Source organism: Chiloscyllium plagiosum, unplaced genomic scaffold (assembly GCF_037043375.1).
Source record: "Chiloscyllium plagiosum isolate Xiang-an unplaced genomic scaffold, Cpla_swu_hap1 HiC_scaffold_8, whole genome shotgun sequence".
In the NCBI taxonomy this organism is placed as follows: domain Eukaryota; kingdom Metazoa; phylum Chordata; class Chondrichthyes; order Orectolobiformes; family Hemiscylliidae; genus Chiloscyllium; species Chiloscyllium plagiosum.
The window spans coordinates 10,657,149-10,945,506 of NW_028270146.1; the positions used below are offsets into that span (position 1 = coordinate 10,657,149).

The window sequence follows — 288,358 nt, forward strand, 5'->3', positions numbered from 1 at the left end:
GTTTTTGGAAGCACTAGCTTTCGGAATGCTGCTCCTTCTTCAGGTGGTTGTGGACCCTTCCCATTACAGGGTTTCTTTGTCTGACACCATGGCCTAGCAGCAACATCCTCTACTGTAAAGACTATTTCAAAGTATTCATTTAACAACCTGCTTCAATTATAAATCTCGTTTTGGTCTCTAATCAGCTCTTCTCCTTTTAACATCTTTTGTTTTTACTATTTATGCAACCATTGAAGACTTTGGGATTCCCCCTTATATTAGCTGCTAATCTTTCCTCATAATTTCTTTGTTTCTCTTATTTGCTTTACCATCTGCCCATTATACTCGACATTCCTCTTAGTTGTATTATATTTTCTGCCTTACACTTTTTCTAATGTTAATTTCTATGTCTGTTGTCATCCAGCGAACTCTGGATCGGTTTATCCCATTTCAGGAATATACTTCAACAGTACTAGCCAGCTGTTCTTTGAAGGTAGCCTGTTTAGCTACAATTTCTCCTGCCAAGCTCCTCTTCCAGACAAATCTGCCCAGCTCAATTCTTGCCCCATTGAAATCAGCTCTGTCAATTGATTTTTCTTACTCTGAATTGTTGCATGCCCTTCTCCAACACCATTCTTTAGCCATATGATACAAAAATCACTATCTCTGAAATGTCCCCCCACTGATATTTGATCCATTTGGCCCATTTGGCCCACCTGCCATCCAAGGACCAGGTTCAACAATGCATTCCTGTTGTAGTGGACACACACTGCTGTAGGAAACTCTCCTGAATGTAAGATGAAGATAAAATAGATCTAACCAAGCTATTTACAAATAACAACTTGAAAATAATTGAAACTCGCAACAAAACAAAACATCAATCTCAACAACACCTTACTATACCCAAAAGTCAGAGACCATTCCCTTATCACGTTTAAAGCTTTGACTTAACTGTTTCTTTTAATTTCTGGTTTCATAGAATCCTTAGTGTGGAAACAGGCGATTGGATCCAACAAGTCCACCCCAACCCTCCGAAGAGTAACTGACCTGGACCCATTCCCCTACCACTCTACATTTACCTTTGACTAATGCACCTAACCTACACATCCCTGAACACTATGGACAATTTAGCACGGCCAATTCACCTAACTCGCACATCTTTGGATTGTGGGAGGTAACCGGAGCACCCGGAGGAAACCCACGCAGACCCTAGGAGAATGTGTAAACTCCACACAGACTGTTGCCCAAGGCTGGAATCAAATCTGGGTCCCTGGTGCTGTGAGGCAGTAGTGCTAACCATTGCACCAATAGACAATAGGTGCAGGAGTAGGCCATTCTGCCCTTCGAGCCAGCACCACCATTCATTATGATCATGGCTGATTATCCTCAATCAGTATCCTGTTCCTGCCTTATCCCCATAACCCTTGATTCCACTATCCTTAAGAGCGTCATCCATCTCTTTCTTGAAAGTATCCAGAAACTTGGCCTCCGCAGCCTTCTGGGGCAGAGCGTTCCATACACTTATCACTCTCTGGGTGAAGAAGTTTCTCCTCAACTCTGTTCTAAATGGCCTACCCCTTATTTTTAAACTGTGTCCTCTGGTTCGGGACTCACCCATCAGCGGAAACATGCTTCAGAGTGTCCAATCCTTTAATAATCTTATACGTCTCAATCAGATCCCCTCTCAGCCTTCTAAACTCAAGGGTATACAAGCCCAGTCGCTCCAATCTTTCAGCGTTAAGATAGTCCCGCCATTCTGGGAATTGACCTCATGAACCTATGCTGCACTCCCTCAATAGCCAGAATGTCTTTCCTCAAATTTGGAGACCAAAACTGCACACAATATTCTAGGTACGGTCTCACCAGGGCCCTGTACAGCTGCAGAAGAACCTCTTTGCTTCTATACCTTGTTGCCCTGTTATATATGGTCTCGAGAGCTTGATAGCCTCTTTCTTGACTATTCACACAATGGAGTTTAAATTTTCTTAACTTCAAATAACCCCTTCAGGGTTGTTACCAAATATATCTGGTCCGGAATTTTGAAACTAAAATCCTTACATTAGTGCAATCTATTTCCCAAATATTCTGCACTAACTCTTTTTGTTCCAAGAGAAACTGTTGTTACAACTAAATCCAGGAAAGTCACCCGTGAATGGAAACCAAAGGCTTTCTGATCTGTGGGTATTTCCTAAGTGAAACATTATTGAGTCTTCTAAATCAAAAACAAGCTAATGTCTTTCAATGTTTGCTCTCTTTAATTTCTTGCTGTCAAAATACAAACAAGTCCACGTTATTGCTTCAAGAGAATGCTCAAGGACTGTTCTGGCACATAGAAGTTTTAAGTCATGCCTCCACAAATTAATTTATTACCCCATTTATCTCACAGGTGAATAAACCATATACAGTTGTTTCAAAGCCTAAACTCTAAAATAAATTATTTCAAACATATAAATATGCTCAATCTATTTTTATCTACAAAGTGATTAATTTAGTACACAATTACACATTTGCCTGGAGGGCCATCACAACACTTACAGCTGAAAGTGAAATGAAAAGGCGTCCTATTACAAAGTAAAACTAATGTTTAAGATCCCTGATAGATAGTGGTAATTTAGCACAGTGTTAAATCAGGTGGTTATATGGAAATAGTGATTAATTTAGTACACAATTACACATGTGACAACCACCTGATGAAGGTGCAGCGCTCCGAAAGCTAGTGCTTCCAATTAAACCTGTTGGACGATAATCTGGTGTTGTGTGATTTTTAACTTCATGATAGGAGGCAGAGGATGGTGGTAGAGGGTTGTTGTTCAGATAAGAGGCTTGTGACCAGTAGTGTATTACAACGAATAGTGCTGGGTCCACTGTTGTTAGTCATTGATATATTCTCATCCAAATTGTTTCATAGAGGCATCGTTCATAAGTTTGTGGATAACACCAAAATTGGTGGTTTAGTGAAAAGTAAAGGTAATTATCAAAGAATACAATATCTTTATCAACTGGGCCAGTGGGCCGAGGAATAGCAGATGCAAGGTGTACATAAGACAAACCAGGACAGGACTTACACAGTTAATTGTAGGACCTTGGGATGTATTGTCAAGCAGAGAAACATAGGTGCGCAGGTATATAATTCCTTGAAAGCAGAATCATAGGTAGACAGGGTGGTTAAGAAGGCATTTGGCATGCTTGGAATATAGAACTGTACAGCACAGGAATGGGCCCTTTGGCCCCATGATGTTGTGCCAAACATGACGTCAAATTAAATTAATCTTTTCTGCCTGCCATTGGTCCATACCCCTCCATTCCTTTTCTATTCATATGCTAATCTAAAAGTCTCAGACCCTGCTGTCATATCTGCCTCCACCACCACCCCTGGCAGTGCATTTCACACTCCTACCATTCTGTGTAAAATACTTGCCCTCACATCTCCTTTGAACGTTTCACCCCTCATCTTAAATGCATGCTCCCTAGTTTTAGAGATTTCAACTCTGGGAGAAAAGTTCTGACTGTCAATCCTATCTATGCACCTCATAATTTTATTGACTTCTATCAAGTCTCCCCTCAGCCTCTGTTACTCCAGACAAAACAACCAGAATGTTTCTAGCCTTTCTGTATAGTTCAAACTCTCTAATCCAGGCAGAACCCTAGTAAACCACTTCTGCACCCTCTCCAAAACCTCCACATCCTTCCTGTGATGTGGCCACCAGAAGTGAACACAATACTCCAAGTGTAGCCTAACCAAAGTCTTATAAAGCTGCAACATGACATCTTGACTCTTGCACTCAAATCCCCAACCAATAAAAGGAAGTATGCCATATGCCGCCTTCACTACCCTATCTATTTGCGTGGCCACTTTTGGGGAGCTTTGGACTTGAACCCCAAGATTCCTCTGTACATCAATACTGTTCAAGGTCCTGCTATTAACTGCATACTTTTCCTTAACATTTAATCTCCCAAAGTGCAGCACCTCACACTTACATGCTTTAAATTCCATCTGCCATTTCTCCACACGTATCTGCAAATGATCTATATCCCGCTGTTTCCTTTGACAACCTTCTACACGATCTGTAATTCCACCATCTTTGTATCATTGCAAACTTACTAAGCCACCCATCTACATTTTCATCCAGGTCATTTATCTATTATCACAAACAGCAGAGGTCCCTTTAGAACACCACTAATTGTGGACCTCCAGTCTGAAAAACAACTTTCCACCACCATATTCTGCCTTCCATGAGCAAGCCAATTCTGAATCCATGCAGCCAAATCACTGTGTATTCCTTGCGTCTTAATCTTCTGGATGAGCTTACTATGAGGGACCTTGTCAAAAGCCTTATTAAAATCCATGTAGATGACATCCACTATTCGACCTTCATCAATCACTTTTGTCACCTCCTTGAAAAGTTCAATCAAGTTAGTAAGGCATGACCTGCCCTGCACAAAGCTAAGCTGACTATCCCTAATTAGGCTATGCTTTTCCAAATGCATGTAAATCCTATCCCTTAGAATTCTCTCCAATAACTTCCCAACCACCAGTCTAAGACTCATTGGTCTGTAGTTTCCTTCTTGAATAGAGGAACAACATTAGCTACTCGCAACTCCTCTGGGATCTCTCCAGTGGCGAATGAGCAGACAAAGACCTTGGTCAAGGCCCCAGCAATCTCCTCACCTTGCCTAACCTGGGGTAGATATCATCAGACCCTGAGGACTTATTCATTTTAATGCTCTTCAAGAGATCCTTTCTTTGTTTTTGAGATCTTTCTTGATCTCAAAATGCCGTAACACATTAGCACAAATCTCACCATCCTCCATATCCTTTACCTGTGTGAATACTAATATGAAGTACTCATTTAGGATTTTATCCATATCCACTGCCTCCAAGCCTCCCTCCTTTGTCCTTGAGTGGTCCTATCTCCTCTCTAGATATCCTCTTGCCTTGCGATTCTCTTTAATCCTACTTGCCAAGGTTATTTCATGACCTCTTCTTGCTCTCCTAATTCCCTGACAGAGTTCTTTCCTGCTTTCTTTACATTTCTCATGGGCTCTGTCTGATTTTAAATTCCTAAACCTTGCAACTGCTTCTTTTTCCCTTTTGACTAAATCCATAATCTCCCTCATTATCTAAGGGTCCCTTACTTTGCCATCCTTATCCTGCCTCCTTATGGAACATGCCAGTCCTGAACTGTCATTAGCAGGTCTTTAAACAATTCCCATATGTCAGATGTTCACTTGTCTGATAACAACTCCTCCCAATTCACACTCCCTAGCTCCTGACTAATACTGAATTAACTTGCCCTCCCCCCTGAGAACATGTATAGGGTATAAGCAGCCAGGGAAAGAGTAAAGTTCTGAATTTTGTGAAATGTGGTTCGGCTGAGCATGACTCAGATTAGATAAGAACTTATAGTTAACAATTGGGTGCTGGATGCAAGAGTAATTGGTTAACAGGTGGAAAAGCAGTCATTATGTCAAGCCATTTAACAATATTGGAAGCATTCAGTATGCAAGGTCAGCTAACAAGGGGAAAAGTATCCAGTTAACAAGGTTCAGAAGATTCACTATGTAACAGTAAAGGGCTTGGTCTCTGCTACTGATACTTGTTGATTGGAACGGTCACCCAATTATTATGTATGTTGCCTCCCTGTAAAGTGACCACATAGTTCATTGAGAAACTGCTGTTCCAGAGAAGACTGTGAACTCATGTCCCTGTGCACATGGGCGATCGTTCTCTCTCCCTCCAGGGCCCAGAATAAAGATGAAGGAGGTAAAACTATATTGTGTCTCTGAGCTTTTTGCTTTGACTGATTGGGGAGGAGAAGTAAGGAAGTTAGTAAAACCGGAAAGGATACAAAAAGGTTTAAAAGGATGGAAGGTTTGAGTTATAAGGAGAAGCTGGATAGGCTGGGACTTTTTTCCTTGGCACATAGGAAGCTGAAGGGTGACATAATAGAGATTTTTAAAAATCATGAAAAGGACCTAGATAAGGTGAATTGCCAAGATCTTTTCCCTAGGACAGGGGAGTTGAAAACAACAGGTGCATAGGTTTAAGGTCAGAGGGGGAAAGATTTAAAAGGGACCTGAAGGGCAGCTTTTTTGCATGCTGGGTGGTGTGTACATGGAACAGGCTGCCAGAGGAAGTGGTGGAGGCAGGTACATTAACAGTACTTGAAAGATATTTGGGCAGAAACGTGGATAGGAAATATTCAGAAGGATATGGGCTAAATAAAGGCAAATGGGATTAGTTCAGTCTAAGAAACCTGATCAATATGGATGAGTGGGACCAAAGGGCCTGTTTCCATGCTTATGACTCTTCATAAAAAATCTTGGACACAAAAAATTCTGTAAGCATGATCTTAACCTTCACAAACTACCTAATGAAGGAGTGGTGCTTCAAAAGCTAGTGCTTCCAAATAAACCTGTTGGACTATAATCTGGTGTTGTGCGATTTTTAACTTTGAGGAAGAAACGTCAACTCGAAACATCACCACCTAAACGAAAAAAAACTACGGACGCTGGAAATCTGAAACAAACGCAGACATGTTGGAGAAATTCAGGTGCTATGAAAACTAGCTATACTGGGGGCCTCGACACGTCCTGAGGAAAGGCTTTTGTCCGACACGTCGATTTTCCTGATCCTCGGATGCTGCCTGACCTGCTGTGCTGTTCCAGCACCACTCTGATCTAAACTCTGGTTTCCAGCATCTGCAGTCTTCACTTTTGCCTACGTTCCACTGTTTCTCGCTCCACAAATTGTGCCAACCCTGCTGAGTTTCTTCAGCACCCCCTGTGCTTGTTTCAGGTTTCCAGCCTCTACGGTACTTTCCTTTTAAACACTTTCAACCGGGGCTCGAGTGATACCAGTGTGGGTACCATGGGGCTTGTGTTTTTTTTTTCTGTTGTTGTTGCAAACAGACACGGTAGGAAGGCAACGTCCAAGATGGCAGCTTGTGAATACGGTCTATCCGTGTGCAAGCAGCTTGTTGACCACCGCCGGCCGGAGCGCTGTCCGCCCCGTCCGACCCTAACGAGCGACGTGATTGGATCCCCTCTGCCGCCTGTGCTCCCGTGGACCAATCGGAAATCCTGATGCATCGGGCTGGGGCCGAAAGGAGGGAGAAGGGGGCGGGGAAAAGGGAGGAAAAAGAACAGGGTGGCGAATGCGCGCGCAGCCTGCGGCCCGTCCAGGTGAAAAGGAAAGGGAGTGGAGAAGCGAGGAAGGAAAACATTTTCTTTTTAAAAAAAAAATATCCAGAGAGGACGGGGGTGGGTGGGATTTCAAAGAAGGCCGCGAAACGGGAAGGGAAGGAAGAATTTTTCTTTTTTTTTTAAAAAAAAGAGAACGAGTTACCTGAAAGGGGAAAGGGTGGGGTGCCGAACAGACACCGGGCAATTACCAGCAACAGCGGCAGGGGAGGGGGAGGGGGAGGGGGAGGGGAGTTGAAAACCGTCGCCATCCTCCCGAACTCTACCTCCAACCCTCTCCCTCCCCTCAACAACAAACACACTCAATGCATCGTTACAGCCGGGGGTAAGCGACACTTCTTCTTTTCGAGACACTTCACGTCATATGTACATTTAAAACGCGCGTATAAATATCTAATCAACGTGGTGGGGTGGGAAAAAAAAGAGGAAAAAGAAAACTGGTACTTGTTAATCCTTCAGACGGTTCTGCCCCTCTCCTTCTCCTCCTCCTCCTCCGGCCGCGTGGCTGCGCGAGTGCCGCCAACGGCTTCCCTTTACCAGAATGTTCCGCCAGCCTCGCACGCGCGCCTCGGGCCGTTAACGGACGCTCTCCCTCACCTCGTGTTTGAATTTTTAATTCTCTTCCCCCCCCCCCCCCCCCTCAACGCCGCGGGTGCTAAAGAGTTTGATTTTTAAAGATATTTTAATTTTCACGTATCACCAATCACAGACGGGGATCTTTACCCGATGTAATCTCAGTAGTTGGAGGCCTAACTGAGATTTTATTGTTCGCAGTCTTCCCCGTCTTTTTTGTTTAGAAAAGACACAGTTCTGGATATTTAAAGGTCTGGGCCTGTTAGCCTCGGAGTGGGAGTAGGTGGCTGAGGTCGCGCTGCGAGGCCTAGTGTTCAGGCTTCTGAAGCAGTCTTGCCCCGGTTCTAATTGGGATTGCTCTACATCCACACATTCTCCCCACCCACGGGGCGTCGACGTTTTTGGGGGTCGCGTGTTAGCGTTTATTAAACTCTTTGTGAGGCCATGCCGGCTAGTGATCACATCGGCTGCATCCGCAGAGGAGAAGGGAAACCGACTGCTGTCTTGAAGTTAATAGAAACTCTCCCAGGAATCCGGTCTGCGTTGCTGCCCCCGGTGATTCTCAGCCAGTTCTTCACTATCCTTCACTTGCCAAGGGTTTCACATGATAACCCATCCTTCGTTCACATCTATTTCGCCTTCCATGCCCTCAGGTTATGTCATATTCTCGTCATTTTTATCGAGTTTACTGCCCTTTGTTGAGCTTTTGTCGTCTTGTCTAACGTAGTTGTTCATTTCTTCTCAGCAGTAATGGTTTGCATTTATATAACACCAGTTAAACATCTTAAAATGCATTCTTTACAGAAGTACTTTATTTGTTTTAAAAGTTGATTAGAACCATGGAACGTATTAAGGCAGATGACTAAGTGTTCACTCAAACAAGTAGATTTTAAGGGCATGGTCAAAAATCACACCACACTGGGTCATAGTCCCAACAAATTTGCAGCTGCCTCAGGAAGGAGTTGAGGCTCCAAAAGATTGCTGTGTCAAATAAACCTGTTTGAGTATAACCCGGTGTTGTTTGATTTTTGACTTTGTCCGCCCCAGTCCAACACTGGCACTTCCACATTAGAGGATATAGGCATTCAGCTTTCAGGGATTCGGCAGTTGCAGGTATAGCCACCCATAGTTGGACAAAGGAAATCAGGGGTATGCAAGTGATCAGAATCTTTCTCATTAAATTTTTGCCCGTGACCAAATCTACTATAAACAGGTTTAAGCCTAACCATCATAGTCAAGCTGGTCATCTGATTTCCCATCTGAAATTCTTTCGTATTGCTGCTAGAAAAAAGTCTACTTTTCATCATTCTTCTGTTACACGGTAACTTGCGTGTTTTGCACTTGTGCGCTTTTTGCCGTGTACGATTATGTGGTTTGTGCTGTCCATGTAGCACCCTTGGTACGGGTGGAATGCTGTCTTTTTTTTACTGTATCAGTTGTATATGGTAGAAATGACAAAAAAGCTACTCTACTATTCACACATTGCACAGTGGAGCTGTTTGGAGTCCTAGTCAAAATTAACTTAGTCTTTTTATCCCTCTTGCCAGAGGAAGCAAGTATTATTTAAAAATCATTAAGCACTTTGAGAACTTTAGTTTTGGCACAAACCTTTTGCTGTGTTGCGCAACATTAAAATTTAGCAGCATTTTGTGGAATTTTGTATAACGGAGACATTTTATTTCAAGGATAAAAAGCAAAATGCTTTAAATCCTCAGTATGTATAGCAGTATCTATGGAGAAAAACGGTTTTAGGTAGATGATCTTTCATGGATGCTAGTGTTTTTTTTCTCCACGTATTCTGCCAGACCTCATGAATAATTGCTGCATTTTTTTGTTTTTATTTCAGACTTCCAAAATACACACTATTTTGTTTCTTGTGCTATTTCAAGCATGTTTGTTGCTCGACTTGGACAATTTTAAGTATTGTACTATACTAGTCTATGCACTGAAATTAAGTGGTTCCCACAAATGTTTCTGTGTACTGTTTGTTTACAGTGAAGCCTGCTTGAAAACATGCAATGAAATTGTAAAACTCTGCTTGTAGTGGGGTTTTTTCCTCCTCTTGGTCATACCACTTCTGTACCTTGAAGTAGATCAATTTTATTGATCCATTTCAGGCCAGTAGGTGTTCGTACTTGTTTTTAAAAATGCCATTATTAATGTGAAGGCTATGAATATTGTGTTTGACTGAAGCTTCCAGTGACACAGTCTTGTTCTATTTAAGATATAGTACTGATACTCCAGGACCGGTTAGAACCTTTCAGAATATCCCAATATGTTTTATTCATTTAGGGGCTTTTCAAATGTAGTTATACAGTCCGATGTACAGCACAGAAACAGACCCTTCGGTCCAACTAGTCCATGCTGATCAGATATCTTAAATTAATTGATTCCCATTTCCCAATATTTGCCCTATCTCCATCTAAACTCTTCCTATTCATATATCTTTCCAGTTGCCTTCTAAATGTTGTAATTGTACCACCCTCCACCACTAACTCTGGCAGTTCATTCCATATATTCTCCACCCTGTGTGAAAGGATTGCCCCGGTGTCATTTTTAAATCTTTTCCCTCTCAGTAAACCTTTGCCCTCTAGCTTGGACTCCCCTACCCTGGGGAAAAGATCTTGAGTATTCATTTTATCTATTCCCCTTATGATTTTATAAATCTCTTCAAGGTCAGCCCTCAGCCTCTGATGCTCCAGGCAAAATAGCATCAGCCTGTTCAACCTCTTCCTATAGCTCAAAGCCTCCAACCTTGGCAACATCCTTGTAAAATCTTTCTGCACCTTTTAGGTTTCATAACATCCTTCTCAGAGCAGGGAGACCAAAATTGAATGCAGTAATCCAAAAGTGATCTAACTTTATTGTAGTCATGCAGTACCAAAGTCTCATGAACAAGAATGAGTTCAATGTATTTTTAATAGCATTGGTTGAGAGATGAATGTTAGACAGGGGACTGAAGAGATGGTGTTAGAGCAGTGACATGGAGAATTTGCAGTCAGTGAGAAGACAGATGGAGCCTTAGTATGACATCTCTTCTGGAAATGGCATCATTAACAATGCAGTAGTTCTGTTCTGCAGTATAGTTCCACTTCAGATTATGGCCTTGTCTTGTGTTTTGTTTTGGCTAAGTACAAGTTACATTGAGATTTTTGGAGGGATTTCCACCTCAAGATGTAGAGTTTTCTCACCGTATCTTGCCAAACTCGTGTCATTGCTTACTTACCCAACCTACGCCACTTGTCATGCCTAATTCTATCTATGTAGTAACCCTTGTAGTGCCTAAATGCAGCTGCCATTTGGCAGATAACCAAGAATTCACTTGTGTGTGTACCATCTTTAAAGGCACATTGTGCACTTGGACAAAGACTCTGCGCTGTTCAGCTTAGATTAGATTACAATGTGGAAACAGGCCCTTCGGCCCAACAAGTCCACACCAACCTGCCGAAGCGTAACCCACCCATACCCCTACATTTGCGCCTTACCTAACACTATGGGCAATTTAGCATGGCCAATTCACCTGACCTGCACATCTTTGGACTGTGGGGGAAACCGGAGCACCCGGAGGAAACACGCTGACACGGGGAGAACGTGCAAACTCCACACAAAGTCAGTCGCCTGAGGCGGGAATTGAACCCGGATCTCTGGCGCTGTGAGGCAGCAGTGCTAACCACTGTGCCACCGTGCCGCCCACACCTGTCTTGCATGGTATCTTTCTGTTTAAAAATCACACAACACCAGGTTATAGTACAAGTTTATTTGGAATCACTAGCTTTCAGAGCACAACTCCTTCAAGTGGTTGTGGAGTTTAAGACCATGAGACACAATTTATAGTAAGAGATTACAGTTTCATACAGTGACATTGAACAAACCTAGATTAAGTCTTTTAGAATGGATTGCATGTTTGTCTTTAATATGTAAATTCCTGAACTACTATTAAGTCACCTTGTCGAGATAACGTAGGGTTTTATAAGGTGACATCTCAGCTCAGACATTGTATTAAAGGTGTGAGGTCAGAGTCTGTCTGTATCCCAATCTTGAGTCAGACTGGTTTGATTTCTAAAGTGGAATTCACAAAATATTGCATGTATTGACTGCCTGCAGACTGTGCATTTTTGAGCAAAATAGAATGTATCTGCAAATATAATTCTGCAAATACAAATTCACCCAGAGACTGGTATATGTGTGCTCATGCATGAGACAGAGAGAGAGTATTTGCATGTGTGAAGGCTCGTAAAGTGTGGGTGTGATGGAGTATAAGCCTGGAAGAGGGTGTGGGGGCTGTATGTGTGTGTGTGTGTGTATTGGGAAAGGGTCTGCGGGAATGTGTATGTGTTTGCATGTGTGGGAGTGTATTGTGTAGTGGGGTAACCTGTAGTGTGATATGAACCCAAGATCCCAGTTGAGGCCATCCTCATGGGAACTGAACCTGCCCATCAGCTTCTGCTTGGCCACTTTGCATTGTTGCCTATCCAAAAGTCTGCCTTGGAGGACAGTCACCTGAAGATCCAAGGCCAAATGTCCCGGATCGCTGAAGTGCTCCCTGACTGGGTGGGAACGTCACTGTCTGTTGTTTTTGTGGTGTCCTTTCATCTGTTGTTGTAGCGTCTGCTTGGTCTTGCCAATGTACCATGCCTCAGGCCATCCTTGCCTGCAGCGTATGAGACAGACAATGTTGGCCAAGTCACGTGAGCACCTGCTCTGCGTACACGGTTGGTGGTGTCCCCACGTGTAATGGTGTTATCCATGTTGACACTCTGACACATCTTGCAGTGGTTGAGATGACAGGGTTGTATGTGGTCGATGTTGTTCTAAAGGCGGGGCAATTCGCTGAGAATAATCATTGCATGGTTCCTGACATTCTTGGACAGGGCAAACAATGTTGTCCTGTTTCCCCCACCTCTGTTGAAGCAAAATGCTCAGACACAGTATAGTTTTACCTCCTTTGTCTTTATTCCGGGCCCTGGAGGGAGAGCAAACGATCGCCCATGTGCATAGGACCATGAGGTCTTCTCTGGAACATCATAGTCATGTAACAGAGACGAGCATCCAGATAAGGCAACAATATTGATTGGGTGACCGTTACAATCAATGAGTATCAATAGTAAAGATTAAGCCATCTGCTATTACACAATGAATAATTGGCTTCACATAACAAATACTTTTTACGTTGCTAACTGACCTTGCATACTGAATGCTACCTTATCTTGTTAGATGTCTTGACATAACGACTGCTTTTCCGCCTTGTTAACCCATTACCCTTGCCTCCAGTACCCCATTGTTAACTGTAAGTTCTTATCTGATCTGAGTCATGCTCAGCTGATACTCTTATTTTACAAAACTCAGAATTTAGCTCTTTTCCTGCCTGCTTATACTCTATACACATTTTCAATAAGGGGAAATTGGTACCTGTTGTGCAGGCAGAGACCCAAAGGTCCTGATGGATGGGATGGTGCAGAGGTGGGATTTCCTCTTACCCTGGGACCAGAAGTAAGGCCACCAATTCAATCAATAGAAATTGGAATTGAAAACCAATTGTGACCATCAGAACTATCTGCTTGAAGAAAAACCTCCTTTGATTCATTATTGTCCTTTAAGGAAGGAAAGCTCCCATCATTGCATGGTGAATTAGTAGTGGGACTAAGCCATTATAGTTGGTCCATATGATAGGATCAGTATGAATGATTAACATATACGGTACTTAGCAGATTGAAAAAGCTGGAGGGGAGAAAAAAAGCTCCTTACTAGATATTGGTTTATTTACAACTTTACAACACATTAACTTGGAGACACATCAATGTACTAGAGCCGAGTTTACAGATGACACAAGAATAGATGGGAAGGCAAGTGGTAAGTCTGACAGTTTGCAAAGAAATAGAGACAGGTTAAGCAAGTGGGCAAAACACTTGGCAGGTGGAATATAATGTGGGAAAGGTGAATCTATACACTCTAGCAGGAAGAATTGAGGATTGTTTAAATTTAGGGAGATTTGAATGACGTCGCCTGACAAAGGGGCAACATTTGGAAATCTTCTGATTAACTTGTTTAAGACATTGGTTAGATCTCAGCTGAAGTATTTTGTACAGTTCTGGGTGCCACACAATAGAAAGGATGTAAAGGCATTGGAGAGAGTGCAGAACCAATTTATAAGAATGGGCCTATGGGGGAGAAGTTTATGAGGATAGGTTGAAGAAGTTGAGACTGGTCTGCTTGGAGAGGAAAAGATTAAGGGGGAGGTCTGTTTCAAAATAATAAGGTGGTGTGGATAGGAAGAAATTGTTTTTACTTGTAAAAGAATCTCCCAGAGTGATTGCCAAAAGAAACAACTGTGAGGTAGGGAAATAACTTTTTCACCTGTTAAATAGGGAATAAAATGCATTGTCTGCAAGTGTTGTGGGGCCAGGATCAATTGAGGCATTCAAGAAGGTGTTAGATGATTTATCTCAATGTGCTGGCAGGTGGGACGAGATTGGGTTAGGATATCTGGTTGGCATGGACGGGTTGGACCAAAGGGTCTGTTTCCATGCTGTACATCTCTATGACTCTAATGTACAAGGGTATGGGGAAAAGGCAGGAAATTAAGTCAGTACTGGTCTTCATTTGAAGAGTCAGCAGAGTCACACTGGGCTGCATTGCATTCTTGTGTGCCAAACCACTCCTGTGATTTCCAGAGCAAAGTTTGTTGTTTGTAAGTTGGCTGTAATTGTGTGGGACAGATGAGATGTCTGTTTTTTTTTGTAAATTTGTTTTTCATGCTCTTCAGGTCAACCACTAGTCAGAATCCATCTCTGAGAGCAGTGTTATGTTTGCTGGTGTGCAGATAAGACCTTTAGAAACACTTAATGAAATCTAGTTTATATTAAAATGCGTTTGCTCATTAAAACGAATGCATGACAAGGTGTTGATGTTTTGCTGCACGATCAATTTTTCCATACCTCTAGCATGTATCAAATAAGTGCTTTAAATGCTCATAAATTTCTACAATAGCCGTTCTCTATACCTTGTGCAAATGAGTAAGACAACTAGTTCTAATGTTAATCAGGATCACATTTTGGGTTTCTTACAATACTGTAGTTAAAAACTGTGATTTAACAGCCACTTGAGTGCATTAGTGAGATATACACTCAACTCTGAGGTCATGGAATGTGGTGCCTACCCACGTGTCACTTAATTTGCCTAAACGTACAGTTTTGGAGTTCAGTAACTGAGTGGTGCTGAACAAAAAGATCTAGAGGTGCAGGTGCCTAGTTCCTTGTAAATGGAGTTGCAAATAGACAGGGTGGTGAAGAAGATATTTGACATGCTTGTCTTCACTGGTCAGTATATTGAGTATAGGAGTTGGGATTCAGTGTTGCGGCTGTACAGGACTTCGGTGATGTTGCTTCAGAATACTGCATTCAGTTCTGGTCTCCCTGCTAAATGTTGTTAAGCTTGAAAGAATACAGAAAAAATTTTTCAAAGATGTTGCTGCGATTGAAGGGTTTGGGTTATGGGGAGAGGCTAAATATGCTGGGTGGTTTTCCCTGGAGTGTGGAAGGCTGAGGGGTGACCTTGTAGAGGCTTCATAAAAACTATGAATGGATATGTCTTTCTCCCAGGGTAGGGAAGTCCAAAATTAGAGTGCATAGATTTAAAGGGCAACTTTTTCACACAGAGGGTGGTGTGTGTATGAGGAGGTGGTGGAGACATTTTAAAATACATCTTGATGGGCACATGAATAGGAAAGATTTAGAGGGATCTGGGCCAAATGCTGTCAAATGGGACGATATGAGTTTAAGATATTTGGTTGATGTGGATGAGTTTGCCTGAAGTGCCTGTTTCTGTGCTGTATAACTCTGACTGTTTGAAATGCCTGTAGAACAGAGAGCAGTAGTGAAAGCAGATTTGAGAACCAGAAAGTTTGCAGTAATCCAAAGGATATTTTAAATTGTCATTTCATAGTTATCCAGTATCTTCCTGTCCCTGCCATGCTTTGTAATGAAGCAGTCTTATGCTAGGCATACCTAAAAGTGGGGTGTCAACCTACTGACAGTACAACATACTGTTTTTGAATGGGAAATAGTAGAAGCAGTATGCAACAGTGATCCCACGCCAGCTGATCAGATTTAAACTCTATTATCAACAAACTGATTATCTTTACATCCTTTTATAAGAGACTGAAGTCTGCAGTTTGCTGTTTCTCTCTCGCTCCTTTCTTAACTAATGGAATGACATATGCCTCATTCCGATCTGCAAAATAATTCCCGAATCTCTGAAATTTTGGAAGATAATCACCAATGCTCACAACACTCAAGTTCAAGTAACTCATTTTTAAAATTGCCACATCCTAGTCCACATTTTCCTTGGTTTAAAGCAGCATATTTTCCTATTTGCTTTTAGTCCATAGTCCTAAAGAAAGGTCTTCGCTTTGTGATATCAAATAACATTCAAAGGCATTGGATACAGCAAAGGCTATGGACCCTGACAACATTCTGGTAATAGTAATGAAGATTTGTGCTCTAGAGCTATCTGTGTCCTACCCAGGTTGTACCAGTACAGTTATGACATTGACATTTAGCCAACAATGTGGAAAATTATATAATTGTGTCCTGGACAAATCCAACTTGGCCAATTATTATCTAAGCAGCGTCATTAGGGCTCTTGCTCAAAACGTGGACTCTCCTGCTCCTCAGATGCTGCCTAACCTGCTGTGCTTTTCCAGTATCCCACTCTTGACTCTGATCTCCAGCATCTGCAATCTTCACTTTCTATTGTCTAAGCAATCAACTCTTGGTTATCAACAAAATGATTTGAAAAAGTTTTTGATAGGACCATTAAAAGACACTTACAAAAGAATAACCTCATTGACAGTCAGTTTGAGTTCTGCTTGGACGCCTGGTGGGATGAGAGTGACTGGCCTTAATATCAAGGTGTTATTCAACTGAAAGGAGCTCGAGCAAAACTGGAGTCAACTGGAATTAGGCAAAAATCTCTGGTGGTTGGCATCATACCTAGCATAAAGGAAAATAAAGTGATGAAATCAATTTAACCGTTCCACGATATCACTGCAGGATTTCCTCAGTACTGTCTTTAGTTGCTTCATAAATGATCTTCCTTCCATCAAAAAGGTCAGTGAGGATAGTCACTGATTTTGCCATTTTCATGACTCCTTAGATACTGAAGTAGTCCATGCTGTATTAAGCAAGACCTAGACATAATCCATACACGTACCACCTTTTGCGTGTTAAAGTTGCGCCTTAGGTTTCTCTTGTATCTTTCACCTCTCATCCTAAACCTATGCCCTCTAGTTCTGGACTCCCCGACCCCAGGGAAAAGACTTGGTCTATATATCCTATCCATGCCCCTCATGATTTTATAAACCTCTATAAAGTCATCCCATAACCTCCACTCCAGGGAAAACTCCAGCCTGTTCAGCCTCTCCCTATGGCTCAATTCCCCAACCCTGGCAACATCTTTGTAAATCTTTTCTGAACCCTTTCAAGTTTCACAACATCTTTCCGATAGGAAGGAGACCAGAATTGCACGCAATATTCCAACAGTGGCCTAATCAATGTCCTGTACAGCCACAACACAACCTCCCAACTCCTGTACTCAATACTCTGACCAATAAAAGAAAGCATACCAAATGCGTCCTTCACTACCCTATCTGCCTGCGACTCCACTTTCAAGGAGTTATGAACTGCACTCCAAGGTCTCTTTGTTCAGCAATGCTCCCTAGGACCTTACCATTAAGCGTATAAGTCCTGTTAAGATTTGCTTTGTCAAAATGCAGCACCTCGCATTTATCTGAATTGAACTCCATCTGCCACTTCTCAATCCATTTGTCCATCTCATCAAGATCCCATTGAAGAATACTCAAAACTCAGCTAGAACAGAAAGATACAGCGCAGTACAGGCCCTTTGGCCCTCGATGTTGCACCGATCATCGAGCTCTGGCAACATTTGTGGACAGAGCTACAAAATTAATGTTGATAGAGTTTAACCTTGCACAATTCTCCCAGACTGCTTCAGACAACTCTTGCTTCATATCTCTATAATTGGCCATCCAAAATTTCTTACAAAGGTAAAGAAAACAGAAGCTCTACACAGTCCCCACCCACCCCCACAAATTTTGAGCAAAAGGAGTGAGTAATAAATATTTAATCAATAGCACTAATGGCAGTGGACCAATATGGAACACAGCAACAAGGGCAGGATTTTCTAGCATGGAGCATATTTTATCACTCTAAAAATTCATTCATTTGATATTTCTGTTATATCTAGGCTAGCATTTATTGCCCATTTTTTGTTAAGCCATCTTTGATACTTTAATAATGAGTTTTGTTTTGTTTATTTCCTAATTCGAGGCAGCATCTGAGGAGCAGGAAAATCGACGTTTCAGGCAAAAGCCCTTCAGGGCCTCCTGATGAAGGGCTTTTGCCCGAAACATCGATTTATCTGCTGCTTGGATGCTGCCTGAACCGCTGTGCTTTTCCAGCACCACTGTAATCTAGAATCTGGTTTCCTGCAACTGCAGTCCTTGTTTTTACCTTATTTTCTAATTAGTCATTTACAAGAATAACATTGGGCCACCAGTTTGTTGTTCATGATATGGAGTTTAACATCACTAGACAATAAAGTCCACAGGTCTTAGAAAAAGTGGATAGGTATCAGGTATTGCTAAGTTTCGGTTTGTGTTTGTTGTATGGTATCCAGTCAAAGAATGCTTGTGGACCAGGGCTGTGAAAGATATAAAAGCATAGAGAGAGATCTACTTTCAGTTTAAAAGAGGACAAGGGAACATTTTTTTTCAATTTGAGTGCAGAAAATTCTATTCTTCAACGCAGTCATTAATGTTGAGTCACATTTCGTGTTTACTAATCTCCCACATTGCTTAATTGAACTTTTCTATGATCTAATTAGAATTTTCTATTCAATCAAAAATAATCTGCAAAGGGCAAGAATGTTTGAAGAAACAATAATAAAATTCTTGGATGTATACCTTTAATTCCCAAATTCAAACTTGTAATTTTAGTGAGCTCTGATGCTGGTTCTTAAGATAAATTTCACTCATTTCCAAGAACAAGTAGGAAGAGTTTGTGAGCTTTGATTTATAACCTCAAATCCAGATTCCTGCTGACCTCTAACCGTTTAATCTCTTGCTTGAGCAGAATATATCTTTTTGCCTGAAAAAATATTCAAGGACTGTGCTTCCACCACCTTTTCAGGAAGACAGTTCTGAATTTTCAAACTTCTGAGAGGGGGAAATAAAAAGTTCCACCTCATCTGTTCTAAATGAATGACCCCTGATTTATTAAACAGGACACATAGTCCGAGATTCTCCTGCAAGAGAAAACATCCTGTTGTTAGGTTCTTTTCCTGAGGTTTTACACGAGAGATGCAATTCACACATACCAACTTTTGCAAACAGTTGAAGTTTATTAAAGCTTATACAAGCTAGGTGACCCCATTTGACCTCTCTTGCAACCGTGTCAGGTTAAGTCAAAGCGAGGCACTGAACAAAGAAAATACATCCCCTTCATACAGGTCAGTTGGCCGTGCTGACAGATACTCTGGCCACGCCCTCAGTCACATGCAACTCAAGATTCCCCCCCCGACCCCCGTTACACTAAGTCACATGTTACCCCAGGTACAATGACAGGATGAGATCATCCTCAGTGCAAATGCCCTAATCCTGGGGAATAGTTATGCAGATGATTTCCTGACAAATTCCCCAAGACAATGCAGGTGTGACATATTTCTGACCAGAAAGCATTTCTGAATGGATGAGATTGAACAGTAGTTTTGCTTGACAATAGCAAGAGGGAATAGAAGTAAATGACTGTCTAATTGGGGTGTGGGTGATTCGCATACTTGCCTGACTCGTCCCCACCCAAAGGTGTCATATTAAATGTTGTTATGGAAAACAAAAGCTTATGATCTAAGGGGATAGCGTATTCAAGTGGATTTAAAATAAATAGGAAGCAGGAAATGACATCACCATCCCAAAGAAACCCAAACATGTAAGTAGAAAGCAGGAAACAACAGTGCTTCGTCCAGAGGCTCAATGAAGATATTAGATTAGATTAGATTCCCTACAGTGTGGAAACAGGCCCTTCGGCCCAACAAGTCCACATGGACCCTCCAAAGAGCCACCCACCCAGACTCGTTCCCCTACATTTACCCCTTCACCTAACATTACGGGCAATTTATCATGGCCAATTCACCTAACCTGCACATCTTTGGACTGTGGGAGGAAACCGGAGCACCCGGAGGAAACCCATGTAGACACGGAGAGAATGTGCAAACTCCACACAGACAGTTGCCCGAGGCAGGAATTGAACCCGGGTCTCTGGTGCTGTGAGGCAGCAGTGCTAACCACTGTGCCACCCAAATACTCTCTGCAGTCTCACTAGTTCCCTGTATAACTGAAGCATAACCTTTCAATTTATGTATTCCATTTCCCTTGCGAGAAATGAGCTATTCTACTCTCTTTCCTAATTATTTTCTATACCTGTGTATAACCGGTGTATAACCTTCTGCAGTTTATGCCTGAGGTCACCCAGATCTTTGCAGCTCAACTTTGCAATCTGTCATCATTCAGATGAGGCTTTTTATTCTTCATGCCAAATTAGACATTTTCACACATTGTACTTTATGTGCCATATCTTTGACCACTCACCTCACCTCACGATATCATTTGGAACTCCCTTGTGTCCTCTTCACAACTTACTGATGAGGCAAAGGTTGGTAAGCGAGTAACTTTGGCAACCATACCTTCTATCCGTTCATCTAAGTCATTAATATAAATTGTAGACCATGTTTCCTGTGACATATCACTTGTTGTATACTCTCAACCTGAAAATACCTATTTATCTTAAATCCACTTCAAACCATAAGCTTTTGTTTTCCACAATAACATTTATTGCGATACGTTATCAAATGCTCCTGAAAATCTAAGTGCAATGCATCTACCAATATCCCCTTCTTCCGCTGTTTGTGTTTCCTTCTCAAAGAACTCATTAGTCAAACATGATTTCCCTTTCACAATACCATGTTGACTTTGTTTATTATCTTTACCTTATCCAATTTCCTTGCTATAACCTCTTTAATAGTAGCCTCTAACATTTTCCCATTGACAGATGTTAAGCTGACTGGCCTCATGTTTCCTGCTTTGTGTCCCTCCCTTCTTGAATAAAAGAGTTGCGTCACTACCTTCCATTTCAAACTGTTACCAAATCAATGAAGGTTTGCTGAGCTAAAACCAGTATGTCACCTATCTGACTGGCCATTTCTTTTAAGATGAAGTCTGTCATTTACTTGTCAGCCCACAGCTCCAACAATTTACTTCTCTGGTGATCTGATTTCTTGATTTATTGCTGCTTTTGGGATGTTACTGGTACCTTTGAAAGTGAATTCATTAGCCATTTCCTTATTTTTCATGATTAATTCTGCAGTGTCACTTATTATCAGAACAAAGCTTTCTTTGTTAGCTTTTTGTATCTGTTTTTATATTTCTAAGTAGCTTTCTCTCAAACTCTTTTTTCTTTTTATTAATTGTTTTGTTCATTTTTTTGCTGTTTTTTCAAATTTTGTCCAACCTTTTAACCTTGCGCAATTATTCTTCTAATTGCAATTTCTTGTTAACCACAGATGAAATTTTCTTTCTTGTTGGAATGTATTTATTCTGAAATATAACCTGTCTATTCTGAAATATAACCTTACGTTTCATTGCATCTCTATTTGCCAAACGTTTAACCTAATTTTCCAGTTCATTTTAGCCAGCTTTGCATTCATGCCCTCATAATTGCCCTTATAAAAACTTATCTGACTCATTCCTCTCTTCCTATTTCAATTGGGTGTTGTGGATGCTGCTTTAATATGAGACCATGAAATAATTGTATGTCATTTCACAATACTAGGTCTAGTATACAGGTAGTTCTTGAATAATGCGAGTTCAGGCAGCGTGATTTGCTTATAATATCACTAAGGAGTTAAGGAATGGGAGTTTAGAGAATGCTTACCTCTGTTCACAGTAGCCCAATTTCAGCGGTGATCGTTTTGCACGTTTCGTCCTGCGCATGAGCCGATATCAGCAGCATTCTACGCATGCGCCGGTGTCAGTGCAAGTCTTCGTGTCATCTACACATGCGCGGATGTCAACTGCCAACAGAGCAGTTTTCTGTGAGAGGTACCGTACACAGCAGGTTTGAGAGAGATCCAATGAGCAGCAGCTTGTGAAAGGTACACGACTCCTAGAATATCTCTTTCTTTGAAAAAATGAGGGAGCATAGTGACAAAAATGTTAGCAAGAAGTGTATTGATGAAATTGTAGTCGGTGAGCACAAAAGGCTATAATACAAAGAAACTAGATAATATGAAGCATTTTGAGCATAAGGAGAGAATGTGATATAGCTTGCTTAATAGGAATAAGGAAGTATACCATATGCACAAGAATGACCCTCTGCCTCTGCATTAACAATATTTTTTAAATGTACAATGTTAAATTTACTTTTGTTTCTTTGGTAAGTATGATTTATACCTTCATCTAGACAATGCTATACTTTGTGTTAGACCTTTGGGTGATCATGAGTGATATTTCCTGCTGGTCTGCCCCAATTCAACTTTTCCTATCGGCCCCATTATTTATGTTAAGCGATTTTTCTCTGGAATGCAACTATGGTGTAATAGGTGTTATGGACTAGACCAGCTTATGCAAAACATTCTTAAGCAGGCAGCCAGGACCATAACTTTGCAATTTACTTTGGTAAGTGTACAGTGAAAATTACCTAGAGTAAGTTAGTGAGGTTGACTACTAGGTTTTAAAACAGAAAAATTTATTCACAAAATTACATAATGAAACACAGAACAGAATAATGAACATCTACAGAACTCAGTCTATCCAAGCTAGACTTAATTATGCTGTTCCAAATATATACCAGTCCAAATAAGCAAACCTCCTTAACAGTAAAAATGGAACAGATGCTTACTGGTTGAAGTTAGAAGGGCAGAAAGGGAGAGAGAGCCTGTTTCCACAAAGCTGAACTCCTAATTTGTTCTGGACTGAACTGCTCAGCAAGAGAGTTGACCACACCCCTTTCATTATATATGTCACTTTTAAAACATGACCACTTTGGCCTGAAAGAGTCGGGAGTGTGTTGCTTGGGCTTATGCCTGAAACGTTGATTCTTGTGATCCTCATGCTGCCTGACCTCTGTGCTTTTCCAGCAACACACTGTCAACTCTGAAGTCTCATCTGTTTTCATATTAAAGGGTATCGAGAGGCCTTTTTGTTTATCTTTGTACCAAACCAGTCTGATCGGAAGTGGGAGCTGTTTATGACCCTCTGAAAGAAACCAAAGGCACAGTATTCTTGAGAAAAGGAAAAGCTTTTAGAGAAAAGGGACCAACTTTGTGATATAGGAGAATGATTTTAAGTCTGCTCGCTGGTTTACTGCAGAATGTGCTGTTCTAGAAAATTGCCCTGAAAGCATTCTACCAACTCTTCATCTCGGCTCTCTTTGTCCGTCTGAACTTTACCAATGAATTGTGGATTAAAATCTCCCAAGATTATTGCCATGCCTTTCTGACAAAGTCTCAGTATTTCTTCCTTTATGCCTCTCCTTGCTGTGTGATTCCAAAGAAATGAATTTTTGCCTTTATTATTTATCATTTTTACCCAAACAGTTTTCACATCTTGGTTTCCTGAACTTAGGTCGTCCCTCTCTATTGGGCTAATCATTAACTAACAACCTCTCCTTTTTTGGTTTCCTTTCATTCCTAAATGTCTTATCCTTCAAGTTACAGGTTCCATTCCGTGTTATTCATGCATTCAGGAATATCAAATTTAAAACCGGCTCAACAATTTGTATAACCGGAGAAAAGGGAATGATCTGATTTCTGTGTAAAGTAAGTGACTTGTCTTCAAAATAATTCTTTAGTTGCAAAGTACTGGCAGTATATTTTCTGTCTAAAGAAGTTCTGATCCAAAGGAAGTCGAAATGGAAACTATCAAGGGAGAGCGACATACAATCCATATTTAAAATTCCATTCTCGGCGAGAAACCCATTTTTTTTTTCTCACTACGGTTTGTAAATTGCTGACTCCAGATCGAAGGCCAAAAATAGTTTGAGTTCAAGGCTCTGAAATTGTGTTGTTAGAGAATAGCTTTCATAAACTCCTTCATGCTTAATAAATACAGGAGTTGGGATGAATTAAAGGAGAAACATAGTGTTTGGTTAATCATTCCTCATCCACTGAGTCGAAAGTGCACCTCAAAGTATCTTTAAACTTGAAATGGCAACTGAAGTAGTATTCATTGACTACCTGTCAAACAAATGAACCCATTGCTGCGTGGCGCCTCCAGAGAGGTGCTGTTTTGTGTGTGTCTGTGCAACAAGTGGTTGATTGAAAACAATACTCTTGAGTTTCTGCTTTCTAGTCATCTAGGTGATCCTAATTCAATGATGTAAGGCCCAAAGATGGCAGAAAAGAAAATAACAAAGATCCAACACTAATGTCAGTGTTAATTGGGCCCAGTTGTGCTGGACAGAAACATAATTGTTCAGTAATCTAATTAGTTATATGGTTTGACCTTATCATCCCATGGTGATGATTATTAGAAAGTTTGACAAGTGACCTGCAATATAAGCATAGCTTCGTGTCTAAGCATGACCTGACCATTTACTTATCGACAATTGGGGAGACGATGGCCTAGTGGTATTATCACTGGACTGTTAATCCAGAGACCCAGGTCATGTTCTGGGGGCCTTGGTTCAAATCCTGCTATGGCAGATGGTGGAATTTGAATTCAATAAATATCTGGAATTAAGAATCTAATGACAACAAATATCCATTGCCAGTTGTCAGAAAACACCCATCTGGTTCACTAATGTCTTTTAGGGAAGGGTGTCTGCTGTTCTTACCTGATCTACATGTGACTCCAGACCTACAACAAAGTGGCTGACTTTCAACTACCCTCTGGGCAATCGGGAATAGGCAATAAATGCTGCCTAACCAGTGATGGCCCATTGTCCACTTCAAACTAAATTCGGAGCAACATGGGAAAATGAAATGCTGCCTTTTTGATAAGGGTTTTGGGCTCAAATTCACCCAATAGCTTTCAGGACTTTTTCTATTCTTGGTGGTAGGTGGAGAAACCTTGCATTTGTTACTGGTCTTAAAGATCGAGGTACTTGACTGCCAAGTCAAAGTCCTGATGACTATACAGTGTAGCAGTATCCACAGTACTGTTAGATGAGGAATTCCAAATCTTGTTTGAACAATAATGTATTTCCCAGGTAGGAATGTGTTTCAGGAGAGCTTGCAGGTTGTAGTGTAATGCCTCACTGGCGTAGCACATTGGATATCAAGTCCAACTATTCTCAAAGTCAAAGTTACAATTCCCCAATTTACCTGCCATTTAAACCCAGGTAGACTGATAATTCTGACCGAGTTTCTGTTCCTAACAAGTAAATAGATTCAAATTTCACAGACAATTATGAACAATTGACACACAATTCTACTGGGTAAAAACAATGACTGCAGATGCTGGAAACCAGATTCTGGATTAGTGGTGCTGGAAGAGCACAGCAGTTCAGGCAGCATCCAAGCTCCTTGGATGCTGCCTGAACTGCTGTGCTCTTCCAGCACCACTAATCCAGAACACAGTTCTACTGGTTAAAACTCTAATCTACTGATAACCAACCCCGACACAGACAAAGCATGTGTTATTGGTAGAGAGAAAGACTGAGCAGGCTCATCGGTGGGTTATTCCTGAAAAGAGTGAGAGATTGGGTTGTCACATCCTGCAAGACTGAAAAATACCCCCCAACCCAAAAATCGCCAGACATGTCAGCAGAACAAATTAACCTTTTAAAGTCTCATTCCCACTTTTTATCATTCTATGATAATCAACTAAATGGGGTTGACAAAGTTGTTACCAGCTTAGTCACAAGAATCTGACAGCCAGTATTTAAGCAAGTTATTGACACGCAACATACGATGGTTATAACAACAAGAATTACTAGTCCATGCAGTACATATAATCCCCAGAATCCTCCCACGTGGAAAAAGTGTTCACCAGTAAAGTTCTTAAATCCTCAGTCCTTAGTGACCACTCCATTTCCACCTCACCAAGTTGAGTGGAATCGAGCAAGTTATCCGAAATCTCTTTCCGTAAAGTCCAAGCTGAAAACAAAATCTAGTCTGGCAGGGGTCAGTTCTGTTGTGTACAGTGGATAGGGAGCCCAGGCCTCTGGGGATGCAGAGATTAGTGCTGTTCTTGCAAGCTTGAAGGGGTCCCATGCAATGAAGTGTGCTCACAAGGCAAGGTGCATATGTAGGGTTAGATGTAGCCATCTGTTTGCTTTTGGCCATCTTCCTGTTCAACTTTGCAAATTCCAACCGGAGATTCTGAGGATTTTTGGAGTCAAATCAAATGCCATTTAAGGCTTTTTTTGCTTCTGCTATCAAATGTAACAAAACCAACTGGCTGTTTTGATGTTAGTTTGATCAGTGAACCTTCATATTCCTTAAATGATCGAAAGAGAAGGTAAAGCTCACGTGGTTTAATATCCATAGGAAGGCCACTGACAAAAACCGTACGGACCTCCTCTTCACCATTTGTGAATGGGGTGCTAATCTACCGGGCTACTTTGTCTTCCACGATGTTTTGAGTATTTTTGGAGTCGCACTTGTCCAGCCAAGTGGGGAGTTTATTGTCAGATGTCTGATCGTTTTGGAGATGGTGGACAGGCTTAGGAGGTGAGTTAACTGCTCTGGGTTCTTAGCCTTAGATATGTTCTTTTAGCTACCATATTTATATTGCTAGTTTAATTCAATTTTCCATCAATAGTAATCCCCAGGATTAGTGATTGTGATATAATGTCAGTGAATGTCTAAGGAGCAATGGTTAATTCTCATTTGTTGGGGATGGCCAGCTATGTTGTTTCATTGGAGATGGTCATCGCCCATCACTTGTCTGGTGCGAATGTCATTTACCACTTGCCAGCACAAATTTGGGTATTTTCTAGGTCTTGTTGCATTTGGGCCCCTGATAATTGGGAGTAGGCTTATGGGGCTGTAACTGGCTAGGTTGAATTACCTGTGGATTTTGTACTGGATATTCCCAGGCCATTTTCCACATTTTTGGAAAGATGCCAGTTGTTGTATCTGTACAGGAATAGCATGTTAGGATTACAACAAAATCTGGAGTACAGTCTTGAGTATTATTTCTGGAATGATGTCAAGGCACTTAATCTTGCAGTATTCATTGCCCTTGGTTGTTCCTTGCTATCACATGAAGTTAATGGCTAAAGCTTGGTGAAAGTGAGAACTGCAGATGCTGGAGATCAGAGTCGAGAGTGTGTTGCTGGAAAAGCACAGAAGGTCAGGCAGCATCTGAGGTGCAGGAGAATTGATTTTTTTTTTTGTTCCTTCCTGATTTGTACAACAACATCAATGATTAAGGGGAGATCTAATAGAAACTTACAAGATAATACATGGCTTGGAAAGGGTGGACGCTAGGAAATTGTTTCCGTTAGGCGAGGAGACTAGGACCCGTGGACACAGCCTTAGAATTAGAGGGGTAAATTCAGAACAGAAATGCGGAGACATTTCTTCAGCCAGAGAGTGGTGGGCCTGTGGAATTCATTGCCACAGAGTGCAGTGGAGGCTGGGACGCTAAATGTCTTCAAGGCAGAAATTGATAAATTCTTGATGTCACAAGGAATTAAGGGCTACGGGGAGAATGCGGGTAAGTGGAGTTGAAATGCCCATCAGCCATGATTGAAAGGCGGAGTGGACTCGATGGGCCGAAAGGCCTTACTTCCGCTCCTATGTCTTATGGTCTTATGACTGGAGATGGGATTTGGTATTAAAATATTATCGTGATGGCTGCAGATGTGAGGTGTGACTACTTGGATAACTGGCCAGGTTGACTTTGCTAGGTGAAATAAAATCAAGGTGGGATGGTTGTTCTTCAGAATACTTGGCAGGAGTAAATATTAAAAACAAGTTTTCTAATGTGCTGCACAAGAATGGTGTGCAGTTCTGGACGACAGACTAGGAAAGATGTGGAGGCTTTGGAGAGGGTGCAAAAGAGGTTTACCAGGATGCTGCCTGGATTGGAGCATATTAATTATCAGGAGAAACTTGGATTGTTTGCATGGTGACCTGATTCATGAGGTTTAGACAATATGGATAGTCAGAGTCTTTCTCCAAGGTTGGAAATGCCACATACTAGGCAGTAAAGTGAGAGGGGTAATGTGAGTTTAAAGTAGATTTGCAAGGCAAGTTTTTTTTATGCAGAGGGTGGTAGGTGCCTAAATTTAGACTGCCAAGAAGGTGGTAGAAACAGATAGAGCAATGTTTAAGGTATTTAGGCAGACACATGAACAGGCAGTGAATAAAGGGATATAAATTAGAGTGGTGCTGGAAAAGTACAGCAGATCAGGCAGCATCTGAGGAGCAGAAAAATCGAAGTTTCGGGCAAAAGCCCTTCAAAATTAATAGCATTTTTCATTCCCACAGTTATGTTGTGCATAATTGCTATTGTACAGTAACCGTGAAGAATGTATTTGTTGTGTGAAACAGTAGAATAAATGCAGCAAATCCTTTCCTCCTTCCTCAGTGTTTTTTCTTTTCCCCCCAACCCCAAAACTAACAAAACAGATTAACCGTTATTCTTCCAACTGAATTAATTTAAATTTACAAATCAATGGTACTTCTTTTGAATCTCCAATTTAGTGTCTCCTCATGAAGTCAAAGTAGTTTTATTATTGATGCTGATCCGTTTGATTCTGGTGCTGTTACTAACAATACTGGGCCATTACTCTTCAATTTTTCTTCCTTCACCTTTTCCACTCCCTCTCACTTTCTTTCTTCCATTTAATATGGGATTAAGAATGCATTAAAAGCAACAGACAATAGTAAGTACAATGACATTCAGAGGCCACCCATATTAACAAAGGAAGTGGTACACCAAAGGCTGTCACTTTTGAGGTAATTTCACAATCGAGAGTGGTTTGCAGACTGAAGTCACTTGTGCATTCTAATTCTTGACGTTTAGAATATATAATCCTGTTTGGATAGCTGGTAAATATTGCAAAGTAAATCTAAAGTTTTGATTTGGTTAAGCTGTGAAATGAAATCCTGTCTAAGCAAAATTGAAACAACTTGTCTTTTGTCACAACGTTTTGTGTCTTCTCTAGACCAAATATGCAGGTGGCATTTTAAAGTATGAAACAGTGGCTCTTTTGATATAGCTAATGGCTATCTCTTAAGGTGCCATAAGGGAGTAGAGTGAATTATGCATTTCTTTCCTCCCTGAGGATCTTTTTGTCTAGCCAGTCTATCAGGGATGGAGAATGTAATGATTGCTGTGTTGACTTATTAATGTCATGGATGGATTTCATGCATTATTTTAGACTTCTGTTTTGGGGTAAAATAGTTCCCATGAGCAAATTGTAAAATTTCTAAACATAAATGTAAGGAGTTTGTAGTAATTGCAGATCACTATGTACTTGGAAAATCTGTCATGGCTGGAACTAGGATGATAAATATCTCCACGTGTATATGCTGAAAGGATAACAAAAGTGGCAAATGTCCCAAGTGTGTTATTGTCAGCATTACATATGGAGATGAACTTAATGTCATTACTGGTCAAGACAGATGTTATTTTTCCTGAGTGCTTTTTAAAATCAGAAGGACTGTGCCACTGCTATTTCCTTCTCACCACAACTCCTTTTCAATCTGTGACCCCTCTGTTCCATGCTTGTGCTGTGGAACCTTGTTTAAAAACTGCTCTGCTTGAATTTCCAAATTGCGTATCAGAAGGTGCATGTTGTTGGTAGGGAGATTATAGCTGAATTTATCCTATTAAGTGCGTACGCATACCAACATGTCCACTGGATAGCCATTGGTGTGGTTGACTTTCCTTTTGTGTTGTAGGCATTGTGCCCAACAGTGCTGTTCCAGACATTGCTCTGATGGAAAAGGCGAGTCTGGTCAACAAAATATCGAAGTATTAATGTTTATTCCTTAAAAACAGATTAATTTAGCCTCGACTGCTGGTCCTCGACCTCACTATATTGAAATGTGACTGACTTTTTAAAAAGATTTTAAGGCAATAATTTGTGTTTTTGGTTCACTGAGTAATGTGATTGACCACCACCCATTCCCGAGTGCAGAAAGTCTTCCTGTACTGTCGAGTTCTACAGCACAAAACAGACCCTTCATTCCCTTCGTCCGCGACGGCCATATGTGACCTAGTGCCATTTGCCAGCATTTGGCCTATATCCCTCTAAACACTTCCAATTCATATACCCATCCAGAATCCTTTTAAATGTTGTAATTGTATCCACGTCCACCCCACACACTGGCAGCTTGTTCCATACAAGCTTTCTCTGCGTAAAAAAAGTTACCTCTCTGTTCCTTTTTAAATCTTTCCCCCTCACCATAAACCTATGCTGTCTAGTTTTGGGCTCCCCCACCCTATGAAAAAGACCTTGGATCTTCACTTTATCCATGTCTCTCTCGATTTTGTAAACCTCTATAAGGTCACCCTTAGCATCTGATGTTCCAGGAGAAAAGAATGCCCCAGCCTATTCAGCCTCTCCCAATAACTCTAACCCTCGAGTCCCAGCAACACCCTTGTATATCTTTTCTTTTCATAACTATGTCCACAGGCTAGTACAATCTCTGTGCAGTGCGCTCTCAGTTATCTGAATATTATTAGTGAGAAACAAAAGTGAAACCTAATTTTTATTCACTTTACATCCCTTTATACTTGCATTGTCTAGACATGTTGCATAGATTGACTTCTGCTTTTCAACAAAAATGCATGCAATGTCTGAATTTAATCTTCAAACGTTGGTTAAAAAACTTTAAATCCTAATGCAAAAACACAATTTGACTAACTTAATAAACATTTTTTAAAAAGTGACCTTGAAAATTATTTTGGCCATCTGTGACATGCACATTGCCGGTTTCTTACCAAGTTAAACAAAGAAGATCTTGTAACCAAAAGTCAAAGTGCACACTGTGTTCTGGTTCATGACCATCATTAGGATATCAACAAAGTACTCTTCAGATGTGGAAAAAGTTTCACAGACTTTTGTTCTTAATCTGAAGAATGGTTTAAACCAAAGAAAGCGAGGATGTAAACAAATGACAACAGGAACAAGAGAAGTTTTTATATTTTGTGGGGATAATTGGTGTTTCTGGCAAGACCTGTACTTGTTGCCCACAAACTGTGTGGATTGCCAGGCTAGTTAAGCGTCAACTACATTTCTGTGGATCTGGAATTATGTAGGCCAGACTAAGTGAGGATGGCAAATTCCTTTCCTTAAAGGGATCTGATGGGTTTTTAAGATGATGATGGTTTCATGGCTACCTTGCCTGAGATGAGCTTTTAATTTTGGATTTATTAGTGATTTTTGATCCCATCATCTGCCATAATGGGATTTGAATCTGCCTCCCCAAAGCATTAACCTGGGCCTTTGCATTACTACTCTGCGTTAACATTATGCCGTGGCCCATTGCACATTTTTTTTTATACTCATCTTGTGGGATGTGGGCATCACTGGCTGGCCAGCATTTATTGCTCATCTCAAGTACCCTTGAGAATGTGGTGGTGAGCTGCTTTCTTGAACTACTGTAGTGCACCTGCTGTGGGTTGAACCACAAAGCCGTTAGGGAGGAAATGCCTGGATTTTGACCCAGCGACAGTGATTGAAGCATATCAATTGTACTGACTTTGGTGAATATTCCTCTTGGTGTAGAAGTGCCCATATATTTTCTTGAATAAAGTCAGTGATAAAAGGATAGTGGTTATAAAATCTTTGTATTGCAGATCCTTTAACCAAATAACAGAACACAGAACAGTACAACACAGTACAGGCCCTTCGGCCCTTGATGTTGTGCCAACCTTTTATCCTACTCTAAGATCAGACTAGCCTCCATACCCTGCATTATACTATCATCCATGTGTCTATCCAAGAGTCGCTTAAATGTCCCTAATCCCCTCCAAGCCCCTCACCATCCTGACTTGGAAATATATCCCATTCCTTCACTGTTACTGGGTCAAAACCCTGGAATTCCCTCCCTACCAGCATTGTGGGTCAACCCACAGCAAGTGGACTACAGCAATTCAACAAGGCAGCTCACCCCACATTCTCAAGGGACAATAATCAGCAATCGAAAGTGTGCAGATATATTTTGTCGTATGGTTCAACAAAAAGACTGGAAGTGGTGGCACAAGTAGCAGTTTACCAGGGCTCAAAATTAAACGTAAAACAAGCATTACTTTGGCACGCTTGATAATGTTCTTCGCTTTTAGTAAGAGGTTTTACTGTACATTGAATATCTTGGTCAGTTATTAAGTTTGTATGCTTATCACATAAGAAACATTATGCAAATTTTGATTCTGATGGCAAGTCCGTGTTTTGTCATCTCCACTAAGATTTTATTTGTGAAATGCTGCTTCATTGATGGGGATGCCATTACCAATGGTTTCCTTGCCCATTTGTACCCTTAAAAGATCAAAGAAAATCACTGTAAATGTGATGAGCATGACAATTCCATTGCAGAATATCTTTTTGCTAACAATCTATGCATATTTCTAAAAGCTGAGCAGATATAAAATTTGCCATGTTTCAACAATTAAAATTGTACTTTGAATAAGACGTAGGAGCAGAAGTAGACAATTCAACCCTTTGAGCCTGCTTCACCATTCAATATGATCATGGCTGATATCATCTCAGCCTCAACTCCACTTTCCTACCTACTCTCTATAAACCCTTCAATGCATTGCTAATTAAAAATCTAACACCTCATCAAATTTATTCAGTGTGTGAGCATCCACTGAAATCTGGGATAGTGAATTCAACAGATTCAAAATTTTTTGAGAAATAATTTCACCTTATCTCTGTTTTAAATCTGCTATTTATCCTACAACAATGACCTCTTATTCTAGATTGTCCCACGAGAGGATATATCTACTTTGTCGATCACCTTTTAGCATTTTATGTTCCTCAATTAAATCTCCTCTCATTTTCTTAGAACTCTAGAGAGTATAGGCCCAAACTGTCCAATCTTTCTTCAGAAGACAAATCCCTTATCTCTGAATCAGACAACACAAAAGAAGCCCTTTTAGCCCAACAAATTTGTACTGCCAAAAATATACTACCACCTACACTCATCCCACTTTCCAGCACTTGTCATAACACTCAAGGCTATGGGCCATTTCAAGAGGTGATCCAAATACATTTTAAATGTTGGGGTTTCCTGCCTGAACTACAAGCTCGATCAGTGGCTTCCAGACCCCTGCCACCCTCGGGGTTAAAGTTTTCCTCACATCTTGTCTCAACCTTCTGCATTTTGCTTTGTTTTTGACCCTCAACTAAGGGAAATAGCTCCTTTCTATCCACTCTAGCCATAAGATATTGGCGTAGAATTAGGCCATTCAGCCATCATGAGATTGCGGTGTTTCAAACTTGGATGCCCAGAAATTCTGATCAGCAAAGTTGTCAGTAGTTCTCACTGGTAGAACGTTGAATCAAATAGAATGATATCCACGATGAGTGGAAGCTCTGGACTGGTGAGTCCTAATTAGCAGAATTGCTTTCATATCGCTCGAAAAACCACTCAGAAGTGAGCCATACTAGAGCCAAATAGAGTTCTGGGCAAGTCATTATTTAACATCAGGATCTCTGTGAAAGGCTGGTCACATGATGCAATTACAGCTAAACCTGAAAGAAAATTGAAAAGTTTTTGTATCCATTCTTGAGATGTGAGCTTTAGCTGGGCCAGTATGGTGTCTGTACACCAACAATGTGTTAACGGAGACCCAACAATACTAAAGAGACAGCAGTATATTTCCAAGTCAGGCTATTGAGTGACTTGGAAATGAACATGCAAGTTATGGTGATCCTCATTCTATGTATCTGCTCTTCCTACTTATAGGGTCATAAAGATGTACAGCACAGAAACAGACCCTTCGGTCCAACCCATCCATGTCGACCAGATATCTCAACCCAATCTAGTTCCACCTGCCATCACCTGGCCCATATCCCTCTAAACCCTTCCCATTCATATAACCATCCAAATGCCTTTTAAATATTGCAATTGTACTAGCCTCCATCACTTCCTCTGGCAGCTCATTCCATACAATCATCACCCTCTGAGTGAAAACGTTGCCCCTTAGGTCTCTTTTATATCTTTCCCCTCTCTCCCTAAACCTATGTCCTCAAGTTCTGGACTCCCCCAGGGGAAAGACTTTTTGTCTATTTATCCTATCCATACCCCCCATGATTTTGTAAGTCTCTATAATGTCACCCCTCAGCCTCCGACGCTCCTGGGAAAACAGCCCCAGCCTGTTCAGCCTCTCCCTATAGCTCAGATCTTCCAACCCTGGCAACATCCTTGTAAATTTTTTCTGAACCCTTTCAAGTTTCACAACATCTTTCCGACAGGAAGGAAAACAGAATTGCACGCAATATTCCAACGGTGATCTAACCAAAGTCCCGTACAGTCGCAACATGACCTCCCAACTCCTGTACTCAATACTCTGACCAATAAAGGAAAGCATACCAAACACTGCCTTCACTACCATATCTTCCTGTGACTCCACTTTCAAGGAACTATGAACCTGCACTCCAAGGTCTCTTTGTTCAGCAACACTCCCCAGAACCTTACCATTAAGTGTATAAGTCCTGCTAAGATTTGCTTTCCCAAAATGCCACACCTTGCATTTATCTGAATTAAACTCCATCTGCCACTTCTCAGCCTATTGGCCCATCTGGTCAAGATCCTGTTGTAATCTGAGGTAACCTCCTTCACTGTCCAGTACACCTCCAATTTTCTCATGGAGGTGGGTTTGGAAGCTGCTGACTCAGCAAAATTGGCAGTTTCTGCGCTGCATCTTCTAGATGGTACTTGCTGCTGTGCTTTGGTGAAGGAAGTGACTGTGGATGTGGTACCAATCAAGTGGGCTGGATAGTGTCATAGTTATTGAGTGCTGTTGGGAGCTGCACGCATCCAGGCAAGGGGACAGTGTACAATCACACGTCTGACTTCTCTCTTGTAGATTGTAGACAGGCATTGGGGAATCAGGAGGTGAGTTATTCACTGCAGGATTCCCAGCCTCTGACCTGCTCTTGTAGCCACAGTATATATGGCTCATGCTGGTCAGCGGTAAGCCCCAGGGTGATGTAAATCTGATGGTGATCGAGCACTTGGGAAACTAATTGGTACGAATTGAAAAGTGGACATCACTAAGGAGTAGGAAATTCCACCGTTGAGTTGGTCAACCTGCATCCATTTTGAAGCTTATGTCAAACATCTTGGAACGGTTCCAGAAGCAGGCATCCTTTTCAGCAAGGGAATCATTGTTGAAAAGATTGGCTGCCTTTTCTGATGCTGAAGAAGCACTGCTAACATTCCCATCTCTGGGGAAGGACCTGGGTCACATGTTCAGCCGCTGATGGATAACTGACCACATTCAAGATAAGGCTCGACATTGTCTTCCGAATGGTAAGCATTGAGAGTACTGCGTTTACAGCAGTACTGTAAAGTAGCCTTTCTTATGTCCTGCTATTTTGCTGTCTTTTACCAGAATGCTGTTTTATGTTTAAATGTGAAATATTGGAGAGCAGAGCAAGGAACGTGTCACTACTATAATGATGGCATGACAATACTGCTGCTACTTATTACAGGAAGGTCTGAGAACACACATTGCTTTGTGAATGTCAAGACAATACTCCTGTAATTTGTGGTTAATGAAATTGCATAGATATCCTCCATGCTTTTAAGGCACGAATCAGGAAAGTGGACAAAATGTATGGACAGAAGAGAAGGAAGATTATCATCGTTACAGACTGCAGCCCCGTGGACCCTGTCATTACTAGCCTTAAATGTCAAGGTGACCTTGCCTCTTGTTATGAAGGTGTAGGTGTGTACTGTACCTTTTGAGAGAGAGAGGAAGCTGTCAAGGACTTGGAGAAGCACAGTGTACTGAAAGATTTAAAAATGTAACATTTAGTTGATACAAATAGCTGGTGCTGTGTTGCCATGAAACAAAAACAAATTCAAATTCAGCTGATCAGTTTAAATTATGCCCCAGATACCAAAATCCAATCGAATTTGAGTTTTACTGTTGGAGATGACATCAAACCAATGAAATGATGTAATGTTTTGGGGTGTAAAACCGGACATTTTGAACAGTTGGGAGAGCAGCACTGAGCGCCAACAAACAGACAGCTAGCAGAGTCACTCTCTGAAAGGTATCTGTCTATAAGAAATTTGTGCAGCAGAACATCACAGTCGACGTAGAGGAATCTAGAGAGAAAATTCGACATCCAAAGACCATACCTAGGTTTGAAATTGATTTTGTTGTAAATTTAAGAGGGAATTTATTGGACCAGTATTGTAGAATGGCAGGTAAAAGATCGGTTTGTGAGAAAGGAGTTGTATATAACTGTTGTTTCAATGTTCTCTCTTGAATTTAAGGAATAAAATCGCTAATTTTTACTTTAAATAGTGACCTGAGATAGTTCTTTGCCTCTCAAATTTTAACAGATTGCAGCATGAGGTGAGCTTCTGTGTGTCAGGTTTAAATTAAGAGGGTTCACACCGTGTCGTAACGCTCAACGCCATGACCAAGTTCCAGTTAACGGATTAGTTGGGTAACTAGAACCTGGAAACTCCGCCAGTGGCATCTGATTTGTCAGGTTATCCAGGCCATCAATAAGGAGCAGGAGTATGATCTAACTATTCTAGAGACCATGTTCATGAAGGTGGCGTGGAAAAATGTAATAGCAAAGTCACAATTGTTGACTGTCTTGCCCCGTGGGGTTCAAATCCTCTACAGTTATGCAAGAGGCTGAGAATGAAGAGGAGCAGGGTGAAGGTAGCCAACCTTATGAATAAGCTCTTCTCCTCATGTGTGTGTGGCCGTCATGGAAGATTTATACTGAGGTGAAAAATACTATACACTGAACAACAGAAGACTGAGATGAGGAAATTCTTCTGAGGATTAAGTGTCTTTGGACCCCTTGCCACTGAGAGCTGTGGGAGCAGAGTCCTTGTGTACATTTTAAGGTTACAATAGATAGGGGAATTTTGTCTTCATTGCTAAAGGGATTGAGTTTAAAAGCAGCGAGGTTATTTTGTAGCTGTACAGGACGCAAGTGATGCCACACCTGTAGTACTATGTGCAGTTTTGGTCTCCTTGCTTGAGAAAGGATGTACTGGTGAGAATGTGTATAGGCTTCAAAGTTTGTGAGAAGATTTGTAGCTCGGGTGCTTGTTGTTGTGGTTCTGTTCGCCGAGCTGGGAATTTGTGTTGCAGACGTTTCGTCCCCTGTCTAGGTGACATCCTCCGTGCTTGGGAGCCTCCTGTGAAGCGCTTCTGTGTTGTTTCCTCCGGCATTTATAGTGGTTTGTCTCTGACGCTTCCGGTTGACAGTTTCAGCTGTCCGTTGTAGTGGCCGGTATATTGGGTCCAGGTTGATGTGTTTGTTGATAGAATCTGTGGATGAGAGCCATGTCTCTAGGAATTCCCTGGCTGTTCTCTGGCTTGTCCTATAATAGTGGTGTTGTCCCAGCCAAACTCATGTTGCTTGTCATGTGTGTGTGGCTACTAAGGATAGCTGGTCGTGTCGTTTCGTGGCTAGTTGGCGTTCATGGATGCGGGTCATTAGCTGTCTTGCTGTTTGTCCTATGTAGTGTTTTGTGCAGTCCTTGTGCAGTTGAACACCTACTAGCCACGAAACGCCACAACCAGCTATTCTTAGTAGCCACACACGCAAATGACAGGCAACATGAGTTCGACTGGGACAACACGGTGGCACAATGGTTAGCACTGCTGCCTCTCAGCGCCAGAGACCTGGGTTCAATTCCCGCCTCAGGCGACTGACTGTGTAGAGTTTGCACATTCTCCCCGTGTCTGCGTGGGTTTTCCCTGAGTGCTCCGGTTTCCTCCCACAGTCCAAAAATGTGCAGGTTAGGTGAATTGGCCATGCTAAAATGCCTATAGTGTGAGGTGAAGGGGTAAATGTAGGGGAATGGGTCTGGGTGGGTTACGCTTCGGCGGGTCGGTGTGGACTTGATGGGCTGAAGGGCCTGTTTCCACACTGTAAGTGATCTAATCTATTCTAGGACAAGCCAAACAGAGAACAGCCAGGGAATTCCTAGAGGCATGGCACTCATCCACAGATTCAATCAATAAGCACATTGATCTGGAACCAATATACCGGCCACTGCTGCGGACAGCTGGAACTGACAACCGGAAGCGGCAGAGACAAACCACTATAAATGCCGGAGGAAACAACACAGAAGTGCTTCACAGGAGGCTCGCAAGCACTGAGGATGTCACCTAGACAGGGGACGAAACGTCTGCAACACAAATTCCCAGCTCTGCGAACAGAGCCACAACAATGTGTATAGGGTATAAGCAGGTAGGGAAAGAGTTAAGTTCTGTGTTTTGTGAAACAAGAGGTTCAGCTGGGCATGGCTCTTATTAGATAAGAACTTGCAGTTAGCAATAGGGTGCTGGAGGTGAAAAAGCATTCATTATATACAGCCATTTAACAATATTGGAAGCATTCAGTATGCAAGGTCAGCCAACAAGGGGAAAAGTATCCATTTGTAATAATCCAGTTAACAAGGTTAAGAAGATTCATTGTCTAACAGTAAAGGGCTTGGTCTCTGCTATTGATATTCGTTGATTGTAATGTCACCCAATTAATATATATGTTGCCTTATCTGGATGCTCCTCCCTGTAAAATGGCTATATAGTTCATTGAGAAACTGCTGATCCAGAGAAGACCTCATGTCCCTGTGTACATGGGTGATCTCGCTCACGCTCTCTCTCTAGCTCGCGCGCGTCCTCTCGCGCTCTCTGTGTGTGTATGTAGAATGGTATAACTCTGGTATGTCGGATGGATCAGTTTTTGTCCAATGTGTACAGGAAGGTTTCCTGACACAGTATGTCGAAGGGCCAACAAGAGGGGAGACCACAATGGATTTGGTGCTTGGTAATGAATCAGGCCAGATGTTTGATCTAGTTGTAGGTGAGCACTTTGGGGAGTGTGAGCATAATTCAGTTACGTTTAGTTTAGCAATGAAAAGGGTACATGCCACAGGTCCAGAATTATCAATGGGGTAAAGGCAATTATATTGCGATTAGGCAAGAATTAGGATGCATAGAATGGGGCAGCAAAATGCAGGGGATGCAGACAATGGAAATGTGAAGCTGCTTTAACGAACAGATATTGCCTGTCCCTGTCAGGCAGGGAGGAAGTGATAAGGTAAGGGAATCGTGGTTTACTACAGAAATTGCATCTCTTGCTAAGCAGAAGAAGGAGACTTATGTGTTGATGAGGTAAGATGGTTCACATGAGGCGAAGGAGAGTTACAGATCAGCTAAGAAGGATTTAAAGAGAGTTAAAAAGAGCAGAGAGGACACGAGCAGCCTTTAGCAAATAGAATAAAGGAGAACCCTAAAGCTTTCTATAGGTATGTGAGGAATAAAAGGATGACTAGGGTAGGATTAGGGCCAGTCAAAGACAGAAGTGGGAAGTTGAGTGTGGACCCTGTGGAGATTGGAGCGATGCTAAATGAACATTTCTCATCGGTTTTCACTCAGGAGAAAGGAGAATATTCTAGAGAAGAATGAAGTACGAGACATTAGACTAGAAAGGATCGAGGTTAGTTACGAACAGGTGTTAGCGATTCTAGAAGCAGTGAAATTAGACCAGTACCCTGGGCCAGAAGGGATTTATCCGAGGATTCTCTGGGAAGCTCGGGAGGAGATAGCAGAGCCTTTGGCTTTGATATTTGAGTTGTCATTGTCTACAGGTTTAGTACCAGAGGACTGGAGGATTGCAAGTGTGCCCTTGTTCAAGAAGGGCAGCAGAGATGACCCAGGTAATTATAGACCAGTAAGCCTTCCTTCTGTTGTAGGAAAGGTTTTGGAAAGGATTATAAGAGAGAGGATTTATACTCATCCAGCAAGCAACAATTTGATTTCAGATAGTCAACATGGTTTCGTCAAGGGCAGGTCGTGTCTCACAAACCTCATTGAGTTTTTTGAGAAGGTGACCGAGCATGTAGATGAGGGTAGGGCAGTTGACGTGGTATACATGGACTTCAATAAAGCCTTTGATATGGTTCCACATGGTAGGCTATTGAAGAAAATGCAGATTCATGGAATTGAGGGTAATTTAGCAGTTTGGATTAGAAACTGGCTTTCTGAAAGAAGGCAGCTGGTGGTGGTTGATGGAAAATAGTCAGCCTGGAGTCCGCAAGGATCTGTTTTGGGACCACTGCTGTTTGTCATTTTTATAAATGACTTAGGCGCAGGCATAGGTGGATGGATTAGTACATTTGCAGATGACACTAAAGTCGGTGAAGTGGTGTAATATTCTTCCAAACTGTCCAAGTTGAAGAGGGACTTGGATAAACTGCAGAATTGGGCTGAGAGGTGTCAAATGGAGTTCAATGTAGATAAATGTGAGGTGATGCACTTTGGGAAGAATAACAGGAAGGCAGAGTACTGGGTCAATGGAAAGATTCTTGGTAGTGTGGATATGCAGAGGGATCTTGGAGTCTATCCCTGAAAGTTGCCACCCAGGTGGATAGTGCTGTTAAGAAGGCATACAGTGTGTTAGTTTTCATTCGTAGAGGGATTGAGTTCCGGAGCCACAATATCACGCTGCAACTATCCAAAACGCTGATGCGGCCACACTTGGAATATTGTGTACAGTTCTGGTCCCCATATTTGAGGAAGGATGTTGGAAGCATTTGAAAAGGTGCAGAGGAGATTAACCAGGATGTTGCCTGATCTGGACGGAAGGTCTTATGAGGAAAGGTTGAGAGACTTGGGTCTGTTCCCACTGGAAAGAAGGCAGCTAAGAGGGGATTTGATAGAGACATACAAGATGATCAGAGGATTAGGTAGGATAGACAGTGAAAGTCTTTTTCCTAGGATGATGACGTCAGCTTGTACGAGGGGACATGACTGCAAATTGAGGGGTGATAGATTTAAGACAGATATCAGAGGCAGGTTCTTTATGCAGGGAGTGTTAAGGGCATGGAATGCCCTACCTGTTAATGTAGTCAACTCAGCCACATTAGGGAGATTCAAACAATCCTTAGATAAGCACATGGATGATTTTGGGATAGCGTAGGGGGACGAGCTGAGAATAGTTCACAGGTCGGCGCAACATCGAGGGCTTGAAGAGCCTGTTCTGTGCTATGTTCTAGACTGAGATTATATTCGTTGGAATTCAGAAGAATGAGGGGGGAATCTTATAGAAACACGCAAAACTAGGAAGGGTTGCTGTGGTTCTGTTCGCTGAGCTGGGAATTTGTGTTGCAGACGTTTCGTCCCCTGTCTAGGTGACATCCTCAGTGCTTGGGAGCCTCCTGTGAAGCGCTTCTGTGATCTTTCCTCCGGCATTTGTAGTGGTTTGAACAATAAAGGAATTAAGGGATATAGTGAAAGCACAAGTAAGTGGATCTGAGTCTACGAAAAGATCAGCCATTGGATGGCGGAGGAAGCTCGAAGGGCCAGATGGCTGCCTCCTGCTGCTAGGCCTTATGTTCTAAGTCACTCACCATCCTGACTTGGAAATATACCAATGTTCCTTCACAGGCATTGGGTCAAATTCTGGAATTCCTTCTCTACCGCCATTGTGGGTCAACCCACAGTAGGTGGACTGCAGCGATTCAAAAAGGCAGCTCACCATCACCTTCTCAAGGACAAACAGGTGTGGGCTATCGATGATGGTCAGACAGCGATGCCCAAGTGTCACAAATACATTTTTAAAAACCCATTTTCTTATGCTATTCCATATTCCTTGATGTCCATGCTGTGTATAAAACAATCAATCTTTGTCTTGAACCTACTCAATGTCTGAACTCCTGCTCTCTGGGGTAGAGAATACCAAAGATTCACTACCTTGTGTATGAAGAAATTCTTCTCAGTCCTAAGTAGCTTACTTCTTCTTCTAAGACTCTTTCCTGGTCTTGCAGTCTCTGCCAAGAGGAAAATCTTTTCCCATTTCCCTGACTAGGCCTTTAAGACTTTTTAAATTCTCAATGAGATCATTTCTCACTCTTCTAAACTATAGAGAATACAGATCTTGTATGCTCAGTCACTCCTCCAGGACCGTCCTGTGGTATCAGAAATTGGTTTGGAGAATCTTGGCTTTAACCTCCTCTGTGGCGGGGACTAAAACTGCACACAACATTGCAGGTGCAGTTTCATCCAGGCTCTACACAACTGATAGAAATTGTCTTTATTCCTGTACTCACATCATTTACAATCATTCACCTTTCTAATTGCTTGCTGCACCTGCATGTTAGCTTCCTGTGGCTTGTGTAGAAGGACATTCGGGTCCCTTTTGGATGTCAGCTTTTCTCAATCTCTTTTTCTCGCTCTCTCGCGCGCTCTCTCGCGCGCTCTCTCGCGCGCTCTCTCGCGCGCTCTCTCGCGCGCTCTCTCTCGCGCGCTCTCTCGCGCGCGCTCTCTCGCGCGCGCTCTCTCGCGCGCGCTTTCTCGCGCTCTCTCTCGCGCGCTTTCTCGCTCTCGCTCTCGCGCGCTTTCTCGCTCTCGCTCTCGCGCGCTTTCTCGCTCTCGCTCTCGCGCGCTTTCTCGCTCTCGCTCTCGCGCGCTTTCTCGCTCTCGCGCGCTTTCTCGCTCTCGCGCGCTTTCTCGCTCTCGCGCGCTTTCTCGCTCTCGCGCGCTTTCTCGCTCTCGCGCGCTTTCTCGCTCTCGCGCGCTTTCTCGCTCTCGCGCGCTTTCTCGCTCTCGCTCTCGCGCGCTTTCTCGCTCTCGCTCTCGCGCGCTTTCTCGCTCTCGCTCTCGCGCGCTTTCTCGCTCTCTCTCTCGCGCGCTTTCTCGCTCTCGCGCGCTTTCTCGCTCTCGCTCTCGCGCGCTCTCTCGCTCTCGCGCGCTCTCTCGCTCTCGCGCGCTTTCTCGCTCGCTCTCGCGCGCTCTCTCGCTCTCGCTCTCGCGCGCTCTCTCGCTCTCTCTCTCGCGCGCTCTCTCGCTCTCTCTCTCGCGCGCTTTCTCGCTCTCGCTCTCGCGCGCTTTCTCGCTCTCGCTCTCGCGCGCTCTCTCGCTCTCGCGCGCTTTCTCGCTCTCGCTCTCGCGCTCTCTCGCTCGCTCTCGCGCGCTCGCTCGCTCTCGCGCGCTCTCTCGCTCTCGCGCGCTCTCTCGCTCTCGCTCTCGCGCGCTCTCTCGCTCTCGCGCGCTCTCTCGCTCTCGCTCTCGCGCGCTCTCTCGCTCTCGCGCGCTCTCTCGCTCTCGCTCTCGCGCGCTCTCTCGCTCTCGCTCTCGCGCGCTCTCTCGCTCTCGCTCTCGCGCTCTCTCGCTCGCTCTCGCGCGCTCTCTCGCTCTCGCTCGCTCTCGCGCGCTCTCTCGCTCTCGCGCGCTCTCTCGCTCTCGCTCTCGCGCGCTCTCTCGCTCTCGCTCTCGCGCGCTCTCTCGCTCTCGCTCTCGCGCGCTCTCTCGCTCTCGCTCTCGCGCGCTCTCTCGCTCTCGCTCTCGCGCGCTCTCTCGCTCTCGCTCTCGCGCGCTCTCTCGCTCGCTCTCGCGCTCTCTCGCTCGCTCTCGCGCGCTCTCTCGCTCTCGCGCGCTCTCTCGCTCTCGCGCGCTCTCGCTCTCGCGCGCTCTCTCGCTCTCTCGCTCTCGCGCGCGCACTCGCTCTCGCGCGCGCACTCGCTCTCGCGCGCGCTCTCGCTCTCGCGCGCGCTCTCTCGCTCTCGCGCGCTCTCTCGCGCTCTCGCTCTCGCGCGCTCTCGCGCTCTCTCCGTCTCGCGCGCTCTCGCGCTCTCTCCGTCTCGCGCGCTCTCGCGCTCTCTCCGTCTCGCGCGCTCTCGCGCGCTCTCGCGCTCTCTCCGTCTCGCGCGCTCTCGCGCTCTCTCCGTCTCGCGCGCTCTCGCGCTCTCTCCGTCTCGCGCGCTCTCGCGCTCTCTCCGTCTCGCGCGCTCTCGCGCTCTCTCCGTCTCGCGCGCTCTCGCGCTCTCTCCGTCTCGCGCGCTCTCGCGCTCTCTCCGTCTCGCGCTCTCTCCGTCTCGCGCGCTCTCGCGCTCTCTCCGTCTCGCGCGCTCTCGCGCTCTCTCCGTCTCGCGCGCTCTCGCGCTCTCTCCGTCTCGCGCGTTCTCGCGCTCTCTCCGTCTCGCGCGCTCTCGCGCTCTCTCCGTCTCGCGCGCTCTCTCCGTCTCGCGCGCTCTCTCCGTCTCGCGCGCTCTCTCCGTCTCGCGCGCTCTCTCCGTCTCGCGCGCTCTCTCCGTCTCGCGCGCTCTCTCCGTCTCGCGCGCTCTCTCCGTCTCGCGCGCTCTCTCCGTCTCGCGCGCTCTCTCCGTCTCGCGCGCTCTCGCGCTCTCTCCGTCTCGCGCGCTCTCGCGCTCTCTCCGTCTCGCGCGCTCTCGCGCTCTCTCCGTCTCGCGCGCTCTCGCGCTCTCTCCGTCTCGCGCGCTCTCGCGCTCTCTCCGTCTCGCGCGCTCTCTCCGTCTCGCGCGCTCTCTCCGTCTCGCGCGCTCTCTCCGTCTCGCGCGCTCTCTCCGTCTCGCGCGCTCTCTCCGTCTCGCGCGCTCTCGCGCTCTCTCCGTCTCGCGCGCTCTCTCCGTCTCGCGCGCTCTCGCGCTCTCTCCGTCTCGCGCGCTCTCGCGCTCTCTCCGTCTCGCGCGCTCTCTCCGTCTCGCGCGCTCTCTCCGTCTCGCGCGCTCTCGCGCGCTCTCGCGCGCTCGCGCGCTCTCGCGCTCTCTCCGTCTCGCGCGCTCTCGCGCTCTCTCCGTCTCGCGCGCTCTCGCGCTCTCTCCGTCTCGCGCGCTCTCGCGCTCTCTCCGTCTCGCGCGCTCTCGCGCTCTCTCTGTCTCGCGCGCGCTCTGTCTCGCGCGCTCTCTGTCTCGCGCGCTCTCTGTCTCGCGCGCTCTCTGTCTCGCGCGCTCTCTGTCTCGCGCGCTCTCTGTCTCGCGCGCTCTCTGTCTCGCGCGCTCTCTGTCTCGCGCGCTCTCTGTCTCGCGCGCTCTCTGTCTCGCGCGCTCTCTGTCTCGCGCGCTCTCTGTCTCGCGCGCTCTCTGTCTCGCGCGCTCTCTGTCTCGCGCGCTCTCTGTCTCGCGCGCTCTCTGTCTCGCGCGCTCTCTGTCTCGCGCGCTCTCTGTCTCGCGCGCTCTCTGTCTCGCGCGCTCTCTGTCTCGCGCGCTCTCTGTCTCGCGCGCTCTCTGTCTCGCGCGCTCTCTGTCTCGCGCGCTCTCTGTCTCGCGCGCTCTCTGTCTCGCGCGCTCTCTGTCTCGCGCGCTCTCTGTCTCGCGCGCTCTCTCCGTCTCGCGCGCTCTCGCGCTCTCTCCGTCTCGCGCGCTCTCGCGCTCTCTCCGTCTCGCGCGCTCTCGCGCTCTCTCCGTCTCGCGCGCTCTCGCGCTCTCTCCGTCTCGCGCGCTCTCGCGCTCTCTCCGTCTCGCGCTCTCTCCGTCTCGCGCTCTCTCCGTCTCGCGCTCTCTCCGTCTCGCGCTCTCTCCGTCTCGCGCTCTCTCCGTCTCGCGCTCTCTCCGTCTCGCGCGCTCTCCGTCTCGCGCGCTCTCCGTCTCGCGCGCTCTCGCGCGCTCTCTCTGTCTCGCGCTCTCTCTGTCTCGCGCTCTCTCTGTCTCGCGCTCTCTCTGTCTCGCGCTCTCTCCGTCTCGCGCGCTCTCTCCGTCTCGCGCGCTCTCTCCGTCTCGCGCGCTCTCTCCGTCGCGCGCGCTCTCTCCGTCTCGCGCGCTCTCTCCGTCTCGCGCGCTCTCTCCGTCTCGCGCGCTCTCTCCGTCTCGCGCGCTCTCTCCGTCTCGCGCGCTCTCTCCGTCTCGCGCGCTCTCTCCGTCTCGCGCGCTCTCTCCGTCTCGCGCGCTCTCTCCGTCTCGCGCGCTCTCTCCGTCTCGCGCGCTCTCTCCGTCTCGCGCGCTCTCTCCGTCTCGCGCGCTCTCTCCGTCTCGCGCGCTCTCTCCGTCTCGCGCGCTCTCTCCGTCTCGCGCGCTCTCTCCGTCTCGCGCGCTCTCTCCGTCTCGCGCGCTCTCTCCGTCTCGCGCGCTCTCTCCGTCTCGCGCGCTCTCTCCGTCTCGCGCGCTCTCTCCGTCTCGCGCGCTCTCTCCGTCTCGCGCGCTCTCTCCGTCTCGCGCGCTCTCTCCGTCTCGCGCGCTCTCTCCGTCTCGCGCGCTCTCTCCGTCTCGCGCGCTCTCTCCGTCTCGCGCGCTCTCTCCGTCTCGCGCGCTCTCGCGCTCTCTCCGTCTCGCGCGCTCTCGCGCTCTCTCCGTCTCGCGCGCTCTCGCGCTCTCTCCGTCTCGCGCGCTCTCGCGCGCTCTCCGTCTCGCGCGCTCTCGCGCTCTCTCCGTCTCGCGCGCTCTCGCGCGCTCTCCGTCTCGCGCGCTCTCGCGCGCTCTCCGTCTCGCGCGCTCTCGCGCGCTCTCCGTCTCGCGCGCTCTCGCGCGCTCTCGCGCTCTCTCCGTCTCGCGCGCTCTCGCGCTCTCTCCGTCTCGCGCGCTCTCGCGCTCTCTCCGTCTCGCGCGCTCTCCGTCTCGCGCGCTCTCGCGCTCTCTCCGTCTCGCGCGCTCTCGCGCGCTCTCGCGCTCTCTCCGTCTCGCGCGCTCTCGCGCTCTCTCCGTCTCGCGCGCTCTCGCGCTCTCTCCGTCTCGCGCGCTCTCGCGCTCTCTCCGTCTCGCGCGCTCTCGCGCTCTCTCCGTCTCGCGCGCTCTCGCGCTCTCGCGCTCTCTCCGTCTCGCGCGCTCTCGCGCTCTCGCGCTCTCTCCGTCTCGCGCGCTCTCGCGCTCTCTCCGTCTCGCGCGCTCTCGCGCTCTCTCCGTCTCGCGCGCTCTCGCGCTCTCTCCGTCTCGCGCGCTCTCGCGCTCTCTCCGTCTCGCGCGCTCTCGCGCTCTCTCCGTCTCGCGCGCTCTCGCGCTCTCTCCGTCTCGCGCGCTCTCGCGCTCTCTCCGTCTCGCGCGCTCTCGCGCTCTCTCCGTCTCGCGCGCTCTCGCGCGCTCTCTCTAAGAAATACTCAACATTTCTATTTCACCTACCAAATTGGATAACTTCACATACCTACATTATAATCTGTATTTTTCCCACTCAGCCTGTCCAATCTCTCAACACCTCTTTGCATCTTCCTCATATCACTCATTCCCACCTACCTTTGTGCCATCCACTAACTTGAAGTATTAAATTTTGTCACCTCCATGTTATTGATATAGATTGTGAATGGCTGGTGTCCAAACACTGATATAAATCATAAACCAAAAGTTCTGAAGATGGGTCACTGGACCCTCTAATTTCTCTTCACAGATGCTGTCAGACCTGCCCAGCTTTTCCAGCAACCTCCGTTTTTGATCCTGATACAAATCATAACCTACCACCCTGAGAATGATCTGCTTGTAGAACTACACAGATTAGAAACATTCTCTTCGAGGCGACATGGTGGCTCAGTGCTGTCTCACAACACCAGGAACCCAGGTTCGATTCCACCCTTCAACTGTCTGTGTGGAATTTGCACGCTCTTCCTTTTTCTGTGTGGATTTCTTCCAGGTGCTCTGGTTTTTTCCCAGTTACCAAAAATGTGCAGATTAGGCAGATTTGTAAGTTAAAAGATTAAATGGGAATATCTCTGGAAATTAATGGAATAGTAAAGGGTTAAATTGCACTATCTTTGGGTGGGGACAGCAGTTAGGCAAAAATGCGAATCACCCACATCCCAATTAGACAGTCATTTACTACTACTCTCCATTGCTATTGTCAAGTTAAACTATTGTTCAAAATGCTTTCTGGCCAGAGATAGGTCACTCCTGCATTATCTTGCGGAATCGGTCAGGCAATCGTCTGCATAACGACTCCCCAGGATTTGGGCACTATCTCTGAGGATGACCTTATCCTGTCATTGTACCTGGGGTAACATGTGACTGAGGGTAACTGGGGATTGTATTGAGCGGCATGTGACTGTGGGGGAATGGCCAGACTATCTGTAAGCGTGGCCAACTGGCTCGTATAAAGGGGATGTGTTTTCTTTGTTCAGGGCCTCACTTTGACTCAAAAATGGCTGCAAAGGGAGTCACCTAGCTTGTACAAGCTTTAATAAACTTCACTTGTTTGCAGAAGTTGGTATGTATGAATTGCATCTCGTGTGCAAAACCTCAGGAAAAGAAGCTAACGGGTTGGCCATGTTACATTGCTCATAGTGTCCTGGGATGTGTAGGCTCGGTGGGTTAGCCATGGGAAATGCAGGGCGACAGGGATAGGATAGGGGAGTGGATCGAGGTGGGATGCTGTTCAGAGAGTTGTTGTGGACTTGTTGGGCCAAAATGCCTGCTTTCTCACTGCATGGATTCTCTGAACTCATCCATGCTGACCAGGTTTCCCAAACTGAATTTGTCCCATTTTGCCTGCAATTGTCCCATATCCCTCTAAACCTGTACTATCCATGTACCGGTCCAAATAGCTTTTAAATGGTGTAATTGTTACCCCCATTCCATGTGTTCCAAGTTTGTTTTTGAGTTTGTGGGACTTTACTGAAAGTCGCCTGCAAATACAAATACATTACCTCTGTGATTTTCCCTCATTGGTTCTGCTGGTTTATAAAACATAAATTTCTGAAAGGGTAATAATGTAGACTTTGCACAATCTGAATCACAATATTGTTTGTATGCAGGAGAAGACCCTTTGGCCTATCCATGTCTGCTCTGGCTTTCTGAATGAGCATCTCATATACTTCCAGTCCCCTGCTTCTTTGAATAAACCTGTACATTTTTTCCTTTTTCAAATAGTCATAGGGATGTACAACATGGAAACAGACCCTTTGGTCCAACCAGTCCATGCTGACCAGATATCCCAACCCAATCTATTCCCACCTGCCAGCACCCGGTCCATATCCCTCCAAACACTTCTTATTCATATACCCATCCAAATGCCTTTTAAATGTTGCAATTGTACCAGCCTCCACCACTTCCTCTGGCAGCTCATTCCATACACGCACCAACCTCTGTGTGAAAAAGTTGCCTCTTGGGTCTCTTTTATATCTTTCCCCTTTCACCCTAAACCTACGCCCTGTAGTTCTGGACTCCCTGACCCCAGGGAAAAGACTTTGCCTATTTACTCTATCCATGCCCCTCATGATTTTGTAATCCTCTATAAGGTCACCCCTCAGACTCTGACGCTCCAGGGAAAACAGCCCCAGCCTGTTCAGCCTCTCCCTGTAGCTCAGATCCTCCAACCCTGGCAACATCTTTGTAAATCTTTTCTGAACCCTTTCAAGTTTCACAACATGTTTCCAATAGGAAGGAGACCAGAATTGCATACAATATTCCAACAGTGGCCTAACCAATGTCCTGTATAGCCACAGCATGACCTCCCAACTCCTGTACTCAATACTCTGACCAATAGAAGAAAACATATCAAACGCCTTCTTCACTGTCCTATCTACGTGCAACTCCACTTTCAAGGAGCTCTGAACCTGCACTCCAAGATCTCTTTGTTCAGCAACTCTCCCTAGGACCTTACCATTAAGTGGATAGGTCCTGCTAAGATTTGCTTTCCCAAAATGCAGCACCTCATATTTATCGAAATTAAACTCCATCTGCCACTTCAGCCATTGGCCCATCTGGTCCAGATCCCGTTGTAATCTGAGGTAACCTCCTTCGCTGTCCACTACACCTCCAATTTTGGTGTCATCTGTAAACCTACTAACTGTACCTCTTATGTTCACATAATTTACATTGTAACTTACATAAATTATTTTAATGTAAATGTCATTTGATTCCCTTTTGAATGCTTTAATTGAAACTGCCTCCACATGCTGTCAGAGTGCATTCCAGACTGCCACCACTTGCTGCATGAGAAAATCTTCCCACTTGATGCCTTTTTGCTTTTATCAGTAATTTTATCTGTTACATTCTCATTCTCAATCTCTTCGAGTGGGAGCATCTTCTCCCTGTTCATTCTGTTAAGATCTTGTGATTTAAATGCTTCAATCAGATTTTCTCTTTGCATGCTCTTCTCAAAGGAAATTAAGCCCAACTTCAGTTTTCCTTCTTGACAATTCTGATAAAACCCTTTGTCCTCTTTCCAATACCTTTACTCCTTTCCTAAAGTGTTCCCAGAACTGAATGCAACACTAACTTGAAGTCTGCCATCTTTATATAAACTCAATGTAATCTCCTTGATCTTGTACTAAGTGTCCATAGATTATAATAACATGACATCTGTACTCGGAAAAATCCTGGAATCTAACAGGTCCGTAGTTCCCTCTTCTATTTCACTACCTTTCTGAACTTGTGGGGTTATGTTTACAAACATTTAATGCATTCCAGAATTTATAGAAGAAAAAATGATCACCAATACCTTCCACTATCTATAACTACCTCTTTGAATATTTGGGATGTAGATAACTGAATCACAAAGATTTAGCAACTTTCAGCCTTGTTCTTTCTGTAGTATGACTTTTTAAACAAAGCAGTCAGCTCCCTTGATCCACCCTATCTGGAACAAATGTTGTGCTGAAGAATGTACATAATGAGTATGTGGGATCTTTATTGGTTTATCAATTTTGGGATAGAGCAGAGGGTGATATTTTGAAGAACCCACGTTCTAGTTGAATTGCAGCAGACAAAGTTTGGGAGTTTTTAGAAATAATTTAACTTGAGCTAGTCTCACACATTTCATAAACCCAACAGCATCCTTGTCAGCTTTAAAGTAATTCTCAATATTCCATTCACCTAACTCTCCACATGCACAGGAATATTCAACCCCTTGAACATGCTGCCCCATTTGAGTAAATCACTGTTGATCTGTATTTCTCTCTTCATTCAATGGTTGTGGCCAAGGCCTAGATTCTTAACTCTCGAGCAGGTTAAGTTGTTTTCTTTTTAAGTTGTTTTCTTTGAAGACTGCAATCCTTTTGTTGAACTATGATTGGTTCACTAGAGCAGTTTCAAAGGGACATAATCAGCCATATTTTTATGGCATATCAACTAGATATCTGTCCAGGTATTTGGACAGAATCTTTCCTTGTCTGGAGGGAATTATTGCATTTTCATGTTAATCCAATAACTTAATAGCCAGGATATTGATATTAGCTCTTAATTCCAGATTTTTAAAATGATTAACTAAATTTATATTTGGAAATCACCATGGTGAAATTTGAGTTACAGACTTTGGGATATTGTTAGTCTAGAAGCACAAGCACTATATCTACCATTTTTATGTCGTCGTCTTTTATTTTGGATTCTGTACACCTCAACACCCTTAGATAGTAACCTGTGAATCTCAGTTTTGAGATTTGCAATTGGCTTAGAGTCTAACCTTTGTGTGAAGAAATGATATCACCATTGAATATCCCGTCTCTTAATTTGAATATCATACGCTTGCTCTCTTTTCCTCGCTCGCTTTTCTTGCTTGCTCTATCTCGCTTTGTCAACTTCCTGTCAGGCTTTCTGTTGTTTTTCAGAAAATAAATTTCTGCCTTGCACTCCATGCTTCTTGCACTGCAAATCTGTAAAGACCTCGTTACTTGGATGCGGAAAAGATTTGCAAGGATGTTATTGGGAGAGGGTCTGAGTTATAAAGAGAAGCTGGGACATATTTCACTGGAACATGGGAGTTGAGGGTTGACCTTTGTAGAGGTTTATAAAATCATGAGGGGCATTGTCAAGGTGAACAGCCAAGGTCTTTTTCTCGAGGGTAGGGGAGTTCAAAACTTAGAAGGTAGAGGAATAAGTTGAGAGGGGAAAGATTTTAAAAGGGAACTGAGGGGCAGGTATGTATGGAATGAACTGCCAGAGGAAATGGTAGATACAGGTACAATTGCAACGTTTAAATGACATTTGAACAGGTACATGAAAGGTTCAGAGGGATAGGGGCCAAATGTGAGCAAATGGGTGTAGTTTGAGAAAAAAAGTCAGCGTACTATGACTGACTCTATCTACTTTGTGCTGCGTCGCTGTTACCTTATCAATTGAATAGTCAAAGCAGAATCTGAGGTTGAGGGAAAAAATGTGTACATGTTAGATGTACTCTGCTTTAACTAAAATCAGATTTTTATATTTTGTTTTCTTTGTCCCATTATAGTTGACCCAGTAAGTTCTTCATAAAAACACATGACTGGAATTTTAAAAACTGTTAAGTGGTGACTTAATGAGAAATTATTTTTATCAACTATCTCTGACTTATTTAATTCCATCTGTTGCTTGCTATCCTCTCACTTTTAGAAGTCCTCACTATCTTTGTCCAACTGGATGTCCTGCTCTGAAACTTTTAAAAGGTTGCTCTAAAGGTGTGCTGCCTGGGATGACCCCAGTATTGGCTCCAATTTGAGACCAGGTACTCCACCTGAGTTATAAATACCTTTCAGCATCTTGTTTAAAAAACATCTGCTAAATATTTTGTGTTTAGCTCATGTTTTTGAGTATAAATATAATACAAAGATCCTGGTTGAAGAAGAGGAAAGAATAGTTCAGATTGAAAGTCCTCTTCAATAATTGGAATTGAATAAAGAAGTCTGCATATCTAAGTTGAAGATAATGATTCTGTTGATAATGTTTTTCAAATGCTATGAAATGGAATTAATTATTCTGTTGCCATTATATTTGGTTTATATGCAATGTTAAAAATACAGCTCAATAAAACCATAATAAACCAGTTTTTGCTTGTCTGTTGACCGGTTATATTTAACACAACTATTTTGCTGTATTTACATTAAAAATAATTTTTGATCATGAACCGCATCATCTCTTCAACTCTGTGATGCAAGGGAGATATGGTTCACTTCAATCTTGCAGACATTGTGCACATATACTTTAAGCAATGCCATCTTTTCCAACTGTAGCTGAGATTGGACACAAATTGTACTTCCTGAAAACCTGAAGTAGGTGAACAAATCAGTCCTTTGCAGTCTTTCACTTTTACATTACAGTAAACTTTGTTTTAATTGGCACTCTTGATAAACCAAAAAAATGTACCTATAATGTGGTGATCGACCACAATGTTAAAAGTATTTATGCTGTAAATAAAGTATAACAGTGATGTGTTTACCCCCTGCATTACATTTATATTAGTTAGATTTTAGGAGGTGTGTGATGTTTTCAGAGGTTTTTTTTGAGGGATTTCAACTTTCACTTGGTCAGGGTTTACTGCTGTCATACGTACCTCTTGATTATCCAGAAAATTTGATCAACCGGCGCACTCCTGGTCCCGTAGGTGCCGGTTAATAAAACGTTTGCTGTGTTTAAACATATTGTTAATTCTTGGACATTTTTGCATATTTATAGTTAGCATCATGCTGCCTAATTAAGCAGCAGGATGTCTTGCACTGTGAATGTTGTTGGCATTGATGCAGCCACTCTTAAGTATTCGGAGTGTGTGTTTGTATGAATGTTCTGCATGATCCTACATTACTGTCCAAAGATTTGAAAGAAGCTATTGTTACTTACGATAGCAGAAGCTTGCAGCTAATTAGTGGCTCATTGCTGAGAAGAGTGTGCTTAGAATTGAAAGGTGGGAATTGGTAGAACGCTGAAAGTCAAAGTCACTGGGGGTCAGTCTGCCGCCATATTTGTTTCTGAGGAGAGAGCAGCTGTCTTGAGGCTTTTATTTCCCCCTCCACCCACCCCTTGTTTTTCTTTCTCTCTTGCCATTCTGCTGCAAGTTCGTGCTCTTGTTTAACGCAAGTCTGCATTTAAGATTTACTCAGCGCTGTTGGCTATCTGTTTTAAAGCAAGGGGTACAGTGAAGTGGTGGAGGTAGCTAGGAGAGAGTTGTGCGAATTATGATGTCCGCATAATTGTCTTGAATTCCTAAGCTCCTAGAGTGAAGCATATTCAGTATATCTACTTTGTCTGTGGTGAGTAGTCTGCTCCTAATTCCATGGAATTTTTTAAACATTTTTTAAAAAAATCCTCCTTGGCTAAATTCTTTGCCCTTGGCTGCGTGACTGCCGGTGCCGGAATCTACGACAAAACTGAAAAGGTCACGTTCATTGCTGCAGTAACCATTCACTGTTCTCCATTGTTTGGCATCCACACGGGAAGCTGCAGCTGCCTTTGGCCTTCAGAATATGAGAGATGGCCGTTTGCAGGAGAAATGCTTTGTTCCAGTAGGTGCTGTGCACTATTAACATGTTAATGCAGGTTACGCTTGCTGTTTTCTCTACTTGAACTTGACATAGTCTGTGTTATGTTGTCTCTCTGGCTAGAAGCTATCTTTTATGTTGAGGCCTATATTATTCAGCTTTTTTGTTTGTGGTGCTTTTTAAAATTGTTTTTAATAGTCTGCAAAGAAAAGCCATGATATTTGTCTTAGAATTGAGACACTTTCAATAAAATACTGTGACTCTGGATGGGGTAGTGTTCTTATCTGTTTCTGGGAAAGCCTGAATGAGGCAGTATTCTTGTGTGTTTCTGGGAAAAGATGAAATACCTGAAGCAAAAATTGAGCTTCAGGTACCTTTCCACTTGTGCCACTCTAACCTTTTATGTGTAGCATGGAAGTATACACGATGTGGATGTTTTGGATACAATAGTAGTCCATTCTCCACTTTCTCATAAAGGACATTTTTTTCAGAATCTATGTTTACTAGATTTTATATTCTGTTCAATGAATAATCCATAGTGATTCCAGCAAAACATTTTGACAAAACTAAGTTCATGAACAGATAGATATAGAATCAGTGTGGAAGCAGGCCATTCAGTCCATTGAGTCCATACCAACCCTCCAAAGTACATCACATCCAGGCACCCCCCTCCCCACCCTATCCCTGTAACTCTGCATTTCCCATGGCCAGTCCACCTAACCTGTACATCTTTGGGTATTTTGGGTATGTTTTTGCTGTAAATGGTGCATAAATAAGAAAATTAAATTATTCTGCAGTAAATTTGAAGATTACAAATGGAAATGCATATTACAATGCAAAAATACCCATAAACTGAAACTTCCCGGATAGTCTTGTGCTAATATGTAACATGGTGTCAGTGGAATGTTTCTGGCAATGAGCAAAGAATCTGTTTCTCAATGGTTGGATTTAGCAGATTTGGTGACATAATATTGATGTTAGTCCAGCTGCGTGAGATCTAAGTTTCAGAAACAAATGAGAGTGCAAGCACTGTTAAGTCTTGTATCAAAGGATTGTCAATTCCAGCTCCTGTGGGACCAGATCCATAATGCAAAATTGTCTCTGGGTTCACACTAGAATGAGTTGGTCACAAGGTGGTCCATTATATAAGGTCATTGGTCACTAATTCAGTGGATACATTTTCTGTTCAGTCAGCTTTTAGCTGACTAAACAGAAAATGTTCCCCACTAAATTAGTGACCAATGACCTTTCAACTGACGAGGTCCCAGACTCTGAAATGCCCTCCTTGTGCTTCTGCACTTCTTTCCTTTTTAAGATGCTTCTTAAAAAAAGTAGATCTTTAACCAAGCTTTTGGTCATCTGGCTAAATATTTTGTTTTGTGTATGGTGTCAAATTTTCTTTGATCCTGCAATGAAGCACCTTGGAATGTTTTACTATGTTAAAGGATGCAAATTATTGGTGTAGGTGAGGTAGAGAGAGACTGGCAGAGTTGGTACAAAATAAATGGAGCTAAATTTCACATCCAATTGCTGTCCGTAGTTTCAAGGATGTTTTGAGGTTGCTATTGGCTCTTGGGGATCATGTGAGTTCTGTCAACGTTTCCAGCACATTCAACTTGTGGATAAAAAAAATTTTTAAAAACAGTTTCCAAATTTAGATTTATTAAAATTAGAAATTTCAGCTCACGAATGGTTTGGTTGATTATCACTGTTTTAATAGAAAACCTGGAACTAATCTCATTACCATTTATTAATTGAATCATCTTGAACAGCTGAATGATCAACTAATCAGGTATACCCTTAACATTTTCTTTTATGCTTATCTACATTCGGTCAAGGATTGTCATTGATTGGGTCAGCATAAATTGGTTGGAAATATGTTCTTGTAACAAACATTTCAGCATAAAGGTGGAAGAGGAAGAATATTGTATTTTTTTTCAAATTCTTGCATTTCCTGCAAACAGAAGCTTAGTGCTAAAACTTAGTTGAAGGTGGCACGGTGGCTCAGTGGTTAGCACTGCTGCCTCCTAGCACCAGGGACCCTGATTCGATCCCAGCCTCGGGTGACTGTCCGTGTGGAGTTTGCACGTCGCCAGTTTCCTCCCACAATACCAGGTTAGGTGAATTGGGCATGCTAAGTTACCCATAGTGTTCATGGATGTGTAGGGTCTGTGACATTAGGGGAATGGCTTTGGGAAGGTTAATCTTCGGAGGGTCGGTGTGGGCGTGCAGGGCCAAATGGCCTGTTTCCACACTCCAGGAATTCTAAATTGTTTGTGGCCGGCATGGTGGCACAGTGGTTAGCACTGCTGCCTCACAGCGCCAGAGACCCGGGTTCAATTCCCGACTCAGGCGACTGACTGTGTGGAGTTTGCACGTTCTCCCCGTGTCTGCGTGGGTTTCCTCCGGGTGCTCCGGTTTCCTCCCACAGTCCAAAGATGTGCAGGTTAGGTGAATTGCCCTTAGTGTTAGGTAATAAGGGGTAAATGCAGGGGTATGGGTGGGTTGCGCTTCGGCGGGTCGGTGTGGACTTGTTGGGCCGAAGGGCCTGTTTCCACACTAAGTAATCTAAATGGGTGGCAAGGTGGCTCAGTGGTTAGCACTGCTGCCTCAGTGCCAGAAGCCCGGGTTCAATTCCAGCCTCTGGTTACTGTGCATACTCCACACAGACATTCTCCCCGTGTCTGCGTGGGTTTCCTCCGAGTACTCTGGTTTCCTCCCACAGTCCAAAGATGTGCAGGTTAGGTGAATTGGTCATGCTAAGTTGCGTGTAGAGTTAGGAGAAAGTGAGGACTGCAGATGCTGGAGATCAGAGCTGAAAATGTGTTGCTGGAAAAGCGCAGCAGGTCAGGCAGCATCCAAGGAGCAGAAGAATCGACGTTTCGGGCATGAGCCCTTCTTCAGGAATATAGAGTTAATAGAACATAGAACCATACAGCACAGAACAGGCCCTTCGGCCCACGATGTTGTGCCGAACATTTGTCCTAGCTTAAGCACCCATCCATGTACCTATCCAATTGCCGCTTAAAGGTCACCACTGATTCTGACTCTGCCACTCCCACAGGCAGCGCATTCCATGCCCCCACCACTCTCTGGGTAAAGAACCTACCCCTGACATCCCCCCCATACCTTCCACCCTTCACCTTAAATTTACGTCCCCTTGTAACACTCTGTACCCGGGGAAAAAGTTTCTGATTGTCTACTCTATCTATTCCTCTGATCATCTTATAAACCTCTATCAAGTCACCCCTCATCCTTCGCCGTTCCAATGATAAAAGGCTATTCTCGTATGACCTATTCTCCATTCCAGGCAACATCCTGGTAAATCTTCTCTGCACCCCCTCCAAAGCTTCCACATCTTTCCTAAAGTGAGGCGACCAGAACTGCACACAGTACTCCAAATGTGGCCTAACCAAGGTCTTGTACAGCCGCAACATCACTTCACGACTCTTGAATTCTTTCCCTCTGCTAATGAACGCTAATACACCATAGGCCTTCTTACAAGCTCTATCCACCTGAGTGGCAACTTTCAAAGATCTATGAACATAGACCCCAAGATCCCTCTGTTCCTCCACCTTACTAAGAACCCTACCGTTAACCCTGTATTCCGCATTCTTATTTGTCCTTCCAAAATGGACAACCTCACACTTGACAAGGTTGAACTCCATCTACCACTCCTCAGCCCAGCTCTGCATCATATCTAAGTCCCTTTGCAGCCGACAACAGCCCTCCTCACTATCCACAACTCCACCGATCTTCGTATCATCTGCAAATTTACTGACCCACCCTTCGACTCCCTCTTCCAAGTCATTAATAAAAATTACAAACAGCAGAGGACCCAGAACTGATCCCTGCGGAACTCCACTTGTAACTGGGCTCCAGGCTGAATATTTATCATCTACCACCATTCTCTGACTTCGACCGGTTAGCCAGTTTTCTATCCAACTGGCCAAATTTCCCTCTATCCCATGCCTCCTGACTTTCCGCATAAGCCTACCATGGGGAACCTTATCAAATGTTTACTAAAATCCATGTACACTACATCCACTGCTCTACCCTCATCCACATGCTTCGTCACCTCCTCAAAGAATTCAATAAGACTTGTAAGGCAAGACCTACCCTTCACAAATCCGTGCTGGCTGTCCCTAATCAAGCAGTGTCTTTCCAGATACTCCTAAATCCTATCCCTCAGTACCCTTTCCATTACTTTGCCTACCACCGAAGTAAGACTAACTGGCCTGTAATTCCCGGGGTTATCCCTTTTCCCTTTTTTGAACAGGGGCACAACATTCGCCACTCTTCAGTCTCCTGGTATCACCCCCGTTGACAGTGAAGACGAAAAGATCGTTGCCAACGACTCTGCAATTTCCTCTCTTGCTTCCCACATAATCCTAGGATGTATCCCGTCAGGCCCGGGGGACTTGTCTATCCTCAAGTTTTTCAAAATGCCCAACACATCTTCCTTCCTAACAAGTATCTCTTCCAGCTTACCAGTCCGTTTCACACACTCATCTTCAACAATACGGTCCCTCTCATTTGTAAATACTGAAGAAAAGTACTCATTCAAGACCTCTCCTATCTCTTCCGACTCAATACACAGTCTCCCACTACTGTCCTTGATCGGACCTACCCTCGTTCTCGTCATTCTCATGTTTCTCACATACGCATAAAATGCCTTGGGGTTATCCTTGATCCTATCTGCCCATGCCCTCTCTTAGCTCTCCTAATCCCTTTCTTCAACTCCCTTCTGGCTATCCTGTATCCCTCCAACGCTCTGTCTGAACCTTGTTTCCTCAACCTTATGTAAGCCGCCTCCTTCCTCTTTACAAGACATTCAAGCTCCCTCATCAACCAAGGTTCCCTCACACAACCATCTCTTTCCTGCCTGACAGGTACATACATATCAAGGACACGTCGTATCTGTTCCTTGAAAAAGTTCCACATTTCCACGACATCCTTCCCTGACAGCCTGTGCTCCCAACTTATGCTCCTCAGATACTGTCTTACAGCATCGTAATTACCCTTCCCCCAATTGTAAAACCTACCCTGTTTCACGCACCTATCTCTCTCCATAACCAAGGTGAAAGTCACAGAATTGTGGTCACCATCACCAAAATGTTCACCCACTAACAAGCCCATCACTTGTCCCGGTTCGTAACCAAGTACCAAATCCAATATGGCCTCCCTCTGGTCAGACAATCTACATACTGAGTTACAAAAGCTTCCTGGACACACTGCACAAACACCGCCCCGTCCAATCTACTTGATCTAAAGAGCTTCCAATCAATATTTGGGAAGTTGAAATCGCCCATGACTGCTACCCTGTGGCTTTTGCACCTTTCCAAAATCTGTTTCCCAATCTGTTTCTCCACATCTCTGCTGCTATTGGGGGGCCTATAGTAAACTCCCAACAAGGTGACTGCTCCTTTCCTATTTCTGACTTCAGCCCATACTACCTCCAAAGGCAGGTCCCCCTCAAACTGCCTTTCTGCAGCCATTATACCATTTCTAATGAGCAACGCTACCCCCCCCCCTTTTTTTTTTTTAACCACCCTCCCTAATCTTACTGAAACATCTGTAACCAGGAACCTCCAACAACCATTCCTGTCCCTCTTCTATCCACATTTTCGTGATGGCCACAACATCGTAGTCCCAGGTACCGATCCACGCCTTAAGTTCACCCACCTTATTTCTGATACTCCTTGCGTTGAAGTATACACACTTGAACCCATCTCTGTGTCTGCAAATATTCCCTGTCAGTGCTATCTTCTCCACAGCCTCCCTACATTCTTGGACATCCTGACAAACAGCTAGCCTACTTGCTGGACTCCAAGTCCGGATCCCATCCCCCTGCCAAATTAGTTTAACCCCCCCCCCCCCCCAAAGAGTGCTAGCAAACCTACCTCCCAGGATATTGGTGCCCTTCTGGTTCAGGTGCATTAGTTAGGGTGAATGGGTCTGGGCGGGTTACTCTTCAGCAGGTCGGTGTGGACTAGTTGGGCTGAAAGGCCTGTTACATACTGCAGGAAATCTAATCTAATCTAAAATAAAATAATTCTTTCCAGTTTGGGAAATGGAGAGTTAAAAGTGCAGCATTAGGACCAGCTGAATGAAGGCAACTTTGTTTGTCTAATACTGGGTTGGGTCTAGAGGTAAGCATAAGATTACTATTTGTGCGGGGAAAATGTTTCAAAGTGAGATCGCAACCCAGTCAAAATCACAGTGAGCTTCAATTACTTATTTTACTGGCTGAGTTTGAAGCCGGCATTAATTATTCCAATGATTTTTGCCACCAGCTTTCCTGGAAGGATAGGCAAGCAAGCAAATAGTCATCGAGCTGTACAGCATGGAAGCAGGCATTTTGGTGCAACTTTTCCATGCCAATCAGATATCCTAAATAAATCTAGTCTCATTTGCCAGCATTTAACCCACGTCCCTCTAAACCCTTCCTATTCATATGCCCATTCAGAAGCTCTTTTAAATGTTGTAATTGTACCAGCCTCCACCACTTCCTTTAGCAGCTCATCGCATACATGCAGCATGAAGAAGTTACCCATTAGGTCTCTTTTTAAATTTTTCCCCTCTCCTTAAATCTATGCCCTCTAGGTTTGGACTCCCACCCCAGGGAAAAGACATTGTCTATTTACCCTATCCATGCCCCTCATGATTTTATAAACTTCTGAGGTCACCCCTGGGAGAAAATGAGGACTGGAGATCAGAGTCAAAGTGTGGCGCTGGAAAGGCATGGCAGGTGAGGCAGCATCCGAGGACAAGGAGATTGAAGGGCTTGTGCCCAAAATGTCAACTCTCCTCCGCAGATGCTGCCTGAGCTGCTGTGCCTTTCCAGCACCACACTTTCCGACTCTAATGTCACCCCCTCCAGAGTTTTAGGGAAAATAATCCCTGTCTATTTAGTCTCTCCCTGTAGCTCAAACCCTCCAAACCTGGCAACATCATCCATAAATCTTTCCTGAATCCTTTCAAGTTTCACAACATCCTTATAGCAGGGAGACCAGATTGCACATGGTATTCCAATAGTGGCCTAATCAATGTCCTTAACAGCTGCAACATGACCCCCCAACTCCTATACTCAATGCACTGACCATTAGAGGCATGATGTGGAGGTGCTGGTGTTGAACTAGGGTGTACCAAGTGAAAGAATCTCTCAACACCAGGTTTATTTGGAAGTACAAGTTTTCAGAGCTCTGCTTCTTCGTCAGGTAGCTAATGGGGCAGTGTCATAGGACACAGAATTTACTCTAAAAGATCAAAGTGTCATACAACTTTTGAACAAGTACTGAACAAGTCGTTAAGAGTGCCGTTAAGTCTTTAATCACTTAGAATGGGGATGCAGGTTTCAAGTGATTAATATATAAATCTCAAAACTACTTTCAAGTCACAGTCCCGAGGTAACTTGAGGTTTTATTTTTTAAAAAAGTGACATCTCAGCTCAGACAATGCATTAAAGGTGTCAGGTTAGAGTCTGTCTGGATCTCAACCTTGAATCAGAGTGATTCTGTTTCCAAAGTAGGAATTTATAAAAATGTCACGTGGAATGACTGCTGACATATTGTGTGCCTTATGAACAAAATAAAATATATCTGCAAATGCAAATAGACTTGTGTGTATGGGCATGCATGTGTATGTGAGGGTGCATGCACGTGAGTATGACTGAGTATATGCCTGTGAGTATATGAGTGGGAATGTGGGTGCGTGTGTATGAGAAAAGTCTGTGCGTTTTTTGAACAAATAACTCAATCTGTAGGCAGTCAGTCCATGTGACATTTTATAATAAAATCATTGGAACTATTTGGAAATAGAACCAGTCTGACTTAAGGTTGGGACACAGACTGTAACCTCTCTCCTTTAATGCATTGTCTGAACTGAAATGTCATGTTTTTACAAATAAAACCCAAGTTATCTTGGGAGTGTGACTTGAAAGAAGTTCTAGGATTTATATATTAATCACTCAGCTCTCAGCCCCATTCTAAGTGATTAAAGACTTAACAGCATTTGTAGGTTTGTTCAATATGTCACATTAGTTTTATGACACTTTGATCTTTTACCAAAAATTCTATGTCCTATGATCCTCTCCACTAGCTACCTGACGAAGGAGCAGCACTTCGAAAGCTTGTACTTACAAATAAAGCTTGTGTTCTGTGATTTTTAACAATAAAGGCAAGTAGACCAATGACTGCAACTCCATTTTCAAGGAACTATGAACCAGTGCTCTAGGGGTCTGTGTTCAGCAATACTCCCCAAGCCCTTACCGTTAAGTATATAAGTATTGCCCTGATTTGCCTTTCCAGAATGCAGCACTTCACATTTATCTAAATTTAAGCTCCATCTGCCATTCCTTGGACCATTTGCTCATCTGATCAAGATCCTGTTGTACTCTGTGGTAACTTTCTTCACTGTCCACTACACCTCCAATTTTGGTGTCATCTGCAAATTTACTAACCATGCCTCCTATGTTCACATCTAAATCATTTATATCAATGATTAAAGCAGTGGACCCAGCACCGATCCTTGCTGCACACTGCTGGTCACAGGCCTCCAGTCTGAAAAGCAACCCTCCACCATCACCCTTTGTCTTCTATGTTTTGAGCCAGTTCTGTATCCAAATAGCTAGTTCTCCCTGTATTTGTGTGCTGTAACCTTGCTAATCAGTCTACCACAAGAAACCTTGATAGTTTCAACTTAAATATTGATATGAAATATTGGAAAAGATTGAAATAAAATGGACTGCAGATGTTCGAAATCTGTAAACATCTAGAAGGAGAAAGCAGAGTTCATGTTTGCATCCAGTGACCCTGACTCCAGTCCTGAAAAATGGTCACTCGACTTGAAATGTTAATTCTTCTTCCTTTCCACAGATGCTGCCAGAACCACAGTGTTTCTCTAGCAAATTTCATTTTTGTGTTGGAAAAGGTTAAACTGAAAGCACAGTTTGAGCGTGAGGAAAAACTGAATGGAAAGAAAACAATAATTGCTAAATTTGTTTGTAATGGTATTTAGCATTACAGATTGACTGTAATCCTGTACTCTTAACTGTTCTGATGTTTTAGTTTGATTACTGAGTTTATTTATGTCACAGTGAGTTGACAGGTTAAAATATTACTTGGTTTAGGAGGCTAGAAACTTTTTTTTTCCTTTGAACCAATCAGAAGTCTTAAATTATTCTTCTATCATTGATGTTTGGGGCCTAACATCAACTAATTTACGCACAACAATTTTAACATTTTCAAATAAAACGCCGTGCATTAATAGGTAATTTCAGTGTAAAGTTAAGATATTTGGTGTTATGTATGAATCTACAGGTCAAAAGGTAGGAGGTAAGTCATTTAACTCCTCAAACCACCTCTGTCATTCAGTAAGTTTATAGATGATCTGATTCTGGCCTCAACTCCATATTAATAAATCTGTTTTAACAATATTCAGTGAATCTGCCTCCATTGCTGTCTCTGGAAGGGAACTCATCTCATTGCGTACTTAAATGGAAATCCCCCCGCCCCTTTTTTTTAAAACTGTATTTCCTCTTTCCAGTCTCTGCCACAAGGCAAAGCATTCTTTCCGTGTCCAGTCTCTCAAATCCTCTTGAGACCTTGTACATTGAAAAAGGTTACCTCTCATTCTTCTAAATCCCAATATATAAAGGTTCAGCCAGTCTAACTTTTTCCTTGTAAGATAACCTGCTTATCTCCGGTAGCAATTGAGTGTATCCTTTCTAGATTGCTTCCAATGAGTCTATATCATTCCTTAAATAAGGAATCCAAACTGTACACAATACCCCAGTTGTTGACCTATAGAAAACATCTCTACTTTCAATATTCCATTCCTAGGCAGTAAATAGCAAATTTCGATTTCCTTCTAATCACTTGCTGTACCTGCATGCTAACTTTGATTCATGCACCAGGGTACCCAGATCCCACTGTACTTCAGAGGTATGTGGTCTTTTTCTGTTTAAATAATATGCTGAATTCCTAAACCTGCGAAAGGGAAAGTTCATATTTTCCGATGCTTTTTCCAAACCTGGTGTTGCTTTCCAAATAAAAGCAAATTACTGCGGATGCTGGAATCTGAAACCAAAAAAGAAAATGCTGGAAAATCTCAGCAGGTCTGGCACCATTTGTAAGGAGAGAAAAGAACTGACGTTTTGAATCTACGGGTCAGTTAGACTCGCAATTTCAGCTCTTTTCTCTCCTTACAGATGCTGCCATACCTGCTGAGATTTTCCAGCATTTTCTCTTTTGCTTGCTTTCCAAATGTTCTGTCATCCAGTCTTTTACAGTAGACCAGCGTATTTCCCCACAACTGACGTTAGTCTAACTGGTCTATAATTCTCATTTCCTCCCTTACAATGAAATGTGGTGTTACATTTGCTGCCCTCCAATGTGTTGAAACTGCTCCAGAGTCTGCAGAATTTTTGAAAGGTGACCAGTGCATCCAGTATTTCCAGGACCACTTCCTCTAGTACTTCAGGATATGGATTATCAGCTTCTAGTCATTTGTTAGCCTTTAAATTCCCCATTAAATTCCCCAGTGCTATTTTCTTCTTAGTTCTGATTTTCTTCTGCCCAAAACACTTGCTTGGCTTCCTCTCCATTCTGGGAGGCTCTTTGTGTCTTCATTTGTGAAGACAAAGAAGAACTAAACACGTATTTTGGTTATTTGTTTCCCATTATAGCTTCCTCAGCTTCTGTCTGAAAGGGACCTACATCTGTCTTTCCTAATCTTTTTCTCTTCACTAATTGAAGCTTTTACTACAAGCTTCTATGTTCCTTGCAATTTCTCTCTCTCACTCTATTTTAACATAGAACATAGAACAGTACAGCACAGAACAGGCCCTTCAGCCCACGATGTTGTGCTGACCATTGATCCTCATGTAAGGTAAACCTAATGTACGAACCATCAAATTTCTGTGACCATATGCATGTCTAGCAGTCTCTTAAATATCCCCAATGACTTCGCTTCCGCAACTGCTGCTGGAAACTCATTCCATGCTCCCACAACACTCTGCGTAAAGAACCTGCCTTTGACATCCCCTCTATACTTTCTGCCAAATAGCTTAAAACATGACCCATCGTGTTAACAATTTCTGCCCTGGGAAAAAGTCGCTGGGTATCAACTCTATCTATGCCTCTCATTATCTTGTACACCTCAATTAGGTCCCCTCTCTTCCTCCTTTTTTCCAATGAGAAAACTCCGAGCTCAGTCAACCTCTCTTTGCAAGATAAGCCCTCCATTCCAGGCAGCATCTTGGTAAACCTCCTCTGAACCCTCTCCAAAGCATCCACATCTTTCCTGTAATAGGGTGACCAGAACTGGACACAGTATTCCAAGTGCGGTCTAACCAAAGTTTCATAGAGCTGCAACAAGATCTCACGTCTCTTAAACTCAATCCCCCTGTTAATGAAAGCCAAAACACCATATGCTTTCATAACAACCCTGTCCACCTGGTGGCAATTTTAAGGGATCTATGTACCTGCACACCAAGATCCTGCTGTTCCTCCACACTTTTACCCCTCTTTTTAGCAAACTATGTGGTCTCTTTTACTGAATTTTAAAAATGCTGTCAGTCCTCAGGCTTGCTGCTTTTTCTGGCAATTCTATGTCTCCTTTTCGTACCTAATACTATCCTGAATTTGTTTTGTAAGCCACAGTTGAGACATTTTCCCTTTTGTTTTTTCACCGGGCAGGCTTGAGAATATGAATGACCTACTCTTATTTGTTATGTTCTTCCTTGTGTCATCAAAAGCTGCCTTTGTCCAGCTGGCAAATGTGATAACTTGGCTCCAAAGCATGTTTTGCATGTTCTGAAGAAATAGCGTCAAGACTGCTCTTCTTTGGGATGAATAACTTTTTATTTTAATTTTCTTAGGCTGTTCCTGCTCAAAGAAACTCTGCCTTGGACTCAAACCAGCAAAGCATCAGTGTTCGAGGGTATGTTGATGGCAACTGACAATATATTAACTTTAGGCTTTAAATTCTGTTGTTGGCTTTTGAAATATTAGTTGGTCTGAAATGTGTACGTTGTTGAGTGGTGAATCACCCAAGACGACTATTCCAGTTACGAACTTGGGAATGTAAAAGATCAGAAGCAGAGGCAGCCTATTCAGCCCCTCTAGTCTGCTCTTCCATTGTCTGTGATTGTGGCTGATCTGATCATTCTCCGCTTCATTTTCCTGACATTCCCCCGTAACCTTTAAATCTCTTGATGATAATTAAAATGCGGTCTGTCTCAGTATTGAATGTACTCATTGACCCAACCTCAACAGCTGTCAGTATTTCATAAATTCACTACCTTCCTAGAAATTCCTCTTCTTTTCTGTCTAAATGGGCAACTCATTCTGACTCTATTCTCTGGTCCTAGACTTTCCCAGAAGGGGATATCAGCCTCTCTACATTTAGCCTGTCAAGTCCTCTAAGCATCTTAATAAATTTGAAAGAACTGCAGATGCTGTAAATCTGAAACAAAAACAGAAATGGCTGGAAAAGCTCAGCCTGCCTGGCAGCATCTGTGAAGAGAAATCAGAGTTAATATGATTTCAAATAAATGTACCTGTTGGAAAACCCCTTAGTATCCTACCTAATCTTTCTTCACAGCTGCTATTCTCAAGCTCTGGCAGCATTTTTGTTAATCTCCTTGCGTGCACTTTCCAGAGTCCTTACTGTAATCTGCCCAGAACTACACAGTTCATTTTATACCGTTCCAACATTATGTCCCTGCTTTTGTATTATGAAGGTGTTTTGCATTTAATTTTGCTTAGAGGACTTGAGTTTTGAAAGTTTGTGGTGACAGGAATCCAGTTGGCAAGTTTCATTGATAAACCTGGTGTGGTTTCTTTAAAAGTAGTCATGAAAGTTCACTATGATCAGAGGAAATCTTATTGAAAAAAAATCCAGTAGATCACATGACTGACTCCTTGCTTTGTTGTGGACCTCTATTGGGACTGTTTTGAAGAGTTTCTGTGTTAAAGTATTTTGTTTTATCAGGTTACCTGGAGGAAAGCTTACTAAGAACAAGCTGCCAACTGAACTCTCGTTCCTCTTGTCGAGGTCAGGGTGAAACTTATTTCTTTCTGTTCAAAGAATGATTGGAAAGAATGTGTTTCCTGAGCAATTTGTGTTTGCTAGACGTCAGAGGGTGTAAGATTTCTGATCTGACCACATCAGTCAGAACATCAGAGCAACAGACTCAGGAATGTCAGACTCTTTATCCATTAACCTTTTAAGGATAACCCATTGGCCAACGTTTTTTTTTCAGAAAGCCAAATTGCAGAGATTTTCTCCCTCCCCAGGAAAAGGGAAAATGTGCGCGTCTGTATGTGTGCGCGTTTCGGGAGATGTTTAAATGGATATGATTTGGGAGGTTATGTTGCAGCTGTACAGGACATTAGAGAGGCCACTTTCTGAATACTGCATGCAGTTCTGGTCTCCCTGCTATAGAAAAGATGTTGTGAAATGTGAAAGGGTGCAGAAAAGGTTTTGAGGATATTGCCAGGGTTGGAGGATTTGGTCTAAGGAGAGAGGCTGAATAGACTGGGGCGATTTTCCCTGGAGTGTTGGATGGTGGGGGGTGACCTTATAGATGTTCATAAAGTCATGAGGGGCATGGATAGGTAAGTAGTCAAGGTCTTTTCCCCAGGTTGGGAGTCCAAAGCCAGAGGGCATAGGTTAAAGGTGAGGGGAAAGAGTTAAAAGGGACCTGGGAGGCAACTTGTTCATGCAGAGTGGTGCATGTGTGGAATGAGTACCAGCAAAAGTAGTGGAGACTGGTACAATTACAATACTTAAAAGGCACCTGGATTGATACATGAATAGGAAGGGTTTACAGAGATATGGTGGCAAATGGGACGAGATTAATTCGGATATCTGGTCAGCATAGACGAGTTGGACTGAAGGGTCTATTTCTGTGCTGTACATTTCTGACTGTGTTTATACTTTTACATTACCGACTGGTTAACATACACAATCATTGTTAGTTAAGGAAAATTATTGAATAATAAGCTATTAATTGTGTTATCAAGAAATCTGGTTGATAGATCCTGGTTACCAGATTTTTTTTTTTGTTTAAAACTTGTTCTATAGTTCTGTACTTAATTTGTCACTTTATATTGTGTAGAATTGTATTGTGTTGAACATAGGAAAGAAACATGCAAAAGGTAGGCCATTCTGCCCCTTTGCCATTCAGTAACATTGTGACTGATCAGTTTGTTTCAAATTCCATATTCCGATTTTCCTCCATTAACCTATCCAAACGTATGAAGTGGGAGCTGTGGACCTGAAGTGACAGTGCCCTCCTCCAACCTCAGTCATAACAATATCCTATACCTTGTTCAATAAAGGAAACCATTCCATATGCTTTCTATATCACCTTATTCACATATCCTGCAGACATCGGTAACTTGTGACTAGGCACTCCATTCATTTTCTCTACACCTTTCGGCATCGTCCTGATTTATTGTCTTCCCTTACTTTTAAGCCCTTCAAATGCTTTACTTTTTGCCCATTCATCCAAGCCATTGCCATCACTCCAGAGACAATAGCTATCCTCTTTGTTATAAACTGTATAGCCAGTTTTTGTGTCCTCTTCAAATTCCCCAGTGAAAATGACACATTTAAGTCCATATTATTAATAAATATGCCAACAGCAAGGGCCCTTATACCAAGCTCTGTGGAACATCACCCATTATCCATTTCCCTTTGTTTCCTGTTGCTAAATTACAGGATTCCACGTTTCTGATCACTGTCCGATGTGGGACCTTGTCAAATACCTTGCTAAGATCCACATAGACAACGTATGTTGCATTAGCCTGCAAGTCCTCCTGTACTTGCTCAAAATATTCAATTAAGTTACTAAGACAGAACTCTTCCCTTAAGAAAAATCTTGTTGATGATCCCTGGTCCCTTTGTCTTTCTAAGTGACAGTTTATCTTATCTCTCCAGATTTGACTCCAATAATCTGCCCTTCACTGAAGTCTGACGGACCAGCCATAAGCCTTTCACCCTTTTGAAATGATGGTAGACATTTGAAGACCTTTTGATTCTGTGATATCTTGCCTATATCTAATGAAGATCAGAGAATTATCCTCTGAGTATTCACTATTAATCTCTACCTACTATTAATCCTCCCTAGCTTCCTTTAACGTCCAGGGATAAATTCCATCTAGCCCTGGCTGTAGAACCCAATATTTCGCACACTCTTTTAACTAGAATGTCTGCATCATATCTCTCCTTGGTGAAGACAGGAACAAAATATTCATTTACCTACATTGTGTCATAACACGTTATCTTTTGCATTTCTTTTAAAAAGTCCTTCCATTTTCTTAGTCATCCCATTTCTCTTAATGTACTGCTAAAATGTGTTTGGAGTTTCCTTGATTTTACCTGATTTTGTTTTCATATCCTTTTGCTTTTCCAGTTTCTTTTCTCTACTCCCCTTTTTAGTTTCTATACTCTCCTTTTTCTACAGGATTAAGCCTTGACTGTTTTAAGCTTCTGTTTTATCCTGTTGTATGTGCTTCTGGATTACAAAGAGGCAATAGGTTTGGTAGTACCACTCTTTCTCTTTGTAGGAATGTGTCTACACTGCCTGTTGAACCTCACTTTGAAAGTCTGCCATTGATTGTCAACAATTTGCCATCCAGTAGGTCTACCCAATCCACTTTTGGTCACCTCTCTGCTTTGTTTTAAAAAAAATCTTCTCCCATCTCGATCTGTTATGTTTGTTCTTTTCCATAATAATGTTAAGTTTAATTGAATTGTGGTCTGAAATGATCCTCCACTTCAACTTCTCCAACTTCACCTTCTTAAGACTGTTTAGGATTATGTCCCCTCCCATTGGGCTTGTTACGTGCTGGGTGAAAAGTTCCCTTGCATGCCGTTAAAAAGTTTTGTGGCCTCTGTGCACTTTCCATTGTCTGTATCCCACGTGATATTCTACAAATTCGTGCTGGCTCTCCTTAATAAACTCAAACCTCTAAATGTACCTATTGAAATTCACCCAATTACTCATAAATCCTTGCATACTGTTGATGTTAAGCTGACCAACCTGTAATTGTTATTAATGTCCTTGCACACTTTCTTGAATAATGGTGTCTCGTTTATCACAATCTAATCCTCTGACATCTTTGCTCTGTCTGGGGAAAGGTGAAAGATTATGGCCAGCACTCTTGCTATCTTCATTCCAGCTTAAATTAATAACTTGTGATGTGCACCACCTGGACCACTACCCACTCTAGTGTAGTGAGGCTTTCCAGTGCAACTTTTCTTCGTAAAAACATCGTACTGTGGATGCTGGAAATCTGAAGTAAAAACAAACATGCTAGAGAAACTCAGCAGGGTTGGCAGAATCTGTGATGAGAGAAGCTAAGTTAATGTTTGGAGTCTCATATGGCTTTTCTTTCAGAACTCTAGATCCTTCTTTTGAACTGATGTCAGACTCAAACCAACTCTGCTTGTCTCCACAGATGCTGTAGGTGTGCTGAATTTCTTCAGTATTTTAGACTTTTATTATACTTTTTCCTTTTGTTGTACTCTCCCTTTGGGCATGTCAGCTCTTGAAAACATATGGTTAGATGTGAAGTTCTGGAAACTGGTCGTGTGGTGTGCAGGAAGAAAGTTTCCCCATGTCTTGTAACTACTATTTTTTTGAAGTGAAACCTTTAAACAATTTTACATTTTTTGTAGCCCCTGCAGGTGACAAAAACATATTTTGGAAAACTCAAAATTGTTTGGTTTACTTAGTATATGATTTTGTAGCATGCGTTATTTATCATTCACTTTTAGTTTTCCTTTACCACCTCCTAATCTTATATTTTCTCTTCCCCATCAAATCAGGAATTGAAGCTGAAGCAATGATGTGATTACGTCAAGGTTACAGATCTCACAATGCTTACATTTAATACAAACAGGACAAATGTAGACATCTTTGAAACTGTAAGTCATTGGTAAAATATCAAAAGTTTTAAAAGAACATAATTTAACACCTCATTATTCAGCTTATTTAATACAGTGCTTTCTTGTTATGAGCCTAGTTCACCATGCTGCTAAAAATTGGGCAGTTATCATAAACTCTTGCGTATAACTGGAGGATCTCCTGACAAGAGAGCCTAAGTAAATAGTTCACCAAGAGCAGATTCAAGGTTTGAAATAGCACCAAAACAGTTTGGTAAACTAACCAAACATATATTAAGCTTTGTTCAGATTGCGGAAGAATGGCAAGTGGGCTGCGCTTTGACATTGAGAATCTTTATCAAAATAGAAAATAGGAGCAGGAATGGCCATACTGCTCTTTGAACCTCTTCGCTATTAAGTATGGTCATGGCTGATCATCCAACTCAATACCCTGTTCCTGCTTTCTCTTCACACCCTTTAATCATCTAACTGCTTGAAAACATTCTGTGTTTTGGCCTCGATCACTTTCTGTGGCAGAGAATTCCACAGGCTCCCCACTGTCTAAATGCAGAAATTTCTCATCTTGGTCCTAAATGCCCTATCCTGTATTCATACCTTGCGATCTGTTTCTGTACTCCACATCATCAGGAGCATCCTTCTTGCATTTACCCTGTCTAGTATCATTATAATTTTATAAGCTTCTTTGAGATTCTTCCCCTGTCTCATTCTTATAAACATTCCCATCCAACACAGTCTCTCTTCCTATGTCAGTCTGTCATCTCAAGAGTCAGTCTCGTAAACCTTTGCACTTCCTCCGTAACCAGGATATCCTTTCTCAGAGATCCAAACCGCATACAATTCTCCAGGTGCGGTCCCACCAAGATCCAGTACAATTGCAGTAAGAAATCCTAGCTCCTATACTCTAATTCTCTTGCTATAAAGGCCAACATTCCATTTGCTGCCTTCATCGACTATTGCACCTGCATGCTTGCTTTTAGCAACTGGTGGACAAGGACACCCAGGTCTCACAGCAGCTCCCCTTTTCCCAGTCTTATTACCATTCAGAAAATATGCCTTTCTGTTTTTGTTCCAAAATAGCCTCCATTTATTCACTTTATACTTTCTCTCTTGTGCATTTGCCCACTCTCACCAATTGTCCAACTTGCACCGAAGGATCTGTGGATCCTCCTCACAGTTCACTTTCTCACCCAGCTTTGTGATCTGCAAACTTGAAGGTATTCCATTTAATTTCCTCCAAATCATTAATCTATATTGTGACAGCTGTGGTCCAAGCAGTAGTCTCTTTGGTACTCCATAATCACTAACTGCCAGTTGGAAAGAGATCCTTTTATTCTGTCTGCCAATCTGTTCTTTATCATGTTATGCCCATCTCCCAATCTTATGTGCTTTAATTTTACATGCTAATCTCTTATGACGTGCTTCATCAAAAGCCTTCTAAAACACCAAATACACCACATTCGCTGATTTGCCCTTATCAGCTCTACTAGTTAGACCCTCCAAATTCGAAGAGATTTGTGAAGCATGATTTTCTCTTCCATAAATCCATGCCAATTCTGCTCGATCCTGTCACTTTGTTGGGAGCTGATCTGTTGATTCACAGAAGAAATGAAATGGGAGTCTGTTACACAGATAAGGGAGCTAGAATTGTTATAATAATGACAGGAAGTGCTTACAATCTGAATTAAATGAAGTCTTAATTATGCTAAGTTATAGTCCATTTTTAGAGACTGGATTTCAGATTATTTTTAAGACTTTTTAAAAAAAAAAGTCAGATTCTTCCTCTGGATCAGTGACCTAATACAGTGCATATTAGAGAGCAGGTGACTAAGCCCCTGGAGTGTTGATGGAAAGTTGTTAACCACATGATGGGTTATGGCAGCTAAAGGAAATGGAGGCTTTTTTTTCAGTTCAATATAATGAACAATTATGTTTTAGCTTAGAAAACCCAGCAATCAACAGTTTTTATTGCAGTTCAGGGAGACCTAACTGAGGTTAAAACTAAATCTGGTTTCTCTCCAAGAATTTTTTTTTTTTGTAAGGCAGTTCTGAGGTAGCCGTTTGCCCAGGAGTAAAGTCTAGTTTGTGAAAACTTCCAGACTGGGAATATTGGTTAGAAATCTTCAGATTAATATAGGTTGGGAAGGCCTTAGCCCTGATCTATGAATATCGTGTCAGACAATTCTGCAATTTATAGGAAACAAACTTGTGAAAGGTTTGATATCAGTAGTTTGGATTGAGGTGTGTTATAGAATAGTATTGAGAAACCGGTTGGAACCTTGTTTTGCTGTGTTTTAAGATCTTTCTGACTGTATTTTATATTTAAATAACTTGTTTATTTTATTGGTGTAATAAACCTCTGCACTGTTGTTGATGGAACTCTATAGCTTTGTGTGACTGTTTCAGTGCCTAACTGCCACATTAATTAAAAAGTATACATGATCTTCCAAGATTGATTTTGTTCTGGGATCTGAATTGTCTGGTGGTACCATTAGCCGAGATCCTAATATGTGTAACTCTTGACTAGGATTTGAAGTAATGGAATTTAAGAGGAATCTATGTCTCTTACTAGTATTACTGATATTCTGGACATTACCTATGAGTGTTGTGAAGCAGTTTATTGCATTGATTCGGTTTTTAACATGTATTTGACTGTTACTAAGAATTTTCTGAGTATGGAACCCAGACCTGAGTGTTATCACTTGAAGATAAAGTAAAATGAGGAAATGGAAACCACTCAAATATCAGAAGTGAGGAAAGTGTCCATCTGGTAGTTCATTTCATTATTGTAATGAAATATTTAGAGGCTTACACATTCCAGTGACAGGTCACTGGGATAGAAAAATGAAAACACTATTTTTCTTGCCCAAAATTACATTTAAAAGATGACTGTTTTTGTATTTATGCCATACATACCAGTTAGTATCATACCTATCAATCGATGAAAAACGTGCTTTAATCCCAACACCAGCTTTCAAAGAACTGTTTATCAGAATCTAAATAAATTCTTGAGGAACTCCACTAAAGCAAGGAATGGGCGTTTTTTTTTACAATTTATAGATGTTTGAACAAGGTTTCCTAATACAGTGCCATTAAGAAAAATGGCTGTGACAATGGTAGTGGATAAGTTATTTCCATTTTCTTTTACAATGTATGAATTGCCCAAAGAAATGCAGTCAGATCAAGGTTCAAATTTTGTGTCATAAATATTCAGAGCACTGGAGGCCTGTGACCAGCAGTGTTTCACAGGTTTTGGTACTGGGTTTTGTTTTGCCATTTATAGAAGTGATTTGGATGAAAGCATAGGAAGCATGGTTGGTAAGTTTGCAAATGACAAAATTGGTGGTATAATGGACAGAGAAAAAGGTTATCTAAGGTTACAAAGAGATCTTGATCAATTTGGTCAATGGGCTGAGGAATGGCAGATGGAGTTTAATTTGAATAAATGTGAGGTATTGCATTTTGGTTATACAAAAAGGACATGCCATATAATGGTAGGGCTCTGGGTAGTGTTGTACACCTAGGCCTCCTGGAGTAGTATGCACTTCTGGTTGTCCTATTATAGGAAAGCTAATATTAAGCTGGAGAGGGTTCAGAAGAGATTTACCAGGATGTTGCCAGGAATGGAAGAATTGAGTTATAAGGAGGGGCTTGATAGGCTAGCACTTGTTTCACTGGAGCGTAGGAGGTTGAGGGGTGACTTAGAGGTCTATAAAATCATGAGGGGCATAAATCAGGTGAATGAAAAGGGCCTCTTCCCTGTAGTGGAGGAGCTTAAAAAGGACGAGTCACTACTATTTCTCTGTGGTTGTGGTATGTGGAATGAACTGCCAGAGGAAGTGGTGGATGCAGATACAGTTACAACGCTTAAAAGGCATTTGCATAAGTACATGAGTAGGAAAGATTTGGAGGGATATGGGCTAAGCGCAGGCAGATGGGACTAGTTTACTTTGGGAACATGGATAGTGTGGACTGGTTGGACCAAAGGGTCTGTTTCCGTGCTGTATGACTCGAAATGATACATCTTATCACCTATATCATCTGCTTATCAATAATCTCAGGTGGTTTTTAGAAAGATGAAATAAAACGAAACTTCATTGACCATAAGACCACAATTAGAGTTTTAGTCATGAATATACTTATAATAATTCCCTGATTACTGTTTGCTATTAGGGATGCTCCTAATGAATACACAGGATTCAGTCCTTTTGAAGAGATATATTGCCCGAGGGTGAAAGAACTACTTAAATTAGTCATGGAGTTAGACAGCATGGAAACAGCCCTTCAGTCCAACTCTTACATACCGACCAAATATCCGAGACAAATCCAGTCCCATTTGGCCCATATCCTTCTAAACCCTTCCTATTCATATACTCATCCAGATGCCTTTCAAATGTTGTAATTATACCAGCCTCCTCCACTTCCTCTGGCAGTTCATTCCATACACACACCACCCTCTGCGTGAAAAAGTTGCCCTTTAGGAAATAGGAATTAGTAAGAAAACGATGCTGTGGAAATTAATCAGTTCAACGCTGACAAATCATCAGGGCCTGATAATCCTATCTCCCAGAGAACTAAAGGAAGTAGCCCTGGAAATATTAGATACGTTGGCGGTCATCTTTCAAATTTCTATAGTACTGGAGTAATTCCTACACATCGAAGGGTGGCAAATGTAACCCAACTATTTTTTTAAAATGTTAAATTTTAACAGACCAATTAGCTAAATATTAGCAACGAGGGAAATGCTAAAGTCTATCTTTAGAAAAAGGGCATGGTGATACATTTGGAAAGCATCAGTAGGATTGGACAAAACCAGCATGCATTTATTAAAGGAAAATTGTGCTTAACTCTTGGGAGTATTTCAAATGCACACTTCACATCTACCTTCACTCAAGGAGGATGTAAGTGCAAAATTTAGGGAGAGGGGCAAAGAGCTATTTGAGCAGGTTGACATAGGCAATTGAGGAGGTGTTGGAGGTTTTTGGCAGGCTTTCAAATGGGCAGATTCCTGTGTCTGGATGAGCTGTATCCTGGCTGGTGTGGGTGATGAGGGAGTAAATTACAGGGGCTTAACCCAAATTTTAATTCAGCTCACAGGGGAGGTGCCAGAGTACTGGAGGACAACTAATGTGGTTCCACTTTTTCAGGAAGGGTGTTAGGGATAAAGAAGGGAATTACAGGTCATTGAGTCTTGTAGGGAAAATATTGGAGAAGCTTCTGAAGAAGAGAATTAATCTCTACTTCGAGAGGCAAGGTTTGATCAGCATGGCTTTGTCAGAGGGAGGTGAAGCCTAACACACTGAATTTTTTTCAGGAAATAATCAAGTCTGTAAAGGAAGTTTGTGCTATTGATGTAGTTTATATAGATTTCAGCAAAGCCTTTGATAAGGTTCCATATGGGAAACTGATAAAAGATAAAAGCTTGTGCTATCCAGGGTAAATTGGTATGATGGATTCAAAATTCACTTAGTGGCAGGAGACAGAGGATGGTGGTAAAAGGCTGTTTGAGAGTCTGGAGGCCACTGTCCAGTTGTATCTCACAAGGATCAGTGCTGGGTCCCTTATTCTTCTTAACATAAGTACATGATGTATATAAGAGTATTGGAGAGATGTGACTAGGAAGTGATAATGAAGTTTGCAGATGATGCAAAGATTGTCTGGCTGCTTAATAGTCAGGAAGAATGTCTTGGGTTACAAGAAGGCATAGATTGGTTGGTCTGATAGGCAGATCTGTGGCAGTTGAACCCTGATAAGGATAAGGTGATTCAGTTCGGAAGAAGTAACAACATTGCTGGAATAAGCAATGAATGACAGGACCCTAGGAAGCTCAGATGTACTGGGGGTTCTTGAGCTGCTTGTCAACAGATCCCTGAAGACAGCAGGTAGGTTTAAGGTACAAAAGCAGAAATTGCTGGAAAATCTCATCAGAACTCTCAGCATCTGTGGCGAGCAGGCAGAGGTCACGTTAATCAAGTCCAGTGACCCTCCTTCGGAACCTTTGGGCCACTGGACTCAAAAGGGGGGGGCATAGTTTAAGGAGAAAGGAAGGAGGTTCTGAGGAAAGGAATGTCACCCAAAAGGTGATGGGATCTCGAATGCACTTCCTGGGAAAGTGCATGAAGCCCTTTTATAGGGCTGAGCCCTCATTCAATGTGTTGTAGTATGGGACTAGTTTGGATAGGTCAGCACAGACTCAAAGTGGCAGAAGGGCCTCTTCTGAGCTGTATGACTCTGACTCTATTGTTTGATTTCATCTTTCACTAATCCACCATCTTTTTCCGTTTTGTCTGTCATTGAAATGAGTATCTCGCCTTGTGCCATTCGCTTGCCTTTTCCTTGTAATTCTTCACATTGTTCCTTTTCAAATGACTGTCTTATTCCTTAATTAATTCCTTTTATGGATTGACCCTGCCCCCCCCCCCCCCCCCCCCCCAGCAAAAACACTACATCTGTGTTTCAGGCTCTCATCCCATGCTACATCAAAAAGTTTTTCCTTGTCTCTTCCAAATTTGTATTGCACCTGTGGACTTATGATCTCAATCCTTTCATGAGGGGGATTGTTTTCTCCCTATTTCGTCTGTCCCGATTTTGAATATTTCAGTCAGATCTTCTCTCAGCCATCCCTGAGAAGAATAGTTCCAGCCTCTCCAATCTATCTTAACTAAAATTCTTCATTCCTGGAATCAGTCTTGTAAAACACTGCTCTGTGAAGAAGGGTCACTGCTTCAGACGCTTCCTAAAGTGCAGGATCAGAACTGGCCAAACTACTCCAGCTGAGGCTGAATTAGTGTCTTTTCATAATTTTAACAAAAGCTCCTTGCTCTTGTGCTGTGCCACTATTAATAAAGCCTAGGATACTTTGTACTTTATTAATTGCTCTCAATATATTTTGCCATCTTTTTAATGGCTTATGCACCAAAATCATTCCTCTTCTGTATTCCCTTTAGAGTTGCACCATTTATTTTATATTGTCTGTCTGTTCTTCTATTAAAATGTATAACTTCACATTTCTCCACATTGAACTTAGATTAGATGTTTATATTCCCTACAGTGTGGAAACAGGCCCTTCAGCTCAACAAATCCACACCGACCCTCCGAAGAGTAACCCACCCAAACCCATTTCCCTCTGACTAATGCACCTAACACTGGGTTATTTAACATGGCCAATTCACCTGACCTGTACATCTTTGGACTGTGGGAGGAAACCCATGCAGACACAGGGAGAATGTGCAAACTCCACACAGACAGTTGCCCAAGGCTGGAATTGAACCTGGGGACCCTGGTGCTGAGAGGTGCAGTGCTAACCACTGAGCTACTGTGCTGCCCCTGATCTGGCATAAATCTGCCCACTCCACCAACTAGTCCATACTGTTCTGAAGTTTCACATCATCCTCCTTTCCAAATAAAATACTAGTAATAAAAATACCAGTGCTGATAAATCCGACTAAAACTACAGAGTCTACGACTCCTGTTTTTTTTTTAAGGTGGGTCAAAACAAGGACTGCAGATGCTGGAAACCAGATTCTAGATTAGCTTTTGCCCGAAATGTCGATTTTCCTGCTCCTTGGATGCTGCCTGAACTGCTGTGCTTTTCCAGCACCACTCTAATCTAGAACCTGTTTTTTTAAGTCAATAGTTTGGACATCTTGCTCCTTCTTGGCTATTGCGTCCAGTGGTGGGACTTGAGCATGGACCTCTAGCCCAGAAGTGGGGAGACTACCATTGCGCCACAAAGCTTGAAATGATACTGTTGCAGGTCCACAAGTACCATTGCAGGTGATGTTTAAATGTCAGCACTGAGAGACTTGGATCGATGAACAGTAATTAGCGCCAACTCAACAAGTATTTTCACCTAATTGACAGATAACTGGTACTACCAGATTAACCCTCTGTCAAATAAAGTGATCTAACTTTCTTGACGATTTAGGTTTATGTAACAATCTGACTCGATCACTATTTAATTTTAAAAAGGCTTCTTATGCAAAAAGAAGCCAAATTTTTAGTACATTGGATCTGGGCCCACTGGGTTGACCAGCATTTATTGTCTGTCCCTAACTGCCCAGAGGACAGTTAAGGATCCAACCAGATTGCTGTGGGTCTGGAGTCTCACATAAGAATGGCAGCCCTCCTTCCTCCAAATAACACCAGTGAGCCAGATGAAGTTTTAGAGCAGTGGTAATATTGCTGTTAGTCCAGCTTTCATTAGAGATTTTTATTGAATTCCAATTTCACCATCTACCATGGTGGGATTCGATATCATGTGCAGAGAACATTAGCTGAGAGTCTGGATTATTTGTCTAGTGACGTTACTACTACACCACTGCTTTCCCATTTTTGTTGACGCTGCATTAATATTTTTCTTTTTAAATTCTTTTCATTATTCCAATAATCTGGTTATCAAAACCAGATTAGAATAGTTTAGATGGATTCTAAAATTCAAGTTTTAGGATTTTTGTAATGAATGGACACCTTAAATTAAGTAATCCTAACTAGGAATGTATTTGCTATCAGTCCAAACCTTAAACACAATTCATATCTGTCTCAGAACACGCATGAATCTTGGTGTGAGAAAATTTTGATTTTTAAGTTGATATGAAACCTTTTTCTTACATAATGAACTTTTGTTCTAAAGATCCAGGAAGGATCAAATTAGTTGCATGATGAAAATTAAACCGTAAAGCCAAGTCCTAATGAAGGATTAAACCCAAACAACAGCCTCTTATTTACTGTTTTGTAGATGTAATCACAGCTTCAGCTTTTTTTACATGAGATGTGGCCATTGCTGGAATTTGTTGCTCTAATTGCTTTTAAACTGAATGGTTTGCTAAGCCATTTTTAGAGGGCAGTTAAGAGTCAAAAGCATTGCTTCTGGTTTGGAGTGACATGAACCTTCCTGAATAAAAGTTCATTATGGAAGAAAAGGATTAATATCAATGTTTTTTCTCTTAAATATCAACATTTTCTCACTTGCCTCAAGATTCATGTGTTCTATGATAGATATAAATCGTGATACTGTTTTGGATTGAATATCAAATACTTTCCTAGATAGGATTATTTCATTCAAGTTTTCCATTCATTCCAAAAGTGCTGTTGAAGCTCGAATACTAGACCACAGATTGTGCATTTAACTCTCTAAATGACATTAAGCGAATCAAAAAAATGATAACTTTGAGGTATTTTCCCCCAGTATGTTATTAAGACATTGAGTCACAAGTGAAATCCCATATGACTAACTTGTAGTTGCCATTACTGAAACTAGATTTGTGTTCCAGATTCAACCATTTTTCATGAAGCCAAACACCTAGAAGTTAATCTGGGCCTCTTACAATTTGAGAGGATTGATTAAAGTACCAAAGGTGTTTAACATAACTGATTAAAGGTACAGTAGAAATAAGGGCTTTTTGACTGGCGTCAGATTAAAGTGTGACTTGTTGGAGATGACACTACATTAGTTTATGGTTAGTACAATAAAGATATATCATTTGCATTGATGACTGAGATTTCAATGAATTCACACATTTCATTTAGAAAAGTTAGTTTGCATGCAGTGTGTTTAGAATTTGGACTGCATAGGTCTAAACCTGGGGACAGTGGTGATTTCAACATAAATATGCGGATTGTTCTCTAAATCATTTAATTTGTTATTGGTTACTTGCAAAAATGCCAAGGTAGTTTCAGTTTAGTAAATACATTTACTCGTTCCACAAAACTTAACTTTAAAACAGCACCTGCTGTGGAGCTTTATAAAATGGATTCCTGAACATCTAGTTATAACCTTTAATGAGTTTAGTTAGGTCCTTGCCTATGATGGAATAATCGTATGGAATCATACAGTAGAGAAGAGGTCCTTCAGCCCATTGAGTCTGTACTGCCTACAATAGTCCCACTTTTCCACACTTATAACATGGCTCACTGCCTCTATTTCTGATGAAGGGCTTTTGCCCGAAACATTGATTTTCCTACTCCTTAGATGTTGCCTGACCTGTGCTTTTCCAGCACCACTCTGATCTAAACTCTGGTTTCCAACATCTGCAGTCCTCACTTTTGCCTAGTTGATTTTAACCTTACTGTGAATCCTCTTGCAAGGATGCCTACCTTGAAGAAGTTCTCCCCCTCGATCCACAAGAATCTGAGTCGCTCTCGCTCTCGCTCTCGCTCACTGCAACCCCCAGGTCATCTCCTCTGCCCTGAAGCTCTTGCTCTTTGCTACCTTCCCCCCACCCTCCCCTCTGACCTATCACCTCCATTCTCGCCCCCATTCACCTATTGTACTCTTCTTTCTCCCTCCCACCCGCCCCCCTATATCTCTCCACCCTGGAGGCTTCCTGCCTCTATTCCTGATGAAGGGCTTTTGCCCAAAACGTTAATTCTCCTGCTACTCGGATGCTGCCTGACCTGCTGTGCTTTTCTTCCCTGCTCTCAGAATCTGTGCCATGACTGATTTAAAGGCAAGCATCCTGTATTCCTTCATAACTACCCTATTAATCTTCCTACCACTTTCAGGGATCTGGGGACCAGCATACCAAGATCTCTCAGTACCTCAGATATTCCTAATGTTTTGCCATTCATAAAGTCTGGTCTTGTTCCTTCAAAAGTATATCATCTCGCATTTTCAGGATTCACTTTCACCTGCCCAGCTGGCCAATCTATTTATATCCTCCTGTAACCTAATATCTTGCTTTGCACTGTCAACTACCTGGTCAATCTTTGTTATCCACAAACTAACTTATAATTTCCAAACCAGGGCAGCACAGTGGCTCAGTGGTTAGCACTGCTGCCTCACAGCACCAGGGTCACATGTTCGATTCCAGCGCCTGTGCAAACTCCACACAGACAGTCGCCATTCTACCCGTGTCTGCGTGGGTTTCCTCCGGGTGCTCCGGTTTCCCCTCTCAGTCCATAAGTGTGCAGGTTAGGTGGATTGGCCATGCTAAATTGCCCGTAGTATTAGGTGCATCATTCAGAGGGAAATGGGCCTGGGTGGGTTGCTCTTTGGAGGGTCGGTGTGGATTGGTTGGGCCGAAGGACCTGTTTCCACACTAAGGAATCTAATCTAATTCTCACCTATATTATTTGAGAATTTTACAAACAATAAGGTACTTAACACTGATCCTTGTGGTATGCCACTGTACACTGGGCTCAAGTTGCACAACAACCTTCTATCATCACCTGCTGTCTTGGGTCACTATGTTGATTTTGCATCCAACTTGCAAGTTACCCTGGATCCTGTGAAATTTTGTCTCCTTTATCAGTTTCCCATGTGGGATCTTGTCAAAGGCTTTGCTGGAAATCTATACAAACTTCAATTCCTTTACCCTTATTCAAGCACTTGGTCATATCCTCAAAAAAAATCCACCTCGTTTGTTAGGCATGATCTCCCTCTGGCAAAGCCACTCTGACTATCCCTGATTAAATCTTATCTCTGAATGTAGATTAATTTTGCCTTTTGCTGATTTTTTTTTTACAATAGTTTCCCTACTATTGATGTTAGACTCGCTCGTCTATAGTTTCCTAATCTAACTCTCTCACCCTTCTCTTAAAGTTAGCTGACCACCAGTTCTCTGACACTTCCCAATGTTAGGTTCTTTTTCCTGAGATTCTTGCACACTTCGTGCAACTGCAACATGCCAACTTCTGTGAACAACAACCAAATTTTATTAAGCACAGTACAGTGCAAGCTTACTGGAAGAACTTTTAACACACACCTGGCAGGGCTTACAGAGTTGTGGCAAAAGCTCTGTCTGAACAAAGGCAACAGTTATTCCTTTATACAAAATCTTTACATCACAGTTAGTAATGCCCACAAGACAACCCACAGCCTTCCCCCACAGTCACATGCTACTCAAGGCACACTGCAGTGATCACCTCATCTCCTGAAACAATGTAATGTAAATCATCCCTTAATGGCCAGATCTGGTGTGAATTGTATTTTTTTAAAACTACAGGGAGTAGTTAAATTCCAAGTGTAATGTTATTATTGATTTCTGAATATGGGATGAAAATGGAAATAGGCTTTTGAATGGCAAGGAAATGGTCATGTAAATAGCTTTGGATAATAGGAGATGATAATGTAATTTCTTACAATTTTATCTGTAAGCCAGAGGCATCCCACCCTAGCCTCGGGACATCCAATTTTCTGCAGGTCAGCAGGGCAAGTTAACTCTTTTAATATCATGCCTTTAATATCAAAATTTGTGTCAGGGCCCCTGTAATTTCCTTCCTCACCTATTGATTAAGTAAATTTTAACCTAGTAACGGGATTCTTAAGAAGTTGGCTAATTGACCATTCTTCAAAATAGTGATCAAAAGATGGAAGTTTTTTTTTATTTTAAATTGTTCATGGGATGGGTTTCACTGGTTGGGCCAGCATTTATTGCCTATTCCTAGTTGCACCGTTGTGCACTGAAGTCTATTTGGTGCAAGTACGCCCAGTTCTGTTAGAGAGGGAGATTCAGATTTTAACTGTGTTAATATATTTCCATGTCAGGCTGGTGAATGGTTTGGAGGGGAACTTGCATATGGTGGTTTTTCCAAGTATCTTTTACCCTTGTTTTTCTAAATGGTAGTTGTTGTAGGTTTGGAAGGTGCCTTGCTGCATTTCTTTAGGAGAGTGAACACTGCAGTTACTGAACATCAATGGTGGAGGGAATGAATATGACCCCAAACAAGCAGGCTGTTTTGTACTGGGTGATAGTCATAGAGATGTACAGCATGGAAACAGACCCTTCGGTCCAACTCGTCCATGCTAACCAGATATCCCAACCTAATCTATTCCCACATTCAAGCACCTGGCCCATATCCCTCCAAACTCTTCGTATTCATATACCTGTCCAGATGCCTTTTTAAATGTTGCAGTTGTACCAGCCTCCTCCACTTCCTCTGGCAGTTCATTCTACACATGCACTACCCACTGAATGAAAAGGTTGCCCCTTAGGTCTCTGTTATATCTTCCCCCCCCCCCCCCCCCCCCACACTAAACCTATGCCCTCTAGTTCTGGTCTCCCCCACTCCAGGGAAAAGACTTTGTCTATTTATCCTATCCATGCCCCTCATGATTTTATACAACTCTCTAAGGTTACCCCTCAGCCTCTGATGCTCCAGGGAAAACAGCCGCAGCCTATTCAACCTCTCCCTATGGCTCAAATCCTCCAACTCTGGCAACATTTTTGTAAATCTTTTCTAAACCCTTTCAAGTTTTATAACACCCTTCCGATAGGAAGGAGATCAGAATTGCATGCAACAGTGGCCTAACCAATGTACTGTACAGCCGCAACATGACCTCCCAACTCCTGTACACAATCTGACCAAGGAAAGCATACCAAACACTGCCTTCTCTATCCTGTCTGAGATTTTTGAGTGACTCTCATCCAGGCAAGTGGGGAGTATTCCATCACACTCCTGACTTGTGCTTTATAGTTGGGTGAGTGAGGAGGCAAGGTGCTGTCTGCAGAATTTCTATCCGCTGGCCTGCACTTGTAACATTTATTTATGTGACTAGTCTAGTTCAGTTCAGTTCAGTTTCTATTTAAGGCAACCCTTGGGATTTTGATATTGGAACCATCAGTGATTCTATTATCATTGATGTCAAGGGCCAGATTCTCTCTTTGTTAGCAATGGTATTGGCTGGCACTTTTGTGTTGTCAATGTTACTTGCCACTTGTTAGCCAAAGCCAGGATATTATCTAGGTATTGCTCAGATCTGGGCTAACAAGTTATCTATGGTATACTGCTGTTGTTTTTAACTGAACTGTTCCACTGGGGCTTTGGTTTGAGTAATAATGAATGGAAGCCCATCTATGTTGTTATTGATAATCTTCCTCCCAATCCTACACTACTATTATGTTGAGGGAAAGTAACAATAAATGGTTCAAGAGTTGTCCTGTGTCTATGGAGTATGATCCAAGGACTATAGGAAGAAAAAGGATCTAATAACTTTGGTTTTGCAGCAGAGGTTAAAAGTTTGGATGTTGAGTAAGTCTGAGATTTAGATGGTTGTGATTCCCATCTTATGCACTCAATCTCTAAAGAATGATGGTGGTGGCTTGGCCAAAATATTGGTTATTTAATCAGGTTTGTGGAATCATGCTCTAGCAAGGTTTAGCACTTGGAGATGGGAAATAATTGGGGTCAAATAAAATAGTACTTCTCAATTTTGAACTTTGTTTTTAGTGGCCTGGAAATGCAAGGAGTTTACATTTTGACAATGGAGCTCAATTCTTTGTGTTGGTTATACCTCAGGATTTGCTGGAACATTTGAAATGACAGAAACACTGGATGAATGAAAAGACCGCTTTGTGAAACCTAAGCATGGCAGGATTACAGCTCATGACGCCTGCTTCATCACCAATGGGTCCCTTTTTTGGACTGCCGTGGCAACAGGAAGCTATCCATGATAACATTTTTACACCAAGGAAATATCAGGTACGTGCTGTTTGGAAGATGGTACATAGAAATAGGTATTATAGGAACAAAAATAAAAACTGCTGGAGAAACACAGCAAGTCTGGCATTTTCTGTGGAAAGAAAGTGGAGTTAACATTTTGAATCCAGTGCCTCTTATTATCAGAATTGTAAGTAGCTAGAAAAACACTGGTGTTTACGCTGAAGCCAAATTAGTGGTGGGGAAGGAGTGGTGAGTGAGCAGGTAAGTGGAGATGGTGTCCAGGAAGAGAAATGTCAAAGGGGTAGTTAAAAAAGATTATAAATTGTAGGCCAGGACACACACACACGCACAAGATTGTTTAAGAGATCGTAAGAGCTCAGAGTAGAAAATGGGTGAGCTGTGCTGAATGCAGCCCATATAACGTGATAATGGGCCTAAGTGTACGTGAGAATGTGTGCTAAAAGCAACCCATGTCATAATAAAAATCACACAACACCAGGTTATAGTCCAACAGGTTTAATTGGAAGCAGACTAGCATCTCCGAATCATGTCATAATAGGATGGGTTGTGAGGTGGGCAAAAAATATTTAAGGACAGAATCAGACTTTAAAGTTATTGAACTCAGTGTTGAGTTCTAGAGGCTCATTGTTGACAGCCCCAATTACAGCTATCTAATATAATATTGTTTGTCGTCATCGGCAATCACTCACTAACAAGTTTGACTGTCAACCTAGGAAGCGCTGGGTCACTGTACATGGATTCTGTGGTTTCTTGCGTGGCTAATGAGCCCAAACCTGGAGCCACATCTCCCACCACACGTTTGGCAGATGTTTCCATGAATTGGGAATTGTCTCTGCCCTCGAGATTGCTGGTAGTACTGATTAACTATAAAAAGGAACAGTTTTTAAATGCACTGTACAAGACAAAATGACTTTTTAAAATATTCAAGCTTATCCACAGGAATGTGCTATTTTAAAGCCAAGTTATTCCCTGTTTTGGGATTCTAGGTATGACTCTTGCTTGAAGAGCAGTATGCCAGTGTCAGATTTGTGGCAGTTCCTTATTCTTTTCGATTGCCATGATTTATATTTAATGTTACTTGTTTATTTTGGGGCATTGGTACTCTTATACAATTGGCAAAATGGAAATTGTAGTGTGTGCTGACCTACACCATTTTTTCCTCCATCATCACCAGTGTTGACCCTGAACTGGGCAGGAAAGTTCAGTCTAGGCTCTAGCTTCTGGCTCAGCATCTAGTGGCCCCTGCTGGAAAGTTTATCTGTCTGAGCATAATTTTAAAAATTTGGCTCAGCTGTCAAGCTCGCTATGATTAAAAAGCCACTCAAATTTGTGCAATTAATGCCACTCAGTCTGTATATATTTTTTTCAACTATAGGAAAGGATAGAAGGAAAATAGTCAATGTTTTATTGGTTTTTAAAAAACATTTTTATTTGCAGGTTGAACTTCTAGAAGCAGCTTTGGAACATAATACTATAGTTTGTTTAAATACTGGCTCAGGGAAGACTTTCATTGCAGTGCTACTTACAAAGGAGCTATCTCATCAGATCAGGGGACAATTCAACAAGAATGGATCACGGACTGTGCTTTTGGTTAGTTCTGGTAAGTACTTTTTAAAATAATTGTTTGAGTGCAGCAAGTAATCAGGAAAGCTAATGGAATGTTGGCCTTTATTTCAATGTGGTTGGAGTATAAGAACAAAGAAAATTACAGCACAAGAACAGGTGCTTTGGCCCTCCAAACCTGCGCCAATCCAGATCCTCTATCTAAACCTGTCACCTATTTTCTAAGTATCTACACCCCTCTGCTCCCTACCCATTCATATATCTGTTTAGATGCATTTTAAATGGTGCTATCATGCCTGCCTCCTCCACCTCTCACTTTGAACTCATGACCCCTAGTAATTGAGTTCCCCACTCGGGAGGGGGGAAGATGCTTCTTGTTGTCCACCCTGTCTACACTCCCATGACCTCAATTAGTTTCTCCCCCCCCCCCCCCCCCCCTCAATCTCTGTCTTTCTAATGAAAATAATTCTTATCTACTCAACCTCTCTTCATAGCTTGCACCCTCCATACTAGGCAACATCCTGGTGAACCTCCTCTGCACCCTCTCCAAAGCATCCACATCCTTTTGGTAATGTGGCAACCAGAACTGTTTGCAGTATTCCAAATGTGGCTGGACTAAAGTCTTATACAACTCAAACATGACCTGCCAACTCTTGTACTCAATACCCTGTCTGCTGAAGGAAAGCATGCCGTATGCTGCTTTGACCACACTATCAACTGCGTTGCCACCTTTAGGGAACAATGGACCTGAACACTCATCTCTCTGGGCATCAACGTTCCCCAGGACTTTTCCATTTACTGTATAGTTCACTCTTGAATTGTATCTTCTAAAATGCATCACCTCTCATTTGCCCAGATTGAACTCCTCCTGCAATTTCTCTGCCCAACTCTCCAATCTGCTGTACTCTGTATGTTCTGCTGTATTCTCTGACAGTCTCCTTCTCTATCTGCTACTCCACCAATCTTAGTGTCATCTGCATACTTATCAGACCACCTATACCTTCCTCCAAATCATTTATGTATATCACCAGCAACAGTAGTCCCAGCACGAGTGCCTGTGGAACACCACTGGTCACAGTTCTCCAGTTTGAGAAACTCCCTTCCTCTGTCTCCTGTTGCCCAGCCATTTCTTTATCCATCTAGCTAGTCCACCCTTGACCCCATGCAACTTCACTTTTTCCATCAGCCTATCATGGGAATCCTTATCGAACACCTTGCTGAAGTCTATGTATATGACATCTACAGCCTTTCCCTCATCAATCAACTTTGTCACTTCCTCAAAGAATTCTATTAGGTTGGTGAGACATGACCTTTCCTGCACAAAACCATGATGCCTATCACTGATAAGCTCATTTTCTTCCAAATGTGAACAGATCCTCTCCCTCTGTATCTTCTCCAGCAGCTTTCCTACCACTGATGTCAAGCTCACTGGTCTATTATTACCTGGATTATCCCTGCTTAAGGAGAAAGTGAGGTCTGCAGATGCTGGAGATCAGAGCTGAAAATGTGTTGCTGGAAAAAGCAGCAGGTCAGGCAGCATCCAGGGAACAGGAGAATCGACGTTTTGGAAGAAGGGCTTATGCCCGAAACGTCGATTCTCCTGTTCCCTGGATGCTGCCTGACCTGCGCTTTTCCAGCAACGCATTTTCAGCTTATCCCTGCTTAAACAAGGGGACAGCATTGACATTTCTCCAGTCCTCTGGGACCTCACTTGTGTTCAAGAATGTTACGGTTCTGTTCGCCGAGCTGGGAATTTGTGTTGCAGACGTTTCGTCCCCTGTCTAGGTGACATCCTCAGTGCTTGGGAGCCTCCTGTGAAGCGCTTCTGTGATCTTTCCTCCGGCATTTGTAGTGGTTTGAATCTGCCACTTCCGGTTGTCAGTTCCAGCTGTCCGTTGCAGTGGTCGATATATTGGGTCCAGATCGATGTGCTTATTGATCGAATCTGTGGATGAGTGCCATGCCTCTAGGAATTCCCTGGCTGTTCTGTTTGGCTTGTCCTATAATAGTCGTGTTGTCCCAGTCGAATTCATGTTGCTTGTCATCTGCGTGTGTGGCTACTAAGGATAGCTGGTCGTGTCGTTTCGTGGCTAGTTGGTGTTCATGGATGTGGATCGTTATCCACATATCGTTTATCCATAGGACAAACAGGAAGTCCGCTAACGATCCGCAATTTGGACTACTTAAGTACTGCTCTGGAAAACCCTCCTGGATGCTTCTTACAAATTGTGCTCCATCTAGACCTTCAACACTAATTGAATCCCAGTCAATTATGGGAAAGTTAAAAATCTCCCATCACCAAGACCCTGTTACTCCTACATCTTTCCATAATCTCACATATTTGTACCTCTATCTCATGCTCACTGTTGGGAGGCCTGTAGTACAGCCCCAACATTGTTACCACATTCTTTTGATTTCTGAGCTCTGTCCATATTGCCTCACTGCTTGAGTTCTCCATAGTACCCTCCTTCAGCACAGCTGTGATATCCTCTCTGACCAGTAATGCAACACCTCCTCCCCTTTTACTTACCCCTCAATCCCGCTGAAGCATCGATATCCTGGGATATTTAGTTGCCAATCATGCCCTTCCCTCAACCAACTCTCAGTTATAGCAATAACATCATACCCCCAATTACTAATCTAAGCCCTATGTTCATCTGCCTTACCTACTACATTTCTTGCAGGGGGTGGCACGGTGGCGCAGTGGTTAGCACTGCTGCCTCACAGCACCAGGGTTCCAGGTTCAATTCCAGCCTCGGGCAACTGTCTCTGTGGAGTTTGCACATCCTCGCCGTGTCTGCGTGGGTTTCCTCCGAGTGCTCCGGTTTCCTCCCACAGTCCGAAGATGTGCAGGTCAGGTGAATTGGCCATGCTAAATTGTCCATAGTGTTAGGTGGGAAATGGATCTGGGTGGTTACTCTTCAGAGGGTCAGTGTGGACTTGTTGGGCCGAAGTGCCTGTTTCCACATTGTAGGCAATCTAATCTTAAAAATAAATGCACCTCAGACCACCAGTCCCTTTGCATTCATCTTTGCCTTAGTTACACTGACTTCATTATCTAATTCCTTACAGGCTTTAGTTATTACCTTCTGACTTCCCACTAACCTCTTCGTTTGGTTCCTATCCCCCTGCCACATCAGTTTAAACCGTCCCCAACAGTATTAGCAAAAACACCCCCAAGGACATTGGTTACAGTCCAGCCCTTGTGTAAACTGTCCAATTTGTAATATTCCCACCTCCCTCAGAAGAGGTCCCAAAGTCCCAAAAATCTGATTTCCCCCCTGCACCGTGTCTCAAGCCATTCATCCTGCCTATTCTTTCATTTCTACTCTGACCAGCATATGGCCCTGGTAGCAATCCTGAGATTACTACCTTTGAGATCCTACTTTTTAACTTGGCTCCTAACTCCCTAAATTCAGCTTGTGGGACCTCATCCTGTTTTTTACTTATCGTTGGTGCCTATATGTACCATGGCAATTGGCTGTTCACTCTCACTTCAGAATGTTCTGCGGCTGATCTGAGACATCCTGACTTGTGCATCTAAGAGGCAACATATCATTTGGGAGTCACATTTTTGACCACAGAACCACCTATCTGCTCCCCTTACAATTGAATCCCCTATGACTGTAGCCCTTCCACTTTTTTTCCCACCCTTCTGTACAGCACAGCGAGCCACAGTGCCATGAACCTGGCTACTGCTGCCTTCCCCTGGTGAGCCATCTCCCCTAGCAGTATCCAAAACGGTATACCTATTTTGGAGGGAGATGACTAAATGGGGCACCTGCACTGCCTTCCTGCTCTTTCTCTGCCTTTTTGGTTACCCATTCCCTTTCTCCCTCAGCAATCCTAATCTGCAATGTGACCAATTCACCAAACATGCTCTCCACGACCCCCTCAGCATCGCCTATGCTCCAAAGAGTGGTGAAATGTTATTGCAACTGTACAAGGTGCTGGTAAAACCGCATTCAGTGTACTCAGCAGTTGTAGTCCCCTTGAGTAAAGATAAAATTTTATTGGAGGGACTTCAGACAAGGTTCATGAGGATGATCCCTGCTATGGAGAGATTGTCCTATGAGCAAAGGCTAAACAGGTTGGGACTCTATTCACTGAAATTTGGAAAAACAAGAGTAAATATATATGATTCCTACAGGGCTTGACAAATTAGATGTTGAGAGTATGTTTCCCTTCATGAGAAGGTTAGGACCAGACAGGATATTAAGGCGATACTTATTTAAGACCCATTTAGAAGTCATACAACACCAGGTTATAGTCCAACCGGGTTATTTGAAACCACAAGCTTTCAAAGTGCTCCTCTTTTGTCAGGTAAGTGAAGAAGAATACACAGGCACAGAATGTATAGGCAGAGAGTTCAATAGGCAGAAAGATCATACAAGTGGTATGAATGGAATGTCGAAAGGCTGAGTTATAAGTTTCTGTAGGTGATCAAAAGTGTCCGACTGTGTGAATAAAGTGTCAGTAACTGAATTGCAAATGAAGGGATGACCAATGATCTGATTAATTGAGGCAGAGAGATAATTGCAAAAAAATTAAAATAAGGTGGAATAATGTGCTAGGTATAAGAGTTGCATGCTGAGGGTCAAAGCAAAGGAACAAGTAATCCACAGCTGTACAAACTAATTGAGGTACATCATAACAAGTTATCAAGATGGTGTCAGAACCGGACAGGATGAAGATTTTTACAGGTATAGAACAGTAAAGTGGGTTTACATGCAGCGCAGCATGAACTCAAGATCATGATTGAGGCAGTCTTCATGGATACGGAACTTGACTCAGTTTCTGCTCAGTGATTGTGTTTCTCAACAGCCACCTTGGAGGGTGCTTACGCAAAGATTGGAGATTGAATGTCCTTGATTGCTGAAGTGTTCCCGACTGAGAGGGAACACTCCTGCCTGGCATTTGTTGTGCGGTGTCCATTCATCATTGTCATAGCGCCTACATGGTCTTGCCAATACATCATGCCTCAGAGCATGCTTGCCTGCATCTTGTGTGGTAGACAACATTAGCCGTGTCACATGAGTATCTCCCATATACGTGGTGGGTGGTGTTGCCACACGTGATGATAGTAGTTATGTTAATGATCTGACACGTCTTGCAGAGGAAGTCTGAGATGAGGATCTTCTGAAGATTGAGAGTCTTTGAAACTTTTTGAAGAGAGCGCTTTTGGAGCAAGAGTCCTTGCGTGTATTTATGGCTGAGATATACTCTAGATAAATCAGGAAAAGGGCAGTAAAGTAGACATTAGGAGTGTCAACATGATCCTGTCGAATGGCAGAGCAGGCTCAAGGGGCCAAACTGAACAGGAGTAAATATTTCTTATGGTCTCATGGATGTGAGCATCATTGGGTTGGTCAGCATTTTTTTGCTCATCTCTTTTGCTCTGTAGAAAATGGTAGTGAGCGTTTTTCTGAACTGCTTAATGTTTAGTGTGTAGCATCCACAGCGCTGTTTGGGAAAAGTTCTCGAATTTTGGCTCCGACAGCTAAGGATCGGTGATAAAGTATGCAACATGGAGATAGGTAGTAGTGTTCTCATGTTTCTGGTGCTTTTGTCCGTCTAGGTATTGGTGAGACGGGAGGTAATTCCTTCAGAATTCCTAGCTTCAAACCTGGTCTTGTAGCCAAAACATTTATATGGCTGATCCTGTTCAGTTCCTAGTCAATGAAAATCCCACCAGGATGCTGTTAATGGAGGATTCAGTGATGATAATGCCATTGAATGTCACAAGGTGATGGTTAGATTCTGTCTTTTGGAAAATGATCAGTGCCCAGCACTTGTGTGATGCAAATGTTATTTGCTACTTGACAGCCAAACCTGAGTGTAGGCCAAGTCATACTGCATATTTTCATTCATTCATGTGACATGGGCAACGCTGGCTGGCCAAAATTCTTATTGCCCATGCCTGGTTGCCCTTGAGAAAGTGGTGGTGAACTACCTTGAACCACTGCAGTCCAAATGTTGTAGATAGACCCGCAATGCCCTTCTGAAGAGAATTCCAGGATTTTGACCCAGCAATGGCAAAGGAGCAGCAATCTGCTTCTAAGTCAGGAAGGTGAATGGCTTGGAAGGAAATTTGCAGGTGGTTTGGGAAACTTGTTCCCCAGTCTGTGCTGCCCATGTCTTTTGGGATGGAAATGGCTTGGAAAGTGCTATCATGTAGACAATCATCATTTACGGGATGAGGGTGTTGCTAGCTTACCAGCATTTTATTACCCATCGTAATTGTCCAAAGGGCAGTTAAGAGTCAGCCACACTTCTATGGGCCGAGAGTCCCACCTAGGCCAGACCAGGTAAGGATGGCAGTTTTCTTCCCTAAGGGCATTAGGAAACTAGATGCGTTTTTCCAGTAATCAGCAATGGATTCATGATCATTTTTAGGTCCTTTTTAATTCCAGGTATTTTTAATTGAATTGAAATTACACCTGCCACAGCAGGTTTCGAACCATGTCCCTCGAATATTGGTTGGGTCTCTTGATTAACAGTCCAGCGAAAATACCACAAGGCCTTTGGCTCCACTACGGGAAGTTGTACACAAATTTGGGAAGCTACTCACTGTAGTCATCTTATCGTCTGGCCTGCTTTTGTAGCCACTGTTTATGTAGTGAATTTATGGTTATTGATAAACTCCCTGCTACCCAGGTGTTGACAGTAGAGGATTCAATGATTGTAACACCACTGAATGTCGAAGGGCAGTGGTCAGATTGTCCCTTATTGGAAATTATAATCGTCTGGCATGAATGTTACTTTCCACTTGTCAGTCCAAGTCTGGATATTGTCTACGTCTTGTTGCACTTGAACATGGGCTGCTCTCGTACCTGAGGAGCATGAATGGCACTGAACATTGTGCAGTCGTTGACGACCGTCCCCGTTGCTGATCTTCTGCTGAATAGAAGGTCATTGATGAAGCAGCTGAAGATGGATGGGCCTGGGGCACAACCTTGACGTCTGAGATGACTGACCTCCCAACAAGTGCAGAGTGTATTGCTGCAAGAGCACAGCAGGTCAGGCAGCATTGGAGGAGCAGGAAAATCTACGTTTCGGGCCTGAGCCCTTCATCAGGAATGAGGCTGGGAGCCTCCGGTGGAGAGAGAAATGGGAGTGGGGCTGGGGCTGGGGTGAAGGTACTGAGTGCACAATAGATGGATGGATGGAGGAAGGGGTAAAGGTGATAGGTCAGAGAGGAGGGTGGAGCAGATAGGTGGGAAGGAAGATTGACAGGTGGGACAGGTCATGAGGGCAGTACTGAGCTAGAAGTTTGGAACGGGGAGGGAAAATGAAACTGGTGAAGTCCACATTGATGCCCCGAGGCAGAAGATAAGGCATTCTTCTTCCAGGTGTCAGGTGGCAAGGGAGTGGCATGAGGAGGCCCAGGGCATGCATGTCCTCAGCAGAGTGGGAAGGGTAGTTGGAATGTTCGGCCACAGGACAGTGGGGTTGATTGGTGCGGGTGTCCCAGAGATGTTCTCTAAAGCACTCTGCGAGTAAATGTCTAGTCTCCCCAGTGTAGAGGAAACTGCATCGCGCGCAACAGATATAATAAGTGACGTGTGGAAGTGCAGGTGAAACTTTGATAGATGTGGAAGACTCGTTGGGGCCTTGGATGGAGGTAAGGAGGGGAGGTGTGGGTGCAGGTTTTGCAATTCCTGGGGTGGCAAGGGAGAGTGGCTTTTTAGGGGGCGTGGACCTGACCAGGTAGTTGCAGAGGGAATGGTGTTTGCGGATAGGGATGGGGAAAGAAATATATTCATGGTGGTGGGCTCCATTTGTAGATGGAGGTTGGTGAGGTGGAAGGTGAAGACTTGGGTGGGGGGGGGGGGGGAACGGTGTTCTGACCTTGTTGTGGTTGGAGGAGTGGGGTTCAAGGGCAGAAGTGCAGGCTGTGGATGAGATGCATTCGAGGGCATCTTCAACCACCTGGGAGGGGAAACTTCGGTCTTTAAAGAAGGAGGCCATCTGAAGTGTTCTGTGGTGGAACTGGTCCTCTTGGGAACAGATGCAGTAGAGGCGGAGAAATTGGGAATGCTGGATAGCATTTTTTGCATGCGGTAGGGTGGGAGGAAGTGTAATCCAGGTAGCTTTGGGAGTCGGGCTAGTTTTTTTAAAAAAATGCCAGTGTTGAGTCGGTCCTCATGGATGGAGAGGTCTAGAAAGAGGAGGGAGGTGTCAGATATGGTCCAGGTGAATTTAAGATTGGGATGGAATGTGTTAGTGAAGTTGAACTGTCCAGCCTCCTTATGGGAGCTGGGTGTGGCGCCAATGAAGTCATCAGTGTAGTGGAGGAAGAGGTGGGGGGTGGTGCTGGTGTAACTCCAGAAGATGGATTGTTCTGTGTAGCTGACAAAAAGACAGGCATAGCTGGGGCCCATGCGGGTGCCCATGGCTACCCCTTTTGTCTGGCGGAAGTGGGAGGATTGGAAGGAGAAATTGTTGAGGGGGAGGATCAGTTCAGCCAAGTGTATGAATGTCAGTGAAAAGGTACTGGTGGGGACATCAGGAGAGGAATAAACTGAGGGCTTGGAGGCTCTGGCCATGGCGGATGGAGGTGTAGAGGGACTGGATGTCCATGGTGAAGATGAGGCATTGGGGGCTGGGGAAACTGAAGTCTCTGAAGAGATGGAGACCGTGGGTAGTGTCCCAAATGTATTTCTGGAGTTCCTGGACCAGGGGGATAGGATAGTATCGAGGTAGGTGGAGATGAGTTCAGTGGGGCAGGAGCAGGCTGAGATGATAGGACGGCTGGGGTAGTCAGGTCTGTGGAGCTTGGGTAGGAGGTAGAATCTGGCGGTGCAGGGTTCCCCAACTGAGGTTAGAAGTTGTGGGTTGGAGATCCCCTGAGGACAGCTGTCAATCTCCCTTCCCACCTATCACCTTTACCCCCACCTCCATCCACCAATTGCACTCTGTTACCTTCTCCCCAGCACCACCCCCTCCCATTTATTTCTCCATCCCGGAGGCTCCCAGCCTCCTTCCTGATGAAGGGCTCCAGCCCGAAACAACATCGATTTTTCCTGCTCCTTGGATGCTGCCTGACCTGTTGTGCTTTTCCAGCAGCACACTCTTAACTTTGATCTCCAGCATCTGCAGCCCTCACTGTCTCCCAAGTACAGCCATCTTTCTATGTGTCAGGTATGACATCAACCAGCTTGCCCTTTTAGTTACCATTGATTCTCGTTTTGCTAAGGGTCCTTGATGCCACACTTGGTCAAATGCAGCCTTGATGTCAAGTGCTCTCATTCATCCCTCTGGAATTTAGCTCTTTTGTCCATGCTTGAACCACTGCTGTAATGAGGTCAGGAGCAGAGTGGTCACTGAGCAGCTTATTGCTGAGCAGGTGCTGCTTGAAAGCACTTGATGATACTTTCCATCACTTTACTGATCGAGAGTAGACTGATGGGGCGTAGTTGGCCAGATTGGATATATGCTGCTTTTATGGACAAGATGCAGCTGGACAACCTTCAACATTGTTGGATAGATATCAGTATTTTAACTGTACTGGAATTGTTTGGCTGGATGTGGCAAGTTAAGAGCACAAGTCTTCAGTACTGTTCTGGAATGTTGTCAGAGTCCACATTTGCAATAGCTAGTGCCTCCAAGTTTCTTAAAATCACATGAAGTGAACTGCTTTGGCTGAAGACTTGACATCTGAGATGCTGAGGATCACAAGAGGAAGCTGAGATGGGTCATCCACTTTGTACTTCTAGTTGAAAATCACTTCAGCCTTCTCTTTTGCACTGATGTGTTTGGCTCTTCTGCCATTGAGGATGGGGATATTTATGGGGCTGCCTCCTCTACTGAGTTGTTTAACTGACCCCCACAATCCATAACTGGATGTGGCAGGAATGCAGATCTTAGATTTGATCAGTTTGGTTGTGGGATTGCTTAACTGTCTGTCAATTGCTGCTTATGCTATTTGGCATGCAAGTGGTCTGTTTGGTAGCTTCACCTGGTTGATGATGCCTCTTTTTCAGGTATGCCTGGTGGTGTTCCTGACATGCCTCCTGTACTTCCCATTGAACCAGTGTTTATTCCCTGGCTTGATGGTAATGGTTGAGTGGGAGGTGGGCTTGGCCATTACGTTGCAGATCATGTTCAGGTACAATTCTGCTACTATTAGCCCACTGTGCCTCCTGCATGCTCAGTCTTGAGTTGCTGGATAAATTTGACGTCTGTCCTGATCAGCACAGTGATAGTACCACACAAAACGATGGAGGGTCCTTTCAATGTGAAGGCAGGACTTCACTTCCACAGGGACTGCAGTGGTTAGTCTTAATGATACTGCCTTCCATAGATACATCTGTAGCAGCAGATTGTTGAGGATGAGATCAATAATAATTTTACCCGTTATTGATTCCCTCACCACCCACCAGGGACTTAATCTAGCACCTGTGTCCTTTCGGACCCAAACAGCTCGATCAGTAGTGCTTCTGCCATGCCACTTTTGGTAATGGACACTGAAGTCCCACCCACAGGATATTTTGCACCCTATCACTCTGTGCTTCCATCAAGTGTTGTTCAACACGGAGAAGTACTGATTCATCAACTGAGAGAGGATGCTAAGTGGTAAATCGAAAGACGATTTCCCTGCCCACATTTAACCTGTTGTCATGAGACTTCAGTCTATGTTGAGGGCTTTCAGGTGACTGCAGGTGACTTAGAGTCATAGAGATGTACAGCACAGAAACAGACCCTTTGGTCCAACCCATCCATGCCAACCAGATATCCCAATCCAATCTAGTCCTGCCTGCCAGCACTTGGCCCATATCCTTCTAAACCCTTCCCATTCATATACCCATCCAAATGCCTTTTAAATTTTGCAATTGTACTAGCCTCCACCACTTCCTCTGGCAGGTCATTTCATGCACGTACCACCCTCTGCATGGAAACGTTGCCCCTTAGGTCTCTTTTATATCGTACCAATCTCACCCATACCTATGCCCTCTAGTTCTGGACTCCTGCACTCCAGGGAAAAGACTTTATCTATTTATTCTATCCATGCCCCTCATTTTATAAACCTCTATAAGGTTACCCCTTAGCCTCCGACGCTCCATGGAAAACGTTCCAGCCTGTTTAGCCTCTCCCTATAGCTCAAATCCTCGAACCCTGGCACCAACCTTGTAAATCTTTACTGAACCCTTTCAAGTTTCACAATATCTTTCCGATAGGACGAAGACAAGAATGGCACGCAATATTCCAACAGTGGCCTAACCAATGTTCCTGTACAGCTGCAACATAACCTCCCAACCCCTGTACTGAATACTCTGAACAATAAAAGAAAGCATACCAGCCACCTCCTTCACTATCCTATCTACCTGTTTTCAAGGAGCTATGAACCTACACTCCAAGGTCTCTTTGTTCAGCAACACTCCCTCGGACCTTACCATTAAGTGTATAAGTCCTGCTAAGATTTGCTTTCCCAAAATGCCGCACCTCACATTTATCGGAATTAAAGTCCATCTGCCACTTCTCAGCCCATTGGCCCATCTGATCAAGATCCTGTTATAATCTGAGGTAACATTCTTTGCTGTCCACTGCACCTCCAATTTGGTGTCATCTGCAAACTTACTAACCCTACCTCATATGCTCACATCCAAATCATTCATGTAAATGATGAAAGGTAGTGGACCCAGCACCGATCCTTATGGCACTCCACTGGTCACAGGCCTCCAGTCTGAAAAACAACGCTCCTCCACCACCACCTTCTACCTTTTGAGCCAGTTCTGTATCCAAATGGCTAGTTCTCCCTGAATTCCGTGAGATCTAACTTTGCTCATCAGTCTCCCATGGGGAACCTTGTCGAACGCCTTACTAAAGTCCATGTAGGTCACATCTACCACTCTGCCCTCATCAATCCTCTTTGTTACTTCAAAAAAACTCAATCAAGTTTGTGAGACATGATTTCCCATGCACAAAGCCATGTTGACTATCCCTAATCAGTCTTTGCCTTTCCAAATACATGTACATCCTGTCCTTCAGGATTCTTTCCAACAACTTGCCCACCACTGAGGTCAGGCTCACTGGTCTATAGTTCCCTGACTTGTCCTTACCACCCTTCTTGAACAGTGACACCACGTTTGCCAACCTCCAGTCTTCCGGCACCTTACCTGTGACTATGAATGATACAAATATCTCAGTAAGAGGCCCAGTAATCATTTCCCTAGCTTTCCACAGAGTTCTAAAGTACACCTGATCAGGTCCTAGTATTGGTATTGAGGTATTTTTTGACTTCAGTATCTGTGGAAGTCCGAATAATATTGAACATTGTGCAACCATTGTGGAGCATGCCTATTTCTGATCTTGTGATGGTGAGAAGGTCATTGAGGATGACCATGAAGATGGTTGCACCTGGGACACTACCTTGAGGAACTCCTGCAATGATGTCGTGGGTGGAGTTAATTGACCTTCAATACTCGCAACTAACTTTCTTCATGGTAAGTACGACTCCAATTACCAGAGTGTTTTCCATTGATTTCCTTTTGACTTCAGTTTTGCAAGGGTTGCTTAATGCCGTAATCTGTTAAAAACTACCTTTATGTCAAGGACAGTCCTTCTCACCTTACATCCTGGTGGTCAGCTGTTTCATGCTCTAATGAGGCCAGAAACTGTGTGGCCCTGGCCGAACCTATATTGAATCATTGTGAGCGGGCTGTTCTTTTTCAAGGCCACATGCTAGCATGGTCAGTTTGATCAAGAATACACTGGCCAGTAATTGTCTGGCTTGACATTGTCCTGCATCTTTGTGTACCAAATATATCTGAGCAACTTTATCACGTTGTTAGGTAATGCCATTGTTGTAGCTGTGAATTGGAACAACTTGGCTGGCGTAAGAATGGTTCTGGAGCACGTTTGTTTATTACCAGAATGTTGACATGGTCCAAAGTATGTGTATATGCTACCTTCAACTTTTTTTTATTATATAGAGTTAATCAAATTGTCTGAAGACTGGCATCTGTGATGCAGGGGATTTCTGAAAGAAGCACAAGTGGATAGCACTTCAGGCTAAAGCAGGTTGCAGATGCTTCCACTTTACCTTTTTAACTGGTGTGCTCAGCTGTGCCATCATTGAGGTTGGGATATTTGTGTCATCTTTTCTATCTGTTAGTTATTTCACTATCCACAACCATTCATGACAGCTCTGCCGTACTGACACATCCTAAGATCTGATTTGTTGGTTGTGGAATCATTTAGTTCTTGCATTACATCCTCCTCCTGCTTGGCATGAAAGTAGCACTTCATAATATGTTTTCAGGTTGACACCTAATTTTTAGTTGCCTGATGCTGCTCCTTGCATGTCCTCCTGCATTCTTCACTGAACAAGGGTTGATTCCCTGATTGAATGCTAATGGTAGAGTGAGTCTATGCAAGGTCATAAGATTAGATATTCTGGTCAAGCTGCATTTGCAGTAACGTAGTCATAATAACCACATGACAATAACATTTTGTGGTGTAGTCTTATTCCCTCTACTTCCAAATTGATCAGATCAATAATCAGTGTCGTCTTCAACAATACATACCAACCTCTGGGCAAGGATTCTCAGGGCTGATTATTAACAGGTAATTCCTGCTGGAAAATGCTTGGCTATTATTAGTTTATTAGTGGATTAAACCCAGTTCACCAAATGACCAGGGCAGCCTTGCATGGTCCTTGCTCAGTAGTATAATAATCTGCAATGAAGGCTTTTCAGATAATGCAGCAATATGCAGCATTTCCATTGTTGTGCCAGCTTGGATATTGATGGGATTAAACCTAGCACCTTTTCAGGACTTTGTGGATGATGTAATCCTTAATGCAAACTCACTGAAATAAGAAATCGTCTTAAGACTGTTACCTGAAGTAGTTAGTTCAGGTAGTTGATATGGTTGTATAACTGGACATTTCTGTTTAAATGGCATCATTTGTGTGCAGAATATAACTTGGTGAGAGAATGTAGTGGTTAAATTAAGCATAATCTCTTCTAGCGCCCTCTGTGGTTCAGCTAGCAGCAGCTGTCAAGACCCATTCAGACCTGAAGGTCGGAGAGTATTCCAGTATGGAAAACATTGAGTCATGGGCAAGCAAAGAATGGAACAAAAGCTTTGTTGGACAACAGGTATTTCAACTTAGTTTGAAAGTCTAGTTAAAGATCATAGTCCTGTCTTTTGCATTTTGTATGCCTTAATGTAAAATGTTTAAAGCCTGAAAATCAAGTCCTGCTCATCCTGGAGGTGTCTTAAGTTGATTGTATCGAACTATGCTGAATTCCCAATTTACCTGCCTGGTAGACTCAGATTGACCGAAAACATGGACCATATTGTTAACAAGAACTACAATTTATTACAAGTAAGTAGATCATAAGTACAAGCAAACAACCAGAACTGTTGTTGAATAACTCTTAGTTTAAAAACTCTACCCTGCTCCCCTTGTAAAAATACGCCAATACAAAGCAAAAATTGGTGTTATTAAAAATGACTGGAGAAAATGTTCAGCGGCATAACACCTCAGGAGTATTTTGGAAGAGATCCTCTTGTTTCCCTAATCCTTCAGTTTACTCTTTGCCTTCTCTAGAAAAGTGAGCAATTGGTTCACAAGTGATAAAGTTTGAATTATTGGATAAAAGCAAGGGCTTACAGCAACTGGTGGAAGAAAATAAACTGGCTTTTTCTTTTCAGGCATTTTTACTGCAGAGAAAGAGACACCACCCCACATTCCAGAGGTCCAAGACCTTCTGCCAGTCTCGTTCACACCAATAAGATATGCAACCACTCATGGGCCAATCAGATTGGCACTGTCGGGCTGATGGCCTTTGGCATCCACAAGTGGTCACAACTCCACAAACTAATCAGCAACCTGTAGCCAGCTGACTTTCACGTTGTACAAGAACCCCAAAGCCAGGCCAACGTCTCTTGTACCTTACACAGCTTGTAAAGCAACAGTGTAAACATGATTTTACAGTTAGTTTCAATAATGTTTTTAAAACATACAGCAGTTCCTTCCTCAGTCCATTTTCATAAAACAGCCCTTTCCCATATAGTCCACAACCAAAACTAAAGCACAGATGCAATTTTTTTTTAAAAAGATATAGAAGTACCTTGTGTTAACTGTGTAAAAAGGTTATGTTTTATGTAAAATCTTTAGTGATTGTCTTTTTTTATTTCTCTCCTGTTTTTGATTTTTATAGGTGCTAGTCATGACTTGCCACATCTTCTTGCACATCTTGAAAAGGGGCTACCTTTTCCTCTCCAAAATCAACCTTCTAGTGTTTGATGAATGCCACCTTGCAATCAGAGAACATCCCTATCAGGAGATTATGAAGGTATTATTTCTTGCTGTCATTTAGACAAATCATTTTGCCATAACATTCCACACTGGGAGTGAAGACCAAATGTCGTTCTCATGTGAAATTAAATTTGGGGGAAACCTCCAGTGCATGCAGCCAAAGGGCACTTAGTTCATTTATTATTTTGAAGTCCTTTATTGTTTTTATATTTCCATTCCAAAGAAAACTCTTAATTTCTAAATTCAAACTAAAATCTGTCTATGTAAACTTGTAGTTGCAGCCTCTTGCCAGTGTGATATCCTGAAAAGTTTAATTGCAAATAATTGTTAACATTGTTTTCACTTCTGTGGAAATTGGGAACTTGTATTTCTTGTCAATCATGTGCGCATCCCCTATATAAAGCTGCTTGACTTTACAGTTTTTGTTATCTTTCCAAAATAATCCAAATTTGAGAACATTTCTCCCCTCTCGCCTGCCTGTCTCTGCCCCCCCAAATTGAGTTTGCTTAGTGAGATGCAGCTGTTTTCTCATGCTACCTGTCAACCATGTCAATCTGATAGCTTGGAGTCCAGTGTTCTGACTAGAAATATAAGGTAATCTGTGTACTTAAACTAAGATATAAGCTTGTTAATATGAAAGAAAACATTTATCTTTGTCTTTCAATGAAATAGAAAACATGACCCTAAGAAATATGATACTTTGAATCTGCTTGACCATTCACTTGTGATTGATCTTTTAGTCGCTTTCCTGCCTAAAAAAGGTAAAGAAATTGTGTAAAGTTAACTAGCTTGAAATCTCAACTCTTTGAGCTGTTATGATGTAATGTTCTTTTTTACTGTCATCCCTGAGGGTTGCTACATCCTCTGTCGAAAGTTGAAGGCTCTAACAGCTATGGTTTGATCTCTTGAAAAGATTCACCGTGGGATGGTATCAGGAATCCTCACCATTTATAACTCACTTTGTTGTTTGCCTCACGAGTGTGTCTACTGTTTCTAAAAAATGGCAAAATATTGAAAGTGTTTTTCCTACATTATAAAAAGCTTGATATTATGTCCTTTGCCATTAACCCAAGCCAGATGGTACTTAAGATGTTACTTTATACAACTGCAGGACTGTTGCACGAGGAACATTTATTTGCCCCTTGTTAATAGGATCTATAGTTTGCAAGTTTGTTGAATGACAGGACTTTGAACAAGAACTATTTTGGGTCTTGATGCATGACAAATTGTAAAACAAAATTACTGTTAGAAAGTTGTTGCAGTTTAGTTTTGCCTCTGTTACGGCAGTTCCAATTTGGCTTACGGAGTCAGATTTTATATCTAACAGGTCAGATGCAAAGGTCAGTGTCCACGTTTGTTCTCTAGTCCTTCTACTCTTTTAATCTATGTAGTTTTCTTAGCTCCTTCCTTAAGTGCTTATAATACATGAACGTTGTTTAAATGAAGTACTAAAGTTGTAAAAGACCCCACAAGGTGAGTATCCTAATTATCAGCATTCTTCCAGTAGAGGCAAAACCCTGCCAAGCACCTTCAAGAGGATAGTTTGCCTTTAGCTGTGTATTCAAGTACAAGCTAAGCAATCAGCTTAGCCGTGTGAATCCTGCGTACAAATTCTCATGGGAGTGTGATGTTTATGTGCAGATCTGTCTCAGTTCAGGCAGAATGCCATTCAATACAGCTGCCTCTCCTACATGGTACCAATCTGAAGAAGTATCACTTTGAATGTAACTGGCTTTCCCTGTGAGTCTGCTGGCATTGCCTAATATTAAAATTGATAACAGAAGTGCAGCAGCTGTTTCTCTTTTTCTTGCTCTCCACTTCCCCTCCCTTTGGCTTGATGTGAACAAGTCTTCAGACCAAAGCATTCATGACAGGGTTCCATTTGCCATTATTGCTTTTTGTTAAAAAATTGAATTCATTAATGTTATTGAACTTGTCAGCTTGATTGTGTCTAACCCTGTGGGTGGAGAGGCTATGGAAGTATTTGCTGGAATTTTTATTGCAAAAATTGTAACAACTTCTTTGCCTCCTCCGATGAAACATGAAATGTTTAAATATTTGTGAAGTGACATCTTTGATCAGATACATTTAACGATAATCGCTAAATAGTTAAAAATGTTGATTTGGTTTATGCTGGCTTGGTCACATTGGACTCAAAATGGCTTGGTGCATCATTCCAAATCAAACCTGCTTTTCGCCCCTTTTTTTGATATATACTTTCTGCTCATGCCTGGAAAGGCTCAAGATGTACCTAATATTTGTTTGAGAGTTAAAAGCAATAAATGCTAGTTATGCCAGCGATGCTCTCTTCCCATGAGTTGATTAAAGGAGAGACCTTAGAAGAACCTTGTTAGACCATTGATTATGGAATTGTTTTATTATAGGTAACCAAAACTGGTGCTCACGTTATCCATTTAAGTATGAAGTAACATTGTACATCAGAATATGTATTTTTAATATCTCCCAGTGGTAGCCATTGTAAATGAAAGAATATTTTTGCTGTATAGTCATTGAGCTCTATGGCAAAGAAAAAAGCCCTTCAGCCCATCAAGTCTGTACCACTTAAAAGCAGTCACCTAACTATTCTAATCCCATTTTCCAGCACTTGGTCCATAGCTTGTATGTCTTGGTTGCACAAGTATACATCTAAAAATTCAATACATGTGATGAGGGTTTCTACCTGTGCCACCCTTTACAGGCAGCGAGTACCAGATTCCCACTACCCTCTTGGGTGGGGGGGGGAAAGGAAGAGTTTTTCCTCACATTCCCTCTAAACCTCCTGCCCCTTAGCTTGGATGTATGCCCTCTGGTCATTGATCCCTCCACAAAGGGGAACATTTCCTATCTACCCCTCAAATGGTATTCATCACAATTACGTTCCCCCTCAGTCTGCTCTGCTCCAAGAAAACAGCTAATATCCATTCAATCTTTCTACGTAACAAACTCTCCAGTCAGGCAACATTCTCGTAAATCTCCTCTGCATCTGCTGTAGAGCAATCATATTCTCTCATATAATGTGGATTCCAGAACTGCCTTAACTGGACTATCTAATATCCCTGATCTTAAACTCTGTCCTTTGGCAAGAAAAGCAAGTCTCTCATATGCCGCCTTAACCACTTTATCTACCTGTCCTATTATCTTAAGGGACTGGTGGACATGTGCACCAAGGTCCTTTTGAACAAAGAACAAAGAAAATTTACAGCCCAGGAACAGGCCCTTCAGCCCTCCAAGCCTGTGCCAATCCAAATCCAATGTCTAAACCTATCGTCCAATTCCTAAGGATGTATCCCTCTGCTCCCCACCTACTCATGCAACTGTCCAGACACATCTTAAATGAATCTACTGTGCCTGCCTCTACTACCTCTGCTGGCAACGCGTTCCAGGTCCCTACAACCCTCTGTGTAAAGTACTTGCTGTGTATATCCCCCTTTAAACTTTTCACCTCTCACCTTGAATGTGTGACCTCTTGTTATTGAATCCCTCGCCCTAGGAAAAGGCTTATCTCTGTCTACCCTGTCTATATCCTTCATAATTTTATAGACCTCAATCAGGTCTCCCTCAATCTCCTTTCTTCTAATTAAAACAATGCTAACCTACTCAACCTCTCTTCATAGCTAGCACCTTCTGTACCAGGCAACATCTTTGTAAACCTTCTCTGCACCTTCACCAAAGCGTCCACGTCCTTTTGGTAATGTGGCGACCAGACTTGTACGCAGTATTCTAAATGCGGCCGAACCAACAGTATGTACAATCTTAACATGACCTGCCAGCTCTTCTACTCAGTACCCTTTCCGATGAACGCAAGCATACCATATGTCACCTCGACCACTCTATCCACCTGAGCAGGCACCCTCAGGATACAATGGACCTGCACTCCCAGATCTCTCTGCTCATCACTTTTTCTCAAGGCTCTTCTGTTTTCAGTATAGTTCATTCCAGAATTAGACATCCCAAAATGCAACACCTCACATTTTCCTGGATTGAACTCCATCTGCCACTTCTCCGCCCAACTCTCCAGTCTATGTCCTCCTGTATTCTTTGACAGTCCCCTATGCTTTCTGCTACTTGACCAATCTTCGTTTCATCTGCAAACTTACTGATCAGACCATCAATGTCCTCTTCCAGATTATTTGTATATTACAAATATCAGTGGCCCCAACACTGACCCCTGCGGAAAACCACTGGTCTCCTTTCTCCATTTCGAGAAACTCCCTTCAACTACTACTGTCTCCTGTTGCTCAACCAGTTCTTTATCCACCTCACTAGAAGACCCTGCACACCATGTGACTTCACTTTCTCAATTAGTTTACCATGGGGAACCTTATCAAACTCCTTACTAAAGTCCATGTATATGACATCTACAGCCATTCCTTAATCGATCAGCTTGGTCACTTCCTCAAACGACTCGATTAAGTTCGTATGGCATGATCTACCTTGCACAAAATCTTGTTACCTATCACTGATAAGCCCATTCTTTTCCAAATATAAATAGATTTTATCCCTCAGTACCTTCTCCAGCAACTTTCCCACCAGTGATGCCAGGCTCACTGGTCTGTAGTTACCTGGAATATCCCTACTACCATTCTTGTACAGGGAGACAATATGAGCAACCCTCCAGTCCCCCAGCATCTAACCTGCGTTTAAGGATGCTGCAAAGATATTTGTCAGGGCCCCAGCTATTTGTGCTCTCGCCTCCCTCAGCAACCTAGGATAGATCCCATCCGGTCCTGGGGATTTGTCCACCTTAATATCCTTTAGCCTACCCAACATATCCTCCCGCCTTATGTCAATGTGATCCAGACTAAACAAACTTCAATCTCTAAGCTCAGCGTTTATCACCTTTCCATTCGTCAGTGAACACTGATGCAAAGTTATCATCGAGAATCTCACCCATTTTCTCACGTTCGACACACAACCTTCCTTATCCTTTAGTGGCGCAACCCTTTCTCTGGTTGCTCTCTTGCTTCTTATACAAGAAGAAAATGCCTTGGGGTTCTCCTTAATTCTGCTTGCTGTAGTTATTTCATGATCATTTTTAGCCCGCTTGATTCCTGGTCCTAATCTCCCGATATTCCTCCAGGGCCCATTCTGTTCTTAGCTGCCTGGACCTTACATACGCTCCCTTTTCCTCCTGGCTAGTCATACAATTTCTCATGTCATCCACGATTCACAAATCTTCCATTTTCTAACCCTGGTTTTCAAAGGGACATGCCTATCCTGCACTATCTTTAACCTATCTTTGAAAGCCTCACACATATTAAATGTGGACTTTCCTTCAAATAGCTGTGTCCAATCCATATTTCCCAGCTCCTGATATAATTGGCCTTGGCCCAGTTTAGTACTCATCCCTTAGGACCACTTTCGTCTTTGTCTACAGTTATTTTAAAACTGACAGAATTGTGGTAACTATTCCCAAAGAAATACCCCAATGCAACTTCTCCCACCTGGCCTGGCTCATTCCCCAACACCAGGTCCAATATGGCCCCTTCCCTCGGCATCTATTGATATACAGCTCTAGAAAACTTTCCTGGATGCTGCTTACAAATTTTGCCCCATCCAGACCTCTGACACTAAGTGTATCCCAGCTTTTGATAAGTAGATTATGTCAAATGTATTGACCGCCTCTACACATCTGGTCACCTCTTCAAAATAATCAATCCAGTTGGTCAGATGAGATCTCTCCTTAACAAAGCCATGCTGACTGTTCTTGATTAATGTCTGCCTTTCCGAGTGTAAGTAGATTGCCTCCAAATTGCTTTCAATAGTTTTCCTGCACCAAGGTTAGTCTGACTGTTCTCGTTTATTCCTTGCTCCCTTTACATAACAGTACCACACTGGCTCTCCTCTAGTCCACTGGTACCTTTCCTGTGGTCAAAAAGAAATTGAAAATTAGTGCCAGCACCCAGTTATTCCCCCCTTGCCCCTCTCAACAACCTGGGATTTATCTACTCAGCTGCCAGACCCCTCCATAAGACCATGAAAAACTGCAAAAGGAGTAGGCCATTTGGTCTCAAGAGCTTGCTTCACCATTGAATAGGACATGGTGGCACAGTGGTTAGCACTGCTGCCTCACAGCGCCAGAGACCCGGGTTCAACACCCGCCTCAGGCGACTCTGTGTGGAGTTTGCACATTCTCCCCGTGCCTGTGTGGTTTCCTCCGGGTGCTCCGGTTTCCTCCCACAATCCAAAAATGTGCAGGTTAGGTGAATTGTCCATGCTAAATTGCCCGTAGTGTTAGGTGAAGGGGTAAATGTGGGAGAATGGGTCTGGGTGGTATACGCTTCGGCGGGTCGGTGTGGACTTGTTGGGCCGAAGGGCCTGTTTCCACACTGTAAGTAATCTAATCTAATAAAAAGACATGGCTGATTCTACGTTCCTCATGTCCACTCTCCTACCCTTTCCCTGTAACCTTTGTTTCCCCTGCTGATCAAAAATCTGTCTCAGCCTTCAGTATACACATGGACTGTGCCTACAGCTGAATCCTCTGAGAAGAAATTTGTCCTCAACTCAGTCTTAAATTGGCCCTCTTTTATTCTGAGACTATGGTGTGTGGTCCCAGACACTCTGAGGGGGAACATCCTCTCAGATTATACTTTATCAAGTACTGTAGGAATCATCAACAAAATAAAAACCACAGAACTGCAGATGCTCGAAACCAGAAACACAAACACAAAATGCTCAGCAGATCTGGCAACATCTGTAGAGGGAAATCAGTTAACATTTTGGGTCATTCTTTTCTTTTTGTTTTTATCTTTCTTTTCTTTCTTTGTCTTTTATCTTTTTTATTCATATTTTCTCTGCTTTCCTTTTTTTCCACTGAAGCAACTCCACAGCTTTTAACTTCACATCTGGTGATTCTTTTGTGATTTAAGTTTGAATTATTAAAAATAAATCACAAATCCAACAGTTTGGAAAGGGATATCTCTAACTTTGAATTCTTTCCATGACTCATTTTAACGTTGTTTCTTTTTTGTTAAATCAGATGTGTGAGGAGAATCCTTCATGCCCTCGGATCTTGGGACTGACTGCCTCCATTTTAAATGGTAAATGTGACCCTTCTGAGCTAGAGGAGAAAATTTTGAAGCTGGAAAAGATTCTCAGGAGCAGTGCAGAGACTGCCACTGACCTGGTAGTGTTGGACAAGTGAGTTGTAGACACAGTCTAGTTTCTTATTCTTCACTGTATGCTAATATCAAGAGGTACATTGTTTTTGAAGGTTAGTATTGTGAAGATTAGTGCCTTCATCTTTCCCTTTAAGGCTGATTTATGTTTTGATCTTGAACTTGATTGTGTCTACCTGCTGCAAATATTATCAGGTGGTCACAACCCTTTTGCTGGTATGATTATGCAAACTAGCCATGGCTGAGCAATATTGCTCTGAAAACCCAAAAGGATGATGGATATGGAAAGTAGAAAATTCACATTAGTTCTCCAGAATCAGATTCTTAAAGTATTTCTGGCATAGAGTAATGTGGGCTTTGACTGCTGTGTAGGGCACAAACAGTGCAAATTGATTGAATTTGTTTCATGTCTGTAGTTAACCAGTAATGGACCAACTTCCCTAGTTGACATTTTTGCAGAATGGTGTGGCAGTTCACTTCAGAGGACAGTGAATGAAACATAATGTGACACAAATTTTACATGCAGGCCAAATGGTACAAATGGGAAGTCAGTGTCACTGTGAAACACATTTTGAGGGGAGTGTGCAACAGGTCAGCATCACTTGTGGCACAGATTGCTAGAGCAAACTGGTGGGAGATGGAAACTGGTGCAAAAAGCCCCTTTGCCCTGTTCCTACCTTTCAGATCCAAAATGAGACGATAAATAAAATCAGGGTAGTGATAAGTAGGTATTTTTTCCATGTCCTTTTGATTTGGCTAAGTGATTTAAATTTAGTGGTATTATTATTGCTGAAGAATACAGTTAAGAAATTGACTTTTAAGCTAAAGAGCCTCCAAATTTATTTAACAAATAAAACAGGATAGAAGTGCTGGGAAGGCAATTTGTTACAGCTGTGGTATTTGGGAACTGGAGGATGCTGCTGCGATCCACGGTGAATATATCCACACAGCAAGTATTCAAGCAACTTTGGGTCAGCGGTGTAGACACTGCAAAACATCAGGAAGGGAGAGAGTTAGTCATAGTTATACAGTATGGAAACAGACCCTTTAGTTACTTGAAATTACATCAAATTTCATCTGTGGTTGAGGATAGGAGGCATGTGACTGTTAGGCAGATCTAGCTACCCAGGATGTAACTTTGAAGGAGCATCAACCAGGGCATTTGACCAGTAGGTATGAACCCCCAAAGAGATTCTTGCTGCTGCTGAGGGTGAGGGCATCAACTGCAGGAACAATGTGCAAACTGACCAAAGCATAGTAGTTCAGAGCACCATTGAAGTAGATGGGAAAAAGAGCAATGTGGTAGCAATTATCGGTAGCATATTTAGGATAAGAGATACTGTTCTCTGCAGTAAAGACAAAGAGTCCCCAAGGTTCTGTTGCCCATGAGGTGCTAATGTTTAGGATATCACTTTTGGGCTTAGAGTTGAAAGGGAATGAGCCAGTTGTTGCAGTCCACATAGGTACCAACAACCTGGGTAGATCAAGAAAGAGGTTCTCCTGAGGGGTTACAAACAACTCAAAATTATAAAGCAAGTAGTAGAACTAGGGATGTAGATACCATTTTAAACTAAATGGCGGAGGGAGGTTCAATTCTAGGGAAGTTCTAAAAATAAAAAAACAAGAAAGAAATGATAGCCAATGTACAGAGGAATGTAGAGGCAAATGATAATCAAAGTGATAGGGAGGAGCAGAAGATACAAGAAAAGTGCAGCAAAAATTGCAATTAGAGTAGATAGATAATGGTGAAAGTTTAAAGCTCTTTATTTGAATGCACTTGTATCAAGATCGATGAGTTAATTGCATAAATAGAAGTAGACGTCCATGATTTCATGGTTGTTACAGAGACATGGCTGCCAGGTGACAAAAGGGAGGGAGTCGATATTTAAAGGGGTTCGTCATTCTGGCAAATAGACAAAAAGTAAAAGACGATGAAATAGCTTTGTTAATAGAGGACAGTACCTGTGTGGCAGAGAGTAGGTGTATTAGTAGTGATTTTAGATCTTGATATGGAATCAGTTTGGGCAGAAAGAAGGAATACCAAAAGAAAGAGCTCATGGGAGCAATAGTTTCTGAGCCCCCAAAGAGGTGACTCACTGTAGAACAAAGTATAAATCAGGAAATGATTGTGTAAACAAGGCAATACAATTGCCGAGAGTCCTATTGACTGGACTGGACGGCATGGTGGCTCAGTGGTTAGCACTGCTGCCTCAGTGCCAGAGACCTCTAGCAAATGTCTGTGTGGAGTTGGCACAATCTCCTTGTGTCTGCATGGGTTTCCTACAGGTGCAGCGGTTTCACCCTACAATCCAAAGATGTGCAGTTTAGGTGAATTGGCCATGCTAAATTGCCTGTAGTGTTCAGGAATGTGTAGGTTAGGTGCATTAGTCAGGGGTAAAAACAGGCTAATAGGGTAGGGATATGGCTCTGGGTGGGTTACTGTTAGGAGAGTGGATGTGGAATTGTTGGGCTGGAGGGCTTGTTCCCACACTGTAGGGATTCCGTGATCCTATGAAATCAAATGGGGCGATAGTAACATGATGAATTTGTACAGTGCATCAGAGATTGTTAGAGCAGTACTACTTGCGCAATCTTCGAGAGAAAGTGAGGGCTGCAGATGCTGGAGATCAGAGCTGAAAATGTGTTGCTGGAAAAGCGCAGCAGGTCAGACAGCATCCAAGGAACAGGAGAATCTACGTTTCTGGCATAAGCCCTTCTTCAGGAATGAGGAAAGTGTGTCCAGCAGGCTAAGATAAAAGGTAGGGAGGAGGGACTTGGGGGAGGGGCTTTGGAAATGCGATAGGTGGAGGCAGGTCAAGGTGAGGGTGATAGGCCGGAGTGGGGTGGGGGCGGAGAGGTCAGGAAGAAGATTGCAGGTTAGGAAGGCGGTGCTGAGTTCGAGGGATTTGACTGAGACAAGGTGGGGGGAGGGGAAATGAGGAAACTGGAGAAATCCGAGTTCATCCCTTGTGGTTGGAGGGTTCCTAGGCGGAAGATGAGGCACTCTTCCTCCAACCGTCGTGTTGCCATGATCTGGCGATGGAGGAGTCCAAGGGCCTGCATGTCCTTGGTGGATTGGGAGGGGGAGTTGAAGTGTTGGGCTACGGGGTGGTTGGGTTGGTTGGTCCGGGTGTCCCAGAGGTGTTCTCTGAAATGTTCAGAGCATGTCGCCAGACCATGGCAACACGACGGTTGGTTAACAGAGGTAGTCAATGAAAGAATTCAGTCCAATCCTCTAAGGCATACAAAGCAGTAAAAACTGTGATAGTAGGCCAGAGGAGTACGGATTTTGTGTTATGAACTAGCAACAGATCTCTTAGACTGTTAACCAAAAGGGGGAAAATCGATTTACAAAGTAAATAGGCAAAAATATAAATACAAAACTCGAACTAGAGCTTAATCAAAAGATATAGTAGCTAAAACAAGTGTGGTATCCTTGAGGTATGCGACAGGGAATTAATAATGGGGATTGGAAATGGTAGATAATGTTACCAAATATTGGTATTGGTTTTCAGAGTAGAGCAGCTAAACAGATTTAACCTTTTATTCATTAGAGTTTTAAAAAATGGGGATGTGCTTATTGAAATATTGAAGATTTTGAGGAGTCTTTAGGTTTGTTGTTGAAATGGTTTTTCTAGTATACACATTTCAAACCAGTGGACAAACTAGGATGTGGAACAGCTTCTTCTCTGAGGAGAGTGTCTAGAATTCTCTACCCCCCAAAGAGTTGTGGACGCTAGATCATTGAAAGCACGTAAAGGTGTAGTGAATAGATTTTGAAACTTAAAGGAGTTGAAGCCTTTGAGCTGGCATGAAAGAGGATTTGAGATCTAGAGCAGATCAGCTGTGATCTGACAGCATGATAGGGCAACTTAAAGGGCTGAATAGCTAACTTCTGTTTTTACTACTAGTGTTTGTATGTTCCCTGAAAGGCACTCGTAAACTATTTGGTTTCTATAATCTGGCACACTTGTTGGTACCAGCCATCAAATTAGCGTAGTTGTTGAATCAGATTTAGAATTTACATTTGTGGGATTTGAATTTGGTTCTGTCAAAGTCTTATTATGAAGATGGAGGAAAGGAGCAGAATAAGTATTGCTGATTGATATGCTTCATTTATTGTTGTCATCTTTCATTGTTAGGTATTCTTCTCAACCTCATGAAGTTGTGCTTGACTGTGGACCATATGAGGATAAAAGTGGACTGTATGAAAAGCTTTTAAAGGAGTTGGATGAGGCACTTAATTTTATTAATGATTTCAATAACATATCTGCACATTGGGATGATAGAGGTCCAACGTCAGTCCCTAAGCAGGTAAATGTTGATCTGTGTTTGACATACACCTTTGTAATGCAACTCAGGTTTTTCTTTATAAAGATTCAACTTATTTTTTTTCTTTTGGGCACTGATACTGACGGTATTACTCCAGATTCCAGTGAAATATCTGTTTGAAATTTTTAAGGTTACTGAGGTCTTGGTTGTTCATAAAGGTGCTTGAAAATGAAGATCTACCATATCACGCATCATAAGTTTTGCCCTCATTCCTGATTAAGTGTTTTTACCCGAAACGTAGATTCTCCTGCTCCTTGGATGCTGCCTGATTTGCTGTGCTTTTTCATCCCCACACTCTCGACAGTAATCTCCAGCATCTGCAGACCTCACTTTCACCTATATGTTTTGCCTGTGATTCAAGATGCATCAATTTATATAATGTTGATGAAAGAGATCCCTGATGGAAAAACTCAAATTCCATATCATAGAGATATACAGCACGGAAACGCACCTTCCGGTCCAACTTCTTCTTGCCAACAGATATCCTAAACTAATCTAGTCCTATTTACCAGCACTTGGCCTATTTCACTGTCCTAAAATAGTACGGAGTTAGATTTTAACCTTCTATCTCCATGTTCACCATCAAAAAATGCTTTGAATTATGGAGCTGATGATGATACCTTGGTAGAATTTTTCAGAAGCAGAAACACTTAGTTTTGAGATGGTGAGCCATCCAGGTTTTTGGTGATTCCCCTTCACTACCTACTTCAAAATTCAGTTTTCAATGTTTTAAGCGATCATATTTCTGCATAGTGTTTTTATTTCTTCAATAATGTTTTCTATTTTAAAAAATCAGCTTCCACAATAAATCCTCATCTGTATATTTGATTACTGTAGGTACTGGTAGACTGCCGTGCAGTATTAACCGTTCTGGGGCCTTGGTGTGCAGATAAAGTAGCTGGGATGATGGTAAGAGAGCTGCAGAAATATATAAAACATGAGCAGGAGGAGTTGAACAGGAAGTTCCTTTTGTTTACAGACACTCTTCTTAGGAAAATTCATGCACTCTGTGAAGAGCACTTCTCACCCGCTGCACTCGATCTGAAATACGTGACCCCAAAAGTCAGTAAATTGCTGGAAATCCTGCATGAGTACAAACCTTTTGAGCGGCAGCAGTTTGAAAGTGTTGAATGGTACAACAACAGAAACCAGGACAATTATGTATCATGGAGTGATTCTGAAGATGAGGATGAGGATGAAGAAATAGAAGAAAAGGAGAAGACTGACACTAACTTCCCATCCCCTTTCACCAATATATTATGTGGGATTATTTTTGTTGAGAGACGTTATACAGCAGTCGTCTTAAACAGGTAAGGGATAATAGTGCGTGGCTAAGACATTGCTGAAAATTTTGCATGCAATTTTGTGCTATTTAAAAAAAAAGAACTGATAATTCGATGCTGAATTTGAAGAATAAGCTAAGAGTGGGTCTCTTTATGAAGAAAGTTTGTGAAAGTTTGTCTCTTTGTGAAGACTCTGCGTCAAATACCACAGTGTCAGCTGGTAAAATTTAAATTAAATGAAGATGGAATATAAAGCTGGACTAACTGATGGTGGCTAGGTCAGCTATCAGTGATTGTTGTAAAAACCTTTTTCACTACTCCCCTTTTTGAGAAGGAAACTTCTTACTTCATTGGTTCAACTTTTGGCTCCAGGCCACAATAATGAAGTTGACTTTTAACTACCATTTGATATGGCATAGCAAGCCACTCAGTTCAAGGGATGGGTAACAAATACAATCTTATCAGAGATGTCCATGTCCTATACATTTTTTTTTAAATTGCAGAAGATTTTATATCCAGATTTCGCAAAATACACAAAATTCAGCCCAAGTAAATTTGTCTGTCCAGAAATATTCTAAAGCTTTCCTCAAGACTGCATTGTAATTCAAACAGTTAATACCTTTAGCATTTTAACCTCTGCTATTCTATCTAGAAGTTTGTTCTCTACATTGATCATTTTCTTATTGTACTTCCTGGCAACAATCTAAATATACCGGTTACTTTCTTGAACCGATGTCCCTTTGTCCTACCCTTGCAATTAAATGTAAAGTTATTATTTGAACAATTTGTTTGATTTCTGTAGATTTTTGTAGGTCTTTCCAAAATCGCCACTTCTATATGACCTGCCTAGGTTAAACAGCAAGCTTCTCCAAACTTTCACTTGTGTATCAAGACCAGAGTTAGAACTCTTATACAAAGTTTGCTCTGATCAAACCATAAGACAGCTTGATCACAACTCTGTCTGATTTGTTCAAAATGCTTTCTATTGGATTTATTAATTGTTGCAATGCTGAACATCTTGAACAGCACTAAGAATCCTAGGCTACTTGCAACTTCATCCTTAATGAGTTTGTCACCGTGTGCAGTTAACTAGAATGTTAACTGGAAGAGGATGGAGGCTTAGAATTTTGCCAGCTCCCTGGCTTTAACGTCACTTGGAAATTGAAAATAACCTATTTCACCCCAGACCATATCTTGGGAGTAGAAAATATTTCTGGCCATTTTACTGAAAATTATGAATGGGTAGCTATTTTCACAGGTAGATGAGGTGGGCCGGTGGCGATTACTGACTTGGTAATAAAATCATTCTCTGCTAAAGTTTTGGCTTTGCCGTGGCTATTTTACCCCCCTTGCTTTCCATTATTGTCCTGTTTTTTGCCCTGCGTGTTTCATGGAGTTAACCTGATTATCTTACCTCAGGTTAATAAAAGAAGCAGGCAAGCAGGATCCAGAATTGTCTTATGTCAGCAGTAATTTCATAACTGGTCATGGCATTGGAAAGAACCAGCCTCGTAATAAACAGATGGAAGTGGAGTTCAGGAAACAAGAGGAGGTAAAAGCATCTCATCTCTTTTCCGCAAAGAAACAATCTAATATTGAAGGCTGTATTGGCTTCCCACTTGGTCATTCTCTTAGTTAAAGCTGTACATTTAAAATCTTTTATCTTATTTCTGAACAAATTATGTAAGAATGTTGAATAGTAGTTTCTTTGGAAGCTCTATGGGTAATCCCAGAAGACAAATAATTGAAACAGGTACACAATCCTTTATCCGAAACGCTCAGGACCAGCTGGTTTTCAGAATTCAGAATTTTTTGAATTTCGGAATAAGTGTCAGTTCAATTTTAAAAATCTTAGCAAACAGCAGACTCTGAGTACTATGGGCCCTGAGACAGAATTGAGGCCTGGCAGCGCTCCCCCCACATTGCATCTGAGTGACATGCATCAAGTGGGTGTGGAGTTGGGTTAACTGTTTGCACACCAAACAACCTTGTTAATCTGATTTAAAAACTTCCGAAAAAAACTTTTTGATTTTGGAGTCTAGTGCTTTACCTTTTACCTGAGGCATGAAGACTTTTATTAACTTTCTGGGTTACTTGCTGCTTGATTTGTGAAAGCATGTGGCAATACAATGAGTTGTCTTTTTTTCCTTTTAAGCGCATTGTGGCTGATGGAAGTACTTTAAGTTTGTAGATATTATCTATCTCTGTATTTTGATCATAGTATTAAAGTACTGATGTTTATAGGTATGTTAGTGGCAAGGTGAGGTGGGATTAGCATGACACCTCTAGAATGACCCGGTAGCACAGCATGGCTTGTCACTTCGTTTTAAATCAGGTTTATGAAAGTTTACTTTTAAAATAAGTGGACATCTTCATTGTATCCTGCCTCAAGTTGAAATTTACACTTGTACTGGAGTGTTGTGTTCAAATCTGAACACCACTGTTCAGGAAAAATATAAAAATCTTGGAGTGGTTGCAGAGCAATTTGATTCGATAGGTCCCAGGAATGATTTTATATATAAAGGAGCTAGGAAAGTACTCCTTATTTTTGGAAGCAGAGAAGTTAAAAAAGTTATGGAGACTTAAAACCTTTCATAATTTTGAATAGAGAAAGGAAAAGGAAACTATTACAATAGAGTTATTTAGCAGAAGACACAGACTTAAGGTGATTGGCTAGGCTAGCATTTATCATCCATTTCTAATTTGTAACAAATATAAAAAGCTCATATTTTCCAATGGCATTCAAGTAGACGCCACATGCCACTTTTCAGTAACATCATGCTCTACTCCGATTACTCAACTAGATTCTCTCCCCACAAAGGAGAGAGTGAGGACTGCAGATGCTGGAGATCAGAATCTAAAAGTGTGGCACTGGAAAAGCCCAGCCGGTCAGGCAGCATCCGAGAAGCAGGTGAGTCGACGCTTCGAGCATAAGCTCTTCGTCGTTCCTGACCTTCGACTCTCCTCCTCAGATGCTGCCTGACCAGCTGTTCTTTTCTAATACCCCACACTCTCCCCCCAATTCCTGTTTAATTTCCTGATTTTCGATAGTTGGGCATAAGGGATCAGGCAGGCAATACAATACTGCTGCTAGTGCAAAAGACATGAAAGTTTGCTGCAAGTGATAATATTTCAAGACGTCAACAACCATGCCAGCATTTTAATGTTATACTTACCGTATAGATGAACCACCATTATTGATGGGATTTTTCGAGCTTCAAATATCAATTATATACCAACATCTACAGTATGAAAAACGACTTGAGATGATTCACATTGTCATTTTCTCTCTCTCGCTTTTTAGCCTGGTTTATTTTGAAGCCTGTATTTTAAAGTAGAGAAAAATTAAAGTAGATGGTGAATCATAAGTGCAAAATTATGTTCTACCACATTGTGTTACCTCGTCATTCTAGGACTGCATTAACGTTAATGTTGTTTTCTTCCCTAAAAATTGTTGTAGGTGCTCAGAAAATTCCGTGCGCATGAGACCAACTTGCTCATTGCAACCAGTGTTGTTGAAGAAGGAGTTGATATTCCAAAATGCAATCTAGTGGTTCGATTTGATTTGCCAACAGAATATCGCTCTTACGTACAATCGAAAGGAAGAGCACGAGCACCCATCTCAAACTACATCATGCTTTCAGATTCTGACAAAATTGAAGATTTCAAAGAAGACCTCAAAACCTATAAGGCAATTGAAAAGGTATCTACTGACTTTTGTTTGATAATCAAAATTTATGGATTCACTTCAAATAAGATGATACAAACTGGACTAGGATGCTCAGGCCATCAATTCTGCCTTGCCATTCGAGATCATGGTTGATCATTTCCACAGTGTTGAAAAATGACACTATCTCCATATCCTTGAATCAGATTTGTTTCTAGAAACTGTAAAACCTTTTTGACTTGAACCTGCTCGATTTTTGAGTCCACAGCCTTCTGCAGTCAAGAATTTTAAAGATTCCACCACCCTCTGAATGAAGAAATTTGAATTTATTTCCATCTTAAGTGGTCTGTCCCTATCCTGAATTAATCGCCCTGGTCCTAGATAACCAGGGGGAACATCCAATCTATATCCACTCTGTCATGCTGTGAGAAGTTTTTAAGTTTCACTGGCGTTACATCTCATTCTTCAAAACTGTAGTAAATACAGATTTAGTTTGCTCAGTCACTCCTTGTTAAACAATTTGCAATCCAAGGGATTATCTGCTGAACCTCCATTGTATATCCTTCCCTAGATAGAGAGACTAACAAGCTGTATATTACTCCAGATTTGGTCTTTTTCCCCCACTCAGCCCCATTCTTTACTTGAGAATGTAATGTTTAAAAATAAGGGCCCTCAAGGCCCTCTACAACTGCTCAAAGACATCTTCTGTACTCCAGTTGTTTCAATATGTGACATTTGCCTTTCTATTTGTTTGTAGCACCTGCATGGACAAGGGCACCAATTTCCTTTCAGACATCCACACTTCCCAACTCCCCTTCATTTAAGAAACATTCACTTTTTTATCCAAATAAAGTGAATAACTTATTTTTATTGTTCCCCCTCAGCATGTTCCACTCCATTCGTGTAGTTGTCCAAGTCCATCTGATACCTCTTTGCACCCTGCTCACTGCTTGCATTCCCACCCAATTTGGTGTCATCAGCAAATTTGAAAATAGTACAATTGGAGTCACACATCTGAATAGCCCAGGTTGAATTATATAGCATTTTACTATATACAATATCATTTTACAAGGATAAAACAGTGATGTGTTTTGTCCTGAGCTTCAAATATGTTTTGCCTATATCCAGAGGAATCATTGGGTAGCTCTGTTTTTGTCAACAAATGCTGCTAAACCTGCTGAGTTCATCTAGCACTTTTTCATCAGTTTTCATGGTAATATTTTCTGATGCTAGTACTGATTACTCGAATTCTACCTGCATGATAGAATTTAAACTCAAGGTTTCTGAATTTCAAGTTCAGAATGCTACTGGTACCTATAGTAATTGTTCTTTTGTTTATCAGCATAGTTAGTCAATATCCTCCTGCGTAGGTTTTTCCAACAAGGGCCATTATGTAGCAATTGAAAATGGTGCGTTGGTTGAATTGCCATATGGTTGTCATCATCTCCCATCCCAGAAGATTTAGGAACTTAAAGGTCAAATATGCACCAACCACCAAATCAAACTCACTTAGAATCTTCACAGCCACTCAAAACAGAACTTTGACTAGCTTTTACTAGTAGAATTAAACAGAGGTCCTCTAGATGAAAGAACTACTGTATAAGGTGATTGTAACAAAGTATGACATTTGTTTCAGTTCCAGAGGAATTAATCTTTTAATACTTCCTCTTGGAGTATGTTTTTGATTCTAATACACCTTCAAAGATACATATGCTAATCAGTCTATGTCACAAGTTAGTTTTAGCTAATATTTCACTATCCTCTCAATTTGAAATAAATACCTGAGTTGCTCATGTTAAAAACCAGCCTGAATCATTGTCCTGGAGATCTACAGGGCAGAGTACAGGCTCTTTAGGCCATTACTGTCTACACCAATCCCACTTTCTGGCACTTAACCCATGGTTTTGTATTCCTTGACCTCAAAAACGTGCATCTAAATACTACTTAAATGTTGAAGGTTTCCCCACATCCCTTCTAAACCTCCTGCCCCTTAACCTTAAATCTATTCCCCTGGTCACTGATCCCTCCATCAAGGGAAAGGGTCCCTTTCCATCAACCTGGTCTGTGTAGTTCACAATGGTATACATCTCAATCATGTTCCACCTCCCTCTGCTCTGCTCCAAGAGAAACAACCTCGGTCTGTCCAATCTCTTTTCGTAACTAAAGCTCTCCAGTCACGTAACAATGTGGCAAATCTCCCAAACATCCTCTGCAGTGTTATCGCACCCTTCCTGTAATGTGGATTCTAGAACCGCGCAAAACTGTGACCTAACCTGTTTTATATAGTTCCAGCACCACCACCCTGCTTTTAAACTCTATATATCTCTGCTCATAAATGCAAGTATCCTATCTGCCAACCTAACCACTTTATCTACTTGTCCCACAACCTTAAGGAACAGTGGACATGCACCAAGGTTCCTCTAGTTCAGTGCTTACAGAATCCTACCGTTGTTCATATATTCTGTTGCCTTGTTTTGCCTCTGTAAGTGCATCAGTTACACTTATTAATGTAGCATTGTCCTCCATTAGGTGATCTCAGCTAAGCTGGTTGTTGGGTTGGTACAAATTAATCTGGTGTTTTAAGCTGTCGATATTTAAAATAGCATGATTCATGTTTCTGTTCACCACCCACTGACCTCTGACAGGTTTATATGCATAAATGTTGGGTGAAGACTGAATTGCTCTCACAATATGTATGTAGCTCAATAGCCTGCTGATACTATTGAGGTTTCCAATGAAGAATGTCTAAAGCACCCTCTCCTGCTCAACATCAATAATTGCAGGAGAGGGTGCAGAATTAACCTGGAGTTGATTATGACTGAAGATACTGTAATTGTAAAACATGTTTTGTAGCTATATTTTCTGGAAGGTTCATATATTTACATTGGTACCTTACTAAGATTCTGCGAAACAAGTGCTCAAAGTCTGTGGATTCTGCTGATTTGGAGGTAGAACCTGTCACCGATGATGATGATGTGCTTCCCCCGTATGTATTGAGGCCAGAAGAAGGGAGTCCGCGAGTAACTATCAACACTGCCATTGGACATGTGAACAGGTAGATCCTGATCATTGATACAACACATTGGCAGAATCACTAATCTTAAGCTTTTAAGCATCTGTTCAAGTTAGAACTTATTGTTGTTTTATACAGTGTCGCTGTCTAAAAGAAATAAGATAGCTAGAAATCTGGATGTAAGTTTGCTCACTGAGCTGGAAGGTTCGGTTTCAGACATTTTGTCACCATACTAGGTAATATCATCAATGAGCCTCCGGATGAAGCACTGGTGTCATTTCCTGTTCTTTTTCTTGGGGAGGGAGGGGGGGGGGAATCTACATCAATATGTTTGTTCCACAACAAGCAAAACGAATATCTTTTGCAAAATACCTTGCAGAAACTGTAACAACACTACATTGGACAAACAGGCAGAAAACTAGCCACAAAAAGGCACGACCCACTCTTACTAGTATCTTTACGTAAGATGAGGAAGGACACCACTTCAACTAGGAGAAACCAAACAGACACGCAGAAGAATACCTAGAAGCATGGCATTCCAACCTGAACTCTCATCAACAAACGCCTTGACTTGGATCCCATTTACAGCCCCCTGAGAAAAAGAACAGGAAATGAAATCACCACAGGAAATGGTGTCACCAATCCAAGGAAACCCAAAAACACAAATAGAAAGTGGACCGTACCACCAGTGCTTCATCTGGAGGCTCATTGATAATGTTACCTATTATGGTGCAGAAACGTCTGAAACTGAACCTTCCAGCTCAGTGAGCAAACTTACAGCCAAAGCCTCAATCTGAACTACAAATATTCTCAAAACTCGCAAATAGCTTGAAATAAAAATAAAATTGGTGGTGAGTAGTGCGGGGTTTGTGCTTGTTCCCTCGCTTCTGCATCCCTGCATCTTGACTCAGATGCTGATAGGAGTTGCCTGTATTATTCTTGGAGCAAAGAAGCATGAGAGCAAATTTAATGGAGGTGTTTAAAAACTAAGATGTGTTGCATTGCACAGAGAAACCTGTGCTGACAGGTTGGCCCTGAGCCAGCAAAACAAAAGATCATTTGCAAATAAAAATGTTTTTTTTTCAATGCATTATGAATTAAAATAGTGTTTAAAAGGGTGATGGAAGTCAGGTCAGCAATACCTTTCAAAAGGACTAATTAGATGGCTATGATGATTGAGCTAATACTCTTTAAAATAACTAATGTTGGTATGATGGGCTGAATAGTCTCCTTCCACGCTGCATCCTTTTGTTTACAAACTATATCTCTATTGCAGAGATTAAAGTAGAAAAATTCAATTTATTTTTCAGTACTAAAAATAATGTTCACACATGCAGTATTTAGTTATAAGGGGATGGCAGTGTACCACGGGCTAATTTTTCCAGTAGCGGCAGTGTCCTGTGTATTGTGAAATAATACCTTTTGAAACCAAACCTCAATAACTATGGTTGTCTTGTGTGAAATATACAAATCTCTGGGATAATAGCTTTGTAACACTCAACACACACTGTTTTAATAGGTATGCTTTATTTAAGAATAACAAAACTATTACTTTCTGGCAGTCCAAATTTGAACAACCTTTAGATTACTTCATTTGGTTTACTGGCTCATATTTGAAATTTGGGATACTGTAGTTTTGCCTGGGAAATCACTTGTGATAGATTATGCATAAAAACATTGAGATCATTGTGATGAAGTGGTAGGGAAGGACCAGAGGTGTGGGATAACATTTCTGGACTGGTTGATTGGAAAACTCCAAACAGTGGCCTGTTGTGGTGGTGCAGTAGTAGTGTCCATACTGAGCCAAGAAACTTGGATTCAAGTCTCACCTGTTCCAGAAGTAGGTCATAAAGCTGAGCAGGCCAATTAGAAAATATATACTATGTGAAAAGATCAGAATACTCCATTATCTTGGAAGATATGTGTACACTAATTGTTTCCAGCTACTTGTACTCCAACTTGAGCAACTGGGGTTAGTCATTCCACACTGGATAAGAGTTGAAGCTGAGATATCTTAGACAGTAGAAAGAGACGGGAAGTACAAGGCACTTCAGGCGAATGCTCTTTGCAAACAAAGTTGGAGGGCAGGGGGGAACAGATATTAAGGTCCCATGGTCTGACTTTTAGGAGCTAAGGAGGAAGTTAAAACTTGAGGCTTTGAAGTTAGTAATCTCCCTTGATGCCATGCACTAGAGAACCCCACCGCCTTCAGTACCCCCTCCAGATCATGCATCACGATAGCACTGTTCCTTTTTTGTCACTGGCCAAAATTCTCCATTCTTAAGAGCACCAAGAGTGTTCCTGTAGTTCATGTAAGTCGCTCATCGCTACCATTTGTAAGGCAGTTTGGGATGAGCAATGCATACAACCCTTGAAGCAAAGAACCCTTGAAGTCCCATAAGTAAATTTTTAAAAAAGGAAGACTACGTTACTGTGTTGCTTGTGTAGCAAGACACTGATCTCAAAAGGAAATGGGATGCATGCTTGAGGGGGGAGCAAACTCATCTAGCTTGTCAGGGTGCAGTAACTTTATAGCTATAAATATTTTGTGTAACATTCTATGCGAGACATTTACATGGGCATTAATGTCAATCTGTAATTTAGTACTACAGCAAATGTTTTACTTGTTGGCACCTATGGGACGAGGAGTGTATCGGTTGATCAAAAGGGCCACATGCTCAGTGTAAAAATGCACACTAATAGAAGCATAATGCAGAGGGTATACACATCACTATTATAGTTTGTTAAAGCATGAGTAATAACTTAAATAAAACTTAACTGCTGAGATCCTTCTCATCCTCCACTAACTCCTCTGAGATCACAATAATACAATAATCTTCTGGTATTTCAGATATATAGTCTTTGCCAGTTTATCAGTAGCACTGGTTTGTTAGATGCGAGTTAAAACAAAATTTGCTGTATTTTAATATCTGTTTTAAGGCACTCTAAGTTGATGCACAAGTGGCATTGTACAATATATCTTAATCCTCTCTGTGAAGGAGAACCTTCATTTAACTAATTTTAACAATTTTCTACTTTGCTCCATCTCCTATACTGGTGCCAGTTGAGTACATTGGAGGTCCATGTGGTAGAACTTGGAATACCAAATGAATTAAGAGATTTAGGTATAGTGTAGAAGATTGGATATGAGCTTATTGAATGGTGAAACAGGTTCAAAGAGTCAAATTCTAGCAATACATGGTTGTGTAGAAAGTTTCCATTATGAAAGTAAGATACTGCAGATGCTAGGAATCTGAAACGAACATACAAAATGCTGGAGAAACTCAGCAGGTCGGATAGCATTATTGGAGAGAGAAATTAATTAAAGTTTGAAGTCTGATAAGACATTGTAAGTTGTACTAAATTCCAAACATTAACTCAGCATCTGTGAAGAGAGCAATAATCAGACCTGCTGAGTTTCTCCAGCATTTTTGTTTTTTCAAGTTTCCATTATAAATGGAATTGTTGAATTTTGCTTTTTGAGACAAATTACATTCTCGCCTCATGTCCATTCAGGAACTTTGCCTAAGCATATTTTATATAGAACTCCTGTAATCAGCAACAGCAGCCAACCTTTTGCCATTTGCTCTGCCTTGGAGGCTGCTTCACTCAGTAACCTGAGATAATCTTGTTAAAAGGGTTGTAGTACTGAACTTAATTTTTGTTATTTCCTTTTGATTATTTCCAGTTTGTGTAGGATGATGATGATCCCGAGGATTAAATAGAATAAAAGTGTCTTGTATAAGATTCCTAATATACATACAACTTGTGTTTTTCTGAAAGATACTGTGCCAGGTTACCAAGCGACCCATTCACACACTTGGCCCCAAAATGTAAAACGCAGGAACTCTCGGATTGTACTTTTCAGTCAACTCTCTACCTTCCAATTAACTCACCTCTTCGTGTCCCAGTAACTGTGAGTAAGCATTTCATTTTTGATATTAATATTTTTATCTCTCTCCTACATATGTTCATGTTTTCAAGAATTCATTTTCTATCCATTTCTAAATGTGACTTGGATCAGATTGACAATCCAGGTATTTCTCAAAACTGGCTTATGCTGGTTTTATAAAGAAGTAGCAGTCCTCCACCATCTCCTTTCTGAAAGGTGTAGGGCTTCATTCTCGTGGTGTTGTAGAGAATAGGATATAATTTTGGGACTTGTTCATCACCTTCAGACATCCCAAACACAACCTCATGACTCAACAGAGAATGCAGGAAATTCGTTAAGAAAAGACAAATTCCCATGTGTCTTTCCTCTTGAGATGTTGATCTGGTGTTTAGTTTCAGCATTTTGTTTTCATTACAATGAGAGCAGCTTGCGTTTATTCTGCCTTTCACATCTGTGATGTAGGAAATGTTGCAAAATACCAGAGTCGTAAGATAAAAGTTTAGACAATAGTGATATGTATTGAGGGATAAAGATTGTCTAGAACATCTGGCAGAATAACTCTGCTTTTCAAATGTGTTATGCCCAATTAAGAAGGTATGCAGACCATTAGATTAGTATTTCACCCAAAGAATGATACCTGTGAAAGTGCAGCACTGCTCGAGTCTCTGGAATGGAACATGAACCCACGAACATCTGATTCAGAGATGAGGAATACCACTGCTACTTAAATATTTGTATTCTTTTGACTCTTGCAACCCACAGCATATTGATGAAATTGCACCCGTTAATTCAGATTGCCCAAGATAATGTATTACTTTAGGTCTTAGCTACAAATCTGTTGAGGGTTTTTTTTGTTTTATACCTAGGGTCCTCCAATGCCTTGTACAAGATTGGCTGAGAAAGCAGCAGCCCTTCTTTGTTGTGAAAGACTGCACAAAATAGGTAAGGGATGAACAAATGCATGTTCTTTAGTCTTCCATCCCCTAAAGATTGTGGTATGAATAATAGTTTTCTTCTGTTTTGGTGCAGGTGAACTTGATGATCACTTAATGCCAGTTGGGAAAGAAACTGTGAAATATGAAGAAGAGCTTGATTTGCATGATGAGGAAGAAACCAGTATTCCTGGAAGGCCAGGTTCCACGAAACGGAGACAGTGCTACCCTAAAGCAGTAAGTACAGACAATCTGTCTACACTTGGAGTGCACATTTAAAAGCACATGCATTTGAGCAGGCAATGTTGTCCTAAGGCTGTACTGCTCTTCAGCTTGTCATTGGAAGGCAGCCACAACATGGCGGGTGATTAATTTTCTAAAGAAATGGTAGAAATGTTTAGCAACAGATGCCTTGACTTCTTCTGCCAGATGGAATGCAAAATGCCACCTGAAGCCTGTGACGTGTGAGAAGACCGCCACCTGCAAGTTATCTTTCAAGCTCTGTACCACCTTCACTTGGAAGTTATCATCATCCCTCCAGCACTACTGGATTAAAAACTTGGAATTTCATCCCTAACAGCCTTGTTGGTGTACCTACATTAAATGGGCTGTAGCAGTTCAAGAAGCAAGCTCACCACCAACAGCAACTTGGGATAAGCAATAAATGCTGGCCCAGTCAGGGAAGCCCACGTCCCCTGAATTTTGAGAGAAGAATGACCTACATTGCAGCCTAACTGGCATTGCCTTTATGCCACGCAACCTCTTGGAGGTCCTGTGCACACCAATCGGCATACCGACTCATTGGCACGTGGACCTGATGTCTGCACAGCAGAAAACACAAATTAGGAAGGAGTGTACCTCCACCGTTGCCGTTTTGGAACCACGTACCTGCGGGTACTCTAGGAATCCAGATTCAGTGCTCATTATAAACTTTGTCTTTTTGCTTTATAAAGATTTTCATTCTCCTGGCTTAGTGCTCCCACAGGAATAATGAGGAGCAGACTATTTTGGATATTGAACCTGGCCACCACTTATGTCCACTGTTTCTCTGATTACTACTACCCTCCAATGTATATTTTAGTTATGAAAGTCAGACTGTACGCATTATGATTTAACAAAATCAGTGTCTCTACCTGACATAGATCGCAGGTCTTTGCATCTTGTGATGAATAAAGTTTCTTTAAGAATCCATGCTGAAGGCTTAGTGGTCACACAAGGCACAACCTTAGGAATAAATTACAACTTTCTAAACATGGCTGCACAGTACCAGCTATGTAGGCAGGGTAGATGTTTAAATCAAATGTTAAATTTCCACATTTCATATTGGAGACTTAAAATGAACATCGGTGTTCTGGAACTTCCTGATAGCATTGAGGATACATTTACCTCTACCATCCCCTGTTAAGTGTCGACAAACTGTTATCTTTGTAGCAGAAATTAGAACAGTTATTACTATAAATTATGAATCTGTGTTATGTGACTTTAAATAGCTTGGTCTGTTCCTCCTCCCACCTCTTATACAACTATCTGTTTGCATAGATTCCTGAATGTCTGAGGAACAGTTACCCAAAAGCAAATCAACCTTGTTACTTGTATGTGATTGGCATGGTGTTAACCACTCCGCTTCCTGATGAGCTCAACTTCAGAAGAAGAAAATTGTATCCTCCAGAAGATACAACCCGATGTTTTGGAATTCTGACTGCCAAACCAATACCTCGGGTACCTGAATCATTTACTATTATCTAGCAGTTTGGTTGTGTTATAGGCAGATGGTAAATCATTTTGGTTTTCTTTGTCGATAATAATCCATTTTTCTCAGGTTAACTAACTACTCTGACATATGTTGGTCATGAAAATACGCAGATGTCATTTAGAGGCACAAAGGTTCTGATATTAAGATCGGGTTTTTGTGGGTTACTCCTTCCTTTAACACTCCATAATTATGTTGGTGTGATTAGAAATTCTGCAACATGGCAGCCTGATTTATTCTAGGTTAAAAATCACACAACAGGTTATAGTCCAACAGGTTTAATTGGAAGCACACTAGCTTTCGGAGCGATGCTTCTTCATCAGGTGATTGTGTGATTTTTAACTTTGTACACCCCAGTCCAACACCGGCACCTCCGAATCATGATTTATTCTATTTAGCTTTATCGAATGCTGGATAATCGAGGTTTCCCTGTAATGATGTGATCATCCAAATTTGATAGATTGAGAAGGACAAGGAGGGATAATTATCTTTCGCATTGTCATATAGGACATTGTGATTTTGGTAAAAGATATTTCAATGCTGAGGCAGCAGTGGAAACTCAATTGGAAGGATTCTGACACGGAGTGACAGGCTCAGATTTGGGAAGTGATAGGAAATTCAAGGACCTTGGGAGGAAAGAGAGATTGAAGGTGGGGCAATAATTTGCAAGGACAGAGAGGTTAGGTATTTGACCAAGTACACTCTAAGGAAGGAGACAGAAGTCAAATTGAAACAGAACCCCAAAATGGAGGATTTTGGGAATTGGGAGTAAACACCCAAATTGTCTGCTACAGCAAATGCATTATGTTTCAATCAGATCATAATGAAGCATTTCACAACAATTACTCCCAAATCAAACATATTATAAACTATCTACACTGGAACAGAATAAGCTAATTTGACTTTTTTAAAAGAACTTTATTGTATTTAATAAAAAGCACTAAATTTGTCTCGGAAACTTCTTTTGCAATTAATTCTTTCTTCCAACAAGAAATGTGAGCAAATGTTTGCAGAACTGCCCTGCCTGTAAACCAATGAAAAATCAAAATGTCAAAGTTTTCATCCTTACTTTCAAATTCCTGCAGAACTTTATCTCTGTAGCATGTAAACTTTGATCTCTATGCTCTTTCATTTTGTAGGCATCCTTTATTTTGTTTGTTTTAACATTCATGTCTTCATCTCTGAAGTTCCTTAACATCCCTTCTCCTTTAAGGCATACCTTAAATGTCGACTGTCCCTAATTTGGCTAAGTGTCAAAGGTATTTCATCACACTGTTGTGAAGTGCCTCTTAATGTTTGATTAGGTAAAGATATTTGAAAGTTGCAATTGAGGTATCTACACTACGTTCCTCCCAGATTTGAAATACAATTTGGCACCCATGATTTGTGCAGCTCACTTCCAAATTTGGCAGTACTTCTCCATTGGCAAGTACCTTTTCAAACGCAGAGAATGGCAAGGACATGGAATGCCCTACCTGCTGATGTAGTCAACTCAGCCACATTAGGGAGATTTAAACAATCCGTGGATAAGCACATGGATGATTTTGGAATAGTGTAGGGAGACGAGCTGAGACTAGTGCACAGGTCAGTGCAACGTCAAGGGCCAAAGGCTGTGCTGTATTGTTCTATGTTCTAAACAGGTTTATGAAGGAAAAATAACCCTGCAGTTTGAATATCTGTGTAAGCATCATGAGATATGCATAAGTAATTCACACTAATCATGCAGGATATTATGATTTTAACCCAACAAAACTGATTTTCCCCTCGGCAGATTCCTCATTTTCCAGTATATACTCGCTCTGGTGAGGTTACCATATCTATTGAACTACGTAAATCAGACTTCACATTGAGTACAAAGCAGCTGGAGCTGATCACTAGGCTACATCAGTATATCTTCTCTCACATTCTTCGTCTGGAGAAACCTGCACTAGAATTCAAGCCTACAGAAGCTGATGCAGCCTACTGTGTTCTACCTCTTGATAAAGGTAAACTGTTAGTAATATTCGTGGCTTATAGAAACGTGAGTTTCTGGCATGTAGTGTTGCACAATTAGACTATGTGTGCTTCTGTCTTTCCATAGCTAGTTTTCGTAGTACGCATTGCCGGCAGATCAGCAGAGGCTGTGGCTAGAGAGGTACCATTCCACATCAAGCATGGATGAATGGGAAAGTCTCTACAGGCTGTGGTAGACATTTGACCTAACAGGCTATATTATGGATAAGTTTTCTGTGATTGAGTGAAAAGTGAAGCTGGAGTTTCTCAGACAGGGGCATTAGCAACTGCCACAAGACTCCTTCACTGGCTTAATAGAGCTTAATGTTGGACCTGTGCATATAAAACTCTTGTTGCATGGGAATATTTTTAAATAGGGTTTCAGTCGAATGTAATTCAGGGCTGGGAAGTTCTCATTCAACGTCTGAAACGCTGGTCTGGGAATCATAAGGCACTGAATTAAATACCACACAAAGAAGTTGTTGCACAACAAGAGTTGATAGATTGTAAGACAGTCATAAAGCTGGCCATAGCTGGAGCGCCATTGACCACCTTTCTGACAGGTGTAGATTGTCAAAAACGCCAAAACTGGTGTGCCAGGGTCAATTTGCTCAGATGCAGGCTATACAAATGTGTGGTCTGAAAGTATAACCCTAACTACTCACTAAGTTGTAAGCACCAAAAAAGTGTTAGACATGTTTTAGCACTAGGTTCTCTCTACTAGATTCCACTTTGTATTCATGAATATGTTAGTTGAACAGTCTTAATTATTGCTAAATAAACAAATTTATAAAATATTTCCTTTCATAGTTGATGGTTCCAGCCACTTGGATATCGACTTCACCTTTATGGAAGATATAGAAAGGTCAGAAGCACGCACGGGCATTCCCAACACACAATATACTAAAGAGAAACCCTTCATGTTTAATCTGGAAGATTACCAGGATGCAGTTATCATTCCAAGGTAGGAAAACAGTTCCTTTGCTTTAATCCATCATTATTTACTCCGTGTACTTGTGCTTTCCTTTATTTTTAACATTAACATTTTAACATAGTTGTTGGCAGGCAGATGGCTTTTGTCACCCACAGTTGCACAAACCGATCAGCTATTTGTTGGTGGCAGAATCTGGCGCCGACTTGTCTGCATTCAGCTTCCCCCACTAGTTGAACAAAGCAACAGTGTAAATGTCACTTGCAATGAGTTTCTGGTCACTTGTAAAAGTACGGCAATCCCTTCCACAATCACATTTTTCTCATTTCAGTCCACAATCAAAAATACAGAAACATGAAATGATTCACTTCCATGTTCCAACCTGTCACTGCAAATTAATTCCCATGTATCATTTGGTTGAAGGGAAAAAAATCTTGTTGTGCATCTGCTAATTTGGCAGTAGATAAACAAGATTTTCTTTTCATTCATTCACGGGACGAAGGCATCGATTGCTATACCAGCATTTATTGCCCATCCCTAATTGCCCAGAGGGCAGGTAAGAGTCAACCACATTGCTGTGGGTCTGGAGTCACATGTAGGCTAGACCAGGTAAGGATCGTAGTTTCCTTCCGTATCCAGGTGGTTCTTCAGGCAATCGACACAGGTTTTGTGGCCATCGTAAGACTCCTAATCCCAGATTTTTATTGAGTTCAAATTCCACTATCTGTCATGGCAGTTTCATACCCAGGTACCCAGAACATTATCTGGGTTTCTGGATTAACAGTAGCGATAATACCGGTAGGCACTGATGAAGGGCATTTGCCCGAAACATCGATTTTGCTGCTCGTCGGATGCTGCCTGAATTGCAGTGCTCCTCCAGCACCATTGATCCAGAATCTGGTTTCCAGCATCTGCAGTCATTGTTTTTACTCCATAGATTACCTGCTGCCTGGTTGTTTTGATTTATGAAGGTAGCTTAACGACACACAGACTTTACAATCTTGCTTTTGTTAGTAAGTACATGAGAAGTTAATATTCTGAATGACTTCAGCGCGTCTTCCAAAAGCAGTACCATATTAATTTTGGCACAGACCTGTGGTGTCAAATTGTATTCCCAATGCCTAGGATGCTAGGTGATGGGGTTTTAATAACTAGGAGTTCCCTTACTAGTCAGTCAGTGTTCAATAACTTTACAATTTGAATGACTGGCTAGCTTATTAAAAGTCAGCAACATGGATATCATCTTCTCATTAAGCAACATTGGCTCATTTTGTTGACCTCACTACCTACTACCTTCTTTATTCTGTGAAACTGAGTGTAATATGTTGAATTTGTTCCTGAATTTTTAAAATCTATTTGCATTTTTATTACTTCACCGTTGGTAATACTGCCTTCAGTTTCACGTATCCCTCGCCCCCACGCTTGTGTGCTTTGTGTGTTGATATCATGGCTTTAAGATGTGTATTTTGTCCTTTTGTTTTTAGGAAGAGAGGTTTTAAGCCATAGGTGCCAAGCTATCTCGTCCAAGTCAATAGACAGCTTGAGATTTTGTTTTTTTTGTTAAAAGGTGGGACAATAGAAGCAGGATGAATGTGTAGAGTCAGGCTCCCACAGAGCTAGCATTTTAGTTTAGCTTTCAGTAGTTGAGGGGTTTTGAAACTGGTTATGAAAGCTGCTACATCTTCACTCTTCACTACAGCTACAAGCTTGAGTTCTCTCTGCTGCCAGAATCACATGTGAGACAATCTGTTTTACTGAATTTGTCTTTGCTAAAGGTGTGTTAATGGGATGTTACTACATAAGAGCATTTACTGTTTAGTCATTAAATAATCTGTTCTATTAAGTTTTCTAATAGAAAGTTATACCAATTCTTCTGTTTTTTATATCTAAACTAGGATAAGGGTAATGTGTGTTTTGCTTAACCTGGAGTGGTGTAACCAGTCAAATTACATCTGGAACATAGCACTGTATGCTTGCTTTTAAATAAGATAAAAGTTAGGGTGTAGGCTATCTCCTTGATATATTTGAAAAGAATTTGGTCTCGTCCATAATAAATCTCTCTGATCCTTTAAGGTGACCATTATAACCTACCTTTTTGACCAGGCCTTAGGTCAGCTGTCATAATATCCCTTGTGTCTTGATCTCGTACTTGTTTTTATAACACTCCTGTGAAGCTCTTTGGGATATCTTCCTGTCTCAAATATGTGTTGGGATGTGAGCTTAATACTAAATCTCAAAGAAAATTCTATTGGCATACAGGCAGAAACAACAATCACCTAATTTAGAATGTGAAGTCTTTATTAAACAATAACGATTAATACTTAGCATTCCTTCAGTGGAGTGTGGCAGAATGCGCAATCTCATTCTCTCTTCCGCTGTCTCTTGCGCTTGCTCGCACTCTTTCTTTGACATTCCTAATAGGTGGCTCCCAGCAAGTGTTCTCTACCAAAATCTTAGTAATGTACCTTTTCTTGAGGGTATTTTCCTAACATTTTCTGTGCCAACAGAACTAATAGCTCCTAATTAATATTTATCTTTTAATCAATATAGTTTTCCTGATCTCTTTCCCTTTTTTATTCATTTGTGGATTCTGGCATCGCTGGCTGGTCAGCATTGATAGCCCTTTCCTGTTTGCCCTTGGGAAGGTGGTTGTGAGCTGCCTTCTTGAATTGCAGTGCACTTGCTGTGGGTTGACCCACAGTGCCAGTAAGGAGGAAATTCCAGGATTTTGATCCATTGACTGTGAAGGAACAGTTTAAATTCCCAAGTCAGGGTGGTGAGTGGCTTGGCGGGAAACTTGCAGGGGGTGGTGTTCCCAAGTAAGTTCTGCCTTTGTCCTTCTAGATGGAAGTGGTCGTGGGTTTGGAGGGTGCTTAGATTAGATTTACTTAGTGTGGAAACAGGCCCTTCAGCTCAACAAGTCCACACTGACCCTCTGAAGAGCAGCCCACCCTACATTCCCCTACATTTACCCCTTCATCTAACACTACGGGCAATTTAGCATGGCCAATTCACCTAACCTGCACATCTTTGGACTGTGGGAGGAAGACTCCACACAGGCAGTTGCCCGAGGTGGGAATTGAACCCGGGTCTCTGGGGCTGTGAGGCAGCAGTGATAGCCACTGTGCCGCCCCACTTTTTCTATTAAAACGATAACAGCAAGGTGCTGTCTAAGGATCTTTGAAATTCTGCACTGCATCTTTTAGATATACTGAGCACCAGTGGTAGAAGGATTGAATGTTTGTACATGTGGTGCCAGTCATCTGGATGGTGTCAAGTTTCTAGAGTTTTGTTGGAGCTGCACCCATCCAGGCAAATGGGGAGTGTTCCATCACACTCCTGGCTTGTGCCTTGTCGTTAATGGATAGAATTTGGTGTGTGAGGAAGTAAGTCACTTGCCGTAGTATCTGTAGTCTCTGAACTGTCTTGTAGCCACTGTGTTTTATGTGGTAAGTCCAGTTGAGTTTCTGGAAGAAAGTGAGGACTGCAGATGCTGGAGATCAGAGCTGAAAATGTGTTGCTGGAAAAGCGCAGCCGGTCAGGCAGCATCCAAGGAGCAGGAGAATCGACGTTTTGGGCATAAGCCCTTCCTCAGTTGAGTTTCTGGTCAATGGTAACCCAAGAATGCTGACAATGGGGGATTCAGTGATGGTAATATCGTTGAATGTCAAGGGGCGGTGGTTAGAGTGTCTCTTATTAGTGATGGTCGTTGTCTGGCATCTGTGTGGTGCAAATGTTACTTGCCACTTGTTGGCTCAAGCCTGAATATTGTCCAGATCTTTGTTTATTTGAGTACGGACTGCTTCAGCATCTGAGGAGTTGCGAATGGTGCTGAATACTGTACAATCATCGGCGAACGTCCCCATTTCCGACCTTATGACAGAGAGAAAGTCATTGATGAAGCAGCTGAAGGTTGTTGTGCCTAGGACACTACCCTGAGGGGCACCTGCAGAGATGTCCTGGAGCTAAGATGACCCAACCACAACCATCGTCCTTTATGGCAGGTATGACTAACCAGTGGAGTGTTTGCCCTGATACCCACTGGTTCCAGTTTTGCCAGGGCTCCTTAATGATGTATTTGGTCAAATGCGGCCTTGATGACAAGAGTTGTCACTCTCGCCTCACCTCTGGAATTCAGCTCTTTTGTCCATGTTTAAACCAAGGCTGGAATGAGGTCAGGAGTTGAGTGGCCCTGCTGGAACCCAAACTGGGTGTCACTGAGCAGGTGCTGCTTGATAGCACTGTTGATGACTCCTCCCATCACTTTTTACTGATGATTAAGTAGATTGGGTGGAATTTGGGCGGGTTGGATTTGTCCTGCTTCTTGTGTACAGGACATATCTAGGCAATTTTCCACATTGTCGGGTAGATGCCAGTGTTGTAACTGGAAGAACTTGGCTAGGGGAACGGCAAGTTCTGGAGCGCACGTCTTCAGTACTATTGCCAAGATGTGATCAGGGCCCGTTGTCTTCGCAGTATCCAGTGCTTCCAGCTGTTTCTTGATATCATGTGGAGTGAATCGAATTGGCTGGAGACTGGTATCTGTGACGCTGGGGATCACTGGAGGAGCTTGAGATGGATCATCCACTCAACACTCCTGGCTGAAGACTCTTGCGGATGCATCAACCTTACCTTTCCCACAACAATCTGTTGCTTGGACAACTTCCCTTGAGCCATAGTCATACAATATTGAAAAGACTTGGCCATGCTGACCAGACATCTCAATCTGACCTATTTTGCAGCATTTGGCCAATATCCCTCTAAATCTTTCCTATTCGTTTTCCCATCCAGATGCCTTTTTAAATATTATACATGTACCTGCCTCTACCACTTTCTGTGACAGTTTGTTCCATGCACGCACTACCCTCTGCAGGTAAAGGTACCCCAGAGGTCCTTTTTAAATCTTTCCTCTTTCACCTTAAACTTATGTTCTCTAGTTTTGGACTGCTCCACTTAGAAAAAGACCATGGCTATTGACCCTGTCCATGCCCCTCATAATTTTGTAAACCTATATAAGATCACCCCTTAGCTCCAAGGAAAGTAGCCCCAGCCTATTCAATCTCTCCCTACAACTCTCAAACCCTGCAGTCCCAGCAACATCCTTAAGTCTTTTCTGCACCCTCTCAATTTTAACAACACCCTCCCTATAGAAGGGTGACCAGAATTGAACACAGTATTCTAAAAGAGGCTTCACCAATGTCCTGTGCAGCTGCAACATGACATCCCAACTCTCATGCACTGACCAATAAAGGCAAGCATGTCAAATTCCTTATTCATCCCCCTGTCCACCTATGACTCCATTTTCAAGGAACAATGCACCTGCACGCCTGGGTCTCTTTGTTCAGCAATATTCCCCAGAAGTCTATCATTAACCAGATAAGTCCTGCTATGGCTTGCCTTACCAAATAGTAACACCTTGCATTTATCTAAATTAAATTCCGTCTGCCATTCCTTGGCCCATCTGATCAAGGACACGTACCCTGAGGAAAAACTACTTCACTGTCCACCACACCATCCTATTTTGGTGCCATCTGCAAACGTTCTAACCATATCTCTTATATTAGCATCCAAATCATCTATCTGAACGATGAAAACCAGTGGATTCCTGTGGCACACTGCAGGCCAGTGAAAAGCAACCCCCTACCACTACCCTCTGTTTCCTATCTTCAAGCTAATTTTGTATCCAATTGATTAGCTCCACCAGGATTGAACCTTAGTAACCAGTTTACCATCCGGAACCTTGACAAATGCTTTGCTAAAGGTCTCACAGACAGCGTCTACTACTCTGCCTTCGTCAGTCATCTTTGCCATCTCTTCAAAAGGCTCAGTCAAGTTAGTGAGAGCCTATTTCCCATGCACAAAGCCATGTTGACATGCCTTTCCAAATGCATGTAAATCCTGTCTCTCAGAATCCCCTCTGACAATTTACCTGCCACTGACATAAGGCTCACCAGTCTCTCGTTCCATGGCTTTTCCTTACAACCTTGCTTAAAAAATGGCATCACGTTAGCCACCCTCCAGTCTTCTGGCACTTACCTGTGGCTGTCGTTGATACAGATACTTCTGCCAGGGGCCTAGCAACCTCTTCCCTTTGGGAAATACCTGGTCAGAGCCAATAAGCTATGCATCTTTTCCAGTTGCTTCAATTGTAATTATCTAAAGTGTAATTTGTATTTAAACAGGGTGCCCTAGAGCAGAGGGTGCGTGACCCTTTTCTGATCTTTATTTCTTAATGCTGCATTACAGTATGCCACCAAGAGACAGTCATACAGCACGGAAGCAGACCCTCCTAGACCAACCAGTCCATGCCGAACATAATCCCAAACTAAATTAGCCCCATTTGCCTGCTTGTGGCCCATATTCCTTCAAACCTTTCCTATTTGTGTACTTATCCAAGTGTCTTTTAAACCTTGTACCCATATCCATCGCTTTCTCAGGAATTCATTTCATATACGTGCCACCTTCTGTGTAAAACTGTTTGCCGCTCATGTCTTTAAATCTCTCTCCTCTCACCTTAAAAATGTACCCCTGTAGCTTTGAAAGCCCGCATGCTAGGGAAAAGGCACCTACCATTAATCCTATTTATACCTTATGATTTTAAAAACCTCTAAGGTCACCTCTCAACTTCCTACACTCCAGTGAGAAAAGTCACAGCTATGTAGACTTTCTTTATAACTCAAACCTTCCATACCCGGCAACATGCTAGTAAGTCTTTGCTGAACCCTGTCCAGCTTAATAATATCCTTCCTATAACTGTTTGATCAGGACTGGACGCAGTACTCCAGAAGCGTTCTCACAATGTCCTGCACAACCTCAAAGTGAATTCCCAATTCCTATACTCCAAAGGATTGAGCAATGAAGGCAAGTGTGCTCAATGTCTTTTTAACTATCCTGACTATATGTGATGCAAACAGTCTGAATTATGTACATGAAACTGTTGTACAACCCTACCTAATGCCCTATCATTACTTGTAAAAGTCCTATCCCTGTTTGTTGTACCAAAATATGTTTATCCAAATTGAATGCCACCTGCTATTTTTCAACCCATTGGCCCATTTGACCAAGATCCCTTTGTAACCTTAGAAAATTACTTTCACTGTCTTCTGTAGCACCAATTTTGATATCCTGTACGAACTTACCAATCATGCCTTCTATATTCTTATCCAAATTATTTATGTAAGTGACAAACAAAAATGGACCTAAAACCATCCCTGTGTCACATTGCTAATGATAGGCCCCCAGTCTGAAAAGCAACCCTCCCATCACTACTGGCAGGCCCACCCTGAATCTTGTGTGACCTAAATTTACTAATTATTCTACCATGTGGAACTTTGTCAAAGGCTTTACTAAAGTCCATGTAAACAGCAACAACTGTTCTGCCCTCATCAATTCTTGTTAACTTCCTCAAAAAACTCAATCAAGTGAAATATTATTTCCTTTACGTAAAGTCATGCTGATTATCCCTAATCAACTTTGTTCCTCTAAGTGTCTATAAATCCTATCTATAAAATCACCTCCAATAATATACCCACAACCGATGTTCGACTCTCAGGTCTGTAGTTCCCTGGTTTTCCTTACAATGCTTCTTAAACAAAGGCACAACTTTAGCCACCCTCCAGTCATCACACCACCTCACCCACAGTGTTAGATGATGCAAATATTTTTGCAAGGGACCTGACAATTTCCTCCCTTACTTCCCACAATGTTCTGGGATACATTAGATCAGGTCCAGGAGATTTATCCACCTTTATATTCTCAAAAGACCTCCAGGGCTTCCTCTTCTGTAATGTGAACTATTCTTATTGATATTTATATCTCTGCATTCTCTAGCTTCCATTTCTCTCTCCACAGTAAAAACTGGAATGAAATATTCATTTTAGTATTTTCCAGGTCCTGGAGTTCAACACAAAGACACCCTCCTTGATCTTTAAGGGGCCCTGTCCTCTTCAAGTTACCCTCTTACTCTTAATATACAGGTACACCATCCTTTATCTGAAATCCGAAAAGCTCAGAAATCTGAAGTTTATCTTGTCAAGCTTATATCTCCATAATTTTGTTTGGCGTGCAAACAGTGAACCCACTCAACCCACGTGACTCAGATGTAACATGGCGGCAAGGCCCAGCACTGGTAGGCCTCAATTCTGTCTCTGGGCTCGTACTACTCACAGGTGCATTTGCTGTTTGGTAAGATTTTTAAAATTTCACTGTTAAACTGTCACTTATTCCAAAATCTGAACAACTCTGAATTCCGAAAACCAGCTGGCTCTGAGGGTTTTGGATAAAAGATTTTGTACTTGTACTTGTAGAATCTCTTTCTACTATCTTTCATCTTATCTGCCGATGTCATATCCTCTCTCTTTTCCTGATTTCTTTCTTAAGAATGGTCTGTACTCTCTATATTGATGTTAGAGATTTATTTGAATCAAATTGCTGATATCTGAATTAAGATTTTTTTTTAAACTGTTGACTAGAACATCAGTATCTTTGGTGATCCATTATTCCTTAATCTTATCAGCCTTACTCTTCACTCGAACAGAAACATAATGCCTCTGAATTCTTGTTATTGCATTCTTGACAGCCTCCCACTTGTCAGATGTCCTTTTTACTGCAAACAGTCCAATCAACTTCTGAAAGATCATGTCTCATGCCTATTAAAATTTGCCTTGCTCCAATTAATAACTTTAACTTTTATGGAAGGCTTATCCTTTTCCATACCATTTTGAAGCTAATAGAATTATGATTGCTAGACCCAAAGTGTTCCCTACTTTTACTTCAGTTACCTGCCCTACCTTATTGCCCAAAAGGAGGTCAAGTTTTGCGCCTTCTGTATTAGGATCATCCACATACTGATAAGTTTGAACATATTTGACAAATACTTCACCATCCAAACCTTTTAACACTACTGTAGCCCCAGTCAATGTTTGGAAAATTAATATCCCCATCATTACCAACTTATTATGCTTGCTGTTGTGGTTCTGTTCGCCGAGCTGGGAACTTGTCTTGCAAACGTTTCGTCCCCTGTCTAGGTGACATCCTCAGTGCTTGGGAGCCTCCTGTGAAGCTCTTCTGTGATGTTTCCTCCGGCATTTATAGTGGCCTGTCTCTGCCGCTTCCGGTTGTCAGTTCCAGCTGTCCGCTGTAGTGGCCGGTATATTGGGTCCAGGTCGATGTGTTTGTTAGAATCTGTGGATGAGTGCCATGCCTCTAGGAATTCCCTGGCTGTTCTCTGTTTGGCTTGCCCTATAATGGTAGTGTTGTCCCAGTCGAATTCATGTTGCTTGTCATCTGCGTGTGTGGCTACTAAGGATAGCTGGTCGTGTCGTTTCGTGGCTAGTTGGTGTTCATGGATACGGATCGTTAGCTGTCTTCCTGTTTGTCCTATATAGTGTTTATTATGCTTGCTTATATCTGAGATCTCCCTATATATTTGTTTTTCAATTTCCCTTTGACTATTGGGGGAGCCTATAGTACAGCCCCAGCAAGGTGATCAATCTTTTCGCATTTCTAATTTCATATATTTTCACTTTTTTGAACGACATGCAGTCTATGGGGGTGTGGATACGCCCATAGGAAGTCAGTTCGGTGATTTTGACGCAATGTCAATGAAGGAATGGCAATGTAGATCCAAGTCAGGATGATGTGTGGTTGGAGGCAATTTATGGGTGGTGGTGTTCTCGTGTTTCTGCTGCCTTTGACCACCTAGGCAGTGGTGGTTATGAGTTTGGAAGGTGCTGTTGAAAAGGCCTTGGAGAGTTGTTTCTCATTCAGAAAACTTGATGTAGTTTGAACTGTGATTTCTGTTTTGCCCACAGATATCGAAATTTTGACCAGCCTCATCGCTTCTATGTGGCCGATGTATACACCGATCTCACACCTCTCAGTAAATTTCCTTCCCCTGAGTATGAAACATTTGCAGAGTATTACAAAACCAAGTACAATCTTGATTTGACCAACCTGAACCAGCCTTTGCTGGATGTGGACCACACATCGTCCAGGTAAGAATATCACGCTAAGTCACTTGGTATTTCTTTCTGAAATTGTGTAGAGACATTATGCTTGTGTGTCTTAAAGAGCCCTTTGGAGCCACCCAGTGGCTGTATAATGGTATGCTCAATTGGATTTTTAAAAACTTAAACACCCCTTCTTTCGTCCTGAAGTTGCAGATACATTCGAAGAGACAGGCAGGTCTGTTATGCTAACAGTAGTCACTAGTGTGTGAGCCCATACCGCTAGTCTCTGCATACGAATTAATTGGACTTCCTCCACCTTTTTCCCCACATTCCTGACAATTTTTTGTTTATCTGGTTCTGCACAAACTCTGCTATTGTCTCCGTTAGCACTTAGACAGTATATTCTAAATCCTAGCAGAAAGTGAGGACTGTAGATGCTGGGGATCAGAGCTTAAAAATGTGTTGCTGGAAAAGCGCAGCAAGTCAGGCAGCATCAAAGGAGAAGGAGAATCGACATTTCGGGCATAATCCTAACCAGTTTATGCGTTGGCAAAGCTCATTTGAGTTCTGAGGTGTACCTGGCACCAAGAATTGCTGTAGGCATCTGTGATTTGCTAAACTTAAGTGCCTGACTTCAGTGGCAGTGGTTGAAATGATTGGGAGAGAATCCTCCTTGGCTGAGTCTGAAGAGAATGCTACAATACAGAAAAGGAGAGCACTCAGCCCATCAAGTCTGTGCCAATCTTTTGCAAGATTGTCAAATAATCTCATTCTACTGTGCTTTCATTTTCATCTTGGAACCTTTGCAGTTATTTATTCAGTTTTCTTTTGAAAGTTACATTTGAATCTGCTTCCATCACACACTCGGACAGTGTGTTCCGGGTCTCTAAATGGTACAGAACGTTCAACTTATTTAGTGACTTTGTTTTGGAACCCTTTTTCTGATGTGAGCTTTAGAAAGGGGCTCCTCCTGTGGCACAGTGGGATGTAACCAACACAGTACAGAAATGCCTTAGATCGAGAAGTGCTGGAGTAACCAATCTAATTGTAGTTGGGGCTACCATTAGTCAGTGCGAAAAGTTTGAATGGGGAGGGAAATATTCCAGGCTACCTACTGTATTGCTGTCAAGCACCTTCTGCTTGTCTGTCCATGTGAACGTTTCATAAGCACTACACTTTCTACAGTAGTAGATATTGAATTGCTAAAGTTACAAAGCTAGCTTTTCCTGGTGTCTCCCTTTTGAGGCATAAGCAAGATCAGTAACTCTGATTACAAGGATTTGTTTGCAATGAACTCCATCAAAGTACTACTGTTCTGTTGAGGGGAGGGGGAAATGATTAGCCGAAGCTACTGGAATTGTTTTGAGTCTCCAAATAGTTCATTAGAATGGGAGATGTTGAGGTTTGGAGCAGTCCATTTACCCATCTCGATATGCAGGTCAGGATTTCTTTAGCTGAAAACTTCAGAACCAGCTACATTTCAGATAAAGGATATTTGTGGCTTCTTGATAGAAGTTCATTCGGGCCTTTTGGAATAAGAGCTTCACTTGGCCCAAATGAATATGTAGACACAGCTGAGTCCGGGCCTCTGGGTCCAAATACTTTTAGGTCCACTTGGGCCAAACTAAGTATTTTTCCAAAGGGCCTGAACTTAGCATGTCTATAAGTCTGTCTGGGTGGTCTTCAAAAAGCCCTTCAGTTTTTTAGATCTTTTTGGTTTTCAGGCATTCAGGTAAAGGATACCTGATATGTACCTGCATTAGAGGCAGTATAGTCAAAGTTCACTAGACTGGTACCTGGGGTGTGTAGTGAATAAATTGAGTGAAGAATGAGTTGCTCAATAAAACATAGAAGCTTCTGAAGAAACTTGATAGGATAGACACAGACAGGTTGTTAGAGCTGGCTGGGAAATCTAGAACGCTTGGGTCAGGTGGGGTAGTGCCATGAGGGGCTTAATCTGCATAAAGAGTCAATCATTTTGATGAGAAATGTGTTCACTCAAAAGGTTATATATCTTCAGAATTTTTTAATCCAAAGGTGGGTTGCTCCTCCATTTTTAACTGCATTTAAGGCAAGAATATACAGAATTTGATCTCTTTGGGAATGAAGAGATATGGTGACTGAGAAAGTTGAAGCCCATGATTAGTCATGATTGTATTGAAGGATGGCATATGCTCAACAGGCTGAATGGTCTACAAATCTGTCGCTTGTGGCAAGTGACAGAATTTTTAAATAGAGGATATCTTGGCCTTTTTTTCATTCTAAGATGGGCTTAAATGTCGCAACCACCACAAGACAATGTTTCTTCATTTATTCTAGGATTGCCTGCCCAATTTTGATGCTATTATTTGTTGCATTGTGCAAAGTATGATATATACAGTATCTGCACATATTCAGTGAGTGTCTCAACTAGCACAATTGTTTCTTGTTAACTTTGGATTTTTTGAGGTTTTTTTAATTCACTCATGGGATGTAAGCATTGCTGGCTGAGCCAGCATTTAATGTCCACCCTTTGTTGCCCTTGGACATCACTGAATAGCTTGCTGTGGTTCTGTTTGCCGAGCTGGAAGTTTTTGTTGCAAACGTTTCGTTCCCTGGCTAGGCGACATCATCAGTGCTTGGGAGCCTCCTGCGAAGCGCTTCTTTGATGTTTCCTCCGGTGTTTATAGTGGTCTGTCCCTGCCGCTTCCGGTTGTCAGTTTCAGCTGTCTGCTGTAGTGGTTGGTATATTGGGTCCAGTTAAGGCTGGGCACAATATACCAACCACTACAGAGGACAGCTGAAACTGACAACCGGAAGCGGCAGGGACAGACCACTATAAACACCGGAGGAAACATCAAAGAAGCGCTTCGCAGGAGGCTCCCAAGCACTGATGATGTCGCCTAGCCAGGGGACGAAACGTTTGCAACAAAAACTTCCAGCTCGACGAACAGAACCACAGCAACGAGCACCCGAGCTACAAATCTTCGCACAAACTTTGAACTGAATAGCTTGTTAGGTCATTCCAGAGGCAGTTAAGGTTCACCACTTTTCTGTTGGTCTGACGTTAGTCCAGTCAAGGTAAGGATGGCAGTTTCTTTCCTTAACATACATTAATGGATTAGTGAGAGAGAATGGACTTACTTGAGATAGTCAACATGGATTTGTACAGGGGAGATCTTGTGTCTCAAATTTAATTGAGATATTGAGGAAGTGAAGCAGATGATTGAGGATAGGACAGTGGATGTTTCCTCTGTGGATTTCAGTAAAGTATTTCACAAGAACATCAACTGTGGATTCATGGCCATCCTGAGACTTTTAATTCCAGATTATTTTGATATTGAATTCAAATTCCACCATCTGCTGTGGTGGGATCTGAACCCAGCTCCCCAAAGCAAACCATTACTTAGGTTTCTGGACTAACAATCCAGTGCTTGTGATATGTTAATCCAGAAGATTAAGTCACATGTGACTTGCAGTGAGTTGGTAGGTTGGATACAAAATTGAAAAATGTGTTGCTGGAAAAGCGCAGCAGGTCAGGCAGCATCCAAGGATTAGGAGAATTGACGTTTCGGGCTTATGCAGCCTGACCTGCTGTGCTTTTCCAGCAACACATTTTTCAGCTCTGATCTCCAGCATCTGCAGTCCTCACTTTCTCCTGGATACAAAATTGGCTTGGTCATAGACAGAAGATTGTTGTGGAGGGGTGTTTTCTGACTAGAAGTCTGTGACCAATGGTGTTCCACAAGGATCAATGTGATACCTCTGTTTTGTAATGTTTATAAATGATTGGATGAAAATATTGGTGGTCTGATTGGTAATTTTGCAGTCAACATGAAAATTGGTGGAGCTGTGGATAATGAGGAAGGTTGTCAAAGTGTACAACAGGACATAGATCAGTTGGAAAGTTAGGCAGAGAGATGGCAGAATGGAGCTTAATCTGGTCAAATGTGAGGTATTGCATTTAGGAGTAAACAATAAATGACCAGACCCTTGGGGCAACACAGTGTTGTGAGAGTGGCAACACTAAGTGATAAAGAAGACCTATGGCGTGCTTACCTTAATCAGTGGGGATCTTGATTTTAAAAATGGCGACTCTTGTTGCAGCTGTATAAGACTTTATTTAGGTAACATTTGGAGTATGTGTGTAGTTCTGGCTATAGGAACAATGTGGAGGCTTTAGAGAGTGTGCAAAAGAGGTTTATCAGGATTGGAATGTGATGTGGAGGTGTTGGTGTTAGTACTGGGGTGGGCAAGGTCAGAAGTCACACTACATCAGATTTTAGTCCAACTGGTTTATTTGACATCTTAAAACTTTCAGCACTGCTTCTTTGTCAGGTGAAGTGAAGCAAAGCACACAGGCTTCTAATTTATCGGCGGAGAGATCAAAAGATCAAACAAATGCTGAGAGTGGAGTGTCGACAGGCTGAATAGTAAGTCTCTGTAGGTGATCAAAAGTGTCAGATGGTGTGAGTAAGTGTTAACAGCTGAACAGCTAGTGAAGGAATGGTCAATAATCTGATTGAGGCAGAAGGACAATTACAAAAAAGGATTAGAGTGCATAAAGAGGGGTTGGGCAAACTTGCATTGTTTTCACTTGAATGATGGAGGCTGAGGGATAGAAGTATATAAAATGGAGAGATATGGGTAAGGTGGATAGTTTTTTTTCTCCTCGAGTGGAAATGTCAAATACTACAGGCATAGCTTTTAAGGTGGGGGGAGTTTAAAGGAGATCTGAAGGTTTTTTTACACAGACGGTAGTAAGTGTTTGGAAGACTTTGCAAGGGAGGAAGCAGAAGGGTAGAAGCAGATAAGATAGCAACATTTAAGAAGCATTTGGACAGACACCTGAACAGTCAGGGAATAGAGGCAGGTGGGCCATGTACAGGAGGATGGGATTAGTTTAGAATGGCATCATAGTCAGTGCAGCCATGATGGCCAAAGGGTCTGGTCTTGTGCTCTACTGTGCTATGTTCTAGATGAGTTTTTACTAGAATTAACAATGTGGTCATCATTAGACTTTTAACTCCAGAACATTTATTGAATTCAAATTCTACCTTGTGGAATTTCAATACTGGTCCCCAGAACATGACTAGCAATCCAGAGATGCTGGTAAAGAGGCAATACCACTTGGCCACTTATAAATATAACAACAAATTTTAATATATTCAACTATTTTGTAGCTTGCAGATTAGCAACCTGAATTTCTAAATGTAAAATGAAACTGTAAAGGTTACGATCATTACTTGTAACTGGAATATCTATCTCCTTTTTTTAAGACTGAACCTTTTAACCCCTCGACATTTGAATCAGAAAGGAAAGGCACTTCCTTTAAGTAGTGCAGAGAAACGCAAGGCCAAATGGGAGAGTCTGCAAAACAAACAGGTAAGGTAGGTTGGAGTGAGATTGTTTAATGAGATCGCTGTGGATCAGGTTAGATGCTACCAGTGAATTTGGATTCTAAACTGATGGTTGTGGTTGGGGAAAAGACTGAAATGTAGTTGAATTAGATCGGGCTCACTTTCAATGGTAAACCATTTAAACGGAATCTCTTTCTTTCTTTCCCTGGATGAGGATATTGCTGGCTAGGCTAGCGGTAATTGCCCAGAGGGCAGTTGAGAGTCAGCCGCATTGGTGGTCTGGAGTCGTATGTAGTCCAGACCAGATAAGGTCGGCAGTTTCTTCCCCTAAAGGGCATTAGCGAACTAGATGCGTTTTTACTGATAATTGACAATGGATTCTGGGTCATCATTATACTCTTAATTCCAGATTTTTTTCTTTGTCAAATTGAATTCCATTTCTACCATCTGTCCTGGATTTGAATAGCAAAAATATAATGAGCCATGTAGGCCATATACTTCCATTTGTCCGAATCCACAGAGTTGTTACTGAACAACACTATGGGTGCTCTTGCGCCACATGGACTGTGGCATTTCAAAATGATAGATCGCCACCTTCCTAAGTTTAGGAATGAGCAGTAAATAATGGCTTTGCCAGTCATGTCCACATACTATGAATTCGAACAATACAGAGCAAAACAAGCCCTTTGGCCCTCAATGTTGCGCCAACCTGTGAACTATTCTTAGCTCATCCCCTGACACTATCCCATCATCATCCATGTGCTTATCCAAGGATTGTTTAAATCTCCCTCATGTGGCTACGTTAACTACATTGGAAGGTAGGACATTCCACGCCCTTACCACTCTCTGAGCATAAGGAACCTGCCTCTGATATCTGTCTTAAATCTATCACCCCTCGATTTGTAGTTGTGCCCCTCGTTCAAGCTGACATCAGCATCCTAGGAAAAAGACTTGCACTGTCTACTCTATCTAATCCTCTAATCATCTTGTATGTCTCTATCAAATCCCCTCTTAGCTGCCTTCTTTCCAATGAGAACAGACCCAAGTGTCTCAGCCTTTCCTCATAAGACCTTCCCTCCATTCCAGGCAACATCCTCGTTAATCTCCTCTGCATCTTTTCCAGTGCTTCCACATCCTTCCCGAAATATGGCGACCAGAACGGTACACAATATTCCAAGTGTGGCCGTACTAGCATTTTGTATAGTTGCCGCATGATATTGTGGCTCCGGAACTCAATCCCTCTACCAATGAAATCTGACACACCGTATGCCTTATTAACAGCACTATCAACCTGGGTGGCAACTTTCAGGGATCTATGTACATGGACTCCAAGTTCCCTCTGCATATCCACACTGCCAAGAATCTTTCCATTGACCGAGTACTCTGTCTTTCTTTATTCTTCCCAAAGTGCATCACCTCACATTTAGCTGCATTGAACTCCATTTGACACCCCTCAGCCCAATTCTGCAGTTTATCCAAGGCCCCCCTGCAACTTATAACATTCTTCCAAACTGTCCAGTACTCCACTGACTTTAGTGTCCTCTGCAAATTTACTAATCCATCCACTTATGCCTGCGTCTAAGTCATTTATAAAAATGACAAACAGCAGTGGTCCCAAAACAGATCCTTGTGGCACACCACTAGTAACCGGACTCCAGGCTGAATATTTTCCATCAACCACCACTCGCTGCCTTCTTTCAGAAAGCCGGTTTCTAATCCAAACTGCTACATCACCCTCAATCCCATGCCTCTGCATTTTCTCCAACAGCCTACGTGTGGAACCTTATCAAAGGCCTTACTGAAGTCCATGCATACCACGTCGACTGCCCTACCCTCATCTACGTGCTTGATCACCTTCTCAAAAAACTCAGTAAAGTTTGTGAGACGTGACTTACCCTTGACAAAACCATGTTGACTATCTGAAATCGTTTGTTGCTTGCTAGATGATTATAAATCTTATCTGTTATAATCCTTTCCAAAACCTTACCTACAACAGAAGTGAAGCTCACTGGTCTATAATTACCTGGGTCATCTCTGCTGCCCTTCTTGAACAAGGGCACAACATTTTCAATCTTCTAGTCCTCTGGTACTAAACCTGTAGACAATGACGACTCAAAATTCCAAGCCAAAGTTTCTGCTATCTCCTCCCTAGCTTCCCAGAGAATCCTCGGGTAAATCCCATCTGGCCCAGGGGACTTGTCTAATTTCACTCCTTCTAGAATTGTTAACACCTGTTCGTAACTAACCTCGATCCTTTCCAGTCTAATATCTCGTACCTCATTCTTCTCCTCTAGAATAGTCTCCTTTTTCTGAGTGAAAACCGATGAGAAATGTTCATTTAGCACCTCCCCACAGGGTCCACACTCGACTTTCCACTTCTGTCTTTGACTGACCCTATTTCTACCCTCATCATCCTTTTATTCCTCGCATACCTATAGAAAGCTTTAGGGTTCTCCTTTATTCTATTTGCTAAAGAGTGCTCATGTGCTCTCTTTGCTCTTAACTCTGTCTTTAAATCCTTCAGAGCTGATCTGGAACTCTCCATCACCTCCCCTGAACCATCTTGCCTCATCAACACGTTAGCCGCCTCCTTCTGCTTAACAAGAGATACAATTTCTGTAGTAAACCACAGTTCCCTTACCTTATCACTTCCTCCCTGCCTGACAGGGACATACCTATCAAGGACACACCAGCTCCACATTTCCATTGTCTGCATCTCCTGCATTTTGCTACCCCATTCTATGCATCCTAATTCTTGCCTAATCGCATTATAATTGCCTTTGCCCCATCAATAACTCTTGACCTGTGGCATGTACCTATCCTTTTCCATCGCTACACTAAAAGTAATTGAGCTATGGTCACTCTCTCCAAAGTGCTCATCTACAACTAAAACAAACACCTGGCCTGGTTCATTACCAAGCACCAGACCCACTGTGGCCTCCCCTCTTGTCGGCCCTTCAATATACTGTGTCAGGAAACCCTCCTGTACATATTGGACAAAAACTGATCCATACGATGTACTAGAGTTATAGCATTTCCAGTCAATGTTGGGGAAGTTAAAGTACCCCATAATGACCACCCTGTTCCTTTCACTCCTACCCAGAATAATTTTGCCATTCCCCTCTCCCACCTCCCTGGAACTCTGCGGAGGCCTATATTTGAAAAATAACTCCAAGCAGTATGATCTCTCCTCCTCTGTTTCTAACCTCAGCCCATACTACCTCAGTAGACAAGTCCTCGTCAAAAGTTCTTTCAGCCACCATTGTACTATCCTTGACTAACAAGGCCACATCACCCCCTCTTTTACCACCTTGTCCGTTCTTCATGAAAGATCTAAACCCTGGAATTTACAACATCCATTCCTCACCCTGCTCTATCCATGTCTCCGAAATGGCCACAACATCAAAGTCCCAGGTACCTATCCGTGCTGCAAGCTCACCTACCTTATTTCAGATACTTCTGGCATTGAAGAAGACACACTTCAAACCAGCTTGCTGTCTGCAGCACATTCCTGTGACAGTGAAATCCTGTCCCTGTCCTCCCTACTGTCATCCTCCTGTGCACTGCAACTACACCTCCAGGTTCCCATCCCTCTGCTGAGCAAATTTAAACCCACCCGAATAGCACCAGCAAATTTCCCACCCCGGATGTTAGTACCCCTCTGGTTCAAGTAAAGACTGTCCTGTTTGTACAGGTCCCACCTTTCCTAGAATGAGCCCCAATTATCCAAGTACCTGAAACCCTCCCTCCCTGCACCATCCATGCAGCCACGTGTTCAGATGATATCTCTCTCTATTCCTTGCCTCTCAGCATCTACTCTAGATTCCCGAAATCCTACTTTACATCCCTATCCCTCTTTCGACCTACGTCGTTGGTACCTACATGGACAACAACTTGACGCTGGTCACCCCCTCCCTTCAGGTCCCCAAAGATATGATCCGAGACATCACAGACCCTGGCACCTGGGAGGCAACACACCAACCATGAGTCTTGTCTGTTCCCAAGAAGCCTTCTATCTGACCCTATTGAGTTCTATTGAGTTCCCAATGACTAACACTCTCCTCCTTTCTCTCCTTCCCTTCTGTGCAGCAGGGACAGGCTCTGTGCCAGAGACCTGGGCCCCACTGCATACCCGTGCTAAGTTTCTCTTTTTCCCCCCCCCCGACAGTATGCAAAACTGTATGCATGTTTTTCAGGGGAACGACCATAGGGGATCCCTCCACTGACCTGTCTTTTTTCCCCCCCCTCGAACAATCATCCAACTTTCTTCATGCCAAGGAGTAACTACTTCCCTGTAACTCTTATCTATCACAGCCTCTGCCTCCCAAATGATCCAAAGTTCATCCAGCACCCGCTCCAGTTCCCTAACACGGTCTTGGAGGAGCAAGAGTTGGGTGCACTTCCTGAAGATGGACTTGGATGGGACGCTAATGGTGTCCCTCACCTCAAACATCATGCAGGAGGAACATTCCTCTCCCTGCACTGCCATCCCTGCTAGTTCCCTAGTCACAAAGTGAAAAAGAAAAGATGCTTACCTGATGTGTCCCTGTTCTTTAAGGTTAGAGGATGTGGTTGGGTGGGAGGCCCGACAAAGGTAGGGTCTCGGGTTTAGAAAACACTGACTTATATAGCTGGACTGAAATAAAAAGTAGTAGTCCCTCCTTACCCAGAAACCTCTGCTCTCTGATTTCAAATATAAAAGCTCAAATCGGTGACTCGCCACTTCCAGTAGGCCACTGGTCCAAGCTCCCACTTTTCGAGTTGCTACTGCCGCTGAAAAACAAAAATGGAGGACCCCTGCACTCAAGATAAGTTTTTAAAGGTTCAAATCAGTAACTCACTGCTCCCGGCAGGCCCCTTGTCCAAGCTCCCGCTCTTAGAGTTGCTGCTGCCGCTGAAAAACAGAAATTGCAAGAGTTATGTAAACCCTGACTTCTTGTTTGTCTAGATTTATTTCTTGTTGCTTTCAACGTCACTGTCCATATCTGAAAATGGATCAGAGTTGATTATCCCAGTGAGTTAGGTGTTAGCCATGAATTGTGACATTTTACTACTTGGAAAGAGGCAATCAGTGCATCAAGCCAATGCCAGCTCTTAAAGCTGTTATTCACTTGTTTATTTTCATGCCTTTTTAGTTATTATAATTTTTACCTCTTGCCTCAAGTCTAGCATGGGTTGTGATTCTACCACTGTTTCCAGTAGGGTATTCCATATCCTAACAACCTTTGACATTTTGAAAATAAACCAAACATGATTTTAATGATTTGTTTTATATTTATCTTGTTTGCTTACTAACTTCTCAAACAAGCGGGTGTAATTTTCTTTATATATTTGTAATCTTTGATCATTTTTGATCTCCTAACCTTAAATGCAGCATCAGTGTCCCTTGTCTTCATGCAAATAAGCCTTTCATCCTTACTGAGGTGGCTGGCTGCTTTTTAAAGTTTAGAGTGCCATGGATATAAAAATGGGAAGGTGTGATAAATAAGATAGTAAAAACCAGGAAAAGTGGGATCATTAGCAATTGGGGTCAAACTCTCCGGTGGTTGGAGTCATACCTGAAATATTGGAAGATGGTCATAGTTGTTGGAAGTCAGTCATCTCAGCTCCAGGACATCTCTGCAGGGGTTTCTTAGTGCCCTACGCTCAACCATCTTTGGGTGTTTCATCAAAGACCTTCCCTCCATCGTAAGGTCAGAAGTGGGGATGTTCACCGTTGATTGCACGATGTTCAGTACCATTCATGACGACTCAGACACTGAAGCAGTCCATGTTCAAATGCAACAAGATTTGGACAAGATCCAGGCTTGGGCTAACAAGCAGCAAATAACATTTGCACCACACAAATGCTAGACTATGACCATCACCAATAAGAGAGAATCTAATCACTACTCATTGACTTTCAGTGATGTAGCCATCACTGAATTCCCCACAATGAATACCCTGGGTGTTATCATTGACAAGAAACACAGCTGGACTCCCCATATAAACACTGGCTACAAGAGCAAGTCAGAGGCTAGGAACACTGCGGTGAGTATCTCACCTTCTGACTCCCAAAAGCCTGTCCACCACCTAAAACGTTCAAGTCAGGAGTGTAATGGAGTAAACCCCACTTGCCTGGATAAGTGCAGCCCCAACATTTCTCAAGAAGCTTGACATCATCCAAGACAGAGCAATCTGCTTGATTGGCACTGCATCCAGAAGAATCTACTCCCTCTACCACCAACACTCTAGCAGCAATGTGCACTATTTACAAGATGCATGACAGCAATTCACCAAAGAGCCTCAGACAGCATCTTCTAAACCCATGACCACTTCCATCTAGAAGGACATGGGTAGCAGACATATGGGAGCACCACCACCTTTCAAGTTCCCCTCCAAGCCATCCACCATCCTGACTTGGGAATACTGTTCCTGCACTGTTGCTGGGTCAAAATCCTGGAACTCCCTCCCTAAGGGCATTGTGGGTCAACCCACAGCAGGTGGACTGCAGTGGTTCAAGAAGGCATCTCACCCACACCTTCAAGGGCAAGCAGGGATGGGCGATAAATGCTGGCCCAGCCAGTGACGCCCATGTCCCACAAAATGAATGAATAAAAAAATGCATAAATGTCTTTTATATTCACAATTGTTCATTAGAATTGGAAAGGAGGAAACATTGGATTTTTCCTCTCACATATAGCTGCAAAAACTAAATGAATCCAACTTCAAAACAGGCACTATCCATTTTAAAGCTTACGTGAGTACTTGGGTCTAAATTGTGGCTGTTTTCTCGATCTAGCCTCTCCCTTGCAATTGTTTGACCTAGCCTCAAAGGAAAAGTTGTATATTGTAGGTATTGGATGTCGTTCAACAGATAACGCTTCTGCCAAAGCCAGAAGATATTGCCTCCAAATCCCATTCAAGACATTTAAACACCAAAAACTAGGCTTGCAGAGGCTGCAGCTTTCTGGGCAAAGAATTAAACCCAGGTCTCATTGCGCCCCTCAGGTGGATGTGAAAGGTTCATGGCACTATTCTGAAAAATCTATTTGCTGAATGTGTAATACACTCCTCCTCATCTGCTGATTTGCTACCTGTAGGTTCACATACTTGTGAAGGTGGTCCCAGGCACCATCTTTTGTTCTCATTGACTGGTCCAGTCTGAATGAGCAATCCTTCACGGTACATAAGGGTTACATTGAAGCAGTATCCGTGTTTTTTGTTGTTTTCTGTGGGAAGTCTGCCCCATGTCCCATGGATTTGAAGATTTGTTGTAGAAGAACAGGAAATAATTCTTCTGAGTGCACCCAACAGCTACCGGGGCAAATAAATTCAACATCAAAAAAATTGGGAAGTGCCACAAGAGGATTTTTAAAAGGGGTATTCTAAAGCTTAACCCGCAATTCTTAGAAACTTTTTTTTTAATTTTAAGGATGTCTGAGAAATATGAAGTTTATGTATGCCTGCTTTGTTCTAGAGTGGATATTTTAGTGCTGCAGTTGTAATAGTTTTTGTTAGTACAACACTACTATGTGCTAAATGACAACTGGAAAGAGCTGCAGGTGCTGTAAATCAGAAACAAAACTAGAAATTGCTGGAAAACCTCACCAGGTCTGGCAGCATCTGTGGAGGGAAATCACAGTTAACATTTTTGGTCAAGTGATCCTGTCTCAGAACTAATGGTAGCTAGGAAAATGTCAACTTAGATGCAGAAGATAGGATTGGGGGAGGAGGTAAGGATTAAATGACAGATGAAGCTGGGGCCCAAAGAGAAAATAACAGTTGGATAAACAAAAGAATGGATAGCAATCTGGCTAGGAGGGTGAATAGCTATTAATGGGGACTATTAGTGGCAAAACTGACATTTTCCTAGTTACCAACACTTGACCTGAAACATTAACTCTGATTTCTCATCAGAGATGCTGTCAGACCTGAGCCTTTCCAGCAATTTCTGCTTTTGTTACTACTTAGTGCTTATAACATTTGTTCTTCAGCATGTTGACAAATAAATACAAAGTAATGTATGGGTGTTTGAAATCTGAAATAAAAGCAAAAAACACTCATCAGGAGGCATGCAGAGATAAATGGCCATTGTTTCACGTTTTCATCTTGCGTGTATTCTGAGTGCATTCAGAAGAATTGAGATTTGTTTTCCCCATGTTGTTTTGTAATAAATCTGTCATTAGTTCTGCTGGAGTTTTTGTTTGTTTGAAATTTTACTCATTCAGCTCTATTTCTCTCAAAAGATTCTTGTCCCAGAACTCTGTGCTATTCATCCAATCCCAGCTTCCTTATGGAGAAAGGCAGTCTGCCTTCCCAGTATTCTCTATCGACTGCACTGTTTGTTAACAGCGGAGGAGCTGAGAGCCCAAACAGCAAAGGAAGCCGGCGTGGGAATTGAAGCTCTCCCTTCAAACTTCAGGTATGTACGTTTATTAAAACAAGAAATTTTTGCAGTTCTCTGGAACCTCAAGTTCAGGATATCCCAAAAAACATCTCACGCCCTGTAAAATATTTTTAAGGCGTTGTCGTTTTTATAATTAGAAAATCCACAAATTGCTTGGTGTGTGAAAGACAATACAGTGATAATGGCTAAATCTGTATTGGCGATATTGAATGATGCATTAACACTGGGATAACATTTGTGCAATACTTTGAAATAATGCCCTGGGAGTTTTCTTGTTGCATCCACCCTTAGAAAACAGACAACTCTCAGACAGATTTAATCTCTGATCCCAAAGGAGGCTCCTCTGACAATTTTTTGCATACCCCCTCTACTGCACTGGAATGCAAACGTTGATTTTTGTTCAAAGGTCTGGAGCGGGCATTGAACCCAAAAAATATTCATTCTAATGCAGTTTCAATATTGCAGTAACCATTTTGATTTTGGCAATGACCATATTTGCAGATGCAAGAACATTTGACTGTGGAATAGAACATAGAACAATACAGCACAGAACAGGCCCTTCGGCCCACGATGTTGTGCCGAACATTTGTCGTTTGACCAATTTAGATCTAACTCTGATCCCACCAGCAACTGAATGGCATTGGATCTTGCATTATTCTCTTTTCCAAAGCTTAAAGGGAGTTGGAACTTGCATGTGTTGGGGGATGTTCCATCACAAGCTTGCCATCTGAAAATGGAAGCAACCTATGAGTTTCTGACTCTTGTCCTCAAATATATGCATTTTTCTTCTTTGCTTCCTCACACTCAATATTTTGTGTAGTTATCCCTGTCCCCCTCATGCTATTGGTCTATCTTTCTTTGAATTTTTCCCCTCAATGAAAGAGTTTTGCCACCTATTTTTTCTTTAAAGCCAGACTTCAATAAATAATTCCATTTTGTCACTTCTGATGTTTAGAAATTGCCTGTATGGTTATGTGGAGTGCACTGTAGTGTTTCTGGAAAATAAAATGATTGCTGTTGGTTTCAGGAGACCATTTACTGATGGAAAATGAAGAGACCAGTCATCTGGGGATACTAAGACTGTCAACCTATGCATATACTCTCTGGTTTAACAACTGAAATATTTTTTTATAACTCAAGATGCTCTAATTTTTGATTGATGTTATGGGGTTGGCACCCTGCCGCTATCCTGTGAGCCTTCTTTTGTATGATGTCTCTGGTGTTCCCCCTCTCTCTTTGTCTGCCTTTCAGTATTCTGTCTGGGAGATATGAGAGAACATGGCTTCAATCACTGGCTTGTAACTCCATGCTGATTCCCAAAATCGATGTTGTCAGCACTGAGATGTACATTATAACTTCCCACAAATTGTTGCCAATCCTAGCCTTGCCTTTGTGGGAACCTGTCTTTTTCTTTCCTGAAAGGAAGGAAATGAATGGATACTCTGAACTGTCAAGGGTGTTGAAGCCCGAGCTGATGTGGGAAGTGAAGATAAAGAAATTAATTCAGGGTAACTCTGTAGCTTCACTTGCATCTCAATCAGTGTGTAAATATCTGGTGATCTGTCAGTATAACCACAACCTACAACTAACATTTTAGTTTTCAAAAGTTCTAGGAAGACTTTTGATTTCACTTCCTCTGCCACATTCCACAACATTTTCTGTTTTTGAACTCCTGGTCCTGACATTGTTTTCAAAAAACACATGGTGAAATAAGGTGAAACCAGATGTGAAGGAGAGAAAAAGGGAACTGGTGGACAAATGGCATATGGTGGTGGTGGTTACAACCTAGTTGAAAGCATACAGATGTAGCAAGCAATTGGCAAAATTTCTGTTTATTTTCCTTTTTATTACAAGGAGATTGATTTGGAGAAGAAAGTAAAATGTTTCACTGCATTTATATATTTGGGGGGACTACACGTTGGGTGCTAATAGCAATTTTTTTAATTCCTGCTATCGGGGTATAATCTTCTAAGGAGGCAAAATTCTATATTCTCCATGCAATGTAACAGATTGAGAAGTGATATCATTAAAATACATACTGGCTAGGGAATCTACAATAATTTCAAATTTAAGACTGAGTTGAGAAGGAATTTTACTGATGGTTGCAGGGCTTGGAATTCTCTGTCAAAGGCTGTGGATGCTTAGTCATTGAAAATATTCAGAGCAATGATTGAAAGATTTTCATGTATTTAGTGATAGGTGGAAAGAATAAGAAAGTGGATTTGGGCTAGAAGGTCTTACCACAGTGTAAGCTCAAAGGGCAGAATGGCTCACCCCAACCGGTTTCTAATATTCTTGTCCTTTTGGCCAGGAAATTGAATATGAGTGATATCAATAGGAATAAATTGAAAAGTGAATATTTATTGTAAAATAGTAAACTCTATTTTAAAGTAAAATGAAAAAGATAGCATGGCATTTTTAAATTTCTTTACCTTGTAAATTTACTCATTTTAGTTTCTAATCAGTCTATAAAGTTGGGCATGTCCAAATGTATATTTAAGATCTGTAGGGATTTCCATTTAGAAGTTCCTGAAACAACAATGCTGTTCTTTTGAAAACCTAGGAATCTTAACTTACAGCATTTGGAAGTATCAGATCACATTGTAGTAAGTGTATTTGGACCAAGCATCACTGCAGTTGACATAGGAGATGAAGTTCAAATCAGGAATGCTGGTAACAGTCCAGGGTAAACACCAGCAACGCAACAGTTTTTACAGTGATTATTGTATTATACAAAATAGCAACTCTCTTGGGAAGGAATTTACAAGGCTCTAATCTAATAGAGGGGGTTCAGACTTCCTAAAACCGTGAAGGCAACTATTAAGTGGTTTATAACGTCATCTGAACCCTGAGATTCGATTACCACCTTGAACTTAGTCCTTAGTGTCTGATTGTGTAATGTTCAAGGTATGCTTTTAAAGTTTAAAAATGCTAACTTCTGTTGGTGACTTTGTCTCATTTGAGGGGATTTCATCCATGTGACCTTGTGCCGTTTTTTTTGAGAGTAACTTGCAGTAAGCTTCAGGGAGGGTCTATACATAGCATGTGTACAGCTTGGCTTGAGGCTGTTAACATTATGTCATCACAGACTGAAGATTGTATTACAGCAAAATCCTGACTACTTATATAAATGTTTGCTCACTTAAGTGATTGGTTGGACTGAAGTATCCCTGCAGGTTTCAGCAATTGCTGTGCCAGTCATCTGAAGGCTGAGAGTTCACTGAACTTTGTTGTGAAGGCTGCAGCTATTATCAAGTGTTCTCCATCACATACTGCGAGTGATAAACAAAAAGATTTGTTTTCTTTGTATTTGAAGTGTGCTGTATAATTGCTGATGTCTAAACTGTAGTCTAAGAGCCTGATAACCCTGGAGGCAAATCAGTTACTATCACTGTGTCCCGCAACCCCTGTTCACTGGAATATTCAATTTCATTTTTGTAAACTTGCAGATTTTTGCAATGGACTGTTGCTTCATTGATGGATAAGTCTGACAGTAGGACATCATGACCAGTTGGTATCGACAGCTTGATATGGGCTTATATAATTAGGTGTATGGCCCTAAATGTGGCCAAGCAAACTTAATGACTTGGAATCAGGAGGCGAATGAAAAAAAAATGGTATACTTCTATGGAGCTGGTTTTGTAAAGTGGGCAGAGCAGCATTAGTTCAAGAGCTGAGGTAGACTGCCTGACTCTAGCAACACACAACAAATTCATTAACTGCACAATGCCATGGTGAAGATTGCAAAGCTGAGTTGCATTCTTTTCTTTATCCTATAAATCTTTCTGAGAATGAGGATCTTGAAATGAGCTTGGGCGGCACAGTGGTTAGCACTGCTGCCTCACAACGCCAGAGACCCGGGTTCAATTCCCGCCTCAGGCGACTGTATGGAGTTTGCACATTCTCCCCGTGTGTCTGTGTGGGTTTCCTCTGGGTGCTCCGGTTTCCTCCCACAGTCCAAAGATGTGCAGGTTAGGTGAATTGGCCATGCTAAATTGCCCGTAGAGTTAGGTGAAGGAGTAAATGTAGGGGAATGGGTCTGGGTGGGTTGCGCTTCGGCGGGTCAGTGTGGACTTGTTGGACCGAAGGGCCTGTTTTCACACTGTAAGTAATCTAATCTAATCTAAAAATTTATGAAATGAGTCTCCAAGCTTAACTAATAGCGTGCCACAGGGATCAGTGCAGGGACCATGCTATGACTTGGATGACAGAAGTGAGTGTACTATTGCTAAGTTTACAGATGACACAAAAATAGGTGAGAAAGCAAGTAGTGAGGCTGGCAGGGTGTGCAGATGGGTATAGACAGGTTTATGTGATTGGGCTAAAATATGGCAGATGGAATGTGATGTCGGGATGAATAAAGAAACTGAATTTTGGATCAGGGATTTGGGAATCATAGAATCCCTATAGTGTGGAAAGAGACTATTTACCCCCATCAAGTCTGCACTGACCTTCCAAAGAACGTTCCACCCAGACCCGACTCTTCCCCTGCATTTACTATGGCTAATCCATCTACCCTACACATCCCTGGACACTAAAACAGTTTAGTATGTCCAGTCCACTTAAACTGCATATCTTTGGACTGTGGGAAGAAATCAGAGCACCCAATGAAACCTCATGCAGACACTGGGAGAACGTCACCCAAGGCTGGAATCGAACCTGAGTCCCTGGCACTGAGGCATCAGTGCTAACCACTGAGCCACCCTTGTGCGTGAATCAAAAAAAATGTTGACTTTGAGGTTCAGTGGATAATAGATCTTTGTTACAAAGGGATTGGAGTACAAAATTTATGGATGTTTTGCTAAAATTATACAAGGCACTAGTCTGAATTTAATTGGAATACTGTGAACAGTTTTGGTCCCCTATATCTAAGGAAAGAAACTGCAGAATGATTCTGTGAAACCCTTTCCCCCTTTTAGGGTGTGATGCTGTCTAATTTATACACTAGTTAAAAAACAGCAAGTAATAGCCATCTAATCTCAAATTATGGAGTTGAGGAAGTAACAAAGAAGATTGATGAGGGCAGAGCAGTAGATGTGATCTATATGGACTTCAGTAAGGCATTCGACAAGGTTGCCCATGGGACACTGATTAGCAAGGTTAGATCTCATGGAATAAAGGGAGTACTAGCCATTTGGATATAGAACTGGCTCAAAGGTAGAAGACAGAGGGTGATGGCGGTGGAGGGTTGTTTTTCAGACTGGAGGCCTGTGACCAGTGGAGTGCCATAAGGATTGGTGCTGGGTCCTCTACTTTTTGTCATTTACATAAATAATTTGGATGTGATCATAAGAGGTACAGTTAGTAAGCTTGCAGATGACACCAAAATTGGAGGTGTAGTGGACAGCGAAGAGGGTTTCCTCAGATTACAACAGGATCTGGACCACATGGGTCAATGGGCTGAGAAGTGGCAGATGGAGTTTAATTCAGATAAATGCGAGGTGCTGCATTTTGGGAAAGCAAATCTTAGCAGGACTTATACACTTAATGGTAAGGTTCTAGGGAGTGTTGCTGAACAAAGAGACCTTGTAGTGCAGGTTGTTAGTTCCTTGAAAGTGGAGTCGCAGGTAGATAGGATAGTGAAGAAGGCGTTTAGTATGTTTTCTTTTATTGGTCAGAGTATTGAGTACAGGAGTTGGGAGGTCATGTTGCGACTGTACAGGACATTGGTTAGGCCACTGTTGGAATATTGCGTGCAATTCTGGTCTCCTTCCTATCGGAAAGGTGTTGTGAAACTTGAAAGGGTTCAGAAAAGATGTTGCCAGGGTTGGAGGATTTGAGCTATAGGGAGAGGCTGAACAGGCTGGGGCTGTTTTCCATGGAGCGTCGGAGGCTGAGGGGTGACCTTATGGAGACTTACAAAATTGAGGGGCATGGATAGGATAAATAGACAAAGTCTTTTCCCTGGGATCTGGGAATCCAGAACTAGAGGGCATAGGTTTAGGGTGAGAGAGGAAAGATTTTAAAAGAGACCTAAGGGGCAACTTTTTCACGCAGAGGGTGGTGCGCGTATGGAATGAGTTGCCAGAGGATGTGGTGGAGGCTGATACAATTGTGACATTTAAGAGGCATTTGGATGGGTATATGAATAGGTAGGGTTTGGAGGGATATGGGCAGGTGGGACTAGATTGGGTTGGGATATCTGGTCGGCGTGGACAGGTTGGACCGAAGGGTCTGTTTCCATGCTATACATCTCTATGACTACTGTAACCAGGAATTAGGTATTCTCATTTGTAGATCCTTACTGAGAAATCTGACTGTCTTATCAGGGCTTTTTTTCAGGACACCACTGAGATTGAAAAGTATAGATGGCATCAAACATAGGGGAAAGACCACCATTTCTCCAACTTTTGTTCCCGAGTTAGAATATAAAAGTAGTGTTAGTATGATAAGCTTTGCTTTCAGTAGGATAGTGGTAAGAAATGGCATAGCGAATCATCATACACTTGAGCAACTCAGAGGTCATGAATTAAAATTCAGTCCAATAAATATAGTTATTTAGAGTAAATAGGATTTCAACTGGTTCATCAATGTTCTTCTCATAAAGGAACATACTGTCCCTCTCCTCCCTGGCTACATATGACTCCAAACCTCAACCAGTATAGTTGACTTGTAATGGTCTATGAATCCTTGATATAAGTTTAACAATTTTGCTCCTAAATTTATAAATATGCTTCAGAATTTCCCTTTGGGAAAGTTACTTTTATTTTTAATAACATATGCCGATGTTTTCTCCAGAATTTGTTTTGTTTCGTAAACTTATGATCTCTGTTGTGTTAGGTATCCCAACCTAGATTTTGGGTGGAAAAAATCTATAGACAGCAAAGCTTACATCTTGACAACCAGCTCCTGTACAGATGAAAATGAGACTTACTGTATGCACAGCACAACTGTAGCCCCTGAAGATGCTGCACATCGAGGTGCTATCAATGAGCCCCCCTTCATGGAGAACCTTCTTCAACCGTCTCTGAACAGCAAAACATCTACCAAGAGTCTGTCACCCAAAAAGTTCTTCAGTGCTGACAAAATCACCAAGAGCACAATACCAGTAAATGGCATAGTTTGTACCGAAAATCTAACCAATGGAAATGCTGAACTGCTAAACAAGGGTTGCATTTGCCATCAAAATCAACTTAACTCCTGCAGGCATGACTTACTCATACAACCAGCTACCTCAGTTCCCGTGCGTAGTACACACCACAGAGAGAACCAGCCCAAGCCCCAAGTTGAATGTAATCTACAAAGTAATAACCTAGACGGAATTACTAACAAATCTACCTCAGATTGTTGCTCAAAAGAGGCAGTTTCCTGCAATTCCTCAGAGCCTCTGGCAATTCCGCAATGGATTTTGGATTCGGGCAGTTGCCCCCCTGGCATATATACAACCGAAACCCTCGGCCCCAACCCCGGTCTGATTCTCCAGGCTTTGACGTTGTCAAATGCTAGCGACGGGTTCAATTTGGAGCGCCTGGAGATGCTTGGTGATTCATTCCTAAAACATGCTATCACAACGTATCTGTTTTGTACGTACCCTGATGCCCACGAAGGGCGGCTATCTTACATGAGGAGTAAGAAGGTGAGTGTTAAATCTGTAACTGTTAGGTCGTGTGGGTTGAAAAGCTTTGTGTTATAATTTTAACTTCTTACCTTTTCAATATTTGTCTTCTCCTTTTTGTTATCTTTCTAATGCAAGCACCTGAAAGTTCAAGAATGTTTGAATGTGTAAGTAGTGTTATAAACAGGTACTTCACATCATTGAGAATTAAAATCCAGTGTCCGTGCACTTTAGATAAAACTGTTTTGCTTTAAACTTGCTTATTTCTCGCATTCAACATCATCTCTGCGAAAAAGAATGAAATAACATTATATGTGGCCCCCTGTTAACTGTTAGAAAATAGTAACTCTACAAGAGATTGACATTTTTAATTAATTACAGGCAATCCCTCTCAATTTGCCTGTTTGCACTGCTTTGTAAAACTATAAGCTCATATTAAAGCCTATAGTGTATAGAATCTGGAAAGTTGATTTTGGAGGCAGGAATAAGTTGCTTTTTGTCTTAATTCCGCTCGGTTGTCTGTTTCTTAATCAGACTTTGAATGGTGCACTGTCCTTTTGATATACCATCTCGGCACGTATTCTTTGATTATACTGACATGGTAAATTTTGATGACTAGGAGAAAGTGAGGACTGCACATGTTGGAGATCAGAATCGAGAGTGTGGCACTGGAAAAGCACAGCAGGTCAGGCAGCATTCATGGAGCAGGAGAATCGACATTTCACATAATCCCTTCATCGGGAATAGTGAAGGGCTAATGCCTGAAACGTCGATTCTCCTGCTTCTCGGATGCTGCCTGACCTGTGCTTTTCCAGCACCGCAGTCTCGACTCTGAATGTTGATGACTGTTCTACATGAAGGGTATTACAAGCAAATTGTATCTTGTCTTTGTGAACATTTTGGATTAAGAGTCAGTGGCATTCAGTCAAAGAAATCTTCCTTTTAATCCTTTTTTCTCTGGGACCGAAACAACTGTTTTTAACATTTTACTGTTTGGAAAGAGACCCTTCAGTCCATTGTGTCCATGTCAGTTATCATGTACCTAACTCATAGTCTTGTATGCTATGATATTTGAAATGTTCGTCTAAGTGCTACTTAAACGTTCCTACCTCTAGCACCCTTTCAGGCAGAGAATTCAGGTAATGCTCCCTCTACTTGACAATATTCTTCCTCAAAACCATTTTAAATCTTTAGCTGAAATTGGTATCCCATGTTATTGTCTCTTCTACTAAGGAGAAAATAAATCTTATCTATACACCTCATAATTTATGCACCTCAATCAGGAGCCCCCCTCCACCTTCTCTGCTTTAAGAAAAACATGTGAAGTTCCCTCTGCGCTTCCTTCCACCCCTCCTGACGAAGGAACACTGCTTGAGATTTCACATAAACCTATTGGACTATAACCTGGTGTCACATGACTTCTGACTTGAGGAAAGCAACCTCAGCCTATCTAGTGTCTCTTCATAGCTGAATCAGGCATTGGTGGTGACAATCACTCAACAGATTTGATTGTCCACCTGGGAAGCTGTCACTGGTCATGGGTCTGTGCTTGACTGATGAGCCCAGTTCTGGAGCAACTTCTTCGACTGCTCACTTTGCAAGTGTTTTTCGAAGGTGGAATTGGTCCTTGCATGCATTCCTTTCTTTTCTTTTCTGTTCTCTTGTTGCTATGTGTCTCAAAGAATTGTGATCCTTCATGTTGGACTTATCTCCAAGTCAGTTTCTTTTGAATGAGGATCTCCCATATGTTGATATCCATGAAGAAACGCATTATAGAAGTCTCAAAACACTTTTTTTTTTTTTTTTTTGTCCACCACTCGTTTGAGCTGAGTGAAGATGGTTTACTTTGGTAGTCAGAACTCGAGCATCCTGAGCCTGTGGCTAGCCCAGCGGATGGGTTTTGAATGGTGCTTTTGGCTGCTTCAAGGATGCTGCACTTAGTATGCCTGTCCTCCCAGCTAATACAAAGAATCTGTCTGAAGCAGCACTGAAGTGGTGAGTACACATAGACCAGGTTTTGGAGCAATGTAGAAGAGTCGGAAGGCTGACTGCCTTATGCACAAGGTTCTTGATATCAGCAATAATGTCACAGTCACCAAAGACACTCATCTTTAGCCATCTGAGGATGGTACCTACAGACCAGTGTGGAGATTTAATATCGCATCCAATGTCAGCCTTCGATAAAAGGTAGCTTGTCAGGTAGGAGGAATGTTCCACATTTGGGAGGATTTCTCAGTTGATCTTAATGGAGGGATGAGCCAGAATTCGACCTGGAATAGGTTGGTTAAAGGATTTGCATTTTCTTGAGGCTGAGATCAGTTTTTTGGTATGTTTTGGAATTAAGTGAGGCTGGAAGATGCTCTTCTGAGAAAGCAGAGATGATATTGTCATCCGCATGCTGAAATTCCACAAGTGAGGTCAGTGTTTTCTTCTTGGCTGACCAAAGGTTTTGACTCCTTCAATTGGGAAGTACTATGAAAGATCCTGCCAAAGGATGTCCAGTGAAATTCACCAAAGTCTTCTGTCTCCTCTGTGATAAGATGTTGGTGATGGTCCTCACCAATGGAAATATTAAAGAATCCTCTTGAGGTCAAGCAGTGTTTTGTCATCACCTCCATCCTTTTCTCTATCTTCATTGCCGCCATTCTTCTTGTCGGGAACAAGCTTTCCAGTGGTGTGGGCATTGTCTATAGGATGGTTGGAAAACATTTCAACCTCAACCAGTTGAAATCCAGCCAAGCAACATCCTGGTGGATTCTCCCACACCCCAGTTTAAAATCACATCTTTCCTGTAATGTAGCGATCAGAACTGCACACAGTACCCCAGCTGTGGCCAAACCATTGTTTTGTACAGCTCCATAATAACTGCCTTGTTCTTGTGTTCGATGGCTCAACTAACAAAAGCAAGTATCCCAATGGATCCTAACCACCCTATCTACCATAACTCCTGCCTTCAAGGATTTATGAATATTAATACCAAGGTCCCGCTGATCCTCAGTACTTGTTAAGGTCCGACCATTCATTGTGTATTCCCTAGTCTTGTCAGTCCTTGCAAAATGCATCACTTCTCATATTTTAGGATTAAGTTAGTTACTTTTCTGCACATCTGACAGCCTGTCTATATCATCCAGTAGTCCAAAGTTTTGTTCCTCACTATTTACCATACTAATTTTTGTCATTTGCGATCTTATTAATCATACCTCTTAAGATTTCCAATCAAAAAAACAATCTTTGACCATCCTCTGCCTCCTGCCACCAAGCCAATTTTAGATCAAATTTACTAAATTTCCCATGTGAGACCTTGACAAAGGCCTTTCTGAATTGAGTGTAGAAGTTGCACCACCCTTTATCAACATGCCTCACTGTTGTCTCAAACAAAAAGCTTAAATTAGATCTATTAGTCATTATCTTTCCTGACAAAGCTAAGCTGACTATTCTTCCTTCCTTGTCTCTGCAAGTGTAGATTAATTCTGTCCTTTAAAGTTTTGTTCCATAGTTTCTCCACCACTGGTGTTAGATTCACTGGTCTGTGGTTTTCTTACTTGACCCAATCATTCTTCTTGAACTGTGGTACTAAATTATCTCCAGTCCTCTGGCACCTCTTCTGTGGCCAAAGTAATTTGAAAATTAACGCCAAGAGCCTCTGTAATCCCCTTCCTTACATTCCACAACAATTTGGGGTGCATCTCATCAGGGTCTTGAGATTTATCAAATATTAAGCCTGTTAAAACCACTCATTTCCTCCCTTTTTGATGCTATTTCGTTCACCTCTCTGATTTCATTACCTATATTATCCTTCTCTGTAGTGTGTAAAGATGTAAAGTATTTATTTAAAACCTCAACTTTTGTCTTCTGACTCGCAGATCCCGACTTTGGACCCCAGTTGGGCCCTACTCTCTCTGCTTGGTTATTCTCAACAGTGATGAAAGTTGCAAAGTTCTTACTATGGTGTCACTTTGAAACATGAATCATTATAACATTTTGGAGTTTTGAACACTTTCTTAATCTTGTAGGAGCACAAAAATGGCAACTTTAAATGAGGACTTTTTAGGGAGTGCAGAAGTGCAGCGTTTGTACAGAGAAGAGATGGAAAGAATAAAAAGACCATGCTGTTGGTGGGCACACATACTGTGTTCACCAGGTTAAGATGCGTGACCAATATTAATTGCTGGCATTGTTAATGTTGACAGCTACCCTTCACTTTTTTGCTTTGTTCCAGTATACACGGACTTAATAAAATGTGGTGGAAGATGGAAATCCAACTGAAATAATCCAACTTGTAAAAAGTTTCAATGATCCAACAGAGAATTTGTTTTGAACTTTCCTCCTCCAACAACTTCTTTGAATCTGTTCAATTTCCTGAATTTGCACAGTCACATTTTATTCAGTACTAACTGAGAATGCTGTTCTTTCAAGTATACACTTTTCATTTAGTTGCATCAGATATGAGATGTTGGGAATGAAGTATGTTAGCCCTCTTAGTCCTGGCTTATGGTGCTGTAGGATGAGAAGATACTGCCTCTTTATTCAATGTTATTCCAGTAGATGGCCCTCACTTATGAGATGAATCAGCTACACCATTCTTAAAAGCTTGGATCCTGAACTTGCAGCTGTTTCCTTGAACAAATGTTGAAATGTTGAATTCCAGCTAATGTGTCTAATTTTTAAGACTTATTTTAAATTAAAGCAGGTTATCGGCCTTTTAAGAAATAAATAGCCCTGTTGAAATGACAGGTACTGCTTAATTGTCACAAGCCAGAATCTGGGCGTGTGAAATTAGTTGTCAGGTTTCAACATTGCCTGTCATCGTCTTCCTGCAAAAGCCTTTTTACACTCATACAAACATTGCTAGCAACAATTAACCCTGTCTGTCGTTTTAAATTGATAGACCCTAATAGAAGGGGAGATGGAGAGGATAAAAAAAGGCTTTTGAAGCATATTCAGCCACACGACAGGAAAATGTATGGAAATCAGATTTGGAGAATGCTGGAAAAATCCCATCTGTTCTAAACTGTCAAAAAAAATCAAATGTCATAACAGTAATTATTATTTTATATGTGAAATGCAATACTTTTAAAAGTCTCGTCACTTGTATTTTTTTGTTTGAGTTACTGGATGATTACAGAGTCTGCCCTCATCAATCCGGTGGAGTCTTCTAGGTGTCACCATAATGACAGATTGTTAGAAGCATATTTATACATTATACTGTAATACACTGGAATAATGTTACGAAGCCCGTGTTCTGACAGAATAATTTCAGATTGGAGAGAATATTGCAGTGTTAATTATTTCAGAGTGTGGAACCGTAAAGAATAAAATGGATGATTTAGCAGGAAATGTGTTCTAAATTATATTGTTGTAATTGCAGCTGTTTCCTTAATAAATCAATTTTAAAGAAAATAGAGAGGGAGGCACCTGGAAAACATTACTAGTTTCTGACTAAATAGCCACCTCTGGCTCTAAATGTGGCTAGTGCGTGCTGCTGTTAATTGATGCACTGTACAGAATTGATGTAGCCACTCTGATACAAAGTCAAATAAAAGAGCAAAAGGCTACATTCGGGCGCACTTCTGGTCCATAAAGATCTGCAAGGAAAGGACAGGTCAATTGGTCTAGGTAACCAATGGACCTGTAGCCTAATCCAGCATTTTCTCTTTTCTTGATTTTCAAAATTTACAGTTTTTATTATGATATTGTATGATTTTTACCATATCATAGCTCTTATAGTGAGAAATCCGTGAGCATAACTTGAAGTTGTCCACTATGTCAATTAAAAATTCTATCGGCCAAGAATCTGTGCAGTCGACCTTGAACTGATTTGTTGATTTACTTCAAACCCTGTTTTTGTGAGTCTTTATTTTTAAAGCTGTAGAGGGTATTTCTTGGTGCATCATGTTCTAACTTGAGTATTTCAGGTTACACAAGGTTAAGTGCTGGGCAGCTTTTTTTGTTGGAGTTTTGGCCATTGTGTCACTGACATTTCTGTCTCCTTTGCTGCTCAATCTGAATATTTTTAATACTTGCTATTCTTGTGTTCTTTGGGAATTGAGGGATAAGCAGGTTTGAACAATAGGAAAGCTAATGTTCCCGGTTTATGAGATTGGCGAGGAGCTTCGTACACTGGCTGTGCTCTTTGGCTGTTCGAACCTTAAGGTCTGAGTTGTCCAAGAATTCCTCAAGTCGAACCTTATTCTTCACTAGACTGTCCTCATATAAAGACACTTTAATAGTCCGAGAGGTGGTTTTATCCCTCCTAATATCTCTCCCTTTTAGCTTGATATTTTTCTGCATTGTATGTATTCTATAAATGCAAGCTATTAATGTGAAATCATAACTGTTTACAATCTTATATTTATATTATTCCCTTGGAGACATCTGTGACAAAGACTTTGTGCCCTATTAAAATGGTGTATGACTGTTTTACAATCCATGAGACATTATGCAAACCTTCAGATACAGTCATTCTACTTTATTTAAGCATTGTTTGATTCTATTTAATGAGACTTTGTGAAATTTATATTTTAACATTTGATATACACATAAAAGTGACTCCGCTTTAAAGGGTTTAATATCAGTGTTTACTTAAATTAGGAACCTTCTTCCCATTTCAAACGTCAAGAGTTTTTAATACTTCATCTTTTTCCTCCTCTCTTGCCCAGCTTGTTTTCCTTGCTTATGATCCTATTCAGGATTGTTGACATGTTTTAAAAAACAATCTCTATACCCTGCAATCAACCAACAGAAATATGCCAAAGGTGTGGCAGCATCTGGGGAGACAGAATCAAAGTTAACATTTCAGTTCTGATTTTACTCTTTTTGATTTGAAACTCTGTTTCTATCTCCCAGACGTTGCCAAATCTGCTTGGTTTCTCCAGCACTCTGGTACTCTGCTTTTCGTCATGCCGAAGATTTCCTGGTTGTTAATAAAAAGTGAACTTTTATTGTCTTTAAAGAGAAGCTAAACAAACCAAATGTTATTAATTGAAGAGTAAAGCTTATGCATATGTTGTGAACTCACATCTACTCACCCCAGTAATCACCATCGCAAAGTTTGAGAGGAGATGGTGGTAATATCACTGGACCAGTAATATTCTTTCAAATAACAAAGTAAGCGATTCAGTTCAAGCTCAATTAGTGATGGCTAGTAAATGCTGGTTTTGCCAGTGATGCACATGTCCCATGAAAGAATTTTTAAAAGGTTAAGTTTCCTTATCTTATGAAATCTTGAAGCTTCATTCGCATTCTCTGGAACTAACCCTAAAGTTATGCCATAGCTCACTAGAGTTTACTTTAATTTTCCTTAATGTTCCAGCTGTTCGTCTGTGATAGATTCCAATGTGGTTTTTTTTGGTTTGACTGTGTGACCTAAGCTGACCTCATGAGTACAATTGCTTCATCTGTGGTACAGGTTATTGTCAGATATCCAACTGCCTTCCAAGCTAACTGCTGACTGATTTCTATCACAAGGCTCTGAGGGCCACTGTAGATTCTTCCATTAGATCCAGCTAAAGTAAATCTTCCAGCTGTTTTTTTAAATCACAAGATCCAAACTGACAGCCCCTTGTGCATTCCATTTGGTAATTTCTCTGCTTGAAATGCAGGCCTAAATTACATTGTCTTCCTCTTGGCTCTCAATCCAATGAAATGCATTTTCATCAAAGCAAACCTCTAACTGTTTCTGTCTATTCCCAAATCAAATTGCCCTGTTGTCAGTCAGAGAGACCTAGGGGTGAAGGTACATAGTTCCTTGAAAGTGACGTCCTAGGTAGACAGTAGTGAAGAAACTGTTTGGCATGCTTGCCTTCATCGGTCAGAACGAGTTGGGCTGTCATATTAAAGCTGTACAAGGCAAGTTGGTAAGGCCACGTTTGGAGTACTGCGTAAACTTCTGGTTGCCCTGTTACATGAAGGATGTTATTAAAGAGGATGGAGTGAAAAATAGATGTAAAAGAATGTGACATAAACTGAAGGGTATGAGTTTAAGAAGAGGCTAGATAGGCTGAGACTGTTTTCCCTGGAGTGGCAAAGGCTCGGGTGACCTTAAAGCTTTGTAAAATCATGAGCATAGATAAGGTTAATGGCCCGGGTCTTGTCCCCAGGCTAGGGGAGTCCAAAATTAGATGGCATAGTTTTAAGGGGAATGGAAAGATTTACAAGGGCCCTGAAGGGCAATGTTTTCATACAGAGCGTGGTGGTATATATTGAACAACCTGTCAGAGGAAATGTGAGAGACAAGTAGAATTATGAAATTTAAAATACATTTGGACATGTACATTAATAGGAAACATTTAGGAGCATATGGGCCAAATGCAGGAAAATGGGACGAGTTCAATTTAGGAAACCTGGTTGGCATGGATGAGTTGGGCTGAAGGGCCTGTTTCCATGACTCTGTAAATGAACCTTTTGGTGAAAGTGAGGACTTGCAGATTAGAGTCGAGAGATGCTGGAAAAGCACAGTAGGTCAGGCAGCATCAGAGTAGGAAGGAGAATTGACGTGTCAGCCAAAAGCCCTTCATCAAGAATGGGGCTGGGGGAAAGGTTGCTGAGAGTGCGATAGGTGGGGTTAACTGTGATAGATCAGAGAGGAGGGTGGAGTGGATAGGTGGGAAGGAAGATGGACAGATCATGAGGGCAGTGCTGAGTTGGAAGGTTGGAACTGGGATAAGGTGGGGAGGAGGGGAAATTAGGAAACTGATGAAATCCACATTGATGCCATGGGGCAGGAGGATCCTGAGATAGAAGATGTGTTCTTCCTCCAGGTGTCAGGTGGTTAGGGAGTAGTGATGGACACAGCCCAGGACCTGCGTGTCCTTGGCGGAGTGGGAGGGGGAGTTGAAGTGTTCGGCCACGGCGTGGTAAGGTTGGTTGGTGCGAGTGTCCCGGTGATGTTCCCTGTGAGTAGGCATCCTGTCTCCCCCTATGTAGAGGATACCGCATTGGGAGCAACCGAAACAGTAAAGTGTGGAAGTGCAGATGAAATCTTGGATATGGAAGGCTCCCTTTGGGCCTTGGATGGAGGTAAGAGGGAGGGTGATGTGGGTGAAGGTTTTGCAATTCCTGCTGTGGCAGGGGAAGGTGAGAGAGAGACACGGACCTGACAAGAGTCGCAGAGGGGAAAGTGGATAGGGGTGGGGAGGGAAATATATCTCTAATGGTGGAGTCCATTTATCAGTGGCGGAAATGGCGGAGGAAGATGCAGTGTATATGGAGGTTGATGGGATGGAAGGTAAGAACCAAGGGGGTTCTGTCCTTGTTGCAGTTGGAGGGGTGGGTTCAAGGGCAGAGGTGCAGGAAGTGGATGAGATGCACTGGAGGGCATCATCAATCATGTGAAATGGGAAATTGCAGCCTTTAAAGAAGGAGGCCATCTGGTGTGTTCTGTGGTGGAACTGGAGACCTTTGACCAAGTCTCTACTCAGAATCGATATCTTACACCCACTCTCTTATCAGGTCCACACACCCATTTCTCAAGCAGAAATTCAAATGGAATCCATTTCACATCTAACTTTTCCCTTACTTCTGGAAAGTCATAACGTATGTTTCTAATGGAGTCTTATGACATTTTTTCCCCCAGAATTACTACATTTTTAATGGAGATAACAATAGACATCCTGACTCTATTTAAAAAGTCCATAAATCTATTATTCAAGTTTGTTACACTATTCAACTCTGTCTTTGAAAGATAAACAAGCTTATGAGCTTGTTTGAATTGCATTTAAATCAGGGTTGTTTATCACTTTCTCAATCTTTTACTGCATTTAAAATGTTAATTCATTGGATTATAAATTATATCCAACAATGATAAAGCATTTTAACAAAAATCAATACAATATGACCAGCACAACACTAATCCTCCTGAGTCACTTACACAATTACAGTGGCTTGCAGCAGGGATATATGCTGGCCCCAGTCATATTTCCCACCATCTTTGTCTACTGCAGTATCATACTAGAAGAAGACCTTGAGGAAGGTTACATATGCTTTCAAATTGTTGGAAGTCTTTTTGACCTCACAAAGACACAAGAAACCTAATGCATGAACTACATTTTAGTTCTGATAATTGCACCATTCTGGTTCACAGTCAGTCAGACTTGCCCGTTTAATGTGTTTTTCTGAAGCAGCCCAACTCTTTGAGTTAAGAATCAATTTAAAGAAAACTGAAGTTTTGCATCAGTCTGGAGCTGCAAAATATATACTGCCCAGCATTGTCATCAAGGGAATCAAGCTGGAATTCGTCAAGCAGCTTACCTATTGGGGAGTGTCATCTACTTCAATGCCAACATGGACAAGAAATTTGAAATTAGGCTTTCAAAATCAAACAGCACAGTTTGCAGATTCTACAAACTAATGTGAAGTAACTACCGCTTCAGAGCTCGAGATGTACAAAGCATTAGAGCTCACCTTTTTTTTTGTACGACACCAAATCATAGTTCCTGCACCATTGTCCTGTACATTTTTTAGACCACTTCTATCAGTACTGTCTCTGCAGCATCCTCAAGATCAGCTCACAAGACTACATCACAAACATTGAAGTGCTAGGAGCTGGCTATTGGTGAGCAGAATGGAGGGACAAGTACTCTTGTTACGGACTAGACTAATTCCCCTCAAAATATGTCAAGGAGACAGACGACGCTCATAACTTTTTAGGTTATTTAAAGGCAAGTGCAAGGCACTGTGTTCCAGGTGTGATTTGTTTGGTCTACCGCTAGCCTTTAAGCAAAACACATTTTAACTGTATTGTAAGAATTAAGTGCAAACAACAAAAAAAGCATAGCCATATTGAAAAATGTAATAAAACAATATATCATTTATCTACTAATCAACTGTTCCAATGTAGTTGCATCCTATGACTCCTTTGGCAGAGCTATCTTCTCCAGGGCAGGAGAAAGGAACACTTAAAGAAACCATCTAGCAGCAGAGAGAGAGCTTAAGCTTTTTGCAACAGTAGAAAGAGAGCTGTATCTATCACCTTCAACAGCCAATTCTAAACCTCTACTGACAACAAAACTGAAAACCTGAGTTTGTGAGAGTCTGATTGCACCCACTCCTAAGTTCGTCATCTGTGAAGAAATGCTGAGAAGAAAATGTACCGTATGAATTTGATATGCACAATTTTTTATCACCTCATGCTGAAACTTATATTTTAAAAGATTAATTTATCTTAGGTTATAGTTACATTTTCAGTGCTGATTACCAGTTTCTAGCTTGCCTACAGAAGGGGGAAGAGTTGGCCTAGTATTCCAGAGACCCAGATGATTTGTTGACACCTGGGTTTGAAGCCAGATTGTGCAATTTGAATTCAATTAAAACCTGGAGTTAAAAGTATACTGATAATCCTGATAATCATGAAAACTGATTCATGACCCACAGCAAGACACTCAACCACTCTAGCAATCGTTAGAAAGGAACAAAATGAATGAACCAGATGGCATGCAATCATGAAGTAAAGGGCTTTTGCCCGAAACATCAATTTTCCTGCTCCTCGAATACTGCCTGACCTGCTGTGCTTTTCCAGCACCACTCTAATCTAGACTCTGATTTCAAGCATCTGCAGTCCTCACTTTTGCCATGAAGTAGAAGGAGCCTGCTCCATTATTCAATAAGATCATGGTAGATCTGACTTTAACTTCAACGGTATATTCCTGCATATACCCAATACTCACTCTTGGGGGGGGAAAGCTTATCTCTATCTACCCTGTCTATACCCTTAATTATTTTGTAGACCTCAATCAAATCATCTCTCGATCTCCTTTTTTCTAATAAAGGCTTTTGAACTTACTGTGCTCCTTGCCAGACTCTTCCAGCACAGCTACCATAATGGCATCTACCCTACAATGTGGAAAATTCCCAAGTATGTCGTGCGCAAAAGTAAGGTCAAATCTAACCTGGCCGATTACCACCCCATCAGTCTACTCTTGATCATCAGCAGAGTGATGGAAGATGCTATCAATACTAGTATCAAGCAACACTTGTTCAGCATTAACCTACTCATTGACACAGAGTTCAAGTGTATTGCAGTCATAATCCAAACCTGGACAAAGGAACTGAATTCCAGATGTGAAGTGCAAGTAACTGCCCTTGACATTGAGGCTACATTTGATAGTGTGTGGCATTAAGGAGCTCTAACAAAGCTGGAGTCATTGGGAATAAATGGCATACTGTCCAGTGCTAGAGTTGTATTGAGCAAAAAGGAAGACATCTCTGCAGGACTTCCTTAGGGTAGTGTCCGAGGTCTAACCGTCTTCCACTGCTGCTTCACGAGGTCAAAAGTGGCAATGTGCAGTCATCAGAAAACCATTTTTACCACCATATTGAAACAGCCCATGTCAAAATGCATAAAGACGTGGACAAAACCCAGCTTTGACCTGACAAGTGGCAGTATATTCATGCCATGGAAGTACTGGGCAATGACCATCTGCATCAACAACTGAGAGTCTACCATTGTTCCTTGACATTCATTGGAATAAACTTAACCGAATCTCCTGCTATTCCTAGGGGTTGCTATTGACTAGAAACTGAATTGAACTAGCCATACAAATACAGTGGTTTCAATAACCGAGCAAAAGCTATGGATATTGCAGCAAATAACCACCCTCCTGTCCACCATCAACAAAGCACACATCAGTGTGGTGGGCTACTCCCCACTTGCCTGGATGAGAGCAGTTCTAGCAACACTCAAGAAACTTGACACCATCTAGGACAAAGCAGCCTATTTGATTGGCACCACATCCACAAACATTCACTCCATCTCCCATCAACACTCAGCTGCAGTGTGTGCCATCTGCACTGCAAACATTCTCCAAGGTTCCTTAGCACCCATCAAATTCACAGCCATTTCCATCTAGAAGGTCAAGGGTAGCCGATAAGTAGATGGGTGCAACTCCAACAGCATTGAGGAGGCAAGGAGGCTACAGAAGGATTTGGACAAGTTAGGAAAGTGGGTGAAGAAATGGTAGATGGAGTACAACGTGAGGAAGTGAGAGGTTATGCACTTTGGGAGGAAGATTAGAGGCATGGACTATTTTCTAAATGGGGAAAAAAATTCAGAAATCTGAAGTGCCCTAAAGAGACTTGGGAGTTCTTGTCCAAAATTCTCCCAAGGTAAACTTGCAGGTTAAATCAGTAGTTAGGAAGGCAAATGCAATAATGATATTTGTTTTGAGGGAACTTTAAATGTATAAGCAGGGATGTACTTTGGAGACTCTGTAAGGCTCTGGTTAGACCACATTTGAGTACTGTGTGCAGTTTTGGGTGCCATATCTCAGGCAGGATGTACTGACCTTGGACCGTGTTCAGACGAGGTTCACGAGAATCGTCCCAGGAATGAAAAGCTTAACATATGAGGAACGTTTGAGGACTCTGGGTCAGTACTCTATGGAGTTCAGAAGGTTGAGGGGAGGTATCTAATTGAAACATACAGAATGATGAATTACCTGGTCAGAGTAGATGTTGGGAAGATGTTTCCATTGGTAGGAGAGATTAGGACCTGAGACACAGCCTTAGAGTAAAGGAAGACCTTTTAAACAGAGATAAGGAGAAACTTCAGCCAAAGAGTGGTGAAGCTATGGAATTCATTGCCATAGGGGATACTGCTGCCTCACAGCTCCGGGGACCCAGGTTCAATTCCAACCTCTGGCGACTGTCTGTGTGGAATTTGCACATTCTCCCTGTGTTTGCGTGGGTTTCCTACGGATACTCTGGTTTCCTTCCACAATCCAAAGATGTGCAGGTTACGTAAATTGGCTGTGCTAAATTGCCCATAGTATTCAGGGATGTGCATTAGTCAGGGGTAAACATTGGGTAGGGGAATGGATCTGGATGGGTTACTCTTCGTTGGGTTGGTGTGGAATTGTTGGGCCGAAGGACCTGTTTCCGCACTGTAGGAATTCTGTGAGAAACGAAAGAAGCTGTGGAGGCCACGTCATTGAGTATATTTAAGACTGAGGTGGATCGGTTCTTCAGTATCAAGGGTTATGGGGAGAAGGCAGGTGAATGGGATTGAGAAACTTATCAGCCATAATCAAATGGCAGAGTGGAGTGGATGAATTGGATGGCCTAGTTTCTGTTCCTGTGTCTATGGTCTAATACTCAAGAAGCTCAACACCATCCAAGGCAAAGTATCCCTTTTGACTGGAACCACATTCACAAGAATCCACTCCCCCTACCACCAACACAGTGACCCAGTGTATACTATGTACTAGATGCACTGCAGAAACTCACCAAGGTTCCTTAGACACTACATCCCAAACCAGTGATCACTTTTACCTAGAAGGACAGGGCAACACATATCTGGGAAGACCACCATCTGCAAGTTCCCCTCCAAGACACTCACCATCCTGACTCCCAAGCGTATTGCCTTTCCTTCAATCTTGCTGGGTTGAAACTCATTACTGCAGAGGGCTGTGTAAGCTGATTCTTTGAATGTCTTTAAGGCAGAGATAGGTTCTTGATTAGTGAGGGGATCAAGGGTTATGTGGAGAAAGAAGAAGGGGGTTGAGAAACAAATTAGCCATGATCAAATAGTGGAGCAGATTTGATGTACCAATGGCCTATTTCTGTTCCTTTAGGAATATCTACCCTCCTCATTTGTTTGACTTTGCAGCATCACAGTTCTACTTTTTCCAATTTACAATTGATCCAAACTTCTAATTTTTATTGAATCCAATTCATGAACGCGTTTACAGATTAACGCAACTACTGTATGTTATTGAAGGAAGTCTTCCTGTAAGCTTTTCCCTCTGTGCCCTCAGATCTCTAATCGACAACATGATCACTCTTTCTCACATTCTTTGTATTTGTCCCTACTGAACTTGGAATGTTTACTTAGATTGCCGATTAGTGAAAAACAGTTGTGAAACATCAAGGGACTCTAATTCACCTTTAGGGTATGTAACATGGAAGCAAATTAAACTGATGTATCAGTCAGTCACCTGACATCAGAATTTTGGAAATCACTCCAGAATGTCTTGAGTTACTGTTCTGAGTTGTAAAGAGCAATAAGATAGCTATCCAACAATTTCACAGATTATAGCAATATCATAACGCCATTTGATACTGTTTCAGCGCTGGTAAGTAAGTATCGTCCTAAGTATGACACAAAACAAAACTGAAAGGCCAGACAAAGCTCAAATCTCCCTTCAGAGGGCTGCTCTGAAAATATGTATAATTTTTCCAAAATCAAGTTTGTGACCCTTGGCTTTTAATTTGGTAGAGTTGCTTAAAGCTGGTATTTAGAAACAACTTTAAGCACTGAGATAGTATACAAATCCTACTAAACTGTTTGCAGCAGATTATTGGAAAATTCTTATGGAATTGACTTTTGAGTCATGGATACAATTTTTAATTAAGTCTTAATTATAGCTATATAATGAACAGTATTTCTGTGTCTTCAAGATCCATTAGTTGGAAGATCTCGTATTTCTGTTTGTAGCAGAGATGGTTTCTTGCTGGGTTTTCTTTTGCTCTGATTGAAGATCTATCAATATCTATCAATTTATTTCATTTATTAGGTCAGCAACTGTAATCTCTATCGTCTTGGAAAGAAGAAAGGACTTCCTAGTCGGATGGTTGTCTCAATATTTGACCCACCAGTGAATTGGCTTCCTCCTGGCTACGTGGTAAATCAAGACAGATGCATTATGGACAAGAGTGAAGTGAAGGACATGGTATGTGTAAGGGAGAGATGGGTAAGGTTTCTTTACAAATGAAAGGACAAATGCTGGAATAGAGGGCTCCCAGTTTCCTTCGTTGAATTTAAAATTACATTTTCCATACCAACTTTGTAAAACCTGGCTGAAATTGCTGCACCAGTGCCTGAATTTACCATGGACAATAAATATTCTGTTGCTGAGCAACATGTTGGCAGTGTCTGCATCTGCAAATTCCAGAGCTTGCTTTTGATTGCTAGTAGCTTTTGGGATGTTTTGTCTTCAAACTGTGTAAGTGTGGAAGGTATTAGTTCTCAAGCATACTGTGTCGAGAAGAATGATTGATTGTGCATGCAGTTTGTTTCCAGTGCAGGTTTCTGTGCTGCGCAAGCATGGAATAAACTAAATACTTTGTTTCTCTTTAACTTTTCCTACAATATGTGAGGTACAGTCTGGGTTATTTCTGAGACTACTTGATTTCAACTCCTGGCATAGGATAGGAGATTAAGGTCAAAGGACAAGTCCATTGATTAGATAGTCAAGCCTTCATCTAATCACTATTAGCAAGGAAAAATGTTGAGTCCTCCAGTGAAATCGGTAGAGATATCAATAAAAGAAAGGAATATATTATTTAATTTTGACTTTTTTTTAAAGTTTCTAGCTGTATAGGTTAAAGAAAAGTCAACAATGAGCAGTGTCAGTCATTTGAGAGAGATTTTGTAACTTCCAAATGTATGATTCATTAAGGAAGTAAGTTTATAAGAAAGACAAACTATTCATTGATAACTAAAGAAGTTATGGATTGTGTCAAATTGAAAGAAAAGATGCACAGTGCTGCAAATATTAGAAGTAGGTCTGAGATGGAGATGGGAAAATTTTAGAAACGAGCAAAGGATAATTTTTAAAACAAAATGAAATAGGGAGAAATTAGAATATGATAGTAAATCATAAGAGATAGAAAGACAATAAGAACTTATACAATTATATTAAAAGTAGCTAAAGTGAATGTTGGTCCCTTAGAAAATATGGAGAATTGATATTGGAAAACTAGGAAATAGCAGAAACTTTAAGCAGGTATCTTGATCTGTCTTCAGGATAATAAGCACCAAAAGCATCTCAATAAAGAGAAATCATGGGGCAAAAAGAAGGAATGAACTTATTACTATCACTGTCACTTAGGTATATCAATGATGAACAAAGCATTGGCTGGCTTACAGAAAACAGCATGAGAAAAGTTATTTCCGGGTTGGCAAACTGAAATTAGAGATTAGTGCTGGTGCTTAAACTCTCTCTGACCTGTGCTGATGATTTGGATGAAGGGGCCAACTGTATTGAAGTCATCTTTGCTAATGATGGAAAGGAAGGCAAGTTATGAGGATGACAAAAATACATGTTAAGTGAGTGGGCTGTAATTTGGCAAATGGAGTATTATGTGGGTAATGAGATGGTCCACTTTGGAGGAATAGAAAATCAGAATATTATTTCAATTGATATGAGAATTGCAAAGTGTGTCAATGCAGAGGATTTGGCTTCATCGTGCCTGTATTACAAAACATTAGCATGCAAGTGCAGCAAATAATTTGTAAGGCACGTTAAATGTAGAGCTTTTTGCAAAACTGATGAAATATAAAAGTAGGGGAGTCTTGATGCAGATATACATAAAAATGGTGAGACTGCAACTGGGTACAGTTTTGGACCATTTAAGGATCTGATAAATTGGAAGCAGACCACATAAAATTCACTAGGTCGATTTCTAGGATACTCATGTTGCCTTTTTGATTTAGGCCAATATTCATTGCAGCTTAGACGAATGAAAGGTGATCTTCTTAAAATATATTCTGAAGAGACTTAACAATGTAGGTGCTGAGAGAATGCTTCCCTTTTATTGGAGGAATCTAGAGCTGGAGTATAGTTTCAGAGTGAGAGGTCTCCCATTTAAGACACTGAGGAGGAATTTCTGCTTCTTGATGAGTTGTAATCTTTGTAATTCTCTTCCCCGGCGAGCAGTGGAGATTAGGTCATCAGTGGAATGGATGTGGGAATAGGCAGGAAAGTAGAGTTGAGGTCTAAATTCAATTCATGGAGCGTACTGTTCCTATTTCTTATGTTTTTGAAGAATGGTGATAACAAACAGTGAATATAATATCTACCTTTTGAACTAGTAATGAATGGCTTCTTGGATATTTTGTGCTAATTCACTGTCTTCTCCCACTCAGAACTAAGCTGCCAATCTTCTACTCCACCCTCATCAACTTAATTTATGTAATCCCCTTAATGTAGCAAAATGTCCCAAAGTACTGGATATCTTTAGGAATTCTCCATTCTCTACAATGCATGATCTCCAATGCAGTTTAAGGATTCACTCATGTCTGTGCCATTATAACTCATCTGAAATCCACAGTTGCCTTATTATTTACCACTTGCCCAACAACTCTCTAATTTGTCCCTATCTAGCGGAATAAATTGAAATCCTTGATTTACAAAGCTTCTCACAACTTCATTCCACTGCAGTCACATACTCACTTACTGTTGCTGTTGCTCTGCACTCCACCCATCTACTGGTAACAGCCTTCATCAACCTTGGAAGTATCACACTCCATCTTGAAAATCCCTTCCTCTTTTACATTTGTCATCTCTTAAACACCTGAAAATCTCTTCAACTGTTTTTGTTCACTTCTTAATTCCAACTTTCACTTTTTCTTCATGTGTGAAATGTTTGGTTACTTTACTTCTTTAATGAGTTACGTGAATATAAATTACTGAGTCTGCAACCTTTTTGTGTTACTCCAATTTCATGGAATATGCAGAAAATATTTCCGATTAAACAGATTTTATTATTTATTTGTATATCTGAGGTCAGTCACTTTAGGAACCAGTTTACTGCACACCCTGACTCCTGCTATAGAATAAACAACTGTTGACATTGTGTCCTTATGTTATAGAACAGTAGTTAAATTAGGAATACATCTCGTGTGTGTGTGTGTGTGTCTAGTTTATGAAAGAATTGAATGATTACCTCCAGGTGAAGGCATTTGCAATACTGTTGAGAAAAGGCAAGGGAATGGGACTTGCCAAGTAGCTGTCAGAATGGGCCATCAGTGAATTGACCAGCTAAATGATCTGTTTGGGTGTTGTATTTATTTCATCTCTGTCCTGAGATTGATCCTAACAGACTTGGTCCCAACAGCATGTTGGTGATAGAGTCATACAGCATGGAAACAGGCTGTTCAGTTCAACCAGTCGGTGCCGAACATAATCCCAAAGTAAACCTGCCTGCTCCTGGCCCACATCCCTCCAAACCTTTCCTTCATGTATCTATCCAAATGTGTTTTAAACGTTGTAATTGTACCAGCATCCAACACTTCCTCGGGAAGTTTATTCCACACGTGAACCACCTTCTGTGTAAAACAAAAAAATTGCCTCATGTCTTTTTAAAATTTCTCTCCTCTCGCCTTAAAAGTGTACCCTCTTGTCTTGAAATCCCCCATCCTAAGGAAAAGACAATGAGCATTAACTGTATCCATACCTCATTATTTTATAAATTTCCATCAGATCGCCCCTCAATCTCCTACATTCCAATGGGAAAAATGTCCCAGCCTATCAAGTTTTTCTTGATCTTGAGGTATAACCCACGTATGGAATATGAATGTGGTGGGGTAGTGAACAAAGGCAGACAAAAGGGCAGGGGATTTAGATTTGAGTGGTTTTATTTCTTCCTTCTCTCACCCAGACCCCCCCCCCCCCAATTGGGCCTTGGTTGCCTGTGTGGCTTCAGGGATATTTGTATCATTAATAAGTCAATTATTGACATGCTGTTGGGAATCCTGTTCCATCTGCCAACTTTTTGGTATCAGGAGAGTGACATGGATCTCTCCCATGATTAAGTGGACCCAGTCATCAAGATTCTTGTAATGATTGCATGCAATTCCAGGCTGCACGAAATCAAAACTTGGGGCATTATGAAGAGACGATGCACAATGTCTAATCTTGAAATTTTCTTTTAGACAGAAACCGATCAAGTGGCTAATGGTGATTGTTATTTGGATGATGATGAGGAGGAGGAGGAAGAGGAGGACGATGACCCTGATTTCCGTGAAGATTTGATGTGGAGGGCACAGAAGGAGGAAGCAGAATATGATGATGACTTCTCCGAGTATGATCAGGAGCACATTAAATTCATCGACAATATGCTTATGGGTTCTGGGGCTTTTGGAAAAAAGATCTCTCTTCCTGCTTTCCCACCCAATGATGCAAGCTACGAGTGGAAACCTCCCAAAAAATCTGCATCAGGAAATGGTCATTCCTCCTCCGATTGTGATGAATTTGACTACAGCTCCTGGGATGCTATGTGCTACCTTGACCCGAGTAAGGCTACAGATGAAGATGATTTTGTTGTGGGATTCTGGAACCCATCTGAAGAGAATGGCGGTGTTGATACTGGCAAGCAGTCCATCTCTTATGACTTGCACACTGAGCAGTGCATAGCGGATAAGAGCATTGCTGATTGTGTAGAGGCTTTGTTGGGCTGCTACCTAACTAGCTGTGGTGAAAGAGCTGCCCAGCTGTTTCTCTGCTCGTTGGGTTTGAAAGTCCTCCCAGCAGAAGAAAAGCTTGTAAACAAAAAGATCCTACCTGAGGAACAGAGCGCCTTTGATCTAAACTCTCAGACAGGCACTGAAACTCCTCCTCTTTCATCCACTTTGAAATCCCCTTCTTGCAAAGACCTAGAGTATGGACATCTTCAGATTCCTCCTAGATGTATGTTCGATCACCCAGATGCTGATAGGACCCTGGGCCATTTAATATCAGGCTATGAAAACTTTGAGAAGAAAATAAACTATAGATTCAAGAACAAGGCGTATCTTTTACAGGCATTTACCCATGCCTCCTACCACTACAATACAATCACAGGTAAAGCCCTGCCAATTCCTGTAGGCCACAATAAATGCTTAATGTAGTCAGCTGGTCTGCCAGTATTTGTAGAGAAAGAGAGTACATTTCAGGGTCTTACTTTGTCACAGGAGACTGTCAGAAGGACTGTGAAATAGGGTTGGAATTAGTGGTGGTTTGCTGTGGGATTTGTGATCTGAGAGTTTTATCATCTTTGGTTATGGTGGGCATAAGAAAATCAATGGAGTACCTGGGTCATTGGCAATAGAGATTGTGTTGTAGGTGACTGAATTTTTTAGAGTCAGAAGAAAGGTATTGCTAAAATTAGATGATTAGGACTAAACAGCATAGTTTAGTAACAGATTTAGTAACTAAGCAGCATAAACAGTTTTGAGAATGACATTTAAAGGGAATATACAGCTAATGTGGCCATTATGATGGGTAGCATGTGTAAATTGAAGATCATCTTGGGTTGAGGTAACCATTTCATTTGAGTTCATGCAAATTGTAATTTGGTCTGAACAAACACCTGAAGAATTGGCTATTAGAATCCGTGAGGTGCATGATTTATTTTGTTTTAAGGCTGTTTGAATGGTAGAATGCCTTGGTTTATCCAACCAACCTGCATGTACAAATGTCCTGCAAGGAAGGAGTTCCTTAGCATATTGTCTTAGTCTCAGTTATCTTCAACTACTTCTTCATTAATGACCGTCCATCCTCCGTAAGGATAGAAGTGGGGATGTTCATTGATGATTGCATATTCGCCATTCACAACTCCTCAGATACTATAATCCATGTCAAAAATCCAGGTTTGGGGTAACAAGTGGTAACGTTTGCACTTTGACCACCGTCCCTTGGCATTTAGTGGCATTACCATCACTCAGTCCCCCACTGTCAACATCCTCGGGATTACCATTTACCAGAAGATGATCTAGGGTAGCTATGTAAATACAGTGGTTACAAGAGCAGGTCAGAAGTGAGGAATGATATAGCAAGTAACACACCACCTGACTCCCTAAAGCCTGTCCATCATCTACAAGGGCAGGTAAGGAATGTGATGGAATACTCCCCATTTGCCTGAATGAGTGCAGTTCCAACAACACTTGAGAAGCTTGACACCATCTAGGACAAGGCAGCCCCCTTGATTGTTTGTGGCTGTGCTGCCATTCATTCACTCCACAACCAATCCTCAGTAGCAGCAGTGTGTACTATATACAAAATGCCCTGCAGAATTTCACCAAAGATCTTCAGATAGCACCACCACCATCTAGAACAACAAAGGCAGCAGATACAGGAGAACAGCACCACCTGTAAGTTCACCTCCAAGACAATGACCACCCTCTCTTGAATATATATTGCTGTTCCTTCAGCGTCATTGGGTTGAAAACCTAGAATTCCCTCCCTGATGGCATTTTGTATTTAACTAAAGCACACGGACTGCAGCAGTTCAAGAAGGCAGCTGACCACTATCCCCTCGAGGCAACTAGTGATAAATAATAAGTGCTGGCCCAGCCAGCAATGTCCATGTCCGATGTGTATTAAATAAAAAGAATCCTTCTTCCTACCCTGCCATGCCTCCATGAGACTCCAAACCCCCACAAGTGTGGTTGACTCTTAACTGGAATATCTCTGGAAGCCATTTCGTGCTGGATTGAAAAATGTAAAACTGACTCCATGCCCATTTCTGAAGATGTGGAATTGCTCATGTTGGATTGATTGAACAAAGTCCAAAATCACATGACACCAGGTTATAGTCCAACAAGTTTATTTGATAGCTCTTGGAGCATAGCCTCTTTCAGTTGAAGTGAGAGTGAAGCACACAGAATACAGAATTTATAGGCAGGGAGATCAAAAGATCATGCAAATGGTGTGAGTAAAGTGTCAACAGCTGAATAACAAGTGAAGGGATAACGTTTATTCCGATTAAATGAGGCTGAGAGATAATTACATAAATTGAGAATAACATGATGCTGGAAACGAGCCAGATGACTGGAATGTGACATGGAACAAAAACAGGAGAAGCCCAGCAGGGGTTGCTGGGGGTGCTCAGCGGGTCTGGTGATATCTGTGGAAAAAAAAAATCAGTTAACATTTCAGGACCTTTCCTCTGGTTTTTCTTCACAGATGCTGCCGGACCTCCTGGGCTTTTCCAGCAGCTTCTGATTTTGTTCCATGTTATTCCAGTCTTTGGGTGTGTCTCCAGCACCACCTTCCTTTTTACTTTTTTGTAATTGTCTCTCTGCCTCATTTAATTGGATTAAAGGTCATCCGTTAGCTTGTTATTCAGCTATTGACACTTCACTTTCACTGTCTAGCACTTTTGGTCCAGAGACTTATTATTCGACACTCCATTCACACCAGTTGTATGATTTCTTTTGATCTCTGACCTTGATCTCTCTGCTCATGTATTCTGTATGCTGCTTTCTCACTTCACCTGACAAAGGGGCCACACTCCAAAAGCTTGTGATTTCAAATAGACTTGTTGGATTATAGAGTCATGAGATGTACAGCACGGAAACAAATCAACCCATCCATGCCGACCAGATATCCCAACCCAATCTAGTCCCACCTGCCAGCAACCTGGTGTCATGTAATTTCTGACCATGTCTGAAGAACAACAATTGAAATCAGCAGGCAGGTGTCTTGTTCATGGAAGTGAGTTCTGAAACTGCAGAAGGTCAATTGTATGAGAATAGTTGGAGAGAATTTGGACTCGTGGCTCAAGTCATTGCTAAGTTACTGAAAGTTTATTACCCCACCGTGTGTTAATGACATTACAGAGAAATATTTGTTGACTTGTGTCTGCAGAAAACCTATTGGACAAATAGCCACTTTTTAATTGAGGGTGAAGAAGGAAGCACTTAAGATTTTAACTGTCATTGTGTGTGAATTTTAAAATTGGCATTTTAGTTCCAATTTTGTACATCAGGAAAGTAGCAGGAAACTTTTCCTACAATAGAAATCCAAGCAAGATCCAATGGACTTTTCTCAAACAACTTATGAATGACTATTTTAGAATAATTTTTTAAAACTTTTTTTTGTAGATTGTTACCAGCGGTTGGAATTCCTTGGAGATGCAATTTTGGACTACCTCATAACCAAGCACCTTTACGAAGATCCCCGGCAGCATTCTCCTGGAGTGTTGACTGACCTGCGCTCTGCTCTTGTGAACAATACCATCTTTGCTTCTTTAGCTGTGAAGTATGACTATCACAAATACTTCAAAGCCATCTCACCTGAGTTGTTCCATGTTATAGATGACTTTGTTCAGTTCCAGTTAGAAAAGAATGAGATGCAAGGAATGGACTCTGAGGTTAGTCTCTGCATTTTGATCTTCCACTAACCTGTTAAAGAGAGCTACAACCCCATAAGAGGGTCTGGTTTAAGGGGTACTCGGAACTGCACAAGTTGGAGCAATCACCTCATTCCAGTTCTGAGGAAGGGTCACTCAACCTGGAATGTTAACTCTGATGTCTGTCCACAGATGCTGCCAGACCTGTTGAGCTTTCCCAGCAATTTCTATTTTGGTTACCTCATTCCCTACTCTAATACATTATGGAATGTACTTCCACTTTGGGCAATTCTCTGCCACAAATCATTCTTATCTCTCAGTATCTAATTTTATCTCTTTTCTCCTTTAATTGGTTCTGTGAAGTTGCATATTAAATTCATATGCATATGCTGCCTTGTTGATCAGTAGTTTAATATTAGCTTATAATCTTCATAATGTTTAAAGTCCTCATAGCGCCAGAGACCCGGGATCAATTCCCGCCTCAGGCGACTGACTGTGTGGAGTTTGCACGTTCTCCCCGTGTCTGCGTGGGTTTCCTGCCTTCTCAAGTCTTGCCTTTATAACTAACTGCTCAGCACTATCCACATTACTCAAGGGAATATATTCCCTTTCCAGTTTGCATTGATATAAGAAAACTTCTCAGCATCCTTCACTGAAGTACTAAAGTAAGAAACATGCAATTAAAGGCAAATGCAGTTGAAGTTGAGGTAGCCCCCAGATTTAACAAAGGCCTTAAAAGGAGGGTTAAACAAAAAGGTAAAGGTGTGGAGAGGGCAATTTAAGTCTATCTCTTGTTGAATGAGAGGAGAAACTATACACTAGAGACCGAAGTGAGAGAATCAAATGGTGTAAGTGGTCCAGAAGAGGTTCACAAGAATGATATATGGGATGAAGGGCTTATCATATGAGGAGGGGTTGAGGACTCTGGGTCTGTACCCAGAGATTTCTTTGATGTAGGGGAGAGTGGCTAGGGTTTCTACATCAAAAGACATCCCTGAAATGACTGCCAAACTACTCAAACCCCTTGGTATCTTGGTCACCCACAAACCCACCAACACACTAAAACAGCAGCTAATGAACTTCAAAGACCCTATACAGGCAACAAGCAAAACAAATGTCATTCACAAAATACTGTGCAAGAACTGTAACAAACACTACATTGGACAAACAGGCAGAAAACTAGCCACAAAACGACATGACCCTCCCTCTCGTATCCATACATACAGATAAGGAAGGACACTGCTTCGACTGGGACAACACATCCATCCAAGGACAAGCCAAACAGACACGCACAAGAATTCCTGAAAGCATGGCATTCCAACCGGAACTCCATCAACCATCAACAAATACATCGAGTTAGGCCCCATCTACCACCCCCTGAGAAAAAGAACATGAATTGACATTACAGCAGGAAATGACATCACCAACCCAAACATATAAATGGAAAGCAGGAATTATCAGCAGTGCTTCACCCAGAGGCCCACTGAGGATGTTACCTAGTAGGGTGACGAAAAGTCTGGAAATGAACCTTCCAGCTCAGCGAGCAAACTTACATCCAGAACCTCAACCTCGGCTACAAATCTTCTCCAAACTCGGTAACAAGATTTTAGCTTAACTGGAGTTTATACGGATGGAGCATAGTAAGGCACCTAAAATCATGTCACAACAGTTTGTGGTTGAGACAAATGTTTGGCATTTTCGGCTTCATGTGACCTGGGGTAGACTCTTAAAGCAATTTGAAGGGAGCACTCTATGATGAATAGCGAATACGTGCAATTTCAAGTAATTGACTCTATGCCTTATAATTATGAGGAAGTCTAAGCATTTTCAGATATATGGTACATGACCACTGGAATTTCAAAACATGTTACAGCCAGTAAAGTGCACTTAAAATGTGATTTCTTGTAATTTAGGAAACTCAGCAGCTAATTTGCAAACAGTAACACTCTATTTATTGGCATTTTTACAATTATTCTTTCATGGGCTGTGGGCAACAATGGCTAGAGCAGTATTTATTGCCCATTCCTAATTACTCTTGAAGGTGATGGTGAGATGCTATCTTAAACTACTGCAGTCTGTTGAATAGGTACACCCATAGTGCTAAAGAAGTTGCAGGTTTTTGACCCAGGAACAATGAAGGAAGGACAATGTGGTTCCAGATCAGGAATTGCTGGCAAAACTCAGCAGGTCTGGCAGCATCTGTCAGGAGAAAACAGTCAGCATTTCAAGTCTGGTGACTCTTGTTTTATGAAAATCTTAGGCTGTATAATTTTGCTATTCTAACCATTTCCGAATTCATCAATAGTCACTCACTACGTCTCCTGTTCTTGCTGTTTCTTTTTCCAATCTATGCCCTGATTTAACAAGTTCCTCTGAATGTTTAATGTACTAATTTATTTATTATAAAAGCTAAGAAGATCTGAAGAAGATGAAGAAAAGGAAGAAGATATTGAGGTTCCGAAGGCCATGGGAGATATCTTTGAATCTCTTGCCGGTGCCATCTACATGGATAGCAGGATGTCCTTGGAAACAGTTTGGCAAGTCTATTACCCCATGATGAGACCCTTGATAGGTAGTCGTCCTTATTGTTCTCCCCTTACCATTTCCCTTGTTGCTTTGACTAAGTTGCTAATACCTCAACGTGTTTCATATTTTAGAGAAATTTTCAGCAAATGTACCCCGTTCCCCTGTTCGTGAGTTGTTGGAGATGGAGCCAGAGACTGCCAAGTTCAGGTAAGGAGTGGACAAAACATCCTTGAGGAATGGGTAAGAAAAGTGGCTCAAAATATTTAACAGGTACACTAGTGTGTGAAAGAGGGGATCGGGTAGTGTTTCACCTAGATCTCATGTGACCGGGTAGTGTTCCACCCAGATCGTCAGTTTTCTGTTTTGAATGTTATGCTTTTTCTTTTCTTGGAGATTCACTTTAGCTCTTTCAAAGATAGTTGAGCTGTGACCAGAGAAGAAATTAAATATGCAATGTTTGTGTTGTTGCAATAAGTCCACTCTAAGTTATCAAGAATATCAACATCCAATTTGAACAAGGAGAAACACTTAACAGTGCAAAGTATTCTAAATTGCTGAGGGGTCTTTCACATAATTTATTAGGGTGTCTAGGTGACTTACCTGCATACCATTCAGACCCTCCTCTCTGTCTATGCAAATTTTTAAAAATGTCTCTGTCCTTCTCCCTGACTTCTGTATCCACGTGAACCTCTCACTAGTGAATACCAACACACACAATTCATTTGGATCTGTACCTACGTCTTTCTGCTTTCCTCAGAAGTTACCACAGTGGTCCTTAGTGGGCTGTACTACTTTCCTAGTTATCCTTTTGTGAAATAAATTAGGAGCTTCATTTTACCTGCAATTATTCTTTTGTGTCCCCTTTTTTGTTTTGCCTTGCATAAACTGTATTCCCTTGGGCTTGTTCTATTTTGAGCACTTGGTATCTGCCATAAGCCTCCCTTTTTCTCTTTATCCAATTTATCCCTTGATGTCCAGGGTTTACTGAATTTGTTTGTCCTACCCTTTACCTTTATTGGTACATGTTGGCCTTGAACTCTCCATTTCCTACTTGCATAATTCCACTGCTCTTTTACAACCTGACTCCCAGTCCACTCTAGCCAAATTATATCTGATCTTATTAAAATCAGCCTTCGCCCAGTTGAGAACTTTAATTTCAGGCCCATCCTGTTCCTTTTCTGTAACAATCTTGAATCTAATGGAGTTATGATCACTGTCTGCAAAATATTTCACCATACTGCTGCTCTCATGAATTTCCAGCTTTAGTTCTCTCTCTTCTTTCACCCCCAGTCAACTCCACAGTGTTAGGAGTCAACTTAAGCTCTTCATTACCACTGAGACTATCATTTCCCAAACCTGTGTCAGCAGTCTAGGCAAGAAGCGCAATTTGTCTGCTGGAACTCATCTGTACTGTCCATAAGTCATCCTGAGCAGATAGCTGTTGAATTAGAATGTGTGTGTCATTGGAAACATATAAAGTACAAGTTATAGCAATACCTTTGTTAAGGACAGTGCACCTGGAAGGAATTTATTTCAACTTTACCTGGTTAACTTGAAGTTAGGAGAGAGCTAAATTTCAAACCTATAATTTTCTGATCAAGAGGCAAGCCCCAGATGTTGAAGGCAAATTTAATGCATGCTTTCTTCACTTCATCTGTCAATATTTGTACATATTTATATAGTTATTGATTTTGACAGATAGTAAGCAGGATTGTAAAACTTGTAATAATCTTGTTTTGAAGAGTAGGAATGTTTAACCATTCTGTAATTGATACGTGAATTTTTATTTGGCTGAAATGTCTGTTTTTTTTAAAATGTCAATTCTGTTGTTTTTGAAGTCCTGCAGAAAGAACTTACGACGGAAAAGTCCGTGTCACCGTGGAGGTGGTTGGCAAAGGCAAGTTCAAAGGTGTTGGTCGCAGTTACAGGATCGCCAAGTCTGCAGCTGCCCGGAGAGCACTACGGAGCCTGAAGGCAAATCAGCCTCCACTGCAGAATAGCTGAGACCCTTTCTCCTAACCTCCAGGCCAACCCAGCCCCTTCATCAGCTCACCTGAGGTTACACCACACAAGTCTGGGTCAAAAGAGTCATTCTATGAAGGTGTAAAGTGTTTGTACTACAGTAGTATAATTTAGGATTAATCGTAGTTTATAGTAAGTTCTTGCGCGAACACAATCCTGCCCCCCTCCTCCTTTTGCTAGATTAATCACAAGAGTGCTTTATATTCATTTTGCAACCATTTAACAGTTGTCAGGTCCCCTATGATGTTTACTTAATTTTTTTTATTAATAGAAGCTTTTGCTTGTTGTTTAGTGAGCCAGGAAGCTTATGCTGGAAAGTGATTAGTTATTAGATTGCACATTTTTACTAATCTTGAAATTCTCGACCTGTGCACTAGTGCCAGTCCAGCCACAGTGTGTAAAACTGTTGTGTATGAGCTGGTAAGAGAGAGCGAGTGAGTGTGCCAGTATTGTCCTGTTTCCTTGTCATCCTTTCACATTTTGAGATGGCATTTCCAATCCTTGTTTTGCACTTAATTTAAATAGGAACAGGTTCCACTTAAAGCGACTGGCATTTTCAGTAGCATTTGTTCAACATAATGCCACATATTGAATCTCTTGCATTTAATCAAAAGGGTTTTGCCTTAATTGAACGTAACCCCACTTGTTTTTTTCCTAAACCTTTTGATACATTTCTATAGCTGATTTTACATTCCCATTTAATACACATTGTATGATAATTAACCACAGCCCTTGACTGACCTCTTTTGGAGCTGTGGCTGTGTAACTTATTGCAGAGCTAGAGGTAGCTGCACATATATTTTAATACAGATTAAATGGTTCCAGATACTTAGAGTCAAGGTGTTCAAAATTTTCTTTGATGCAAGAAGCAGCTAAATTTACACTATGTGGTCTTTGGGGAAAGCGTGCATTGTGCTGACAATGTGAGTGCGGTGCTTCCAAACGCAAGCAACATGAAGTAGATGGTGCAGTACAGAAACTGTCACATTCATGACACAGCAACTTTAGACATATCATTCAAAATATATGCTGCAGAATTTTGTAAGAACAGATGAAAGGGTTTTTTAATTAATATGAGCACCTTTCCATTTCTAAGGGGGTGGGGATTAATATACACTTACATGCATATATACAGCATACAAGACACATGGTACATGCATATACAACACACGCAGACAAAAAAAGACATGAGTACAACACATGCATATGACTATCCTCAACATCTGTCTATAGCACCTAACAGTTGACTTTTACACCAAAGCTGTGTTTGTGAAGAAGCGCATTCATGTTCCATTAGTTTCATTTGTTTTTCTCTTCAAAAGCGGCACAAGCAAGAAAAATGAAATCCTGTGACAAAAGACGATCATGTTTAATCAGTCTTCAGCGTTCAAGCTTTTAAAAAGAGGATGCATCCTATTTGGCTCGGCTCAAAATTGTAGTTACATTTTCAGTAGTTACCAGTTAGGCGTTCTTCCCTTTAAATACCTCAGTTCTTAATTGCATGCGTTTTTGATTTCTCGTTTTATTTTGGTGCTATGTTTTTATATTATGCTTGAAATGTTTAAAAAATAATTGTTTTTGCACTGTAACTATAATACCTCTTTTAATTTACTTTTTTAAAAATTGTTTGAGAATTTCATCCCAGTACACTCTAAATAATTCTTTCAAGTTATCTGCAGTTGTCACCACCCGACCACCATGATATGCTTCAGATTTCAAGAGCTAGCCATTTTTTATTTTTTTTGTTGGTCTCTTGAGTTGGAGATAGAAATTTGAAATACGTATGTTGAGGTGTTCCTTTTTTTTGCATCCCATTCTGTCCCTTTTCCTTTCACTTTATTTGAAAAGGTAAAGTCATTTATCCTGTCCACTTAGCAGTTTTAATAAGTGGGTACTTTTTAAAGTAGAAGCTGAAAAATGTGTAAGTGATTTTAATACTTCTGTCATATGTGTATTGTCTTACTGATTGGCATAAACTCATTTTAATTCATAACATGATACAGAAGATGGATTTGTATCTGTTTTTATGCTCTGTTATTACCCTAATTTTGTTAGAAAGATCTTTCATTCTGTGGGCGTAGACCTAGGCGAGCACTCATCTATGTATACATCTATTTTTAATTTACTTGGCAAAAACTGCTATGTCAAACAGTGTGCCACAAGTTTGGGAGTATTTCCAGTATTAACAGTGCATCACACTTTATTGAAATCAACAGAAGTGTGAGGTTATTTACGGCATGTGCATTCATTGTGAAACCATTTCTTTTTTCATTGTAACTGAACAATCTACATTTACTTTAAAGTCCTAATCAATGCTGCAGTTTAATTCCTCCTTGTCTTTGTCAAGGCACAAAACACAGTTTTTTTTTTGTCCCCTTCGCTGTTGTATACATGTAGCACGATTTAAGCATTGCACTTGGCACCATGCTTTACCTCATTTCAAACGAGAAATGTATATGCTAATATGCTTAACAGAAACAATGATTTTTTTATTTTCGGTTTGGGCCTTGCTGCTGTTATAACTGCTAAGGTATTTTATGTAAAAGATAATTAACTTGCTATCTATTGTGTGCCTGCAGTCCCTCACTCACTGTACAATACATGACTTTAATGCACTCGAACTTCATAGCATCAGCGGGTCAGCAGCAGTGGCAGAAACTTATTGTTTTGTTGGTATTTTGTAGCAGAATGATAACTGTGATTTATTAAAGGAAGAAGAGAAAGAATGCGTGTTTGCGAGGCGTTTGAGTATTTGCAGGCGTTGCTGTACTGTAAATAGTGTGATTTTAAAGCACCTGTAGCAGAATGGGAGTGGATACGAAATGTATTGAAACTAAATTAAGTGCATCATCATATGCTGCAGCAGTCTTTAAGGGACATGGAATATATCTCATTCATACTGTAAACTCGCTGCAGAGATTTGCATTCTGCACCTTATGGATCACAATTTTACCTTTTAATAGTTTCTTTTTGTAATTGTAGCTGAATATCTACAATAAAGTATGGTCTGGTTGTTCATTATTTTGAAGCCTGGTGATTTCAGTGTATGTATCAAAAGTAGCTTTAGAAAGCATTTTTGTGTTTTCAACAACACTATCATCTGTGAGCAGAGAAACCTGGCAGTTAAAGAGCAGATGAGTGAAATTTATTTTACTCGGTTACTGGTAGATTACTTGACGAAGTTTACAAAAGATGATCCGATTGGTCAGTGCCATTACTCAAGTTCCACACGTGCCTCCTCCCACTTATCCCTGTTCCTCTAACCTCACCATTACTTTCTTTTTCTTCAGTTTCTCAAGTACTTATTAGCTTGCCCTTAAATGCATCTATGTCATTTGCCACAAGGTTGGGAGTTCATGTTCTCTTAAGATTTTTTTCAAAATTCCCTAGTTAGGTTTTTAATAACTTTTGTTTATGACACCTGGTTTTCTTCTCTCCCACATATGGAAGCACCTTGTTTAGGCCTGCTTTATCAAACCCCATTTAGTTATTTTAAAGACCTTAATTGGATCATGTCTTTCTGAGAGAAGTAAACTAGCCCAACCTCTTCAATATTTTCAGATTAGAATGAATCGGTTTTGGTGGTATTGTTGTAAATCTTTTGTACCTTCATGTTCCTTTCTGTAATATAGAAGGCCAGGGACTGTGTGTGGAGCTTCAATTTGAGAAGAAATCCATCAGATCAGCTTGTGGTGCACATCATTCTACAGTCACCGTGTAGCCTTTTGCAAGGAGCAAGAAGATTGGCAATCTATTGCTTCTCCTCTCTGGCAATGTCAAATGGCACACACCTGACAAACTCCCATACCCCTCCTCACCCCGCTCAAAATAAAATTATTTGCTTCCTTAGATCTCACTGGGAAAAAGATATTCAACTGAAGTCAGTCACGAAATCAGTTGTCTCTAGTGTTGTGCCTTGCAAATTATCAAGACGTCTGTGGTTTGCTACTGCTAAGCTGTTTTACATGGTAAATTTTAGATCATATCGTCTGTCTCCATTTTGTTCTATATGTTTTGATTTCCTGGTTAATTTGTCTCAATTCTTTCTTTAGTGTTGCATTTAGGGGGCCAATCTAGCCATTTACGCCTCAAATAGACAAATTCTGTTTCTTTATTGCACCCATTATTACACTCTGGTTTTTTGTGCTGTAAAATCTTTAAATTCTCTCTTCATCTGCATGCTCACATGCCTTCTGTTTTACTCTTCCTGCCTTGTCCCTCCCCAACCACTTCCAATGATTTGAACATTACATTTTATTGCAATTCAGTTTCTCTTTAGTTCTGAACACAGGTTGACTTGAAGTATTAGATGGAACCCTGTGAGGATTTGACCAAAGTGAGCTATGGCAAGATAGTGGCATAATCAGAGGATGTTCAGTGAGACCCACTTGATATCAGGATCATCTAACCATATCTTGTATGCTTTTTTTATAAGTGGTGTGACGTTGACTGGCAGTGGCAAGGTCCCAATTGATGCTCATTGTTGCTTGAGAAATGCCGTTTTGACAGTCTAACTTGTCATAGGTTATGTTTATACATATCATACAAACTAGACTGGGAAAACTTGACATGGAAGCCAGAATGGGTTCTTGACTGATTCAACTTACCGCTTAGTCTAAAAGACCTGGACATAACATACTAACAGCTCAGGTTTGCTTCATGGGCAATGACCAAGAGCTGCCCACATCCATGGACAACAGTATTGACACATGCTAGCACTGGAACCCTTCTGATCCACTTAACAAGACACTTCTGCATTTCAGTGTTGCACCTTGGACTACATTGGCAACTGTCATTGTAATGCTGCATCATGAGCATTTTGCACTCTGGAATGTATACACCCCTCATGGACTGGACTGGGCTGCAGCTCTCAACCCTTTAACTGTCACTGCTCATTCAGAGCTTAACTAGATGCATACAGCACTCATACCCCCCTCAGCCACAGATGCCAGGTTCACGTTATGACTGTCCTGTCTTGCTATTCTGAGCAGACACAAATTTGAGCTTATCAAGGCTGTCAGCAGGCCCCAATCATTCAAAGATGCTGGTACCTGACAAGTTGGGACAGAAATCTGGTGACTTTTGCCATAAGGGCAGAAATAGATTAGAGTGCTAGAAAAGCACAGCAGGTCAGGCAGCATCCGAGGAGCAGGAAAATTGACGTTTCGGGCAAAAGCCCTTCATCAGGAATTAGAGCTGCAGTGAGTTTGGTAACAAGCTCTTGTGAGAATCACCATCATACCTGATGTGGCTTACACTTAACCAAAAAAAATAAGATTCAGACCCCTCAAGATGTTGCCTGACTTGCTGAGATTTCTAGTAGTTTTTCTTCTTTTTACATGTTAAAATGAGCTGTTCAGCTGAGGCAGAGGTTTTTAAAAAAAGAAAATCACAAAGGGAAAAGAAATGAAAAGAAACAAAATTTAGTAGTTGCTCCCAAAGTAGGAGTAACTGCCAGAGTTGTTAAACCAGCTGTGAATGAGCCCAGGCTTGGTTAGTTTCAGGAATTTGGCAGATAACATAAAGCTGGGTGGAAGGGTGAGCTGTGAGGAGGATGCACAGATTTTGCAGTGTGATTTAGTGCAGGCTGAGTTAGTGGACAGATGCATGGGAGATGCAGCATAATGTGGAGAAAGAGGAGGTTACCCACTTTGGTAGCAAAAATAGGAAGGCAGATAAATATTATTTGAATGGCTGTAAATTGAGACAAGGAAGTGCTCAACAAAATCTTGATGTTCCTGTGCACCAGCTACTGAAAGTAAGTGTGCAGATGCAGCAAGCAATAAAGAAGGCAAACTGTATGATGGACTTTAAAGCAAGGGGACTTGAGTACAGGAACAAGGATGCCTTGCAGCGATTGTGACTCTGAACTGCCCTCTGGGCAATTAGGGACAAATAACAAATGTTGGCCAAGCTAGCAACGTCTTTATCCACGGAATGAATAAAAAACAAATCCATTGAAGATGAACGTGAAGCCTGCGCAGATACTGTTAGTGAAAGCTGTCCTGGTGTCAATATCAGTGAAAAGATCAAACAGTCTTTATGGCAGCATGGTACCTCGGTGGTTAGCGCTGGTGCCTCACGGCACCAGGGACCCGGGTTTGATTCCAGCCTCCATTCCAACAACTATCTGTGGAGTTTGCACATTCTCCCTGTGTCTGCATGGGTTTCCTCCCACAATCCAAAAGATGTGCAGGTCAGGTGAATTGGTCGTACCAAATTGCCATAGTGTTGGGTGCATTAGAGGGAAATGGGTCTGGGTAGGTTACTCTTCGGAGGGATTGTGTGGACTTGTTGGGCCAAGTGGCCTGTTTCCACACTGTAGGAATTCTATGAAAATTATACAGGGCGTTGGTGAAGCCACACCTGGAGTATTCTGTGCAGTTTTGGTCTCCTCATCTGAGAAAGGATGCTCTTACTATAAAGAGAGTACAGCAAACATTTACCAGATTGATTCCTGGAGTGGCAGGAATGACATGATGAGAGGTTGAATCAGTTAGAATTATATTCTCTAGTGATTAGAACAATATGGGGGCATTTCATAGAAACGTCCTGAAATTCTAACAGGATGAGACAGGTTAGATGCAGTAAGTATGTTCCCAGTGGTGGAAGAGTCCAGGACTAGGGGTCATAGTTTGAGAATGGAGGTAAATCTTTTCAGACTGAAATGAGAAGTTTTCTTGCTCAGAGTGGTGAGCTTTTGGAAGTCACTACCACAATAAGAGGTTCAGGCCAAAATATATTTTCAAGGAAATAGATGGCTCTGGTGGCTAAATGGATACAGGGGAAACAGCAGAATTAGGCTATTACTTTGGTGATCAGCCATGAACATGTTGAATGGTGGAATGGGCTCAAGAGCTCGAATGGTATAAATATTTTCTATGTTTCTACCACCAATACTCAACAGCAGCATCGTGTACTATCTATAAGATACAGTGCAGAAGTTCACCAGAGATCCTAAGACAGCACCTTCTAAACCCATGACCACTACCATCCAGAAAAACATTTGACACCAGGGGTATATTTTTAAGATGAGAAGAGAAAGATTTTAAAAAGATATGAGGGGCAATTTCTTTTACACACAGTTTGTGTGTGGAATGAACTTCTCGAAGTGGTGGGTGCGGGTACAATGTTTAAAAGACATTGAGGTAAGTGCACGAATAAGAAATGTTTGGAGAGATATGGGCCGAGCGTAGGCAGGCGGGGCTAGTTTAATTTGAGATCATGGTCGGCATAGACTGGTTGAACTAGTGGCTTTGTTTCTGACCTGTATGGCTCAATAACAAGGGCAGCTGATAGATGGGCATACTACCACCTTCAAGCTCCCCCCCCCCCCCCTCCAATCCACTCACTATTCTGACTTGAAAATATATCAGTGTCATTGAGTCAGTAATCATGGAATTCCATCCCTGAGGTTGTTTTGGTCCCATCTGCATCTCGAGGACTGCAATAGTTCAAAAAGGCAACTCTCTCCCACCTTCTGAAGGGCAAGTAGGGACTCCCAGCCAGCAATTCTCATCCCACAAGTATATAAAACATAAACTTTGGATAGAAAATCCCACAAAGGATGTTAATTTATTTTTGTTATGTAAAATGGAGACATCCCTCCCATAAAAATAGGCAGTCCTGAATATGAAGTTCCCTTGTTAGCTTTTGATAACAACACTATGGTGAAAAATGGGGGTTATCCATGTTGAAGATTAATCACTTGGCTTGGAGGTTGAAGAGCTCCTGGCAAAAAGAATCCCAATCATAGAATATTACAGAATGAGCCAACTTTGCCTGCTAAGACTGTATTTGCTCTGTCAAATAGTCCCAATTCCTCACTCTGGCTTCATTTTTTTCACATTTGAATTCAGTTTGGAAAGACACTCATCAAAAATAAAACTTCACCGTGAATATAAAACTTGATATAAATATAAAAACTCTGAAACCCTATCTTGGGTGGTCCTCTTCCCATTTCCCACTCTCACTTCCCCTCCCACCCATCTCCTTTGTAACAACTACATCTGTCTACTTGTGAAACTTGAATGTCAAGCACAGTAGTGTCTTAAGGCATGCTCCTTGGAACTTGAATTACTGTTGTTTTTAATGGCGCAGGGCTCTGTGTCTTGGATCCTTGTCAAAGCTATTACAGCCATGACTCCTGTAAGTTAAAACCAACATTCAGACTTTTACACAGCCAGATCAGCAAATCCTGTAAAGACAGGGCTAAGATCTCATGATGTGTCAACATTTTCTAGCTCCCCACAGGAGGGATTTGGCAAAAAATATCATCTTTTCATGATCCGCTGATGAGCTTGCAGAGTGAACTGAACCCAAACTTCTTGGCAGCAAACTGGATTTTTCACACTTAAATAATGCAATTTTGTTTGAGGGGTTTTAGGAGATGGTTTTAGCTAGAGCATTAGTAAGGGACTGTACTGGAATTACTCTGCTCAACCCTGGTCCCTGCAACTCCCTGCTGTGACTTGTGGTGGAAACCAATGAGAGGAAGGAATAATCAAACATAGACTCTTTCCTACCCCATCGTGATCAGCAGCTATATGTAGAAGCAGTGTGTGAGGAGAACATCAAGCACTGCAGCAATACAAATTAATAGTTTATTCATTGGTTGGCACCCATATAATTGTGTGTCGATCTGATGTGCACATGGAAATGGTATTCCTAGGACTTGCTATATAATACTTCATATTCACGGTGAATGCATTAATACTTGATGTGCAATTATATTGTTATATAGAGTGCTAGTATTGAATAAAAAAGTAATGTTTATCAGGCCTCAAACAAGTTTTGTTTTTAATAATAGGAATGAGAGATCATCTAAACAGCATTCAGAGTCTTGGTGTAACATCTCATGTCAAAGACAGCACTTCTGACAATGCTGCACTCCCTTAAGAGCTGCACTCATACGCCAGCTCGCATACATGCTCAAATACGGGAAGGAAGCTGGAAACTATAACTATTCAGAGCTGACAGTGCTAAGCTAACAGTGAAGAAAGACAAGCACTCGGTCAGGCATGCACATTGTTGAAAATGTGCAGAAGACCTTAACTTGTTTCCTTGCCTTATAAAATTTGTATAGAACAAAGTCTGAAGTAGAGCTCTTCTGTTATTTAGTTAAGCATATTCCTGTTTGTAGGTAATTTGTATTGATTTCAGCCACAAGAGGGTGTCTGAGAGCAGTCTGCTAAAGGATTTGTCTGACATTTACTCTCATTTTTAGTGGTTGAAAGCATCACACTTCCCACAGCAGACTTCCATATGTCAGCATTTCACCCTCAATGTCAGAGGGTCACATATCATATGATATTATCATATGGCAAAGAAGAACCTTTTTGTAGGTCTCATTCTAGTGCTAAGTCTTAAACAAAAAAAAGTACTTAGTGGCGGGATTCAGAAACACAGCTGAATCCTGCTAATGTGCCCAAAACTAAATTTGCTGTGACTTTTAGAATGTTCTGTTGAAGCTTTTCACCTACTCTTGACTTCCTGACCATGCAAACCAAGGCAAGAACTCCCTAAAAGCACTGGGTATACTTTGCTCACCAAGACTGCAATGGTTCATCTTCCCCCAGCACTTCAAATTCACCACCTTCACCCCCCACCCCCACAAACCTCCACTATTGCATAAATGCTGCCACTCAGCTTTGATGAAAAGTCATCTAGAATTGAAATGTTAGCTTGCCCTCTCTCCATGGATGCTGACTGACCCGCTGTGATCTCCAGCATTTGTTGTTTTAAGTGGTTTGTGAAGACTGTCATATTCCTTTATTCGATGTAAACATATCGATTATATGACCAGGATTGGTGAAATGAAAATGTTGGTTCTTTCTTGGAAAATAACTCTGCGTGCATGCAAAGTCAAATGGGAGAACAGTGTATACGTATCTGACTTCAATGACTGCTGTTGCGTGTTGAGTACAGCATCATAGATAGTGATTGGCAGCATTTTAAGGTAGACCGTTTTAAAGGTATGTTCACTTCATATCTCAAGACTATACGAAACAGTAACAAGAGTAGGCCCTGAGCCTGCTCTGCCTTTCAGTGGGAGCATGGCTGATCCAATATTCCTCATGGCCATTTTCCTGCCCTTCCCTATAACTCCTGAATCTCCAACTGATCAAGAATCGATCTATCTCCGGTTTAAGATTAGATTCCCCACAATGTGGAAACAGACCTTTCAGCCCAACCAGTCCACACCGACCCTCCGAAGAGTAACCCACCCAGACTCATTGCCCTCTGACTAATGCACCTAACACTATGGGCAATTTAGCATGGCCAATTCACCTAACCTGCACATATTTGGACTGGGAGGAAACTGACGCAGTCACAGGGAGAATGTGCAAACTCCACACAGACAGTTACCCGAGGCTGGAATCAAACCCAGGTCCCTGGCACTGTAAGGCAGCAGTGCTAACCACTAAGCCACCATGCTGTTTAAATATACGCTAGGACTCTGTCCCCACAGCTCACTGTGGCAAGGAGTTCCAAAGACACTCGACCCTCTTAAGAGAAGGAATTTTCCTCATCTTCAAATTGGCACCCCTTTATTCCGAGACTGTGCCCTCCGGTCCTCGACTCTCCCATGAGGGGGAACATTCCTCTCAGCATTTGCCATGTTAAGCCCTTTAATGATCTGACATGTTTCAATGAGAACTCTTGTTCTTCTAAACTCCAGTGAGTACCAACCTGTTTAGCCTTTGTTCATTAAACAATTCCTCCATACCAGGGATCATCCTGAGCTGCTTCCAATAGAATGATATCTTTCCTTAAATAAGGGATCAAACTGCTCAAAATAAACCAGATTTGATCTCACCAGCTCCTTATATAGTTGCAGTAAGACTTGCTTACTTGTCTGCACCAACTGGCTTGAATTAAGGGCCAACTTTGTAGTAACCTTCCTCAGAACTGAGGAGGGTCACTGGACCTTAAGATTGATTTCTCTTCACACGTGCTGAAATTTTCCAGCAACTTATGTTTTTGTTTCTGATTAACAGTATCCACAATTCTTTCATTTTTTATTCCATTAGCCTTCCTGATTCCTCAATGATGGAAGAGTCCAGCACATCAGTGCAATAGATAAGGCTGAAGCTTTCACAGCAATCTTCAGTCAGAAGTGCTGAGTGGATAATCCATCTCGGTCTCCTCCAATGGTCCCCAGCATCACAGATACCAGTCTCCAGCCAATTCGATTCAGTCCACATGATATCAAGAAACGGTTGGCGACACTGGAAATTGCAAAGGCTACAGGTCCTGACAACATTCCACCAATAATACTCAAGACTTGTGCTCCAGAACGTGCTGCTGTCTGAGCCAAGCTCTTCCAATACAGTTACAACACTGGCGTCTACCCGACAATGTGGAAAATTGCCCAGGTATGTCCTGTACACAAAAAGCAGGACAAATCCAACTCATCCAATTACACCTCCATCAGTCTACTTGATCATCAGTAAAGTGATGGGCAGTGCTATCAAGCAGTACCTGCTCAGCAATAACCTGCTCAGTGACACCCACTTTGGGTTCCCCCAGGGCCACTCAGCTCCTGACATCATTACAGCTTTGGTTCAAACATGGACAAAAGAGCGGAATTCCAGAGGGGAGGGGAGAGTGACAGCCCTTGACATCAAGACAGCATTCGACCGAGTGGGGCATCAAGGAACCCGTGCAAAACTGGAATTAATGGGTATCAGGAGCAAACTCTCTGCTGATAGGAGTCATACTTGGGACATAGGAAGATGATTGTGGTTGTTGGAGGTCAGTCACCTCAGCTCCAGGACGTCGCTGCAGGAATTTCTCAAGGTAGTGTCCTAGGCCCAACCACCTTCAGAGCTTCAAAGATGTCCTTCCCTCCGTCGTAGGGTCAGAAGTGGGGATGTTTGCTGATGATTAAACAAAGTTCAGCACCATTCACAACTCCTCAAATACTGAAGCAGTCCATGCTCAACAATATCCAGGCTTGGGCTGACAAGTGGCAAGTAACATTCACGCCACACAAATTCTAGGCAATGACTTTCACCAATAAGAGACAATGTAACTACTGCCCCCTCTAGCCTCCCAGCCTGCCTCAATTCCCTGCAATTTACCTTTTGACATAACAGTTCCACAGCAGAAGCCATTTCCCCAACTATACCCTCATCCCTGGAACATCTAGATGACAAGGACACCTGTGTCAGACTCCTGCTCATCAACTATAGCTCCGCCTTCAACGCCATAGTCCCCTCCAGACTGATCTCAAAACTCTGAGACCTAGGTCTCGACTCCACCCTCTGCAACTGTTTCCTCAGCTTCCTGACCCACAGACCGCAATCTGTGAAGATAGACAATAGCACCTTCTACACGATAGTCATGATTTGGAGATGCTGGTGTTGGACTGGAGTGGACAAAGTTAAAAATTGCACAACACCAGGTTTATTTGGGAGCACTAGCTTTTTGAGCGCTGCTCCTTCATCAGGTGGTTTAATTTAAATTTTGTGTCCTACGATATTATACTCCACAACCACCTGATGAAGGAGCAGTGCTCTGAAAGCTAGTGCTTCCAAATAAAACTGTTGGACCATTACCTGGTGTGTTGTGTGATTTTTAACCTCCACGATAATCCTCAACACTGGAGCCCCACAAGGATATGTACTCAGCCCCTTACTGTACTCTCTGTACACCCACGACTGTATTTCAAATTCCATACGAATGCCATCTATAAGTTCGCTGATGACACCACCGGATATACAACAATTGATGAGTCAAAATAGAGGAAGGAAACAGGGCGCTTGGTGTCGTAGTGCAATGATAACAATCTCTCTCAATGTCAGCAAGACAAAAGAACTGATCACCGATATCAGGAAGAAAGGAAGAGGACACGCCCTGATCTACATCAATGCAGTGGAGTTGGAGAGATGCAAGAGCGTCACCTTCCTAGGAGCAGCCATAACTAACAATCTGTCCTGGTCCACCCACATAGATGCAACGGTCAAGAAGACACAACAATGCCTCTGCTTCCTCAGGAGGCTAAGGAAATTCAGCATGTCCATACGGACCCTCACCAAATTTACCTGATGCATCATAGAAAGCATACTGTAGGGTGCACCACGGCTTGATGCAGCAACTGCTCTGCCCACGACTGTAAGAAACTACAGAAAGTTGTGTACATAGCCCAAACCATCATGGAAGCCAACATCCGATCCATGGACTCCATCTACACTTCTCACTGTCATGGAAAGACTGCCAACATTATCATAGACCCCTCCCACCCCAATAATACTCTCTTCCAACCTCTTCCATCAGGCAGAAGCTTGAGCAACAGGTTCAGAAACAGCTTCTTCACTGCTGTTATTAGGCTGATGAATGGACTACCTAATTTCAATAATGTTGATCTTGCTTTGCGCACCTCCTGTCCAATGTAACCCTGTCTGTCCTGCTCTGAGCACCCAATGATCCTTGTTTGCTATGATCTGTCTGTGCTGTATGTAAAATAAAACTTTTCACTGTACTTGTGACAACATTAAATCAAAACAAATCAAGTCTGGCCTACGTGAGTCCAGACCCACAGCACTATGATTCACTCTCAACTTACCTCTGAAATTGCCTTAGGAGCTATTCAGTTGTATTGATTGCAACAAAGTCTCAGAGAAATGAAACAAGATGAACTGTCTGGCCTTGACTAAGGCACCTAGACAATATCGGAAACAGCCCTGTCCACCCTGTAAGGTCCTCCACACTAATATCTGGGGGCTGGTGCCAATGCTGGGAGAACTGTCTCACAGAATAATCAAGAAATAGCCTGACATAGTGATACTCACAGGATCATACCTTACATACAGTGTCCCAGACACCACCATCACCATCCCTGGATATGTCCTGTCCCACCGGCAGAGGTCAAGGCACAATAGGATACTGTAATGAGGGAGATGCCCTGGGAGTCCCCAACATTGACTCCTGACCCCGTGATGTCTCATGGCTTTGGGTTAAATATGGGCAAGGAAACCTCCTGCTGATTACCACGTACCGTCCTCCCTCAGATGATGGGTCAGTACTCCTCCATGTTGAACAGCACGTGCAGGATGCACTGAGGATGGCAAGAGCACAAAGTGTACTGTGGGTGGGGGATTTCAATGCCCCCCAACAAGAGTGGCTTGGCAGCAATACTACAGATAAAGCTAGTCAGATCCTAAAGGGCATAACTGCGAGACTGTGTCTGCGGCAGGTGGTGAGGGAACCAACAAGAGGGAAAACCATACTTGACCTCATCCATAGCAATCTGCCAGCTGCAGATGCATCTGTCCATGACAGTATCGGTAAGAATGACCACCACACTGTCCTTGTGGTCTTCACATTGAGAATACCCTCCATTGTGTTTATGTGGCACTATCACTGTGCTAAACAGGACAGATTTTGAACAGTTCCAGCAACTCAAGGCTGGGGGGGGCATCCATGAGTTGCTGTCGGCCATCAACAGTAGCAGAACTGTACTCCAGCACAATCTGTAACCTCATGGCCCGGCATATCTCCCACTCAACCATTACCATCAAGCCAGGGGATCAACCCTGGTTCAATGGAGAGTGCAGGAGGACATGCCAGGAGCAGCACCAGGTATACCTGAAGATGAGGCATTACCTGGTGAAGCCACCAATCAGGGCTACTTGTGTATCAAACAGGATAAGCAGCAAGTGATAGAGCTAAGTGATTCCAGGGCCAATGGATCAGATCTAAGCTCTACAGTCCTGCCACATGTAGTCGCAAATGGTGGTGGACAATTAAACAACTCACTGGAGGAGGTGGATCCATTAATATCCCCATCCTCAATCATGGATGAGCCCAGCACATCAGCGCAAAAGATAAGGCTGAAGCTTTCACAGCAATCTTCAGCCAGAAGTGCTGAGTGGATGATCCAGTGGTGCCTCGCATCACAGATACCAGTCTCCAGCCAATTCGATTCAGTCCACGTGATATCAAGGAACAGCTGGAGGTACTGGATACTGCAAAGGAAATGGGCCCTGATCACATCTCAGCAATAGTACTGAAAACGTGTGCTTCAGAACTTGCTGGTCCCCTAGCCAAGCTCTTCCAGTTACAACACTGGCATCTACCCGACAATGTGGGAAATTGCCGAGGTATGTCCCATACACAAAGAGCAGGCCAAATTCAACCTGGCCAATTACCACCTGATCGGTCAACTCTCCACCATCAGTAAAGTGATGGAAGGGGTCAGCAACAGTGCTATCAAGCAGCACCTGCTCAGCAATAACCTGCTCAGTGATGCCCAGTTTGGCTTCTACCAGGGCCACTCAGCTCCTGACCTCATCACAGCCTTGGTTCAAACACGGACAAAAGAGCTGAATTCCAGAGGGGAGGGGAGAGGGACAGCCCTTGGCATCAAGACCATATTTGACCGAGTGGGACATCAAGGTGCCCGAGCAAAACTGGAGTAAATGGGTATCGAGGGCAAACTCTCCAGTGACTGGAGTCACATCTGGCACATAGGAAGATGGTTGTAATTGTCGGAGGTCAGTCAACCCAGGTCCAAGACATCTCTGCAGGAGTTCCTCAGGGGAGTGTCCTCGGCCTAACTATCTGAAGCAGTCTGTGTCCAAATGCAGCAACATTTGGACAATATCCAGACTTGGGCTGACAAGTGAAAAGTAAAATTCACACTATATAAATGCCAATGACTATCTCCAAACGGACCCCACCACCAAGGATATATTTCCCTCCCCTCCCCTATCAGCATTCCGTAAAGACCACTCCCTCCGTGACTCCCTCGTCAGATCCACACCCCCCACCAACCCAACCTCCACTCCCGGCACCTTCCCCTGCAACCACAGGAGGTCCAAGACTTGCGCCCACACCTCCCCCCTCACCTCCCTCCAAGGCCCCAAAGGAAACTTCCATATCCGCCACAAATTCACCTGCACCTCCTCACACATCATCTATTGCATCCTCTGCACCCGATGTGGCCTCCTCTATATTGGGGAGACAGGCCGCCTACTTGCGGAGCGTTTCAGAGAACACCTCTGGGACACCCGGACCAACCAACCCAACCACCCTGTGGCTCAACACTTCAACTCCCCCTCCCACTCCACCAAGGATATGCAGGTCTTTGGACTCCTCCATCGCCAGACCACAACAACACGACGGATGGAGGAAGAGCGCCTCATCTTCCGCCTAGGAACCCTCCAACCACAAGGGATGAACTCGGATTTCACCAGTTTCCTCATTTTCCCTCCCCCCACCTTGTCTCAGTCAAATCCATTGAACTCAGCACCGCCTTCCTAACCTGCAATCTTCTTCCTGACCTCTCCGCCCCCACCCCAGTCTGACCTATCACCCTCACCTTGACCTCTTTCCACCTATCGCATTTCCAACGCCCCTCCCCCAAGTCCCTCCTCTGTACCTTTTATCTTAGCCTGCTGGACACACTTTCCTCATTCCTGAAGAAGGGCTTATGCCCGAAATGTCGATTCTCTTGTTCCCTGGATGCTGCCTGACCTGCTGCGCTGTTCCAGCAACACATTTTCAGCTATCTCCAATAAGAGACAATCTAACCACAACCCCTAGATATTCAGTGCTGTAACCATCACTAAATCCCCCACTACCAACATTCTGGAGATTACCATTGACCAGAAAATCTACTGGACTCACCACATATAAGAGCAGGCCAGAAGTTAGGAGCCCTTCAATGAGTAACTCACCTCCTGATTTCCCAAAGCCTGTCCACATTCTGCAAGGCACAAGTCAGGAGTGTGATGGAATACTCCCCACTTGCCTGGATGGGGGCAGCTCCAACACACTCAAGTAGCTTGACACCATCCAGAACAAAGCAGCTGCTTGATTGACACCATATCCACAAACATCCACTCCCTTGACCACCAATGCTCAGTAGCAGCACCTTCCAAACCCGTGACCACTTCCATCTAGAAGGACAAGGGCAGCAGGAACATGGGAACACCACCCCCTGCAAGTTCCCCTCCAAGCCATTCACCATCCTGACTTGGAAATATATCACCATTCCTTCACTGTCACTGGGTCAAAATCCTGAAATTCCAGCCCTAAGGGCATTGTGTGTCTACATACAGCACATGGATTGCAGCGATTCAAGAAGGCAGCTCAGCCCCACCTTCTCAAGAGCCATGGTCAGGAGGTGCTGGTGTTGGACTGCGGTGAAAAAGGTCACAATTCAAGTTACAGTCCAACAGGTTTATTTCAATCACAAGCTTTTGGAGCGTTGTCCCCTCATCAGGTGAGGGACACTTCACCTGACAAAGGAGCAGTGCTCTGAAAGCTTGTGATTTCAAATAAACCTGTTGGGCTATAACTTGGCATCATGTGACTTCTAACCTTCTCAAGAGCAACCAGGAATGGGCAATGGAATGAAACAATGGATATGGATGCTCGAGATCTGAACCAGCAATAAATGCTGGCCAGCCAGTAACATCACATCCCACAAGTATGTAACTCACTAGTCCATAGACCACTCAATGTCTAGTTGCCAGCAAAAGCTGCATCAGTACATCCCCTTGGCTCCAAATCATCTTCAACCAAACCTCAATGCCTGCTTGTTCAAACAGGTGCCTGGCACGGATGTCATTCTTCAAACTGTCTTTTAAAAACAGCTCTTCCTCACTTCAATTTAAACACACAAAAATAACTTATATTCCTCTGTACTAAAGGAAATTAAGCAACATTTCAAAAATGAGTTTCATTACAAAACATATGATACTCAAATAACAAAACAAAACCCATATCCATTCACTCTTCCTCCCCTCTATAAAATGTTATAAAGTCTTAGCATTTCTTAAGCCTTTAACTTCTTCAAAGTTTTTCTCTCTGTGTCTGCAATGACATTATCAATTCCAGTGATATTTATCTATAAATTAAATGGTTCCAACAAAAGCCTCCAACTGAACAGTCTCATATTCCATTTTTTAAACTTTTGAATGAAAGCGAGTAAATTGTGATCAGTATAAATTAGGGTTTCTTTGTTTCCATTCTGGATATAAACTTCATGGTGTTGAATATCTAACAATCTCAAACTCTCTTATTTTACATTAATGGTTTAGTTTCTTATAGAAGTACTCTTCCAGATTCTCTATTCCCAACATATCATCCAGTTACAAGACGGCACCTAAACTCCGGATGACTAGCATCAATTGCCATTCTGAAACTTCTGGAAAAGTCGAGGGTGGCCAACATTGTTTCATTTACCAGAATTGCCTTAGTTTCTCAAATGTACTTGGCATACTGCTGACCATAACATTTTTGCTTGTTTTTTTAGCAATTTTGTTAAAGGCATAGCTATCGTACTGAAACTATGCATATTTCCAGTAAAATTCTCACATTCCTAAAAGAGTTTGTGATTTATCATTTAGCTTTAGGAACAGGGAATTCTATTAAATCCTTTATTTCCGCTTACCTGGCAGTACCTGTCCTTGTCCAACCAGCTATCCCAAGTTAGTCTCTCTTGCTTTCACAAACTCACTTTTAGCTAAACATATCACTCTGCTAGACAATTCTAATTGCTTAAGCAAAGGTAAAAATCACACAACACGAGGTGTGTTCATTTGGTAGTACAAGCTTTCGGAGCGCTGCTCCTTTGTCAGATAGCTAGTGGGGTAGGATCATAGGACAGAATTTATAGTACAAAATCCAAGTGTCATACAACTGGTGTGATGTCCACGCTCGTCCAACACTGGCACCTCCACATCATCGCTTAAATGAGTCTTTGACTTTTCCTGTACTCTCTTCCCAAATGCTACTATAAATGATATCATTCAAATACACTACCCAATCACAAACTTCCATTTTGACCTCATAAGCCCCTGGAATATAGCTGGGGCATTCCTTGAGCCAAATGACATCACGTGACATTGGTATAATGCATTTGATGTGGCAAAACTGGACATTTCATTACCTCTTGATGTTAAAGGCCAATCCTCCTTTAATACATCAGTCTTAGAAAGGAATGAGTCGCTGGCCAACCCTATTGATGCAATCTTCCAATTGTCAAATCAGTTTTTGTGACATATTCACCTTTCCATAATCTTTACAAAATCTCCTTGGTCTGTCTGGTTTAAGAGGAGAAAGTGAGGTCTGCAGATGCTGGAGATCAGAGATGGAAATGTGTTGCTGGAAAAGCGCAGCAGATCAGGCAGCATCTAGGGAACAGGAGAATCGACGTTTCGGGATTTAGCCCTTCTTCAGGAATTCCTGAAGAAGGGCTAATGCCCGAAACGTCGATTCTCCTGTTCCCTAGATGCTGCCTGACCTGCTGCGCTTTTCCAGCAACACATTTCCATGTCTGGTTTAAGAGCTAATCCTGTCGGTGAACTCCAGTTGATTTGACCAGCTTCAGTCAAGTGGTTTTCAGGCATGTCCTGAACCTCTAATCCCTCCTGACCTTTTTTCTCTGCATTCAGCCAATAGGATGTGGTTCTACCAGTCCTGACTCTGTCAACATCCAGATCGTGCCTCACGAATGTAGTTTATCCAGCTTTATCTCTAGATTATCCCATACTTTCTCAATAATCTTACAATATCCTCTCATTGTCCTTTCTTTACATATGAGAACACAGTGTCTAATTCTCCCAGTATTTGTGTTCACTAGTAAAATTGCTGGAGGTTCACTTTGAGAACTATGTGGAATTATCTCTGTCATTTTCCATAACTCTTACCACCTGACATATTTGTTCTTCTTTATCATCTTCTTTACATAATACCATTTCAACAGAGGATCCCTACAGTGTGGAAACAGATCATTTGGCCTACTGAATCCACACCAACCCTCCAAACAGCATCCACCCAGACCCTCACACTATCCCTGCATTTCCCATGGCTAATCTACCGAGCCTTCACATCCCGAGACACTACAAATAATTTAGCACAACCAATCCACCTAACTTGCTTAACTTTGGACTGTGGGAGGCAACTCACACAGACACAGGGAGAATGTGCAAACTTCACATAGACAGTCACCCAAGGCTGGAATTGAACCCAGGTCCCTGGCACTGTGAGGCAGGAGAGCTAACCACTGAGCCACCATGTCAGCACATACTCTTTCTCCTGTGATTAGGAGTATTTACTGGACAAGTCATTTTCCTATCCCTTTGAACTACTTTGCACAGACCATTGAAATTCACTTTCAGAGGGTCACTTTACAAACGCAACAATACTATTAAATCATTGCCCACTGGAATCATTCTAGTTTCTGAATGTTTCTCTGCCCATCTTTTCATTCTCACCTGTGAAACCTTTAAATGTTTCTTTGCTACTTTACTTGCTACTAAGTTAAAAATCATGCAACGCCAGGTTATAGTACAACAGGTTTATTTGGAAGCACTAGCTTTTGGAGCACTGCTCCTTCATCAGGTGGTTGTGGAGGATAAGATCATAAGACACAGAATTTATAGCAAAAGAATTATGTGTTATGCAACTGAAATGATATACCGAAGAAACTTGGATTATTGTTAAGTCTTTCATGTTTTAGAATGGGTTGCAGGTTTTAGTTCATTAATACGTAAATCACAGAACTTCTTTTAAGTCACCTTCTCGAGATAATTTAAGGTTTTATAACAAAAGGTGACATCTCAGCTCAGACAATGCATTAAAGGTGTGAGGTCAAAGTCTGCCTATATCCCAATCTTGAGTCAGACTGGTTCTATTTCCAAAGTGAAATTATAAAATATACGTATTGACTGCCTGCAGACTGTGCATTTTTGAGCAAAATAGAATGTTATCTGCAAATATAATTCTGCAAATACAAATTCACCCCACAGATTTATGTGTGTGTGCATGCATGAGAGAGCATTTAAACACAACCAATAAATTAGCTAAGTGCCCAAAGTACTTCACAGTATCAGACAAATAATTGACACTGAGCCACAGGAGATTAGAGCAGGTGACCAAGATTTGTGTCACATAGAGGCTAGTTTTAAGTGTTGCTTTAATGGAGGAGAGAGGCTTGGGTGCAGATCATAGACCATTGAACATTATAGCACAGTACAGGCCCTTCGGTCCTCGATGTTGCGCCAACCTCAATGTTGGTTGAAGGAAGGGCAACTAAATGTTCCAGGATATAGACGCTTCAGACAGGACAGGGAGGGAAGTAAAAGAGGGGGTGGAGTTGCATTGCTGGTCAGGGACAATATTACGGCTGTGCTAAAGGAGGACACTATGGCGGTCTTGGGTAGTGAGGCATTATGGGTGGAGCTGAGAAATAAGGGTGCAGTTACATTGTTGGGGCTGTATTACAGACCTCCCAACAGTGAGGTAGAAGAACAATTAGATAAACAGATTATGGAAAGATGTAGAAGCAATAGGGTAGTGGTGATGGGAGATTTTAATTTTCCCAACATTGACTGAGATATACTTCGCGTCAGAGGACTGGATGGGGTAGAATTTGTAAGAAGCATCCAGGAGAGTTTTCTAGAGCAGTAAGTCAATAGACCGACGAGGGAAGGGGCCATATTGGACCTGGTACTGGGGAATGAGCCAGGACAGGTGGTAGACGTTGCGGTGGGGGATTTTTTTGGGAACAGTGACCACAATTCTACAAGTTTTAGAATACTCATAGACAAAGATGAGAGTGGTCCTAAGGGAAGAGTACTAAACTTGGCCAAGGCAAGTTATATCAAAATTAGGCAGGAGCTGGATTGGACACAGCTATTTGAGGAAAAGTCCATGTTTGATATGTGGGAGGCTTTCAAAGATCGGTTGAAGATTGGGCCCTGGTGAGACCACACCTGGAGTACTGTGTGCAGTTCTGGTCTCCAAATTTGAGGAAAGACATTCTGGCTATTGAGGGAGTACAGCGTAGGTTCACGAGGTCAATTCATGGAATGGCGGGATTACCTTACACTGAAAGACTGGACCGACTGGGCTTGTATACCCTTGAGTTTAGAAGACTGAGAGGGGATCTGATTGAGACATATAAGATTATTAAAGGATTGGACACTCTGGAGGCAGGAAACAGGTTTCCGCTGATGGGTGAGTGCCGAACCAAAGGACACAGCTTAAAAATACGGGGTAGACCATTTAGAACAGAGATGAGGAGAAACTTCTTCACCCAGAGAGTGGTTGCTGTGTGGAATGCTCTGCCCCAGAGGGCAGTGGAGGCCGAGTCTCTGGTTCCATTTAAGAAAGAGTTGGATAGAGCTCTCAAGGATAGTGGAATAAGGGTTATGGAGATAAGGCAGGAACAGGATACTGATTAAGGATGATCAGCCATGATCATATTGAATGGTGGTGCAGGCTCGAAGGGCAGAATGGCCTACTCCTGCACCTATTGTCTATTGTCTATTGTCTAAGATAGTGAAGGATAGGCATACCCGTTGAAGGCAAAGGATAGGAAAGGCAAGATTCGTGAACCGTGGATAACAGGAGAAATTGTACGACTAACCAAGAGGAAAAGGGAAGAGTACATAAGATCCAGGCAGCTAAGAACAGAATGGGCCCTGGAGGAATATCGGAAGTGTAGGACCAATCTTAAACAAGGAATCAAGCGGGCTAAAAAGGGTCATGAAAGAGCTTTAGCGAGCAGAATTAAGGAGATCCCAAAGCCTTTATTCTTATCTAAGAAGCAAGCGGGTAACTAGAGAAAAGATTGGTCCACTAAAGGATAACGAAGGAAGGCTGTGTGTCGAACCTGAGCGAATGGGTGAGATTCTGAATGATTACTTTGCTTCAGTGTTCACTGAGGAGAGGGACATGATGAATGTTGAAATTAGAGATAGAAGTTTGATTAGTCTGGATCATGTTGACATAAGTAGGGAAGATGTGTAGGGTAGGCTAGAGGTTCTTAAGGTGGACAAATCCCCAGGACCGGATGGGATCTATCCCAGGTTGCTGAGGGAGGGGAGAGAGGAAATATCTGGGGCCCTGACAGATATCTTTGTGGCATCCTTAAATACAGGTGAGGTGCCGGAGGACTGGAAGGTTGCTCATGTTGTCTCCCTGTAAAAGGGTAGTAGGGATATTCCAGGTAACTACAGACTAATGAGCCTGACGTCAGTGGTGGGAAAGTTGCTGGAGAAGGTACTGAAGGATAAAATCTATTTATATTTGGAAAAGAATGGGCTTATCAGTGATAGGCAACATGGTTTTGTGCAGGGAGATCATGCCTTACCAACTTAATAGAGTCCTTTGAGGAAGTGACCAAGTTGATAGATAAAGAAAGGGCTGTAGATGTCATATACATTGACTTTAGTAAGGCATTTAATAAAGTTCTTCATGGTAAACTAATAGAGAAAGTGAAGTCATGTGGTGTGCAGGGTGTTCTAGCTAGGTGGATAAAGAACTGGTTGAGCAACAGGAGACAGAGAGTCGTAGTTGAAGGGAGTTTCTCAAAATGGAGAAAGGTGACCAGTGGTGTTCCACAGAGGTCAGTGTTGGGGCCACTGTTGTTTGTGATATACATGAATGATCTGGAAGAAGGCACTGTTGGTATGATCAGCAAGTTTGCAGATGACATAAAGATTGGTGGAGTAGCAGAAAGCATAGGGGACTGTCAAAGAATACAGGAGAATATAGATAGACTGGAGGGTTGGGTGGAAAAGTGGCAGATGGCTTTCAATCCAGACAAATGTGAGGTGATGCATTTAGGCAAGTCTAATTCTAGAGCGAATTATACAATGAACGGAAGAGCCTTGGGAAACATTGATGGGCAGAGAGATCTGGGAGTGCAGGTCCATTGTACCCTGAAGGTTGCTGTACAGGTGGATAGAGTGGTCAAGAAGGCATATAGTATGCTTGCCTTCATTGGACGGGGTATTGAGTATAAGAGCTGGCAGGTCATGTTAAAATTGTACAAGACTTTGGCTCAGCGGCATTTAGAATACTGTGTACAGTTCTGGTCGCCATATTACCAAAAGGATGTGGACACTTTGGAGAGGGTGCAGAGAAGGTTTAAGAGGATGTTGCTTGGTATGGAAGGTGCTAGCTACGAAGGGAGGTTGAGTAGGTTAGGTTTGTTTTCATTAGAGAAAAGGAGATTGAGGGGGGACCTGATTGAGGTTTACAAAATCATGAAGGGTATAGACAGGGTGGATAGAGACAAGCTTTTTCCCAGGGTGAAGGATTCAATAACGAGAAGTCATGCTTTCAAAGTGAGAGGTGAAAAGTTTAAGGGGGATACATGCGGAAAGTTCTTCACACAGAGGGCGGTGGGCGTTTGGAACGCGTTGCCAGCAGAGGTGGTAGAGGCAGGTACAGTAGATTCATTTAAGATGCATCTGGACAGATGCATGAATAGGTGGGGAGCAGAGGGATACACATGCTTAGGAATTGGGTACAGGTTTAGACTTAGATTTAGATTACTTACAGTGTGGAAACAGGCCCTTCGGCCCAACAAGTCCACACCGACCTGCCGAAGCGCACCAACCCATACCCATTCCCCTACATCTAACACTATGGGCAATTTAGCATGGCCAATTCACCTGACCTGCACAATTTGGACTGTGGGAGGAAACCGGAGCACCCGGAGGAATCCCACGCAGACACGGGGAGAATGTGCAAACTCCACACAGTCAGTCGCCTGAGGCGGGAACTGAACCCGGGTCTCTGGCGCTGTGAGGCAGCAGTGCTAACCACTGTGCCACCGTGCCGCCCATTGATTTGGATCGGCTCAGGTTTGGAGAACCGAAGGGCCTGTTCCTGGGCTGTAAATTTTCTTTGTTCATTCTAATCTGTGGAACCAATCTGAAGCCCATCTAACTTACACTATTCCATTCTCATCCATATGCCTATCCAATGACCATTTAAATGCCCTTTAAAGTTGGCAAGTCTACTACTGTTGCAGGCAGTGCATTCCATGTTGTTACGAGTCTCTGAGTAAATAAACTACCTCTGAAATCAACCACCCCCCAATTTAAAGCTATGTCCCCTCATGCTAGCCATCGCCGTCCAAGGAAAAAGGGTCTCACTGTCCAACCTATCTAACCCTCTGATTAGCTTGGTCTCAACTAAGTCACCTCTCAACCTTCTTCTCTCTAATGAAAACAGCCTCAAGTCCCTTAGCCTTTCCTTGTAAGACCTTCCCTCCATAGCAGGCAACATCCTAGTAAATCTCCTCTGAACCCTTTCCAAAGCTTCCAAATCCTTCTTATACTGCAGTGGCCAGAACTGTACACAATACCAGAGTTTTCTACAGCTACAGCTGTAGCATGGCCTCATGGTTCCGAAACTCAACAAGTACCAATAAAAGCTAACACACTGTAGGCCTTCCCAACAACCCTATCAACCTGGGTGGCAACTTTCAAGGATCCATGTACATGGGCACCGAGATCTCTCTGCTCATCCACACTACCAAGAATCTTACCATTAGCCCAATACTCTGCATTCCTGTTACTCCTTCCAAAGTGAATCACCTCACACTTTTCCACATTCATCTCTATTTGCCACCTCTCAGCCCAGCTCTGCAACGTATCTATGTCCTTCTGTAACCCACAACAGCCTTTGTCACTATCCACAACTCTACCAACCTTAGTATCATCCGCAAATTTACTAACCCATCCTTCTCCTCCCTCATCCAGGTCATTTATAAAAATGACATACAGCAGTGAGCCCAAACAGATCCTTGCGTACACTACTAGTAACTGAACTCCAGTATGAATATTTCCCATCAATCACCACCCTCTGTCTTCTTTCAGCTGGCCAATTTAGGATCCAAACCATTAAATCACCCTCAATCCCATGCCTCCGTATTTAATGTAACAGCCTACCGTGGGGACCCTTATCAAATGCCTTACTGAAATCCATATACACCACATTAACCGCTTTACCCACATCCACCTGTTTAGTCACCTTCTCAAAGAACTCAATAAGGTTGCTGAGGCACAACCGACCTTCACAAAACTGTGTTGAATATCCCTAATAAACTTGTTCCTTTCTAGATGATTATAAATCCTCTCTCTTATAACCCTTTCCAACACTTTACCCACAAATGAAGTAAGGCTCACTGGTCTATAATTACCAGGGTTGTCTCTACTCCCCTTCTTGAACAAAGGAACAACATTTGCTATCCTCCAGTCTTCTGGCACTATTCCTATAGACAATGACAACATAAAGATCAAAGCTAAAGGCTCGGCAATCTCCTCCCTGGCTTCCCAGACAATCCTAGGATAAATCCCATCCCCGAGGACTTATCTATTTTTACACTTTCCAGAATTCTAACATCTTCTTGAGAACCTCAATCCTATCTCATCTAGTGGCCTGTATCTCAGTATTCTCCTCGACAACATTGTCTTTTTCTAGTGTGAATGCTGACGAAAAGTATTCATTTAGCGCTTTCCCATCTCCTCTGATTCCAAGCACAACTTCCCACTACAATTCTTGATTGGCCCTAATCTTATTCTATTCATTCTTTTATTCCTGATATACCTGTAGAAAGCCTTAGGGTTTACCCTGATCCTATCCGCCAATGACTTCTCATGACCCCTCCTGGCTCTTCTTAGCTCTCTTTAGGTCTTTCCTGGCTAAGTTATAAGTGTGGCTGCATCATCTTTTGTGGCCTGTCTGTTGGCCAATGTCTTTTTTTTTATGCTTTTCATGGGATATGAGTGCCACAGGGAATGCCAATATTTCTTGCCTATCCCTAATTTTTCTTAAACTGAGTTGTTTGCTAGAATATTTCAGAAGGCAATTCAGAATCAAACACATTGCTGTTAATGTGTAGTCATGATTTGGAGATGCCGGTGTTGGACTGGGGTGTACAAAGTTAAAATCACACAACACCAGGTTATAGTCCAACAGGTTTAATTGGGAGCACTAGCTTTCGGAGCGACACTCCTTCAAAGGAGCGTTGCTCCGAAAGCCAGTGTGCTTCCAATTAAACCTGTTATGTATAACCTGGTGTTGTGTGATTTTTAACAATGTGTAGTCATGTAAGTCAGACCATGCAATGATGGGACCTTTCCTTCCTTAAAGAACAATAATGAATCAAAGGAGGTTTTTCTTCAAGTTGATAGTTCTGATGGTCACAATTAGTTTTCAATTCCAGGTTTCTATTGATTGAATTTGTGGTCTTATCCCTGGTCCCAGGGGAAGAGGAAATCCCACCTCGGCACCATTCCATCCAGCAAAGTCTCTCGGTCTCTGCCTACATAGCAGGTATCAATTTCCCCTTAGTTACCCTGCCCAAGAATGTCAGGAACCATATTATGATTATTTGCAGTAAACTGCCCAGCCTTCAGGACAACATTGACCACAACGCCGTACAACGCTGTCAGAGTGTCAACATGGATACCACCATTACACGTGGGGATACATGGGGCCTTCATTCCTGATGTAGCATCGATTTTCCTACTCCTCAGATGCCACCTGGCTTGCTGTGCTTTTCCAGCACCACTCTGACTTTGATACGTGGGGACACCACCAACCGTGTATGCAACAGGTACAGAGGTGACTTGGCCAACATTGTCAATCTTATATGCTGCAGGCAAGGATGTCCTGAGGCACGGTACATTGGCAAGAGCAAACAGACACTGTGACAATGGATTAATGGACACTGCTCAACAATCAACAGACAGGGGTGTTCCCACCCAGTCGGGAAGCACTTCAGCAGTCGGGGACATTTAGCCTCAGATCTTCGGGTGACCATCCTCCAAGGCAGACTCCAGGACAGGTAACAATACAGAGTGGCCGAGCAGGGGTTGATAGCCAAGTTTGGTACCCATGGGGGTGGCCTCAACTGGGACCTTGGGTTCATGTGACCCCACTACACTATCTCTCTCACACACACATTCGTACATATACACTCATGCAGACCCTCTCTAATCCACACGCTCTCTCTCATATGCACACGCATACACCCCTCCCCACACTCACACCAACGCACACATCCTCTCATAGGCTTAGACTCCATTACACCCACACCCCCACACACACTTTACCAAGCTTTCACATGCATACACACACTCTCTCATGTGCACTCACACTCACACGTACACACTTACATGTGCACACTCACTCTGTCTCTCTCTCTCTGTCTGTCATGCACACACACCCACACATATATAGGTCTATGGGGTGAATCTGTGTTTGTAGAATTGTATTTGCAGATATATTCTATTTTGCTCAAAAAATGCACAGTCTTCAGGCAGTGAATGCTGGCAGTCAATACATGGAATATTTTGTAAATTCCACTTTGGAAATAGAACCAATCTGACTCAAGATCAGGATACAGACAGACTCAGATCTCACATCTTCAATACAATGTCTGAGCTGAGATGTGACCTTTTGTTATAAACCCTTAAATTATCTCGAAAAGGTGACTTAAAATAAGTTCTGGGATTTACATATTAATGAACCAAAACCTGCACCCCATTCTAAAACATGAAAGACTTAACAATAATCGCGGTTTGTTCAATATATCATTTCAATTGCATGACACTGTAATGCTTTTGCGATAAATTCAGTGTCTTATGATCTTAACCCCCACAACCACCTGATGAAGGAGCTGCACTCCGAAAGCTAGTGATTCCAAATAAACCTGTTGGACTACAACCTGGTGTTGTGTGATTTTAACTTTGTCCATCCCAGTCATTACTTGCTACTGTGAGTCTCTCAAAAATGGACATGTAATCCAAAACTGAGGATTCATCATTTCCAATTCAATTCTCCCTAATAGTCCTCTAATCTCATCGCTATAAACCCATTCAAGTGGCTAAACCCAGTAGATCCATTTGGAGAATCTCTGGTAGCAAACAGTAAGAAATCTAATCCTTTAGTGCAATCACGTTGGTATTTGTAACAGTATTCCAGAGTTTGATAACATGCCTCCAAAGTTCCCTGTATTTGTTGACTTCAATATGCAGTTGATTTCAGTTATTTTGTTCCCAAACTGCTAATAGTTTCCTGAAAAGCCTTAGACATAAAAGTTAGAACCCTGATCAGATTGTAACTGGTAGTCCATAACCAGTAATAAACTGTGTTAATTTTTCCACCAGCAGTAATCATTCATAAGGGAATAGCTTCTGGGAATCAAGTTGTCACATTCATAATTGTAAAGATATACCGATGTCTGCTTTTGATTTCAGTAAGAATCACGAAGACTGACTCAGAATCTGTCTACCTCGGCCTTCAATATACTCAACAACCCACCCTCGACAGCCCTCTGGGGTAAAGAATTCAACAGCTTCACTCTCCTCTGTGGAAAGAAATTCCTCCTCATCTCTCTCTTAAATGTGAGACCCCTTACTCTCCAGTGATGCCCTCTGGTTCTAGATTCTCGCTATTCCCATAATTATCACAATAATTAAAACTTTTAAAAAGTATTCATTGTTCCCCAGTTTATCTGGTTTTCAGCCGCAGAATGACAGAGAGCGTGCGCCAGGTTTCTGTACTGAACATAGTCCCTATTATTTACAAGTAATTAGACTCGAGGTACAGGTAAGTAGTTGTATCCTATCAGCATATAGTTCTACTAATATTCTAAAATTGCAGAAAAGGCTTCAGGAGATTGGAATAATGCTAATTAGGTTAGATTCCTTACAGTGTGGAAAAGGCCCTTTGGCCCAACCAGTCCACACTGACCCTCTGAAGAGCAACCCACCCAGACCCAGTTCCCTCTGACTAATGCACCTAACACTATGGGCAATTTAGCATGGCCAATTCACCTGAACTGCACATCTTTGGACTGTGGGAGGAAACCGGAGCACCCGGAGGAAACCCACGCAGACACGGGGAGAATGTGCAATCTCCACACAGCCTGAGGCTGGAATTGAACCTGGGACCCTGGTGCTGTGAGGCAGCAGTGCTAACCACTGAGCCATCGTGCTGACCCTAATATAATACCATTGTTCAAAAAGAGTGGCAGGCAGACAGTAGGAAACTATAAAGCACTATCATTGAAATTATTGAAATCCATTATTAGAGAAGGAATAACAGGACATTTGCAAAATCAAAATCTAATCCATCGGAGTCAGCATGGTTTATGAAGAGTAAATTGTGTTTGACTAGTCCGCTAGAATTATTTGAGGATATAACAAGCAAGGTGGATAATGAGGATCCTGTAGATACAGTACATCTGGACTTCTAGAAGCATTTGATAAATGCTGCACTAAAGATTAAAACACAAGTAGGGGAGCAAGTTACTGCAGATGCTGGAATCCGTTCTGAACACAACAAATACTGGAGATCACAGTGGGTCAGGCAGCATCCATGAAGACAGAGCAAGCTAACAATTCGAGTCTAAATGACTCTTCATCAGAACTGACATGAAGTGGGGAGGAGGCAGCATTTATGTACAGTGGGCAGGGGGGGCGCTGAGTTCTGGGGGAGAAAGTAAGTGGAGTCCGGAGTAAGTGATTGGATCACACGGGGTTGGGGTATTTTATTGGCTTGGCTGGAGGACTGGCTAACCAACAGAAAGCAGAGAGTCAAGACAAATGGGGTGCCACAGTGTTTGATCCTCAACCCCCAACTATTTATAATCTGTATTAATGGGTACAGCGACAGAAAGTATATGATAGTCAGATGATACTAAAATAGGTCAAAACATAAGTTCATAGTATCATAGAATCCCTATTGCAATGTTACAATGAAGAAATAAGAAATTTTCAAATAGACAGTTAAAAATCACACAATACCAGGTTATAGGTCAACCACCTGATGAAGGAGCAGTGCTCCAAAAGCTAGTGCTTCCAAATAGACCTCTTGGGACTATAACCTGGTGTTGTGTGATTTTTAACTTTGTACACCCCAGTCCACCACCAACTCCTCCAAACCATGGCTACAAATAGATATGGATCGGAATTTGGCAGATGAGGTTAAACATGGATAAGTGTAAAGCTATCGATTTGTGTCAGAGTAATGGAAAGGCAACTCATTATCTAAATGAACAAAAATTACAGAGTATGTCGGAGCAGAGGGATTGAAGCATGAATCACAAAAAGCTAATATACAGGAACAGCAGGTAGTTAGGAAGGCAAATGGAGTTTTGTCATTTATTGCAAAAAGAAGCAAGTATAAAAGTAGGGAAGTGTTGTGATTAGTGAGATTGCACCTGGAGTTCAGTTTTGGTCCTCTTACTTGAGGTGGGGCTTAGTTACATTGGAGACACCCCAAACAGCCCTGATTTTAATTGCTGTATCACTGACACTAAGGTATTCAGTCGTCCAGCCCCTCAGTCTTGAATTCCTTTCTTAAATCCGTCTCTCATTCTTTCTCCTTCTCCCTGTTCCTCTTGGATCTAGCAAATGGTCATCTTGCCTCTCTGAGACTGAATGGCAATTTCTGTTTTGATTATATTCCTGTGCAGCATTTTGAAATGTTTTTGAAATTTAAGGCACCATTTAAGTACCTATGGTTGTTGTTGCTGTAGTTAGGAACTGGATGTGTCACATCACTAGACTGGATAGTGCATATAGTACCACCAGGTATAGTTAACCTGCGAGGGCAATGAAGGATTTTCTCTCAATACATTCTGAATCCCAGAGGGGAAGGGGAGAGTGACAGTACTTGACGTTAAGGCCACATACAACCAAGTGTTGCATCAAGGACTCCCAGAAAAACTGGAATCAATGGGTATCAGGGGCAAACTCTCTGCTGGTTGGAATCATACCTAGCACATAGGAAGATGGTTGTGGTTGATCAAGGTCAGTCATCTCAGCTCCAGGACATCTCTGCAGGAGTTCCTCAGGGGAGTGTCCTAGACCCAACCATCTTCAACTGCTTCATCAATGACCTTCCCTCCATCATCAGGTCAGAAGTGGGAATGTTCGCCGATGATTGCAAAATGTTCAGCACCGTTCGCGACTCCTCAGATACTGAATCAGTCCGTGCTCAAATGCAACAAGGTCTGAACAATATCCAGGCTTGGGCTGACAAGTGGCAATTAACATGCATGCCACACAAATGCCAGGAAATGACCATTGCCAATCAGAGACAATCTAACCACCATCCCTTGATATTCAATGGTGTTACCATCACTGAATCCCCCACTATCAACATCCTGGGAGTTAGCATTGATGAGAAACTCAGCTGGACTCAGCATATAAACACAGTGGCTATCACAGGAGGTCAGAGGCTAGGAATACTGTAGAAAGTAACCTCCTGACTCCCCAAAGTCTGTCCATCATCTCCAAGGCACAAGTCAAGAGTGTGATGGAATACTCCCCTCTTGCCTGGATGGGTGCAGCTCCAAGAACACTTAAGAAGCTTGAAACCATCCTGGACAAAGCAACCCACATAATTGGCACCATATCCACAAGTATCCATTCCCCCCACTATTGATGCTCAGTAGTAGTAATAGCAATGTATACCATCTACAACATGCACGATAAAAATTCACCACAGATCCTTAGACCGGACCTTCCAAATCTATGACCACTTCCATCTAGAAGGGCAGCAGATATATGGGAACACTGCCACCTGCAAGTTCCCCTCCAAGCCACTCACAATCCTAACTTGGAAATATATCACCATTCCTTCACTAGCTCAAAATCCTGGAATTCCCTCCCTAAGGGCATTGTGGGTCCACCTACAGCACACAGACTTCAGCGGTTCAAGAAGGCAGCTCACCCCCACCTTCTCAAGAGGCAACTAGGGATGGGCAATAAATGCTGGGCCCAGCCAGCAATGCCCAAATTCCAGGAATGAATGAAAAGAAACATCGATTCTATTTTGAAAGAAGTAACTGGCTAGTATTGGGTTGGTAATGAGCCTTCCTGAAGAAGGGCTTATGCCCGAAACGTCGATTCTCCTGTTCCTTTGATGCTGCCTGACCCGCTGCGCTATTCCAGCAACACATTTTTAAGCAATGAGCAAGATGGGCAGCAGCACTCTTTTGTGATGGTTCAATATCCAGCCACAAGAGAGTGAGACTTCAGTCACCTTGATAGCAGACTGCATAAGGTCACCCTCCCCTGAAACTCATTAAACATCCAGTTGGGTTTGACAATCCAACAGCTACATGGTCATTTGACATAATATTTTTTTCTAAATTAAATTCAAACCCAAAATGCCATGGTGTGATTTAAATACATGTTCTCTACCCATATAATACTCCCAGGACAGGGACAGCACAAGATTAGATACAGAACAAATATCCTTCTAAATTGTCCTCATCCAACACTCCCAAGACAGGGACAGCATGGGGTTAGATACAGAATAAAGCTCCTTCTCTGCTGTCCTGATGAAACTCCCAGGACAGGGGCTGGACAAGGTTAGATACAGAGTAAATCTTTCTCTACACCATCCCCATGAAATACTCCCAGGACAGGTATAGCACAGGGTTATGTACAAACTAAAACTCCCTCTATATTTTTGCCATCAAGCAGTCCCAGGACAGGGACAGCACAGGGTTAGATACAGGGTAAAGCTCCCTTTACATTATCCCCATGAAACACTCCCAGGACAGGGGAAGCAAGGGATTAGATACAGGGTAAAGCTCCCTCTGCATTATCCCCATGAAACACACCCAGGACAGGGACAGCAAGGGGTTAGATATAGGACAAAGCTCCCTCTACTCTAATAAACTAAAGTAAGGTTTTGTCTACACTGTCTCCATCAAACATTCACAGAATATATCTTCTGTTATTTCAGACCTGACAGAGTGCAACTATGGCACAGTTTAAGCTTTCTACACAGAGTTTCAGAATCACTTTTTATGTCAGACCTCTCCCTCCAAAGGCTCGTGATTTGGAAAACAGTGCGTCCACTGGGAGACCTGTCTCACCCCAAGTCCTTCCCTGCTTTCTGTTAGTGTCACATATTCGACGAGTTTAAAAAAAAAACCTTGATCTTGATAAGCTTCCTATTGCAGCAATACATACTCAAGAGCTAATCTTATTTAGGATTAATGCGTGAAAAGCAATCAGAGCCCCCGCAACAGAATCAGGAAACACTTTAATAAATAGACTCTTTGTTCAGAAAGCTAGGAATCTGCAGAGGTCTTGATCTGGACTGAAACAAAATAATGAAATACACAAGTGATTGCATTTAATATTTAAAAGAAAACACAGGAAAATCTATATGATTTTTTTGACAGAAAGAATTCAGGATAGTTTTTTAGCTGCCTTTTCCGGACCAACTTAGCACAGCACAGTGAAGTATAATAATGACTTATAACCTGTGTAGACACTGTGCAGACTCACTTCATGTCGTTTAACTCATTTATTCAACTCGCTGTAAAAACAAAGAAATGGCAAATAAATATGTGGAAGTTCATTGTTTCCCGAGAACCCGCTGCCAAGAAACTTTCCTATGACCTCTCAATGCAGTCCCAAGTTAGCACTAAAATACCCATCACTCAACACGGTTGCTCGCTTGTTCAGTTTGGCCCTGACCACACTACCCATCTTGGTTTTCTCTTCTCTCAGCTATTTTTGCCTTGCGCCTATTTCTACAAGAGAGAAAAAAACCAGAAGATTAAAAAAAAAACAGCTGTAGATATTTAAGTTTTGTACTGGAGGATTACTGTAAATTGCCATATGACAAATACAATGCACAGGGCACTGGGCTGCTTATTAATGGCATGTATACAGCAGGCCGTTTTCAACGCTGGGCTCAGTCTGCACTCACTCAGACGTAATTAGAACCAGTTGGGCCCATGTGTTCCAGCGATCCATCCCATCATTCTCCAGAAATCCACTTTATCTCGGGCTGATATTAATTGATGGTGGATCATTTCTCTCCACTCTCTTTCCCTTAATGCTGTAATACCTCTTGTACAGTTACTTTATAATCCTTTCAGAACTTAAGTCGTATTAGACATAATTTTTTCAAAAGAGTTTTTAATATGTTTAGTAATTTTAACGAACTGCTGCTGACACAGCCCACACTCTTCACTGTAACACTGATATACCCCACACCCCTTACTGTAACCCTCTGATATAGACCACACCCCTCACAGTAACACTCTCTGACATACCCTACATGCTCTACTCTAACACACTGATATGCCCCACATCCCTTATTGTAACCCTCTGATATACACCACACCCCGCACTGTAACACTCTGATATACCACACACCCTGAACTGTAACCCTTTGATATAGACTGTACCCCTCACTGTAATACTGACTGATATACCCTACTGTAACACTCTGATATACCTCTCATCCCTCACTATAAAACTGATATAACCCACACACCTCACTGTAACTCTCTGATATAGACCATATCCCTCAATGTAACACTCTCTGATATACTCCACATACCCCATTATAACACTCTGATATACCTGACACCCTTCACTGTAACGCTGATGTAGCCCATATCCCTCATTATAACGCTACTCTATAGACCACACCCCTTACTGTAATACGAGAATATACCCCTCATCCCTCGCTGTAACACTCTGATATACTCCACACCCCTCAAGGAACATCCCGATATACCCCACTGCCCTCACTTAACCCTCTTAACCCTCAGATATATTTGACATCTGTCAGTGTAAGCCTCTGATATTAGTGAGTTTTGAAAAGATTTGTAGCTCAGGTTGAGGTTCTGGATGTAAGTTTGCTTGCTGAGCTGGAAGGTTCATTTCCAGATGTTTCATCATCATACTAGGTAACATCTTCAGTGGGCCTCAGGTGAAGCACTGCTGATAAATCCTACTTTCTATTTATATGATTTGGTTTCTTTGGTTTGGTGATGTCATTTTCTGTGGCGATGTCATTTCCTGTGGTGAAGACATTTCCTGTTCCTTTTCTCAGGGGCTGGTAGATGGGGTCTAACTCGATGTGTTTGTTGATAGAGTTCCGGTTGAAATGCCATGCTTCTAGGAATGTCTCTGATATACCCGCACCCATCACTGTAATACTCTGATATACACCATACCACTTACTGTAACACTCTGAATATCCCACATCCACTCACTATAACATTCAGATATATCTCACATGCCCCACCATAATACTCTGATATATCCCACTCCCCTTGCTATAATGCTGTGAAATATCCCGCACCCCTCACTAAATATCCCACACCCACTCACTGTAACTCTCTGATATACTCCACTCCCCTGAATGTAACACACAGATATACCCCACACCATTCACTGTAACACTCTTTGATATACCCCACACATCATCCACTCCCCCTCCACTGTAACACACAGATATACCCCTCACACCTCACTTTAACATTCTGATAAGACCATAAGACCATCAGACATAGGAACAGAAATTAGGCCATTCAGCCCATCGAGTCTGCTCCACCATTCAATCTTGTTTTTCAATCCCATTCTCCCACTTTTCCCTGTAACCCTTGATCCCCTTGACAATCGAGAACCTATCAATCTCTGTCTCAAATATACTCAATGACCTGGCCTCCACAGTCTTCTGTGGCAGTGAGTTCCACAGATTTCCCACTCTCTGGCTGAAGAAGTTTCTCCTTATCTCCATTCTAGAAGGTCTTCCCTTTACTCACAGGCTGTACCCTCGGGTCCCAGTCTCTCCTACCAACAGTTCAAGTTCTCTCAAAATAAATGCATTTGCCTTCCTAATTACCAACTCAACCTGCAATTTTACCTTGAGAGGATCCTGGTCAAGAACTCCCCAGTCTCTTTAGGGCACTTCAGATTTCTGAATTTTCTCCCCATTTAGAAAATACTCCATGCCTCTAGTCTTCCTCCCAAAGTGCATGACCTCACACTTTCCCATGTTGTACTTTATTTGCCACTTTTTTGCCCACTCTCCTAACCTGTCCAAATCCTTCTTATATATCTGAAACCCCTCACTGAAACTCTCTGATATAACCCACACCACCCTCCACTGTAACATTCGGATATACCTGACACCCCTTACTGTAACATTCTGATATTTCCCACACTCCTCAATGTAACACTGATATTTCCCACACCCCTCAGTAACATTCTGATATTTCCCACCCTCCACTGTAACATTTGGATATACCTGACACCCTTACTGTAACATTCTGATATTTCCCACACTACTCAATGTAACACTGATATTTCCCACACCCCTCAGTAACATTCTGATATTTCTCACCCTCCACTGTAACATTTGGATATACCTGACACCCCTTACTGTAACACTCTGATATTTCCCACACCCCTCACAATAACATTCTGATATTTCCCACACTCCCCACTGTAAGACTCTGATATACCTGACACCCCTCACTGTAACATACTGATATTTCCCACACTCCTCACTGTAACATTCTGATATTTCCCACACCCCTCACTGTAACACTCTGATATTTCCACACCCCTCAGTAACATTCTGATATTTCCCACACTCCCCACTGTAAGACTCTGATATACCTGACACCCCTCACTGTAACATACTGATATTTCCCACACTCCTCACTGTAACATTCTGATATTTCCCACACCCCTCACTGTAACACACTGATATTTCCACACCCCTCAGTAACATTCTGATATTTCCCATCCTCCACTGTAACATTCGGATATACCTGACACCCCTCACTGTAACACTCTGATATTTCCACACCCCTCAGTAACATTCTGATATTTCCCATCCTCCACTGTAACATTTGGATATACCTGACACCCCTTACTGTAACACTCTGATATTTCCCACACCCCTCCCAGTAACATTCTGATATTTCCCATCCTCCACTGTAACATTCGGATATACCTGACACCCCTTACTGTAACACTCTGATATTTCCACACCCCTCAGTAACATTCTGATATTTCCCATCCTCCACTGTAACATTCGGATATACCTGACACCCCTCACTGTAACACTCTGATATTTCCACACCCCTCAGTAACATTCTGATATTTCCCATCCTCCACTGTAACATTTGGATATACCTGACACCCCTTACTGTAACACTCTGATATTTCCCACACCCCTCCCAGTAACATTCTGATATTTCCCATCCTCCACTGTAACATTCGGATATACCTGACACCCCTTACTGTAACACTCTGATATTTCCCACACCCCTCCCAGTAACATTCTGATATTTCCCATCCTCCACTGTAACATTCGGATATACCTGACACCCCTCCCAGTAACACTCTGATATTTCCCACACTCCCCACTGTAAGACTCTGAAATACCTGACACCTCTCACTGTAACATTCTTATACTTGCCACACCCCTCACTGCAACACTGATATGACCCGTACCCCTCACTGCAACACTGATATGTCCCATACCCCTCACTGTAACACTGATATGTCCCATACCCCTCACTGTAACATGCTCTTATTGATGGTAAACATACTGTGTATTTTTTGCCAGGCAAGTGACTGTTTATAGGTGTTGATTAATTGGCTGCTTTTTCCTGGTGTTGAGCTGCTTGAGGATTAGAGCAAATGGATCATTTCCTGACTCATGCCAGGAAATGTGGACTCCCGGGTTTGTGTTAGCTGTTGCCTCATTGTCTAATTACTCAATAGGCTGTTGTTGTTCTGTTTGTCTCATTCTGTCTCTCCTTGTTTAATAAAAATCAGTCAAATGAACCTCGAATTCTGCTTAAGATCTTTCTATAGACTCTGTAGTGCCGTCATTTACAACTGAATTTATTTGAATCATGTTCTCAAGTGCTGGTTCAGGAAGGTCTTGTCGTTCAGGCAGTTGGCTCTTATGTTTCTCTGGTTGATCGACCCCGTCTGCTCCTTCTTGCCTGACTGGCTTAAAACTTCTTGTTCAAGCTCTGGGATGGGGGTGGGAGTAAGGGGAGCAGGGTTCCCCCAAAAGGATTCTGCCCTCTAGGTCAAACAGGAACCATGGCACGTGGCTGTGGGAGAAGGCCCTCGGACTGTGGCGGTCCTGGCTTTGGCCAGGCAGGGCCATTAAAGATGGCGTACAGATTGACAAAGCTGGAGGGCCACAGGAAGGAGTATCCTTCAAATGTAATAGAGGGTACTGCCATCTTCTGGTGCCCTCCTTCTCAACCCGTCCAGAGTTTTAGATAGACTCATAGAGTCAAAGAGATGTACAGCACGGAAACAGACCCTTCGGTCCAACTCGTACATGCCGACCGGATATCCTAACCTAATCTAGTCCCATTTACCAGCATTTGGCCCATATCCCTCTAAACCCTTCCTATTCATATACCCATCCAGATGTCTTTTAAATGTTGCAGCCTCCACCACTTTCCCTGGCAGCTCATTTGTGTGAAAATGTTGCCCCTTAGGTCTCTTTTATACCTCTCACCCTAAACCTATGCCCTCTAGTTCTGGATTCCCAGATCCCAGGGAAAAGACTTTGTCTATTTATCCTATCCATGCCCCTCAATTTTGTAAGTCTCTATAAGGTCACCCCTCAGCCTCCGACACTCCAGGGAAAACAGCCCCAGCCTGTTAAGCCTCTCCCTATAGCTCAAATCCTCCAACCCTGGCAACATCCTTGTAAATTTTTTCTGAACCCTTTCAAGTTTCACAACATCTTTCTGATAGGAAGGAGACCAGAATTGTACACAATATTCCAAAAGTGGCTTAACTAATGTCCTGTACAGCCATAACATGACCTCCCAACTCCTGTGCTCAATGCTCTGACCAATAAAGGAAAACATATTAAACGCCTTCTTCACTAACCTATCTATCTGCGACTCCACTTTCAAGGAGCTATGAACCTGCACTCCAAGGTCTCTTTGTCCAGCAACACTCCCTAACCTTACCATTAAGTGTATATGTCCTGCCCTGATTTACCTTTACATAAAGCCTGGCTGGATGACAGGTGTCACTGACCAGTTGCAGCTGAGCAACAGTAGATAAAACCATCAGAATCATAGAGTCATCGAATCCCTACAGTGTGGAAGCAGACCATTCAACCCATTGAGTCCACACCGACCCTCCAAAAAGCGTCCCACCCAGTCCAACCCCCACCCCCCCTAATCTTATCACCATAACCTGCATTTCACATGACAAACTTACTTAACCCTCGACACTACGGTTAATTTAGCACTGCCAATCCACCCTAATCTGCACATCCCTAGATACTGTGGGTAATTTAGCATGGTCAATCCACCCTGATCTATGGGTAATGTAGCACGGTCAATCTATGCTAATCTGCACATCTTTGAAAATAAGAATAGGAGCTGGCCATTTGGCCCCTCAAGACTGCTCCACTGTTCAGTAGGATCAGGGCTAATCAGACATTCCTCACATCCACTTTCCTGCCCTTTTCCCTGTAATCCTTGATTCTCTGACTGATCAGGAATCTCTCTCTCCCTCTCTCTCAGCCTTAAGTATACATAAGGACTCTGCCCCCACAGCTCTCTGGTGCAAGGAGTTCCAATGACTCACAACCTTCTGAGAAAAGAAATTCCTCCGCATCTCAGTCTTAAATTGGAGCCCCTTTATTCTGAGACTGTACCCTCTGGTCCTACACTTTCCCACGAGGGGAAACATTCTCTCAGCATTGATCCTGTCCGATATGTTTCAGTCAGATCACCTCTCATTTAAACTCCAGTGAGTAGAGTCCCAACCTGTTTAATGTTTGCTTATAAGACAATCCCTCCATACCATGGATCATCCTCGTGAACCTTCTCTGAACTGCCACCAATGAAATGACATATCCTTAAAGAAAGAGACCTAAACTGCTCACTGCACTCCAAACATGGTCTCACCACCCCCTTATCCATTTACAGTAAGACTACCCTCCCTGTGAGAGTGGGGCAAGGTGGACAGGTGATGTAGGCCTTGACACCAGCCTCCTGGTAGGAGTAGCTGTTAACAGCAGGATCGGCATAGAGCAGACTGAGGCAGCAGCTGACACATGGCAGAAGGACCTCAACACTTGCTGGGAGTGCTAGGCCCTCAGGTCTGCCAGTACGGGCCTCCTCCTGGCGGTCAGCTTGTAAAGCTCAGTCTCTGACAATCAGCCGTAAGAGGTCTTCCAACTGATTTAATTGGCTACTTTTCCACTGACCATGGGAAGTAGCCCTGATCCTAACGCTGCCTCAAGGAAAGTGGTCTGGGAGCAGGGAGATGGTGACAAAAACCAGCATGATGGTCAGAGCTGCCAAATTACGTACCTACTCACCTCGCACCTGACACATACTGGCTCTACAAATCCATCACTGAGTTCATCCTTTCCTGTTCATGTATGACCTACATTTACTGTCTTGTTGGAGTAAATTCTACTGTTTTAAATTCTATTGGCTGCAGGAATGGCATCCTCTCCATTTCTCTGTGCATCAATTTGGAGTTGTGCACTGTATGGCCTACTGTACTGTAACAATTCTCTGGTTCTCTATCTGTCTTCAGTCTCAGGCCCTGAGTTATGACCAGCTTGCCAGGTGCACAGTAGAGGTCACAGCAGACTGACCAGCCCAATTTCATTCTCTATCTTGCTTCTGTTTTCCATTATTGTTTGGCCTAAATCCCTTTAAGAGTATTGATTTAAGAATTATAGCTTTGTAATTCAGAGTTTACAGGCTCTTCATTGAAGGTTTCCCCCTCTAAATAGTGTTTACACCAAATAAGGAGTGACGAAGTCATTTGTGCATCCCTCTACTTTGATGCCAATTTGAAGAAACAAAATGCTGAAATGTACCTTCAGACACAGGTAAGGCTGCTTAGTGTAGAAAACTAAGTTTTAGTGTTTTAGAAGTTGTATTTTCTTTGAGATCTTTGCAGATATGCTACTACAGCATTTGTCTGCCTTTAAAAAAATCAGAACTTGTTTTTTCAATGAGAGACAGGAGTGCTGTCTAGTTGATCTTCAATTAGGTTTCCAAGTATCTGCCACTGAGATCTTGGTGTAGTTCCTTACAGATTTCCATTGCTCCTTAATATAATGTGTATTCTTCCTCCAGCAGTCATCTTTGCCCAACGCCATAATGTTATCATTTATAATGTAAGAAACCAGGATGTGGGAATTTGGTTTTGAAACCTTTAACACACGTTTATCACAGCTCCCTAACATTTACAAATATAACGGCACTTCAATATCTGGGCTAATATTACGCTCTCTAGTTACAAAGAGTAGCATGCTTCCTTCAGCGTGTCATGCTTCAAGTGATCTCCAGTCAGGTGCAATCCGAGACATTTACACCTTTAGATCATACAGTGACAATCTCGTTAGGATATGTCTGAAAGGTACAATGACCTACTACGACAAGGCTGACCACATCTTTAACATGTCAGCCAGTCAGGGCCTCTCATTCGTCACATGACAAGTCACCAGTTAAAGAATATAAGATAGACTTGCATTTCTGTAGCACCTCTGTAACTTCACCAGTACAATTTACAGCCAACTGAATCAATTTGAAGTTCAATCTCTTTTTTAATCTAAGAAACATGGCAACCTTTGTGCACATTAAGCTATATATAGCTGTTTTGAGAAGATTTGAAGCTCAGGTTGAGATTCTGGATGTAGGTTTGCTCGCTGAGCTGAAAGGTTCATTTCCAGACGTTTCATCACCCTACTAGGTAACATCTTCAGTGGGCCTCCAAGCAAAGCACTGTTCATGAATCCTGCTTTCTTTTTATATGTTTGGGTTTCTTTGGGTTGGTGATGTCATTTCCCATGGTGATGTCATTTCCTGCGCTGATGTAATTTCCTGTTCTTTTCTCAGGGGGTGATAAATGGGGTCTGACTCGATGTGTTTGTTGATAGAGTTCTGGTTGGAATACCAAGCTTCTAGGAATTCTTGCGCATGTCTCTGTTTGGCTTGTCCGAGGATGGATGTGTTGTCCAGTCGAAGTAGTGTCCTTCCTTATCTGTATGTAAGGAAACTAGTGAGAGAGGGTCATGTCATTTTGTGGCTAGTTCGTGTTCATGTATCCTAATTTTCTGCCTGTTTGTCCATAGCTGTGTGTGAAAGCCTGTTTTTGAGATGTTGATTGAAGGGCACATGGGAGAATTCCTCTGTTTTTAAAAATTGTGCCATTGGGTCCTTTACATTCATTTGGAGCTTTGATTTAATGCCTCATTCAATGGATGGCACCTGTGACATTGCAGCACTCTCTCAGTGGTGCACTGTGTTTGCACAACTCCCTGAATCCACAACCTCCTGACTCAGAGAGTTTAACGAACAACATTGAAAATGTGAACCAACAGGCAAAGCTTGTAGCATTCCCCCTGAGACCCAACCTCTCTGTGCCAGCCTGCAGAAATAGGAGCCATGAAATTTCAGTGCTGTGTCTCACCCCAGTTCAGATTTCCCTGCACCATTTCAATTGATTACAACTGGTATCTAAAGAAACTGGAGCATGATACAGAAACTATCTGCAGTAATAATCATTAGCACTAGAGAGCAGGAACAGCTTTACAATTAGAGGCAGTTCTGAAATAGTTACGTATTATCACCATTGTTATATACCACAGTATACACTGCCTATCTAGGGTTCTAATTTACAGTCTGAATTGAGCATAGTTAATTTGGAGTAATAATCGTTCTTGAGAATTGTGGAATTATACAGCACAGGCCATTTACTCCAACATCAGCTGAATGACCTCATTAGGTTTACCCTTCAGGTGTCTCTGCAAGTTCAGCATATCCCTAGTTGTTCGTGATGGGAAGATGATGGTGTTGCCAAAGCTATTTCAGAGGCACTGGGGACGTGGGAAACACAATGGCAATGTCACTGGATTAGCAATCCAGACATTTACAGCCACAGCCTGTGCATTCTCTGCAGCAGCTGCTGTAATTTCATCTCAACAGAGGTGAAAGCCATAGTGGCTCAGTGGTTAGCACTCCTTCCCCACTGTGTCAAGGACTCAGGTTCAAACCCAGCCTTGGATGACTGTCAGTGTGGAGTTTGAATGTTCTCTCTGGGTGCTCCTGTTTCCTCCTGCAGTCCAAAGATGTGTAGATTAGGATGGATTGGCCATGCTAAATTGCCCCATAGTGTACAAGCTAGGTGGGTTAACCGTGGGAAATGGAGGGTTTTTTTAAGATTACATTTGATTCCCAACAGTATGGAAACAGGCCCTTCAGCCCAACACGTCCACACCGACCCTCCAAAGAGTAACCCACCCAGACCCAGTCCCCTAGCCTATACTGACCCCTGACTAATGCACCTAACACTACGGGCAATTTAGCATGGCCAATTCACCTGGCCTGCACATCTTTGGACTGTGGGAGGAAACCCACGCAGACACGGGGAGAATGTGCAAACTCCACATAGACAGTCGGCTGAGGTGAGAATTGAACCCAGATCCCTGGTGCTGTGAGGCAAGAGTGCTAACCACTGAGCCACCGTGCCACCACACAGGATGCTCTTCAAAGGGTTGGTGCAGAACTCAATGGGCCAAATGGCTTCTTTCCACATGGTGGGGATTGCATGCTTCTATGAGAGTTAGACTCAGTCTTGGTGACCATAAAATCAACAATAATTGTAGAACCCAGAGAGACCTAGGGGTTCAGGTACATAGTTCATTGGGATTTGTGTCACTGGTTGGTATTGAACGCATTGGCATGCTTGCCTTCATTGCTCAGACCATTGAGTATAGGAGTTGGTATAGGAGTTCCTGAAGAAGGGCTTATGCCCGAAACATCGATTCTCCTGTTCCTTGGATGCTGCCTGACCTGCTGCGCTTTTCCAGCAACACATTTTCAGTATAGGAGTTGATATGTCATGTTGAGGTTGTACAGGACATTGATGAGGCCACTTTCAGAGTACAGTGTCCATTTCTGGTTGCCCAGTTATAAGAGGGACATTATTAAATTGGAGATGCTTCAGAAAAGATGTACAAGTATGTTACCAAAACTGAAGGTTTTGAGTAATAAGGAGAGGCTGGATAGGCTGGGACATCTTCCCCTGGAGCATTGAAGGTTGAGGGGTGACTTTATAAAGTTTTATAAAATCATGAGGGGCATCGATAAGGTGAATAGCAAGCGTCCTTTCCCTAGAAATGGGTACTTCAAAACCAAAGGCTTAATTTTAATGTGAGGGGAAAAAGACGGGCCTGAGGGACAATTCTTTCAGACAGAGAATGGTTTGTGTGTGGAATAAAATGCCAGAGAAAGTGGTAGATGCTGATACAGTTACAACAATCCAACATTAATTTGGTTAAAAATCACACAACACCAGGTTATAGCCCAACAGGTTTATTTGGAAGCACTAACTTTCGGAGTGCTGCTCCTTCATCAAGTAGCTTTGAAAGAGGATCATAAGACACAGAATTTAGAGCAAAAATTACAGTGTCATGCAATTGAAATGATATATTGAACAAACCTGGATTGCTGTTAAATCCTTCATCTTTTAGAATGGGTTGCAGGTTTTGGTTCATTAATAGATAAATCCTGTGACTTCTATCAAGTCACATTCTTGAGATAACTTATGTTACGTTTGTTCAATATATCATTTCAATTGCATGACACTGTAATTTTGTGTTCTAAGTTCTGTCTTATGATCCTGCTCTACAGTTAACTGATGAAGGAGCAGCACTCCAAAAGCTAGTATTTCCAAATAAACGTGTTGGAGTATAACCAGCACCTCCACATCAACATTAATTTGGTTAGATACATGAATAGCAAAGGTTTAGAGAGATGTGAGCCAAACGCAGGTAAGTGGGACTAGTTCAGTTTGAGAAACTTGGTTGGAGTGGACAAGTTGGACTGAAGGGCCTGTTTCCTTGCCGTATGACTGTACGACTCTCTGACTCTAATTGTCATTCCTGATGTTGAGGGAATGGAATCTGTCATCCTTACCCAATCAGCCAATGTGACTCCAGACACACACAGCAATTTGATTGACTCTTAATTGTCCTATTGTCTAACAAGCAAGTCAGTTCAAGGGAAAGAATAGAAATAGCTCATCATCAACCAGAATAGAATCTCATGAACAAGTTCTACAAGTCACAAGTAGACCAGACTACACTGGGTAAGGACAGCAGATTTCCTTCTGAACCAAGTAGATGATCCAACAATCCAGTAGTTGTATCTTTGTGGCCAATTCTCCATCAATTCAATTATGACATTCTGCAAATGCCCAAATGATTGAAGGTAACGGCCAGTGGTGTTGGAGAGAGTATATTGTAATGGAAATAAAGTTGGCAAACTAATTGAAACGGAGAGTTGGGATAAAGGGAGCATTTTCAGAATAGCAACCTGTAACTAGTGGAGTGCCACAATGACCAGTACTAGGGCCACAATAATTTACAATATACATTCACAACTTGGATGCGGAAAGTGAATGTACAATCGCCAAGTTTGTGGATGACACAAAATCAGGCGGGAAGGGAAATAGTAAGGATGACATAATTAGTCAACCGAAGGAAATAGACAAGTTAAATGAAAGGGAATAAAACGTAATAGATAGAATATAATGTGGGGAAATGTGAAGTTATACACTTTAGCAGGAAGAATAGAGAAGCTGAATATTATTTACATGGAGAAAGACTACAGAAAGCTAGGAGTGTGGGAGCCTCAGAGTACAAATCATAGAAAGCTAGTATGTAGGTACATCAGGCAATAGGGAAGGCAAATGGAATGTTGACCTTTATTTCAAATGTAGGAAATTTTGCTAAAACTATGCAGGGCAGTAATCAGACCACAGCCGGAATACTGTGAACAGCCCCTTTTCTGAAGAAGGATAGACTGGTATTGGATTCTGGATTAGTGGTGCTGGAAGAGCACAGCAATTCAGGCAGCATCCGAGGACAGGCAAAATCCGAGGACAGGCAAAATCGACGTTTCGGGCAAAAGCCCTTCATCAGGAATAAAGGCAGAGAGCCTGAAGCGTGGAGAGATAAGCTAGAGGAGGGTGGGGGTGGGGAGAGAGTAGCATAGAGTACAATGGAGGTCCTGGGCCTCCTCCACCGCCGCTCCCTCACCACCAGACGCATGGAAGAAGAACGCCTCATCTTCCGCCTCGGAACACTTCAACCCCAGGGCATCAATGTGGACTTCAACAGCTTCCTCATTTCCCCTTCCCCCACCTCATCCTAGTTTCTAACCTCCAGCTCAACACTGTCCCCTTGTCTTGTCCGGACTTGTCCGACCTGTCCAGCTCCTTTTCCACCTATCCACCTATCCACTCCACCCTCTCCTCCCTGACCTATCACCTTCATCTCCTCCCCCACTTACCTATTGTACTCTATGCTACTCTCTCCCCACCCCCACCCTCCTCTAGCTTATCTCTCCACGCTTCAGGCTCTCTGCCTTTATTCCTGATGAAGGGCTTTTGCCCGAAACGCGATTTTGCCTGTCCTCGGATTTTGCCTGTCCTCGGATGCTGCCTGAATTGCTGTGCTCTTCCAGCACCACTAATCCAGAATCTGGTTTCCAGCATCTGCAGTCATTGTTTTTACCAGACTGGTATTGGAGGCAGTCCACAGAAGGTCCACCCACTGATCCCTGGGGATGGAGGGACTGTCTTATGAGGAGAGGTTGAGTAGTTTGGGCCAATGTTTGTTGGAACTTAGAAGAATGAGTGGTGACATTGTTGAAACATACAAGATTCTTAGGGAACTTGACAGGGTCAATGGGGAAAGTGTTTCCCCTTGTGGGAGAGTCTAGGGCCAGAGGGCATCATCCCAGAATAAAGGGTTGCACAATTAAGACAGGGATGAGGAGAATTTCGTCTCTCAGAGGGGAGTGAATCTGTGGAATTCTTTGATACAGGGGGCTGTGGAAGCTGGGTCATGAAGTATATTCAAGGCTGAGAGAGACAGATTTTTAATCAGGAAGGGAATCAAGGGTTAGGGGTAAAAGGCAGAAAGTGGAGTTGAAGATCATCAGATCAGCCATGATCTCATTCAAGAGTAGAGTGGAGTCAATGGGCTGAATGGCTTACTTCTGTTGCCATGTCCTATGGTCTTAAACTCCTCCTAGTCAGTAATGTCAATGCTGCCGTGCACCAAGGAGAACTTCAGATGGCTTTGTAGCACCATCCCCTGGAATCTTGGATATTTGTGAGTTTGGGTAAACAGGACCTGAAAGAGGTGGGGATGGGGGGGAGGGATGGTTTCCAGCCATCCAGGGTTGATTGAGTTTTGCCTGAAAGCTAGTGCACCTCGCTTCAAGAAGGGCAGAAAATTTTGCTCGACAGATCTCCTATAGAATCCAGCAAAGATTGCTGGTGAATGTGATGTCGCTGATACACAGCCCAAGTACCACTGCAGAAAAGGAGCATGACATTGGCTCTATCTGCTCGGAGTTTTATTGACTTGTGGAGGTCCTTCCTGCCCATAGTTTGTACAAGGCTGATCCGATCTTAGACCCCATCATCGATGGTGACCTTTAAGAGCAGTGGCTGCCAAAGTCTGGGAAAATGTTCCGCAGCCTCTCCTTTAATATTTATGGAATATTGGAATGACAGGTATGGATTGGTAGATGAGTCATTCACACTAACTTTTTTATTTCCAAATTTAATTGATTGAATTTAAATTTCCGAACTTTCTTAGTGGGATTTGAACTCCTGCCTTTTTTATTAATTCACAGGACGAGAGTATCGCTGGCCCGGTCAATATTCATTGCCCAACCCTAATAAACTAGCGGGCGGTTAAGAGTCAAGCACATTGCTGTGGGTCCGGAGTCACATAGAGGTCAGACCAGGTAAAGATGGCAGTTTCCTTCCCTGAAGGATGTTAGTGAACCAGAGGGGTTTTTTTCTGACAATCGACAATGGTCATCATTAGACCCCTAATTCCAGATTTTGTTTTAATTCAAATTCCACCATCTGCCATGGTGAGATTCAAAAGCAGATCCCCGAGTTTCTGGATTAATAATCTAGGATAATACACTGATTATCACTTCCTCTTTGTGTCCTGAATCATTATTGCTGTAACATAATCATGATGTTATCATTCTGTTCCCTCTCTCACCATCACCCTGCCAGTGTTGCCCTTACAAATATTTATTTAGTTCCATTTCAGAGGTTATTAAGTCATGTACTTCCTAATCGTAATCACTCCCTGGTAAAAGATGTTCTTCCTCATCTCCCATCTGGCTGATTAGGTCTGAACTTTGTTTCCTCAAGTTACTGACTCTTCTGAATTGCATTACAGAATAGGTGGAGGCCATTCAGCCTGCTGTGCCAGTAGTGGCTCTATTATCTACTGCCAATCTCCTGCCCTTTTCCCCATAGCCCCATACCTAGGCATTCTGCACCCCAAAGCAGCTTCAGCTTACTTGTTCTGGTAGAACACTTCATAATCTCTGCTGAACTTTTGCCAGCTGAATAGCTCACTCGAAATGTTGTTTCTGCTTTCTTCCTACAGGTACAGCCAGGCCTGCTGAGTTTCTCCAGCAATTTCTGATTCTCATAGAGTCATACAACACGGAAACAGACCCTTTCGTCCAACCAGCCCATGCCAACCATAATCCCAAACTAAATTCGTCCCACCTGTCTCCGTTTGGCCCATATCCTCTAAATCTTTCCTATTCATGAACTTATCCAAATGTCTTTTAAATGTTGTAACTGTACCACATCCACCACTTCCTCTGGCAGGTCATTCCACACCCGAACCACTCTCTGTGTAAAACAGTTGCCCCTCACGTCCTTTGTAAATCTTTTTCCTGTCACCTTAGAAATATGCTCGCTTGTCTTGAAATACCCCACCCTGGAGAAATGACACCTGCCATTCACCTCATCTATGTCCCTCATGCTTTATAAAGCTCTATAAGGTCACCTTTTAACCTCCTGCGCCCAGTGAGAAAAGTCCCAACCTACCCAGCCTCTCCCTATAGCTCAAACCCTCCATTCCTGGCAATATCTTGGTAAATCTCTTCTGAACTCTTTTCAGCTTAAAAACATCCTTCCTACAGCAGAGTGACCAGAACTGAACACAATATTCCAGAACAAAACTCACCAATGTCCTGTGAAACCTTAAAATGATGGCCCAACTCCTCTACTCTAAGTTCTGAGTAATGAAGACAGGAGTAATGAAACACCTTCTGAACTACCCTGTTTATATGTGATGCAACTTCCAATGAATTGTGTAACTGAACCCTTTCTGTTCAAGGGCAACCCTGGATTGGCAACAAATGCCATTCAAGAATAATGAAAAGTAAACCTGGATTTCTGAAGGCAGTGAAGCTGCCTCCCACACAGGTCGGAGGATTAACGTTAGTTTATTTCACCCTCTCTTTCGGGTGTTTCCACAGATCCAAAAGTGAGTAGGACCTGCAAGTGAGACTTGAGTTTTAAATTTGTTTGGCCCAAACATCGTGTGTTTTGTTGGGAGACACAGAGTTCTCCTTTGCAATGAGTGCAAGCACATAGCCAACAAGAAAAGTGAAGAGAGAGATTAACCCAAACCCTTTGTAATTGCACTTTCAACCTGTATTTCCTGGAAATATGTCTGATTACAGAAAAGAGCTAGAATTTTTGTTTTTAGCTGGAGAATTACGGAGACCATTTACACCGGATTTCCCTTTTTATCATAGAATCCCTACACTGTGGAAGTAGGCCATTCAACCCATTAAGTTCACACCAAACCTCTGAAAAGCATCCCAGTCAGATCCCACCCTAGGTTAACCCTGAATTCCCCATGGCTAACGCATCCAGTCTGCACAATATGGGCAATTTAGCATGGCCAATTCACCTAACCTGCACATCTTTGGACTGTGGGAGGAAACCGGAGCACCCAGAGGAAATCCGCGCAGACACAAGGAGAACGTGCAAACTCCCCACAGACAGTCGCCGAGGCTGGATTTGAACCTGGATCCCTAGTGCTGTGAGGCAGCAGTGCTAACGACTGAGCCACTGTATGTTGGCTCTGATTTTAAGAGGGTTGGAGTATAAGAGTTGGGAAGTCTTACTGCAATTGTACAAACCGCTGGTGAGGGCAACATCTGGGGAATTGCTTATTTAAGGAAAGGTATAATTTCATTGGAGGCAGGTCAGAGAAGGCTCACTAGGACAATCCCTCCTGGTGTGGAGGGATTGTCTGATGAGCAAAGGCTAACCAGGGTCTGGAGTCTACTCACTGGAGGTTAGAAGAGTGAGAGGTCATCTCATTGACACATGTTGGGTTGTTAAGGAGCTTGACAGGGTAAACGCTGAAAAGCTGTTTGCCCTGGGACCAGAGGGTACAGATTCAGCATAAAGAGATGCTAATTTAAGATTGAAATGGGGAGGAATTTCTTCTCTAAGGGGGTTGTGAGTCTTTGGAACTCCTTGCCATAGAGAGCTGTGAGGGCAGAGTCTTTGTCTATATTTAAGGCTGAGAGAGAGAGAGTTTCTTGATCAGTCGGGGAATCAAAGGTTACAGGGTAAAGCAGTAAATTGGAAGTGAGGAATTTTTTTATCAGCCATGATCCTATTGAATGATAGTCGAACAGACTACTCCTGTTCCTATTTAGAGTCATAGAGTCATAGAGATGTACAGCATGGAAACAAACCCTTCAGCCCAACTCGTCCATCCCAACCAGATATCCCAACCCAATCTAGTCCCACCTGCCAGCACCCAGCCCATATCTCTCCAAACTCTTCCTATTCATATACCCATCCAGGTGCCTTTTAAATGTTGCTCTTGTACCAGCCTCCACCACTTCCTCTGGCAGCTCATTCCATGCACGTAGCACCCTCTGAGTGAAAAAGTTGCCCCTTAGGTCACTTTTATATCTTTTCCCTCTCACCCTAAACCTATGCTCTCTAGTTCTGGACTCCACTACCACAGGGAAAAGACTTCGTCTATTTATCCTATCCATGCCCCTCATGATTTTATAGACCTCTATAAGGTCACCCTTCAGCCTCCGACGCTCCAGGGAAAACAGTCCCAGCCTATTCAGCCTCTCCCTATAGATCAAATCCTCCAACCCTAGCAACATCCTTGTAAACCTTTTCTGAACCCTTTCAAGTTTCATAACATCTTTCCGATAGGAAGGAGACCAGAATTGCATGCAATATTCCAACCAATGATCTAACCAATGTCCTGTACAGCCGCAACATGACCTCCCAACTCCTGTACTCAATACTCTGACCAATAAAGGAAAGCATATCAATCACCTTCTTCACTATCCTATCTACTTTCAAGGAGCTATGAACCTGCAAGCCAAGATCTCTTTATTCGGCAGCATTCCCTAGGACCTTACCGATAAGTGTATAAGTCCTGCTAAGATTTGCTTTTCCAAAAGCAGCATCTCACATTTATCTGAATTAAACTCCATCTGCCACTTCTCAGCCCATTGGCCCATCTGATCAAGATCCTGTTGTAATCTGAGGTAATCTTCTTCACTGTCCACTACACCTCCAATTTTGGTGTCATCTCCAAACTTACTAACTATACTTCTTATGCTCACATCCAAATCATTTATGTAAATGGTGAAAAGTAGCGGACCCAGCACCAATCCTTATGGCACTCCATTGGTCACAGGCCTCCAGTGTTATGCTTTAATTCACTGCTCTCAGTCTGCCGATTCCTGAAGAAGGGCTTATGCCCGAAACATCGATTCTCCTGCTCCTTGGATGCTGCCTGACCTGCTGCGCTTTTCCAGCAACACATTTTCAGCTCTAACCCCAATCAATCCATACTGGTACATTGGCCCTCAAACGTAATTTTATTCACAAGGATTAGTGCTGGGTCCACTGCTTTTCATCATTTATATAAATGGTTTGGATGTGAACATAGGAGGTATGGTTAGTAAGTTTGCAGATGACACCAAAATGGGAGGTGTGATGGACTGCGAAAAAGGTTACTTTAGAATACAATGGGATCTTGATCAGATGGGCCAATGGGCCGAGGAGTGGTAGATGGAGTTAACAATTCCTTTCACAAATCCAGATTGACTCAGCTCAGTCTTGCCATTCTTTTCCAAATGTTCTTTATTGTTTCTAATTCACATCCTTTATATTAGCAGATACAATTTTACAGACCATTGACGTCAAACTTACAGTGTATGTTTTTCCATACTTCATCACCCGCCTTTCTTAAATAATGGGGTTACACTTCATACTTCCCAGGAACCTTTCCAGAAAGCAGTAGAATTATGAATTACAACCACAATCCATGATCATCCTTTAACGTTCTGGGATGTGCCTCATCTGGTCCAAGGAATTTATCAACCTTCAATCCAAGACTTTTTATAGAAGCTTACAAACAAGAAACAGAAGGAGGCCATTCAGCCCTTCTAGCCTGCTGTGCTATTCAATAAGACCATGGCTGATCTGATTTTCACCTCAACTCTATGTTCCTGCATATCCCCCAATAATCTTTCATCTTTAATGGTACAGGCCTAGGGAGTGTTGCTGAACAAAGAGACCTTGGAGTGCAGCTTCATAGCTCCTTGAAAGTAGAGTCGCAGGTAGATAGGATAGTGAAGAAGGCGTTTGGTATGTTTTCCTTTATTGGTCAGCACATTGAGTACAGGAGTTGGGAGGTCATGTTGGGACTGTACAGGACATTGGTGAGGCCACTTTTGGAATATTGCATGCAATTCTGGTCTCCTTCCTATCGGAAAGATGTTGTGAAAGTGTTGGAGAATTTGACCTACGGGGAGGGGCTGAATAGACTGGGGTTGTTTTCCCTGGAGGATCGAAGGCTGAGGGGTGACATTCTTGAGGTTTATAAAATCATAACGGGCATGGATAGGGTATATAGACAAAGTCTTTTCCCTGTGGTGGGGGAGTCCAGAACTAGACAGCATAGGTTTAGGGTGAGAGGTGAAATATTTAAAAGGGACCTAAGGGGCAACCTTTTCACACCGAAGGTGGTGCGCATGTGGAATGAGCTGCCAGAGGAAGTGATGGAGGCTGGTACAATTACAGCATTTAAAAGGCATCTGGATGGGTATATGAATAGGAAGGGTTTACAGGGAAATGGGCCAAGTGCTGGCAAATGGTACTAGGTTAGATTATGATATCTGTTCAGCATGGACAAGTTGGACCGAAGTGTCTGTTTCCGTGCTGTGCATCTCTATGACTCTTGGCCATCAATAACCTATCAAGTCTGTCTCAAAAATTATTTAAAGATTCTGCATCCACTTTTGAGGAAGGGAATTATAATGACCCTCAATCGTCTGACAGAAACACATGTTTCCTCATCTCTGTCTTAAATGGGTAACCCTTATTTATAAACTATCATCCCCTAGTTTTAGATGCTCCCAGAAGGGGAAACATCATTTCCACATCAGTCGGGTCAAGTCCATTCAGGATCTTATATGTTTCAATAAAGTCACCACTAACTCTTCCCAACTCCAGAGGATACTGGCCCAGCCTGTCTAGTCTTTCTGCAGAAGATAATCTACTTATTCTAAGTCCTCATTACAACAGTAACTGCAAAATAAGACCTTCTAGTGACTCAGCAAGGTATCTCACCTTCCTGATGAAGGGCTTTTGCACCAAACATCAATTTTCCTGCTCATCGGATGCTACCTGACCTGCTGTGCTTTTACAGCACTACTCTAATCTAGACTCTGATTTCCAGCATCTGCAGTCTCACTTTTGCCAAAGGTATCTCACCCACTGCCTACTCAAGTGTAATAAAAATGGACTTGCTAGCAGCCATCCCACATGTCATTAATGAATAAAGAAATAGCAGCATTATTTGTGGTAGCAAGTTCCACTGTCTAACCACTTTCTGGGAAAAGAAATGTGCACTTGAATTCATTGGAAATTACAACTGAATTTATTCGAGGCTGCTTTATATTTATGGCCCCTAGTTCTGTACTTTCTGCACAAGTGGAAACATCTTTTCTACATCTGCCTTGTCAAACCCCTTCATAAATTAAAGACCTCTTTCAAACCACTTCTTTTCCAGTGAAAATAGTCCCAACCTGTTCAGTCTTTTGTAATAGTTAGAATTTCTCAGTTCTGGTATCAGTTTGGAAAATCTGTTTTGCACTTTCTCCAGTGTTTGTGTAATATGGAGACCGGCATTTGCACAGTTTTCTCAATTGAAGAATAACCACTATTCAATGTAAATTTCACATAATGTAATGGTTTTGATTTCTTGTTCACATGCATATAAATGCAAAAATGCTCACATTTACAAGCATGCATGCATAGACAAACATTTTCATAAATATGTATATGGACACACGCACTTGAATCTCACACATAAACATACAAACACAAAACTATGCACATGTACGCAAACGCATATGAACTTACATCTACATAAACGCACGTGTTCTCACACAGACAGGCAGATGAGCATTCATGTGTATATATGAACCCACAAATATGTACACACAGATGGCACACACATCTATCTGAAAATGTAAGAGTAAATTACTGCAGATGCTGGAATCTATGCTGCGAGCAACAAGTGCTGGAGGTCACAGAGGGTCAGGCAAGCTAACAGCAGCTCTGATGAAGAGTCAGCGTGACTCGAAACATTAGCTTGTTCCCTCTCCACGGATGCTGCCTGACCCGCTGTGATCTCCTGCACTTTTTGTCGATCTGAAAATGTACTGCTTCCTTTATACAAGTTCGTATTCAGTATCAATTTTTAACATCACAAAGGGGGTCATTAAGTTATGGTATCATGTTCAAGTGTCCACGCTGGTTGTGAACCTGACACAGTAAACTCAGGCTTTTGACCGTTTCTACCCATTGCTGAGCTTTACTGTACCATCAGAATAATTAAAACATCCCATTAAGACATTTATCAAAGGAACCCCATTGGAAACAGCTAAATGCTTCTAAGAGAAGGCCTGGGCTTTTGGAGAGGGGAGCTGATGTAGCCGAGAGGCTGTTGATAAATACAAACCAAGATGTACTCAAACAGGAGGAGGCCATAGAGGCCTCCAACCTATTCCGCCATTCAGTAAGGTCACACCTGACCTGTATCCTAACCAATTGTCTTGTTCCCTAACCTTTAATGACCTTAGCAAACAAATTGAAGTGATAATATCAGATTTGAAAACTTTAATTCACCCACCGCACCAAATAGCCTCAATGATTTTAAAGCAACAATCCCACCTCCTCCCTCCCACCCACCTTTCTGCCTTTCTCTCTCTCTCCAAAGCCCCAGCTTTATTCTTGTTTCATTACTCAGATATTGTGGGAACCCTGGCTAGTGTCAGTGTTCAGCTGCCGCGCTGTCAGGGCTCAGGGCTTTGACAATTCAATGTGAGGTCGGCGAGATTTCCTTTTGTTCAAATCAGAGCTCCTCCCCCTAGCTTCGAGTCAGGCCAAGGGCTCATGGAGATTGTCAGATGTAATAAGTTCTGACAAAGGCATTTAGTGGCTGTAATTCAAATCTAATTCAGAAACATCTTACTGCTTTGCCTGTCAATGGGTTTTAAATGCACAGGACAAGTCCGAAAGCCACGATTAGGGTCCCAATCATTACTCTGTGTGGCTTCAAGTTGATGTAAGTGTCAACATGAGTGCTTACAATAACACTGCCCTTGAAGTGTTCGGAACACTTAGAGAGAATGCACACAGCCGTGTCCACACATCGACTGTGAGAATGTAAATAGCCAGCATATGTGGCACAGCCCTCTGCTGAGCCCCATCGCGGGGGGGAGCTTAAACCTCCTTCTCTTCCCCTTCTCAGTCTCCTTCCACATCATGGAACAATGGAGCTGAGACTGGCTGATCTACCCATCTAGCCCATACCAGCCCTTTGAAAGAACTTAATTGTTCCCTGTTCATTGACTACACTCCCCCACCCCCCACAACATCACCCTAAGGAGTTGGTTAGCTCGGTTGGCTGGACAGCTAGTTAGTGACACAGAGTGATGCCAACAGCGTGGGTTCAATTTCCACACCAGCTGATGTCCCCCATGATGGACTCTCCTTCTCAACCTCTCCCCTCGCCTGAGGTCCTAGAGATGTACAGCACAGTAACAGACCCTTTGTCCATCCCAACCAGGTTTCCTAAGTTAATTTTGCCCCCCCCTCAAACCTTTCCTATTCAGATGCCTTTTAAATGTTGTAATTGTACCAGCCTCCACCACTTCCTCTGGCAGCTCATTCCATACACGTACCACTCTCTGAGTGAAAACTTTACCCCTTAGATCACCTTTGAATCTTTCTCCTCTCACCCTAAATCTAAGCCCTCCTAGTTTTGACCTCCCCTACCCTGGGGAAATGACCTTGTCTATTCACCCTATCCAAGTCCCTCATAATTTTCTCAACCTCTATCAGGTCACACCTCAGCCTCTGACGCTCCAGGAAAAGATGCTGACCCTCAGGTTAAACCTGCACTAGTTGTCTCTCTCTCTCTCTCTCTCTCCAATGAGAGTGTGGGATTATGGTGTCTTTACCTTTACCTTTACCCCATGTAGAACTGGCAGGTATTAATTCAATTCCATTTCCACAGTTCTGACTGAGTCTGCTTTCACTGTCCTTACTGCTTCAGAAAGATGCTCCTTTTCTTCATTTCCCAAAGCCTTGCCTACCCACTCAACTGAACATCAAAGGCTGGACAGCCACTACAAAACAACTTATCCCCGCTGTCTGGACTGACACTTGTCTCTCAACCAACAGCACTCGAAAAACAACACATGGAATTATTGCTGTTTGTGGGATCGTGCTGCTTCCTTTTCCCAAATACCACTAGGAAAACATCTGAAAAGTAATTAAATGTGTTTTGGAGGTGGTAGGCACTATGGCAATGCAAGCCCTTTCCTTTTGACAGAAGATGCTGAACAACAAAGGGCTGCTGTGTCATGGTTTATTCCCGGACTGCTCCACCATTCAGTTGGCTGGATGCACAGTGCTGTTGATTCTGTTAATCCTTTTAACTCAACTCGTGTTTATCATTCCTGTTGTTCCCATGGTGACGTGACATAATGTCCTGGATCTCCCTGCTCCTCCCAGCAATCTCGGTCACTTTGTCCTGTCTTTAATTTTGTTTTTTTTTGTACCTTCTATCTGTCCTGTACCAACTCAATTGAGTTCACATTTTCTCTTGCCATCATATACTTACATACTCATATCCCTAACCGTCCAAAAGAGATATACCATTTTGGATATTGTTAGAGAAGGGATGGCCCCCTCAGGAGACAGCAATGCCAATAGCCAGATCATTGGCACCATGATCAGCTCTGTTGGACAGCGGAGAAGGTTAAAGGAAGGTGAATAGCAATTCTAGAGTCGGGGCACTAACTGATTTCTGTGTCTCCAAGCAAGACTTCAGGATAGTAAGTTATCTCCCTGATGCCAGGGTCAAGGATATCTGTGAGAGGGCACAGGATATTCTGCAAGGGGATGGTAAGTAGACAAAAGTCATAGTTCATATTGGCACAAATGACATAGGCAGGAAGAGAAATGAGTTCCTGCAAAGGGAACTCAAGGAGTTAGATAGAAAGTTGAAAAGCAGGACGTTTAAGGTTGTAATCTTGAGATTACTCCCTGTGCCACATGCTAGGTGAGGTCAAAAATAGGAAGTTGAAGAGCTAGTGTCAGACAGAGGGATTCAGTTATCTGGATCATTGGGATCTCTTCCAGGGCAAGAGGGACCTGTACAAGAAGGACAGGTTACACATAAACTGGAGGGTCACCAATACCCTGGCAGGGAGATTTGTTAGTGCCACTCAGGAGGGTTTAGATTACTGCGGCAGTGGGTGGGAACTAGTTCAGCAGGTCAGCATGTGGAGTGATCGAGGAAAAGGTGAAGGTCAAGTCAGTCTAATCGGAAGTAAAAGCAGGGCCAGGTTAATGAACACAGTGGGACTAGCCATCTGAGGTGTATTTATTTCACTGCAAAGAATATAACAGAGGAAGGCAGATGAGTTCAGAGCCCAGATTAGTACATGGGACTACGATGTGGTAACCATTACAGAAACCTGGTTGAGAGAAGGGCAGTAGTAGCAGTTCAGTGTTCCAGGGTTTAGATGTTTCAGGTGTGACAGACAGGGATGTAAAAGGGGAGGTGGAGTTCCAGGACTGACTAAGGAGAATGTCACAGCCGTACTGACAGAGGACATCTTGGAGGGCTCATCCAGCAAGGCATTATGGGTAGAACTCAGAGTTAAGAAAGGTGCAATCACCGTGATGGGGTTATACTGAAAGTTGTTGCTGTGTATGACTTTAACATCCCCATTACGATCGATAAGCCCCTGGGGCTTGATGTGATCTTTCTCAGGATACTGAGGGAGGCAAGAGAGGAGATGTCTGGGTCCTTGACAGAAATGTTTGCATCCTCTTTTGTCACAGGAGAGGTTCCAGAGGACTGGAGAATAGCTCATGTTGTTCTTATGTTTAAGAAGAGCAACAGGGATATTCTAGGACCATTAATAACATTTAGAAGGCATTTGGACAAATACATGGATAGGAAAGGATTAGAAGGGCATGGGGAAAGTGCAGGGAAATAGGGTTAGTGTGGATAGACATTTTGGTCGGCATGGACCAGTTTGGGCCAAAGGGCTTGTCTCCTTGCTGTAGGACTCTGTGACTCTGTGATTATGACCAGCCGAAGACACCAGAATGAAAATATTTACAACACAGAAAAATGCCATTCAGCCCAGTGTTTGCATGTGTGTGTGCATGTGTGTGTTTGTCTGTGTGTGAGAGTGTCTTTGTGTGTGTGTGTGTGTGTGTGTGTGTTCGTATCAGTGTGTGTCTGCGCATATGTGTATGTTTGTGTATGTCTATTCCATAGGGGTTAACATTATCATGACGTAGTACTGCAACAGACTGGAGGCTATTCTCAATGTGAATGGGAGACTTCATCTCCTCAAGGACGATACGGTGGTCACTCTTACCGATACTGTCATGGACAGGTGCATCTACAACTGGCAGATTGGTAAGGATGAGATCACATATGTTTTTCCCTCTGTTGGTTCCCTCACCACCTGCCACAGACTCAGTTCAACAGCTATTCCTTTAGGACCCAACCAGCTCAATCAGTAGTTTGATTTTGATTTGATTTATTTTAGTCACATGTACCTAAATACAGTGAAGACCTTTGCTTTGCGAGCGGTACAGCCAGATCATAGTTAGCAAAGACATACAGATCACAGGGTGCTCAGACAGAGCGGGGCATACAGAGTTACACTGCACAGGAGGGGCATAAAGGAAGATCAACATTATTTAAAGTTAGAGAGGTCCATTCATCAGTCTAATAACAGCAGGGAAGAAGCTGTTCTTGGACCTGTTGGTGTGCGTGGAATCTTCTGCCTGATGGAAGAGGTTGTAGGAGAGCATTATGGGGGGTGGGGGAGGGGTCTTTGATGATGTTGGCAGCCTATCCATGGCAACGAGCTGTGTAGATAGAGTCCATGGATGGGAGGTTGGCTTCTGTGATGGTCTGGGCTGTGCACACTGCCTTCTGTAGGTTCTTATGGTCCTAGGCAGAGCAGTTGCTGTACCAGGCCATTTTGCTGCCGAGTCACTCCCCCTCCCAGAGTACATTTTGGGCCCTTGCCATCCTCAGTGCTTCTTCCAAGTGTTATTCAACATGGAGGAGTACTGATTCATTAGCTGAGGGAGGACAGTACATAGTAATCAGCAGGAGGTTTCCTTGCCCATGTTTAACCTGAAGCTATTAGACATCACGGGGTCCGGAGTCAACGTTGGGATTCCCAGAGCACCTCCCTCCCTCCCGACTGTATCCCACTGTGCCACCACCTCTGCTGGGTCTGTCCTGTCAGTGGGGCAGGACATATCCAAAGATGGTGATGGTGGTGCCTGGGACACAGTCTGTAAGGTATGATCCTGTGAGTATGACTATGTCGGGCTGTTGCTTGAATAGTCTGAGATAGTCCTTCCACTGTTGACACCAGCACCCAGATGTTAGTGGGGAGGACTTTGCAGGCTTGGATTTGCTGTTGTTGTTTCAGGTATCCAGGTCAATACCAGCTGTTCTCTCTGGTTCCATGTCTTAATTTAGACTCAGCAGCACATTGAGGAAGCTCTTTCTGGAGCTGCAGATTCTGTGTGGAGAATATGGCTTCCTGGGAACTGCACCTTCGCTGCTCCTGCCCTTCCTAAAGCAGGGTATTCCCGCAGTGGGAGACAGTGCTCACCCTGGGACTGTTCCTACTGCTCATTATCTGAAGCCATATCTGGGATCCAGTCCAGCACAGTCTAGTGCGGTGTCCATACTCGCTGGAGTGGATCACAGCTCGACATTGACCAATTCACAGGAGGAGATCATTGCACACACGCAACACGGACAGCAGCTGAGTGTAACTAGAGATTGTTGCTATACTCCCCACCCCACCAAACCCCATCCCCACCCTCCATTGTCTAGTTGCACGTTTCAGGAAGCCTTGGAAACCCCAAATATTGCTGTGATTAGGTGATTAATGGATTGAAACTGAGAACAGCTCTCTGCCCAGAGCAAATCAAAACTACTGCCTTTAAAGAGAAAGGCCCAGACTTCCCCACATCCAAATCCGCCCCCGTCAGTGGGAGCAGTACGGAGGGAGTGCTGCACTGTTAGTGGGAGCAGTGTGGAGGGAGTGCAGCATTGTCAATGGGAGCAGTATGGAGGGAGTGCTGCACTGTTAGTGGGAGCAGTACCGAGAGAGTGCCACACTGTCAGTGGGAGCAGTACAGAGGGAGTGCCACACTGTCAGTGGGAGCAATACGGAGGGACTGCCACACTGTCAGTGGGAGCAATACGGAGGGAGTGCCACACTGTCAGTAGGATCAGTACAGAGGGAGTGCAGCACTGTCAGTGGGAGCAATACGGAGGGAGTGCCACACTGTCAGTAGGATCAGTACAGAGGGAGTGCAGCACTGTTGGTGGGTCAGTATGGAGAGACTGCCACACTGTCAGAGGATCAGTATGGAGGGAGTGCCACACTGTCAGTGGGATCAGTATGGAGGGAGTGTCACACTGTCAGTAGGATCAGTACAGAGGGAGTGCAGCACTGTTGGTGGGTCAGTATGGAGAGAGTGCCACACTGTCAGAGGATCAGTATGGAGGGAGTGCAGCACGGTCAGTGGGATCAGTACGGAGGGAGTGCCACACTGTCAGTGGGATCAGTACGGAGGGAGTGCCACACTTTCAGAGGGTCAGTACGGAGGGAGTGCCACACTGTCAGTGGGAGCAGTACGGAGGGAGTGCCACACTGTCAGTGGGAGCAGTACGGAGGGAGTGCCACACTGCCAGAGGAACAGAACAGAGGGAGTGTCAGTGGGATCATTATGGAGGGAGTGCCACACTGTCAGAGGATCAGTACGGAGGGAGTGCCACACTATCAGTGGGATCAGTACGGAGGGAGTGCCACACTGTCAGTGGGAGCAATACGGAGGGAGTGTCACACTGTCAGTGGGATCAGTATGGAGGGACTGCCACACTGTCAGTGGGATCAGTACAGAGGAAGTGCCACACTGTCAGAGGATCAGTACGGAGGGAGTGCCACACTGTCAGTGGGAGCAATACGGAGAGAGTGCCACACTGTCAGTGGGATCAGTACGGAGGGAGTGCCACACTGTCAGAGGGTCAGTATGGAGGGAGTGCTGCACTGTCAGTGGGAGCAATACGGAGGGAATGCCACACTGTCAGTGGGATCAGTACGGAGGGAGTGCCACACTGTCAGTGGGATCAGTATGGAGGGTGTGCTACACTGTCAGAGGATCAGTACGGAGGGAATGCCACACTGTCAGTGGGATCAGTACAGAGGAAGTGCCACACTGTCAGTGGGATCGGTACAGAGGGAATGCCACACTGTCAGTGGGATCAGTATGGAGGCAGTGCCACACTGTCAGTGGGATCAGTACGGAGGGAGTGGCACACTGTCAGAGGGTCAGTAGGGAGGGATTGCCACACTGTCAGAGGATCAGTACAGAGGGAGTGGCACACTGTCAGTGGGAGCAATACGGAGGCAGTGCCACACTGTCAGTGGAATCAGTACGGAGGGAGTGCCACACTGTCAGTGGGATCAGTACAGAGGAAGTGCCACACTGTCAGAGGGTCAGTAGGGAGGGATTGCCACACTGCCAGAGGATCAGTACAGAGGGAGTGGCACACTGTCAGTGGGATCAGTACGGAGGGAGTGCCTCACTGTCAGAGGGTCAGTAGGGAGGGAGTGCCACACTGTCAGAGGGTCAGTAGGGAGGGGGTGCCACACTGTCAGAGGATCAGTACAGAGGGAGTGGCACACTGTCAGTGGGAGCAGTACGGTGGGAGTGGCACACAGTCGGTGGGAGTGCCACACAGTCAGTGGGAGCAGTATGGAGGGAGTGCAGCACTGTCAGTGGGATCAGTACAGAGGAAGTGCCACACTGTCAGAGGGTCAGTACGGAGGGAGTGCAGCATTGTCAGTGGGAGCAGTACGGACGGAGTGCAGCACTGTCAGTGGGAGCAATACGGAGGGAGTGCCACACTGTCAGAGGGTCAGTACGGAGGGAGTGCCACACTGTCAGTGGGAGCAATACGGAGGGAGTGCCACACTGTCAGTGGGATCAGTACAGAGGAAGTGCCACACTGTCAGAGGGTCAGTAGGGAGGGATTGCCACACTGCCAGAGGATCAGTACAGAGGGAGTGGCACACTGTCAGTGGGATCAGTACGGAGGGAGTGCCACACTGTCAGAGGGTCAGTAGGGAGGGAGTGCCACACTGTCAGAGGGTCAGTAGGGAGGGGGTGCCACACTGTCAGAGGATCAGTACAGAGGGAGTGGCACACTGTCAGAGGTTCAGTACGGAGGGAGTGCAGCATTGTCAGTGGGAGCAGTACGGAGGGAGTGCAGCACTGTCAGTGGGAGCAATACGGAGGGAGTGCCACACTGTCAGAGGGTCAGTACGGAGGGAGTGCCACACTGTCAGTGGGAGCAATACGGAGGGAGTGCAGCATTGTCAGTGGGAGCAGTATGGAGGGAGTGCAGCACTGTCAGTGGGAGCAATACGGAGGGAGTGCCACACTGTCAGTGGGAGCAATACGGAGGGAGTGTCACACTGTCAGAGGATCAGTACAGAGGGAATGCCACACTGTCAGTCGGATTAGTACAGAGGGAGTGCCACACTGTCAGTGGGAGCAGTACGGAGGGAGTGCCACACTGTCAGTGGGAGCAGTACGGAGGGAGTGCCACACTGTCAGTGGGAGCAATACGGAGGGAGTGCAGCATTGTCAGTGGGAGCAGTACGGAGGGAGTGCAGCACTGTCAGTGGGAGCAATACGGAGGGAGTGCCACACTGTCAGTGGGAGCAATACGGAGGGAGTGTCACACTGTCAGAGGATCAGTACAGAGGGAATGCCACACTGTCAGTGGGATCAGTACAGAGGAAGTGCCACACTGTCAGAGGGTCAGTACGGAGGGAGTGCAGCATTGTCAGTGGGAGCAGTACGGACGGAGTGCAGCACTGTCAGTGGGAGCAATACGGAGGGAGTGCCACACTGTCAGTGGGATCAGTACAGAGGAAGTGCCACACTGTCAGAGGGTCAGTACGGAGGGAGTGCAGCATTGTCAGTGGGAGCAGTACGGACGGAGTGCAGCACTGTCAGTGGGAGCAATACGGAGGGAGTGCCACACTGTCAGAGGGTCAGTACGGAGGGAGTGCCACACTGTCAGTGGGAGCAATACGGAGGGAGTGCCACACTGTCAGTGGGATCAGTACAGAGGAAGTGCCACACTGTCAGAGGGTCAGTAGGGAGGGATTGCCACACTGCCAGAGGATCAGTACAGAGGGAGTGGCACACTGTCAGTGGGATCAGTACGGAGGGAGTGCCACACTGTCAGAGGGTCAGTAGGGAGGGAGTGCCACACTGTCAGAGGGTCAGTAGGGAGGGGGTGCCACACTGTCAGAGGATCAGTACAGAGGGAGTGGCACACTGTCAGTGGGAGCAGTACGGTGGGAGTGGCACACAGTCGGTGGGAGTGCCACACAGTCAGTGGGAGCAATACGGAGAGAGTGCCACACTGTCAGAGGTTCAGTACGGAGGGAGTGCAGCATTGTCAGTGGGAGCAGTACGGAGGGAGTGCAGCACTGTCAGTGGGAGCAATACGGAGGGAGTGCCACACTGTCAGAGGGTCAGTACGGAGGGAGTGCCACACTGTCAGTGGGAGCAATACGGAGGGAGTGCAGCATTGTCAGTGGGAGCAGTATGGAGGGAGTGCAGCACTGTCAGTGGGAGCAATACGGAGGGAGTGCCACACTGTCAGTGGGAGCAATACGGAGGGAGTGTCACACTGTCAGAGGATCAGTACAGAGGGAATGCCACACTGTCAGTCGGATTAGTACAGAGGGAGTGCCACACTGTCAGTGGGAGCAGTACGGAGGGAGTGCCACACTGTCAGTGGGAGCAGTACGGAGGGAGTGCCACACTGTCAGTGGGAGCAATACGGAGGGAGTGCAGCATTGTCAGTGGGAGCAGTACGGAGGGAGTGCAGCACTGTCAGTGGGAGCAATACGGAGGGAGTGCCACACTGTCAGTGGGAGCAATACGGAGGGAGTGTCACACTGTCAGAGGATCAGTACAGAGGGAATGCCACACTGTCAGTGGGATTAGTACAGAGGGAGTGCCACACTGTCAGTGGGAGCAGTACGGAGGGAGCGCCACACTGTCAGTGGGAGCAGTACGGAGGGAGCGCCACACTGTCAGTGGGAGCAATATGGAGGGAGTGCTACATTGTCAGAGGGATCAGTATGGAGGGAGTGCCACACTGTCAGTGGAATCAGTACGGAGGGAGTGCCACACTGTTAGAGGGTCAGTACGGAGGGAGTGCCAGACTGTTAATGGGATCAGTACGGAGGGAGTGCCACACTGCCAGAGGATCAGTACAGAGGGAGTGCCACACTGTCAGTGGGATCAGTATGGAGGGAGTGCCACACAGTCAGTGGGAGCAGTATGGAGGGAGTGCCACACTGTCAGTGGGATCAGTACGAAGGGAGTGCCACACTGTCAGAGGGTCAGTAGGGAGGGATTGCCACACTGTCAGAGGATCAGTACAGAGGGAGTGGCACACTGTCAGTGGGGTCAGTACGGAGGGAGCGCCACACTGTCAGTGGGAGCAATACGGAGGGAGTGCCACACTGTCAGTGGGATAAGTACGGAGAGACTGCCACACTGTCAGTGGGAGCAGTACGGAAGGTCAGTAAGGAGGGAATGCCACACTGTCAATGGGAGCAGTACGGTGGGAGTGCCGCACTATCAGTGGGATCAGTACGGAGGGAGTGCCACACTGTCAATGGGAGCAGTACGGAGGGAGTGCAACACTGTCGGTGGGATGTACGGAGGGAATGCAGCATTGTCAGTGGGAGCAGAACGGAGGGAGTGCCACACTGTCAGTGGGAGCAATACAGAGGGAGTGCCACACTGTCAGTGGGAGCAATACGGAGGGAGTGCCACACTGTCATAGGGTCAGTATGCAGGGAACGCCACACTGTCAGAGGATCAGTAAAGAGGGAGTGCCACACTGCCAGTGGGAGCAGTACGGAGGGAGTGCCACACTGCCAGTGGGAGCAGTACAGAGGGAATGCAGCACTGTCAGTGGGAGCAATACGGAGGGAGTGCCACACTGTCAGAGGGTCAGTATGCAGGGAGCGCCACACTGTCAGAGGATCAGTACAGAGGGTGTGCAGCATTGTCAGTGGGAGCAGTACGGAGGGAGTGCCACACTGTCAGTGGGGTCATTACGGATGGAGTGCCGCATTGCCAGAAGTGCCAACTCTTGAATGAAAGGCCAATTTGAGAAACGTTTTGCCCTTTCAGAGGAACGTAGAAGATCTCAATGCACTGAATTGAAGAAGGGGAAGGAATTTCTCCTCAGAGTACTGGCCAATACTTTGCCCTTAAACAATAGATTTACTGGATAATTTCTGCAGGTTTCTCTCGGGGAGGGAGTGCTGCATTGTCGAAGGGTCAGTATTGAGGAAGTCCCAGACTTTCGGATGGTCGGTACTGAGGGAGTGCTGCTCTGTTGGAGGGTAAGTAATGAGGAGTGCCACACTGTCAGAGGGTCAGTACTGAGGGAGTGCCGCACCACCAGAGGGTCAGTGCTGAGGAAGCGCTGCACTGTCGGAGGGCCAGTATTGAGGGAGTGCCGCACTATCGGAGGGTCAGTACTGAGGGAGACTGCACTATTGGAGGGTCAGTACTGAGGGATTTTTGCACCATTGGAGGTCAGTACTGAGGGAGTGCCACACTGTCGGAGTGTCAGTACTGAGGGAGTGCCGCACTGCCAGAAGTGCCAACTCATGAATGAAATGCCACTTTGAGAAATGTTTTGCCCTTTCAGAGGGACGTAGAAGATCTCAATGCACTGAATCGAAGAATGGGAAGGAGTTTCTCCTCAGTGTACTGGCCAATACTTTGCCCTTAAACAATAGACTTACTGGATAATTCCTGCAGGTTTCGCTCGATCTTGGTTGCATGGTGTACTTAAATCATTTCTGCTGTCTTGTGGGAGCCAATCCCAAGAAGTTTCAGGGAAGATCCCGGTGATAAGCTGGTCATTTACCCACTCTGTGTCTTTAGCATCTGTCTTCAGAGAGTTGTGTACCAACCGGCACTCACTATGTTTGCTCAGTGACTGCTCGGGCACAGAGGTGGATGTTGGCACCTGAGGCGGCTCCACACGATCACCCTTTCTGACCCCACTAACACCCACACTTGCACACCCATCCTGGTCCACCTACTTATCCCAAGCAAGACTCCCCACCCCACCATCTTCATCCTACAGGAGCCCAACCCCCCTTTCCTCCACTCAGCATACCCCTCCCACCCACAAGTGAAAGCAAAAGAAATAAGAGAAGCAGCAGATATTAATGGCTAACTTCTCAGCAGGTTACCCCCCCACCCCCCCCCCCCCCCCCCCTCCCACTCCCCCACCGGACCTACTGCATTTCCCATCGATATCCAGTGGCTGGTGGATAAGAAGGGTCAGATACAGCATCAGGCTTTTGCTCGGGACGCGTCTCTGTTACAAAACTGAGCTGGGGCCTTCACACAAAAAGGATACTGTTTCTTTAAGTCAATAATGTTTTTTTGCTAGCATTACCAAAAAGTTCATGTTAAAGCATGAACCCAGGCAGCAAAAGATTTATTGCAATGGTCACTGAAATGATTCGTTCTCAATAGCAATTTAATTGTCTAATTACTCACAGCTGGTTTGCGTTTGCGTCGAAGTCTTTTAATTAAGACGGGGCCCTCGGTTCAAGCGCACGGGGTGTGCGATAAGTTGAGAATTGACCCCTGCCTCTGCCCAGCCTTAGGGTGATTAGAAATGGCTCCCTCTCTCTCCACAAATCTATGAGAATACCAATTTGTTAATCATGCTTATCCACCAACCTCCCACTGGGCCTGGATACAGCTCTCAATTTCCATCTCGTTTGTGTCGTTCTCCTCTGTCAGAGCTGCTCAGAGCTGAGATGTCTGGCTGGGCAAGGTTTGGGGTGTGGGTCTGGGGACCAGTTGGTGGTGGAGTGTGAGGTGGGAGTGATGGCTAAGGCCACTGTTTGACTTCCATATTACAGCCCCAATCAGGATGAGGCAATCAGTCTCGATGTCTCGATAATCTTTAATCTTTAATTAATTGCCAGATATTCGGGGCCCCAGTCAAGATTAAGACCAGGAGCAGTCAAACCTTTGGCAACTTTTCTATCTGCAATCTCACTGCCTATCACATTGCAAAGTCAGAAGTTTCACGATGGAAGGTTATAGTCCAAAAGGTTTATTTGAAATCACAAGCTTTCAAAGTGCAGCCCTGGATGAAGGAGCTATGCTCCGAAGTCTCGTCATTCCAAACAAACCTGTTGGACTATAACCTGATGTCATGTGACTTCTAACTTTGTCCACCCCAGTCCAACACCGGCACCTCCACATCATATCCCATTGCAAACTCAGATGTGTACAATATTGTTCAAAATGAGTTAAAATGAATCAAAAAAGACAACTCTGAGTTATTCAACACCTGTGAAGATTCCAAGGGTACAGCCCCGTTAGACACACTGCTTTGTGAAAATACACATTTTAGTTTTCATAAATGCACAGTTCGCAAAGTTTGTGAAAATACATCACAGGATGGTTCAAGCGTGGTGATTCACATAGTGCAATATAAATCAATTTCCTTAAATATAGTCCACAGAAATAAGGGGGTCATCTACTAAAGGCAAAGGTATAGAAGAGTTTTTTTCTCGCCAAGGGCTATAAGTCTTTGGAACTCTTTCTCAAAAGATCGTGGAAGCAGAGTGTGAATATTTTAAAGACAGAAATAAGTAGATTTTGGAGAAGATTTGAGTTCAGCTGTGGATCAGGTTGTAAGTAAACTGGAAGCAAGTAGACTCTGGATAGGCACAAAGGGTGAACATGTATTGAAGGGTAAGCAGGGACATGGAGTAAACAGATCAGCAATGATACTATTGATGAGGTATTATTGATTAGATTAGATTAGTTACAGTGCGGAAACAGGCCCTTATGCCCAACAAGAGCACATCGACCCTCCGAAGAGCACCGACCCACCCAGAGCCATTCCCCTACACTTACCCCTTCACTATTGGAAAGGACCTTTCCTGATGATCAGTGTGTCTAGAATCAGGCCACAGTCTAAGGGTATGGAATAGGCCATTTGGGACTGAGATAAGGAGAAATGTCATCACCGAGAGAGCGGGGAGCCTGCGGAATTCACTGCCACAGAAAGCAGTCGAAGCCAAAACTTTGAATGTTTTCAAGAAAAGAGTTTGATATTGTCCTGAGGGCTAAAGAGGTCAAAGAGAATGAGGAAAAAAATGGGAAGTGGATACTGAGTTGAATGATCGGACATGATCCTATTGAATAGTGGAGCAGGCTTGAAGGGCTGAATGGCCTATTCCTGCACCTTGTATTCTACGTTTCCACTGAATGGGAGAGCAGGCTCAAAGGGTGGAGTGGACTACACCTGCTCCATGTTTGAGGGTTTGAATAGGACTCTGAGATGCCTCAATCCAATTAGAATTCGGTTTGCCATGCATTTACATCAAGTATTCCCTGATCTGTAAAAAAAGGTGGAGATAAAGTCACCACCATCCCAGAGGACCGTGGGTTACTCTCTCATTAGAGACAAACTGGTATCAGTTTAAGTTGAGGGTCCCTGTGCCTCAGGCGAGGGGAGAGGTTGAGAAGGAGAATCCCTCACAGTGACCTCAGCCGGTACAGGATTAGAGGGTCAGTTGGCTCAGTTGGTCGGACAGTTGGTTTAGAATGAAGATTAATGCCAACAGCATTAGGGATACTGACATTACCCACTTTCATCTTGACTTGACCCACTTCATCATGAAGAAGGCCACTCCATTCTCCTGTTCTCAATCTCTCCCCACGGAGATCTCCAACATCTCACATATCCAGAAGCCCATCCGAGAATCCTACCCAATACTTGGCCCTCACAGGTCTCCAATAGATTTCCTTGTTCTGTTACATTGCATTTAAAATCCCGGTAATGTTTACAGGGACCCCTTCCCAACACTTCCTTTTTATTTTACCTGGAAACATCTGACAGCATCTGCCCACTTGCTTCCCAATTTAGCATTGTACCTTAGGGATAATACTTTGGCTATAATTGGAATACTGAGTTTATTCACAAGAATCACATCAGTTATTAAAGGGTTAAATTATATTCAGACATTGCATAAACTTGGATTGCATTTATAATATATCGAGGCTTGAATCGACTCAGTAGCATAATCCAAGACGGAATATCAAAACACCCTGGAGAACTGAACTCGATATCTGCATTTCTTCAGCCTGTCCAAAGTTTCACATTCTCACCATTCTCTGTGTAAAAAGATTTCGCCTGAATTCCTGATTGGATTTATTAGTGACTATCTTATATTTATAGCTTCTAGTTTTGGCCCCCCCCGCCAAATGGAAACATCTTCCTTACCATAAGTACCACTATCTGATTGTCCCTCAGCCTTTCCTGAAGAAAAGGTTCCCAGCCTCATCAATCCTTCCTGATAGCTGGACCCATCAGCTCAAGTATCATTCTTGAACAGAACTTTCTGCGGTTCTGTACACGTGCTGTTTGAATGGTAAGCTGCTTCTGAGGATTATACATGAATCACTTTGTTCAACCGGGACAACTTATCCAAAATAATGAACAAGGTACAGTGATCTACTTGAACAGATTAGCCCTTACCTTAACCTACAGTCCAAATAAAACCTCTCCCTGTCCCAAATCCTTGGCTTTCGTTGTAACCAAAGCTTTCAAATCATAGATTGGTTATAGCTCAGAAAGAGGCCATTCAGCCTTGAAGTGTCTGTCTGCATGCACAATATAGCTAGTCCCATGTTTTCACCCAACCCAACAATGTTTTTTGTTGATCAGTGAGCACTTACTCAATTCTTTTTTGAAAACTACAATTGAATCTTCTCCCCAGCGCACTCTTTACACAGTGCTTTTAAGGTTTCTAACCATGGGCTGTACAAGAATATGTTTTCATGTTGCCTTTAGGTGCAATTTGCACTTAATTGTTGCCCTTTAGTTCTCAATTCTTCTGCCATTGCGAAGGGTTTCATCTTAATTTACTCTCCCTAGACCCTTCATGATTTTAAATATCATCACTTCTCCATATAAGAACAGTGCTAATTTGTCCAATCATGCTCCTAACTGTAGTTCCTCAATTCTGGAATCATTCTCATGAAATCTGTCCTACATCCATTCTAAAGTCTTTCACCCTTCCAGAATTGGACACAACTGTTTTATTAAGTTCACAGTAACTTGTTTGCCTCTGTTAGCAATCTCAGGACCCCTTAAGTCTTTTTAACCACTTTCTCAACCTGTCTTGTCAGCTCCAATGATTTTTGCATATGTAAGCCCAAGTTCTGTAGAGTCGTCTTCTACTAGAGCATCTCTAACATCATCAAAGGTAACTAGTTTTCAGTCTTTTTTTAAATTCGTTCATGGAATGTGAAAACTCTTGGCTAGGACAGCATTTAATACCGAACACTAATTGTCATGGAGAAGGTGGTAATGATCGGCATTCTCGAACTAGTGTAGTCTCTGGGTGAAGGGAGGGTCACAACCCTGGGGAGGGAGTTCCAGGGTTTTGACCCAGCGGAAGTGAAGAAACAATGACATATTTCCAAGCCAGGCTAGTATGTGACTGATGGAGCAGCGTCTACTGGGTCATCTTACCATGCATCTACTGCCTTTGTCCTTCTAGGTGGTAGTGATTGCAGGTTTGGGAAGGCACTTTCAAAGGAACGTTGCTAAGTCACTGCAGTGTATCTTGTGGATCACATTCACTGTTGGCATTGCATGTCAGTGGTGAAGAAAGTGCATGCTACAGACAGTATATATGATGCCAATCAATGGGCTGCTTTGTCCCAGATGGTGTCAAGCTTCTTGAGTTTTGTTGGAGCTGCCCCCATCCAGGTGGGTGGGGAGTATTCCATCCCACTCCTGACTTGTGCCTGGTAGATGGTGGACAGGCTTTGGGGAGTCAGGAGGTGAGTTATTCACTGCAGTTGAACAATATCCATTTGTAAAACTCTAATAACACACCTATGAAGTGTCTTGGGAGGTTTTGCTACATCAAAGAGGCAATGTAAATGCAGATTGTTGCTGTTGTACTGCCTACACACCCTCCCATTTAAATAAATGCTTGACAATGCATGTCTTATTTAAGTTAAGAAGTTGATTCTTCATGCCTTGCCCTTATCAGAACTACTGGCAAGAACAGAGTTGAGAAAAGAAAGACTGTTTCGAACAGCATGAGAAAAGGGTGCTAATTGTTGAACCATCATTGGCATGGCGATGCAGAAAGAACAGTTAATCTTAATTCTCAGACCAGACAAGTAGATTCTAAATGGTCACGGATTGCCATAAGGACACAGCAGAATTTCCAAGAGTTATTTTTCTCTTGCTCCTAGAAGTTTAGTTCCTTCTTTAAGAGAGGGATTGACTATAAAAGTAATGATGTGATGCTTCACTTGAACAGGATATTGAATGAAACCATGTAGAGTCATACAGCATGAAAACAGATCCTTTGCTCTAACAAATCCACACCATGTTCCCAAACTAAACTAGTCCCACCTGCCAGCACTTGGCCCAATCCCTCCAAACCTTTCCTATTCATGTACCTGTCCAAATGCCTTTTAAACATTCTAACTGTACCCACATCAACCACTTCCTCTGAAAGTTCATTCCATACATGAACCAGTCTCTTGTAAAAAATATTGCCCTTCGTGTCTTTTTTAAATCTTTCTCCTCTTTCCTTAAAGTATGCCCTCAGTCTTGAAATACCCCACACTAGAGAAATGACACCTGCAAATCACCTTATCTATAATCTTCATGAGTTTATAATTTGGAGATGCCGGTGTTGGACTGGGGTGTACTAAAGTTAAAAATCACACAACACCAGGTTATAGTCCAACAGGTTTAATTGGAAGCACTAGCTTTCGGAGTGCTGCTCCTTCACCAGATGGGTGTGGACTACACAACCACGTGATGAAGGAGCATGGTTTTATAAACCTCTTTAAGGTCACCCCTCAACATCTCCGGTGCAATGAAAAAACTCCCAGCATCTCCCTACAACTCAAACCCCTATAACTCAAACCCTCCATTCCCATAGCATCTCAAATACTTTGAGCAGTTTTGGTCTCCTTATTTATTGAAGAATGTATATGTGTTGGAAGCAGTTCAGAGGGGGTTTATCAAATTGGTACCTAGAATGGGAGAAAGTGAGGACTGCAGATGCTGGAGATCAGAGTCAAAAAGTGCGGTGCAGGAAAAGCACAGCAGATCAGGCAGCATCTGAGGAGCAGGAGAATCAACGTTTCAGGCATTCCTGAAACATCGACTCTTCTGCTCCTCAGATGCTGCCTGACCTGCTGTGCTTTTCCAGCACCACACTATTCGACTCTGATACCTGGAATGAGTACGTTGTCTTATGAGGAAACGTTGGGCAGACTGGGCTTGTCTCCACTGATTTGACTGAAGTTTATAAGATCTTAAATGATCTTAACAAGGTGGATATGAAGAGATGTTTCCTCTTCTGGATCGATCCAGAATGAGAGGGCACTGTTATAAAATTCTGGATCACCCTTTTAAGACAGCGATGTGCAGAAAGTCTTTTTCTCTATAAGGTCTGTTTGATTTTGAAATATTCAGACTTAGAAAGCAGAGTCATTGAAACATTATTTCAGGCTGAAGTAGATTAGATTCCCTACAGTGTGGAAACAGGCCCTTCAGCCCAACCAGTCCACACTGACCCTCCAAAGAGTAACCCACCCAGACCCATTTCCCTCTGACTAATGCACCTAACACTATGGGCAATTTAGCATGGCCAATTCACCTGACCTACACATCTTTGGACTGTGGGAGGAAACCAGAGCACCCGGAGGAAACCCACGCAGGCACGGGGAGAATGTGCAAACTCAACACAGTCACCCGAGGCTGGAATTGAACCTGGGACCCTGGTGCTGTGGCGCAGTTGTGCTAACCACCAAGCCACCGTGTAGGTGGATACTTGTTTACAAGGGAGTCGTAGGTTATCACGGAGAGATGGGAGCGACTAACAGATCATCCAAGATCCCATTGAATGGTGCAAGAGGTTTGAATAGCCCACTCTTCCCAGTTCATATGTTTGTGTGTTTTCTTGGTGTCTGCATTAAGTGCTCAAAGGCCTCTTACTGTGTCCAAACTCAACTCTCTTAAAGACTTGGGAAGTTCAAAAGGTTTTTTGCATTATTTCTTAATCTTAAAGAACAAAATCTTCTAATTACTACCTTTCATTTAGGGGGCTCTTCTTAAAGCTTAGATCAATATGAATTGCATTAAAATAAGACTTATTACAAGTAACCCCTTCATGTAGAACAATTTAATTGTATTGTTTGTAGTCACATGTACTTCAGTACATTGAAAACTTTTGTTTTGCGAGCAGGCAAATCACAGCAAGGATGTACAGATCATAAGGTGCTTAAACAGAGTGAGGCATACAAGGTTACACTGCACAGGAGGTTCAGAAAGCAAGATCAATATTATTTGAAGTTAGAGTGTCCATTCAGCTGTCTATTAACAGCAGGGAAGAAGCTGTTCTTGAACCTTTTGGTGTATGTGTTCATGCTTCTGCATCTTCTGCCTGGTGGACGAGGTTGGAAGAGAGCATTACTAGGGTGGGAGGGGTCTTTGATGATGTTGGCAGCCTTTCCACGGCAACAAGTAGTGTAAATGGAGTCCATGGATGGGAGGTTGGCGTCCGGGCTGTTCACACCACCTTCTGTAGTTGCTGTACCAGGCTGTTTTGCGCCTGGATAGAATGCTTTCTATGGTGCATTTGTAAAAGTTGGTGAGGGTCCTTATGGGCATGTCGAATTTCCTAAGCATCCTGAATCTAGAAATATGACATACTGTGTCTATCTAAAGTGTGTCAGTGTCTATGTAAATGTAATTTCTCATGCCTGTGCCTATGTGTGCCTGTGTGCATATATGTGTGTGTATGTCTGTCTGTCTGTGTGTTCCTGTGTGTGTTTTTCTGTATAGATGTAGGTTTGATGATAAACGCCTTTATACATTTGTGTGTGTTTGATATATATAAAGGTGTCCCTGTGTTTGTGTGTGTGTGTGTACTTGCAGTACCAAGAGTGAGAAATAGCCATCCAGAACCGATCCCTCAATCCTACACCACGCCTGGAATGCCCCAAGGAACATGAAGCTCATTCCCCAGTCTTTCCTGGAAAGAGAAATCGAATGGGACGTTATAATAACTCGATAACCCTGAGCAGATATCAACTTCAACTCTTGCTTTTCCCCTGAATGACTTCAAAGGAAACTAGAACACGACCCTTATTCCAAATGGTCAAACCGTGCTTGACTTCCCTTCATCCTGCACTCATCATCCAAGCCAAGTGGTCTTTTTATTTTTTCAAAATTTCTTTTTCTGTTCTCTTTTTTACCCCCACACGACCACCTAACTGCGGTAGTGCTCCAAGTGGCCTTTTTATTTCAATCTCATTCCTCTAGGGACAGCTGTTTCAGTTTCCTCACCAATGACGATGAATAGATTCTCAATTGGGTCCAGTAACAAAGATTATACTATGTCCACAGCAGGCACTCGATGGACTGGGCTATATTGAAGAATTTTGCTCATTGGTTATAGCAGTGGTAGGCACCCTGGTGGACAAACATTTCTGTCTGTAGTTATGAACCAAAAAAATCCCAGAGTGGTTTCCTGGCCAATTCGAAGTTAACAATCACTGCCATAGTAGTCATAGAGTCATACAGCTGTACAGCACATAAACAGACCCTTTGGTCCAACTTGTCCATGCCGAGCAGATATCTTAAGTTAATCTAATTCCATTTGTCTGCATTTGGCCCATATCCCTCTAAACCCTTCCTATTCATATACTCATCCAGGTGCCTTTTAAATGTTGTTATTGTACCAGCCTTCACGATCTCCTCTGAGAGTTTAATTCATACACACACACACCAACCTCTGCATGGAATAGCTGCCCCTTAGGTCCCTTTTAAATTGTTCCCCTCTCTCCTTAAACCTATTGTGGGCGGCACGGTGGCACAGTGGTTAGCACTGCTGCCTCACTGCACCAGAGACCCGGGTTCATTTCCCGCCTCAGGCGACTCTCTGTGTGGAGTTTGCACATTCTCCCTGTGTCTGTGTGGGTTTCCTCCGGGTGCTCCGGTTTCCTCCCACAATCCAAAAATGTGCAGGTTAGGTGAATTGACCATGCTAAATTGTCCGCAGTGTTAGGTGAAGGGGTAAGTGTAGGAGTATGGGTCTGGGTGGTATACGCTTCGGCGGGTCGGTGAGGACTTGTTGGGCCGAAGGGCCTGTTTCCACACTGTAAGTAATCTAATCTAATCTAATCTATGCACTCGAGTCTTGGTCTCCCTTATCCTGGGAAAAGACCAGGTCTATTTACCCTATCCATGCCCCTCATTATTTTATAAATCTCTATAAGGTCACCCTTCAACCTCCAACGCTCCAGAGAAAATAGCGCCAGCCTATTCAGCTTCTGTCTATAACTATAGTCATTTGGTAAAAACAATGACTGCAGATGCTGGAAACCAGATTCTGGATTAGTGGTGCTGGAAGAGCACAGCAGTTCAGGCAGCATCCGAGGAGCAGTAAAATCGACATTTTGGGCAAAAGCCCTTCATCAGGAATAAAGGCAGAGAGCCTGAAGGGTAGAGAGATAAGCTCGAGGAGGGTGGGGGTGGGGAGAAAGTAGCATAGAGTACAATAGGTGAGTGGGGGAGGGGATGAAGGTGATAGGTCAGGGAGGAGGGTGGAGTGCATAGGTGGAAAAGAAGATAGGCAGGTAGGACAAGTCATGGGGACAGTGCTGAGCTGGAAGTTTGGAACTAGGGTGAGGTGGGGGAAGGGGAACTGAGGAAACTGTTGAAGTCCACATTGGTGCCCTGGGGTTGAAGTGTTCCGAGGTGGAAGATGAGGCGTTCTTCCTCCAGGTGTCTGGTGGTGAGGGAGCGGCGGTGAAGGAGGTCCAGGACCTCCATGTCCACGGCAGAGTGGGAGGGGGAGTTGAAATGTTAGGCCTCCTCGGATGCTGCCTGAACTGCTGTGCTCTTCCAGCACCACTAATCCAGAATCTGGTTTCCAGCATCTGCAGTCATTGTTTTTACCTCGTTGATTTTAACCCTACTGTGAATTCTCTTGCAAGGATGCCTGTCTTGAAGAAGTTTTCCTCCTCTCTCTTCAAGAATCTCAGGGAGTCCGTCTCCCACTGCAACTCCCAGGTCATTTCCTCTGCCCTGAAGCTCTTCAACCATGTCCTGAAACAAACTCGTTACCACAGCCACATTTGCTACCTCAGTGTCTGCCTCCGTAACCAACTCATCCCCCATGGACTCCGGACCACCTTTAAACCAGCAGAGTTCGGACCCGAACAGGACAAACAGTACAGACTACAGATTCAAAAACACCAGCAACAGTTCTCCTTCAAGATCCTCCGCTCCACACTTGCAGCAATGCGTCGGCACCTAACCTCTCTACAGTCTGCCCTGCCTCAGCTGAGGGCCACACTCTCTCAGAATCGCAAAGGACCCACTCTGTACGACATCCTCAGGTGAATTCATACTCTCAACAAACAGTATTTCAACTCCATCTCAAACATCACAAACTGTAAGTACAACAAACTTTTATCTACCCACCTCCATAACCAGCACTCCTCAAACATTCCAGAAGATTCCCCTGGCCTCTGGAACTGCTCGGACGCCATTAGCCATGCGGCTGGTGCAGCTGCCATCCCCACGCTGATTGATGATGTCACGTCCGCCCCTATCATGGCCACTCCCACAGCCACTTCCGCCCCTCACAATTCCTCATGCATCACACGTGACATCACTTCCGCCCCTCACATCATCGCTGATGTCACATGCTCAGTGACTTCCACCACCCCTACTGCCGTGTCTGCCACCACTTCCGCCCCCACCAACACCATTCACCTGCATTCTGCTGACACACCCCCCACAGCTGCCACTGTCATCATTCCCAGTCCACAGAACCCTGATGGGAACACCACCCTGCTCATGACTCCACCCCCATTCCCCCCACCATCACACCCACTCCACTTACCGGCTCCGCCCCCACTCCCAGCTCCACATCCATACCAGATCCCAGCTCCCAGCCCTGTCGAGTTTTCACCATCCTTCCAGACCTCCCCCTCACTGAGGACGAACGATCAGTCCTCAGCAAAGGACTCACCTTCATCCTCCTCCGTCCACGCATCAATGAATTTAATACACGCCGTGACGTCGAACAATTCTTCCGTCGCCTCCGCCTCTGAGCTTACTTTCACAATCAGGAGTCCCGCCCACCTTCCGAGGACCTCTTCGCCACCTCCAACACACTCCATCCACCTGGACGCCCTGCGCTGGCCGATTACCTGCCCTCGGCCTCTTCATTTCCTAGTGCCGCCAGGACATTAACCTGTCTACCCCCCTCCCCCACTCCAACCCTCACCCTCCAATCCCTCTGCTCCAATCCTAACCTCACCATCAAGCCAGCAGATAAAGGGGGCGCACTGACCTCTACACCGCTAAAGCCAAACGCCAACTCGAGGACACCTCTTCCTACCGCCCCCTCGACCATGACCCCACCCCCCATCACCAAACCATCATCTCCCAGACCATACAGAACCTCATCATCTCAGGAGATCTCCCACCCACAGCTTCCAACCTCATAGTCCGGGAACCCGCACTGCCCGGTTCTACCTCCTTCCCAAAATCCACAAGCCTGACCACCCTGGCCGACCCATTGTCTCAGCATGCTCCTGCCCCACTGAACTCATCTCTACCTACCTCGACACTGTCCTATCCCCCCTAGTCCAGGAACTCCCCACATACATTCGAGACACCACCCATGCCCTCCACCTCCTCCAAGAGTTCCGTTTCCCTGGCCCCCAATGCCTCATCTTCACCATGGATATCCAATCCCTCTACACCTCCATCCACCATGACCAGGGCCTCCAAGCCCTCCTTATTTCCTCTCCAGATGTCCCCAACAGTACCCTTCCACCGGCATTCTCATTTGTTTGTCCGAACTGGTCCTCACCCTCAACAATTTCTCCTTTGAATCCTCCCACTTCCTCCAGACCAAAGGGGTAGCCATGGGCACACGTATGGGCCCCAGCTATGCCTGTCTCTTTGTTGGCTATGTAGAACAGTCCATCTTCCATAATTACACCGGCACCACCCCCCACCTCTTCCTCTGCTACATTGATGACTGCATTGGCGCCACCTCGTGCTCCCGCGAGGAGGTTGAGCAATTCATCAACTTCACCAACACATTCCACCCTGACCTTAAATTTACCTGGACCATCTCTGACACCTCCCTCCCCTTCCTGGACCTCTCCATCTCCATTAATGACGACCGACTTGACACTGACATTTTTTTACAAACCCACCGACTCCCACAGCTACCTGGATTCCACCTCTTCCCACCCTACCTCTTGCAAAAATGCCATCTCGTATTCCCAATTCCTCTGCCTCTGCCGTATCTGCTCCCAGGAGGACCAGTTCCACCACAGAACACACCAGATGGCCTCCTTCTTTAGAGACCGCAATTTCCCTTCCCATGTGGTTAAAGATGCCCTCCAACGCATCTCGTCCACATCCCGCACCTCCGCCCTCAGACCCAACCCCTCCAACCGTAACAAGGACAGAACGCCCCTGGTGCTCACCTTCCACCCTACCAACTTTCGCATAAACCAAATCATCCACCGACATTTCCGCCACCTCCAAAAAGACCCCACCACCAGGAATATATTTCCCTCCCCACCCCTTTCCGCCTTCCACAAAGACCGTTCCCTCCGTGACTACCTGGTCAGGTCCACGCCCCCCTACAACCCACCCTCCCATCCTGGCACCTTCCCCCACCACTGCAGGAATTGCAAAACCTGCGCCCACTCCTCCTCCCTCACCTCCATCCAAGGCCCTAAAGGAGCCTTCCACATCCATCAAAGTTTTACCTGCACATCCACCAATATCATTTATTGTATCCGTTGTTCCCGATGTGATCTCCTCTCCATTGGGGAGACTGGACGCCTCCTAGCAGAGCGCTTTAGGGAACATCTCCGAGACACCCGCACCAATCAACCAAACTGCCCCGTGGCCCAACATTTCACACTCCCCCTCCCACTCTGCCGAGGCCATGCAGGTCCTGGGCCTCCTTCATCGCCGCTCCCTCACCACCAGACACCTGGAGGAAGAACGCCTCATCTTCCGCCTCGGAACACTTCAACCCCGGGGCATCAATGTGGACTTCAACAGTTTCCTCATTTCCCCTTCCCCCACCTCACCCTAGTTCCAAACTTCCAGCTCAGCACTGTCCCCATGACTTGTCCTACCTGCCTATCTTCTTTTCCACCTATCCACTCCACCCTCCTCCCTGAACTATCACCTTCATCCCCTCCCCCACTCACCTATTGTACTCTATGCTACTCTCTCCCCACCCCCACCCTCCTCTAGCTTATCTCTCCACCCTTCAGGCTCTCTGCCTTTATTCCTGATGAAGGGCTTTTGCCCGAAACATCAATTTTACTGCTCCTCGGATGCTGCCTGAACTGCTGTGCTCTTCCAGCACCACTAATCCAGAATATAGTAATTTGGCCTCAACCTGGTTCTATACTCCCAAGTGTCCCAGCCAACATTTATCCCTCCCCCAGTGCCTGAAACGGATGATTTTCTAGTGATCACATTGGGTGCACTAACTGACTGCTATGTTTCCTATATCACAACAGTGATTATATTCAGCGTACTCCCGTTAATGTAAATGTTTTCAGATATCCTGAAGATGTGAAACAAGCTGCAGAAATGAACACTTCTTTATTTCCTTCCCGCCCCTGCTTTTGTATTGCTTCTTTTTCATTCTCTCTCTGCCTTCCTCAATCCTTTAAGGTGACACAACTCGACTTCAAGGGAACGCTCTCCATATCCAGCAGGGAACTGTCACTCAGGGGGAAACTGTGACCCGGGGGGAACTATAAACCAGGCAGAGCTGTGACCCAGGGAACTGTGTTGCAGGGGGGATCTGTGTCCCGGGGGGAACTGTGACCCCAGAAAACTGTGACCCAGGGGGGAACTGTGACCCAGGGAACTGTGACCCAGGGGGGATTTGTGACCCAGGGAACTGTGTCCCAGTTTACTGAGCTAGGAGGCTTGTCGGCTGCTACCAAAGGGATGATGTTCAGGGTTACCTATATATAGCATAACAGATACCTGGGAGTGAGTTACAGACTGGAATCTAATTGAGGGGTTCGGGGTGGTTTATATATAGAATAACAGATACCTGGGAGTGAGTTACATACTGGAATCTAATTGAGGGGTTCGGGGTGGTTTATATATAGAATAACAGATACCCGGGAATGAGTTACAGACTGGAATCTAATCAAAGTGTTCGGGGTGGTTTATATATAGAATAACAGATACCCAGGAGTGAGTTACAGACTGGAATCTCATCGAGGTGTTTGGGGTGGTTTATATATAGAATAACAGATACCCAGGAGTCAGTTACAGACTGGAATCTAATTGAGGTGTTCAGGGTGGTTTATATATAGAATAACAGATACCCAGGAGTGAGTTACAGACTGGAATCTCATTGAGTTGTTCGGGGTGGTTTATATATAGAATAACAGATAGTCAGGAGTGAGTTCCAGACTGGAATTTAATCGAGCTGCTTAAGATGGGGAAAAGGATCAGCTTGAGTTTCTGATTGATCAAAGTGGTCAGAAGGGCATAAAGCTGATAAACTGCTTTCCGCTGTTCAAAATACAAAGTAAACTGGCATTGCCCCAGTATTTGAAATGGACACTTAGCCGAAATTCCTGACATCTGCTCCTCTCCTTGGAATAGCATGTTAGTACATCCCATCCATCTGGGGAGAACAAGGAAGGAACCTTATCTCAAATCCTCATCTTCATTAAATTCCTTCTGTAAAGAGTTTGCTGCCACTGCCCAAGGAGATCATGGCCCAAGGTTAAGCCAAATCCAATTATCCATTATTGCCCCATTTCCTCATCATCTCTGGATTACAAAACTATCATCAAGCCCACATTTGAAATGTACGATTGATCGAGCATTATTGGCCATTTCTGGAAGGGAGTTCCAAACGTTTGCTATCTTGTGTGTATCTAAATGTTTCCTCATTTCACTCTAAATTTTAAACTATGTCCCTTTCCCAGACTCCACAAATGGTGGGAATATTCCTCCCAGTTTCACACTGAGTTGTTACAATGCTGAAGGAGGCTATTTGGCCCACTGTGATTTCACTGACTCTCCCAAATTAGCATCATGACTTAGTTCCATTATCTTGCCTTCTCCCAGGAACTCTTTGTTGCTCCTTTTCAAATAATCATCCCCACTCTGTGTTGAAGGCCGCATTTAAACCTGCCTCGACCACACCCTCAGGGGTTCAATCCTGACCCCAAGCACACACTGTGTGAAATAGTTTCTCTTCATACTGTCTTTGCTTCTCGTGCTAAACCGCACCCTTGCATTCTCAAACCTTCCACCAACAGGAACAGTTTCTCCCAATATACCCTGTCCAAACCCCTCATGTTTTTGAACGCATTCGACAAATCTCCTTCTCTTCATGGAAAACAATACAACCCTCTCCCAATTGGCCTTACCTGTTCCCCTCAATATTCGGAGAACTTTGATCGATCACGCCTTAACCTTCTAAATGAAAAGGAGTATGAGCTCTCCTTGTTTAATTAGCATATCAAATCGAGGTTTCATTCTGATATGTTGTTCCAGCAATACCACAAAACCAATTGCATTGAACCAAACAGACCTTGGCTTACCATTTCATTGCATTGGCAGTGCAGCACTCCCTCAGTACGGCACTTGGTAGTATTTGACCCTGTAGGGATTGAAGCAGCACCAAGCCAGTGAGGATAGATTGGGGAGCAGTGAGTGCTACGACCACCAGGGGGAGCCAGTCAGAAGGAAAGCTGGTAAATGATTGGCTGAGTGGAAAATAGCAGAGAAAGAGTTGCAGCCGGCTTGTTACAGGAGCTGAGGTCTCCATCACCCATCTGCTAAATGACAACAACCCGTAACCCTCACTAACAGACCCTAAAACAGGATTGGGTAAGGCTGTGTCATTGCACTAATCCTCTTCTCTGTCTTCCTCACTGACCAACTCCACCCCATCTCCATGTTGTTTCTCACTGGTGTGGAGTTTCGCTACAGGACAACTTGGAAACTTGTGCCACCTCCAGTCCACACCCAGGACAACCCCAGCCTCTGTTGTCAAGTTTCAGTACACAGATGATGCTTGTGTGCATGCACACTCAGTGACTGGGCTTCAAACCATCATTGACACCTTCTCACAGCTGTATGGAGGAATGGGTCTTAGGCTAAACATCCAGAGAACAAAGCTCCTCTTCCAGCCTGCTCCTGCCACACATCACTGTCCCGTCCCCCCAGCACCATTCCTCCAACCCCCCGCCGATCCCAGTGATCAAGATCCCCAGTGAGCTATCGGCCAACGTGGCACCTTTCAGGGAGGGTAGACATTCACGATGAAATTTAACATCGCCTCCATTGTTCTAGTGCAGCCTTTGGCCAAAGAGATAAGAGTGCTTGATGACAAAGACTGCAAACCCAGCACCAAACTCATGGCGTACAGGGTCACAGTGTTACCTACTCTCCCGAATGAGTTAGAGACATGGACAACATCCAGCAGACAGCTCCAGTCCTTGGGGAAATATCACCAGTGACGCTTTCACAAAATCTGACAAGTGTAATGGAGGATAGGCACTGCAATATCAGGGTTCTCTCGAGGTCAACATCCCCAGTATTGACGTATTGGTAACAGTCAATCAGGTTGACCACATCCTCACATGCCTGACACAAGACTTCCAAAAAAGCATCTCTAATCCCCCTGAGCTTTGTCAGGGCAAGCTGTTACCAGGACGGCAGATGAAATACCCTCCTGGTGTCCTCAAAGCCTCCCTGAAAGAGATGAAACATCCAAACGCCTCAGGGACAATGCTCCCTCTTGCTTTGTTTTCTCAGAGTGTGGCAGTGATTCCTGGAACGGGAAGTCAAAGTGTCATGGGGATCTCTCAGCCGAAAACCTCCCAAACTGGAGAAGAGGCATCTGCAATTTGAGGATCTCCAACAGGCCCCAGGTGGAAGGAATGTGTCTGAAACAACTGCTTCAGTAGACTGCAGCCCGAGGAAAGGGGTGTGCTTCCAACACTGGGCTGTTCAGTCACCTCCAAATCATCCGTGTGTGTGTGTGTGTGTGTGTGTGTGTTTGTGTGTGTGTGCGCGCGCGCGAGTGTTTGTGTGTGTGTGCGTGTTTGTGTGTGTGTGTGCGTGAGTGTTTGTGTGTGCGCGAGTGTTTGTGTGTGTGTGTGCGTGAGTGTTTGTGTGTGCGAGAGTGTTTGTGTGTGTGTGTCTGCTTCTGCGCATGTGTGTGTCTTTGTGCGTAAGGGTCTGTGGTGCTCGAAAAGCACAGCAGGTCAGGCAACATCCAAGGAGCAGAAGAATTGACTTTTTGGTCATAAGCCCTTCATCAGGAATCATCAGCTCATTCTGAGGAAGGGCTTATGTCTGAAACATCGACTCTCCTGCTCCTCAGATGCTGCCTGACGGGCTGTGCTTTTCCAGCACCACACTCTCAACTCTGATCTCCAGCATTTGCAATCCTCACTTTCTCCTCGTGATCCTGGGTCTGCATAGACAGACTCAGAAGAGTGGAATGTCAGCCTGGACAAGGTGCTGCTATCTCAACTGGTGAGGCTGAAACCTGAAAACAGAGAATATCCAACACATTCAGCCCCAAAACTCCATCCTGCTGTCCACACTCCACCTGAGCCATCTCCCAATCTTTTGTCATTTCAATCGCCCCTTGGACCCATCTATCCCTTCTCCTGTCTGTGAACCGAAGGCTATATTTGAAATATTAACTCATTCTCTCTCCACAAACTTGCTGTGTTACTCCAGTATTGTCTGTTTTTTTATGTCGGATTGCCAGCATCTGCACTACTTTGCCTTTATCACCCCCTTCCCTTGTATAGCGCCTATACTAACTGCTTCAACTAACCCTATGGTAGCCAGTTCCACATTCTCATCTCTCTTTTCACATTTCTAACAAATTTACGATTTGATTTCTTGCTATCTCTCTGACATTGATGGGCCTTTCCCTCCACATGGAAGAACTCTCTCAGTATATCTCTCACCAAGAAGTAGAGCAGTGTCAGTCGGTGTCTAAATAATGTGGTGAAAGTTCAGTGATCATTCAGACTGTGCAGGGATCTGTGTGTGCTGCATTTACCCACAATTTAAACTCTCTCAACTGACGAGAGTCTGCTTTCTCCCGCTTAATCAGAGGTGCAAAATCCGCAACTGTTTTTCCTGGTATACATGTGTTTAAATATGAGCATTTGGACAAGAAAGAGAGAAGGGAATTTTCAGCTTTCCCCACCACCCCACCTCCTTGAAGCTCCCTGATTGCTGATTTGTAACTAAATCACAATTGTCAGCCTGGTAGCAATCCTGATTAAAGTTCAGAAGTTTAATAGAACTTTTTTTTATATAAAGAAAGCGAAATTACTCCCACTCCCTCGCCGATACACCTGGATTCTTGCCCTGAGTACATGACAGCTTTCATCCAGCACTTCAACCAAACCAAGTCTGGCCTCAGTGTTCCTGCCTATCCCCACGGGAACACACACAGCAGGTCTGCACCAACATTCTCAGCTGTATTTAATCTGGGCTGAGACAAGTTGGCTCGGAGACTATACAAAGGCACATAGCAAGATTTTGCAACTCTCCGCCTGCTCGCTCCCTCGCTCCAATTCAGAAACTGGAAAGTGGCCAAAAGCAGCCATGCTCCCTAGGCGACTTAGGTCTGTTCCAATTAATTGTGTTTAACCATCCTAATCACACTTTAGCGCAATAATCCTATTTTACAATCCAAAACAGATCTACATATGAGCTGCATGTGAGGCTTTACTCAACAGACAGGGAGAGAGAGAGAGAGCAGAGAGGAAACACAGAGCCAAATTTACAGTGTACTCCAACTGAACCTAAACCAGAGAGTTAATAAGCGACCAGATTGGCTTTTATTGCATCAAATGGAAGCTTGCATTAATATCTTCAGCATAGTATTCTTTAAAAAAAACACTTTTGAATCATGGTCCTCATGAAAAATACATTTACAAGTTTACAGGGAGCTGCATGAACATTTTTCTAGTTTTAATGAAACCTACTTCAGCCCTGGGCTCTGAAGATCTGGGAGTCACTTTGTCATGAAGTCAGCTCTTTCATAATCCTCTCCTCTTTCCATTCCTTTCTCCTCCTTGTGTCGTCCCACACATACTCAGCTAAAACAGAAAATCTATCCCAGTTTGGAGCTACATGGGGAAATTCTGCTTCTATATTTTCCAGATCTGTTCAGCTTAAAGTTACAGGATTCCTTTGATCAGGGTTTCTATCTGGTGGAGCCAATAACAATTGATTAATAAGGACTGCAGCTTGTGTTGGAGTGCAGGAGATGTGATGGGGGCCATGGGCTTAGGGTTGTTTCTGGCTAAGTGCAAAAACTGGGGACAGGAGGGAAAAGAGGCAAAATATATATATTTTTCTTTATTAGACTAGATTCCCTACAGTGTGGAAACAGGCCCTTTGACCGAACAAGTCCATACCGACCCTCCGAATAGCAACCCAGCCAGACCCATTCCCTTACATTCACCCCTGACTAATCCATCCAACACTACGGGCAATTTAGCATGGCCAATTCACCTAACCTGCACATCTTCGGACTGTGGGAGGAAACCGGAGCACCCGGAGGAAACCCACACAGACAGTTCTCCGAGGCAGGAATTGAACCCAGGTCCCTGGCGCTGTGAGGCAGCAGTGCTAACCACTGAGCCACCATACCACCCATAGGATGATCCTTCATAGGATGAAGGCATCACTGGTTAGAACAGCATCGATTACCCAGAGGGCAGGTAAGAGTCAACCACATTGCTCTGGTAAAAACAATGACTGCAGATGCTGGAAACCAGATTCTGGATCAGTGGTGCTGGAAGAGCACAGCAATTCAGGCAGCATCCGAGGACAGGCAAAATCGACGTTTCGGGCAAAAGCCTGATGAAGGGCTTTTGCCCGAAACGTCGATTTTGCCTGTCCTCGGATGTCACATTGCTCTGGGTCTGGAGTCACACGTAGGCAGACCAGGTAAGGATGGCAGATTCTTTCTGTAAAGGACATTAATGAATCAGATGGGCTTTTCTAACAATCAGTTCATGGTCGTCATTAGACTTCTAGTTCTAAATTTTTATTGAACTCAAATTCCAGCATCTGCTGTGGTGGGATTCGAACCCAGATTCCCAGAACATCACCTGGGTCTCTCGATTAACAATCCAGCAATAATACCATCAGGTCGTCACCTCCCCCGAGGGCAGTTCTGAAGACTGGCCATTGGACCTGAAACATTAACTCTGATTTCTCTCCACAGATGCTGCCAGATCTGCTGTGCTTTTCCAGCAATTTCTGTTTTTGTTTCTGATTTCCAGCGTCCACCATTCTTTCAATTGGTCAGACTGATTGTGATGGTATAAGGCTTGGGAGTGGTGTCAGTGAGTGTAAATGAATAAAGATAGGACAGTGTCCCTTGAAGGCAGGGTGGCTGTGACATAAAGATTATTGGCATTTAATGAGGCCATTCAGCCTATCCAATCTGTGCCAGCTAAACTGCCTCACATATATATATTCATGGGATGAGGGTGTCACTGTCAAGGTCAGTATTTATTGCCCACCCCAGAGGACAGTAAAGAATGAACCATATTACTGTGGGTGTGGAGTCACAGAGTCCTACACAGGCCCTTTGGCTCAAACTGGTCCATGCCAACCAAAATGTCCATCCACGCTAACCCTGTTTCCCTGCACTTGGCCTATATCTTTCTAATCCTTTCCTAACCATGTATTTGTCCAAATGCCTTTTAAATGTTGTTAATGTACCTGCCTCAACCACTTCCACTGGCAGCTCATTCCATATGCGTACCACCCTCTGTGGAAAATATTTGCCCCTCAGGTTCCCTTTTATTCTTTCTCCTCTAACCTTAAACTGATGCCTTCTAGTCCGCGATTCCCCAACCCTAGGAAAAAGACTGAGTGCATTCACCCTATCCATGTCTCTCATGATATTATACACCTCTATGGGGTACTCCCCTCTGTCTCCCAAGTTCTAAAGAAAAAAGACCTAGCTTATCCAGCCTCTCAGACCATTGACTCCTGGCAACATCTTTTTAAATTTATTCTGCACTCTTTCCAGTTTAATAACATCCTTCCTACAACAAGGTAAAACTGAACACAGTACTCCAAGTGCGGCCTCACCAACGTTCTGTAGTACTGCAACATAACTTCCCAACTTCTATACTCAATGCCCTGACCGATGAAGGCCAATGTGCCAAAAGCTGCCTTCACTGCCCTGTCGACCTGTGACTCCACTGTCAGAGACTCATGCACCTGAACTCCAAGGCCCCTCTGTTCCACTACACTCCATAAGGCCCTACCATTCACCATGAAACTCCTACCTTGAATTGACTTTCCAAAATGCAAGACCTCACACTTAATCTATATTAAACTCCATTTGCCACTTCTCAGCACAATTTCTGAATCTTTCTCACTATCCATGATACCTCCTACTTTACCGCCAATGGAGGCCAGACCAGGTAAGGATGACAGTTCCCTTCCCGAAAGGGCATTAGTGAACCAGATGGATTTTCCCACCCAGCATTTGATAATGAATTCATGGGCATGATTAGACTTACAATTCCAGATTTCTAATGAATTTAAATTCCATCATCTGCTGTGGTGAGATTCTAACCTGGGTCCCCAGAATATTACCTGTGTCTCTAGATTAATGGTCCAGCAACGATACCACAAGGCTATCACCTCCCTATTTCCAGATTGTTTGTTGAAGGCTGCAGATTCAAGTCCAGCAATAAAACTATTACACTAAAGGTAAAGTCACCCTAGTGCCACCAGACGATAGGACTGCTTTCTCAACAGCGAGAGACAACCAGTGGGTGGTTTAACCAGAGGGTTGCTGTACCTCAGGGGTCAGGAGAGGTATGAGAAGGGTGACCTCAGCTGGTGTGGGAATTGAGCCCACACTGACATTGCTGCATAATGAAACCAACTGATCTAGAGTCATAGAGTCATAGAGATGGAAACAGACCCTTCGGTCCAACCCGTCCATGCCGACCAGATATCCCAACTCAATCTAGTCCCATTTGCCAGCATCCAGCCCATATCCCTCCAAATCTTTCCTATTCATATACCCATCCAAATGCCTCTTAAATGTTGCAATTGTACCAGCCTCCACCACATCCTCTGGCAGCTCATTTCATACTCATTCTGTGTGAAAAAGTTGCCCCTTAGGTCTCTTTTATATCTTTCCCCTCTCACCCTAAACCTATGCCATCTAGTTCTGGACTCCCCAACCCCAGGGAAAAGGATTTGCCTATTTACCTGATCCATGCCCCTCATAATTTTGTAAACCTCATAGCCTCTGCTCCAGGGAAAACAGCGCCAACCTGTTCAGCCTCTCCCTATAGCTCACATCCTCCAAACCTGGCAACATCCTTGTAAATCTTTTCTGAACCCTTACTATGACACTAATACACCTATCAACTCACCTTCAAACTCTAGCAGGGAACAGTATTAAAAGCAGAAGTTGCTGGAAAAGCACACCACACTGTTCCCTGGCCAACATCTCTGTCTTGAGCTTGCTGCAGTACTCTAGTGAAGGTCAGCATCAGCTGGAAGTATAACATCTCAATTTCCACTATAGGAACCTGCAGCCTTTGTGAGGCAATACCGATTTCGATAACGTTAGGGCTTGAGCCAGCTTATCTCATGTCCTTACTTCAACCCCACACACTCAGCCTTGTCACCTTTTGGTCTGTTCTGATACACTAGCCATTGTCAGCTGCTAATGCTCCCCATTAGCAGCTATTCATTCTCCCAGGCTGTCGTTTACTCAGTTCTTTGTCTGCCCAGTTGTTTCTCTCTTTCTCTCTGGGCTCCACCTCCATCTATTGTTGGCTCCAACCCCCTGTTTACATCTTCAGCATAAATGCCAACATTTTCCCAGCTAAAATCATTTCTGACGAAAGGTCACTGGACCCAAAATATTAACTCTGCTTTCTCTCCACAGTTGCTGCCAGACCTGTTGAGCTTTTCCAGCACTTTCTGTTTTTGTTTCGGCTTTCCAGCATCTGCAGTTCTTTAGTTTGCTTTTGGCAGGGATGAACAGGGTTATGGATGCAAACGATCTAATGATTATATTTTAAAATGTCGTCACAAACAGTGTGATGGGCCAGACAAAACCCCCTCGAAACATGTCAAGGAAATAGCCTAGGTCCCGAAGTTTTCTTATTTTAAAAGTATGTGCTGGGCATTGCAACTTTGATGCAAATCAATTGGTCAAACTGCCAGATTTGAAGAAAAACATACATTATTCTCAGACTTTAGTTAAAATACAACAAAAGAAAGAATTGGAATAACTGAATTCTATTGGAAAACATAACAGAATAATAGATTATTTAGCTGCTAAACAGTAACTGTTCCAATACAGTAACGTCCCATAAACACACCCTTGGCGAAAGCAAATGCAGTAAAATAGATTGTCTCATGGGCAATTCTCACAGAAGGAAGAGAACTGCAGCTTTTACCAGGAACAGAGACAGGAAAGACAGCTTCCACATCCAGTTTCAAGAGCCCAGCAACTGCTCCTGAAAAACTGAAACAAAAAACTCTTGATTCTGTGAGAGCTTAACCCCACCCATTCAAGTTGCTTCTATTGTTCCAACTTTTAAAAAACCCCAGAGTGTCACAAGCTGTTTGGTTTATTGGCTTTGAGCAGACTGCTCATTACCTCTGGTTCAACCTTTCTTCACAATACAAAAGGACAAAATTCACCTCTTAAAGCCATAATATCGTCACAGCAGCTTCACAACAAAAAGTTACAGGTTTTTAAAAAATACAGGTATTCCCCGCTATCCGAAAGTAGAGCATTCCCAGGAAACCTTTCATACCCCGCAAATGGCGTAAAGCAAAAATGCATGACTAATGTGGGGTAAATTTCGCCATTTCTTTTGTAAAAGTGAAAATCCTCTTCGGATTTGCGAAAACGGGTACTCATGTAGGTCTTTCGTGAAAGCGAAGTGGCATAAGGCAAACTTTCAAAAAGCGGGGGATACTTGTATTGGAAATAAAGGTCAGTGTGAAGTAGTTGGATTATTGTAAAAAAGGAATGAGTTCACCAATACCCTGCCAAACTCACCTGGTCGGGTATACTTGGGGCTTCTCTCTCCAGATCCAGTGCTGTTGCGTCTTGGGACTATTTGATTATAAAACCAACCTCTGAGAGCAGTAACATGTCAACCTTGACAGTGATGCCCATGTTCCAGGAATGAATTCCACACCACACTGTCAGGCTGAGGGCCCGGGAGAAACTGAGGGCCAGGGAGTGCCCAACAAATATGGGATTGAAGTAAATTAAAAATGTGCTCACCAGAAACAGGTCTCAAACTATTTCCGTCCGAACTTGGACATTGTGTTAACAAGATTCACTGGATGGTTCTGTCCACAATGAATCAGTGATCCAAATTTATCGATGTCTAACCTAATTGGATGCTCTCGGTCACAATGGGAATTCTACTCATCCCAGTATCTCTTAATGAATTATTTCATCCCTCCCTGCTTTTTCTTCCTTTCTTCCCTCCCAACCTTTCTCTGCCTAGCTTTTTCCAGCTTTCCTCCTTTCCCTTCCCCTCTGTCCTTCCCTTTCTCTCTTCTCTTTCCTTCCTTCCCCAGTTCCTCCTGTCTAACTCTTTTTTAAAATATAGCCTGCCTAGGGGAATCCAATTGAGGTCGTTCTTTCAACAAGTGGAACCAATCGATCCCCTTCTGGATTCCACAGCCTTCCTGATTTGTGAGTCACTAATCAAGGCACCTACCCCACATCGCTGGACTCCCCAGGAATCTGCAGATTGTGGTTTTATTGAGAGAGCTGTAATATATCACTTCAGGACATAACTTCCTGGAAAGTCACCACAGATGTGGAGACCCATGCAAGGAGATTTAATGTTTTATTTTTCAGATTTGTTTGTGGTTCAATAGGAACAGAAGTGATCCTCTGAAGATGACACTGCAAATCTTTCCTGAAGAAAGGCTTATGTCCGAAACATCGATTCTCCTGTTCCCTGGATGCTGCCTGACCTGCTGCGCTTTTCCAGCAACACATTTTCAGCTCTGCAAATCTTTAGCCTCAGTTCCCTAGGTTTCTCCCAATCACCTTCTCTCATTTTTTGGTTTCAAGTCTTTGGAACTCCTTGTCACAGAGAGCTGTGGGAGAAGAGTCCATGTGTGTATTGAAGGCTGAGATAGAGAGATCTTTAATCAGTCGGGGAATCAAAGATGACAGGGAAGGGGTAGGAAAGTGGAGTGAGGAACGACGGACTAGCCACAATCCTATTAAATGGTGGAGTCGGCTCAAGGGACCAAATGGCCTACTCCTGTTCCTATTTCTTATGCTCTTATTAGACTTGAAATCAGGCCTTGCACTGTAACCCTCTGAAAACCTCCCACAGTAATTCTGATATACTAAACCACCTCTTTTAATAACATGTTACAGTAAATCTCCAACAGTAATTCTGATATATTAAATCTTATTGTTACACTGATATATTCCATTTCTCACTCCAGCACTCTTCAATATGTTAAACCCCTGACTATAACACTCCCTGATATATTAAACATTCTGTTGTAGCGCTTCCTGATATAATAATTCCCTAACTACATACTGGCACATTTTTCCTCACTGTACTTCTCTGATGCATTATATGTTGCTGCTACAATTTCTAAGATATTAAATCTCCTATTCTAAAACTCCATTATAATCAATCTCAGTCTATACTACTCTGATATAAACAGTCCCCCTCTATTATACTCTGACATAATTAATCTCCTTGCGTAACCAAAATTCAACCTCTCATTTTAACATTTTCAGATACAATTCTCACTAACTCTGATATTTAGATTGCATTTTGTAGCACCATCAAATAGATTAAACCTTGTTTTGTAATTAATCTAACATTAAATCTCCTGCTAAAAACACACATATATAAACACCGATAACTATAACTTGCAATTCTGCAACATATTTAGTTACATGTTGCAGGCTTTCCAATTTTAACACCAAACCACATGAAATAATCAGGACAGTTGACTGAAAAGAACTTAAATCAAAGAGGTTTGGAAAAGCGATTGATTTTAAGGAGCAAATGAAAACAAAGAACTGTGGATAGTGGAGATCTGAAACAAACAGAAACAAGAATTGCCAAAGAAACTCAGCAGGTCTGGCAGCAGCTGTGAAAAGAAAACAGAATTAACGTTTAAAGTCCAGTGACCCTTCTTCAGATGTATCCTGTTTGTGCAGCAGATGCTGTTTTTGTTGTAGGTTTTAAGGAGTGTCTTAAAGTGCCTGAAAGGATGACAGAGTCTTAGAGGGGAGAGTCAGGAGCAGAAACCCAGTTCTCTACAGGCAGGATAGATACCAGAGGGTTGTGTTGCCTGCTCAGTATCAGGATTGAGGACATTGGCTGTGGGCTGGAGATGATGGGGAGGATCCAGTTGTTGTAGTCCATGTAGCTATCAACAATATGGGATTAGGAAACTAGCTCTGCTTGGAGAGCAGGAACAATGAGGGACTAAATTTTTTAAAAAACTGGAACTTCAATGATATTAATCTCTGGATTATTACCTGAGCCATAAGCAAATTGACATAGGGCTATTGTTTTTTTGTAACAATTCATATTAAATAGCCTGGTTCCACACTGTAGGATTCTATAAATGCTGCATGGAAACCTTAAATTTTGAAGGTGTGGAAAATTGATTTATTTCAAGTTTTGTGAAAATATTTGGAGTGGGCATTTTTAAAAAAGATGTAATTGGAAAGTCTCTGTGACAGCAGAATTTTTTTTAACAAGGCCTCCTAGAAATTATTTGATTAATGATACCTACTTGCTTTGCTGTTGACCCCTGTTGGAGTTGTCTGAACAGTGACGAGGTGGAGAGTACTTTAGAATTAGTTGGGGAATATGTTGCCTCTGAGGAAGAACTGACCTGCTGATTTCTTCTACTTCTGAAAAGAAACCTGTTGTTGATTTTCGGGTGAATATTATTGCTTGTCAGGAATTTCTCAATATTGTAGCTCCTGAGCAAGCTGGGTCTTCCAAGACTCCAGGCACTATATGTGATTACTGAATTGATGATATGTGGCAGAAGATCAGAGTCAAAGACTTCAGAACATCCTATGCATTGTACTTTTTGCCTTCAAAAAAAATTCTAATGGCAGAAAAAAATTGTTCTAAAGTGGACCTCTGCGGAGGTTGTTTCAGAGAGAGAGTATGTGTTTTAAGAACATAGAACGCTGAAAATACAGCACAGAACAGGCCATTTGGCCCACCAAGTTGTGCTGAGGATTAATCCTAATGTAAAATAAAATAATTTAACCTACACACCCCTCAATTCAATGTGCATGTCCAGCAGTTGCTTAAATATCCCGAATGACTCTGCTTCCACCACTGGCAACACATTCCATGCACTCACAACTCTCTGCGTAAAGAACCTTCCTCTGACATCCTCTCTATACCTCTCTCCTAATATCTTAAAACTATAACCCCTCGTACCTGCCCTGGGGAAAAGTCTCTGGCTATTGACTCTATCCATTCCCCTCATTATCTTGTATACCTCGATCAGGTCACCTCTCTTCCTCCTTCTCTCCAGAGAGAAAAGTCCAAGCTTAGTCAACCTCTCTTCATAAGGCAAGCCCTCCATTCCAGGCAGCATCCTGGTAAACCTTCTTTGCACCCTCTCCAAAGCCTCTGTATCTTTGCTATAGTTCAGCGGCCAGAACTAGACACAACATTCCAAGTGTGGTCTCACCAGTGATTTGTAGAGCTGTAGCAAAACCTCGCAGCTCTTAAACCCGATCCCCCTGTTAATGAAAGCCAAAACACCAAATGCTTTCTTAACAACCCTATCCACTTGGGTGGCAACTTTGAGGGACCTAGGTGCTTGAACACCAAGATCCCTCTGTTCCTCGGCACTGCCAAAACCTGGCACAGTGGCTAACACTGCTGCCTCACAGCGCCAGAGACCGGGTTCAATTCCCGCCTCAGGCAACTGTCTGTGTGGAGTTTGCACATTCTCCCCGTGTCTGCGTGGGTTTCCACTGGGTGCTTCGGTTTCCTCCCACAGTCCAAAAATGAGCAGGTTAGGTGAATTGGCCATGCTAAACTGCCTGTAGTGTTAGGTGAAGGGGTAAGCTGTAGGGGAATGGGTCTGGGTGAGTTGCTCTTTAGAGGGTCGGTGTGGACTTGTTGGACCGAAGGGCCTGTTTCCACACTGTAAGTAATCTAAGTTAATCCTATATTCAGCATCCGAGTTCGATCTTCCAAAATGCATCACTTTGCATTTATCCAGGTTGAACTCCATCTGCCATTGCTCAGCCCAGCTCTGCATCCTGTCTATGTCACACTGCAGCCTGCAGTAGCCCTCCAAACTATCAACGGCACCTCCAACCTTTGTGTCATCTGCAAATTTACTAACCCACCCCTCAACCTCCTCATCCAAGTCATTTATAAAAACTACAAAGAGCAGAAGCCCAAGAGCAGAGCCCTGCGGGACCTCACTCAACACTGACCCCCAGCCAGAATACTTTCCATCTACAACCACTCTCTGCCTTCTGTCAGCCAACCAATTCTGAATCCAGATAGCCAAATCTCCCTGTATCCCATACTTCCTAACTTTATGAATGAGCCTACCATGGGGAACCTTATCAAATGTGGGTGGTACGGTGGCACTGCTGCCTCACAGCTCCAGAGACTCGGGTTCAATTCCCGCCTCAGGCGACTGACTGTGTGGAGTTTGCACGTTCTCCCTGTGTCTGCGTGGATTTCCTCCGGGTGCTCCGGTTTCCTCCCACAGTGCAAAGATGTGCAGGTCAGGTGAATTGGCCATACTAAATTGCCCGTAGTGTTAGGTAAGGGGTACATGTAGGGGTATGGGTGGGTTGCGCTTCGGCGGGGCGGTGTGGACTTGTTGGGCCGAAGGGCCTGTTTCCACACTGTAAGTAATCTAATCTAATCTAAATGTCTTGCTGAAGTCCATATACACCACATCCACTGCTCGACCTTCGTTCACCTGTCTTGTTACCTCCTCAAAGAACTCAATAAGATTTATGAGGCATGACCTACCCCTCACAAAGTCACGCTGACTGCCTTTAATCACACTATGCTTTGCGAAATAGTCATAAATCCTATCCCTCTTAATTCTTTCCAAAACTTTGCTGACCACAGACGTAAGACTGACTGATCTGTAATTGCCGGGGATTTCCCTATTCCCCTTCTTGAAAAGAGGAACAACATTCGCCTCCTTCCAATCCTCTGGTACGACTCCCGTGGAGAGTGAGGAGGCAAAGATCTTTGCCAACAGCTTAGCAACCTCCTTTCTTGTTTCCCGGAGCAGTCTTGGATAAATCTGGTCTGGCCCTGGGGACTTATCAATCTTAATGTTTTCCAAAATTTCTAGCATATCAACTTCATCAATCTTGATATGGTCAAGCCTGTATCCCAGCTCATTCACAACAAGGTCCCTTTCCTTCATGAAAACTGAAAGAAAAAACTCATATAGGGCTTCCCCTATCTGCTCAGACTCCACACACAAGTTCCCTCCGCTATCCCTGATCGGCCCTACCTTCTCCCTAATCATTCTCTTATTCCTCACAAATGAGTAAAATACCTTTGGGTTCTCCCTAATCCTTCTTGCCAAGCCTTTTTCGTGCCCCCTCCTGGCTGTCCTCAGTCCATTTTTGAGCTCCTTTCTAGCAAGCCTGTAATCGTCTAAAGCTGTGCTAGATCCTTGCTTCCTCCACCTTACGTAAGCTGCCTTCTTCCTTTTGATGAGAAGCTCCTCTGTTCTCGTCATCCAAGGTTCCTTAATCTTACCCCGTCTTACCCATCTCAGAGGAACAAATTCGTGCATCACTCGCAACAACTGCTCCTTAAACAGTCTCCACATGTCTGCTGTGTCCTTTCTGTGGAACAATTGCTCCCCATCTGTACATCCCAAATCCTCTCTGATAGCGTCATAATTTCCTTTTCTCCAATTAAATATCTTCCCTCAGTAACTGCACCTTTCCCTCTCCAATTCTCACGTGGGTTAAATGTGAGGCAGTTGTGATCACTCTCACCAAACTGTTCTCCCACCACAAGATCTGACACCTGTCCTGGCTCACTGCCGAGCACCAAATCCAAAATGGCCTCTCCTCTCATCGGTCTGTCTACATACTGAGTAAGGAAACTCTCCTGAACACACCTGACAAAAACAGCTCCATTCAAACCATCTGCACTAAGGAGGTTCCAGTCAATATTGAGAAGTTGAAATCCCCCAAATCAACAACCCTGCTACATCTGCATTTTTCCAAAATCTGCCTGTCTATGAGTTCTTCAATCTCTCTACTGCTATTAGGTGGTCTGTAGAAAATCCCCAATGAGGTGGCTGTTCCCTTGCCGTTCCTAACTTCTATCCACACTGATTCAGTAGACAAACCTTCTTCAACAACATTCGTTTCTGTAGCTGTGATGCACTCTCTGATTAGCAATGCTACATTCCACCCTCCCTGTTCTTTTTAAACATTCTAAACCCTGGAACATCAAGCAACCATTCCTGCCCCTGTGAAACCCATGTTTCTGTTATGG

General features: G+C 43.0%; 1 protein-coding gene across 2 annotated transcripts; it reads left to right on the forward strand.

Moving 5' to 3' along the window:
- The first annotated feature begins 7,401 nt into the window (after positions 1-7,401).
- Positions 7,402-193,512, forward strand: dicer1 (dicer 1, ribonuclease type III). Of its 2 annotated transcripts, XM_043696915.2 has the most exons (29): positions 7,402-7,507; positions 65,701-65,762; positions 70,662-70,760; positions 84,975-85,157; positions 86,577-86,739; positions 100,677-100,807; positions 101,876-102,010; positions 108,956-109,116; positions 113,237-113,408; positions 114,264-114,736; positions 116,129-116,261; positions 118,170-118,412; positions 121,277-121,431; positions 125,173-125,305; positions 126,148-126,223; positions 126,311-126,450; positions 127,753-127,932; positions 129,735-129,948; positions 130,766-130,919; positions 140,699-140,881; positions 146,095-146,200; positions 154,404-154,579; positions 161,345-162,140; positions 177,629-177,784; positions 181,771-182,677; positions 185,701-185,969; positions 188,358-188,520; positions 188,606-188,681; positions 190,313-193,512. In XM_043696915.2, the coding sequence occupies exons 4-29, from the start codon at positions 85,044-85,046 to the stop codon at positions 190,476-190,478; spliced, it is 5,775 nt and encodes a 1,924-aa protein (XP_043552850.2). In that variant the 5' UTR covers positions 7,402-7,507; positions 65,701-65,762; positions 70,662-70,760; positions 84,975-85,043; the 3' UTR covers positions 190,479-193,512. The 2 variants fall into 2 exon arrangements, with proteins under 2 accessions (XP_043552850.2, XP_087845709.1); XM_087989583.1 differs by lacking the exon at positions 70,662-70,760.
- Positions 193,513-288,358: the final 94,846 nt, after the last annotated feature.

Coding starts and splice junctions, on each gene's coding strand:
- dicer1 (XM_043696915.2), top strand. CDS start 85,044: ATGGCAGGATTACAGCTCATGACGCCTGCTTCATCACCAATGGGTCCC. Junction 116,262..118,169: donor AGTTCAGGAAACAAGAGGAG/GTAAAAGCATCT, acceptor AAATTGTTGTAG/GTGCTCAGAAAATTCCGTGC. Junction 125,306..126,147: donor CTCTTCGTGTCCCAGTAACT/GTGAGTAAGCAT, acceptor TTTTATACCTAG/GGTCCTCCAATGCCTTGTAC.